The sequence below is a fragment of the Heterocephalus glaber genome, unplaced genomic scaffold, assembly GCF_053883595.1.
Source record: "Heterocephalus glaber isolate CG9 unplaced genomic scaffold, H.glaber_assembly_v1.0 deba00001504, whole genome shotgun sequence".
NCBI classification, from domain to species: Eukaryota; Metazoa; Chordata; class Mammalia; order Rodentia; family Bathyergidae; genus Heterocephalus; species Heterocephalus glaber.
In genome coordinates this window covers 68613328-68901685 of record NW_028258324.1, presented here as the reverse complement: position 1 = coordinate 68901685, position 288358 = coordinate 68613328, and the positions used below count along the sequence as shown (strand labels likewise).

At 44.9% G+C, this 288358-nt stretch overlaps 2 protein-coding genes, 1 long non-coding RNA gene and 1 pseudogene across 9 annotated transcripts; 1 reads left to right on the top strand and 3 right to left on the bottom strand.

Moving 5' to 3' along the window:
* Positions 1 to 2547: 2547 nt before the first annotated feature.
* Positions 2548 to 62411, bottom strand: Etv5 (ETS variant transcription factor 5). Its single transcript, XM_004834838.4, has 13 exons — positions 62264 to 62411; positions 58892 to 59009; positions 58699 to 58786; positions 58520 to 58567; positions 58376 to 58426; positions 35132 to 35261; positions 33951 to 34238; positions 22468 to 22727; positions 20280 to 20339; positions 13659 to 13727; positions 13322 to 13491; positions 8308 to 8409; positions 2548 to 5015 (listed from the first exon to the last, which is right to left on the bottom strand). Exons 2-13 carry the CDS (start codon positions 58934 to 58936, stop codon positions 4794 to 4796), a joined length of 1533 nt encoding a protein of 510 aa, XP_004834895.1. The 5' UTR covers positions 58937 to 59009; positions 62264 to 62411; the 3' UTR covers positions 2548 to 4793.
* A 32056-nt stretch (positions 62412 to 94467) lies between these two features.
* On the bottom strand, positions 94468 to 281965 carry Dgkg (diacylglycerol kinase gamma). Of its 7 annotated transcripts, XR_204739.4 has the most exons (26): positions 281375 to 281799; positions 243368 to 243678; positions 229190 to 229266; positions 221557 to 221722; positions 220973 to 221035; positions 213845 to 214015; positions 209976 to 210025; positions 206780 to 206854; positions 205986 to 206108; positions 202411 to 202528; positions 201029 to 201117; positions 197795 to 197911; positions 196713 to 196805; positions 193805 to 193867; positions 191613 to 191692; positions 190476 to 190550; positions 188301 to 188386; positions 184644 to 184733; positions 183412 to 183572; positions 176148 to 176212; positions 149297 to 149387; positions 131005 to 131182; positions 110810 to 110930; positions 108111 to 108171; positions 96633 to 97428; positions 94468 to 96251 (listed from the first exon to the last, which is right to left on the bottom strand). XR_204739.4 is itself a non-coding variant. In XM_013072229.3 (25 exons), the coding sequence occupies exons 2-25, from the start codon at positions 243432 to 243434 to the stop codon at positions 97330 to 97332; spliced, it is 2379 nt and encodes a 792-aa protein (XP_012927683.1). In that variant the 5' UTR covers positions 243435 to 243678; positions 281839 to 281965; the 3' UTR covers positions 94468 to 97329. The 7 variants fall into 7 exon arrangements, 5 of the variants coding, with proteins under 5 accessions (XP_012927683.1, XP_004834894.1, XP_021111604.1 ...); XR_015441042.1 differs by lacking the exon at positions 197795 to 197911 and having other exon boundaries at positions 281375 to 281798; XM_013072229.3 differs by lacking the exon at positions 281375 to 281799 and adding an exon at positions 281839 to 281965 and having other exon boundaries at positions 94468 to 97428.
* Positions 98204 to 98599, bottom strand: LOC101726183 (10 kDa heat shock protein, mitochondrial-like; annotated as a pseudogene).
* On the top strand, positions 279676 to 282157 carry LOC147825414 (uncharacterized). Its single transcript, XR_015441043.1, has 2 exons — positions 279676 to 281034; positions 281922 to 282157. It is a non-coding gene; the product is annotated as an uncharacterized LOC147825414 (long non-coding RNA).
* Positions 282158 to 288358: the final 6201 nt, after the last annotated feature.

Here is a 288358-nt window from a genome sequence, read left to right as displayed (position 1 = left end):
ATCAGTTTCTTACACAATAGGCAATTGGTAAGTGGTCTGTCTAAGTGAATGATGGAAAGACTCTCGACCTCAGGTCAGGAAACAAGGTCATCCCACAGAGCCTTGCTAATTGTTTTAAAGGTAGAGATCAGACACCACTAATGGCAGCTCCATGTCCACACCTGTCCTCTTGTCTTCCCAGTACAAAGTACACTGCAGAGTTAACAGCTGCGGGGACAAACTTCAATCCACAGGTACAAGAGTTAGTAGACAAAATGCTCCAGCCTCCCCAGCCTCTGGTCAATGAGGGCATACATAGTGAGATGGTACCATGGTGTGTAAGTCTGAGCTGAAGGGTACAGCACTTAAACCTTTAAGGGGTTATCACGAACAGGGCTTTAGTTTGAAAGTCCCACTTATATAATTGATTTTCAGCCTCCAGCAGTGCCTGGAATCTAGTAGGTGCTTCGTGGGATGCTCAGAAAATGAACAAACAGTGCCTTCCACGGTGGAAGCCAGCTGCAGATCCTGCTTCAAGGTGGGGAGTTGAAGATGATGTTGTAACTGCTGAATTTGCCTGAGCTCTGGAAGTAGCAGGTTGTTGGGGCCCCAGTGACCTACAGATCCTCTGAGAGTGTGAACTTAGAAACCATCCATCACAACACTGGAGCCAGAACCAGATTTCCAACTCTGAGGGTCTGGTCTTATTTCCCCAGTAGCCCCTGAAAACATTCCAAAGAGGTAATTTTGGAGACTGACAGGCATGAATATTTTCAGATTCAATTTCAACAAAGTGTTGCTGTTTAAGAAGGCCTGCCAAAAAGATAATGGAGATACTGAAGTGCTCAGTAAACTGTAAAGTGCTATCCAAAGGTTGGCTGAGATTCACTGCCAAGGTCAACAAATCCAGGATTGGATGGGGTGCCAGATTTCAAAACTGGAGCCACAGAAAGGCTGATCATTCAAGGGCCCCTTCTGAAGGGGTCATCAGAGGACTTGCCAGGCTCAAAGGGATACAGTTGCCCGTGAACCACCCTAACCTCACCACCCATTTCGGCACGGCACACATGCTGAATAGAATCAATGCTTACATTAGGTATTTGTAACCCACTGGTGATTTTTCCCAGTTTGCCTGCATTTTAGGGGTCACACACTGTGCTCCTGCCACCTGCACTGCTGGGCATCGGACTGTCTCTCCAAGGTCCCAACTGTCTGGGTACATGAGTGTTTTTCTCCCACATTAGTTTACATTTGTCCCAGCTGCATTAGGATTTATTCTGCACATACCCTGGCTTTCCAAACTGCATTCTTCTGCCCTCACACTACCTCTTTGTCATCCAGCAATTGAATAAGCATTGTTCCTCGGCTTGGCTCGTGAAAGGGGACCCTGGTGAAGAATAAACTTCACATTTCTAGCTTCTTTATCCTAGCACCCAACAGTAGAAGGGCGGCAGTGTTTGGTGACCTCCCGCATTAGGTTAGCGATCTGGGGCTGGGCCTAGGCTGGATAATGAGCCCGTGAACAATGGGGACGCTGAGAGCAGAGCCCCTTTGTCCTGTGCCCCCCTGCACCTTTTCCCTAAGCATCTTTCCTTAATCTGTCAGAGCTAATGGGGTTTGTGCGGCAGACATTCATTCCCCATAAGCTCCGATTCAAGCTGCTGTGCGATTCAGTCTTGGATGTTCCTACACTTAAAGGCTTGTAAAACAGTGCAAGATAGTAGATAAACTGACAGAAAGCCTCTGTCCTCGGCTTGAAAAAAGGCTGTTTTATTTCTCTACAGGAACAGGCGTCTTGAAAAGCCCAAATTCAGGATGCAGAAAGTGAAAAGAACACTGAACGGTGCAAATGCTGGACACCACCCCAGCAACTTTTTTCCATCTACATCTCTCCCAGATGAGTCATGAACTAGAGGCAGGCTCAGGAGACACCTGCTGTCCCATGGCTAGAAAAGGCACAAGCTGTTTCGTTTTTTAATTTTTATTTCTGGTTCCGGGGATCGAACTCAGGTCCTTGCTCTTGCGAGGCAGACAGAGGCACCACTGAGCTAAATCCCCGGCCCTTGTTGTTTTTAAATGGACCAACCATTAGTAAAACTTGTACTTGTCAAAAGCAACACTCATCAGAAAATTAGGGAACAGTCTTCTAAGGTTCTTCTGGCTTTCAAAGTATCCACCCAAGGGGCGGAGCTAAATTCTGGGATTCGAAACTCTGTCTAGTTCATCTTTTCCCACAATCTAAAGTCCAAACGTGAACTATGCGAAGAAGAGTTGGGGGCTGGGGGCAGTCACAGGGTGCCCTCAGCTCACCTTTGGCTGGAGAAGCCCCAACCTCCTACCTCCTACCCTTTTGAATCCACTTTTAGCCAGAGTTTAGGAGTTGCTGTGTATTTCTCTTTCCAGATAACAGTTTCCTCAACTACTTTCAACCCCACCATGTGCTGGTAAGACCGGCCGAGGTGGGAGGGCAAGGACAGGGGTAGGGATTGGAGAGGAAGCCAGGCGGCTTTTCCTTGCTTGCAAATTAGATCACCGAAGGCAAGAAAGAGGCTAGTTTCAGGCGCCCGGTAAACGAAAAGCAAACTTCTTTATTGTACACAGTACAGAATATAACGCAGCTTGGCAGGATGCACACAGCCCTGCGCAGGGGAAAGTATTTAAAATCAACCGGCAGGTGAAAGCCTTTCTGCACTGTAGATTTTCCACACTCTGGAAAAGAAGCAAATGAACCAACCCCCCAAAACTCTGAAAGAAACAAAAACCATCCGGGAGGTGCGTGAGTCCACGGGAAATGCAACGGTGATGCCTTCCGTGCTACGTCCCACGAGCACAGGCCTCGCTCGTAGTTACAGCAGGGGAGGGGGCAGCTCAGGCTACAGAAGATTATTTTCCTACTTGCTAAACTAGCATAAATTCATAAAAAAAAACCCAAAACCCAAACCAGTATAAGAAAGGAAAAAAAAAAACAACAAATCTATACAGCATTTACAACAAATAAATCTCTAGCCAGCTGGGGGTAAAATATGCATCTATGTATAGACTATGTGTAGATTAGAAAGCTATAAATATGGTTTAGAAAGAGTCCTTTGATTAGAGTACAATGCTAATTAAGACCCAAGCAACAGGTTCGACACTTTCGTAGGCTAAATCAGCTTCCAGTAGAGGGAAATCTGATGTTTTCATAGCTGTAAAACAAAGCCCTTGTCCCTGTGAACTTCTTCACCAATGTGCTGTTGGTTGTAAGGAGGACCATGGAGCACTTCTATTACAGAACAGCATTTCAAAGGATGTGTCTCACACTTGTGGAGTTAGCACTGTCTCCTTGCACACACAAGGACAGCAGTCAGGGCACACAGAGCCCTCAACAGAGCAGGCAGCAAGGTACTACCGCTTTCTAGTGACTTCTCCTCTACTTTGAGCTCAACTTGCACAAAACTTTAGCTTGGTTGTTTTAAACTTCACCAATATAATACAGCACTCAGAAGAAAAAACAAAAAAGTGGCAGGAAACCAGAATGCTAGCATTGTCTTACCTGTCAGTGTCATGTGTAAAGTCTCAATAAACCCTACTGAATTGTTACGCAGGGTTCAAAGTCCAAGATTTAAAGAAAAAAAGAGAACAAAACAAACTAATGAAATGGCAGTTGCCATCAGTCATGCCCTAGGAAACAGCCCTGGGGTCCCACCAGTGGCTGGCTTCCAAGTAGACAGGACGTGTAGTATGTACATCTGCTGCCCAGTGGGCACATTAGTGAACATGGTGCGCTATACACATGGAATCTAAGCTCGTGTCCAGGCTGCCCCACACACTTCAGAAATGTACAACTTGGGTGCAAATGTTCTGTTGGGTTGTCTGGTGCAGAGGGCACGGACAGGCAACGAAGCGGGCTTTCACATGGCTGAGGGGGCCCCAGCAAAGCCCCTCTCAAGCTGCGGCATCATAGGAAATCAGCGTGGCCCTGCCTAAGGGACACAGTGCACAGTTACCGAAAGGTTTGTTTTTGTTTTTTGCTTTAAATACCAAAATTACAAAATCAGTTTTATAAACTGTTTTTCCAAAACAATGGCCAAGACAAAACAATCCCCCCCCCGAATCAAAGCAAAACAAAATACTGTCAAGTGTTAATCGCCCTTCTCCTCAAATGAAAGCCATCCACCTTCAGCCATGTGACCAGGAAGAGAGGGGGCTGGCTCTACTTGGTGACCACGTGGCCGGAAGGTTCCCAGGAGTAGTGATGGTTTGTGATTGGAGAACCATGGAGTGGGTAACAGCTGTCCCCCTATTCTGGACCAAGGGGAAGCGTCCAGAGTGAGCTAGAAGAACTCTGCAAATTTCAAGATGTATTTTTCAGCTTTAACGATTTGGGCCTCCCCAGTGAAGCCTGTCCTCTGCTATGGGCTTGTGACTTCTTTGTTCAATAAACTATGCAAATCGGAGCCCTTCTGTGCAAAGACATTTAGTTGTCCATGATCAATGCAGATTGTCACACAATCGGTCTGTTTTGCAGGTATGAACCTGAACAAGGTATTGCTTTGCATGTATCGCCCATGGTGGTTAAGGAGGGTCCATTCCCACCTCTTCCCAGAAACCCTTTCAGAATCACCGCCTTTGGGTGAACTTTTCACCCCTCCCTGTTCCCACTCCCAGCCAAGGTGTCTGTGTGTAAGGGTGTCAATCCAGAGCCGGCTAGGTTCTCAGATAATACTCAAAGGGCAAGCTTTAGGAACAGCCAAGAACACAAACAAAACCACTGCCCTCATTTGCTGAATGGGAACTGCTAGCTCTAGGGTTTGGCCGCTCAGCCACTCAGAAACTTAGTAAGCAAAGCCTTCAGCGTAGGGGAGGCTGCTGCAGCGATCCACATCCAGGAGGTAAGCAGGGCTGTCGTCAAAGTGGGTCAGGGGCAGGGTGTCCTCCTCACTGAGGGGGCAGTCGGATTCTGCCTTCAGGAATGGGCGCTGATTGTCCGGGAAGGCCATGGAGAAAAGGGCATCGGGGTCGCAGACAAATTTGTAAACGTATCGCTCCCCAGCCACCTGTAAGAGAAAGCACCTGTTACAAGGCCTGGCTGGAACAGGGCAGATGAAGGAAGAAAATGAGGTATTTTTAAGTTACCGACCTCTCAGGGAGCCCAAAACCACAGGAGCTCCTTAGTAGCTCATTACCCAAATCATTCGTATTTGAGAAATCTTAGGGACCTCTTACCTGGCAAGAATTTTGTTGACACCACAGCTCAGCAGTTGAAAAAGACAGTATTTGAATTTCAAAATTCATACCAGATAGGCTCTATCAGAAGAAAACCTTCACTCTGTCTTACACTGACAGCTTAGGAAGCTTAGTTCTGCTGAGGCTGGGCCCTACGGTTCCAAGGTCTGAGGACTGAATGGTCTAAAGGCAGAAGCCTGACCACATTTTGAATTACCTCCAAGGTTTACAGTGTTCTCAGGGTGGATTTGTTACTTTGAAGGGCTAGGAATTTGATTAAGGAGCTTGTGTAGAAATTTTAAGTATGTTCCAAAGCCAAGGAGAAATGCTTCTGGATCTACCTGCAGTTTTCAATTATACATTGCATGGTCCTGCCACACTGAAGGAACCAGTAACTGCCTTTATGTGGATGTAATGCATTGTGTATTATTAGGACCAGGGGTCTTGATTATTCAAGGGCCTCATCATGCAGGGGAGCAGCCACCTAGGTCAATGGGCTCGCCCACTCTCTGCTGTTGTTTAGCAACATGGCAGAAGGGCGCAGGACCCTGAAAATCAAACCTGATTAGCAGCTTCTGTCAGATAACGTAGAGGGACAAGGAAAGGCAGCAGCAATTTTGGTAAGTAAACATTTTAAACTAAAAACTTTGATTGCGCTTAACCTTGCGCTCCATCATTTTGCTGTGATTCTAAAATCTGTTTAAATTCAGAATGTATAGCTTCACTTCCAAATCTTGGTTTTAAGAAGTCTGTTGCTACAGTGCTGGTATGATTGTCCCAACAGGTTTAGGGTGACAGCGCTATGTCCAGTCACCAGAACATGGAGTCTGCACTGACATTCCTTGGAACTTCAACACCAGGAATCAGGACTGTGTGTACCAAATGACTAGCAGCTTCACCAAATCAAGTCTTAAGGGAGTAGATATATTTGATCAATGATCCCTATTTCATTTTCCAACCCAATTTTCCCTTAAATTCCAATCCCCAAGTCAGTTTGTGTGGAAGAATGAGGCAGGAGGAGATAGTGATAATAATACTAGACCACGGGCCGGGGATTGAGCTCAGTGGTTTCCCCGCCTGCTGCGCAAGCACAAAGACCCGAGTTTGATCCCTGGTACCAAAAAAAAAAACAACCCCAAACACCAGACCAGAAGCCAAAAGCAACATGGCTTCCAGTCCCGGTTTACTAATGAGTCTTAAATAAGAACCAAGATGCATTATGTAAAGGTACAATTCCCAATGAGAAATGTAATTGTGTTGTATACCTACAATGTACCAATAAAAGAATTTAATACAAAAAAAAAAAATAAGAGGAAAAAAAATGGAAACAAGGTCTTTGCAAATAGGGACGGGTGGAGGGGGTGAAGGGAAGGCAAGGGAAGGGGAAAAAAATAAGAACCAAGAGACTCATGTAAAGGTACAAGATCCCAATGATGAATGTAACTGTATTTTATATCGAAAATGTACCAATAAACTTAATGGGGGAAAAAAAGATTTGTCATGTACAGCTACAAATTCCCAATAATGAATGTGATCATAATGTGTACCTAAAATGTACCAATAAACTCAAAACTAATGAGTCTTAACCATGGATCTCAAATTTTTGCCTTCAAAAATTGAGGCTATAGGGCCATCCTTACCATACTGAGTTATCACTTAGCTTTTAATTAGTTCTCATTACTCTCAGATCATGTTGTAACTAAAACAATAATCTCTTACATTGGAGTGGGCAGAACATTAAAAAATATATTATCCTGTGACATTATGGCAGGGCTTATTGGCTCATAGTTTACTGCTAATAGAGGATCTAAGGGCTTAAGTGACTTTCCTCAAAGCGTAGGGATCTCAACCCACACAAGCCTCATTTTAGGTTTTCCCATACTCCTTGCCTATTTCTTCTCAGAGATAAATTTCCTTCTACTTCCTTAGGACACTTAGAAGCCAGTCATAGGACAAACTCATTTCCATTCATTCCAAATTACTGTGTCTTGGCCACATTCCCTCATGTTGGTTTGGTTCTGGAATTGGAAACAGCAAAGGAATAATGGTTTTTTCCTAAGTGTAGGTTTTGACACAATGATACTAACATGAAAAGGGGATTAGGGACTGGGGAAAATGGGGAGTGACTGCTAATGGGAATGGATTCTCTTTTTGGGGGGTGATAAAGTATTCTAAAATTGATTGCGGTGATGGTTGTACAAATTAACCCAGTAAAGACTGCACAATCCAAAATCTGAAAAACTCCAAAGCTTGGACCACTTCTGGTTTCATGCATTTTGGATAAGGAATATTCACACTACACCATGTAGGTGGCCTACATTTGTAAATGCTAGAATTTGGGAACTGCTCAGTATAAAATGTGGTGGCTATGAAAGACCAAAAGATTTGCTATTCCCATCTTCTACTTATCTACAAGATTTTTTTTTTTTTTAGTACCAGGACTAATCAAACTCAGGACCTCGAGCTTGCCAGGCAGGTGCTATGCTGCTGAGCTACATCCCCAACCCATGAGATTATGGTCCTTCATCCTCTACTCCAGTAAGGATTCTGAGTTGTTTGGCTTCCTCAAAATATGCTTCATCCTCTGTTTTTGCCAAAAGTAACCTGCTACTGGGTGACTCAATTGCCATTTTACAACCTTGGGTTTTCAACTTGAGTTCCAGTTTCTATGGGTTTAAAAGAGACGAGAATTTATCCTTTCTCTAATACTTTTTAAGAGTATCAAGTCAACATCTTTGGGGTTGAGGTGTTTTAACATCCAAAGACTTCATCCAAGCTCTTGTAGGAGCAGAGACTTTCAAAGTTGATTCCCTCAAGTGTTCCTTTATAGATACAATGGCCGGCCCATTTCTGGACATTTTTGGAAATAGGGGAAGTTTAAGTACAGCAGAGGAGGCCAATTTTCCTACTGCATCTTTCATAAGCACCCTGTGGCTTGCATGTACCCAAGGGCATTATAGGTGTTCTTAACATCTCATTTGATTCAAGATTCTTTCCTACCACAGAATCATTTATGTACCTAACATTTTCACCTAGCTGTTATACATGGTGCTATCACAAAAGCCCTGGACATCTACTTTCAAAGTGAACAGAGTGGTCTAAGTGTCCCTAGTAATGGCTCACCTTCTGCATGATGCCCTTTTCATAGTAATAGCGTAGAGAACGGCTCAGTTTGTCATAGTTCATGGCTGGCCGGTTCTTCTGGATGCCCCAACGCCGAGCAACCTGAAGGACAAGGAAAATAAGAAGCAATGGAAACACATTCCCCGGGCCTATTGTTTCCTATTGTTTTCGGGCCCAGGAGTGCCAACTCTATAACCTGCTTGCCTTGGCAATGATCCATTTCTGTGACCTGCAAGGAAAAGCATTTAATCCCCTTAAGAGCAAACACTGAACAAAGGTGATGACTTAGTTACAACTGCTAGGAGGTGAGACTTAGAGGTAGAAGAATCCTAGCACTTTAAGATTGCAGAGGGCTTGGCTAACATCCCAGAGGATGCAGGCTCTCTACTGTTTCTCCACGTATGAATTATTGACCAATACTCACGGACCATTAACATGTTGCCATTAAGTGCTATGGTTTCTGTAGCAGTCAATAAGGAATAATTAGAATGGTCATTCCTGAAACATTAGAAACACACTAGTGAGTTGCTAATGGGCCAGCAGAGCAAAAGTTCAATTCTAATAAGATTGGAGAGGGGCTGCGAGATGCTTACTTATTGCAGCTCATGGACTAAGGGGGAATTGGATCATTTCGGCCTGCTGCCATCCAATCCGCTGCTCCCTGCAGACTTGCAGAATGGACATTAAAGCATGTAGTGCCATTATCCACTTAATGAAAAATTAACAGGGCCTCCCGAACGGTTCTGAAGTGCATTATACCCAGCCCAGTCCACCTGAGGTGCAGTGATGGGGAGATGTAATTGGAGCTTTGGGTAAAGAAGCCTTAGAACAGGAAAAATTCCTGGTGGAGTCTACTCAGTTACCAGGGCAGCAGCAAGTTCTGTTCTCAGTACCCCCACTTCCAAAACCCTCCTCGTGAGGTCAAGCATCAAGGAGAACAACCCCGAAGTATGAGTTTTCTCAGAGATCTTTAAATGTATGGAAAGCAGGAGTCAGGCTTTTAACATTTTCAGACAGTTTTAGGAATTAAGAAAAACCAGTAAGATTCTCTTGGGATTTTAAAAGTCAAATGTTGAATATGGAGTAGGAAAGTAGAGCGAAAACAGCACTGCACACAGAGATTTTAGGCAGAATGAAAGCAGTCTCTTCAATTCGGGATTCTAAAATGAGCTTTGATAAATGCCAGAAATGATCTATTAAGGAAGAATGCACCTGTCCTAATTATGCTAGAAAAATTCAATAGCCAGGATTCCATTCCGCTGTGTGAGAAACCCTGAGAAGGTTGTTTCCGCTCATTCGTGTGCTTCATGCCCTTCTGTCACACCACTACTCTGAGGCTCCTTCTTTCCTCCATATCTCACCCATTCAAGTCCGTCTCCAAACCAGCCAGTAAGGCACAATTCACCAAAAATGACATCTTAGTTCTAGAGGATAAACATGTTCAACCAAGGGAAAGAGTGGTAGGAAGGAAAACCTGTGAAATCAGTGAAAGTCGTTCTGCCCTATTCAACTGAAATGACTCTCTGTAACTAATCTCGAACTGCTGTCTGCAGCCAGTGAGTGCCACGGGGGTATTTCCAAGAAGCCTTGCCTCATCGCTACACTCTGTTTTGGTAGTGGGAAACAATTCTGAATATTCTTCAACTTCAGTGCTGATCTCCCTTTGCTGTCGCTTGCATATTGCAATAGCTCACTGGAGAGAGGCTTCTGTACAATGCACAGATTTTGAAGCAGCTCGGGTAGCCATAGTTACTGACTCATCCTCCTGGGACAGAGCCCTGTGATTCAGTAGCCCTCGCCACGCTGCTCCTTCTATAGCAGTCCATGTGGCAGAGCTCCAGAGCAGCTGGAGATGAGGGCTGCCCCTCTCGGTTGCATAGGGAGCAGGCAGGCGCTAGCTACCAGCTCGGTCTTTTTTCCATGCCTCCCAATAGTTACTTAGGGAGTGCACATCTTGAGGACCGAGGCTGAAAGAGTTAAAAAAAAAAATCCACCTAGCTCCTCCTCCCCTTTCAGGAGAGCAGGCGCAGCCCAGGGAGCGCTTCTTTCTAGCAGCCATCCTTTAAACCCTCTGTGGCATCACTTATCTGCCACATGTTCAACAAACAACCCTACCCCCCAAAATATTCATTAATGCAGATTCACAGTTAAAATGGCTCCAGATTAGAGCCGAGTCAGTCATAATTGAGAGGGTGCTAAGCTGGATGACTATCAAAAGACATTTGATTAGGGGGCCTGCCAAAACGCAGTTCTAAAACCACAATTTCCATGCACAGTGTAATGGATATTATGGATAATTACCCAGAGTGCACTACTCAGCCACACAGCTGCCTACAATTATGTCCCCAACAGCTTCTTCCTCCGCTTCACCCTTCAAGCTCCCCCATGACGACTTCTTACAGCTTTTTTCAGGAGTTGGTATCCTCCTGACATTAAAAAGAATAGGGCCCTCATGGTACCACAAGGAGCAGGGGAAAACTCTGCAAATGCTGCCTGTCCCCAGCTGAAGTGCACTCTGGGAACCCAGTCGGTCCTGGGTGAGGAGAACAGAGCATCTGCAGCTTATGGAGTGGCCGGACGGAGGCTTCAAGGTGAAGTGGAAAGAACAATTCCTGAAGAAACACAGCTGCCCAATCAACAGAGAGGCTCAAGGCCACTCACACATGTGACTCAGGGGGTTGGCATTTATGAGCATTCTGGATTAATATTAGTTTCTTTATTAAGAAAGCAGGGGCCCTTTGCCATCTGTTCATCATTTTCCTTACCACTGGTAGGAGAGTAGAAGATTCAATAACAGCTTTACAAAGGGTCATAACCAGGTTTACCTGCAGCTGGACAGCCTGTGCTCAGGCCCCAGGCAGTGGCAATAAAGTAATAAAAGCTCCTGTTTGTGAAACAAGATAAATCAATAAGGGCTGCCCACACGACAGACTGGCTTTCAGAAAGCCTCCCTGAGTCAAGGTGACGCACTTTCCTCCAGACTCACAGAAGCTGGGCCACGCCTATGTGGGGAGGTGGTCTCCAGGAGGACAGGTAGCTGGAAATGCGGTCATTTCCACATGACTTAGGCAGGAAGAACTAGGCCAAATCACCTCACTGGTGGGCTCAAGTGAGCCCTGGAGTTGGGTGAACAGCTGAAACTGTAGTCCTTGCTCAAATCCTTTCCCAGAATACTGTTTTCATTTCAATTTTACCCAACCCAAAGACACCTTTTGCTCTGCTGATTTAACACATGCACCAAAGAACACACGATTGAGAGCAACGTAGCAGTTTTGGGAAGCACTTATTTCTTTAGCTTTTAAGTCAAATCAAAATTAAATCACTTCCTCTTCAGAATAGGTTACATTGAGAGCCTGATTTAATTTACTTCGCTACATGATATTTGGTGAGCTTCAGGAAGGGGTTCCATGCTGTGTTTTCTCCACTGAAGAAATGGCATTGATTCTGTCTTCAGCCTTTCTGTCAACAGTTCTGGGCTAAAAGACAGTAGCAGGGTTTCTCTTTTTTAATAACAAGATAACGGAATGAAGCTAGTAACACACTTAAAAAAAAAAACAACGAAGTTCCAGGTGGGTGTGGTGGTGCACACCTATAATCCCAGCGCTCTGGGAGGGTGATGCAGGAGGACTGCAAGTTCAAGTCCAGCCTAGGCAACTCAGTGAGACTGTCTCAAAATCAAAAATGAACTGGGGATGTATCTCAGTGCTAAGGCCCTAGGTTAGGGACAGAGTTGTTAAAAAAAGAAAAAAAGTCCTATTATCTCTGATAATTTTGTTTCTCCAGGTTAGAGCCATGTGAAATAGGAAGTGTCATTTTCATTACTAAAATCTCATTCTCCAAGTTCACATAGCTTCAGATGTGGACTCTGATGGACAAGGGCTGAGACCAAAACAAGTCTATGTACTGGTGCAGCCACCGTGGAAATCAGTGTGGAGATACCTCAGAGAACTAGGACTGGAAGTCCCATTTGACCCTGCTATTCCCCTGCTGGGGATCTTCCCCAAAGAATTAAAAGAATCATACCACAGTGATATATGTGCACCCATGTTCCTAGCAGCACAGTTTGTGATAGCTAAAACTTGGAAGCAGCCCAAATGCCTATCAACTGGAGACTGGATCAAGAAAATGTGGTTTTTATAAAATACAGTACTCAGCCATCAAAAATGAGAAACTAGAGACATTTATAGCTAAATGGATTGAGGCCATTGAGGCGATACTCTTAAGTGAAATAAATAGGACACACACGTGTAAATACCAAATAGTTCCTCCAGTGTGAGAAACTGGAAGTGTAAATAAGGACTAAAAGGTCTAATAGGTAACGTGAAATAGGAAGAAAAGGGGCAAAGGGGAAGGGGAAGTGGGAGGGGTAGGGGAAAGGAAAGAAGGGAATGGAATTAATATGAGAAAATGAAAAAAAGGAAACAAAGTCTTTGTAAACAGGGAGGGACAGAGGGGTTGAAGGGAGGGCAGGGGAAGGGGGAAAAATAATAAGAACCAAGATGCATTATGTAAAGGTGCATATTTCCAATGATGAATGTCATTATACTGTACATCTAAAATGTACCAATAAAAGGATATACAAAAACCCCCCCCAAAAACAAAAACATGTCTATGTGATTCAAACAACACTTGAAAAACTTTCCAAGAGGGAGAACATATCCTGTTTGGATTTATGTCTTCATGGATTTACTCCCCGGCCTTTGGGGGAATCCTACAAATACTTCACATATCCTACACTGGCGGATTCTACCTATCTATGTAAACTGGCCTAGTAACAGGAAGGGCAGGCCTGCCTCACAAACACAAGGACCCTAGTTCCATCCCCAGTACCAAAAAACAAACAAACAAACAAAAACAAAACCAAACAGGAAGAGCACAGCCAAGTCCACTTGTCAGTCCAGCAGGAGGATGAGAAGAGCGTATTCAATACAGTAAAAAGCCTCAGTGGGGATCTCAACAACAGTGAGCATCAACAACAAATCCAAAGTTGCCTGTGCCCGTGTGTAGCACTGACCTCCTCTGGTTCTATCAGCTTGAACTCCATGCCGCGTCCGGTCCAGGCAATGAAGTGGGCATTGGCTGGGTCATCCAGAAGGGTGACCAGGAACTGCCACAGCTGCAGCGAGCCTCGCCTCTGGTAAGGGGGGCCCTCCCGATACATGGTGGGCTCCTGCTTGACTTTGCCTGTTAGGGACAAAGACACATGTGTTACAGTTTAGCCCAGGGTGTCTTGGCCGATTTGGACTAAAAGGAGTCGTTTCTGCTGATTTAGTCGTTAACTGGGTGAGACTGAGGGACTGTGACATCTCCAACCTCGTGTCTCAGCATCACACCTGGGATGGGCTACTTACCTTCCAGTCGCTCAGGCACAACGCAAGTGTCGTCGAAGTATAACCGGGGATCTTTTTCATATGGAAAACCTGCAGGAGTTTAAAGAGAAGGACCATGTTGCTCAACAGATTCTCTGTGTTGTACTTAAAAAAAACTATGAATTGAGGGACTAAACTGTGATTCTATCATTTCAGGCCCTAAGGCCTACTGCTGTGCTTATGCCAGGATGAATTTTGGGGGACTCTGAAAGGACTTGGGCACTGGAATTCTGAAGTGAGCAGCTGAGCCTCGGCTGGAACAGCATCAGTTCCTGCTACCAGAGCTGAGGCTGTGGGAGGCACTAAGTCACCACTGGGTTCCTTCACGTCTTGCGTACGAGGTCTGCATGGGTCAGTGTTGCTGTGACTAAGCCCTTGATCTGAAAAGACATCTTGTCTATTGTGGTTTGCCCAGCTGGATGGATTTATTTGACCTGCAGGGATTCTTGCCATTTTCCTTTTAGCAAATATTAATTTCAACCTTTCCTACAAACCGGTCTGGGCTTCCCACGTGCCTCATCCAGTCAGGAAGGTATGGAGAGTAAAGAACACTGCCTACATGAAGAAAGCCTCAGGCCTAGAGTGGGTCCTGGAGAGCAGTGTGTTTCAAAGCAAGTTGGAGGCACAGTGGAAGGAATCTGGGAGACTTTCTAGCAATAAAGCCTATTCATTGCAGATACCAAAGCTGAGGTCTCAGAATGGGAAATGACTAGTCCAAAGATGCATATAAAGGAAGTAAGACACAGGCTTAAACAGGTCTGCCTGGGCCAGGGATTTAGCTCAGTGGTTCCGCCACCTGCCTTGCAAGCGCAAGGTCCCAAGCTCAATCCCCAGTACCAAAAAAAAAAAGTAAAACAAACAGGTCAGCCTGACTTTCTCTGTCCATGGACCCTTCCTATGCTTAGTGCTGCCCACGTCACCAGGCCCCTAGACAAGATCAGGGGTTCATAGCAAAGGCAGCTGGCAGCCCTCCCGGGGGCTCCTTCTCTGTGTCTTAGAGGTCTCAGAACTACAGTGTGTATTTCTCTGCCAATGCACTTTGCAGGAGCTCCTGTCTGAGCAATGATGTCTCTCCGGGCTTGGTTTGCACTGCTTCACCCGGCTGAACAGTACAGATAGTGAGTACTGGATATGTAGTGTGATGGGGACGGGAAAGGGCTCTATAACAAGACTTCACTAGAACTTCAGAGGGATTTGCTGTGACTTGAATAATCAATGGGTAAAGCAGCCAAGACGGGATCCCACTATTCTCCGCTTCTTCACAACGAGCCCAGATAAAGTAGCTCCTTGGCAAAACCAGTATCATTTGAAGAGGCCCAGGCCTGGAAAAAAAACAGCCCAACTTGGAGGAAACTGAGACTGTTTTGAGATTCGTTTTATTCATTTTTGTATCCCTAGCACTCGGCATGATTTCTCTGTTGTTTACATCAAAGGAAGTTTATTTTATTGGCATTTATTTATTATTGAACCCATTATATATTTAGGCCAGGCATTATGCTAGAGGGAGGTAGGGAGCGAGGAGAATACAGACCTGGGACATATTCTCATAGTCCTCAAATCTCAACTGGGCCAGACAGACAGTAAGAAAAAGAAATGAGGGGGCCCCAGTGTAGCATGGAAATTAAAGAGTGCAGGCCCTGGGGCCAGACTGGTGGATCCAGTTAGCTGTGTGATCTTGAATAAATGAATCCTGCTGTGCTCCAGTTTCCTCATCAGGGAAGGCTAGGGAAGAGAATAATTCCTGCCTTACAGGGTTATGAGAATTTAATGAGTTAATATAAACTCTGTTCCATGGATCTATGTCTCTACCTTTACTACAGAGCACCAAGAATAGCTGCTGGAACATAAGCATGTAATAAATGATAGTTTAAAAAAAACAAAACAAACTATCACAATTGCACATCGTGATAAGTACCACTAAGAAATTAACTGGAGGCAGGCCAGAGATTTAGCTCAGTGGTTTCACTGCCTGCTTTGCAAACGCAAGGTTCCAAGTTCGATCCCCAGTACCAAAAAAAGAAAAAGAAATTAACTGGATAGTGGGAGAGCTTTAGCTTACATTTTCTGTCATGAAAGCTAAATTCTTCAAGGATAAGAACCATATCTTGAGTATCTTAGTGGCCTCAGAGTACCTTGTACGGAAGAAGTACTCAAAAAATATTTGAATAAATGAGAGATCTGTAGCCTCCCATTTAAAAAAGATTTAGGATAACACTTCTAAGTTTTAAGTCAGGCATTTATTGACTCCTGATAAATTTATACGTCATCAGTGAGACATATAATCCTTTATGCAACATGCTTTTCACCTTGGCTCTCAGGAAGCTATGTACTTCCGGACCCTCCATATGCATTATGACATTCCAGGGATGTTTAGACAGTCTCATTATAAAGTCAGTGTAAGGAAACTATTTCAAAATTTACAACTTGTCAAGCTTGCCGTGTTACGTTTAGAACTCTTCTTCCTTTAAGGTAAATACAAAACATTCACTATATCCCTATATTCATATTATATGGATGCTAACACACACACACACACCCCATAAATCTAGATTAAATTCATGGTTTGGTTTTCAGAAACCGCTCAGCTAAAGGGCTACAAGGAGTACTGTTTCAGTACATTTTGTGGTTTCTAGCTATTGTCACATGTGACCCTCTAAAACATCTGGAAGGCGCTATTGGTTTGAGTGAAATTTAAGTCAGCTGAACTTGCACCAGTGGTTATTTCATTTGTGGCCACAACCATGTAATCACTCAGATAAAGGTGGCAGGAAAGAAGAACCTATTTGTGGGGCAAAGTGGAAATGAAAGATTCAAGACACTCTGCAAGGACTCCAGGTGAGCGCTCAAGGCAGGATGGCTATCTCAGCAATCACAGATGCCAATCAGAAACACCTGTTTCCCTAACTGTTGCATGGGCATCTGAGGTCAATCTTGTATAAAAAGCATAGAAAAACCATGTCCGGGTAATTTACAACAATTAAAAATCCTGGTCTTTTTGGAAATAACTTCTTGAATGCATGTGTGTAGGGTCAGGGAAAGGGGGGGCCACACACACTCACTAGAGTCTGTGTTCAGTAAGCAACCCTATGCCTTACTAAAAATATTTCCTTTAAGATCATACTCTTTCCTAAATGTTGTAATTATGCCAAATGTTTTCCTCCCTCTTTTGCCCAACTCCTCCTAGTTGCCTGCTGCAGACATCAACTGCTTCTGTAGAAACATTTGGGAACCTGGAAGAGAGTGCCGCACCACTGTGCTGATCACAGCCAGCGGCCCCTTAGTCCTGCCCTTCCCTTCCAGGGCTGGACACTCAAGAGCATCACAGGGCCCCTGGGCAAACACTGGGCCTCCCATCTAACTGAGCCAGTGGGAAGGAGCTACCCACAGGAATTACTCTTGTAAATGAATCACCCCTTAAAAATCAGCCAATGTTTCATGGGTACAGTTCTTTGGACTATCATCCAAAATGCTAGAAATCAGTGGTTCTCAACCTTTAGAGTATACTGGATCTCACCCTAGATTTTCTGATTTAACTGCTCTTGGTAAAGACCAGATCAAAATATTTTCACCCCCCAGCTCAAGCTGTGCAGCCAAAGCTGAGAATCACCACTCTGTAGTTATAGAACTTGAAGGCACATCAGCAACTCCTGCAGGACTGTGAAAGCAGGCTGCCAGTGCTGATGTGGTCTCCAGTGAGTCCTGAGACTACATTTGTGTCAAGTTCCAGGGGAAGCAATGACCCAGAAGTTTGGGGAATCACACAGCTCTAGATACTTAATATGACACAAAACAAGATACACTTCCAGGGGACCTATTCAAAAAACAAACAGGGCTGGGGAGTTAGCTCAGTGCTTCCTGTGGCTGCTTCGAAAGCACAAGGTCCCGGTCCCAAGTTCGATCCTCAGTACCAAAACAAACAAACAAAAACAACTCACCCATCCTTTCCTGTTTCAGTGATAGGAGGAATGGAAGCCCTGAAAGCCATGCTCTGCCCAGAAGTATAACTTCAGTCATGAGCCTACCTCTCTCAGCCTTTCAGGCCCCCATAGACTTCATCTCAGTCCCCAACCAACCGGCCTTCTTTCCACCAAATGAGCGGACTGATTTGCCATTGTCACCCATGACAGCTTAATTATCCTCCCCCAACAAAAGAGCCCCCCCCTTCCTCCTCTAGATTCCCATATAATTACTTCACTAAAGAATCTCAAATTTTCAAAATCTGTGATGATGCACTAAAAACAAACAACAAAACGGGGTGGGGGTGGGGGCTCGAAAACTGGCAGCAGATGCCTTGCAAGTGTCACATTCCTTAAACCCAGAAGTTTCAGAGATTCAGCATCAAGAACCAAATGTCCACTGCAGATTACTCTGTGACTAATCTGTAAGTAGCTACATTTTCAGCAAGAGGTGATATCCATGCTAAATTCTGTGCAGCACTAAGGAAGAACCTCAGGAACGCTGGATGCTACAGCAATGTGCAGGGAGATGAAGAATTTGACACTTGGCTCAGAATTCTGCCTCTACCTCTCCAGCCACATGACCTTGAGCAGTTTTTTTCTTTTGGGTACTGGAGACCGAACCCAGGACCTTGCGCTCGGGAGGCAGGAGCAGTGTCGCTAAGATAAATCCCTGGCCCAAGCAATTTTTTTTAAACAGTCTTGCCATGTAGTTTTAGGCTGGTCTTGAATTCACTCAGTGGTCCAGGCTGGCCTCAAACTCACAATAAGTCTTTCTGCCTCAGCCTCCCAAGTGCTGGGGTTATAGTCACGCACCATCAGGAACAACCTTGAGCAAATCTTTAAACTTCTCTGAGCCCTTTTCCTCAGCACTCTATGGAACTAAGAGGACTGCTGTGAATAGCACGAGGTTTTAGACATATTAAGCATTGAACGGAAGTTAATGACTATTGTTAATGAGTCCTGTGTATAACCTGTAAGCACAGGAAAAATGGAGACTATACGGTAAGTTAATGACTATCTCTGGACAGTAGGATTTAATTGTCTCTTTTTTCCTGTCAATATTTTTTCGAGTCTACGTTTTTTAAACTATAAATTTTATTTTATCCCATTCCCTCCCCTCCCTATGTACAAGTTTTGTTTCCATTTTTCCCTTCTATTTTCACTTTTTGTCCTTTTCTTCTTTTCCCCTTCCCATTTCCCAATATCTATTAACCATTTTAGTCCTTATTTCTACTCTCAGTTACTCACACCAGAGAAACAATCAGTATTGAAACATGTGTGTCTGATTTATTTCACTTAAAGGTATGGTCTGTCTGTCTGTCTGTCTGTCTTTCTTTCTTTTTTCTTTCCTTCCTTCCTTCCTTCTTTCCTTCCTTCCCTCCCTCCCTTCCTTCCCTTTCTTCCTTCCTCTCTCTCTCTTTCTTTCTTTCGAGACAGGGTCTTGCTATATATATAGTCTAGGCTGGCCTACAACTCGTGGTGATCCTCCTGCCTCAGCCTCACGAGCGCTGCCTATAATTTCTAAATTCCATGGAATCAACATTTATCTTGTGTGGCAAGCTACAAACACAGCTCAAAAGCAAGCTCCTGCAGTGAACTCTGAGACCCTCGCTCCATTCTAACCACCTCCTGCAGCCCGTATGCCACAGAACATCTATGCATCTTATTTGCTCTAAATGACTTTGGCCCTAATTAGGTCAGTGCTAACGAAGGCAAAGTTACAGGCTCAACCCTGCCCACTGCTCTTACTCCTAATTACAGTGAGATTATCCCAGAGCCTTGTAGAGTTGGTCCCAAAGGGACTGGCCGTAAGAACTTGAACAGACAGCACAGCCTTGACATAAAACCATCATTTTAATATGCCAATAAATGTCAGGGCAGATGATAAGTCAGGCTTGTGGGTAAACTGCTTTGTACTGGTTCTATTTCTCCTTTAAGGCACTCTGTAATCCATCCAGTCAGGAACATTTCTTTGGTGACGCTCCATAGTGTTTTGTCTGCCACAGCTCTACATGGCCCCACCCCACCACTCCCTTTGCCCACCAACCAGCTTCCCTGCTCACTGAGGCCACAGAAGCAACCCTCAGCTCTCCCTCCCAACGCCAACAGCGGAAATCACTCGTCACAGAGCAGTCAGTGAGGAGCTACCCACCCAAACCAAGAACCGAGAAACACATTTTAAAAATCTTATGTAAAATGTCCTTGGACCCTATGACCATCCTCACTGACACAATTCCTAAGTTCCACTTTAGGCTGATATATCTGGAAACGAGGAGACCAAGTAGGCTCCCTGTTTCTTCACATTCTCATAGAAACTCTTACAAGTTAGGGTCATCGTTGTTAAAAATGATGGTACCCTCACAGTCCTTAGGAGTGTACCTAGTACCCTGTGAGCCAGGTAATTGAAGATTATGATCAATTAGCTCTCATCATCAGCTAAGGAGAGTTTAACCTAATATCTGAAATTTCAGCCTGGAAACACCAATTGTATACTTGAATGTTTTCTTTTGTTTGTTTTGAGACAGGGTTTCATTATGCAGTTCAGGCAGCAATCTTCCTGCCTCAGCCTCCTCAGTGGTGAGATGACAGGCATGTGCCAACACGCCCAGGTTTGATGTTCTGTTTTAAAAAGGAAGCCCCTTACCTTCATGGCTGCTGGAGAAATATCCCCCTCTCATGTAGGATGACTGGCAGTTAGGCACTTCTGAAAGGTAAGCACAGATGTACACACTTCTGTCAACAGTTTCTGCACAAGCAGCACAGAGAATCAGCTCGGTAGTTGTTAACACCCTGACCTGCTCCAAAGCCAAGTCTTTCTCGCCTTGTCTGGGAAAGAGGTACCACCCCCTAAGCCATATGGGAAAGACTGCAACTTACCGTCTGAAAGCAAGATACTTCTCATTAAGAATCACGAAATGAAAAACAATGATGCTTCTCCCTCAAAACTTACTCACTGTAGAGATTAATTAATGCCAAATCTGGCAAGAGAGCTAATGGTACGAAAAGCAACTGGCTTTCCAAAGGGCCAGCTTGGTCTCCCAGCCTCCAGGGTGGGGAAGGAGAAGAGGATTGCTTTAGATCTTTCTCAGTTTTGCTTTATTTCACTGCAGATGGTCACATCAATTCTGCGGCAAGGGGTGAAGTATTTTTACGTCAAAGAGATGAGCCTACCTGAAGTTACAAAGCTAGGACAAGAACTGGCAGGTGTTGGGAATGCAGTTTTGCAAGCACATTTTCACCACGTTGGCTCTGTTACCCTGAAACCCAACTATATTCAGGTTATCTGTTCTCCAGGCCAACATCTCCATGAGACGAGAGAACTGGGTTGCACCCGTATGGGAGGAGATATCACCCAGGTATATGACTCGGGTCAAAGAATTACAAGCTGGGCCAAGGGCATACACCTGTAACCCCAGCACGCTGGGGGGCTGAGGCAGGACTGCAAGTTTGAGCCTAGCCTGGGAAATTTAGCGAGACCCTGTCTCAGACCATAACAACAGGTATGGGGCTGCAGCCCAGTTCAAAGACCCTGGACTCATCCCCAGTATGGGGAGGTGGGAGAATTACATGTATGGTAACATTTGTTGAGTATCTTGCTTGAAGGGCCAGGGGAACCAATTGGGACAGATTAAAACGTCAATCTTAAAGGGAAAAACGTTGCTGCACATGGCCACTTCCAAGAAAAATGCCTCAGAGCCTTCAAGAGGAATGCCAGGGGGCATTTTTACAAGTTAATACTACCTGACTCACTTTTCTGTCATAAAGCACAGGAGGTCTTGTGCTACCTCCCTCCCCAGCCTTTTGCATACCACTTCTGCCTCAAATGGAGAAATCCGTGTGTTATCTATAGCTACATCCCATTCCATTTACAGAAGGTCACTCAAGTTTGTATTGCTCCAACCTTCCCCAGGTTCTTCAGAAAAAGCACTCAAGGGAAAGTTTAAGAATCTATTAGCTACCCTCAACTTCCTTTAGCACTAATTCCAAGAAAAGAGTGAAAAAGTTAGGTCTTCTGGAAAGAAAAGGAGAAATGAAGAGGAGGAAATGGTTCCTAAATGTGCAAGTTGCAAAATTCTAATTCTCCTTTCCCCTAATGGTCACATTTAATATGCTTGGCCCACAAGACGCATAGGCAATGAATGAGTTACAGGGGAGGGAGGTTGGACAGCTCAGACTTCTTGATATGAAGTTCCTAGGCTAAACAGTAGATGCTCTCACAAGGTCTACCTCTCCCTGGGCCTACCAGTAGCTGCTGAGGGACACAAGGACCTGCCCAGTTGCAATCTTTGTAACAGAGCAGTGAATTCTGTGAAAGAACCAACAAGACAGTGTCCTTCCCCGGCATACCCAGCAACCCGTGTAACTATGAAACACCAAGTGCTTCCTCTGAATGCCATTCACTTCAAGGACAAAAAAAAAAGTCACGTCCTGCCCATGGACTCTCTTGTAGTCATACTGGGAGATGAATGGGTCTTCTGTGCTCAAAAAGAAAACCATGAAACTGGGATAGGACTAACACACAGAAATAGTGCTCCCTATGTCCTGTGAACACAAGGCTAATACATCTTAACAAAGGACGCCATTCCAGACTTGCGCCTGTTCCATTTTGTGCTCAGTTATGCACGAACATGTCTGCTTTACTACCGTTAAGTTCTTTTTGTTGTTGTTGCAGTCAGTGTTAGGGATAGAACCCCGGGCCTCGCACTCCACTGACCTGTACTCCCAGCCCTTGAGAGCAAGTTTTACAAAACTGTGCCCCAAAGCCTTACAGACAGAAGACAAAAATGGTAATTATGAGGATGAAGAAATGAATGGCACGGATTTATGCTAACCTGAATCAACGCAGTAATCTCGGGGCTCCTGCTTGATTCCCATTGGTGACTGGAACCCATGTGCTGGGGGTGCCGGCATTCCAGGGACCCCGTGTTCATAGAGTGGGTCATGGTATTCTTGTTTGAATCCCTGAGGGGGAGGGGGAGCTGCAGGAACAATGGGTTCCGACATTTGCCGGTGGTAACTGGGGCGATTATCTCCAGGAACTCCTGACTGAGGAGGGTAGGGGTGGCAGGGTTCAGACAGTTGTCTCTGAAATCTGAAAGAAAAAAGAAGTTAAGACACGATAGTACTTACTATGATTGAGCACTGAGGACTGAAAGTTCAGATCTACAAACTTATTTTCAAAGTACTTATTAATGCCTATTTCTTGACATTTTGTCCTATACCAAAAATTATACTGCACATTGCAAATCTCTTCGGTCAGAAGAGGCAAAAAACAAACAAACAAACAACAAAAACCCCTTGACACATAATATAGTGACTTCTCTTGTTTATATAATGTAGTCTATAGATTTTGGGCCACCGTATACATCTGAATATATAAGGTCAAGTATTTGCAACTAGCACTAACGTATACATATTTTTTTCCTATAATACACATATATTTTTTCACTAGTTCATTCATTTTCTCACCTGTAGACAGAATGAAATTTTAGAACACAAATTAACCAGTCAGAAAATACTTTCTTAAAAAATCCCACTCATAGGGCCAGGGATTTAGCTCAGTGGTTCCGCCGCCTGCCTCGAAAACTCAAGGACCCGAGCTTGATCCCCAGTACCAAAAAAAAAAAAAAAAAAAAAAAAATCCCACTCATAGTAGCAATCAAAAACTTAAAAAGTCCTAGGAATAATCAGTAAATGTGTAGGCCAAAAGAATAAAATCCTGACAATGTTTTCCAAGGAAAAGAAAAAGATGGAAGACAAAATATTTAGCGCTTTGAAGCTGTTGAGTTACTGAAAATTATTTTATAAAAGCAATGCCTTTGCAATCAACTTGACAAAATGATTCTAAGCTTTATTTAAAAGATGAAATACATTTTTGAAAAGAGTGAACTACTAGGTACTGACACATTATAAAACTGCAATATCTAAAACAGTAATACAAGTAACGAAAAATTGATTGGCAGATCAAAGGAACTGAATAGAAAGTTAAAAACTCTTAGATATGTTCCAAAACTTGTAACTTTTTTTTTTTTTTTTTTGGTACCAGGGATCGAACTTGGGTCCTTGCGCTTGCGCAGCAGGCGGCAAAACCACTGAGCTAAATCCCCAGCCCTCCAAAACTTATAACTTAAGTTAGCATTTCAAATTAGTGACAAAACGAAATCAGACTGTTTTATACCACATGCCAAAATAAGTTTCCCATGGATAAAGATTTCAAGGTAAAAAGTGAAACCATAATACAAAAGTAAACATACATGAGAACTCAAATAATTTTGGAATGAGGAAAAATTTTTCTAACCATCATATCAACAACAGAAACCATCAAGATAAACACGGATATGCCTCACTGTTTAAATTTCCATAGGGACAACAACAAACCCCAACAGAATCAAAACCAAAAGAAAAACATCAAACGAAGAAAAAAAATTTGTAATAAGAAAAAAAATCAAAAATAAAACTGAGGAGGCCCAGGGATTTAGCTCAGTGGCACTGTGCATGCCTCCCAAGTGCAAGGTCCTGAGTTCAATCTCTGTACCAAAAACAAAAAATTAAAAATTAAAAGGACCTGGAAATATATTTTTCATAGATTAAGGCAGGTTGCTAAACAGAGCGTCAAAGTTTTGCAACAAAGGTAGTCATATGAAATCACGGTAAATTTTATAGGTAAATGTTAATATGCATTATTTTGGGGGTGGCTCTGATTTTGGATGATTTTCCTTTTTGCTCATTCATATGCATAAATACGCATTATTTTTATAACAAGAAAATAAAAGGCCTTTGTTACGGTTTTAATCAATGATTATTATTGCTGACAACCTTTAGCAGTCAGAGCAATCCAGATGTGTGTTAATTACCCTCCCCTGTCAGTGGGCAGTGTGGAAGGGTAAGCCTGAGATCCTCCGTGGATGCCACTCACTAGGGAAGCAACGAGGCAGTTCCTTGGTTTTATTTCCTCATCTGTGACACAGGGATGAATTATCCTTCCAATGCTTCTGGAATGGTGAAACATAATCATGTCTATAAAGCATGGTTTTGGCACACACCTGATCTTTAACAGACTGGAATAAACTTCCGGAGGGTAGGTGTGGAAATGAGAGATCAGTGAACCTCAATCTATACACATGCATAAGGCACTAATCTTTGTGTATAAAAGTACTTGTGATTTTCTTGGGCAGAAAGTAAAAACCAGGGTTCAAGGAAAAAGAAAAAATTTAGAATGGCTAATTCCAATGCGTTTTGTTGTTGTTCTGCAGTACTGAGGACTGAAGCCAGGGCCTTTGTATTGAGCTACATCCCCAGTACTATTTTTTTTTTTTTTGGTACCGGGGATCTAACTCAGGACTTCTTCACACAGGCACCAGAACTACTGAGCTAAATTCCCGGCCCTATTTATTTTTATATTCATTCCTGAGACAGGGTCTAGTTAAGTTGCCCAGGTTAGGCTTGAACTTGTGATCCTCCTGTTTCAGCCTTCCAGAGTGCCGGGATTACAGGTGTGCACACCACCATGCCTGGCCGAATTCTTATTTACCTTTACTTTTTTGGTGCTGGAGATTGAACCCAGGGCAGGGCCCATGCTAAGCACAGCCTCTACTACCGAGCTATACCTCCAGACCCTCAATGAGGTTTTTTTTTAAATCAACAATATAATCTTGTAACCGTAGTCTTACTCTCTACTTTTAGATTGAATCCTATTAATAGCTTCAATCAAATAATTTGACTTAGATCTGAATCAACCTGTGGCAACAGGTGGCCAACAGATTTCTAGAACATCAAGATTCAAAATCTTCAACTGCAGAGATCTGGGTACAGATAAAATGCTGTTTAGATCAGGGTGTAGCACCACATGGTATTTTCCTGTGTGAGTCTGTACCATTCCACAGCAAGCAGCATCATGAGAGCATCTTACAACATGAACATGGAGCAATGTCACACACACTGAAAACATCTGAATCTGCCTGGCCATATCAACAGTTTTACCAACTACCCAGGCTTCCCTACGTTGAGAGCCTCCTACAGAGGTGTTGGGTGCACTCTGGCAGAACTGCATCATCAGGAATTTGAATTTCAAGGTTGCTGTTATTTAAGGAAACCCTTCCAGGGTCTCTGAAGAAGTGTAAATTTGCAACTTAGGTTTAGGCTTGACATTTAGAATACAGGCACCAGCAGCATGCTGCAAACCTGAAGGCAAGTCTTTCAGAAAAGAAATACGAGGCTCCTAGGATTTACTTAGGGTGCCCCCGCCTTATGCTACTTGGGAGGAACAGTAACAAGGGCCCCTGCCTTCCATTTTCTCTCCCTTTCCCCTCTGCCGCCATCTTATCACCTTCCAAGGTGACCTCCACAAGTGGGCTCCTCTGATGGCTCTGACCTGGCCTGTCCCACCAAGCTCTGTAACCAGAGCCTCCACAGTTGGCAAGCCCCATGGCCCCACTTCCGCTTACTGCTCATCTTCTCGCCTTCCAGAATGAAACTCTAAGTCAGCCAGGGATGCCATCCTCAGGAGAGGGACTTCCAAATGGGACCACCCAGCAATCCCTCCCTCCCTGGCACACACTAGAGAGATCATTGGCAGTGGTTACGTTTTGAGAGTAGCAAAGGATATCTCAGGAGGAGGTCATAAAACAAACACGTTCAAAAGAAAGGTGTCGGGAGCTTGCTGCCCTAATTGCTCTTATTTGCAGCTCAGTAAAGTAGTTCAGTTCTTGTCCTCAAAATACATTCTGTGACATTTACTTGGTGACCTTCACTTGAACCCCTTTGCCTCTCAGCAGTAGCCCTGAAGTATCTAAGAATGTGCTGTCTGCTTAAAACAGCAACTGAGGGAGGTGCTCTCTCCTAGTGGAGCAGCAGCTCAGCCCCTCGAGCATCCTCTCCCACCTTCCCACAACCCCAGCAGAGACTCACATTTGGTGAGCAAAGGGCTCCCCGGTAAGGCCTTTTCGGTGCTGGTTTATTTAAAGCGGTTATTTATTTGTCAGATTTAGATAGCGCCTTTCCTCCTAAGAGCTCACCCACGCCACCAACATTTGGTTTACGTTATGAAAACCGTTAGATGCTTTTTCTGCATTTCCTTTTTGGTTTCTGCTGCCAACATACTGAGTAAACACAATGCTTATGGATTAAAAAAAAAAAAAAGGAGCAAAGTGCAGATCCAATGAAGGCTCCACAGTGGCTAAGGCTGCCAGGTGAATTAGTGATGGCTCAGAAGCCAGCGTTCATAGACACTGCAAAATCTGCCAAGAACCAAGCCCATATGCACTTTCTGTTGCGGCTAAGAGAAGATGATGGGAAATAGAGAAGCAGCATAGTTGAGTGAGAGGCTCTGGCTGTGAGGTCAAAACAGCCAGGGCTGAAATCCAATCGTTGCCACTTACTAGCTATGATGTTGTATGAGTTAGGTAACTGCTCCAAGCCTCGGTTTCTTCACCAATAAAATAAGAACCACTAGGATACCTGTCTCAATGATCTGTCGTAAAGATTACAGAAGATAATCCAGGGAAGCCAGCTGTGGTGGTGAACACTTGTAATCCCAACACTTGAGAGACAGGAGGATCAACACAAGTTAACAAAGCCTGAGCGTGGAGGCAAATCTCTGTAATCCCAGCACCTCGTCAGGTTGAAGTGGGAGGATCATGAGTTCAAGTCCCAGCTGGGTAACTTACTGAGACATTATCTCAAAACAAAAAATTTAAACAAGGGCTGGGGGATACAGCTCAGGGCATAGGCCTTGGGTTTAATCTCCAGTATGGGGCCGATGGAGGGGGAATAATTCATGTAATAGAGCCCAGCATACTACTATGTAAGTATTCAATGCATGTGATATTCAGCTGCCCCATCTTTTCTCCATAAGCCCTTAGCTAAAATCAGAAGCTATATAAACATGAAAGATTTTAATTAAATCGAGAGCTCACTAGTTGCCTATAATATCCATTCTCCTTTTTCAGAGAGAGAGAATATTGTCTTTTATTATGGGTAGCAACATGTCACCCAACTTCACGTTCATGTTTACTTTCCCGTCGTATTATGAGGAGCCAGGCGCCGCTGTCCTTTTCTAAAAGCACAACAAGAAACTTTGAAACAACTCCCAGGGCTCCCTCCTTGAGGCTGCTCACTGCTGCTGAGACTCAAACTGGCCCAGCTCAACTGTAAGCAAACACTCGAGAGACGAGCAAAACCTCCATTCTAGGCCAAGACAGCAGTGTAACTTCTCGAGATCAGATCTGGGGAAAGAAAGGTGCTGGATGTAGGACATGTCCCTAGGACATTTGATGGTGAGAGTGTTAGTTGTACATACACAGCATTAACCTGTCTGAAGATAGAGAACTCTGAAAAACTTAACATTAAATAATGAAGCAAATGAACATTCTGAGTTTGTGGTATCTATACCGTTTTAGGAAGAATAAAGCATAGCTTATGGGAAATAAAAGCAATATTTAAAAAAAGTAAAACTCTCTTAAGAGCTAACATTTCCTAAACACTTTCTCTACCCCACAGTGGTTTTACTTAACATACGATGACTTTATGTGGTTCCTATTATTCTTCCATTTCAGATGGAGAATTCAAAGCTCACCATAGTTAAGTATCTGCCTGATGTCCTACGGTAGCAGAACTGGGATTCAACCCTAGGTCTGTCAGTCTCTTCAACTTCAGAGCCAAAGACCTACACTTTTTTACAATTATTTCTATATCTGACCTTAAATACTGTTAATAACGTGTAAATAAAAATTACAGTATTTCAGGCAGTTAGAAAAATCTCATGCTTAGAAACTAAGAAATCTATTTAGAAAGAACAGAAGATTAAAACAAATGATAGAAAAGACCTGGAATTCAATTTTTAAAATGCCACAAATCAGACTTGGGTAAGGGGATCAAATAATTGATGTCTAAAGCCGGACACTTTGGGGAGTAGAAGGGAAAACCAGTACCAACTATTTCTAGGAACAAACCTTTAGTGACTGGGAAATCCTTATGTATGGTCATCTCAGTCTTAGGAAATTGTATTTATAGTATTCCATACTATAAAGAAAATAAAGAAAATTCCATACTATAAAGAAAATTTAATGAGTTAATCAAATCAACCAAAGAAGTTAGAAAAACAGAATAAACTCTCAGAAAACAGAAACAATAAAATGTTTAGGTTTTTTTGTTTGTTTTTTTTTGGTACGGGGGATCAAACTCGTGTCCTTGTGCTTGCGCAGTAGGCAGCGAAACCACTGAGCTAAATCCCTGGTCTAAAATGTTTAGTAAGAGTAGAAATCAATGAACTAGAAAACCCCCCAATAGAATAAGCAAAGCCAAAACTGATTTGTTGAAAAGACAATTGTGTTTTGCAAGGCCGAAAAAGACCTAAATAAGTATAAAAAATGAAAAAGAAACAACTACTGATACTACAGAGAATTTAAGGAGATCACAAACAACTTTCTGCCAATTAATTTAAAAATTCACACAAAATGAGAAAAATTCCTAGAAAAGTCACTGTATTTTCGTGTGTGTGTACCAGGGATCGACTCGGGTCCTTGTGCTTGCAAGGCAAGCAGCGGAACCACTGAGGTAAATCCCCGGCCAGAGTCATCGTATTTTTAAATGTAGTCAACCAAGTAGACTGTACAAGGTAAAGACACTGACCTAATAAAGTATAAATCTTCCCACAAGCAGTAAGTCAGCCCAAATAGTTTTACTGGTAAGTTCTTTAAAAAAAAAGATTCAAAGAGTAAAGAATTCCAATTTCACATAAAATACTTCAAAATTGGAAAAGGACATTCTCTGCTTATTTGATGAGCATAATAACCTCAATGATAAAATCTAGAGGACAGAGATGAATGATACCTTACACTTAATCATAAATACAGGTACAGAAGTCCGACATATGTAATCAACTTCAGCAACGCACAAAACATAATACCTAACAAACAAGTTGGGTTTATCACAAGAATGCAAGGTTGGTTTTGTATACATCAGTGAAACTTGAATTTTTTTTTTTTTGGTACCAGGGATTGAACTCGGGTCCTTGCGCTTATGAGGCAAGCGGAAAAACCACTGAGCTAAATCCTGGCCCAAAACTCTCATTATTAAAGGAAAAGAAAACCCACAACACTAGTTCATCTCAATGGCTGATAAATGTCAATACTGCTTCTTGTAAAGAACTTTTAGTAAACTAGGGCTAGAAGTAAAAATCTTTTAGCTTGATAAAACTTAATAAGACTACAGTAAACATGGTACAATGTTGAAAAGTAGCCCTCCAAAGATTTAGAACAACAATATAAAAAAATCCCTGAACACAAAACCACCTTGAGTTACAACTATTAGAAGCCCATTATTCCTTCTGTCAAAGAAGGCCCAATTAAGCACCAATTTTGGATTTTTGTGTCCTGAAGAATATCTGTGCTGCCATACCAAGCATGCTATTAATGCAAAGGAGATGTGTCAGACATGTTTATTTGATTCCAGGCCATGCTACACGTGTGACTCACTGTTGAGTTCTTTCCTTTCTAAAAACTACAAAATCTGAAAGGCAAAGGCAAACAGCAATTTATTCAGGATAGGCTTTCAGAGGAAGCAGAAACAAGGGGGAAAACCTAAGGCTATTACATGTCTTAATTTAGCATCTTTAAGCAATGAGTAGTTTCTGTTAAATCAAAATTCCAGCAAAGTTAGCTCATGCTGTCACACTTTAGTCTTTTGAGTCTAACCACCAAGGGAGAGAATTTTTGCCCATAGGATAGGTGCTTTCTTCAAGGAGCTTCTGAACATAACCAACCTGTCGATAACTTGTGGACTGTATGTATTCTGACAATTTGGCCCACTGGATACTCTAAGGTACCATCCAGAAGCAGAGGATTTTCCCGCCCACCACAGCCAATGCTTTTTGTTTCTTTGGGTTTTTATTTCTTGATGTTAAGTGTGGGACAGGGGAGCGTGTTCCAAAATTCTCAGATGACACATTTCCTTAGTGAAGGTTCTTCAGCTGAATTCCAAGAGGCTTTCCTCAGTTCAAGATAGCATGAGGGGTATCACATAGAAACATCTTTGATGTTCCTCTGCTCGGCACATGTGACCGTCACAGACAGCCTGATGGCAAACCTGGTGAGACTAGGCTGGCTGAAGGAAAAGCCCAGCTCCCCTGAGGAGCAGCTGCTCAGTCTTTCAGGATAAAGGGGAGCATGTCTGAACACGCCAGGTTTACATCCTTACCCCTCCTCACAGGGAGGAAATCACTGGCGGCTTCCAAGTGTTGTGTAAGAATGTACTTTTGACTAGATTATATATATTTTAAAGCATGATCCTACCAAATCACTATCAATATAAATATTGAAGATGGCGGTGACTGCAGTCTAAGGATGGGTTCTAAATCATAACTTTTATCTGCAAAAAGCTTACTCTATTCAACTAAATAGATAAGGCATACTGTGAGCAAAACCAAAATGATGTTGCCATGGGTTTAGATGCAGTGATGTGGGAACTCAGTAGGGTTTTGTAGCTTGAGACAGATAAAGGTCTGGTAGTTGACAAGATGGATAAAGTTTAAGGTTACAACGTTCATCAAGGTCACTTACTCAGCTTTTAGTGGACATCAGGGGAGGTCAGCAGGACAAAGAATCAGAAGGAAAACAAGTGATGGGAACTCTAAGTTAATGTTTTGACATCTGAATGTAGGACCTGTGTTTGGCTGAGGCCCTTCAGCTCTCCAATGCCTATTTCTTATCTATACAGTGATATTTTTTTACTGTTTTGGACTTGGAGCTGTTAAGAAGGTTCAAAGAAGCCTATTATTTCCCTTATCCTGCAAAGTATTGTAATTTGTATTAGGGAGTAAGTTTTGAAGTAATATTTCTTCCAATTTTAATAGAAAGTTAGGAGCAAAGGCTAAACTATAATTACTAGCAAAAGCAATCTGTACCACTTTGGGGGGCAGGAAGAGAACTTATTAAGTGTGTGATTATTAAGCTTGTTATTATACAAGACTGTAACTATTTTTGTAACATCAAACCAGGGATATTAATGTCTTATTTTCTGTGTGCTATCCAGTATCTACAAGCAAAAACACTGTCATGTTTTTGATGTATTTTATATCACACAATTATCTCATGGACAGATATTAATAGACAAAGACAATTCTAATTCAGAGTACTGAGAAATTTTTAAGTTAAAAAAATGTAGGCTGAATTAAGGACACGAGTAGATGAGAGGGCTTGATAGATAATCATTTCTCGAAGTGTGACAACGCATTCAGGTCCCAGCAACTAGTTAGAGCTGAGAAGGGGTCTGCATTTCAATCCATCATCTCCCCATTCCCGGGGCTTCCTGTGCGCCCCCAGATTTGAGACTGCAGTGCTCTACTGCAGAGATCTGGGCACCCCAGTACTGTATTGATTCAGGAACTGAGAGAATACTTCACTCTTCACCCCAGTTCTCTCTGATCACCTCAGTGTCTTTTTGTTTAACCCTCTTTCCTACAAGCAAAGTGTAAGAGGAAGTAGTTCTGCAGTGGACAGGCGGAACCGCCGGGGGAAAAATATACCTACATTCTGATTCCTGCCTGCCTCCCTTTGGGTACCTGAGGGAAGACAGTCATAAATCTCAGGAATCCAAACCATCTCCTTTTTAGGGGAGGCTGGGTAGCCTGGAGAAAAGCCTACTCCATATCTGGGACTAAGGGCTATCTCCTCCAGACTAAAGGTATATCTCCTCCAGCCGGCGCTGCTGGAGGGTAAGTAACTTCCAGGGAATTAAGACAAGTTTCCCTCTCAGCTCAGTTAACCATGAACATAATCTATTATACAAGCTCCTGGATAAAAAACAAAGACTGAGAGGGAAGTATCAGGAAAACACATTTCACATGAAGTAATAATTTTCCTTTACCCATGGTATAACAAATACAAAGTCTGCAAATTTTTTCAAATACTGAATATATACATCAAGTTGTCTCCCCTCTCCAATTAATAACCCCTGCTGAAAACAGGCAAGATGCAGCTTAAAAACATAACTCCCCCCCAATAAAATTACTAAAATAGAAGTGGATCTAGGCCAGAGGTCACCAACTGGCAGGCCTTTCTGGTAATTCGCCCACAGAGAGGTTTTGTTTAGTCTGCAAAATGTTGATGTTTTTAATTTGAATTAGTTGCCAGTTAAAAAAAAAACAAAATCAAAACTGTACTTCTCACATAAAAACCCAAATCTCTCAGTTCTCTTGATGAGCCCAGTGGCAACAGAACCCCAGTCCCGAGCCAGGGCCTGAGTCAACAGGCCCCTTATGGCCCCTTCAGCCTGGGTGTTCCTGGCCCTCGGCCTAGCGGAGGGAGTAAACACCATCCAGCCAGCCGGTATTAGGCGGTTCTTCATGGTGGCTGTCAGAGAAGTGGGAGGGAGATCAGAACCAAAGTACTGTATTATTCTTCTGCATTTCATCTAGAAACAAGGTAAGCGACCTCCAGTAAATACCGAAAGCACCTGGGTTGGGTTGGGCCGGGCAGAGGGAAGGTACACTCAAGACAGAAGTGAAATGCAACAGTCACCGTCCTGTAGCCCTCGATTACAACATTGACAGGTACCGTTACCTCATCGCTGCAGACTTGTAATAAAAAAGCCAAGCCCTAGGGCTTCCTGCAGAAAGAAGGACCCCAAGTATCCAAAACTCTACCATTGCCCAAGTCCAGAGGCTGGAAGTTAAAAGGTCACATTTGCGGAGTGCACGGTTCTCTTTGTACCTTTACTTTTTGGTAAATGAAGGGCTCCGGACAAACTACCTCTGATGCTTCGAGTCCCTTGTCAGGAATATTCAATGACCTGGAGTGTAACCAGGAGATTTCTATCTCAAAAGCAAATCGTTATAACCAAGGTCCTTAACTAAACAACAGCTGAAATGTGTTAAATCAGAGGAATAATGCCTCCTGTATCTCAGCAATCTTCCCTAATATGTAAATAAAATGGTAATAAAATAATCATGGGGAACATAAACCAAAGTTCAACTCTGGCAGGCAGTATCCAGTTGAGGAACCAGGAGCTCCCTTCTTTGAGGGTCAACAGGTTGTAAATTCTGGGCAAATCCCCCTCTTCTTGCTCTGTAGGGGGGGCACTAATTACCTCTCCCTTATCTGCTTCATAAGGATGTCGTACTGTCTATAAACCATTCGGAGCTGTTGAGGGGCAGCATGGCACGTGGACAGGTCATGTCCCTATCAGTCTTACCTCGCAAGATGCCTCTGTGGAATGTGACTTTATTGGTACCTGGCAAACCTGAGTAAGTGCTTCCCCTCTCCCAGTGAGGACAGGAGGCTCGAGGCACACAGTTGAGAAAGTCCATGGCGGCACCCACCTCTGTTCTGATGGATACTGGTTTTCGGGCATCATCTTTGGCATCTGCAGGGGCTGATGTGGTGGTCGAGGGACCGCAAAGGTTTGTTGCTGTGGTCCAGGTTCTGGAAGCGGATGAGGGGTGGGGGCAGGGCCCACAGCTTGGACTGGGCCAGCTCCGGGGGCATGCGCTGAGGTGGGCAGAGTTGCCTGGGGTGGGGGAAACAAGGAATTCTGATGGGTGGGTGACAGAGGTGTGGTAGGAGGGGTTAATGGCTTGAACCCAGAGGGAGGCTTCCTATCATAGGCACTGTAAACAGAAAAAAAGAAGGAACCATTAAGCTGCAATGAAGCCATCAGCATGGTTACCAGGTCCAGCAGAACACTAGTTTGCAGCCCATTGTTGCCAGGAAATGGCAGCATTAACATAGTTAAACTGCTAACAGCCCCAAGGGAATATTTGTACCTCTGAAAAGTGACAAACACACTGCGTCACAGGGACTTGTTTAACACTTCTAGTGATTTTTCTCAAAGATAATTTTAGCCTCTGCTTCCGGTTTCCTTTATCCCTCCTTCTACAAGAATTCTCTGTGTTTGCGCCAGTGTAGGGGCGGATGGGTGAGGGGAGAAGGGAGCCTCAGGCGCTCTCTGGCCCCCTCTCCTCAGTATTCCAGGGTTCCCAGGGATTACTTCACTTTTCCAGGAAGGTAAACTTCTGATGTAACATCACTAGCATTAACAACTCTGCTCCTCTGCCTGAAGGCGATGTGTGTTTACCTTCCACAGCAAAGAAGGACTTTAAAATTAAAGCTTCATTCCTGGAGCCTGGATATTCTTAAGTAAAGGGCATAAGCATGGGGCTTTTTTGTATACTCTGATTTGAAGATTACATCCTTGGTGCTTAAAGTTCACATTAACATACGATAGGCACAAAGAAGTACATTATCACCTGCCTCAAAGCCACAGACCAAATATCCCAGTATTCCAGCCTCTTTCCCTGAGGAGGGCTCGGTACTTCATGAACTCAGCTCCCTACGGAGCCACCCCACTTTAGTAAGTTTGTCTTCTGTGTGCAGCACAATGGCCCCAGGAGGAGTGGGCTACAGGGAGAGGGTGACATGGCTAGGAGAGAAGGGGATGCTCTACGCTGAGGGTCTGCTGAGGGTCTGCTGGCGCACACCGGAAATGCGCGGCCTCACTCACCAGTAGTTGTAGAGGCACTTTTCTCCGTAATTAGCACCGAGAGCCTGCTCGTGGCTGCAGGCCGACAGCTCCGAGGAGGGGCTGTGCAGCTCCCGCTTGATCTTGGTTGGAGGGGGGGCATGAAGCACCACTGTGAGGAGGAGAGGGATGGGGGTACAGAGAGAGGACAGTCAGTTACTGGGGTGCACAAGCCTTCCTTCTATAGCTGGCTTGATTGTTCTTGGAATTCAAGTCACACATCAGGGAAAGCAAAACACATACATAACCTCCTTTCACTGAAAGCCAATTAAAACCTCTTAAAGCCAGATATCATCAACTGATACCTTTAATTAGCCAACCCCCCCTTCCTTGGTCATGGGTTTTGTTTCTCAGAGGCTCTGAACTCTTAAAAATCCATGGGAGACGATGGGTCCTAGAGAAAATGCAGGTGGTAGTAGGATGCCTGTCAGGTAAAGGGGCCGAAAACCAAGACCAGACCAGGCCACAACAAGCCTTTATTAGGGAACGGATCTGCCGGGCTGTCTCTGAACAAAGGAGAGGCAAAAGCAATATGGCCGGGGCAGGGAGAGTCTTATGGAGACTGGGGTGGGGTTTGTAGGGGCTGAGGTGAGGTTGAGTGAGGTAGGGACTAAAGGAATGGAGGAGCCGGTGATGTCACTAGGTGGTAGGAGGTGAGCGAGTATTAGGTTACTTTCTAGGCGGGAACAGGGGCATGCTGGGAAGAAGGGTTTGTTCTTTGGTGGGAGCAACCATCTTGGCATGATGTCACACAGGGGAGGAGGCAAGGCACCATAGGAAGAGGGCAGCTACTATACATAATAGCTGCTGAGGTGGTGGGAGACCTATCAATGCCAAGAGATGTAAACATGAGGAACTGTTTCCAAAAAGCACAAAAGAGCTGGAAATGGGTTGACAGACATATATAAAGCAGACATAAATAAGCTTATCAAAAGGTTGAAAATGCTGTGGCATGGGCCTGGGGATTTAGCTCAGTGGTTCCACTGCCTGCCTTGCAAGCGGAAGGATCCGAGTTTGATCCCCGGTACCAAAAAAAAAAAAAAAAAAAGAAAGAAAGAAAATGCTGTGGCAAGTCATTTTATTCAGCTGTATATTTACCAATTAAATATATAATGCTGAAAAAGAAAACTCCTTCAAAAGTAACTAAATGTCAACTCTGAATAAGAAAAATTCAATTTCAGGAACATTACAAAAAATTTTTAAAAGAAAACAGACCAAACCCACTGCCTGCGAAAGGCCAACGGTGGACAGGATACCTGCCCCCACCCCCATCCCCGGGCCGGTGAACAGGCGGCGGAGACGTGGGTTCCCACGGCCCTTTCATACACGCCAGTCATGTATGTCGGTCCGTCTGAACGGAGTGGAGTCCCTTAAACTCGGGCTGCAGGTTTGCTCCGGTGCACAGGGGTTGAGAAGTGCCAGGACCCTCAACAGGTGCTCGGGTCACGAGGGTTCCACCCCCACGCAGGGTTACTGTCCCGGTGGGAGTGAGTTATCCTAGAACGGGTGGTGACAAAATAAGCCATCGCTTGGGCATCTTTCCAGACATTCCCTTTTTCTTCTGCTTTTCTTCATATAAAACACGAACACTTCACCAGATGCTCCCAGCCCCCCAGAACCCTCAGCCAAATAAACTTATATTCTTTATAAACTTTCCAATCTCTGGCACTCTGTTATAGCACCAGAAAATGAACTGGAGGTAGTGTTAATAAAGTGCATAGAGCGGTTGCTTTGTTTGGAAGCCAACTACATATTCCATATATGGTTCTGAGAAGACAAAGAATTTTTCAAGACAAGGTGACTCACATCCAGTGACCAAAAACCCCCAAGGAACAAAAAGATAGGTGTGCCTCTTTGCGAGGCAGCCCTTTCCCCAAAGGAGGAGGACTCCTTCTAAGGATGCAGACTGTGAGCTCTGTCTTCTTTCTGCTCATGAGACTGAATGGCTACTGTCTGTGCAGCTGCCTTGGAGGGAGGGAAGGCAAGTTAATCTTCTATGTGGCCGCTTCCCACTGTATCAAAGGTCTCATTAAGCAGCTAACCACAGTCAGTGCCCTGGTGACCCACTAAAATTTTGTTTGACTCATTGTTTACTCCTAAACACTTTCAAGGAGTTCGGTTAATTTTTAGTGGTCATACTAAGGAGAAATGGGTACACAATTGTCCCTTTTCCATCTGATAAGGCTGAAAACTCTGCCCAGTGAACTGGTTTCTCCAGTGTGTCCTAAACCCCAGGTTCTGGGGTCATTATGAACACATAAGGCAGGCAAACTCTGTCACTGATGACAGGCCTAGCAGAGCCAGCTCCTGCCAGGGACTGAGTGGAAAGGCCTGGTTTTCATAATTCCTTTCTTACATAATGCCAACTGCTTTTCCAGAATACATGAAATAAGTGGAGAACTAGCAGATTATATTTAGAAGTCTAATATTAGAGTCCCTCATGATTTTTTTCTCAATGGTGACATCATGGCAGCCAACATTCAATTATTATCAAATGTTTTCAGATATGCAGACATGGAAAGTAGCGACACTTGTTTGAATGTTAAGAAACAAGAAGGGCAAGTCAGATTATTCAGAGAAAGCCATTCCTCCAACACAGGGAATATTCTCAGCATGGCTCTTGGTCAGTCACTGGCTTTCTGTTCACCAGTTTTCTGCCATAAAAGTTTGAGCAAAATAATAAGGGAACGTAATGATGCCCCAATATAAACAAAAGCTATATGCCCTTGAAAAGTCGAATTGCTTACTTTATCTAAAGATAATCATTATAATCACTGCGTTACCTCAGTCTAGAAAGTAAATGATTACGGTATTATTCAATTTTATAATTTCCGGTTTTAGAAATGTTTTGACATTTTCACATTATTATTATACAAGTTGCCAGTTCTGCTTAACACTAGAGTACAAACCACCCTGCCCAGAAAGAAAAATTTTACAATGATTTCAGAAGCAGCACATAACCATTTCAAAATGGAATCTGAACTGCCAGCAAATTCTGGTATCTTGATTTATTCAAATTTAGAGCGAACTCTTGGCGTGTATCACACAACCTGGGCTGTCAGTCATATAGTATCCGCTCAGATGTGAACCTTGTGCTCACTGTCATAAAGGGGGTGTTCAAGAAGCACTGGATGAGCGAATGAGTGCATTGAATTTCCAACTGGTTGTTAACCTCGAAGCCAGAGACCACAATCCACCCTGTAAGTCTAGGCACAGTGTTAGTCATAAACAGTATTCTTCCCAAGAATCAACCATTTCAAAGAGAGAGAAGATATGGAACATGGCAGGAACAAGAATGGAAAAGTTTCACTGATCTACACCGAGAGCCACTACAGGGCCCCTAAGCACCGTGAGGAAGAAGCTCAGCACCCCCAAGTTTTGCGGTGCTAGAGGGACCTCATGGGAGGGACCTCACGGTGCTGGGTTGTCAGCCAGGGATAGTGGTGTATCTAAAGGAGGCACTCAGAAGCCCCAGGATGGCTCCTGGCTTTCAGTCTGTTTCCTCATTTGTAAAGTGAGGTATGCGATGCTCCCTTAGAAATAAAGAAAATGGCACAGCACCTTGCAGATGGTGCTATGATGCTGCATAATTATACCCCGCGCTTTCAAAAATAGAGAACCTCTGCACAGCCGACTCACCGAACCATGGAGGATGGAGGCCTAGGAATGGAAGAGACAGCAATGAACTGGAATTGAAAAGGGATCAGGAACTCTTGAGGAAGTTTGAAAAGAAATGCTAAAAATGTTGACTATGGGCTGATCAACAACTATAATTAGAATCTTTGCATTTCAGCTCAGAGTTACAGAAGATGGGCCCACAATGCGGGTCAATGGGGCCCTGATAAGAGTTCAAGATTATTACAGACTACCTTTTTTTGCCATAAAGATTTATTTTTTTGAGGGCCGGGGATTTAGCTCAGTGGTTCTGCCTCCTGCCTCGCAAGCGCAAGTTCCCAAGTTCAATCCCCTGTACCACACACACAAAAAAAGATTTATTTTTTCTTTTTCTTCCCCTCTTCCTCCTCTCCCTCCTCCCACTTCTCTGAATATTCTGTGTTTTTAAAATTTTTTCATTCCTGAGGAACAAACCCAGGGCCTCCCATTTGCCCTCTGAACTAAATTATCTTCTATGGCCAAGTGATCTGAAGGTGCTGGGAATATGATGGTAAGCAAAACAGACAAGGTCCCGCCTTCATTGCAGGTGTAATTCAGTGAGAGACTTGATTTTTAGTCTTCTCATCAATGCAGTTAAGAGATACACTGAATTAAGTTAATTCGAACCCTTGCACTTACACCTAAGAACCCAAGCCCCAAAGGAGTTGATGGCACTGCCCAAGGTACTGGAGGTATCTGAAGGGAGGAGACAAGGGCTCCCCACTGTCACTGCAGCAATCTTCTACCATACTGACAGAAATGGGGATGGACCACTCAACTACTCTGTACATTAGAATTAGAAGACATACACCTGTTTTCAACTCAAACAACAAAATACCACACTAAAACCAGTTGAGAGTGCTCTGAAATGAAGGGAAAGTGGATGAAAAGAACTGATTCCTCAATAAAGGAACAAGGAAGATGAACTACGGACAAGGCTGCTGGATAGGTAACGCCTTACCATTCACTTAGTACCATGCTGCCTGCCCTTACATACTGCTATGGTTTAAATAGGAAGTGTTCCCAAAACTCACTGGGGATTTATCCCCAGAGATGGGCCTAGGACGTTACTGAATCACAAGTCTGATAACCTCATCAGTCCATGGATGAGCTCACAGCTGGTCAGGCTATGAGGAGGCAGGGCCCAGTGGAGGAACAGGTGCCAGGGGTGTGCCCTTGGTGGGTGTATCTTGTCCCTAGCCCTTCCACTCTGTCTGGCTCTTACCCCTCTGCTTCCTAGTCACCACGAGATGAACAGCTCTCCTCCACCTTGCCCTCGACCACAATGTTTCTGCCTCAACACAGGTCTAAATGCAACCGACTAAAATCATAAGCCCAAATAAACCTTTCTTCCTGTAGGGTTTTTTTTTCTCCCAGTTATGCTGTCACAGTGCTAAAAAGCTGACTAACACACATACTTTATTCAATCTCCCCAACCCAATGGGAAAACTACCTCCACTGTCTTCTTATAGACAGAAAAGCAAGGCTCATAGCCTGTAAGTGGCAGGGATTTCTACCCAAGCAGTTCTTGCTCATTCTCATATTGCTCCCAAAGGGAAATCTGAGAAAAAAAGACTGAGTCAGAAAAGGATTAAAGAAACAGGGAAACAGAAGCAAAGACAAGCCAGATGACTGGAAGATTTTTTTTTTTTTGGCCAATTCACAGGGCTGTATTTCATGTTTACTCTGCATTCTCCAGCTGGGACATACTGTACCTCAGACACTTAAGTCCACTCAGGAATGTACACTTTCCTCTGTCTCTAGGACACCAAGATGCCTAGGATCCTCCTTTACCCCTATCAGCAACTAACCTCTCTGACTTTTTTTCCTCCTTCCCTTGGCTCCGGTTCCAGTGTGCCACCTCTCCCTTACTCTCCCTTCTCTACTCCAGCTGATCAAAGTCTGCTCCTCATGCAGAAAGGTGCAAGCACTCTGGAAGACCTGGTATCTTCTACAGCCAGTGATTGAACACTCACACTCCACACTGTTGGCCACACGCCATTTCTCACCCCAGAAACCTTGCCTTTCCTTCAAATTTCTTCTGGATAACCCTTCTTACCATCCAAGGCAAGAACACTTTGAGTGAGCTGTCTGTAGCCATACTTAACTGTAAGAATTCTAAGGATCTATCTACATAAGTACATGAAAGTTTCTACTTGTCAGGAGTAGGAAAACCAAAGGCAGCTGGTAAGATTTAATTAACTCCAAGTCTGTGTATATGCACTATAAGGTATAATATACTGCTTTGAAGTACATTGTAACACTGTTTTAAATTTAGGTATTAACCAACTTAATTTCATGGTTGCTTTTCTTATTAAACCAGTGAAGTTCTTGGAAGATTTTTAATTTTTTTCTTTGTACCAGGGATCAAACTCAGGGCCTTGAGCTTGTGAGGTAGGTGCAGTGCCAGGCACAGTGCCACTGAGCTAAATCCCCAGCCCCAAGAATTTTTAATTTTTAAAATTTTATTTTTTTATATAGCACAACATTTATTGGTACATTTTAGAGATACATAATGATAACATTCATCGCAGGGAATTTGCAAGGATTTTTTAACATTAGACAGTGGCCTAGTCCTGGTCAGTCCAAAAAGGTAAGAAAAATAAATACAAGGAAAAACGATTAAAAGGAGAACTATAACAGTTATTCACAGATGGTCTGAGTGGGCACACAGAAAATATAAAAGTATAGTATTCACAAAGTGTTAAGAACTAACAGGCTAATTTGGCAAGGTCACTGGATACAAGGTCAATATATATAAAAAAAACCATTTCTATATCTAGTAACTAAAACAATGTGAAATTCACAAAAGACGTTCACAGTAGACTTTAAAAAACCAAATACCTAAAGATTTATCTACTAGAAGGCATGTAAGATGCCTATACTGAAAACTACAAAACACTAAGAAAAAGTAAAGATTCAGTAAGCGGAAGGATGTATAACGTCATGGATTGTAAAGCCTGGCGTTGTGAAGACATCAGTTCTCCCTAAATTTATCCATAGGGTAATGTAAGCCCAAACCAAATCTTGGCACTACACAGAAGAATGAAGAAACTACATTTAACATGGATGAATCTCACAAACATGCTGGGCAAAGGGCAGACACAAAAGTACACACTGTATGAATCATTTGTAGAAGGTTAAAAAACAGGCAAAACTAATCTATGGTGTTTAAAGCTGGGATGGAGGTTACCGTCAACGAGGGACCCGTAAAGGGGGCGCCCAGAAACTTCTTGTGTTCTGAAATTGTATCCTCATCTAAATGCTTATGCCTATCTATGTTCATACTTTTTCCTTCTATTATCTTTATCCAGTTTTAGGATTAGCACAATGTTGAGTTCCTAAAATGAGGGGAGAAGTGTTCCTTCTTTTTTCTGCTTTAATTGTTTGATATAATTTATTGGTTAAAATGTTTATGAGCCTGCTGTTGTCATATAGGTAGGTTTTCAAGCTAGGAATATACTTTCTTTAATAGGTGCTATTCAAACTTTGTATTTCCTCCAGAGTTAGTTTCATTAATTTGTCTTCCAAGGTACTTCTCAGAAGTTGTCAAATTTATTTCAAAAAAGATTTTTGTAATATGCTTTCTATATCCTTTTAAATTCTGTACAATCTGTGGTAATGTCTCCTAGATCTTGATATTGTAATTTTAAAAATGTATACTTGATATTGTGTAACAGGAAGAAAAGGTCTAAAGGAGCAGGGGAAGTGGGAGGGGTAGGGGAAGGAAAAAAGGGAAAAGAAAAAATATGAGAAAAGGAAAAAAATGGAAACAAAGCCTTTGCAAATAGGGAAGGGCAGAGCGGGTGAAGGGAGGGCAGGGGAAGGGGAAAAAAATAAGAACCAAGATACTCATGTAATGGTACAAGATCCCAATGATGAATGTAACTGTATTTTACACCTAAAATGTACCAATAAACTTAATGGGGGAAAAAAATTAAATGCTTATGCCATTTGTGGAAATTCATCTAGCAGCTGTACCCTCAATTTCTATGTGATACTTCAATTAAGTTTCTACTTTGAAAGGAAAAGCAGCCCTGTCTTGGTGCAACAGCACCACTGAACTAATACGAATATTTCTGTGATTACAGAAAATCTTCTGTGATGGTATAGAAATAATCTTCCAAAGAAATAAGCCAATTGTTTTAAAATAGAAAAGAATAGCTACGTTGGCCTATTCAAGAGCAGCAGTGATTCCCTCTGTTCACAAAATATGTTTTGTGCCCACAATCCAGGCCTGTGGACTCTGTCCACAGCAGCTAGCTCACATCGAGGCTGGGTGTGAGGTTCACCATCATAGCACATGGACCAAATGAAGGGAAAATACTTCACATAAATGTTACAGTGAGTGACAGTTCCATTCCAAAGGAATTTTTTAAAATGACGAAACCAAGCTGGGCACAGTAGCATATGCCTATAATCTCAGTCTTCGGAGGCTGAGGCAGGAGGACTTGAAAGTTCAAGTTTCACTAGGCACGTTAATTCCCAGTAGTACAAAATGAATGAATGAATGATGAAGACAAGCCACTGTGATCTAACAAGGCTTTCCTTGGTGTCTAAAAATCATCAAAGTTTCAATTTGCCACAGAGTTTGCTGTGAGTACATAAAATATTCATGCAGCTGAGGCATTTAAAGAAATTGCCCATTAGTTATGCTGTGGCCTGAGGGAAGAGAAGGACTAATCTCCATCTTTATGCTCCTGCTTCACACTCAGGCATTGCGCACCTTCCACCAGTCGTCACCATTAGGTTTTGTTTTGGGGTGTTCCTTCTCCCTTCTTCAGTTGCATTCCCTTCATGTGGGACGGACTTACTTATGTTTCCCAAGTCAGCTGTGCAGACCTGACCTTGGGTGAAGGCCTTATTTGGCGACACTCAAAGGCCTCAGTCCTCTTCCTTCACATGGAAAGCTGGGTCTCAGGACAGAAGTTGACCAGAAGACAAACACCTGCTTCTGAATGGCACGCACATGAGGCTAGGTTGCAGGTGGCTGGCCTCTGATCCAGAGCCTCCCGCAGCCCTTCAGAACAAAGGTGACGTGGAATGTTCCAGAACAGGCATGGCCAGATACTCTGAGGATTCCACAGCCACAATCCTGCAGCGACGGCCTAATCCTAAGGTTACTACTTTCTTGGCCACCAGCTTTGGGTCACTGCTCTTCTCTAGACCACCATCATCCCACTTTATCTCACTAGAGAGGAAGAATTGTGTACTGTTTAGTTCAAGAACTGGGGGTGGGAGGCAGGGTGCGAAGTCTGAGACATCTGACCATACTACTGCTTGGTGGTGGCAAGTGTGTGGAAGATGAGGAAAGGAAGCACAAGAAAGAATATTAAGCTGGCAGACACACTATGTGGCCTCTTCTCCCTTGATTCACTCATCTTCGTCTCCCACTCACAAAGACCGGATTTAAGTCACCAAAGGGATTATTTTCTGGGCTCTGAGGTTTGAAAAACAAAACAAAGCCGGAAGTCTGCTTTGAATCCTACTTTCACCTTTTCAGACTCTGGCCTTCTTTGACAAATTTTGAGACAAAGCTCACACAGCCAATTAGAAGGAAAAAGGAGAACTCAACTTTTAAGTTCTACCATATTACCAGAAGGGGTCAGGACTATTTCTCTATTTTAGGACTGAGTGGATTAGAAACCTATTTCAGGCATGAAAAGTAGTATAACCATATTTTTGCTAATTGCTGTAGCAGCACTAGAGAATGGTACTGACAGGAAACAATACCCTGCTTCCCGGAACAAGGAGGTTCCCAAGGAGATAAGGTAACCGGATGGTTCTGGCATTAAAGACCCTCTGGAAAAGGAGATGCCTAAGATTTCCAAACCCGACAAGAAGCACGCTCAAACTTGTCTGAACGGTTAACATTGATCCTGCCTGGCAACCGTTTCCAAAAATAAAAATGTTATCAATTTTAGTTAGGGAGCAAAGTTCTAAAAGCAGAACTGGAGGAGGTACAGGGGAATGAGCCATTTTAAATGAACATAACTACCTTTGGAAGCATAAATTCTCTATAAATAGCAAAATCAACTATTAAATCAAACTAAAACATTTATTTTTGAAGTAAAAATTTTTAAGGAGTCCCTCAAAAAGGCATGAACTATTTCTGACAACGATTATCAACATCTGACATGCTCTGTTCTTCTAAGTGCAACACAGTAACATAGATTTGAGAAGTGAGAGAACCAATGAAATAGGAGATTTCCAGGGCTAAGATCAGCGTTTCTCTAGGCTGTTTGCATTTCTATACACACTTTTAAAATGTACTCTTAAAAAGTCAATAACTGGCCAGGACTCTTTAAAAAAGGTCAATGTTATAGGGAAAAGAAGCAGGGAGAGTACTATAGATCAAAGATCCATGAGGCATAAAAGAAATTCTTAATTCAATCTAGATCAAAAGCAGTATTGGGCCAGGGATTTAGCTCAGTGGTTTCGCCTCCTGCTGCGCAAGAGCAAGGACCCGAGCTCAATACCCAGTACCAAAAAAAAAAGCAATATCAACACCAGCTATAAAGATATCTAGGGACAAGTGGAGAATTCTGAATATTACCGAGTAAGTTATTTTTTTAGGCTGTGGAAAAGACTGTCTTAATTTCCAGAGATGCATGTTAAAGCACATGGAGATGAAATATCATAAAGTCTGCAACTTTCTTTCAAAATGGTTCAGAAACGGGCCGGGGATTTAGCTCAGTGGCATAGCACAGCACCTGCCTGGCAAGCTCGAGGTCCTGAGTTCAATCCCATCCCCAGTACCAAAAAAAAAAAGATATATGAGAGAGCAATGAAGCAAACATAGCAATTTATTTTTAAAATAAATCAATAAAAAGATATTATACCCCGTTTCCTCTAAGAAATAGAAAAAATTCTTGAGAAAAAAAATCCTTCAACTTATGCTTGACTAATATGTCAAAAGTAGAAGTGCTAAGAACTTCAAACCCATGAAGAAAGCCACCCTTGGCTTGCTACCAAATTGGAAGAATAATACAGCTCCAGGAATCTAAATTTACACAAGGATAAATGTTGGTCAGAATCTAACATCTAAGCCTGTGGTTCTCAAGTATTTTGTTGGCCTTGGCCCACTTAGAAAGGACAAGGACAACACCCAAAAGAGGGCAGAATGCGGAGTGCCACTGTTGACTATTCCCTGCTGCCAGCATTTCCACTGCTGGGTAAAAACAGCAATTACAGAAGTATAAAACAATCAACCAAAGTAACACCTACCAGCAATTCCATATGCATACTAATGACAAATAACAAGAACTCATTTGTATGTTTAATCTAAGACCATGAAGTATTCTTGGAGAAAAATGGAAAATTTCGACTCCTTGGGAATATACATGCACAACAGGTGGGGGGGACATGCTCAGAACAGCTGGACAATTCAGTAGATTTCATCCCGAACCCTCAAAAGAACACCGTGTAGCCATCACCATTCTGTGAAGGTTGGCAGAATTACTTGTGCGGCCAACAGCTAGGTGGGCACACACTGAACACAGGGTCTGACATTTTAGGGCAGGCTAATTCTGTTATCTCAAACTGCAAGAACAGCTGCTTTTGACCAGGGCAAAGTTCTACATGAAGAAAACAAGGTTTCTGGTCTGGACTAGAATTTGGTATCAGTATGTATAGAGAAACATTGCTGCAGGATTAGCACAGTTATAGTACTCAGGATTTAAGACTGATTCTTAATCATGGTGGGAGGGAGTTATGGTGTTGATAACTCCAGGGTGTTTTGTCCTATTTGTCTTGTTGTTCAATAAGGATCAAAGGACTGACTGCTCTAGTGGTAAATGTCAGGGCCCCAGGATCTAGGATTAACCCAGAGGTAACAAAAACCATCAATGAATAATTATTGAAGGACTTCCTATATGACCAGGATCATCTTCTGTCCAATAAATAACAGAAGAGCCAAATTAGAAAGTGATAAAGCTAGTTCCTGGAACATTTGACTCCAGGAATCAGATTTCTCCTATGCAGAGGGGAAAAAAAACCCCTATAGTCAGCAGAAGAGGCTTCAAGAACTGTTGTGTGGACAATAAAAACACTCTACTGTCAGGATTTAGATTTAGCAACTTGGGTAATATAGCGTGGCTCAAGAAAAAAGGCTTTGAAGTTATAATCAATGCGTGGATTATGGAAAAAGACAGATCCAACAGTTAGGGTTACCCTGATACAGGAACAGGACCAACCAAAGATAGATTCTAGCTTTTGAGGTCTTCATGACCCTTCATGAACAGGTAGGAATAATGGAGTGAAATAACCAGAGCCAGTAGAGCCAGGTGTTGCCAGATAGAGTGAAGACAGGAGTGGGGGAAGGGGACATCACTCTTGCCCCTAAAAGCAGAGAAGGCTTGACCAGGTGTTTACGGTCAACTCTCAGGACCTTTGGGGACGGGGTTGAGATTCACCCAGAACTCTGCTAGTAAACTATTAAAAAAAATGCTAGGCAGCTTGTTTGATAAGCAGCATGGAGAATGGGACTCTAGAGAACTCACTCTTGATTCCTAATTGGGGTGGCAGGCCCATAGTTGTCAAGAACATTAGAAGATTACAACACTGACAATGGAAAACACAGGGCCCCGAGTACAAGAGGAATTAAAGGGTAGAAAAGGAGCTTAGAAAAGAACTGGATGGACTTTGAAATGTATAAATCAGTACAGTGGTACTAAAACATTTCCGAGAGGCTGAGAGGCAGTGGATGGAATTTTTCCTAGGATACAGGAATTAAGGTTCTTAAAAGAATTTCCTCCACCTAGGTTTAAAATTAGACAAGAGAACAGATAGTGCAAAAAGGTTAAGACCATGAGACCTTACTCAGTAAGCCTCTCTCCCTCTTCCTGTTTATCTCAGATAACCTGAAATCGCTGCTGTGGACTCAAGCTGACAACGGCACAGTGGGTCCAGGTCATGACACGTACAAGGTATCAGGCTTGGTGGACATCGCTTCCTTTGAGGAAACGCTGGGCTCTATGTAGACGACAAGGTGCTGCAGAGTGCACACTGATTCAGGAGTGGGGTATTTCGAAGTTTGCTTTGTGTGGTGCCAATGTTAGGGTATTTTATGCCCTTACTGCTCCCTGGAATGTGGACTGTGAGATGCAAGACAGACTGAACTGTGGAGAAACCTGGCTTTGAAGGTCCAGAAGTACAAGGACAGTTCTAAGCTTGAAAGGCCTCGAGCTGTGGCTCTTCTTAAGACCCTGGAGTAGCGCCTTTCTGGCTGAGGTCAAAGCAGAAAAGACAAACATGGGGGCTTTATACTCCCCAAGAGCATTTTGGGAAGGGGGACTGACTTGACAAGTCACATTATCTGAATTATGATGTTTATTTCTTCCAGTGACTTTATGTAAGTAACACGGGGAAGGGAAGGTGGTTTGGAGTTTGCTCCCTCTAGGCACTGGCTCAATGGTTACAACAGTGAGAAATTTCCTTGTCCCCTCTTAGGCCCTCTTCCAACACTGGTAGCAGCTGGCAGGAGCACACGATACCTCCCAACCGCATCACCAACTCAGAAGATGAAAAACTAAATTTTGCCCATGAAAGCCAGCTTGGAAGGTCACGTATGATAACAAATCGTAACCCAACAGGTGACAGTATCATTCAGGCCGGCCAGTGAAAATGAGGAGGCGACTTTATACTCCAGGGGAGTTCAAGGCTTCCTCTCCTTCTTTATTCCCCTTCCAGAGAAAAGGAGCTTAGAAAAGAATAGGACCAATTTTGATTGAGGTAGGGCTCACGTATCAATAGATATGAGGTTCTTCCATAAGAATATTTTGTGTAGAATGAGTATTTGTGACTGAGTAAGAACTTGCAGGCCAGGGAGAAATCAAAGAAAGCACTTAATAGCTAAGTCAGCCTTCTGGCACTGACTCCAAGGACAGCCAAGATAACAATAAGAGGTTCCCTGGCGCCTCAAGCACCACCTCCTTCAACTGCCTGCCACAGGCTGGGGCTTCTAGGCCTCAGCTACAGAGTGGGGACCCCTGGGATGCTGGCTGTTTTCACACCGAAGAGGCTAGCAGGATAAAAATGAACTGGCCAGATTACACCAAAGGGAGCCTCTGAGCATTATTCAGACCATTTTACTGTTCAAAGAATTTTAATATTCACAATGTATCAATATGAGGGCCGGGATTTAGCTCAGTGGTTCCGCCGCCTTGCAAGCAGAAGAACCCAAGTTCTATCCCTGGTACCAAAACAAAAACGAAAACAAAATGTATCAATATGATAGACGACTGGTTTTTCTCAAGACTATGGAAGAGGGCTAAGGAGAGCCCTTTTCTTCCCACTGCATGGCCTCACCCAACCACAGCAGATGTGACCACAAGGGGCTGTGTGTACAGTGCCACGACAGGGGGAAAAAATGCAGAATTAGGGCCGGGGATTTAGCTCAGTGGTTCCGCCGCCTGCCTCACAACCGCAAGGACCCGAGTTCAATCCCCGGTACCAAACAAAACAAAACAAAAAAACAACGCAGAATTAAACCTGAAGCCTTACCATCCCCCTTCCATCATGTACTCCCAATTTATACAATTCTCACCTAAACTGGCACGAAAGTGTAACGGTAAGTGTTCTTGAAATACTATTTAAGCCCCGTGGAAAATCTTCAACTTCGAATTTAAATTCATCTTTAAAATCTGACAGGAGAAAAACCAAACCCTAGGGAAATCGGCTTCTACCCCAGAACCATTCCCTTCTGTCTACAGCCTCCCCTCTCCTCCAAGCAGACACCTGGCAAGGGTCTTGAGGTGCCTCAGGTGTGCCTCTTTCTCCAGACCCCAGGGTCTTACTGCAAAGCACAGTATTAACTGCTCAGTGTCTAAATGCAACAGAGGGACACGTGGCTAAAATATGCGCCCAAAGAAGAAACTGTAACATCCGCTCAAAGATTCGCAGAACTCAGAGTTTGAGACCCTTTGCGGAATTACTTGCCTACCAGGCAGGAGGCTGGGGTCAGCCTGACGGGACAGAACACAATAGAGAAACGGTGGTGTGCCCAGCACACTCACCAGGCACTGACAAGAGTGCAGAGCAGGGAGCCATGGCTGAGGAGACACAAAGAAACACACCAGAGCTCCTCCGCTTTTGGAGAAACTTGGAACCTAAGGAAAACTGTTCCTTGTTTCAGCAGGAGTGAAAACTACACTGCGTTTAATATTCTTCAGACACAGAATATGCCGAAACTTTATGCTGTTTTCCTCATATTCCTCAAGAAATAAGGTTCCATGGCAGATGGGAAGGAAAGGAATGAAAAGGGAACTGAAGAGTAAGAGAAAATGTCTGACTCAAGAGATCCCTCGGCACGTTGCAGTTCCTGCTACTCAATTATTCTCCATTAAAATTCAGATTAGAAAACTTGGGGTGGCTCCAGGACCTGGTCTTCGCTGTGAGTAAACTATGTGCAAGAGTCACCCCCCCCCCGCTCTATTCTACTTTTCGTGTGAGAAAGTATAAAACACCCTTCGTAAGAGCTCTTTTGTTTTTTTGGTACCGGGGTTCGAACTCAGGTCTTTGCGCTTGCGCAGCGGGCGGCAAAACCAGAGCTAAATCCCCGGGCCGGCAAGAGCTCCTTTCAGGCCGCTACAAAGCATTTCCACTCAGCTGAAAAGTGTTTCTGTAAACTGAAGTCCTACTCAGCCCGAGAAGCCCCCATCCCCACCCTATCCCTCCTGCACAACTGTTATCTGGGGTCACCTCCTGACAGGTTTCAAACTCTCACAAAGGATAAGCTGCCTACGCCTAATTTTTTGTTTTTCTTTTTTCCAGAATTAATTTTTTTTTGTACCGGGGATCGAACTCAGGACCTTGCGCTTTCGAGGCAGGCGCCGGAACCATTGAGCTAAATCCCCGGGCCTTGTTTTTCTTTTTTAATAGAGAAGAAAAGGCAAACTTGCAAGACCAATTTACAGCAAAACACAAGTGCAAATGGCCTTACTGTGCTTGTGAGGATGAAGAGCAGGGCCTAAGAAAAGCGCTTCACGGTCCCGAGGAGACCGTATCGTATCATTACTATTAAGTTTTATTTTGCTTTCTGAGGATCCCTGTTCATATTTGTTACACAGCCTGGGCTGTGTACTACAGTCCTTTGGAGGTGTCAGCCGGCTGGAGGTACCGGAAGAGGATGAAAAGGCTGGACGCTGCTGAAGCACGTGTACCTCCAGAACCTGGCCTGGTTCCAGCGTGAGGAGCTCCCTCTGGTTTTGGGGTTGCTCCTAGGCTGGGGTTCTTTTTGGTGTTCTGAGATGTTCATTTTGGGAGGCACAGCATTTGATTAGCGCCCAGTGGAAGGGCTGTAGCCATAGGGAGGTTCTCCAAGGAGAAGGAGTAAAGAAATTACAGCTTTGTCACCTCTGTGTAAAGTCTAAGCAAGAAATATCTGCTGTGGCATGAAGCAAAGAGCAGGCGGGAATCTTCAATGGGGAGCGAAAGCCACAACCCCAGGGAATGAGATAAAAGGATAATATCCTCAGATCAAGTCTCAACACTTCTTTCCAGGGGAAGCTACACCACCATCCCCTCTAGTATTGTGCTCTTTAGACCGCTACAGTTTAAACGGGAGACAAAGAAAGGGGTGCAGACTCGCGGCCTCACCAGTCTACCGTAGCCCTGCTCCACAGACTCAGGCCCTCTGGCCGGCAACTTGAGGGTTAAAGACAGCACTTAAAAGAAAACTTAAACCCCATTAAGCCCAGGCTTGAAGAACACTGAGCAGCAGGGAAGCCAAAGGAAACTAATTTTGGAGGCTCTCCAAGCTGCCAATCACAAGCACATTTCTAACAGTCCCAGTGTTGTTTGAGTTGGTTGTTTTTCCACAGGCTGCACAATGGGGTCTGGTTATTCATTGAAAAAGTCTGCAAGTGAGCCCCGCCCTCCATTCACAACCAATTTGGAATGCTCCATTCAGGCAAGAGGGGGAGTCTGCGACTCAGCGAGCTGGGGCAGACCCAACAGCGCCCAGCGCCCAGCTGTCGCTGCAGGGACCTTGCTTGCTCGCCTAGGGCGCTGTGTTTATGTAACAAATTCAGACACTGCAGGGACGCCTGCCTGCCCTGCACCCTCCCTAGGACCCAAAAGGCCAAGACTGTTGCTGAAATCTGCAAGGGTGTACAAATCTGCCAGCAGTGAGGCCGGCAAGTACCCTCTGGCAATGTGGGAAAGGCAAAAGGAAAACTATCCTGTCCATCCTGGTTCAGAAAACGAGTGCAGCTTCCAGCAGAGAAACAGACTTTGCCGGTATTTCTAAAACCTGCCCCCAGGCGAGCTGGTTTGCAGGAGGGGACAACTCTCTCTGAAGTTTGCCTCTCCAGAAGCTACACCAGGAGCCAGCCACCTGGCGTCCTCCTTTGGGGTGAGGGGCTCTGGTGACACTGAGAGTCTCTAGCTACGGCTGGCCCTGAGCTACTCAGGACAGTTTCCCAGTCCCTTCCTTGGGCTTTAGGATGTATCAAAAGGGAAGACTGCAGACCTGGGGTTGGAGGGTGAAATCTCCTCCATGACTTTACAAAGGACAGGGTAAAAAACTGGTTTGGTTTCTTAAGAGATTTTTGCCAAATCTTCCACAGCCACCCTGAGGGAGAGCTGATGATGAAGCCAGTGCTGACGACCACACTTTATTTCAAGGAAAAACATATTTCGTTATGAAAACTGAATCCAGGAGATAACTTGAAGCTCTTGGACTCTTCCCTTTTTTCATAATGTATTTGGCTATTTTCAAATGTCATATCTTTACCTCTTCTCACTGCCTGCCTCAAGTCTGAGTCTTTCCAACTAAGCTATTCCCACCTTTTAATAGCTGTATCTTTGTGGGGGTTTTTTGGTACTAGGGATCAAACTCTGGACCTTGTGCTTGTGAGGCAGGCAGCCGAACCACTGAGCTAAATCTCCAGCCCCTTAATAGCTGTATCTTATAGCCTGCTCTTTTGGAATCTTTTACCCTTTGCTGCAATTTTCCAGACGTATTTCTTCCTTCTAAGGAGGGAAGCCTTTATTTGCACTAGGCAGGGGTCTTTTAGGTAGGGCTCTTCTCCCTACTTCCCAGGCCCTAAGGTGCACTCACACTTAGGGATCACTCACACACACACACACACTAGAGGCCCAGTGTCTTGTCACTTCTTTTAGCTGAGCCTAGAGGGATAGGATGACAGAAACTGACGACCAAAGCCTCTGTTAAATGAGCTTGATGAGTTCACAAAATGAATTTTTAAAAAAGCAACCTAATCCGGTAATGGCATCAGCATGCCTGGGACTCGTCCAAGAGTTGGGAACTGCAACATGACAAGACTTTTAGCTCCTTGGACTCCAAGTGGAGAAGCACTGTGTGCCAGGGCACAGATGGGGCCCAAGCTGCCTCAAGGGCAGCCGCATGCCTGAAAGGGTGCTGTCAGCCTGAGACCACGCATACTTCACCACCATTAAAACCCAAGAAATGTGTGGAGAGAACAGTCTCTCATTAAAAAAAGAAACCACAAGCAAACCACCCCACCCCCAGGAACATGAGGAGGTTCGAAATCCTAGCAGTGATACTACTAGATGGTAGAAATGGCAAATACTGTAGTACACGTTTTCAGTTTTATCACACTACCTATGTCTTAATCTTATAAAATGGATGCACGCTGAAGAGCAGGAGATAAATGGTGATTTCTTGACTGATGCCAGTATTTTCTTCCTTCTGGCACCTAAACAAGTGACCTGTCTGACAAACACAGATTGATTCCCCATTGCAAGTCTTTCTCACCAAATACAAAGGACTGGAAAGGCTACGGGGTTTTATTAGAGGACTAAAAGCAAAGAGAAGAATTTTTTTTAAATTTCATTGTTTTAAATAAGCCTAAATGAATTAGTTAGATGAAAGATTTTGCTAAATACATGGTTTTTAGATTAATGGGTGCTCTAGGTCTTAGTCCCTTAAAGTCTCAGATCTGAGGATGTTAGAGCTATCAAAATGCAAAGAGTTTCAAATCGCTTAGCAGCCTCTCCCTGGCAAGGCAGTGGGCTGTCTGTAACAAAAACCTTAAATCACACTGTAAAACCCAGAGTCCAGTCATCTCTCCTCTGTGTTTTCCACATGCTTTCTTTGACATTCTTTTTCTTCCTTCTCTCTATCTTCAGAACTACTGGGTCCTAAAAATATAAACCAATACCCTTGCCTCCATAGACTGCTTCTTTCAAAGAGTTTTTGCTTGCTACCTTTCCCAAAGACTTTAGGAGGATCTCTTCTAACAGATATAGCCCTAGATCACAGAAAAAATATCTGTGAAGCTCAGCTACATGCTATCTGGGGCCAGGATGGTGTGCCTTGTCCAGAAGAAAGGCATGGCCTGCCACTACCCCATTCCTACCTCACGTATCAAAAGAAAATAAAAATCCAGTGGAATAATCTCACAGTGACACAGGATTAAGATCACCGTGTTTTAGGCTCAAGTGCTGTCATAAATTAATCCTATTTCCCCAGCCATCTATTGCAATGTATTTATGAAAAGATTTTATCAGTTAATTAGCTGGTCCTTAGGAAATTACTCGTACTTCCTCCTGTTGTTCCATTCTTTTTGAAACACGGATCTTAAAAAGAACCCTTCAAGAGGAAAATGGGGTCATTTGGATTTTAAAATAGTTCTCTTAACTGTATTTGGTATGGAGGTTGGAATTTTAAAGTAAGATTTTATCATGCCCTCTTCCTTAGTATAAACCATTTCAGCTATTCAATATGCTGATAAGTAATTATTCACAATACCACCATTGAAATGAGTATGATCTTTATAAATCAGAACTGAAATCTGCATTTCAAAAAGCGCTCTTTATATATGCTAACATCTAGTAAGACATCCTTAAGTACTCTGGAAGTCAATTGAAAATGAAGGTAAAGTCTACCCTACCCCCTCAACAAAAGCACTCTGTGTTCCAATCTTCATGACTTTCAGATCTGTTAATTCTGTGAAAACATGTAGTGAAGAAGTACAGTATATACATCTGTGTATTGACCCAGATTCCCAAGTTTGGTAACTCTGTGATAATATACTTAGCTACAGTCATTTATATACATACATACTTACTTATAAATATATAGGATATATATATATATATATAATCCTACATGCAGTTTCATCTGTATACATACCAAAATGCCATCAAGGAAACCTCTGTTTTAATAATTTTTCTTTTACAATTTCTTGCTCTCTTCCAAATCCTAAAGGGAAAAACTCAAAGCACTGAGATAAATGGGATCTCAAAAGAAAACAGGAGTTACCCTAGATGGCTCACCCCGCTAGGGCTTTCTCGAGAGCCCTGAAATAAACAGGGCATGTCAGTGGCCCCTAACTACACAGCTTTGTGAGGGCTTCTTTAAAGATATCATTGTAGATTATTTTCCCCCTCATTTCACTTAATGTTTCCCATTTCACCTGCACTGGTCAGTCTTTCCAGCTACCTAGACCCTACATTATCTCTTCCCTAAAGCACAGGCGGGTGTGTGTCAGTCAAGACACTCTACAAGGGATTTCCAGCTCAATCTGGGATCTTCAGGACTTACTTCTCAGGACCAAGGGGCAATGCGGGGCACCGGGCTATGGTCTACAGGCTGCACTTTGTTTCCTTAAATTTGACTTTTAAGGTTTTGCAGGTAAGGAATATCTCACTAACATCTGTATTTACGAGGCAGGTGTAAAACCTGTATAGCTAGAGATTAGCTGGGCATTTCTGTATGATTCAAAATGGTCTATTTATTCCAACCACACTTATGGATGGATGCTTATGGATAGAGAACCTGAATCTGGAAAACTTTAAAAAATGTCATCTCTTTAGAAGTTCAATGTATAGCATTTTTTTTTAAAGCCATAATCTTCAAACCTGGTATTTTAGAATAAAGCCAATTACCTAGACTACTCAGTATTTCTTTTTTTCCACATTCCACACACTGTCTCTTGTGCATCCACAATGGAAAATTAGTCAAATCATTGTTCACAAGATGTACCATTACCAGTGCCCACAGGTAGCAAGAACATGTTCCAAATGTTTTGTGATACTGAAGGAAAAAAAGGTTTGCTTTCCCTGGCAAATGTAAATTTGATGTATAATCCATTGATTGGGTGAGTCAAACCAACTCATAATGCTCCACTGAACTTGAATCTGTTCCTTTCCCTCCCCTGGACTAATCAGGGGCTCTTCCAGAAGATGGCTGGAAGGGAAGCTGATCCTCTACCCAAGGCTGGGAAAAGTGCCAAAAGAAGTAAGGATGTGCTGCCCTGTCCAGGTACCCAGGTGGGACACTCCACCAGCTCCTCTCTGGCTCCCCTGTGGGTCTTAACTGCAGTCAAACACCCCAGCCTGAATGAAATGGCTCTGGGCGGCACCTTTCCCCTCAGCTGGTGCTCTTGGCTACTACCCTCTCACGAAAGTCAACCTACCTTTATGAAGCTATCGTTCCCCAAGCTCCATCTCAAGAACTAAGAGCCATAGGGGCTGGGCATTTAGCTCCGTGGTTCCACCACCTGCCTCGAAAGTGCAAGGTCCCGAGTTCAATCCCCAGTACCAAAAAAATAAAACAAAACAAAAAAAGAATTAAGAGCCAGAGAGGGAAAGGAATACTAATTTCTAGGCCATATGTTTTATCCTTAAAATACAGAAAAGCTTAAGCAGTTAAAGCAAAAAGCAAACAAAGTAAAAAATACATCATACTTGGTAGGCAGGTACATCTCCCAAAGCACCTCCATTTAAGGTATGGCATTTTAATTAAAGAACTTAGCACATCCTATTTGCTGAGCAGGAATAATTTCTAAGGAGCCAAAACACATTTATTGATTTCTTTGCTTAGTCTATTCCCCCAGATAGATATCTCTTAAATACAAATCCTGTTTGCTGACATCTTTCTTTAAAGAACAGACCCTTGCTTCAGCACATGTGATCAATCTGAATGCAGCCATGTCACTTCCCTTTTAACTCTTTTGAGTTACAGAAAAACAAACAAACTTGTCATAAAAACATTTCAAAGAGCTTCTGCCAAGAAAGCCACCTCCCAAACAGACTGCAGTTTATGCTGCTAGGAGCAAGAACTAGAAAGGATGAGCCAAACTGTCAACACAGAACAAAGTTAGATTACAAATTCTGTCTCTCATCTTACACATGCGCATGCGCACGCGCGCGCACACGCACACACACACACATATTTAGGTTATCTTTATGTAGCTTTTCTGTGGCAAGCTTCCCAAGCACGTGAAAGCAATCAAAGGGCAACAATTAACAAGCATTCACTTTCTACAGAAAACACCACAGCAAGCTATGACAAAGCTAAGGTAACCATGCATCTGTGGGCTAGTCAATTCTTTTAAAGTTTCATGGCACTCTGCCTTGGACATGAGGTCTATCATTAAAAGAATATTTAGCTGGTTCCTCTGTTCTTTCACTTAATAGATTTACAGTACCCAGCTAGTACTTAGACCCAGATACCCTCTCTCCCCTAGCGGCATTTTTACCCACACATGTGCTCGCATGGGTGCACCCCACCAGGGATAAAACAAAGCTGAGAAGAATTTGTTGGTGCAAAATGAGAAATCGAATCCTCGCCTGCCTCAGGTGCTTGCTATTATAAACTATGACTAAGAGACATGAATTTCTCTATGATGCAACCCTCAGGAGAGGCAGCATTTTCTCCAGGCCTCTCTTAAACCTGCTCATTCGCCAGTGACTAATGCTCTCTAGAGCAGCCCTGTGCTGCTCAAATTTCATCAGCCAGCTTTGTCCTTGATAGCTCTGCTCTGCCTGGACCATAAAAGCTCCCAAACCTGTTGAGGACAGCCTCAAAAGATCCGGTAGAGCTAACCATGCCCCGCACACCAGTGCCAACAGCCATCTTTGCAGCTGCTTCCTGCATTTTATTATCTCAAGTAATGAGCACCTAATGACTGTTTTAAGAAAAAGGTTTTACTCTTCTCTGAACAGTAAAGTCCCAGCTATAACATGAAAAATAACAAAAAATCAGGTTACTATGTAACCGCCCTTTGTTAGCGCAGAAGGAACAAAATTGACAACGTTAGGTGAAACCACAATTAACTGGAATTTTCCATTAACTATTTTCTGCACCTTTTAAGAGAAAGAAAAAGGTCAGACTCATCATTCACATCAAAGACTGCACTTACAAACAAATGAGGCTATGAAAAAAGACCATTAATAGACCTTTGGCCCACTATATGTCAGTTAATTTATACTTTGGAGCTTTAAGTTTTGCAACAATCTTAAGGTAAAAAGAAATTTAAGGGCCAGGGATTTAGCTCAGTGGTTCTGCCGCTTGCCCCTCAAGCACGAGGACCTGAGTTCGATCCCCGGTACCAAAAAAAAAAGAAATTTAAGACAGAACTATGCTCAGGAAGTCTTGTCTGAAATAGACTAGAATCATGTTAGAAATAATTTCAATAATGAATGAAACAAAAATGTTCAGGGTTAACCCTGATATTAAAAGAAACTACATACACACCACTGTACAAATCTGCTGGCTATGACTGAAGGGTATTCTAGACATGGGTGATAAAAAACCAAACAAGTTCAGAACAAATATGTCACCACGAGAAAGGTACTTACAGTTATCAGACTGAAAATCTGGGACAAACTGTTCATCATCAGGAACTTGTGCTGGAAAAGAGATTTTTATTTTAGACCTCTAAGTTTTATTAAAAGGAACAGTAAAATGTTTTATATGGAAAATAGGACAGCCAAGAAACTTGCCTTCAGCTAACCAAGCCTCTTGTAGCTGACTGAGATCCTGAAACAACTCTGGAATTAAAAACAGAAGACCCCAAAATGAGGACATTTCTTCTATTAGGAAGAAGGGGGGAAGGGTCTACATACTACAGTCACTGAGTGATTTGAGGAAGACACAAGATAGCGGAGAAAAGCTTCACTACCTTCAGAATCATGAGCCAGATCGGTGTCCAAAAACTTCCTCTTTCTGTCAATCACAGGCCGCCCTCGACCTTCCTCTGATCGAGATTTCTGAAAGAGGCCAGCACAGAGGATTCAAGTGTGGTGAAAAGGCCCAATGAGAAGGCTCTTACGGAAGAGGGAGGACAAAATAAACTGAAAGCTGAATGAACTTACCCCTGGGACCAGAAAAGGGACTTGCTGATCATAAAACCCATCCATGGTGCTTCCAGCGTCTCTAATATGACTTTGAAAGGTTTCAGCATTGAGCAATTTCTGGGGGAAAAGGATCCTCCTGTAATATGAATATTACAATATTTGGGATATTTTAACTTAGGAGGAAAAGAGAAATGAATCTGTTTTCTACTGCTCTTTCTTTAGGGCCTCTGCAAAATCACTACCCTTCTCTCAAGTACTGTACTTACAGCCACTCTAGGTGTAAGCTTTCAGACCAATGTTGGGCTTGATTAATGGCATCAGATATATTCAGTGCCAAATCCAGTTACCCAGTCATCATCTTCTGCCCTTTCTTCTCTATAATCATTAAGATTATAGATTTTTGGCACTGACTGTCCCTTACCAACAACAGAAAACCAAAAATCACCTTATTTTCATCATGAAAGGTAATTTTCAGAGTCTCTATAGAAGATCCTCCAGGGCATTTGCAGTGCAATTTTTAAAAAAGATGATTTAATTTTTGACAGTAAGTTGACATGCTGGGTTTAAGTATTCCAAGTTATTGGCAATTAAGAATCTGACATACAAAATCTAAAAGTATTTTGTAGGTCAGTAGTAAAAACGCTATGTAAAATTCCAGGAATATATTATCAGAAGTACATTTTCTTCACATACAACTCTTTATTTAAAGCTAACCTTCTGTCCAAACAGGTGTATGCCTATATGTCACAAATATCTCCATGGCAACTTAAGTTATCTGATATCTCAACCTCTAACAGAATAAAAGATCTATGAAGGGCTGGGGATTTAGCTCAGTGGTTCCGCCGCCTGCCTCACCAGCGCAAGGACCAGAGTTTGATCCACGGTACCAAAAGAAAAAAAAAACAATCTATGAAAAATGATGGATAAAGAAAACTAAATACACTGTGTATTTTAAATGCAGTTCTACAAAGGTCTTTTTAAAAGGGGGGGAAAAAAAGAGCTGGGTGCGGTGTCGCACATCCCTGATCCCAGGACTTGGGAGGCTGAGGCAGGAAGATCGACTGGAGTTCAAGGCCAGCCTGGGGTACATAGAGTTCAGAGCCAGCCTGAACTACAAAGGGAGACCCTGCCTCAACAAAACAAAACAAAACAAGAGGGCAGAAAAAAATAAATGATCCATTGGGAAAAAATTGTTTCTTACAGTAAAACCAAATTTCCCAGATACAATCCCTGCCCCCCAATCACCCAACAACTCCTATCAGTACCGGTAAGTGTTATAGCTGGAGAGAGCCTGAGGCCAAGAGAGAGGACAGAGTTTTTTTAATTTGGAGGAATAAAGTAACAATTTTAGGAAGGTGCCATATTCCTAAACATTTTTTTTATCCTCCATATAAAAAACAGAGTTAGGTCAACCAAAAGGAGGAAAACATTCATTTCACTTACCCTAGCTCTAAGCAATGCAAAAATACTTAAAGGGTAATTTCTTTTGTTTAACTTGCCCATAATTTTTAAATAGGAAACTTTTTCCCAGTGGGCAATTCTATCCAACTTGTTTTTCACACTGTGTGGAGTATATCAGATTTTCTTAACTTAGCAGGATACCACAAAGCCCTTCATGATCAGCCTCCTCCTCAGTACTTGGCCCAAGTAATCAGATATTTTCTAAATCAAAGGAGAGGAGCGAAACAGCACAGTTCATAACTTCCTAGAAAAACACTCCCGCCAGCTTGCCTGCCTTCCAAATAGCACAAAAAAGGGTTTGAAATAGAGTCTCTTTCTCATGGTCTCCAACTCGATTACAACATCTGAGAAACCTTAGCAGGGAGTTGAGGGGCAAGAAAGAGTTCTCGGTCGCCTTCGAAAACCTGCCTGATTAAATCGCAGCCTTAAAAATTCTGTAAATGTCAGAGGATGGACAAGGCGTAAGAGACCAGAGGGAAAGCTATTTTCAGCCTCATGATGAAATACTTCACCCTGAAGAGCAAAAATATCTTTTAAATTTTTTAAAGAAAGAAACTGCCGTAAGCAAATCCAAAAGCAGCATCGGAGATCTTTAAAAGAAGCTCTTAGAGTTCAAGGGCTAAAAACATTGCGTTCAAAAGCCTGGAGGGAAGGCTCGAGTGCATCTAGGAGTTTAAACCACTTCCTTTGTGCCCCCCCCCCGGTGCCCCCAGGAAAAGTTTAACACAGCGCTGCGGTGCGACCGAAGCCCCTCCCCCGTGGCGCGCAGCGGGCCCGGTTTTATGAATGGGAGAGCGAGCCGCGGCCGCCACATCAGGTAGAGGCTGTAACTGGATCCCTCGCGCTGGGCCCCATTCACAAAACAAGACACACTTCCACCCAATTCCCAGCCTTCCCCATTCATGAAAACTCCTCCGGCTGCGCCCCCGCCCCCGCTCCCAACGCACGCCCAGCCTCCAACGCAGGCCCCTCACCCCAGCGTTTTAGGAAGAAAGCTCAATGCTTCATTCACAAAAAAGGGAAAGAAAAAAAAAAGCCGCAGGGAGCAGAGAGCCAACGAAAGAAACCCGCTTCATTCATAAAGTCAGCCACATTCATAAAAACGAGGTGCGGCGCCGGGCGCTACCAATCGCATCCAGTTCACAGCCCTCATCCGCAGCATCTCGCCTAGGTGCCCCCCAGCAGGACAGGAGTTGCCCTCCCCTCCGAAAACGCAGCCAGCTGCCCGATCCAGCGAGAGGCTCCGTCATCTCTCCGTCCCCGCTCCGCGACCGTGTTCTCCCCATCACCCCCAGGGCCCGTGCTGGGGCTCCCCGGTTTTCGTCCTGCCGGGGATGGGAGTGGCGGGACAGCTGTCCACTTTGCACCACCCGAAACTTGCGAGGTCCGCCCAAGTTGCGGGCTGAGCCCCACGCCGCAGGGCGCACGCCTGTGTCATCCCACCCTCGGGGTGTTTGGGGGCAGCGCCTCCCAACAGCCCCCGCCAACTGCTTCCCGCCCCCTCCTCCCGACTGCAAAGCTGCGCCCAGCGTCTCTTCTCGCGAGCCTCCAAGTCCCCTCGGGGCTCTCAGATCTCCGGAGACCAAAGCCCCGCGACTCCGCGCCTCCCCGCCCCACCCCGAAGCCCCGCACCCCGCACCCCGCACCCCGCGCGCCTCCCCCGCGAGGTGCGGAAACCCGCGCTCCTCGCGCTCCGGAACCGTTAGCCGCCCCCGCCCGACGCCTACCACGAACCGAACCGAACCGGACCGAGCCGGGCCGAGCCGGGCCGTGGGGGCAGGGGGCAGTCGGTCCCCGGGGGTTCGCCCCAGATGTCCACTCCGACTTCGTGGGTTCCGGGTCACCCTGGGAACTCCTGCCAGCTGGGCCTTCGAGACTCGTTGCAGGACCCCCGACGACACCCCTCGGCCCCCCGCCGCGCCCCCTCACCTGCAGTGGCCGCCCTCCCCCCGGCAGCGGCCCCGGCGGCGCAGGCGCGCTCACGCACGCGCGCACCGGGCCTGGGCGCCTAGGCGAACGGCTGGGCCGAACCGCTCTGGAGACAGCGAACTGCTCCGCGCACCAGCGGCTGGACTCTGCGCCGCAGCTGCCAACCAGGCTGGAGCGCTGGCCCGGCCCCCGCGGTCCGCTGCTCCGCCCGCCGCCATTGGCCCGCGGCCCCAACCTAGCCTGATTCCCATTGGTCAGAGGCCGTTCCCGCGGCCGTCCATCACCTCTTGTTTACCCTGTCTTCGAGCAAATCCAACCGAGCCGTCCCACTAACTCCTGCTTCCATTGGCCGACTGTGGGTCTCCCTCCGCCCCCTCGGGGGGTCTGCTTTTACATAATTTATGCACCGGGGGCCATTGGCCAATCAGCATAGTCTTGTTTATATAATGAATGTAAGGACGTTTTTCATTCATAAAAAACGCGACCTGAGGGGGAAGCTTAGCTGAGTCAGTGAAGCACTTAAAGGGGCCGAGGCCAGGGGGAGCCGCCGTTACTTCCCTTTTCGGAGCTCTCCCGACTTTTCGCCAAGGCATGGCTCTTCACCTTTTTCCATTACCCCCCACTTCTCCCTCTGCAAAGCCAAGACCACGATTGGGTCGCTTGGCGCCAGACATTCGCAGCTGCAGCACCAAGCAAAGTTATCGTTTTAGAATTCAGGCGAGAGGAATTCGTCCTTCCGCACAGAGAGAAACTCGCCGACCGGCCTGGGCGTTCAGTCCACGGAAAACGGAAACTGAGCCCTCTAATCTTAGTTACCTTTAAGAGAGGCCTTAATTTCTTCACACCAGGTTTCCAGTGAGAAGAATAAGTGGTTAACTCCTTTTAAATCTGAGCTCTCGCAGGTTTTAGTTACTATTTTATACTGGCAAGGCCTAAGGCCCAACCAGATCCTCAGGTGTAAGTGCAGCTCGTACCCTCTGCCCGAGTGGGTTCTGGAGCCGAGGTGCGGGAGGGTCGGGGCTCAGGGAAGTCTCCCCCTGGGCGGCACTAGCCGGTCAAAAAAGCGACATTCCCGAGGCCGCCGGAACGGGAACGGGCTTGCAGAGTTAGACCGCTGCCTTTCTCCCCGGGCTGCTAGTTTTTCACTGAAGTGTTGAATGCAAGATGGTGTGTTTGCGAATTAGATCCTGCGCCGCCGAGAACGACTAGGAGAGTTCTGCTTGCCAAATCATAGAGCTCTGACTGCAATTGTGGAAATTCTTAACAGGGTGTTCCAGGAAACAAATAAACAAGCCATCCTGTTCCCCCTCCGCCGCTTCTCCTCCCTTCTGCGAAGGGCCTGAGCCGGCTCTCTGCTCTTCCCCTGAACGCAGAGGCTGCTATTCTTCAAGAGGCGTATACTGATGCTCGCCCTGTGTCAGCGGTGGGAGGAAAGATGACAAGCCTTAAGAGAGAGCTCCTAGCAAAGGGGATTCAGCAGTGGGCAACCCTGGGGTTACTCGCACACCCCCTTGGGCATGCAGAATGGATTTTTAGGAGAAAAAAAATGTAAGTCAAAATTTGCCCACCTGCTTTTCTACCTCCACTTATGCCCCCGAGTGGAACTTGATGTGTTCATTACAGCCTTTGAACGATCTGAGCCCTGAAAGAACTGGAGCGCTACCCAGAGAGCTGGCCCAGCACCCACCAGGCTGAGCTACTGACTTTGGGACAGACTAGGGTGGGCACAAGCAGACACGTGGGAAAGTGCTCTGAGCTTTTAAGGGGCAGTTCCTCCGTGATGAGCACTGTGCTTGCTACTCCAGTTTTTCCTTAGCACCTTTATTCCCCAAGCAGTGCCATTTCTGTTTGGTGGCTGGAAATTTTACCTTAGTCCATTTGTGCTTCCAGTTTGTGGCTGACATCCTGAAGTTGACATCCTCAGCCAAGTGCAGAGTCCCCCTTAGCTCCCAGACCCTCCTTCCCCAGCTTTGTCTGCTCCCCTTGGCCACCCCTCCCCTATCTAGTTCCTTGTCAGTCTGCTCTCTGATCTGTTTTTTCTTTGCTGAAGTCTCTCAGGCTCCAGGCCTCTGGAAGGTTGTAACCCACAGGTCCTTACCATATAAAATCCTTACCATAGCAAATCAAAAGTATGATTACTTTACAACTTTGGCTATAGGAAAACTGAATGACCCTTCACAGTGACTTCCCAAACAGGGTTGGTTGGACTTGATTCTTGGAATGTGGCTCTTGCGACCTTTGCCTTGAGCCAAGGCTCTCTATCCGCCTTGTGAAGAAAAGTTGGGAATTTCTAGGGCCAGGGATTTAACTCAGTGGTTCTGTCGACTGCCTCGCAAGCAGAAAGTCCCGAGTTCAATCCTCGGTACCAAAAAAAAAAGTTGGGAATTTCTAGATAGTGTTGCATAGTGGAGTAGAGGAAGAGTTGAGCAGGAGGTTTTTATAGAAAGGTTGCCATAGACTCAAGATCAGATCGTGTGTAGGGATTTAGGTTGGAATAGTGCTATTGTCAGTTAATTGCATAGTCATCCAGTAAACATCTATTTTTATTTTGTAGCAAATATTCAGCCAGACTCTGTGCTATACAAAAATGATGAATAAGACTCAGGCTTTGCCTTGGAGAAATGCATAGTCTATTGCATAATTTCACTAACTGTGGTTGACAGAACACTTATATATGAACTATTTGTGCCATAGACAATTCTCCACTGGTTATCTGATTTTGTCCTTACAATGATAGTACTGAAGTAGTCAGGATTATCAACATCTCCATTCTACAAGTGAGGAACTGCGGTACAGAAAGATTAGGCAATTTGCTAATGGTCACAGAGCTGGTATGTAGGTTGCTGAACCTGGGTAGAACAAAGATGGTCCCACGCCAGAGCCTACAAACACCTCTCTTGCTCAGCAAGACACCAGGAAACCTCATTTAAACCCAGACTGGTAAAAGACAAAACCAGTTTGTGTCATTGAGAAGCAATTTTAGCTCTAGGAAGAACTATGGAATGTTTGGAGTAGTCTGATGAAAGAATGCTATAGCGGGTAATGAGTCTTCAGGAGGCATTTTCACAGAAAAATGTCAAGCTAGTGTAGAGATGCTACTGCACTGGCCAGAATAGAGGCACTCTAAAGATCATAGGGCCGGGATTTAGCTCAGGGGCACTGTGCCTGCCTCATAAGCATAAGGTCCTAAGTTTGATTCCTGGTACCAAAAAAAAAAGAAAAAAAAAGATTATACCAGCTCTCTTGTGATTCTGGGGTCCTGTGATTCTGGGAATTTGGAGCGTTGTGTTGGTCCAGGTCTGACCGTGAGGAGGCAGGGTAGGTATGGTACAGCTCACTCTGTCCTATTTGCCAGGCCAACTCAAGTGCCCAGGACTGCTTCCTTTCTGTTAAATGTTTGCAGCTGTTTTCCTTCCACTTCTCTTCTTTTCTTTGCTTTCTCCTTGTGATTTACCTCCCCTCCTCCCATCCCCATCCCATCCTCCTTTTCTTGTTATCTTTGCCTTTGTAAGAGTTAAGGGTCAGTAGTTAGGAGTTCTTTGTCTAGTACCTTGAGTCTTTCCTCCTAAGAACAATACTTACATTGGAGGTTTTGTAGAGCATGTGTTTTAATTATCATTCCTTCTCCTTCTAGGGAGAATTAGAATTGGAAAAGTAAACAAAAAGAGAGACCAGCCTCTTTGGAACATTCATCTCAGGTCAATCTAGTCTTTGTCCTCCAGTAACAGCAAAGCTCACTTAGTCACAGTAAGAAAACTAGACCCTTGTTCTTTACACTCAGTTTAATGTGTGTCTTCAGGGAACAAGGTAAAAGAATAGTTGTTGTTTTTTTTTAATTAAAAAAAAAAAAAAGTTGTCCCAAACCTGGGAGCTTTGTTTTCTCTTTAGAGGACTGCTTTTAAAGGTTCCCCTAAAATGCCAAAGCAGGGCCGGGATTTAGCTCAGTGGTTCTGCCACCTGCCTCGCAAGCACAAGGTCTTGAGTTCAATATATGGTACGAAAAAAAGAAGAAAAATAAATATAAATAAAAAGCCAAAGCAAGTCATGGTATAAAACAGGCAGCTCTGCCTTGAACTAATCACTAGGCTGGTGGGGGACACGTGGCTCCATCAAGGGCTTAGGCCCTCATGCTGGGAACAGACCTCCACCTCTGTTAGAAGTGCTATCGTGAGTGTGAGTGTTGTCCGGACTGGAGACCAGAGTTTGGCATACAGTCCCCAAGAACCTTCCCCATTCTTGTACAGTATGGAGCAAGGGACTAGAAGACAGTTTCTAAAAAGTATGGAAATATTTCTCTGTCTTCAAAGGAAACATAAAGAACACTATTTTCTTTTCAAAAATTCAGAAATAAATGCCTTAAGAACTGAAAGAAGAAAATTTCATAGTTTCAAAGTTTCTTTTTTTTTTTTGGTACCAGGGATCAAACTCAGGTCCTTGTGCTTTCGAGGCAGGCAGCTGAACCACAGAGTTACATCCCTGGCCCTCAAAGTTTCTTATTTTGAGACAAGGTCTTGCTATGTAGTTCAAGCTGGCCTTGAACTCACTATGTGGCCTAGGCTGGCCTCCAACTCATGGCGATCCTCCTGCCCCAGCCTCCCAGTGATGGGATTACAGGCCTGTGCTACCATGCTCAGCTCAAAGTTTCTTTAAATAAATAGGAGTCCCTTGCCTCCAAGGAATCCTTAAAACCAGGGATAGTAATAGTGGACAGTTACTGAGAACTTAATATGAGCCAAGGACTTTGCTAAACACTTTATGGGTAATAGCACACGTAGTCCCAACAAAAGCCTTCAGAGAGAGGAACTGTTCTTATCACCTCCACTTTTCAAAGTGAGAAAGCTCAGGCACAGAAAAGCTTAATAAATTGCTCCAGGCCACATAGCTAACCCAGAGTAGGAAGGCTGTACCAAGCAGGATTCTTTCAGAGGCTTCCATTCAACTATTCTGGGACGCTCCTTCTCCTATCCACTCACCCAAATGGTGTGCTTAATGAGCAGCTAGCTCCCAAAGAGTGCCAGGCCCTATTTCGGGGCTTTGCTTATGTTAATCCACTTGGACCTTCTAACAACCCTATGATGTAGAATAACATTATTCTCCCCATTTTGTACATGAAGAAGCCGAGGCAGAGAGGTCAGTAAATTTGCCCAAGTTCACATAGCCAGTAAGAGTTACAGTCAGGAGCAGAAGGCAAATCTTGAGTCTTTGCTCCTAAGCATTTTTCTATGCTACCTTAACCCCTGCAATCTCTCCCTCTACCATCTTGTCTTATCCTTGCCTTGGTGCTTCGGCTGCTCACCTGCCACTCCCCAGGACAGTAGACCCTAGGGAATTTGCTCCAGCAACTCCAGCCCCACTTCTGAATTACTCTAGGGCCATCAAGGATTTGTCTTCATGAAAGCCACTTTGGAAATAAAGTGGAAAATACATTTATTGAGCATTCCCAATGCGCTTGGCTCTGTTAGACACTTAACATACAATGTTTTATTTAGTATCTCCAAACTCCTGTCAGAGGTAGTGATAATGCCCAATTTGTTGATATGAAAACTGAGGTTCCAAGTGATACATTTAAAAATATACACCTGAAGGGCTGGGGATTTAGCTCAGTGGTTCTGCCACCTGCCTCGAAAGTGCAAGGTCCTGAGTTCAATCCCCAGTATCAAAAAAACAACAAAAAAAACCCGCCTGAGATTTCTCAGGCAAGAGCAAGTCAAGTCAAATGCAGGTTCTTGATCCTCCAATCCAGTCGACCCAAGGAATATTATTTTTGTCCTACTTCATTCCTGAGCTCTAAGACTTTCTCCCTCCTTCTCCTAATTCACAGTTCTTAGGTCTTAGGAAGCACTGACTATGAAAATTAACCTAGAGGAGGACTGGGGATTTAGCTCAGTGGTTCCACCGCCTGCCTCGAAAGCACAAGGACCCAAGTTCCATTCCCGGTACAAAAAAAAAAAAAATTAACCTACAGGAGTGAGGAATTGAGATTCCTGACGGCTGAGGATTTCTTCCTTAAGCCCCAGACCTTAAAAAAACAAAAATGGAAATCTCTGGAAACTTTCCATGGTTTCCCACTGACTTCAGACCTGAGTTCAGCTCTGCAGCAGGATGGTCACAGCATCCTGGTCACCCAGCAGGCTCTCCCAAGCCACTGGGGGACCTGCCTGTTTCCAGAGCCCGCCACATGGCAGCGTCCTGCTGTATGTCATGCCCACAGAGCTCTGTCTACTGCACACAAAGGACCCTGAGGCTACTAGGAGACCTGTGTCTGATTGTTAGCATTTTCCTGCTTCTTCTTTATTGTTAGACAGAATTTCTCAGTGCATTAAGAACACAGCTAGCTCCTCATGTCCCCAGAAATTCTCTGCCTCTCAACTGCCCACTTGGAAACTAGCAAACTAGTGGATTGAAAATGAGAGTAGAGAAAGAGCCCACTGCTTCTAAGAGAGAGAGAAAGTGCTTGCTCCAATGAGGAAGTGGAGGAACTTGAATTTGTAGACTTGGCAAAATCTATTTTGACCCCTCAGAGTTCTCTTTTTGCTTCCTTTTATGCCCTTGGTGGTGAGTTTCATATGACCATGAGTTAACCCTTGCTGTGACCTTTTTGGATTTTATTCCCAAGGCTAACTCAGCCTGTGCCTGCCTTGAGCTATGAAAGGCCTTGCTCTGGCCCCTCCCAGCAGCCCCACCGGCAGAGCAGGCTCCAGGGTTGGCAGAGCTAGAATGTGGCTTCTCTCAAGGGCTGCTTCAGCTCGGCAGCTGGAGAGCGGGCGGTGAGCCGGGCGGTTCTTTCATCTCTTGGCTTGGTCTGTAAACGCCCACCTCCCCTCAGATTCTGCTTGGCCCTTGCAGGGTGTTGTAGACAGGGTTTGCACAGGAATAGATTTAATACGGGACACGTAACTTATAGGGTTATTTTCTAATATTCACCCAAAAAGTCAAATGCAGAGGAGTGCAAGGGAACTGTTCACACACTGGAGACCCAAAGAATCCAGCCAAGGGCCTGGATCCCATGGGAATGTCCCACACAAGTTCAGCTGAAGCTCTAGAGCCCAAGGCAGTGTCCTCCATGAGTCCAGCCAGAGGCCCAGAGCCCACGGCAATGTCTCATGCTTGTCTGTATTGAGGATCTGCACCGGGAAGGCCCAAAGGCCAGTGGTGGAAGCCAGAAAGCCTGCGCTGGCTGAAGGGTCTGTGCCACCAGGCTGAGAGATCTGCACTGGAGCCAGGACGCCACACTCACGGGGAAGATAAGAGCTCCTCTGAGGAGAACAGCAGCCGTTCCCAGTGACAGGGGGGACCTGAGCTCCTTCTCCGAGATGAACAGCCACGTTCTCATCAGGAAAACTAGCTGCAGCAAGTTTCTCCAAGAAATCAACAGCAAATAAACTTTCCTTCCAGTTTGATTTTTATGCCACTGACAACAATCCTCAGGTGGGTCTTCCACACCCAGAACCATGCTGACTCAGTTCAGCTGGGCGTTCCAAGTTGACCATTAGCTAATCCACCACAGAGGGCTTGTATTTATTTTGAGTTGAACAAAGGGAACTCAACAATGGCCAATTCATAGTTAAGCCCCCAGAAAAAATGGCCCCTTTTCACTGGCTTCTAATGGGGCATCCAGCCTGCCCTCTCCACCCAAGGTGGGCTCCCCACTTACGGCCACTTGAAACCAAACACCAGTGTTTAAAAACAAGTGTCCATACTCTTCTCCCATCATGCTTCTTGCTAACAGCCTGTCTGCCCACGCCTTGGCTCTGGGGTGGAAGACCACATTGATTTAAATGGGAACCTGGGGCGGGGGATTTGCTCAGCGGTTCTGCCACCTGCCTCACAAGCACAAGGACCTGAGTTTGATCCCTGGTACAAAAAAAAAAAAAAATAAGGGAACCTGACTCCTCTCCCTTCTCTGAGCTCTGTCCGTCAGGAAGCTGAACAGTGCCTAAAAATGCAAACTATGAGACAGCATCCCATCCTGGGACAGCCCACTGAGGTGCTCAGGTCCTCTGCTGTTCCTCCCTGCCCCGTGCCTCTGCCTTGGGGCTGGACACGGGTGCTCTCAGAGCCATCAGGAGCCACCAAGAAGCTCCGGCTCCACGCCATCCTATTGCCACCAGTCCAGGAGGTGGGAAGGGCAGCGTCCAACTCCCACGAGGGACCATCAGCTGGGGGTGAGGGAGTGTCCAGGCATCCCCACTGTGGCCTAGTTCCTGTGTTGTTTACTTTCTATTGACATATGGCACACATACAGGAAGATACACAAATGATTAAATGTAGATCTCAATGAGTTCACAAACTAAGCATATCCGTACCTTCATTTTAAGAAACAGAATACAACGAGCTCTTCTTGCTCTGCCAAAAGCCTCCACCACCCCTCTTCCAGCCCCTAATTCTCTTCCTTCCTCCATCTTAGCTTCCAACAGTTTTTTCTGTTTCTTTGTACTTTACATAAATGGAATCATACAGCACATGCTGTTGTGTCTGGCTTCTTTTCTGCACCATTGTTTGGGAGATCCATTTGTAGCTGTGTTCTGTTTATTCTCTTTGTTGCATAGAATTCCATTGTGTGAATATATTACAACTGACTTATCCTTTCCCTCTTGATGGATATATAGGCATTTTTTGGTTTTAGCTATTACTAATGATGCTGTTATGAAAATTCAAGTGAAAAAAAATTCAAGTGAGACTCTAGCACATGCCTTTTGGTAATTTTACTTGGTCATTTAGGATGTAGTAGCAGAGTTACTACAGGTGGGGTGGCACATGCCTGTAATCCCAATATTCTAGGATGCTGAGGCAGGAGGATCACCAGTTTAAACCCAGCCCGGGCAATTTAGCGGACTTAGTGATATCTTGTCTCAACATAAAAAAAAATTTTAAAAAAAAAAGGCTGAGGTTGTACCTCAATGTGAAGGCCCTGGGTTCAATTCCCAGTACTGTAAAAATAAATAAGTAGGTAAGGAAAGAAACAGATAGATGAATGATGCAGTCACAGTGGTAAACATCTGTAATCCTAGCCCCTTGCAGGCTGAGGTAGGAAGATTGCAAGTTTGAGGAGAGTCTGGGCAACTTAGGAGACTGCTGTCAAATTAAAATTTTTAAAAGGACTGGAATTGTAGCTCAGTGGCAGAGTACTTGCCTAGCATGTATGAGGCCCTGGGTTCAATCCCCAGTATGGAAAAAAACCAAAAAGCTGTCGTCACAGGACTCATTTAATGTCTTACCTCTTTGAAAAGTGACAAGGACTCCAGATAAAAATTTCAGAGAAATTTTCATAGAAAGGCGTAGAATGGAAAATCAAAGCCCCTGCATTACCTTGTAGCCTGTACCCTTTCTCCAAAATCACACACTGTTAATGGTTTCTTGTATATCATTCTAGGTATTTTCTATTGTTTAACAATGACTTTAAGTGTATGCATTATAGCCCTTACAGAACCACACTGGGGTTCATTGCGCTGTTTCTGCCCCTGACCCCTCTTATCCCCCACCATAACACTGAGTCCCAGGAACAGGTGGGAAAGAGTGTACAGCCTGGCTAGAGAACGGTCCTTCCTTCGGTCAGAGGAGGCTGGGCTGTCAGTTTTATAGGTTCTCCTTAATGTAAGACACATGGGAGTTTACAGAGCAGTAAATTTCATTTCCACTTCCATAAACATCTGTTGAGTGGCTGCTGTCCTCATCTTGGGGTTTGAGAAGAGTCAATGGGAGGTGGGAGGAGGGCGCAGGAACAAATAGCTATTGTTCAGTGTTTACAGGTGTGGTAATAGTGACGTGTAAACGGGCTCTGGGAATACAGATGAAGGAGCAATGAGTACTTCGTGAGCGTCAAGGGAGGCTCTGAGAGAGCTGGCACTTGGACCAGCCCTTAAATGACTGCTTGCTAAAATGTTGCTGGGCAGAGCAAAGCAGGAAGAACTCTTCGTTCAGACAGAACAGCATGCACAAGCACACGCAGGCTGGGTATACCTGGCATGTCTGGGGACTGACAGCTGGTTGTTCAGGTGTGGCTCCCTGGGGGATGTTAAGGCCAGGAGAGACAGGACTGAGAAGGGGACAGAGTGGGAGTGTTGGGGAAAGTTCATCAGAGCTCTTAGCCTCTTAGTGACGAGAGGGAGGAGCACTCACATTTGGAAATCTTGCAATATATCTCATTTTTGCTTTAAAGCAATCACGCAAATAAGACAGAGATGCTGTCTTCAAACATCATATCCTCAGGGATGCTCCCAATTAAATCATACACTATGTTGTGCATCTGGGTTGCCTATGGGACACATTCCTCTATTAGGGACAATTTAGTTTCTTGTCTGAATCCTCCAGCCCTGAACACAGCACCTGGTACTTAGCAGGTGGTCACCAAAGGTTGAATAACTCAGTGAATGAACAAGAGGTTTCTACCACACAGCCATCACTGTGCCTGAGGGAATAGCAGCTGGGGCATCTTTGCACATGCAAAGTTTTACACATGCCCAGCTTCACCCAGGCTGAGTGGGAAGAGAGGGAGGTGGAGCTGGTGACCTGCTGTCAGGCATGTGCCCAGGGAAGGGCTTCCTTTCCTTAGCGGCAGGACCTGGGCTCTGGGACCCTGGATTTCACTTTTGTCTCAATTTGGGATGTCATGGAGCTTGGTGGGACCTTAGAGCCCTTAGGAACCCAGAGAAATTCATACTGTACCAAAATGTCCAAACCTCCCATTTCCATGTCTGGACCCCCTGCCTTGTTCTAAAGCAGCTGTTCTGCGGCCTCACCCATTCAGCTTTGTTCCCTGTCCTCCCTGACAGAGGGAGCCCCTCGCCCACAAAGACTGGGCAGTGTTGGAGAAGTTGGAAGAACCCTTTTTTACATCTCCTCTGGCCTTGGTGGGTGGTGGCTTCAGGAGCCAAAAGGAGACTCTTCCTCACTCCTGGCTTGCTTAGTCTTCCTCAGTGCTGCTGGCTGCCCTAGGGGGATGCCACTATACCTCGGGATTGCTTTAGGCACCCAAGAAAGAAGACCGATGTGAGGGGCTTCTTTCCACCTGACCATGGAGGGATTTTCTCCATCAAATAGCATCTTGGTTGGGAGAATTTCATAAATCCTTTGACTTGGCTCATCTTCGAAACCTTCCACACTCGTTCCTGCCTGCTCTCTAACCTAATTGCTGCATATATTTGGCAGGGTTTCATCTGCTCCTTCCCACTTAGGCATCTTAGGTTCTTCTTGAACCTGAATGCTGACCTCGGGGCCTGTCTGTGTCACAATAGAGCATGAACCCTAAATATGGTCTTCCTCTTCCTCCTTCTGTATTAAACTGCTTTCAACGACAAGATGGAATTTTTCATTACAAGATCCATGTTTTACCTGTCCAACCCACGCACTGCTGACTGGAATGTGGTTGGCATTCATTTACAATTATATGTACACCTTGTAAATGTAAATGGTAACTCAGTAATCCATATGGTAATATGGTAGTAGCTCCATAGACTCATGTCTGGGAGACACTCTTTATTCAAAGACCTTCAGTGGGGTAAGCTATCTCCCTGCTTCTCAGATTTCTCACCTTCTCTTGAAGCTGTTAATTCATACTTGTGTTTCCTTGCAGCAGCTGGGATGATGAACAGAGCATGAGCTTCCTGTCTCAATTCTATCATTACTTATAGTTGTCTATTTTGTTTTGGTACCGGGGATCGAAGTCAGGACCTTATGCTTGCAACACAGGCGGTGCACCACTGAGCTAAATCCTTGGCCCCCTTATAGTTGTCTGTTGGTGTAAGACTTTTCATTCTCCATACATCAGTCTCTTGTCTAAAAAATGGAGATATTCACCCCTGTCTCAAAGAGCTGTTAGTCCAGCAATGGCGAACCTTTTAGAGCTTTCAATCATAACAAACAGCCTGCTGGGCCATGTGTGCCGAAGGTTCGCCACCTCTGTATTGGACTATTCAGTGAGATAGTGTAGGCAGAGATGTCCAGTGCCTAGTATGTGTGAGTGGTGGAAATGAGTTTCCATCATGAATAGTGGATGGATTTGGGCAAATCATTTAATTTCTCAGAGCCTCAGTTTTACCATTTTTAAACTAGGGATAATGATGCAAAGCTCTTGAGAAGAATGATTTGAATGTTTGGAAAGCATCTAGCAGGATTTCGGGCATAAAGTAAATACATCTTGTCCTTCCCCTCTTCTCCATGTGTGTCCAGGCGGTAGATGCTAATGTTTCATCACCACCACTGACCTGTTCATTGAGATCAACAATAATTTCCTCTGGTGTAAAGGAGTTCCCATTCCTTCCTTCCTAATGTAGTATTTCCTTTATTGTAGATTTCACTTAGTGTTCCCTTCTTAACTACTTTTCTTCTGAGATCTATGTCGTTGTGGGTGTGTGCACTTGTGTGTGTGTGCATGCTGGGGATTGAATCTATGGCCTTCATACGGAGCTACACGCTCAACGTTCTACCCTTTTTAAAGTGTTTTATTTTGAGATAAGATCATGCTCAAAACTTTCCATGGTCCTGCCTTAGCTCTCCAAAGTGCTGGGATTACAAGCCTGTTCCACCAGTCCTGGCTATCTTTCTCCTCTTCACTGTTTTTCACGAAGACAAAAAAGAAAGAAAGAAAGAAAGAAAGAAAGAAAGAAAGAAAGAAAGAAAGAAAGAAAGAAAGAAAGGAAGAAAGAAAGAAAACAAACGAAGACTAAGAGCTCTGTAGGACCTCAGGACAGAGGGCAGAAAATCTTCAAGTAGGATGGATTCTTACAAAGTGCTGGAGCATTCTTCGGCAGAGAAGAGAGTATGGAAATCATGGGCAGAATGGTATGATCCAGGCTCAGCTCTGGCTTAATGCGTGATATCTTAGGGGAAGAGAGGGGTGTCTGATGCAATTATTTGCAAAGTTGCGGAGGTGTTTTGGCTCACAGCAACCTTAATTTTCTTAGTAGAAAATTTTAATTTTTAAAGAAGACTGTCACAGGAGTACACGGTGTATAATTCTAGTGTATGAACCAAGGACAATGTTTTGGGTAGAAAATGGGGATTTATGTTATGGGTACATATAAAACCGCGACCATGGGCATGTGTCTGTGAAATAAACAAGGTGTGCAAGGGCACGTGATGGGTGGTCCCAGAGGCTTTTCCGTGATTATTCACCCACCCGGGACTCGTTCCTTTCCTTTGCCATCTGTGGGTTCTCACAAGAGATAGACAGAGCTGCTTGTGCCAAAGGTTTAACAAAAATTGGTGGCAAAAACTTCACATTGAGAAAATTGTATCTTCGAGCAGTTTAAACAAGGCTTTATTCTTCTGTTTTCATGAAGGAACGTTTCTTTCCAACTGATGGAACTTCTGAGGGCCCCTGCAGGGTGGGGAGGGCCAGGCTGGGTGCTGGGGTGCCCAGGGAGTTGTGTAGGGACCGTGCCTTGCAGATCTGAGCAACTTGGGTCTGGTTCTTTGAGCACGAGGGAGCCTCAGTGAGTTCTAGAGGAGGGAGGTGACCAGCGGAAAGGGGAAATTTGGGAAAGACAAATCTGATGACTGGGGACTGGGCTGAAGCACATCAGAATGAAAGAGCAGAGAACTGGACTGAAGAGATGGGGGACTGGAAGAAAAAAGTTCTTCAGACATCTCCTCATCCTGGCCCAGAACTCCTCAGAGGGCAGAGAGCAAGACCGGGTCACGGGAAGAGCAGGGAGGGCCGTCTGTGGGGTCTGTGGGCTCCGGGCAAACGACCGGATCCACGCAGCACGTCCTGCTGCTCGGATAGGGGAGGGAGGAGACTGATGGCCCCACAGTCCGGGGAGGGGGTGGGAGCAGGCGGGGCTCATATTTGCTCCTTTCCTGACCCTCCCTCCCCACTTCCAAGTCATCTTGGGATTTCTTCCAAAAGTCCCTTATCACCGCTGATCACAGTGGCGATCTGTCCGGGCCGTTGCCAGCCGGAGCCTACATCTACTAAGTCCAGTGCCCACAAGTAGCAGAATCCTGGCTGTTAAGTTACATTTGTTATTTTAAAGGACTGTGCCTTACTCGTCAGGGAGTGGGGTCGGAAGGAAGTAAAGATTGTTCTTTCCGCAGGCAGACCTGCCTATTATGATACTTTGAACAACATCTGAATTTATAGCCTAATCCCAATCAGAGAGGTTTCAGATACTTAATAACCTCACTTTTGTTTTATGCAGTTTTCCAAAAAATTATTTGGTTTTGTTGCTATTGTTATAATCAGTCTTCTTAATTCACACAAACAGGGAGTTTGGTCTTTGAAAAGTCTCCTTAAAAATTTTCAAATTACAAAATCATTATGTACCCACTGCGTACAATTAAGAAAATACAAAAAAAGATTAAAAATAAACTAGCAAGCATCCATCATCCTAGAAATGAATACCGTTAACATTTAAACATATTTCCTCCTTGTCTTTTTTCTTCCCTGTTTTACATAATGGAGTGTTTTTTTTTTTTTTTTAATATATAATTTTGCATTTTTGCCTTGCCTTATTTCATAGGCATGCCTCCAGGGGATTAAATACTCTTTATAACTCCATTTTTAAGATTTGCCTAATATGTCTTTTATTGGCTATAATATCATTTTCTTGTTTCCCTGGTGTTCAGTATTATGCTGTTCCCAATTCGCTACTGAGGACATGCTTTGAGCACGCGTTTGTGTACAAGTTCGCGTAGGTCTGATTGTAGGTCTGGCCAGACTCTACTGCCTGTTTCAGAGGAGGGTGAGATGGTCCCTCTGTCACTGTGAATGACATGGGTCAGTCAAAGGGAGGAGTGCACTGTCAATCTGGGTTTTGGTAAGAGGAGGTAACAGCGGGTACAGGAATGTTGTAAACACAGTAGAGAGGTCTTGCAAATCCACTTTGTCATGGAGGAACCTAAGAGGAAACAGAGGTTTTCAAAAAACCTTTTGAATGGATTGGGTTAGCATTGTGTGGTTTTAAATCTAAATCACTCATAAGAAAAAAATTGGGGCTCTAATGAGGTAGAGAATAGCAGTTACTCTGAATAACAAACTAGCAGGAATGTTAATGTTATTCCTGAAGTTCCAGGCTAGCTGGCTTCCGGGTGAAGCTGTTCCCCACATTAATAGAGGAGATTTGAGGTCTCAAAACAGAATTCTGACCCTGGCTAGGCCACGGTGGGCAAGCTACTGGGCTTCTCCAAGCCTCAGATGCACCACTTACAAAATAGATGATGACACTAATATTTGTCACCTGCAGTTTGTTGAGAGAATTGAAACACACACTAAAGGTCAGTACGAGGCGCTAAGGCTGGGACCTAAAGGATGGCTGAGTTTTTTTGTTTTTGTTTAGTGGTGCTGGGGATCCAACCCAGGGCCTCAAGCATGCTAGGCAAGTGCACTGCCACTGAGTTCCACCCCCAGCTCGTAGACCTGAATTCGAAATAGGTGTACCTGGGCCCAGGACAGCTCCACAGACTTGAGGACTCAGCATTCTCACAGGACATGGAAATGAAGGGGGAATCTTGGGTTATATTTTAAAATCCACTGCAGGGATCTTAAACCAGTTTTCTTTAGGCGTTTGTGCACATCGGCTTTCCATGAGGGAGAGCTCAGCGCTCTGTTTTTGTTGTTTTGCCTCAGTGCTGGGCTAAGGGGCCGATGAGATACTATGTTTCTTGCCGAAGCTTGAACCCTACAATCAAATGCCAGGCTGGATTCCCAAACAAGTGTATCTGATGACAGCCTATTATGGAAGGCTCAGAACTTCTAAGAATTCTTTAGTAGGAAACAAACAAAACACAAAGACCGCTTCCCAATTCCCTGTGACTTGGAATTTATTTTTATCTCTTACTTCAACCATTGCGCGTGTTTGTTAAAGGTACACAGGATCCATGGTTTATGATACTTGCGTGGACAGATGGCTAGTGTTGAGGGGCCAGGGACAGGACACTGCTCAACACCCACATCTCAGGGAGCCGAGCATCTCCCTTGTTGGTGAAATGTGGGCATGGAGTAAAGGTTTCTGGCGTGAATGTCTGTGTTTTCAGATCACAGGTTTGGCACTTTTGTGTGTATGTGTGTGTAGTGCTAGGGATTGAACTCAGGGTCCCTGTGTACTGAGCTACATCCCTAGCTCTTTTTATTTTTATTTTGAGACAGAATCTCTTTAAGTGGCCCAGGCCTGCCCCAAATTTGTGATCCTCCTGCCTCAGCCTCTGGAGTAGCTGGGATTGCAGATGTGTGCTACCATTCCTGAGCTAGGCCTTGGCACTGCTGAGTAGGTAGGATGATGGGGAAGAGAAGCCTGGGGTGCTGGGATTCTGACAGGCCACAGCAGGAGTTACTTACAACACTTTCAAGGGAACACTTTGTTCAGTGTTCATTTTCCCTTCAGTCTGGGAAGGAAAGAGCTACATTTTCTCTGCCCCACTGAAAACATTCTATTTTCTCAGTTCTTTGAAGTGGCCTCAGATCTAAGTCTCAGGCTGAAGGCAGCTCTGTGTATCTTTGCAACAGATTAGAACATATTAACATTTTATTTGCTCACAGAACAAATATTTTCCTTGGAATGAGACCCAGGTGGTGGAGCAGGACCAGGCAGGAGCAGCCGTCCAGGATGGTGCCCAGCTCCGGGCCACACAGAGTTGGCCACTTCATTTAGCCCTATAGACACATATGGGCCGATGGATTGAGTTGTTTATATACTCAGAAATATTTATCCAGCCTCAACTGTGCATAAAGCCGAAGGCAGGTTATAGAAATGAAAAAAGAAATGGAATCTGTTCTGAAGGGGCTCATAGTTAGGGGAGTCACAGGTGTTTGGTACTAATGACTCTAATCAAAATGACAAAGATAAGTCTAGAGAAATTAGGAGAAAAAGGGTTCTGAGGTGAATAATTAATTATTCTGTTGGAGTGTAGAGGTGGGGTGGCAAGCCTCTTGTGTGTAGTGTGATATAGGTGTCCATATCTCTAGGTGTAGGGGCATTTATATGTGAGGTATGTGCGTGTCTATGGGAAGCGTGTTCCATGTGAGTGGTGGTACACACATACGTGTATATAGTGGGTGGTAGCGGTGGTGGATATGTGTGTGTGTGGTTGTCCTGGTGATATGTGGTGTATAGGTATATATTAGTCATGGTGCTGGTAGAAATGAGATAGGAAAATCTTCCTGCTGCTGCTGATTGGAGAGGTATTGGGGTCAGTGTAGCAGGAGGACCCAGCAGACAAAGGAGCCAGAGCAGCAAAGGCAGGGAGAGGGGAAAATTCTAGAGGTTATATTTTAGGGGAAGTAAGCTGGGAAGGGTTTTTAATTTGTCTGCTATTTTCTGATCAAGTCAATAGCAGGGCCGGGGATGTAGCTCAGTGGCACCACACCTGCCTGGCAAGTGCAAGGTCTTGAGTTCAATTCCTGGTACCAGAGGGGGAAAAAACCAGAAACTAGACAATGGCAGAATTGTACCTCTTCATTGTCCTGTTTCTTTTTTGTGTGTGTTTGACTGCGTGTTTTTTTTGGAACCAGGGATCGAACTCTGGTCCTTCTGCTTGCAGGCCAGGCAGTGGGACCACTGAGCTAAATCTCCAGCCCCTACATGTTGGTTCTTAACAACCTAGTACAAAAAAATTTAAGTATCTCATTGATAGAGTTTATGTTGACTATATATTGAAATAATAGTATTTAGGATATGTGGAGGTAAGAATAATTTATTAAAATCAATTTTGTCTCTTCCCTTTTAGTCTTTATATGGGGCTACTAGAAAATTTAAACATATACTTGCGACTCTCATTATATTTATATTGGATAGCACTTCTGCAGAAGAATAAAAACATGGGGTATTTCCTACCTTGGTGCAATGATCAGTGAATGTTGTCCTGTGAACTCCCCCCAACCTCAGGAAGGCACATGAGTGATGTTTAAGGTGTAGGAGTGTCTGTCCCTCTCCACGCCAGGTAAGTGCAGACTGTTGGGAGGGTTGTTCACTGTGGGACTCGGAGTCCCGCTCTGAACTCTGGGATACTGTGGGAAAGGTATTTGGTGACCTGAGTGCAGAGTTTCTTGTTTAACCCTCTTGAGGATTCCTTCCTCTTTGTTACAATTTCTCCCTCAGGGAAAAAAGTCAGATCTGGCAATCAGATGCAATAAATGTTGCTTGTGACCCTGGCTCCCTAGCCATCTTTCCTTTTCCTTATTTTAGCAAAGGAAAGGCATATAAAATATTTAGTGAATTCTGATTTTCAGTATCTTCATTGACCCAAAAGAGACAAGAGACCATTGGATTAATGATAAGATGATTAGACTCATAGTACTGGGAAGGATCTGGCGAATTGGCCGGTTCCCCTCACGTGCCCACTCCTTAGACAGTGAGGCTTAGCTCAGTGGTTCCACTGCTTGCCTTGCAAACACAAGGTCCCGATGTACCAAAAAAAGGAAAGAAAGAAAGAAAGAAAGAAAGAAAGAAAGAAAGAAAGAAAGAAAGAAAGAAAAGAAAGAAAGGAAGGGAGGCTCCGAGAGGTTCAGAGGGTGGCCTAGGGTAGCAGAGCCAACCAAGGTGGGCAGGCCCGGAACCCCACCTCCACTTCACCATCTCTACACCACACTCCCCGTTCTTTTCAGAACGCTGCCTCCCTTGGCCCCTCCTGTTTGGTGTCTCATCCTCTTCTGCTGCCTGATTCCCTTTCATAACAGGTAACAGGAATTGGAGTTAAAAAAAGATATAGGCAGATTGAGGGATGGGCAGAAATTAGCAGAACAAAATGGAACAGAAAAAAATTTTAGCAGAGACTAAAATGAAGGTGGGGCGACCTTTCACAGTCGAAGAGAGGTTCAAGGGAAAAGGCAACGTGGGTGTGTTTGGAGGAGTGCTTGGAACCACAGGTTCAGGGCTGATGCCTGACTGTGGCCTTAATTTCTTTGTCTTTAATCAACCCAATAGGTTGTTAGAGGAGCAAAGGAGAGCGAGCACGTTTCTGAAAGGACTTTGTCGTCAGTGAAGCACCATACCGAGTGATGTAGTTTGGATGAGGGTTGTCCCCCAAGTTTTCATGTGTTGGGGGCTTGGGCCTCAGTGTGGTGGTGTTGAAGTTGTGACCTTTAAGAGCAGGAGTCTGGTGGGAGCTGAATAGGTCTTTGGGGCTACTGCCCTTGAAAGATACTAAGGTCGCTATCATAGGGTTATTTAGTTTCTGCAAAAGTGAGCTGCTATAAGAGAGAGCCTGATCCCTGAATCTCTCTCTGACAGCCTGTTTCACCAGGTGATCTCTTCCACACTGCACTGTGATGCCATCTGTCATGAGACTCTCACTAGAGTGTAGCAGAAGCCTGTGACATGCTTTTAAACCTCCAGAACTGTAAGGCAAGTAAATCTCTTTTCTTTATAAGTACCCAGCCTCAGGAACTTTGTTATAGCAATGGAAAACGGACTGAGACATCAGTGGTAGCTATTATCATTCATAAGAGGCTAGGAGACTTTGTGAACTGTTTGATCAAGGTGAATTAGCAGGATGACATGGTTGCTAAAGAAAGCTAATGTAGTATCCAGGGCAAGGGGTGCAGCTCTGCATACTTGGCCATTTGTTTGTCAGGCACTGTGCCATGTTCAGTTGTGGGAATCTCATTTCAAGGACTTTGGCAGATTGTTATTCCAGAGGCAGTTGCAAGGGTAGCCTAGGGTTTGAGAGTGTAACATACAAAGGGTGTTCTAAGAATACCGAGGAGGTTTAGGCTGGAGGGGAAAATGAATAAGGACTTAACTAGGACAAAGTAGCTCTTTCCAAATACCGGAAAGCTGTCTTAAGAAGAGAAGGAAGATTTCTTCTGTGTTGCTAGTGGCCAACCCAGGGCCAATGGTGAGAGTTATTGGGAGGCAGATTTAGGAACAATAAGAGTCCATCTTAGGCTCAGAGAGCTGTTCTCACTTGCACTTCTTGGGAAAGTAGTGAGCTGCCTGTCAGCCAAGGTCTTCAAGCAGAGATGGGGACTGTTGGGGAGTCCTGCTTCTGGTGAGAGGTTGCCCCAAGTGTTCTCTGTGATCCCCAATTCTGAGACCACAGTGATCTACCGCTCTCTCTGATCTTTCTCATCTGCTTTACGTCACCACCATTTCTCGAGCCTTTATTGACTTTCTGCTCCTTCTGTGAGTGGTTTTAGGAAATATTCCGCAATATTTCCATAATAATTGATAGTCTGGTTTAATGGGAAGTAAGAGGGAGGAACATTAAAAACACAAAGGCAAACAAAACAAAACACAAAGGCATTGTTGTTCCTTTGAAGGGGACACAGTAACCTATTAAGTTGGGGGAAGCAGCAAGAACATGGTCATATGTGTTAGAGAATCTTGTAAATATTATAGCAAATGAATAGACGTCATTTACTCTTAGGTATAGTTTAAAATGCAAACACAACTGCTAAAGGTCTTTGTTCTTGAATGGACCCATATTTTCCTTGTTTGCACAATTCTTTCGTTAGCTACAGAAATTCAAGAAAATTCTCACTGGAAGAATTGTTTCCCATGCACTATTTTCTAGCAAGTTAAGTGGTTTACTGATTTGGTTACAGCGAACACTGTATAGAAAGTGTTTTCTTGCTTTCTTGACTCCAGAAAGGCCATTTTCTGGAAGAAAATATTTTTCACGCATAGTTAGTGTTGCAGCTGGGAGAGTGAGAATCTGGCTGAATCCGTGCAGCTGAGTGGGCAGCTGAGCTATTTCTAGTATTTTGTTTTGCCCTAGGGTAGCAATTATGTATCTGTCTCACAGGGCTCCACCTCAGACATCCCAACCATCATTTCAGAAACCTCCACCTCGACTCTGAGGCACAAAATAGAACTGGGAAGGCGGAGGGAAGGAATGGGTAGGAATGAGTAACATTTGGTCAGTTTCCCTGAGGTCAGAGTCTCTGCTAGGCCCTAAGAATGGCAGCAGGGACACGGAGCAGACTGACCATTCAGGGCAGGAGTTCCAGGGCTTTTGGAGCCCGGGTGGTCAACTGTGGCAGGAAGAGCCTGGAGGGTCGGCAGTAATGGCTCTGCAGCTCCAGGGGTGGCCAGCCAGGCTGCATTGGGCCTTGAAACTTTGGCTCAGGACAGCCTCAGCCTATGGACTAGTGAGTGGATTTGTCCCTGGGACTCACGTCTGGGGAGAGGGCTCAGCAAACTCCGAAGTGACGTCCCTGGCCTGTGCTTCTCTTTCTCTTTTGGTGCAGACCTGCTTCTTTACCAGGTTTCTTCTCCAGGCTCAGGGTTCTGGGTTGTTGTAAAGCCCGACTTATATGGGGCAGTGGGTTTCCAAGTGTCACAGGCACAAGGGTCCCTGTGGAGTCCCAGTTTATAAAACATCTGATTTCAGAGTCCTGCTCTCAGTGATCACGAATCAGGAGTTCTGTGGAGGAGCTGGGAATCCAGAGCCCAGGTGTTTCTGACCTAAGCAGTGTATGGGCCGCACTTGGACACACACCAGTTTCAGGAACATAAATTTAGGGGTATGAGAGAGAGAGGTAGAACCGAGTTACTGATTGTGTTTCTTGTTGAGCAAGTTAATTACCATTTTTGAGCCTTTTGTTTCCTGATCTATAAAATGGTCACCGCTTCCCAGGGGAGTTTTCCTATGGCAATGTGATGTTGTCTATGCAGTGCTTCACTGGGGCTTATTTAATAGGGCTTTTGGGTTCCTGTCCCTGTCTTTCAACATCAGGAAAGTGGCAACAGAGAATTTTAGTCCCTCCTGAGCCTGGTGTAGCCAAGGTACGTTCCTGGCATATGTGACTGTGAAGAGGTCACCGAAGAGTCTGGACACCATGCACAACCCCAGTGCTCTGTGGCTGATCAGACAATCTGGACTTCTCAAGCAATGACAGGTAAAGGAACCACCAGGGGGTCAGGGGCAAGCCATCTGCTGTCATTTTTATTTGCAGTAAACCAGAGTCAGGACACACACATACTGAGCAAGTCCATGGCACTGTATGCAGGCAGAGAGGCAGGCTTGAGCAGGCAACTGCCTTTATAGAACAACATATCTGCAGCTGGGGGCAGCGGGGGAATGGGGGAGCAGGGAAGGAAGGCTCTGGGTCCTGGCACTGTGCTAATTAGTTACTGCCACGGTCCTGGCTGGTAAAGTCTGCATTTATAGGAACTAGAGTTAGCCCTGTGACTGGAGAAGAACAATAGGTTAGGCCCTTTAGCTTTAACCTGTGCCCAAGGTTACCCCCAAACATGGAGGGCCAGCTGAGGACCCGAAAGTGGGAGCAGTGCTTTTGCATTGTGGGATCAAATCCTCTCCCAACACATCGGCAACAGGAAAGGGAAAAAGGGTTGATACACAGAAAGGAAAATGTTTACATTTTGGTTCAGGCGTGTGTGTGTGTGTGTGTGTGTGTGTGCCTGCCTGTGTGTACATGAGTGTGTGTAGGAGTGGAGGGCTCACTGAAGGGTTACATTGTAGTGTTTCACGCTGACTCCCCCCAGCAGCTGATTTCTGAGTATGATCAATTCTGCTTTTTATTAGACCAAAGGGAAGTCAATTCTTAAGAGGGAAAGAAAGTAGATTCTTAGCTGAGGGGTTGAGCTGAGCCCTCTTGGGTCAGCAGGCCTGGGGGAACCCTAGGCCTGGTAGAGACCCACAAGGACAGGGACCCTGGCTTCTGTCCTATGGCTGCAGCATGTACCCCAGGGAAGGCAAGATCACTGAAGCAGGATGGTCTTCAGAGCCCCCTTGTTTGGCAGGTGGTAGAAAGAGAGGTCCCAGCAAGATAAAGGATATATCCAAGACCACAAGGCCGAGGCAGGACTATAGCCCACTCCCTGTGTTACTCTTAAACTTCTGGGCAGGGTTTCACCCCCTGTCCCCTCACGGGATGTGACTTGGCACCTTTCCCTGGAAGCTGCCATGGAGCAGTTACCATACTTTCCCAGGATAGAAAAGTCTTCCTTGTTTTCTGCAGAGAGAGAAGAAAGTGTCCATCAGAATCCTCTTTGCAGGTGGCGTCTTAGAATTATGATTACTTGCTAACAATGATACTTTCTCTGAGATACCCACCAAGCATCGAGGTCAATGGCACAGAGAAGCCCAAAAGGTTACTTCTTCCTGTTCTATGAAACAGGACAGCTGTGCTGTAAGCTGGGTCAGCAACTTGCTGTGGAGCCTCTTCTCTTTAGTTGGGTCATCTGCTTTTTGCCATCTGGAGACTAAAGAAATGAAACACTGCAGGGCTTGAAATTTGCCTTCTTGCTGGGTGATCTATATGCCAGATCACATTGTCTCTCTCGAGACTGTAGACTACCTTGGCGCAGATCAAAAGGCCATCTGCAGCATCAGGCTCTGTCCAGGTATATACCTGACTTGCCTCCCACCTAGGGACCTGGCAAAATGGCTTTGGAGAGAAATTCTGTGTTTTGTTTTGTTTTTTTGGTACCGGAGATCGAACTCGGGTCCTTGTGCTTGCGAGGCAGGTGGTGGAACCACTGAGCTAAATCCCCGGCCCCTGGAGAGAAATTCTGTATCTACTGATGGAGGAACCATGGGTGAATGGTCACCATTTGCTATTTAACCATAATCAACAAAGCACAGATGTCATGTGCTGTGCTGGCTACCAACTAGGTGTGAAAGGTTGGACTGATGTCAGCTGGGGAGGGTCTTTACAACCCAAGGGGGCTGTGATTCTTGGCTCAGTGGACTTTTCATCTTAATCAAGAGTCTGTTAGGAACTATGCCTCCAACAAAGTTGTGCTTGTGGGCTTTTGTTTGCTTTGCTGATGGTACCAAAGCTAAATCTGCCAATTCTGTTGTTTTTCCATTGAAACTAAAAATCCTTAGGGCCTGTGATGTTTACTGTGTCATTATAAGTTAAACTTCCTAAGTGCCCTAATCCCACAAGGGTGTTCTGTGTCTGTGATGTGACTCAAGCTGTAGCAAAGAAGGAGAGGTGTACTGAACAGAGGGGTTTAAGTTAGACATCGAGAACAATTATCTGTGGCAGAAGTTGTGAGGCATAGGAGGTACATCTAGAAATCTGCCTCTGTAGTGTGTCCTCTGATCCTTTCTGATCCCCTTAGGGTCCCCTCTGATCCTTGATTTTTTGTACAAACAAACTAATAAAAGAATCATGAGGTAGGATAGGCAGGAATGATGAGAAACAACATGAGAATAAAATGAAGAAAAATGGAAGCAACAGGATTTTGGGGTGAGTAGAGGTTGAGGAAAGCGGAATGTGATGGGAAAAGATGGTGAAAAAGTAAGAGAAGCACACTGAAACATATTAAGAGATTAGAGTACCTGGCAAATATTGTTTAAAACCAAATATTTATGGGTGAATCAATAAGTAAATGCATGACTCATTCTAGCCAGCCCCATTCTACATGAGGGAAAAGTGAGCTGGACTTGCCCATGTTCCTACTGCTAGTTGGTATCGGAGTAGGAACTAGAGTTAGACTTGTGACTGGAGAAGAACAATATGCTGAGAAGCAGGGGAAAGGAGCATTTCCCAGCACCCTACTGTGATGGTGGGGCACCCAGAGGGCACAGCCAAGAGGCTCAGAAAGGAGAAGAGGTACAGGCTGATATCCTGTGTCTTCCCTGATATGGTCTCAGGGATGCCAGGCCCCAGGTAACGAGAGGAAGCCACATCACTGCAGAGGGCCTTTCACCTTCCCCGATCTTTTCCTTCCCTGATGGCAGAAGAATCATTCCTGACATAAAACAGTCTCTTCTCTTCTTGGGAGCCATATAAAATATCCCCTGAATTCAGAGATTGGCTCATAGCCTTTCCTTGCTTTGTCTTTCCCCTCGCTTCCCTGAGTTTCCTGAGTACAGTTTCTAGAAGTTTCTCCTTTTCAAGAAAATGGAGTCAGGAGTAATAGGACTTCTCCCAAATCAATAGGACCCAGGATCAATTTCCTGCAGAAGACCAGTCTTTGAGATCATTTTTCCCTCTGTGAGAAGGATTCCCTTCTTTTGTGTTTTTTCCTTCGCCCTGCTCATAGACATCTTAGAATGAAACCTGGAGATAGACGAGTACCCTAAGATGTCAAGGAGGTTTCAGCTTTCAGAAGCCCATTTTACTTCTCTCACTGCTGTCTGTGGTGACCCAAAGCAGGATGGCCCTACACACAGTGCCACTGTGAAGGGGGCTGAACACATTCACATGAACTTTGTCTTTTAAGTTCATGTTTCTTCCCTCAGGAAATTGTCCTGGTTTTAAAAACTGGGAGATCCTCCCTGCCACAAAATGGCCGATGAGCAGTGGTACAAATAGGCCTCTCTGTCCTGAGGAGATAGGGAAAAGAAGAATCACACTGCCTAGATTCGGCAGAGGCAAGTGTGTGGAGACCCAGCCTGCCATCCGTCTCTGGGGAGCACTGCCAAGAGCTCTTGCATAAGCTGCAGTGAGCTCATGTGTTTTCACGCCCATCAGCAGATCCCGAGCTTCAGGGCCAGGGGTTAGGCTGGAGGAGGGAGCTTAGAAGAGATGTGTTCCTCCAAAGAGGGGGCGCTCTGGGAAGCAAACATGTTCCTACGCTCAAAATGATGAAAGCAGTTTTCATCTTTGTGCCAGTCCACATTCCTCATGGCGTCAAAGTCAGGGAAGGAAAGGGTGGTGCTTGGACTTATGAACCCCAAGATGGGTGGTGGAGGTGGGAGTGTTCAATGAATCGAAGGGAGCATATGGGGTATGGATGAGAAAGATTTCCTCTGGAAGTATGGGAAGCCAGATGGGTGCCCACCGTCCACAGGCTGGGGATCTGGCCTTGGCTGAGTGTCAGTTTCTAGTTGTCACTATCTAGGCTGTGCTGAAGTGGGCAACTCATTTCCTTCATTGACTGAGGCAGGCTGAATATTCCAGAGTTGGCTGTCACTCAGCCTTTCCTTTAACTAACCAGCCCCATCCCCAGATCAAGTAGGAATGTTTTGAATACAGCTAAGACCCTCTTTGGGTTCCACTCCAGACTTTCTCCTCTTGGGTGGTAGTGATGCCTGACCCTGGGACAGCTGCAGCCAGGTCACCCGGAACCCAGTGGCTAAGCACAGAGGACATGGCGCAGTCCCTGCGTTCCTTACACGTCGCCTATCAAAGATTCTTCCTCAGCATAAATGAGCCAACGCTTTACAAGCCGGCTACCCAGACGTTCTCTCGGGGGTTGACACACTTCCAGTTTAGCTGTACCCCAGTGCAGAGGAGGATCTGCCTGCCATCTCAGCCTCCTGTTCCCCACCCCCAGTCTAGCTTCATATTCTTCACATGATGGGGCACTGTCACCTGTTTTTTATATGAATTAAACGAGCCTGCAGATGGCCTATTTTGCCTGTTCAAAATAATATTGTGTCCAACCTCTCTATAATTTTAAACTTTCAACAATTTTCATTTCAGAAGTAGGAGCATGTGTTTTTTTTTTCAGGTGAATTTTTAATTCCTCTAAATGTTTTACATTCTTCTTCTAGCATCATGCATGTTTATAAGATTTCCCAGTTTACTGTTTTCTAAGAATTTAGTTAATATGCTGTTTACTTGCTTCTTTCCAGATCAGCCAGGAATATTTTATTTATTTATTTTTTGTTAATTAATTAATTAATTAATTTGGTACTGGGGATCGAACTCGGGTCCTTGCGTTTGTGCAGCAGGTGGTGAAACCACTGAGCTAAATCCCCGGTCTCAGGAATATTTTAAATGTGGCTTCTTTAGATTTCACTCAAAATTTTCTCCTCACAGGTGATAGAGTGAAGTCTTGATTAATTTTATTTAGGGAATAATTGGATTCAGTCAGTTGAGAAATAACCAAGCTCACATAAACAAATGCTTGAATCTTGCTCCATCAATGTGAATGATACATGCAATCTTCAATCCTTAAAAAAGGATTCCCCATAATGATTCACGCTTGAGTATTTACTGTGAGGTGTCATGGTACCTAGAATCTACCTCTAACAATTTCAGGCAAAAAAAAAGGGTGAAACAGACATAGTAAAATGTTGACAGTTGTTAAGTCTAAGTGATGGGTACCTGGTGGCTCATTACATTCATGGCTCCACTCTTTGATGTATTTGAACATTTTCATAAAAAAGGTGTTATTTGCAGATGTTTTAATTCAAGGGAGTATGTTCCTTTAGGAGGCAGAGGGAGCAGACTGGAGGTGAGATTTGTTTCATCATTTTGGGATTATTATCATTGCCTTAGTGCCTTGGTATCAGCAGGGTGCGATGTACCAGACTCGGAACAGCAGGTCAGTGACATCCTCTATTACACCTCCATGTGTGTCTGGTTCTCTAAATTCAAAGATCTAGTGCTCAACCTTTTATCTCATGGATGTTAGGGAGAGAGGAGATATTCACCAGAAAAATCTTTCTTTTCTTGAAGATCATGCCATTTTTCTGCTTACCTATTAGTACTAGTTTTCTTAAAAAAAAAAAGACAAGATAGAAAAAATAAGTTCATTAATTACTTTGAAAGTACTGTTGAAGAGTCAACAGAAATTGCAGACGTTCTGGATTCTTCTCCTAGATTGTCTCGTGTGTGTGTGTGTGTGTGTGTGCACGCACGCGTGTGTGTGATGTTTGACTACCTGGCCTCATTTCTCTCGCCCTTGATCCTTATTATGGTCTCTGTGTATCTTTTACCATGAGCTTTAATACTGTGTGAGTACTCTGATCTGACTGTGCTCTTTCCCCAGGTGCTGGTCTTGGCTATCTCTGCTTTGAGTAGAGTCTCAGGACACAGCCCAGTTCATCCCTGGGAGTGAGGACTACATGGAGGGGAGGAGGAGAAGGTGCCCATAGGTTTCCTGCTGCCTGGAACTGCTCCTCCCCTCAGTGTCACCCACACCCAGACACATGAGTGCCATTTTGCACTCCAGGTCTGTGGAGGGGAGGAGAGGGCCTCGGGTGTCCAGTTTGAGAAGGAGATCATAACACAGGGGATTGGCCAGGGGGTTGAAAATCCCTGTTTCTGTACCTGAAGCTCTGAGGAGTCGCTGATGGTGCATCAGGCCCAGACATGGGCTCTGAATGCAGAGGCGGACAGGTCAGTCCTGGACCTGCCACTAAGAGGTTTGCTGTGTTTCTGTTTCCCCTCTTGCCACCTGGGGAACCATATAGCAATAGCAAACTTCATAAGGTCCTTGTGAAGTTCTAAAAGGAATAGACTTCAGACTAGATAATAATGATAAATGTTATGTAATAATTTCATCAATACCTATACATTTTGGTTTTACCATTAACTCGACTGTAATCTCTCTTTCTCTCTCTGATTCCTGACCCTTTTCTTCCAGTTGGGGACAGCAGTGTTTACATTCACCTTCCTTGCCCAAACCAACCTGCTAAAACAATCCAGTTCTCTCTCTCCTTTCATCTCATGAATCTGTATCTTATTATGTGGATCTCTTACTGTATTGTAGCTCTACTTCCATGCTGCTCTTTTCTTCTTTGTCAATTCTGGCCTGATCTCTTAAGAAGTGGATTACAAACATTTCTGCCTTTCTCTTCAAGCTGAATTTCATATTTTCTGAATCATGAAGCTGCCCTCCATGTGACCTAGAAAGCCCTTTGATGATCCATATTTAGCTGTATCCATCACTCAACAGATGTCTGGGTAAAGGCCTCCATGAGCTCCCTCTACATCCTGTGGTTTCAAGTTCCTGAGTTGTTAGTTAAAAAGCTTTCATCCCCCTGCCCCCCACCCATTCCAGGGTAGAAGGACAGAGTCTCACTTTAGCTATTCATTAATTTGCTCATTTTACAAATACTTACCTATAACCTACTACGTTTTTGAAATTGGGTTAGTTGTTATCCCCTTTGTTTCCAAATTGCCTTTTCCTAACTTGACCCATTTATAATAGCTATATTTTCTGATTATTCCTCTAGCATCTACAATTAGCATTCAATTAAATGGTCTCTTCTATCTGTAGTGTTCCTGATCCCTGGGAGACTTAGAGGCTTAATGGCAAACTGATGCCTTGATATAATGCACCTGCTGTTGCAAATGTAGATTTCAGGATAACACAGGTCCATGGTGGCTTTATTTAAGGACGTTTAGTTAGCAGATGAGGCTTCCTGACTCTGTTTGACATCCTGCACTATGGACATGAAAAATGAAGCAGTAGCAAGAGTAGAATGCCCTGCTAACTAAGTAGGTAATTTCCAGAACCCTTTGGGTTTTTTTGTCTCTGGTTTCCCACAAGGATGCCAGTGAGGAAAAGTGCTTCTTTGCCTTTGGAGCACTCTGGATCTTCCCATTAGATAGCATCTCTTGGCATCTTAAAGGCAGCCTGCCATTCTGTTCTCCTGTGGAACACAGATGGCCCGGCCCACGCCTATCACTAATGAGGATCACATGCAGAGCCTCCTTGCTGGAGGCTCCCTTCAAAAACTCCAGCACTCCTTCCCCTGCTGGCTGGTCACTGTTGACCATGACATTTAAGCCTGAGAAGACTGCTTGCTGTTCTCCCACTCACTGCTCTGAACAAAACATGTATTAGGTAGGTGCTGGGAAATGGGTCCCATCCCAGTGGAACTTGAAGACATTGAGGATTAAGGGATGGTTGATAACTGAACAGCAAGGGTGAGGTTTTGGGATCCAGCTGTCCATGAAGGCTGTTGAGTTTCAATATGAACAAGCCCTGGAAGTTCTTCAGAAGAACATAATTAGATGGCTATGTAGAGGTTGAACAGATAGGATATCAGTTGATTAGTGTCATGTAACTTCACTCAAGACACTAGTAGGGTTGGAAACAGATAAGAATGTTAACAGCATTAAAATATAGTGGAAAAAGTGTAGAGTTTGATACAAAGTAGACGTCTGCCAAGTCGGGGTCTACTACTTGCTATCTGTTGGACAAAGCTCTTCAACTTTCTATGCAGTAATTCCCTTTTGTGTGAAATAGGTACAATGCACATCTCATAGGCTGTTCGGAAGATTAAAAGGAAGAGTACATAAAAAGATCTTGACATAGTAACTGGCACCTAGTAAGCAGTGAATGGGAATTACCTTTCTTATCTCTTTTTCCTGTTTTCTTTCTATAACAGAATATTGAAATATGCATTCCAATATGGTAGAACATCAGTTGAGCTAAAAGCAGTGACTCCATATGAAAGTCTGTATGATTCTGTTCTCCAGTTTTATTTAAAAATTGATTGATATTTGAGGTATGGGATAGTTTATTTCCTTGCTATTTCAAGTCTGAGGTATGCCTTATATCTGTGACTAGAAGATTTTCACACTGCTAATATGGACCCCAATAGAGATGGAAACTCTCTTTTGGTCCTAATACTAGTAGTAACCCATTCCTTCAACTCTTAAGAGCTGATGAGGAGAGATCATACCATCACCAGCTGCCCTGAGGATATGTGAGTCAGGTCAGTAATGGATGTGTAAGTCTGGTCTAATTGGTCACTGTACACTGATCTAGAAATTTTTCTTGGAGATATTTATCATTCTTTCAGAAAATAAGGACTAACAAGAAATGCAGCTAAAAAGGAATGACTACATCTATTGATTTAACATTGATGATTACAAAAACAGCTTCCACGGCTTTTTGGGCAAGGGAAATGAACTATTGCTTATCTCTGCTCAACCAGGTCAAAGCCTTTCCTGTAAGAGCAAGTGGATGTTCATCAGCACCCAACACACACACCAGCAGCCTTTTCCATATCAGGCCGGCTCCAAGAGTAGCAATTACTTGAATGAAATTCCACCTCTCTACAACTGTATTCTTTAGCTGTTGTTCCATTCCCTTGGCCACACAGATGAAGTCTGAACCTGCTAGCAGTCATGTCTCCCCTTTACTTTGTCCCTCATTAACCCCCTTTCCAGTCCCTTCCCCACTCAGGGAACAGAGTCCAGATCCTTGATTCTTGCTTGAAGGTGTGTAGAGAACAATTAAAACAGCCACAGAGAATAAATAAGAAAGAGCTGGTTATGGTGGCACATGCCTGTCATCCCAGCTACTTGAGAGGCTGAAACAGGAGGATCATTTGAGCCCAACAGTTCAAGGTCAACCTGGGTAACATAGTGAGACCTTCTCAAAAAACAAGCAAAAGACAAAACAAACAACTGCAAAGTGTCTGCAAGGGGAGACTTCTTGTCCTAGAAAAGTACTACCTGGGTTATTATTGGAGAGAGTGGTTACCTGCAGATTCCTATCTCCACTGAGAACAGTAATGGTGGGCTGAAGGTGATTTTTCCTAATCTTTAGATACGGACAGAAGACTCCGTGGTTCTATCCTGGAAGTTCTCCAAGTTTCTCTATGTATCTCCTAATAGGGACCTCGTACTTGACTATAGAACTTTTTTCACAGAGCACTTCATACTAGTTTTTGTTTTGTTTCGTTTTTTGGTACCAGGGATCGAACTCGGGACCTTGCACTTGCAAGGCAGGTGGCATCACCACTGAGCTAAATCCCCGACTCTCATACTAGTTTTTGTAAGACACCTTCAAGGACATTATGGCTTCAGATACACTACGAGGGCTTAGATTAGATATATGGAATAATTTTCTGATTGACTAGCATTGGATCAGGGAACTGGGAGCTGAGGGCTATGGTGCTTGCTTCCTTGGAGGGTTAGTAGGCTCTTCCTCCTTCCCTCTGCCCCTGCCCTCCTCCTGCCTTTACTGTTGGCATTAGACACCCACCTGGCTGACAGCGTTGAGGTGTCAGCCTGTGGCATAGGGAGTCTGAGAGTCTGGATCCTTCCATCCCCGGAATTCAACTTTTGTGGATCCTGACGGTGGCAGTGGTGCATGGAAGGCACAGCCTGCCTGGGACAGGAGGTAACTGAGAGTTTTGGTCAAGAGAAGAGGGTGCTCGAGATGGGAAAAGTTGATGCAATTATTTTTGGCAGGAGTTGGAACCAAAGCAGCAGGAGAGAGTAAGTTTTAAGACTCTCTGGCAAAGCAACTTCCTAATCTGTCACTGAGTATGTGTAAAAAAGTGATTAGTGGGTCTCTATATTTATCATGATTACTCACAAATATGTAATTTACATAATATATACAGCACATTAAGTACTATGTCACCTTATATAATGTGCATATGTATAATGTATATGCATGTTATGTAACGCCAGTCTGGAGGCTCTTCCAGGTTCTGCCAAGTATTTCCTAATTTATTTGGCAATTTTAACGTATCTTTTCCATCTGTGAAAAGAACGCTCTTGAGAGAAGCTGGTCTCTGACCTGAATGTAATCATCATACCAAGTCTTTCTCCACTCTCAACTCACTGGGGAAACCCCAGAAAGACTAAACCATATGAGACGAAACTCCTAGCCCATCAGCCCAGGGACAACACAGTGTACTGACGATTTCCTGTTTCACTGTTTTATTGCTAGTGGGGTGGGAGCATGAAGGCAGGTGAGAACATGTTTATAGCACAGTTAGAATTAGAATTAAGACAAGAAATAAGGGACTAGGCTCTCCCCATACTACCTGTGTGGCTTTGAGAAGTCACTCAACCTCATTCGGCCTCCTTCTCCTCGTTATGATCAAGATAATAATACCTTCTTTGCTAACCTCAGTTATTGCAGTGGGGAATCACTCTGATGAGGCACTACACAGTAAGAAACCGCAGTCATGGTGTTTAAAAGATGATTTCCAAAGTAAGATTAAACAACACCACAAGATTTACGAAGGTTATCGAATCAGCAGGCGATTCCACTGAAGTTTCTTCCATTTTGTTCCTCTCAGGAGAGCCCAGGTATGTCTCTCAAGCAATATTCACTTTCTGCTCACTGGGGTGGAGTGGATGGAAGCCTATTTTGGCATGACCCCTGCATGTCTGAGAATAATTTCATCTGTTGATAGTGTCATGTCTCAACAGCCTCAATCTTGGGGGATCAGGACTGAAACCTACACAGAAGCTCCTGTAAATGTCATAGAATCAGGGACCCCAAACCTGAACCTGCCTCAGTTTCAGAATCAAATGGCTTCGGAGACAGTACCTATCACCATTCTGGAGCCATTCAAGGATCCCATCAGGAAGGCTATGCTTCAGGGAGCCTGGTTTCGATTTTCTCGGGATTCAGCACTGTTGGATTGAGTAGGATGGTCCCAGATCTCAGTACCAGATGGTCCTAGATGGCTGGTCCCTTCAGAGGTAGACCCAGTTTGTACACACCATATTAATACTGCCTTCCTTGTCCAGAGCTCCTGGCTCAGTCCAAGGAGACTAGAGGCAGCTCAATGGAGTGGTGTCAGGTGGGCTCAGGACTTGAGAAATTTGAACGAGGGATGGGGCCTCAAGTGAAAATGTTGCTTTGTATCAATGAAGCTCTGCACAGAATTGCCCTTGGGAAAGAAAGGGATGCTGGCACCGTCTTAATGAAGCCCACCATGCACTGTGAGACCCTCTGTGCTGGCTGAAAGCATCCTTCGAAGGGCACTCAGTCTTCCTGGTGACTCTCTACTGAGGTCACTGCTGTAGCCAGGGTTTTTCCAAACCAAGAGACTCTGGTGATCAACAGGAGGGTCATGTGGAGAGTTCAGTTTGATCATCTGTCCGATGCCTTCAGCTCAGACCAACTTCTCTCCAATTCAGGCTGGGAAGCCTTCCCAGGGCCCCATTTGCTTGTGTGAATTTGCCCTTTCCACACACTTGCTGCACGTTTTTTCCTCCTTGGAAACCTGGATCCAAGTAGTATCCCTCCTCCGTGGCCCGAAATGAGCCTATTCCCAGATGTGTGGGTCCTTTCCTCCCATAACTACCTTTTTAGTGGCGCCTGCTTTTGACCCACATTAGCCAAGCCTCTTCACTTTGTTTTTTTGGGGTGGGTGGGTACCGGGGATCGTACTCGGGTCCTTGAGCTTGCGCAGCAGGCGGCGAAACCACGGAGCTAAATCCCCGGCCCAGGCCTCTTCACTTTTCTGAGACTCAGTTTCTTCGTTTGACAAACAGGAGAATAATTCGCCAGGCAGCTCTCTCGTGGTTGTTCTGAGGACCCATAATAGATGTTTTCTTCATGACGAGCAGCTCCTGTCACTCCCCTTGCACCTTGTGATCAGCACGGGGAAGCGTGCCTTGACAACGAAATGGCGAAGTGGGAAAGAGCCTTCCTTTTCTTGTCCACTTTCTGTTCCCATGTTACCTATGCTTATTTCCAATCAGAAAAAGTCCGTCAGTAAATAAATATTTATGTATTATATATAAATATATATCCCACATATATACACACACGCAAGACCATCGAAGGTCCTTCCGACTGGGAGGGGCCAAGAGCACAGGGGACCCCTGGTGGACTGTTTTCCGGGGTCCCCAACAAGTGCTTGCCTCCCACCGTCTCTGCCTTCGGGGACAGACGGCCACCAGGGCTTGCAACAGGATAAACGTTTGGACCTGGGGGCGGGAGGCAAAAAGAAGCTGGGTAGCCCCCCCCCCCCCCTTTTATACACTGTTATGACACCGATTTGAAAAATAAAGCCCAGTTTCTCCGCTTTCCCTCCCAGGTGTTCACAGAACTAAGAAAATAAATACCACATCTGAGGTGTGCCGGGCAGGCAGCTCTGGGGGCTCTTGGAGCCGTCGCTAAACAAACACGCAGCCACCGGGAGAGGGCCCGGGAAATGAACAAGTGCCCACTGACAGCGCAGAGAACCGGGAATGGAAACAGCTCGCGGCAGCCTTCCTGCCGCCTCAGCAAGTTCGGGGAGAAGTCCTTGCTCGAAGGGCAACCAGGAAGCCATCTTGTGCTTTCTGAGCCCCGCCAGGGATTCTGCTCCCAGGGCTGCAGGCTGCTGTCTCTGTACAAAAGGATTTCTGCGCAGATTCTCTGGAATGGAGCTCTGGGCCTTGACCACATCCGAGCTCACTGTGGGCAGCCTGCTCCTCACGGGCGTCGCTGAGGAAACTTGCAGGGCTGGTGAAAAGAAGGGGAGATTTCTCCTGCAGTCTCTGCCAGTCCTGCTCAGGGCCTCCGGGAATGTGGGGGTTGCTTCGGCCCTAAGCGTATCTGAAATGTTCTGTGGGACTGGTTCTGTCAGGGGTGTTTCCCTTATTTCCAAATACATGTCGAGGTGAAGTTTCCTTCCAGCAGGGCGGCTTTGCTGTGTGTGTGTGTGTGTGTGTGTGTGTGCATGTGTGCACGTCTGTGTGTGCATGTGTGCACGTCTGTGTGAATGTAGTTACAGTTTCTTGTTTTCTCTCTTGGTTTGGCTGGCGTTTGACACACAGTCTAGTCTTTTGAACGGCTTTTCCTCCTCAGTGAAAAAAAGCTGCTCTTCTGGGGAGGCCCCATCATCATGGGCGCTTGGTTCTTGTGAGTAATTTTAATCTAAAAAGCAAAGATGCAGAAATGAGTTAGTGGCAATGCAAACGCCACAGTCTGGAGGACAGGAGTTGCACAGAGAGAAAAGAAGGCCTGGCTGGAAGGAGCCCCATGCAGAAGGACAACTGTCCTTGAATGGCTTCAAAATTGGCAACTGGACCCGGCCTGGGCCTGGAGTTTGGCACTGCTGGAAGTGAGGGGCGGAAACACTGCGGAGAGACAGGTGGGAGCTTCCCACAGGGTGAGCGGCTCCCACCTGTCTCGTGTCCTTGCTATTCATAGACGGTCAGAATGCCACAGCCAGAGGAGACCTCGGGACTTTCTCATTCAACCCCTCGGTAGGCTGGAGGAGGAATGGGAGCCCGAGGCTCCGTGGGATGTAGGTGGCCGGAGTTCACTCCCGGAGGGCAGAGCAGAGCAGCCCGAGTCCCAGCCTCCCTCCGGCCCAGGCGGTGGACAGACGTCAGCCAGCCGAGCTGGAGGTTTCAATGAGACTCTGCCCAAGCAGCAGCATGTGGTTCCCAAGTGTGCCTCGTAAGGTGCTTCCTCTTTTCTTATCCTCCAGGGAAAACCTTTCTTTCTTTCTTTTCATTTACATGTTTTATTTGGAACTGTGTACACCAGTACAGCGAAACTAAACTTTAGAGGCAATGGATGTCATTAGTTTAGCTATCATCAGTTTATTATAAAAGAGACATGGAAATTACTTGCAGGATGAAAGATTGCAGAACTTCAGTGGAATGGGCAGCATTGTGTGATGCTGATGCAACAGTGGTTTACTTCACTCTATATGTTTTCCAAGAATGTCATCATCTCTAAATAAGAAATAATCCTTGTCATCTAGAACTACTTTGGTGCCTCCAGAGTTTGGAAGAAGGGGAGGGGATTTAGCTCAGTGGTTTTGCCGCCTGCTGTGCAAGCGCAAGGACCCGAGTTCGATCTCTGGTACCAAAAAAAAAAAAAAAAAGACAGTCTGGAAGAAGAACTTTATCTCCAACTTTCACACTCACTGGTTGAATCTCTCTGCCCTTTCCCTTAGAGCTGGATCCCACAGCTATCACAGTTGCTTGCAGTACTTTGCCTTGAGATTTTTCTGGAAGCATAATCCCTCGTTTGGTGACAGTTTCGGCTGCGCTTCTTTCAACCAATACTCGGCCCTAAATGCCTGTCCTGCCATGGCTCCTGCCCTATGCTCAGACTCCGCTCTCTGACTGCAAAGAGTAGAAAACCATTTTTATTTTATTTTGGTACTGGGGATCAAACTCGGGACCTTTCGCTTGCAAGGCAGGCGCTGGAACCACTGAGCTAAATCCCCAGCCCCTGAAAACCATTTTTAAAAATTTAGGGTTTAAAAATGTTTTCTCCTCTAAAGTTTGAGTCAGTTCCTTGAGAAAGACACTGATTCTGTTTTGCTGTCCTTCCCAACACTGTCCTCAGAATGTGGTCTCAAAATAACTGCCACCTCAGTAACCTGTGTTATCAGTGCATCAACAACATTGATCACATATGACACACATTCACAGTAGGGCAGATCATACAGGAACAGGAAGCCCTTAAGATTCAAAGGCCTAGGACTGGGTTGCCAAAGACCTGGGTGTGGGTCCCAGCACTTCTACTTCTTTACTGTGAAACTTTGGATGAATCATTTAATCTTCAGAGCCAGTGCTTGCTGAACTGTAAGTGAGGATAATAACATTTGTCATATTTTTATTTTCCCACAAAGATCATAGGCTCAACTGCCAGGGAGAGCCCATTGTAAACTACACAATGGAAAGTAACAGTTAGTTAAAGACTCATTGCCTTTTACTGGAGGAGAAGAAACAGAATCTATGAGCCCATAAATCTATGAACCCAATCTTGTGGTGTTTACCACATTATTGGAAATGTGTGATCACAGAAAACAGAAAAAGTTTTGATGAGAGAGACAGTGCATCAAGTTTAAATAATGTAGGATAAACCAGGTGATATCAAAAAGAAGTTAGGTAAGGAGTGAGAAGAGTCTGGTGGGAGCAATTAGAGAAGAATTTTAAGATTTGAAAGGAAGGAAGGAAAGAAGGGTCTTCTAGCATCAAGAAAAAAACAGGCTCCATGAGCAGGAAATGCAGGCCATGCATCAGCTGCCACCCTGTTCCCAGAACTGAGCCTGGAAGGTGCCGAAAATCCCTGTCATCTGTGAGTGCTGAACTGCACCACTGAGAAATGCCATGGGGGCTCCCAGCCCTTGCCTCACTCCCACTGACTCTGGAACAAACACAGCACACACAATAGGACGAACAACACAAAGTGGGGCTTGATGGATTCTTGGTTTGCTCCTCTGGTGACAACCATGAAATAGACGCACTCCTGTGTGACATCTCCAGGCTGATGGAAGCCAACCTAAGGGTCATTCGGCTCCTGTCACCAGGCTATAGAATTGTCCATGGTGTCTTGTTCCTTCCTTTTTTGCTTGATGCTAGAAGACCCTGGCTTCTCCTTTCTCCCTGTGGCTGCGCAGTGTACTGGCTTGTTAGCACCTCCAAGGCAAAGAGGAGGAAGTGAAACTCAAGTTCCTCCCACTTGGGTTTTCAGCATTTTTGACAAAGGTCTTAATAGGGCAAGACTTTGGAACTTTTGGGTAGCATGATATTTTTGGGTCATATTTGTGGATTCTATTACTATAGATGAAAGAGAAGTATGAGGTCATATCCTCATTTTGAATCAAAGAGAGGTCAGTCCCTTAGCCCGGTTTTAGAAGGGTTAGTGTGTGAAACAGTGAGATTCCACTGTAGGAGGTGGTTTGAGGTAGTTAAAGTCACCCTTTTCCCCCATCAGAAAAAGAGCATCCTACATTTCTGGAGTTAAAATCAAAACTTCTCTGGTCATTGAACAAGTTAGAAAACTAAAGTCTCTTTGATTTTCTTGGGGGCCATTCATCAGTCACAGCACCAAACCCTGAGCACCGAAGTCCCGTGGCGTGGTTTTCTGCTCCACTACTGAGAACTGACCGAGCAGACCCTTGTGATAGGTAAACATTAAACAACAACTACCACCACCACCACCACATCCTATACTTTCCCCTTTGGGATGGAGTAAAAACTTAAACTTCACTAGTGTTGGACACTGATTTTGTTTAGGAGTTTATTTTCTGCAAATCAACACTTTTTTTTTATTACTTTATAATTTTTTTTTCCGGTCCTGGGGATTGAACTCAGGACCTTGTGCTTGCAAGGCAGCCGCGTTGCCACTGAGCTAAATCCCCAGCTTTAAAAAAATTATTATTACTTTAACAGAAGTAATAACCAAAGGACCCTCTTCCTGAACATTGCCACATGGGGGTGTGTGTGTGATTCCAATCACATATAGTAAAATGGCCAATAACCCTAAGTGCAGACTCTTCCCGAATCCTGGGGAAGCATGTGAGGTCTGGCCTAATTTTAGCTGGAGATAAGTAGAAAGGCACAAACCTAAAAGGTCTGAAATAGCTTCTAACCCTTTAAAAAGTTGCTGATTGTGAGCTGGGTGTGGTGGTGCACACCTGTGATTACACTGGGGAGGCTGAGGCAGGAGGACTGCAGCGAGTTCAAGTCCAGCTTAGGCTACATAGTTCAGAGGCAGCCCAAACTACATAGTGAGACCCATCTCGAAAAACCAAAAACCACAAGAAAAACGAACAAATAAAAAGTTCCTGATGGAAGCGAGCCTAGGGGAGGAGGGAGGGTTTGCACTGTCTTTTGGGCCTCGACTACTTCTGGCTTCTCCAAGGATTCAGTGTGCCCTGCTTTATGAAAGTGTTTTCTGACATCAGAGACCTTCAAACACAGCCAGACAGACCTCAAAAGGGTCGGAGACGAGGGAGATTTCCTGATATGGCAGCAAGTTCATCGAGATCAGCGGTTCGAAAAGGTGGCCCCTGTATCAAGAGCACCTGTGTATCCCGGGAGCTCATTAGAGATGCAGCCTTGGGTACCTGCACCTACTGGATCACATCCTCTGGCATTCGGCGGAGTCACACGGGCAGTTTAGCCATTTACTGAGATCTTTTCAAAAGTAAAGGGCTAAGGGTGTAATTCAATCCCAGTGCCACCAAAAACTGAAACCAAACCAAACCAAACCAAGCCCTCAGGTTATTCTGGTGCGTACTTCATTCTGGGACACACTCAACTCCCTAAGTTAGAAATTCTACTGTCATTCCACTCTGGGACAAGAATCTTAGTTTTGAGGCTCAAATTATGCCACCTCACTGTGATAGTGAAGCACAGGAGGTCATCTTACAGTGCTGCAAGCAGAAGACAAGTTAAAAAAAAATATATATATATACAGTACATGTATTTTTATGCTTGAATTTATGCTCATTTTTAAGAATATATAAATATATGGAGAAAGTTTAAAAATCACACAGAGCTAATAACTTTCTGGTATATTGTTTTTGGTTTGTATTTGTGTGTATATATATATATATATATTTTTTTTTTGTACCAGGGGTCAAACTCGGTACCTTGTGCTTGTGAGGCAGGCAGTGGGGCCAGTGAGCTAAATCCCCAGCCCCGTTTATATGTTTTTATCAAAATTGAAATCATCCTTTTTTTTTGAGACAAGGTCTTGCTGTGTAGCCCAGGCTGGCCTGGAACTCGTGGTGACTCTCCTGCCTCAGCTTCCTGAGTGCTGGGTTACAGGTGCTCGCCACCATGCCTGGCTGAAATCAGCTTCTAAATAAGACTCACAGATTAAGAAACTGATAGATTATCTGTCTGTCTATCTATCTATCTATCTATCTATCTATCTATCTATCTATCTATCTTTATTGAAGTGCTAGGGATTGAACCCCAGGGTCTTATGCAAGTGCTCTACCACTGAGTTATACCCTTAGCCTTTAAATATTGATTAAAAATGATTCTTGGAAGGCCAGGGATTTAGCTCAGCGGTTTCGCCTCCTGCTGTGCAAGTGCAAGGACCTGAGTTCGATCCCTGGTACCAAAAAACCCCCAAAACCAGAAAAATAAAAATGATTCTTGGGCCAGGAATTTAGCTCAGTGGCACCACACCTGCCTGGAAAGTGCAAGGTCCTCAGTTTGATCCCCAGTACCAAAAAAAAAAAGATTTCAGATAGCTTGTTTAAACTCCTCCCCGAAATGCTGGGCTTTTAGGTAATTTATCTCCTTCCTTCCTTCCTTTCTTTATTTTTTTTTTGAGCCAGGGTCTCACTATGTAGTTCAGGCTGGGCTTGAACTCATTATGTAGCCTAGGCTGGTCTCAAACTTGCAGTGACTTCTTGCTTCAGCCTCCTGGATGCTGGGATTACAGGTGTGTGCCACCATGTCCAGCTTACAACACTTATTCATTTTTTTTGGTACCAGGGATCAAACTCGGATCCTTGTGCTTGCGCAGCAGGCGGTGAAACCACTGAGCTAAATCCCCGGCCCTCTACACTTATTCTTAATAGAGATGGTTCCAGATGTTTTCCAGAATGGCTGTACCAGTTTACACAGTTACCTCACTGAGCATGTGGATCTCACCACTTCCTTGACAGCAATGAATATTTTGCTAAACTGTGCTAATTGGTCAGGGAAACATGGCATGGCTTTTCATTGTTTCAGTTTGAATTGCTCTTTCTCTTTTTTAAGGTTGCAATATTAAATATTATTTCACAGGTTTAACAACCCAGGACACTTCTTCTGTAAATTGTTCACAATCCCATTGTTGCTATTTTTTTCCTGCTGGATTCTTACAGCTGTTTTTTTTTTTAATACCGTATAGGAAATAACCTGCTCTTTAATACAGATTTTATACACATCTTATCTTTAGCCTTTTAAATATTTATATTGATTCTTGACTTGTAGAATTTAAAATTGGTTAATATTAACTATGTCACTTTTTTCATCAAAAGGCCCTGCCCATGGTGTAATTATAATAATCTATTTTCCTGCAGAGCTAATAATGTTATATTATTTAATTTGAGTCTCTTTGTGTGTTGTTATAAAAAATTTTAGAATATAGATTGAGGTGAAAAGTTGCCATATAATGATATTTTCCCAAACAGGCAATATTCTGGGTAGTTTTACGATTTTTCTTTTTCCTTCATTAGTTTTTATGTATACTAGGGTTTCTTAGAGTTTTCTTTTGTACTATTGATTTACCTATCCAATATCATGACAATAGCACATCACTCAAATTACTTTGGATTTATAATTATTTTAATATCTTATGAGAACTCTTAAAGTTCTTTTATAAAATTCTCTAGGAATTACATTGCTTTGTCAAGTAAAAAGATTGCAGTGGGATTTAGAACATGAGATGTTTCTATGTTTAAACCTTTTAAAAAAATATTAAGTCAGGCCGGGGATTTAGCTCTGTGGTTTCACCGCCTGCTGCGCAAGCGCAAGGGCCCGAGTTATTAAGTCTTCTGGGTATTTTCATCCATTTTGTACAATTCAGCTTAACATTTTATATCTTTTATTGCTATTTTTTTTCTGCTATTGTGATATTTAGAGGTATTTTATTGTATTCTTTAGATTGGTTGCTGCTGGTACATAAGAAAGCTATTAATTTTTGTCTATTTTTCTATAGGACTTCAATGAAATATTTTATCCTATGAAGTTTTCAATTGATTTTTTTTGTTGTTGTTTTTGGTATCAGGGATCGAATTCAGGTCCTTGCGCTTGCGAGGCAGGCGGTGGAACCACTGAGCTAGAGTTCTTTCTAGTGTTAGTTTTCTAGGCGCTTTTAATCTTTAAACATCAGAAATTTTAATATTATTGAACATTTCTGAGTCATGCACTTATATTATCATGTAATTTTTCCCATCTAAATTAATATTAGAAGATTTATTTTAAAAAAGAAAAAAAAAAAGATTTATTTTTGTTCCTTGGATATGCTCTGACAGGCAAATGATTCTTGTAACGTATCTTCAGTTCTATTTACCTACACATTCACTAGAACTTTATATCATATTCATATTTGAGATTGGTCTGGAGTTTTCTATTTTAAAGTGTTTCCATTTCATAAAATTGATTGGATAGCTTTCTGTCTTTGTCTATACTAGGGAATAGTTAACCTCAATGTTTATTTCCTAAGAGTATGAAAGGGTCCAGCACTAAGATAATTTGTTTTGAAGTCATTTTGCATGCATTTTTGAAAGCATTGTCCACTTTATTAAGAGTTATCAAGGTTTCCCTTCATTTTCTTATGATGTTCAAATTTAGATTTTATATTATATTTCTTGTATGTTCTTTTTACATTTTAATATCTCTAATCTTTCCCTTTTCTCTTTTAAGGTTAGATTTTGAAAAATTTGACATGTTTAAAGAACTAAGTTTTCCTGTTTTTAAAAATTATATAATTACTATTTTTATCATTATTATTTTCTTTGTTCTCCTATGTTTATTTTATTATTGTTCTTCTAATTTTGGGATTATTCATGAGTTTTTTTTAGTTTTATAGGAGGCTTTAAATTTATTTCCAAATATAGCTTAGGCTTTATTTTATTAGATTTGAACTGGAGCTTTCTTATTTTTATAGCTTTTTAGTTGTCAATAATGAAATTCCTTTGTATCTATTGTTCTTTAGGAGAATTTTAGTTTCCAAGTGTCTAGATTTTGTTTGCTTACTCATTTAATCTTTTATTAGTAATTTCCAGTTAGCTTTTTGGTCAAAGAAAATGACCTTTATAATTTCTGCTTTTGGATTGTATAGAGATTTTATTTCTTTGGTAAATTAGTTTATGTTCTATTTTAGCAAATACTCTATAAATCCTTGGAAAATATGATATTTCAATCATTTATAGGTTACAGTTATTTCATCTAAGTTTAGGTGTATCTTTTGTAAGGAATATACATTTGGATTTTAGTTTTTAAGCTAATATTGGTCTTTTAATAGAGGGCTTTAACCCTTTTTTCTTGTCAGTATTGATACATTTAGTCTCAACTTTTTTTATTTTCAAAAAAATTTAAATGTTGGCTTGTTATTTGTTTTCTGTCTTTTCTATATTGGTATGGTTTATATATCTTGTTCTCCCGGGTTTAAAAGGTATATGCCCTGTTATTAGTTTCACAAGTGAATATCTAGCTACTAACATTCTCTTCTGAATTATATTTTTAATTATCAAAGTGAAAAGAGACAATAAAAATTTAGCATGTTTTTACTATTCCTTCAATAATGTCTCCCATAGGCTTTCAGCCTCTGTTCATATAACCTTCAGTTTGGGATCCGTGTTATTAATGTTTACATTATATATTCTCTCTTTCGAAGAGACAGTTTTGCCATTTGCATTCAGTTGTATGACCATATTTAACAGGTTTCTAAGTTCTCATTTAAATTAGTTTCAATTCCTACCAAAGTTCTTCTGTACTGTGACAATCCCAGTCAATGCTTTTAATTTTGAATCACTTCACTGTTGGTGTGTTTCCTTCAAGAAAATGTTTCAATAAGGAGCACATTTGTTTTAACCCTTGCAAGTTGAACAACCACTTTGTAATTTTCTACCATGGACTAAGTTGTGTCCCCCTCCAATTCAGTTTTTTTTTTTTGGTACCGGGGATCGAACTCGGGTTCTTGTGCTTGCGAGGCAGGCGGCGGCACCACTGAGCTAAATCCCCGGCCCCCAATTCAGTTTTTGAAGCACTGACCCCACTGTAACCACGTTTGTACACAGGGTCTTTTGGGAGGTAAGTAAAGGGAGATGAGACCACAGGGTGGAGGCCCAATCCATTAGCACTTGTATCCTCGTGAGAAGAGAAAGCGGTACAGGGCGCAGGTACAGAGGACAGGCCCGGTGAGGACACAGTCAGAAGGGTGCTGCTGCAAGTTAGGAAGAGTAGCCGCACCAGAAACGAACTCTGCTTGTGCCTTGATCTTAGGCCTCCAGTGCTGAGCCGCTTGTCTATGGCACTCTGTTATGGCAGCCTGAGCTGTATCAATTTTAAGACACTGTTGGATATGGGTTTCTGGACTGCACCCTTTACCAGCATTGGGCCACAACTGTGTGCACAGTGAGTTGCATTCTGTGAGAGGGAGCATGGAGGGAGAGTGGTGTGGCAAAACAGGGAAGCACCTGGCTACTTCCAAAAAGCAGCGCTTGGATTTAGAAGAATGATAACCCAGTTTTCAGATAGTGCTGGGCCAGGTGGAGCAGGATTTGATTTCTTTCAGCCTTTTCTTTAGGAGGCAGGAGAAACTTAGATTTTTTTTTTTCTTAAACTTAGCTCTATCATGATGATGAGTGGCAGAAATTCGCTTTATCCTTCCTAACACCAGTAAAATGCTTATTACTTTTTGCTATAACATGCTTTCCTTTTTTTCTTAGTCTTAAGATTGAATGATATTTTCAAAGAAATTTCTATTTATGATAGAAAATTCTCTCTCTCTTTCTCTCTCTCGACAGGATCTTGCTATGTTGTTTTTTTTCTTGGTACTGGGAATCGAACTCGGGACCTTGCGCTGGGAGGCAGGTGCTGGAACCACTGAGCTAAATCCCTGGCCCTTTGCTGTGTTGTTTAGGCTGACCTTGAACTCACTATGTAACCCAGGTTGGCCTTGAACTCATAGTGATCTTCCTACCTCAGCCTTCCAAGTCTGAGATCACAAAGGCCTGCGCCACCACACCCAGTGAAATTTCCATTTTTGATCTTTCTGGAAGATGCCATTTCATCTCAGCAGGCTCATGAAGGCTCTTTCTCTAGTAGAAGACAACTTGATGGTCGTAAGGGCTCCAAAGAGCTGGTTACAGGGTTGTCTGAATACTCTGCTACAGGGAGGAAGCTTAGAAACACAACTTTGGTCTCTTTTGAGATTTGCATATTTGTTTGTTTGTTTTTTGGTACCGAGGATTGAACTCGGATTCTTGTGCTTGTGAGAGATTTGCATATTTGTAATCACACTGTTCACAATATGTAAGTTATATATATATATCATATAAAATATCTTAATATACCAACATGAACCCTGAAAATCAAGTCAGTGGCTTCTCTTCATCATAGTTTCTAGCTGGGGTTTCAACAGAGAACAAACTAAGAAGAGAAGAAACACGCCTTGTGCAGTTGTGGCAAGTGGAGAGCCAGTGTGGGTATGGCAAGTAGGGGAAGGGGATCTCCTCTTCCTCTCATTTGTTCAGTCCTTTACTCATCATGCAACACACTATTGTGCAACTATTACAAGCCAAGCACTGTTCTAGGTGCTGGGTGACTGTGCCATGAACTTGATCCTTTCAGTGGAGTGTTCAGGCCGGCCTTCAAGGCCATGGGTGGGTGGCCTTGTCGGGGAGCATGGACTTGCACAGAATTTTCTCCAGTGGTCACCGCATCTCGGTGGGAGTTCTAGGTGAAGCACGTAAATTTGGCTTCCACACAAGGAAGCTCTTTCTAACAAATGAACTTGCCTACTAGCAGCACAGTCTTCTTTTTGACATGGTTAAGTTGTCTGCCACTGGAATGGTTCAAGATAAGGCTGCCAAGGTACCACAGATGAAGTTCCAGACCTTGAAGATGGGTCTACATGTCATTCTGGTTTGTATCTGGTGCCTCACAGTGCCTGGCACATAGCAGGCATTCAAGAAGAGTTTGGCAGGAACAGGTGGATGGGCCAATAAAGTAGAGAGATCTACTAGATCTTCCAACTCCTTGCCTCTCTACGATTCATTGATTTCATATCAAGTCCGTGTCCCAAAGGGATCTAAAGTCAAGCTTCTCACCATCTCCCTCAAGACTGGCAAAACTCACCGTGCAGGGTGGCTGCATCCAGGGCTCTCCATCCACTTGCATTGGCAGCAGCTTGTTAGTCCTGGAAGCCCAAAACCCAAGGGAACACAGTGAGCTTCTCAGAGTAGCAGAATCAGTGTCATTGTCACCAGGGAAGAAGTGGGAAGACTTCATGTGTTTGCTTAAGAGTGGTTCTCTAAGACTTTCTGGGAGGGCTTGCTGAAAGTAGAATCCTGCCAGGCATGGTGGCTGTAATCCCAGCACTCTGGGACACGGAGGCAGGGGGATTGCAAGTTTGAGCCCATCCTGGGCAACTTAGACACTTAGTGGGACCCTGTATCAGAATGAAAAATGAATAAAGGGCTGGAGACGTAGCTCAGTGTGAAGCCCTAGGTTCAATCATGGCAGGTCCAGGGCCAAGCACAGGGATCTTCACATTTATTTATCTATTTATTTATTTATTTATGGTACTGGGGATCAAACTCAGGATCTGGAGTTTGCGAGGCAGGTGCAGTGCCACTGAGCTAAAACCCCTGCCCAGGGATCTGCACTTTTATAAGCACTATGGATGTGGTTCCATCGCCTTGGTTCTCAGACCCATTTTGGAAAATCTCCCTGTGGGTGAGAAGTGAAGCCACAAAAGTGTAGGAAACAGCGGCCGGCGAACAAGGCAGCACCACTGCTGAGCAGACCCTGTTTGGTCCAGCAGTGAGCCAGAGGGCCAGCAGTTGTGCCAGGAACTCCCCTGTGGATGGGCCAGGGCTCCACCTGGATGCTGAGTGAGTGGTTGCATCATGGCTGAGGTAACGTCTCCAAGGTGTCCAGGTGCAGCTCGAGTCTGAGTGTGTCTCACCTTGCACTCTATCCTGGACAACAGTGTGCTCAGGGGCTGCACGGACCGCGGAGCTGGGTTAGCTGGGAAAGGAGCATGGAGGAATACTGTCCCCAAGGATGGGAAAGGATAAGAGGAGAAAGTGTTGCTTCTTGTTTGGAAGGGTTTCTCTGGCATATGGATTCTTGTCACTTCCTGCTAGAACTCTGAATTCCTACTGCATTTTCTGTGGGAGGAAAAGCAGTTCTCTGAAGGCCCTCGGTCGGGGGGGTGGGAGACAGTTACCCCTCTGGTGCCCAGGAAGTCCTCACCTGGGTTTGACAGCTGCCCTGTTTTTGGCATTACAAAATGAGAGGAGCAAGTTATGTTTTGATGTGGTGATTCTCTGACCCAAAGGCCATTTAGTAGTAAAAATAATAAATTTAATAATAAACACAAATAATCAGAGGGAAGAATGGCATTTTGGTACTTAAGGCTGAAGAGGATGTGGGAAATGGCCAGGAGGATGAGGGTACTGGCTGACACCTCTTTTTCTACCTGGAAAAAGTTCTACTGAATACAAAAAAAAATTCTCCCTGTATACCCAAGTTTTTAGATTCCTTGGGGACAAGGATGTTGTGTTCTCTGTGGTCTACATAAGTTAGGGCCTAGACTGGACCCCGTCAGTATTAGTGATTTGGAAAGTGGACAGGCATGAGAGAGTAACCTGGGAAGTAGGGTTCCCGTCAGGACAACAGCCTAGAAAGAAATGGAAAAAACAGAAAAGACAAAGGCATGGGATGAAGCAAAGGGGGCAGTGGAACAGATGTTCTGCTAAGAGACATCAGAGAAGAGCTGCAGGGACCTTTCAGAGGGATGCAGGATAGAGCCATGAACACTTTCCCAGAATGTGCTCCAAGGACACTTGGCCAAGAGGTTCTGGGAGAAAAAGGTTCTGTGGTCAGATGCCTTTGGGAAAAACCCGCTGCGTACTGTGGTGATCCTGGAAGCACATTAATAGATCTGATTTCTAACAGGTGAGTGGAAAAAAGAGGGAATAATGGCTTCTGAAATGACCAGGAGGGGGAAAAATCTGAGAAAATGACTAGTTGCATTGATTAACTAGGGGCGACTAAAATCAGAGGATCCGCTCTATTTGACCCGTATCTTCCAGATCTGCAGTGGCTGGCTGTGTGGTCCACACCTTGAAAAGTTGTCATCCTGTTAGTCAAGCAGTACAGGCTTGCTGATTGGGCATATTGAGGAGTGAAGCTAGGGCTTTGAGCATGCTAGGGCAGCACTCTATTACTGAGCTACACTACCAGCCTCTTTTATTTTTTACTTTGAGACAGGGTCTTGCTAGTTTGCTCAGACTGGTATATGACTTATGATCCTCTTGCCTCGGCCTCCAGAATCGCTGCGATTACAGCCATGTGCCATCAATCCTGGCTTTGCTGCTGTTAATGGTTTAGTATAAAAAGGTCAATAGGAAATAACATTTCCAAGGCCGTTATCCAACAGAACAGAGTAGAGCCGGGAACTTGGTTTGTATCAGAGTGTGCCTCCTGGCATACTAACATTTTAATTTGTAAAGATAAAAAGGGCACAGAATAGGATCTCTGGTTCTCTGGACTTCATAATCTTATACTCCTTTTTAGAGAATGTTACCAGGTTATTTTAAGGGAATGTCAAATTGGTTGTGGTGGGCCCTCTAGCTGATGTTTGGGATCGTTTGTATTATATCCCCTTAGGAAATGGTCTATAAAGGTGCTCTTTACACACCTTATCTAAGCTTCTGTCCCCCACTTTCCCTACCATAAAATCCAAAGATTGCTTCCCAGCTACTGTCTGCAAGAATGTTTAGGGCGGTGGGGAGACTCAGAAGCTGCTGGGTAACAAGGAGACATACCTGATGGTGACAGAGGAACACTGGGCCAGCCTCCTGCCTGCACTCTTCAGGCCGGTGTAGATCTGCCCCATCTCCATGGCTCCCTCCAGCCCCACCACTTCAAGGAGCTGGTCACTGAGGTCTGCAGAGTGAGACAGAAAAGCAGTGCACACACATCTCACTGTTCCTTAGACTGGTTCTGGCCAGAGGGTTTGGTCCCTAGATGGCCAACTCAGGTCTATCAGCATCCCTTCATCTCCCACCAAACACTGGGGAGTACGGCATCTCCCCAAGGTCAATAAATGTACCTTTTCACAAGAACAGTTCTAGTGGAAAAAAGTTTTGATTCAGAATGTTAATATGAATGCAGTGACTAGGTTGACATATCACAAAGCCTCTTCAAATGAAGAGTAATGTAAATAATGAATCAGCTATTTCTGAAATAATTTCCACCCATTCCACCAAAGGTGAAAGATACAGGTTTGGGACTAGGATAGTGAGGAATGTTGACGAGGGCCATTACCCACTCTTCTCTCAGTGTCTGAACAAATCTTGGCCTCACTGATGACGACTGATGGCTAACTGACCTCATGTTTGGCCTGTGGTAAGCCACAGGTAAGCCAAACTCCCGGGACATCTTTGGGAAAATCAGTGGCCTCTTCCAGGACACCAGGTACCTAATCCAAGCCAAGGAAAATACTTTTTCACTTACACCAGATTATTGAGCCCACAGTAGAAAAGGAGGTGGAGGAAACTGGAGTCTCAGGCTCAGAGTCACCCAGGATCGGTGTTCTCCTGAGGTGGTAGTTGCTCTGATTCAGAACCTGGAAGCGGCCCGTTTTGTTACAATTCCGGAGGCTTGGAATTTCTCTCCGAAATTCTCTTATGAAAGCAATGGCAGGATTACAATGCAACTTTTATGACTTTCGAACAGAAGTAAAATTTTGAAAGCAGCATTTAGAAGTTTCCATTCTGTTGCCTCCCAGGGCAAGAGTGCCTTTCTCACCGGTTGCGACTAGTAATAATGTGTTATTAGTATCCACAAACTAGGAAACCGTGTCCCTGTTGATGCTTTTGTTTATTTAACAGATAGCTTCTGTCCTCTTAAAGTGTCCCCCAGTATAGGATAGCAGTGTTTGTTCAGATTGGTAAGGAGATAGTTGAGTTTGCCTTCATTCTTTTGTTTAAGAGACTAACCGTGATTTTAAAAACATTCTCTTGATGGATGTATTTCTAATGAAGACAGTTAAATAAAACATTGGGCTGACCACACTGTGTCAACAGCCCACATCTTAAACTCCTGATGATCACTGATGCACACAGCTGCCAACAGACACACAAACTGCATTCGTCTGTATGTGACAGGCACAGGGCTTTTCTCTTCTACATCCATCGACACTCTATTTTCCTACTAGAGTAGTCCTTTCTTCACATCCCTGAAAAGCTACTGTCTCTTTAGGCTCTCCATCTCTTTTAGACTTGGGACAAGAAGCCATAAAAGGGTAATATTTGTCTAGAAGAATGCTCCAGGCTCTCCAAAGGAGTTTGGAGCTAATAAACAATGTCTAAACCACTAGTCACTTAATTAGTTCCCTTCTTACCAAAGGGTTGAATAACCATTGGATAATCTTAGGTTACTGCGCTAGTCTAATAGTGTTTGTGAAAACAACACGGGCTATGGGTATGAAAGAAGTGGGGGAAGGAAGAGAAGAAAGGGAGGAGGAGGAAGGGGGGATGGGGAGGAGGGAAATAAATAGAGTGCCTTTAGGGGTGAGGAGGGTGGGGAAGTTATGCTGGGTAGGAGAAGAAGGAGAAAACAGAGGCAGAAGTTTTTAGAAGTTTTCTCTAGTGGCAGAGACAGCTGTCTTATAAAATGTTGCTCTTTGTACCAGCCTTCGGGATCTGACAGTGCTGCCATGGTTCAGTGTTTTCCCTGCTTGAAACATTCCCAGGTAACAAAATGTTCTGAGAAGCAGGGGACTTAATAGACTCAAGTGTTTCAGCTTTACAATGTCTTGGTCTTTTTAACAAATTTTCCTGTTGAATGGCTTTAACTCTGAAGTTGTTATCACTTCCCACACATTACCTTGCTTCCTGGCTCTAGGAGAGAAGTAATGAAGGCTGATCTCATCACTGTGAGTGGGTGAGAGGGGGCAGGGGCTTGCATAGATGTGGAAATGAGGAGATCACTGGAGGGGAAGGGGCTAGGATCTTGCTACATGGTTTTCCCTTCTGCCTTTGCATTTGCACTCTGGCTTCTCCTAGGCAGAAAGAGGCAAGGATGACTCCTGCCTCTTACTGAGGCAAGACTTGAGTGCTCTTCTTCTCCACCACTGCCTGGCCGGAGGTTTTATTCTTCTTACAATGCCTATGATAGAAAAACCTATTTAACTTTGTTTTCCGAACTTACTAGACAATAAAAATCTTGTTTGGGGTGGTACCTATAAACAGTTTATGGTATTAATTTTCTTTGGGATACACTTTTGGAATTCTGGCATTGCTTAATCTCCTTTACTTCCTCTATCACAGAGATACTTAGGGGAACATTAAATCTGGTGTTAAAATGAAAGAGAACAGAATGCAAGTCTGTGCACAAGCACACATAACAATTAATGTTTAGAACACAGAATCCAGGATCGGGACATCTGGTATACCAGGTGTCTGTTTTACCGTAGGCACCAGTGATTCTGAGCGTGATTTTGGCAATTCATGTCATCTCCATATTGTCTTTACACTCTTCAGTCCATCTAAGATGGAATGTCTATGCACCTTAGTAAAACAGTAATTCATTCAGTCATTCACTCAACAGCCACTGAGTAACAACCAATTGCCAGACGCTGTTAAGAGCTGGAGACACAAAACGTTCTATTCCCGAAGGCCTCTTGGACAAGAAAGAAACAAAATTAGTCACAGAAAATGCCATCACAGAGCTGTGTGATCAAGGAAGGCTGAGTGGCTGATTCTGACCAGGCAAGGTACAGAAGGGAGAGGTCACAGATATTTAAGGAAGGTGCTGAAGGATGAAGGCTGAAGTAGTTTGCTGGGTTGAGAAGATGAGGGAGGAAGGAGGAGATTCCAGGCACGGGGTGGACAGGCACAGGATGGAGACAAAATTAACTTAGCGATAGCCTACTTGGCAATTCCATTGGAAAATACTAAATTTTTTTCCCTAAGGAGAATTACTTTCAGGGACTTTTTTGGACCAGATCTGGAGGAAGAGCTCTCTGGCCAGGCACAAGCTTGTCAGCCACAGATTTGAGCCTTTCAGCACCTCTCTTATTACTTGGTGACAAAGCCTTGTGTAGTGTTTGGTACAGCAAGCACTCCATATATACTCTCCAGGAAAGGAGGAAGGGAACATGGAAGAGGGACAATATAGAAGCAGCAGAGAACAGCAGGGGCAATAATACCAGTTCCAATCTGGCCCACTTGTTTGATCCTCTAGTATGCAGTTTTATGAATGCAAATCTGATCATGTCATCTCCATACTAAAAATCCTCAGTGGCACCAAACATAACATCAAGTACTGGGCAAGAGAAGTACTGGGCAACACGCATTCCTTCACACTGATGATATAAACCAGGGGAAAATTTTTTTGGAATTTGGCCAGTTGGAATGAATTTAAAATTCTCATACTGTTTTATCCATTACTTTCTTTCTTGGACATGATCATGAGAAATAAAGGACAGAACCTAAATTCATACAAATATATATATATTGGTTATCATATAAATGATAAAACAAGTACTCTCTTCTCCCCTATTCCCACCTGTATGGAAACAGTTCAATAAATGATGTGGTATCCAAATGACAATTTTTTGCTGCCATTAAATAAAGTTTCAATAACATTAAATATATCTAAGTTTAATGTTAAGTGTGAAAGCAGGATATGCACTTACTTATAGAGCATGCTCTCAACTAGGCAAGAATATGCATAGAAGAAAAGGACAGATCTCAGCAAAATTTTAACAGTGGTGCATCCTGGGTAATTAAAAATTTGTTGTTGTTGTTGTTGTTGTTTTTTTTGGTACCGGGGATTGAACTCAGGACCTTGCGCTTGGGAGGCAGGCAGCGGAACCACTGAACTAAATCCCCGGCCCCTGGGTAAATTAAAGGTAATTGTTATTTTCTTCTTTATGCTTTTTGAGGTATTTCCTACTTTCTTCAAGTACACATGAATGTTACAACTTTTTTTATTTTTTTTTTGGTACCGGGGATCAAACTCGGGCCCTTGTGCTTGCAAGGCAGGTGCCAGAACCACCGAGCTAAATCCCCGGCCCTGAATGTTATAACTTAAGTCACTTAAAAAACATATCAGCTGCTCTTTGTGGCAAAAGGTCAAACGTCATCGACACAGAGTCTGGCTGAAGGACTGGATGAAAAGAGAAGTCTCGCAAGTGACTTGAGAAGTTTTACAACAGATGTTCTTTGGCCATGGGAGAGAGGAGGTTGGGAAGAGGTGCTATGAGCAGTGCTAGTTGAGGATCAATTCCTTCAGTAATGGGCAGCTGAAGTGGACGCTGGTATTGAGGAGAGTAAAGGAGGAATGAGGCTGGGTCAGTGGTTCCTACATTTGCTGTGTGTTAGGGTTACCTGAGGAATGTGAAAAGCAATGCTGCCCAGGTTGTACCCAATACCAGTTTAAATAAGAATATGTGGGCATGTGAGCTAGACATCAATAACTGTTTTTAAAGATTGCTGTGACTCCAAAATTCAGCACAGTTTGTTTGTTTTTTGGTACCAGGGATCGAACTTGGGACCTTCCCCTTGAGAGGTAGGCGGTGAAACCACTGAGCTAAATCCCTGGACCTAATTCAGTACAGTTTGGGAACCACTGGACTGGGTTCTCAGCCCCACTGGCAGGTGGTTCTGAGTGTGGCCTTGGACCAGCAGACTCAGCGTGGCCCGGGGACTTGTTAGAAATACAAATTCTTGGGTCCCAGCCCAGATCTACTGGATCAGATATTCTGAGGGTTGAGCCCAGCAGTCTGTGTCCTAACAAGCCCTCTAAAAGGTTCTAAGACACATTCAACTTTGACAACTTGAGCCCGAGGCACTCTAATTGACCAAAATGTAGGCAGGAGTTGGAATGAAGAGCAATGTATGTTACTTCTTGACTGCTTTGATCTAGAGCTTCCTCAGTTGAAAATTAGGAATAATAGCATTGATCTTGAAGTGTATCATGAGATTTAAATGACAGAGCCTTGTGAAAGTGCCTGGCACAGAGTAGGCACTGAAAATATGTCTTCTCAGGCTGGGGATTTAGCTCAGTGGTTTCGCCATTTGCTGCGCAAGCGCAAGGACCCAAGTTCGATCCCCAGTACCGAAAAAAAAAAAAAGATAGTGTGTCTTCTTCACCTTCATCCCTACAACTCCTGACCATCTGCCTATCCACGTGTTAAGGGCTGTGTACAAGAGTCCATCCCTAACATTGGACTTCCAAACATTTCCCTACATTTCCAGTGTTCCTGACGGCTTTTCACCTCCACACAGAGGCTGGCCATCCAGGTGAGCTCTGGATTAAATCCGCATCCTGCTCTGTCTGATTTTTGCTCTTTTCATCTCTTCCCTAACTCAGTTCCCTCTTCTACTTCTTTCATCTCAAAGCCCCATTTTGGTTTTAATTCCTTCATCCTGGGCATGTTGGGAGGAGGGACCAGAACTCAACACTGACCGGTAAAGTCTGGCAGAACACTCTTATCTAAAGGACACGTCCAGTCTGTCCCTTCAGACCCTTTGGTGCTGTGGAAGCCAGCAGGACAATGTCCCAGTCCAAGATCAAGGTGCCAGGAGGTTGGCTTCCTTTGAGGCCTCTCCATGGCTTGCAGATGGCTGTTCTCTTGCTGCCTCTTCTCACGGATGTCCTCTGTGCGCATGCACCTTTGGGTCTCTATTTGTCCACGTTTCATCCTCTTACAAGGACAACAGTCAGGTTAGATTGGGGCCCACCTCACTTTTGCTCAGTCCTCTCTTTAAAGGGCCTGTCTACAAAACACAGTCACACCCTCAGGTACAGGGAGTTAAGGCTTCTACATATGAAGCTGGGGAGGGGGGTGACCTAATTCAGTGCACACGAGGGATAACGATAAAATCTGCTTCCCTGGGATATTTTAAGAACAAAAGAGATAAAGAATATGAAGGCATTCTATAAACAGCCACGTCCCTTAGAGTTGTGCTACGAGAGGCTGACAGGTGCTGGGGTACCTGGGAAAGGAAGGACAGAGATTGGCCTGCTCTGCAGTGGGGCCAGGTCAGTCCCTGCAGTCCAGACAGGTGCGTGGTAGCTGGCAGGCCTCCTGTAGACTTGGCTGCCAAGGCTGCAGCTGGCGTGGCCTTGGGCTCCTTTCCTCCCTCCAAATTTCCATGGAGACATGCCACGTGCCCTTGGCGGCTCAGGAGCCTGAAGCCCAGCAAAGCCTGACACTGATCAGCCCATCTAAGCTCCCTATGGGGACGGTGGCACAGATTAAACACTGCTCCTGGCTCAAGAGCTTCAAGGCTCAGCTTGGAAGCATGGCAGCCTGAGAAAGCCTGGGAGTAGGGAGATGGAGTGAACCCCAAAGACTGTTTCCTGATCTTCTGCAGAGGAGGGGCTCTGAGGCTCCCTGGACACAAAGGAGCAAGGAAAACAGGAAGGCTCTCAAGGGCCAAACTGCATCCCCACCCTCGTGTTCCCTCCTGGCCCTTGAAGCACCAGGCCCACAGGTATCCGGATCATAACTAACTGGAAAAATAGTCTATGACTCATGCTTTCCCTAGAGATCCTGGCCTAGCCAGGAGGAGAGAGGCAGAAGTCCCCTTGCAGCAAACCGAACAGGCAGGAGGGCTCCTTCCTTGGCATTCTGGAAGCCAGCACAGCAGTGTACCCTGCAACAGGTAGCAGAGCAAAGAGCAGTGCTCGGGACAGACTTGGCTCTGAATCTGATCGCCCACTCTCACTTCTTATTGTGGAGAAGGCACTGACTTCTCTGGAAATGTAGAGGTAACAACTTACTGCCAGGGCTGTTGTATGTTTAGAAGAGATGCCACACAGTGCCCTGTACCTGTCCTGATCTGACTGGAGCAGCACACAGAGGCCCTCAGGAAACAGCTGCTGTCACTGTGATTTTATGTTTCCTGGTAATTAATGGAACTCAGGGAAGGTAATGGAGGAGGAGGAAGAAGAGGAGGCGGAGAGGATGAGGGAGGAAAGCTATGGGTAGAACAAGAAGGGGGAAAAGGGAGCCCTGAAGAGGAGAAAAGCAGAGCTATAGAGACACTGTGATGCTGAGATTTTAGGAAGACTACCCCTTCTGGCAAGTTGAGGCATCCCTATTTCTATTTCTTGTACTCTAAAGAGGGAGGAAACCTTCGGTTAGAAAATGAGTTCCTTTCCTTTCTGTGCAGCTTTCTGTGTGTGTGTGTGCGTGTGTGTGCAGAGACCCACAATAATAACAATAAATCCAAGTTGTCTTCTTTTGTTTGCGGGGCTCTGGAGACCTTTAAGGCATGGATTTGACAGCCCTGGTCCTGCTGGGTGCCACGCCTTCATCACGCTGGCTCAAAGGTTTCTTCTGCTCTCAGGGGCTGGTAGAGCACCACAAAGGAGACAGAGGGCTTCGAGTGGCCTTTGACTCTGCATAACCTCCGTGGATCCAGACCCCTTAGGAAGGAGAAGTGGCCCAGAGCTACTGTGTTCTGTGGTGAGGCTGCTGGGCCTATGGGAAGGGAATGGCTGGAAGCTGGGTCTCTGTTCTGGCTGTCCAGGCCTGTGACCTTGTGCAAATCACTGCACCTCTCAGGGCCCCAGTTTCCCTGCTTTGAAGTAGAGGCGCTTTATCCTTAAGGATACTCGCTCTCTTCCTAGTTTTCTGACCCAGTCAGGAGCAGGCCATAATAGTCGTTGCCTTGCTTGTAGTGCACTGAAGACAGAAGGTTCAGTGTAGCCTTGCTCCGGTCAGGAGAAAGCCCATGGCCACAATGGTCCTTGTTGTTGGCTCCTGAAATCATGGCCTGCATTGTGTGACATTATCTACTGGGGACAGGTCGGGGTGATGAAGGTGGCCAGGTGCTTCAGAAGGGGAGGGACGGCAGCAGGCAGGGCCATGTGGTGGGGAATTTCTTAGGAAGAGAAGATCCGGAAATGGCTCTGCAGTGAGGGACTGTTTCCGTCATCTCTAGGAGAAGCCAAAGGCCTGGTAAGGCCTGGAATGGCAGGTGGGCAGTGGAGCTACAGGACTTGGCCCGATTCCAGTGAGGACATTGCTGGCCACAAACTCTAGGCCAGGCCTAGAGCTTCAGAGGTCTCCTTTGTTTTTAACCCTGTGGCAACTCTGTTGGAGACTACTATGCAGATCAACACAAAAACATACAAGCTACTGTTCCAACATAAAATAAAGTAAGAAATCTTTAAATCTCAATGAGGTTAAGAAGCTTGCTTTCTATCACACAGCTGGCATGTGCAAAAACTAGAATTCAAAGCAAGGTCTGTAGAACTCTAAGAAACGAACTCAGATTGAAGGACTCATGGGGGAGACAAAATTCCTTGGGGTGACAGCGCCTTCTGAAGGCAGGGAGGTGAGCTTGGAGTGAGGCGAGCTTCTCCTCCTCTCAGGGAAGACTTCCAGGCAGCATGACCTGACTAGGTAGAAAGCCCAGGTCTTTAGCTTGAAGGTAAAGTACTAGCTGGTGTGTTATATGGAATCACTTTACCATTGAGCTCAAGGAGCTTCGATTCCAAATACAGCATCTGGAATAAAGTGCATCCATTACTGGTGAGACTTGCAGTTCAATTCCAACCTGACCCTCAGACATGACTTATATAAAGCACAACACAGAGATCTACAGTGACCAAATTGATCACAGCTCAAAGGGATGCATATAGCACCTTCCCACACACCCACTCACCCCAGAAAGACAAAGTTAGAGGAGATTCAGGGCAGGGAGAGACTTTTTCTGGTTGTTGGGTCAGGACTGGCCAGAAATGGAGAGGTAGGGGAGGGAGGGTACTGTGGTGTGTGTGTGTGTGTGTGTGGGTGGGTGGGTGTGTGTGTGTGTAGACAAAATCCTAGGTTTAGAATCCTATGACTTGGAGGGCCAGGGATTTAGCTCAGTGGTTTCGCTGCCTGCTGTGTAAGTACAAGGACCCGAGTTCGATCCCCGGTACCAAAGAAAAAAAGTTTCAAAAAGTCTTCTTAGTTTATGTGTTTAGAATCCTACGACTTGGATTCTAGTCCCACATCCAGCAATTAATGTGGCCCTGGACAGGTCAGTTAACCTCCTTGGGACCTCTATATTTTGATCTCTAGAGTTTCTCAGGGGTTGCTATGGTTTAAATGTTTGTTTCCTCCAAAACTCAAGTTGAGATTTCATTGTCAGCGAAACAGTATTAAGAGGGGCATGGAGTGGGGCTAATGCAAGGTGTTTAGGTGTTCGTGAGGCTTCCATCCTCATGAGTGGATTAATTTTATATATATATAAAACTGGTTTTAAAAGGGTGGGGGAGATTGACTGCTTTTCTCCCTTGTGTGCTCTCTCTTGCCACAAGTACCCTTCACCCCACTCTGACGCAGCAGGAAGGCCCTCACAGATGGGGCCTTTCAGTCTTGGACTTCCCAGCCTCCTAAATGATGAGAAATGTATTCCTTTTCTTTATAAACTTCCTAATCTGTGGTATTCTGCGATGACAGCAGAAAATGGACTAAGGCAGGGGCGCTAAGGGGAACTGAAATGAGATGATTAATGTAAAATGTTTTAAGCATCTAGTGTGAGAGTCAAGTGGATGCTTCAAAGTGTCGGATGAATCGGCCTGAGAATGGGAAGAGATATGTGTTGGCAGTGTGCGGGAGGAGGACGGGTGGGGGTCGCTGCGGAAGGCATCCATTCTGCCAAAGGAGGCCTCTGGCGGTAGGGGCTGGGCTGGGTGTGCAGGCAGCAGGAGAAGGCTGAACTGTGCTTGGAAAAAGCAGGGGGGTCCTGGCTGGTTTGTGGGGCAGGAGGAATCACCCATGAGGCAGTGTCCTCTTTGACTGTTCCTCACTTACTCACTTAGCTTCTGTCCGTTCTCCTTGGGCCTCTGATTCCCAAACGAAGACCTTAGAGTTATAAACCTACTTTCTGCATTAGCTTCTTCACTGGCCTCCTTGGTGCCAGGTGCTTTCCCCTTTCTTCTATCCGAAACCGTCCATGACTCTCGGATCCTATTGCCTGGCTTGTAAAACTCTCTCTTCTTCATAGTCAAAGAATCATGCACAAACTCCATGACATATGACTCAAGGGTGTCTATCTTTCCAGTCTCCCCTTTTGCTATTTCTGTGTGCTCAGGCCCCAGCCCATGTTCTCCTTCTCTCATTCACTGTCTTTTCCAATTCTTTCCAGCTCCAAGTGCTAGTACTCTCTCGCTCTCTCTCTCTCTCTCTCTCTCTCTCTCTCTCTCTCGTTCATTCATTGAGCCATCAAATATTTATTGATTGCCTACGTGGTCTATGACATAGTGCAGGGCAGCCAGGATCAAGTTCTGAAGGAGAGACCCTCTTTTCCCTGCCTGCCACGGTCTTAAAGAACTCCCTGGCTCCGTTACTCCACGACATTTGCCTATTGTGACAGTATCAGCCTGATTGTCCCTAACATGTCTTTCTCATCTGTCGAAAAGTAGACTGTGAACCACTTGAGGGCTGGACCTTCAAGTATCTTCTTGTTTCCTCCTCCACAGTACCTGGAACACCTTCAGAACCTACAGGTAGGTGTGAATCCAGGCTCCATCACATGTTCCTGTGTGATCTCAGCCTCATGTCTTTATTTTATTTTTTGGTACCAGGGATTGAACTCAGGACTGTGCTTGCCAGGCAGGCACTATGCTGCTGAGCTAAATTCCCAGCCCTCAGCCCCATCTCTTCAACCCACCAAGCTTCTGGGACCTCAAACATAAAATGGGTTAAATAATTAAATATGCAAGGCTTGTCCCATAAATAGTCAATAAGTAACAGCCTAATATATATTTATCAGCTAAGATTAAACACTGCTATGGATTGAATGTCTGTACCCCTCCCCCCCATTCATATGTTGAAGCTCTAATCCCAATTTGGAGGTGGGTCTGTGGGAGGTAATTAGGTCAGGAGGATGGAGCTCTTGTGAAAGGAATTAGTGCCCTTCTAAGAAGAGATAGGAGAGAAATGATCTTTCCATGTGAGAATACAATGGAAGTGTCCATCCTCAAACCAGGGATTGGGCTTTCACCAGGAATCAGCTGGTTCCTTGATCCTGGACTTCTTCATCTCCATAACTGTGAAAAATAAATTTCTGTTGTTTAAGCCACTCAGTCTACGGTATTCTCTTATAGCAGCCCAAACTGGCTAAGACAGACACTTCTTGCACAAAATAGAAATGAAACAAGAACACCAATGTTCAGGGTGTGCAGAGCATAAGGTGAGCTTGGTGTTTTGTTGTGGTCTCAGGAGGTGCACAGCGTTACATGACCCGAGAGCTGCTACAGGGGAACAGGAACAGGTTTGGGAACGGAGATGGGGCAAGCAGAAGAGGGAAAAACTGAGGTGTCTGGTTCTGCCAAGGAACCTAGTTTAGATCTTTCTTCTGTGTGTGAAGAGTGAAAGATTCCTTTGCTTCGTGGTACTATTTTGAGCAGCAGACCTCCGGAGGCAGGAACTAAGTTGAGTTCGATTCCAGCTTGAACTTGTGTGAGCAAGTTTCCCTCTGCAGATGGTGAGCAGCCTCCGGAGGCAGATTTTCACCTTGGCTAGCCCCTACCAGGTCTTGTAGAGAGGGCGGGGAAGAGGACACTGCTGGAGTTGAGTCCTCTTCTTTAAAAGTCAGTTGAGGAAGAAGGACCAGTTGCTTTCTTTCAATTTGCAGTGATTCTGTGTTGAGTTAGGGATAACCAGAGAGGGGAAGGCGGGCTTGGGGTTAGGGTGGGTATTCTGGTACAAAAAGACTTCCATCTTTCCAGTACTAAGACTTGGGCTCTAGTCCCAGATCCACCATGTAGTGTGACCTGGGATAGTTTCATTAACTGCCTTGGGCCTCATTTTTGAATATATAAATTTCTTCTGGGCATTCTTAGCAGGTGCAGCCTAGGCCACTGACCAGGCGCTTCTCACCTGTCAGCATATATATGAACATGAGTGAGTCTTGTGGAAATGCAGACTCTGCTCCTGGTGTGGGCCGTGACAGTGCATTTCTGATATGCACCCAAGCATTGCCCATGTTCCTGGTTCATGCGCCATGAGAGGTTCTAACAAGGGGCTGATTGATCAACTATGGCCATAGGGCCTAATCCAGCCTGCTATTTGTTTTTTCATCAGTAAAGCTTTATTGGGACATAGCCTTGTCTATTCATTTACGTGTTTTCCCGGGCTGCTTTCATGCTATGTAAACAGAATTGAGTAGTTGCATCAGAGATTGTACAGCACACAGAGAACCCAATTACTTTAACAGTTATGGCCCCTTCAGGAAAAATATTTTCTAGCTCCTATACCAGAGAACCAAAAAAGTCTGCATTTCAGGCTGAGGTTGGTCAAGAGAAAGCCACTTCACTTTTTTCTGGTTCTCTTTCCTTATCAGAGAACAAAATGATTTCTAAAGTTCCAAGAGGCTTATGACTCTAGTATTTTAATACTACATAGAAAACATCACAGTTTCTATAGAAACAGGCATCTGAGAACCATGTCATGTGGACTTCATTTGGAAGCTGCAAAGAAATACCTAAACTATGAGGTTGAGTGTGGTAGCCAGACACCCATAAGCCCAGCGCTGAGGGCTGAGGCAGGAGGATCGCTGCAAGTTCACAAGGAGCCTGGACTACATGAGTTCAGGACCAGCCTAAACTACAGAGTGAGATTCTCTCTGTGTCTCTGTCTCTGTGTCTCTGTCTCTGTGTCTGTCTCTCTGTCTTTCAAACACACACACACGCACGCACGCACGCATGCACACACACACACACTTGCCTTAACCGTACCAGATGTGATGCGGGGTCTGTGGAAACAGATCACAGGCACTGCCTGATACCGAGTGAGCTGGGAACAGAAAGCAGCTCAAGAGAAGGGGAGAGAGGGGTTGGAGGCAGGTCTCCTGAGCTCCCCAATACAGGCTGATGCTGGCTCCGAGGCCCTGGGACATCGCATGCCAGCAACACTCACAAATTCCACTTTGCTCAGAGACTAACTGAGAAATAATCTCCCAACTCATGGCTCTGGGTGCTCCTGGCTCTGGGTGCTTTTGGTCCAACCATACTCCTAGGCGCCCTTGGAAAGGTCTCAGAGACTGTGCCCTGCACAGGGATACGGAAGAGACTCTAGCATCTGGGACTTCCTGGGGGCCCTGCAGTCTGGCAAGAGTGGCTCCACGCTAAAAAGAGATTATAGGAGAGTTCCTCCAGGGAGCTGTGGGGGGAAACGCCTGACTCTGAGTGTCCAGCTTGAGCAGCAGGTGAGGCACAGGCAGGGGACAGGCGGCCATGGGGGAGGCAGTGTGGGCGGGTGTGGAGCCTGGTGCGTGTTAATTCCAGTGTGGCTGCTTGAAGGACTGAATGACAAAGCTGTAAGATTTTTTGTTAATGAAAAGCAAAGCAAAATCTCTCTGTAGGCCTGCAAACATCAAACAGGAAGGGCATGGATGTTGTCATGGTTACTTCCTAGCGCTGAGGGGAGTCCCAGTGCACACCCCTAGTACTCCTGAAATTATTTAGGGAGCACTTGCTTTGTTCTATCTCAGCCCACAGGAGAAACTTGAACCAGAGACTTCTGTTCAATGCATAATTTCAAAGAACATTTAAATTTGTTTCCAACCCCAAAGAGTAGCAGTTGACTACTGTTTACTCGGACCACCGGATCTCCACTGAATTGGAAACTCAGGAGCAACCCTGCATAGCTCCTGAACCCACCAGGCCACATTCTCTTCTGGTTTTATAAAGTGAGATGACAGCCACAAGAAGCAATGGACCCTGTGCTCACAATTAGTTTGGGTACCTCAGCTGAGCACTAGTTTTTGTTTTTTTTTTTACCTGAGAGTATGAATCTGAGAGATGGGTGGTTGGTATCCCCTCCCGTGCTTTAGGATTCAAGTCCTAGTTCACACAGTTAGTGAAATCTACATAGGCAAAGTGCATAGATGACTGGACCACACATGCTTGCAAAGGAGCAGAGTCGACTAATTTGCCAACAGGAGGGATTCCCCTCCCCAGGAAGAGCCTCCACATCTGGGAGGGCAGATCTGGCCACTCCATGCATTTGCCTGCAGAGAGGCCATGTTGGTTGGTTTGAGTGCCAGGCTAGTGAGCCCCAGTCGGACCTGGGCAGCCACGTGCCTCTTCTTTTGCACAGTTAGCACAGCTCCCATTTAGATGCCTATCTGTGGGATTGCTTTTTTTTTTTTTCGTACCGGGGATCTAACTTGGGTCTTTCCGCTTGTGGGGCAGGCAGTGGAACCACTGAGCTAAATCCCCAGCCCTGTGTGGGATTGCTTATTAAGGCCAGGCTCCCCCACTCCACAGTGGCTACAAGGGAGCCAGGGTGGTGGTGGCATTGAGGCCTGGGCCCCCTGAACTCTTATTCAGTGGTGAGTATCTTGCTCCACCATGGGCCCTCACCTGCAAGTCCTCTAAGTCAGGGGTCCCTAAACTCCAGGCCCCAGACTGGTACTGGTCTGTGACCTGTTAGGAGCCAGGTTGCACAGTGGGAGGTGGCAGAGGTGGCAGTTGGCAGAGACGCTTCATCTGTATTCATAGCCCCTTCTCATTGCCTGAGCTCCACTTCCTGTCAGATCAGCGGTGGCATTAGATTCTCACAGGACTTCAAAGCCTACTGCGAACTGCGAATGTGAAGAGATCTAGGTTGTAGGCTTCTTCGAATCAACCAGAAACCATTCTCTTTCATAAAACCAGTGCCCCATGCCAAAAACGTGGGAGACTGCTGCTCTCTGCTCTGTCTGAATTCCTTATTTGAAGATGGCCAACACACCTTACTTATCAAATGGGTTTTTATGTTTATTTATTTATTTTTGGTAATGGGGATCAAACTCAGGACCTTGCATTTGTGAGGCAGGTACAGTACCACTGAGCTAAATCCCTGGCCCTCAAATGGGTTTTTTTTTTGGTACCGGGGATCGAACTTGGGTTCTTGTGCTTGCAAGGCAGGCAGCGGAACCACTGAGCTAAATCCCTGGCCCTCAAATGGGTTTTTAATAGCTAAATTCTCAGTCTCACAAATACATACAACTCTTGACTTTTTTTTTCAAGATTTTTTCACTTTTTACCTGTTCCTGTTCCACTCCAGAATCTGCTGCCCATTCTGCTAGAAGACAAGGGTCCCCCCCGCCCCAAGCAAACAGTGCTGTAGAACATTGTGAGGCAGCCAGGGTGAGGTCTTTGAAAGGGACACAAATATAAACAGCATATGCTCCTTATTTTCCAGGGCCAGGCAAAGGAGAGATATAAGGAGACTACACACGCCCATGACACACCAACAACTCATAGCCAGTGTGCTGGTGAGATAGAAGGCAAAATTCAGTGCTCTAGGAATTCAGAGGGTAGCCTTGTTTCTGAGGGAACACCAAAGACTTCAGAGGAGATGACCATTGGGTAGGCCTTGCAGGAAGAACTGAATTTCAAAAAGTAGATGTGCAGTCCTTCTTCAGACTGGGTCTAAATGCTTCCTATGTTGTGACAAACTGGTTGTACATGAAATACATTAGCCTCTGCAATAACTTTTTTAGTTGGATGCTAGCCATTTTGGGATAGGCTAGGAACCATGGGCGTGAGTCTTGCTTCTGATGCTTTCCTGTACATAAATTGTATAAGTCCTTCTCAGCCTCTGAACCTTTGTTCCCCCTCTGTTGTGAAATAGGGATATGATCTTAGCTAGGCATAATGCTGGTCATGAATTTTTGGTTAGGATTACATTAAGTTAATATATGTAAAATGATTTGCAAGTTGCAATGAAATATAAAAACAAGATTATTTCTCACTATCCTTATTGTTGGTACAAAAACTAAAAGTAACCAATGTCATGTGTTTATCATTTATCTAGCAACCTTTTTTTGAGTAACTACAGGGGTCAGCCACTGGGAATGCAAAGATGAGTTACTCTCAGCTTCCATCATTGGAGTCTGAAAAGTCTAGGAAAGCTGACAATGGCTACGATTGATGGTAAAAGTTTATCATGTTAGGACGAAGGCTGGGCTAGAGTTTGCTGGAGCTCTGCTCTTTCGCAGTGGAAATGCAGGTAGATGGTAATGCTGATGACAAGAGCTTCAAAGCCAGAAATCAGCCAGGTGTAGTGGTGCATGCCTGTAATCCCAACACTCTGGGAAGCTGAAGTAAGAGGATCACAAATTCGAGCCCAGCCTGGGCAACTTAAGGATTTAGCAAGATGCTGTCTCAAAATAAGAAGTGAAAAAGGGCTGCAGATGGAGCTTTGTGTTCAGTCTCCAGTGGTACCAAACCAAACCAAACCAACCAAACTCAGAATTCAACAGACATGTGCCAGCATATATTAGGACTGAAGGTTTTTTTTTTTTTTTAATAAGTTTGAGCTTATCCTGTGGTTCAGGCAATTTTATGCCCATTCACTTTCAAATCAAGCTGGGTATTATAATGCTCATTTTATAGATGAGGAAGTGGAGACTCAGGGATGTAGGGAATTTTCCAAGGTTTACAAAGCTAAAAACCTTCATGGTTTATATTTTATGCCCAAGCTTAAAACCTTGTTATCTACCTGCAAGCCTAGAGCTTTTTCCTGTGCTCTGTTGCTTATTCATTAGGCAGTGTTTTTATAGAACTCATTCATGCTAATGTTGAGGGCCTTCTTACTTGGATTGCTTTTTCCAGGAGAAAGAATGATCTATGATGAACAATATGACAGTAAACTCTTCTACCGTCATTTCCTCTTGCACTTCAATGATAAAACCCTTTCTCTTCCACTACCTTCTCCTGACTCTGCCCTCTCTTCCAGTCCCAATGAAACCGCCAAGGACTAAAGAATCCCCCCAAATAAAGAGCCTGCACACACTCACCACCAGCCTCTAAGTCTTAGGACAAAACACACAAGAAAGAAGGAAAAATGTGTGTACAACTCTGTACACAAAGGAGTTAATGTAGACAAAATATATCCATACTTTCACTTTGTGGAACTGTAAGTAATCTCAAAATATGATTTCCCGGCTTGCTTGTTTTATGGATAAGGAAAATCGAGACCCAGGAAAGTGAAGAGACACGCCCAAGGTCACATACTAGTGAGAGGCCCAGTCTGGACTGGAATCCAGATCTCTCTCCCAGGCCAACAATGCTTTTCCAATAAATAAGTTACCTCTTAAGCTTTGCCCATGAACAGCTCAACTTATACGAGATCACGGTCCTTTTACGAAGCTAGCTCAAGGCTGCTGTCTCTCTGCAAAGCCCAGAAGCCAGGCCCTCCTCTTTGGCCTCGGCTTTGAGCAGCTCATGTCCTCAGCTAAAGAAAAGGAAGTGGCTTCAGTTTTAGCTCTGAAAGCAGATTCTGGGGCTGGGAAAGGGGGATTTGGGGAAGAAAGTTCCTGTACATGATGGTCAACAGTAATCAGCAGATGCTTTACTTTGGCGTGAAGAAGAGGAAGACAGAAAATCAGACATTTAGGGGAAGATGAAGGTTGATCTTGAGTTTTAACACGACCTCTGCTAGCAAGAGCTTCCCCAAGCCCTGTGGTGGGGGGAGGGGAGGATCCTGCTCCACTCATTCCCTTCTCAGTTCTGATAGAGCTGGATGCCAGGGTGGGGGCTGATGCAGGAGCACCAGGGTGGGAAAATCTGGAGGAACTTTATACAACCTCAGCACTCCCCCACCCTCTGCTAGCACTCATAACTCCCCCTGCCAAGGGAGGAAGGAGGAACACATTATTCAGTTTAATAATTTATACAAATTGAAAAGCTTACTGTACAAAATAAAGGGGCCCTAGAAGGACAACAGAGAAATAAAAATTCCTACTTCCTCTCTTAAAGGATGGAGGTGTGGGCATGGTATTACTTAATGATCTCACCCAGGTATAAAACAACTTGATGGTCTAAAACATGGGTACAAAGCAAGCGAATCACTTTGATGGTGACCCAAGTTTTGTCTCTTTACTGGTGGAATCACTCGAACTTCAGCAATTATAGCCTGGGACATCCAACAACATAGACCCAGATCCACGAAATACTAGGAAGAGCCTGTGGGCATTTATTTGTCTGTATCAGTGGCTCTCAAACGCAGCAGCCCATCAGAATCATGTAGTGAACTCACCACAAATTGAAATTTCTAGGAAGCAACCAAGAGTTTCCTTAGATAGATCAGATGGGGTCTGGGACGCTTCCTTTTCAAGAAGCAGGCCTGATTTCAGAATCAGTGATCCAGTTCAATCCCATTCATCCAGCTATCAAAGCTTTTACATGAGATGCTGGTTTTATAGCAAAGAAAACTGAAGTGCCAAAACAACAACAAACAAACAAACAACAACAACAACAACAACAACAAAATAAACCAGGTTGGTAGCAACACTTAGATGAGAACCCAGTGCCCTGGCTGCCTGTATAGGGTCTTGGATAATGGTGTTACACACACTTTTGTCCTCCAGCTCCCCACTGGGCCATTGAGAACCCATGAAGATCAAACAATCCGCAGAGGAATCAGCTCCCAGCTTTGACTGAGTCCCCACTTGAGTCACTGTGGAAGGGGCTAAGCGGCTGCAGTGAAGGTGGTTTTCAGGACACTCTCAGAAAGCTGTCTTCTGTGTTCTGTGGGGGTACAAGCGGAGGGACCAGCTGATGGCCTCTAAGGCACACTGCTCTGTCTTTCCAGACTGAAAGGACAATGGCTTCATGGAAGCAGCCTGCTGTGTACAGGAACCAGGGTGGCAGGGGCAGGGTGAAAGGGACTGTCACAAAAGATGAGGTCTGGCTAGCACATTCGTGCACGCCTGCCAATCCCACCACTCTGGGAGCCTGAAGCAGGAGGATCCCAAATTTGAGCCCAGTCTGCACAACCTAGTGACATAATGAGAGTCTGTCTCAAAATGAACAACAACAACAACAACAACAACAACAACAAAGGGCTGAGGATGTAGCTTAGTTCAAGGTCCTGAGTTCAATCCCTAGTACTAGAAAAAAATAAAGGTCTGGGAGACAGGGGGAGGCCAAGCCTCATGGACTCCAGGTCACACTAAGACCCTTGGCTTTTACTCTGAGCCACCGAGGGATTTTCAGCAGAGGAGTGGCACAACCTGACATATTTTCACAGGGGTCCCTGATGCAATGGTGAGAACAGACTCTACTTAGCAGGTGTGGAAGCGGGGAATACCCAGAAGATCAGCGGTAATCTCTGCCAGAGGATGGAAGACGGCATCTTAGATCAAGGTGGCAGGAAAGCAGGTGGATATTTTTAAAAAGTAGAGTTAACAGATTTTCTCACTGACTGGATGTGAGATGTTAGATAAAAAGAGGAGCTGCGGATGGTGCCAATGCTTTGGTTTGGGTACCAGGAGGGTCCAGGTTGCCACCAACTCGAGAGGACAAGGCGTGGGGGAGGGACAGCAGGCGTTCAGTTGTGGACATGCAGAGCTTGCGGTGTCTGTGAGGTACGGCACAGAGATTCTGCACAACCTGCTGGGGACAGGGGCACAAGGCTCAGGAGGATGCAGATAGGTTTGGAGGCAGCATGGGCACACGTGGTATTTAAAGTCTCATGAGTGGATGAGGTCATCAAGGGGGCAAGCACAGAGAAGAGAAAATGGGGTCAAGGACCCTGTGTGGGGACCCTCTGACATCAAGAGGACAGAAAGGAAAGAGATTCAAAAGTGACCAGTGAGGCAGGAGGGTAGCGAGACGAACCCAAGAAGACAAAGCATTCCCAGGAAGGAGTGCCAACTGGGTCCAGTGCCACTGCAGGTGCAGTGAGGTGGAAGCTGAGAAAAGACTACTAGATGCAGACACTGGGGACACTGGTAAGTGTGACAGTAGCAGCGTTTGACATAGCTGACCTTATGGGGTCTCACAGTTCGACTATCGACTGCCTTTACTCCCTTTCTGTGACTCTTGACTTCTCAGTTAGCGTGTACATTATCAACAGCAGGGGTGATAAGGCACTGCAGCATCTTCAGAGCACCAGATCCCTGCCGGGCTAGTGGGCCTCACTGAGCCCACTGAGGTCCTGATGTGGTTTGCCAGCTCTCCCCTAACCCTAACCCTAACCCTAGAGCAACTAGCCTCATGCCTGGCTTACCTTGGACGCAGAATTTCAGTTCCTTCGGGTCAGTGATGCTCTTCCTGCTTTCCCGGATCACAGCCCTGTTCTTCTTGGTTTCTCCCCAGAGATTGGTACCTCCGTACATGCTGGGAATGTTGAGAATGGCAATGCCTTCGAGGAAGATGTTGCTCAGGTCTACCTCAACTCCATCACACTGGGAACACAGAGCAAAGGCCATCTGTTAGTGTCCCCAGTGGATTGTAACCCAAGGTGGAGAGAGAGAGAGAGAGAGAGGGATATTGGGGCTCTTTTCAAGGATGTGACAGGTCCTCAGCCACCACTCTGTCATTGTCAGAAACTTCTTGGGCAAAGTTGCTCAAGCTCAGTGCTTCAGTCATTGTAGTCAGATGGGGAGATCTAGGCCTGGAGAGCTCTGGGGAAGACAACACAAGACTTCCATAGGTCTAGAAATGTTCTAGGGATGGACGCCAAGTCAATCGCTAAGCTTTTCTCCACTTCAAGGTCATCATCATCAGTTCTGTCCCTTCCCAACCAATGTGAAGATTTACAGTGACACTGAATGCAGAACCCAACACATAGTAGATTCTCAACAAGTGACAGAAAAATGTCATTGACTTCCCTCTATTTCACTCCTGTGAGAAGTACAAGATTTAAGACTTGGAAAGCTTTCAGAATTTGCCTGTCTCCCGTATCTGTATTGTAAGTGCAAATCTGGCATATGTGCTTGTTGAGGTAGCAGAGTTTCTTTCCCAACTTCTACCACCTCCACCCCCACCAGGTACAGAAGGCCAGAGGGCTTCAGTCTGCATGACTCACCTAACTCTAAAATGGCTCACTTTGACATAAAGCTTACCAACACAGCAAGAAACGTATTAACTCCCATCTTCCCCAGTCAGGATTGTAAGTCACGTACTTCATTTACAGAAGAACAAACTGGACCCAGAAAGATGAGTTGTGTTACCCAAGATGACACAGATGATAAATAACCGAGCAGGATTTCAAACTTGAGGAATTTGACTACAATGTCCATGTGGTTTATCTTGCGTATTGTGAGAAAGGAAAAATCAAAAGCATACAGTAAAAATCTACTGTCCATGAGGGCTCCCTATTGCTGTGGTTGGACTACTTCTGCCAAAACGCATGATGCGAGCTGGTTCTCATTGTAACAGTATGAAGAGGTAGGGTTGTTGGAAGGCTATCAGGGTTACGTGTGGTCATGTGTGTGGGAGGACATGCTGGCCTTAGCAGCTTTATAGGAAGAGGTAGAGAGAGGTGGTACATGTCTGTAATCCCAGCTAAGAGCATGAGGCAGGAGGACTGCACATTTGAAGCCAGCTCGAGCAACTTACAGAGAGACCTGGAGCTTGCGGTCTCAAAATAAAAAGCAAAAGAGTGGGGATATAGCTCAGTAGTAGAGGGCTTCCCTGGCATGGGGGAGGCCCGGGTTCAATCTACAGTATTAGGGGGAAAAAAAAAGGATGAGAGACCCACATGTTGCTTCAGACTCTGCAGAACGTCCCCACTAGCAAGAAGGACCTCACCAGATGCAGCTCCACACTGGACCTTCAGAACTGTGAGAGGAAGGAACCTTCTTCATTCTTTTAAAATTACCCAGTCGGCATTATTCAGTAGTAGCAACAGAAAATGGACTAAAATTCCTACAAACTCACCTTCTAGAGGCTTCATCAGAGGAGAGTTGGAAAGGTAGGGCTTGTTACCCCTCATATTGCCTCATCTCCTGATTTCTTTGAAGTTCTTGATTGATGCTATCTCGTCATCTCCCTAACTGGTTTCCCCACTGCAGGACAAGCTGCTCTCCTAACTGGGAGCTTATTTTTCCATTGAGAAGTTTGGAGAATTTGAAAGATCTCTTTAGGTAGCTCTATATTCTCTCTTCTTGCTTCTACCCATTGGCCCTCTTCCCTTCCTGAAGGCAGAATGACCCTCTTTTCTCCTCCAGGGAACCAGCGCACCAGACACAGGATGACAGTGGCAGTCACCACTGGGCCTGTATACCAAGCACTGCCGCCTGACACATTAGCTTTTCTGAACACCTCATTGATTATCTTTGTGACATTTCTACCGGTCACTATGACCACACTCTCTTTACGTTTGGGGAAACAGAGGCACAAAGGAGGCTAACTTGCTCAGTGTCACACAACTGACACACAGAAGCACACGGATTTGACAGCAAGCAGTCAGACCTGTCTTAACTACGCCTTTATTTCTCCCCCCTCTTACACCACAGTCTGGCTGTGCAGCCTCCGGGTTGAGAACGGTCAGCTCTCCTAACCGTCCCCTGAGGACCTGGTTTTCAGACCCCCCACCCCCGGGCTGTCCTGATCTGCACACACTCCAGTTTGTCACCCACCAATGACAGCAACACCAGAGACAGGATCTGACAGGACAGGTGGCAATGACACCAGCACTTCCTGGGCTGAAATTCTATGACACTGTCATGCCCCAGAAATGAGATAATGTGCAAAGCCCATGGAAGAGCTCAACACATGCCATCTGTTACCATTATCCTTACTGTTAAATATAAAAGGTGCACCAGCCTGCTCAGCCAGCTCTTCCCTAGCCTGAACTTGTGAAGGTTTAAAAAAAAAAATTAGGCCTAGGGCTTTACATTAATATCAATTAATTTAATCTGGCTTTCAATCTAAGTCTCCTCCAGCTCAGTGAGATCTTCATTCTGTGACCCCTGGTCATAGCATGCCTATTGTTTGGAGATGAAGTCACTAATACCTGTATAGAAAGGGCAGAACCAAGGACCAGTACCTCTCCTCAGGCATTGTAGCACAGCATCCATGGTACAGGAACAGCCCGCAGGTGTGGCGGTTTACTGGGGGTGCATCTTCAGGAGTGTACTGTTGCCAGCCCACCTTTCATTACAAGGTGGAATCATGGAACTTAGGAGATGAGCAAGACCTCAGAGAATATGCCTTATTGCTGTAGTTTAGATGGAAAATGTTCCCCCCAAATCTCATGTTTTCAGAGGTGGGGCTTTTGGAAGTTGATTGGATCATGACGGGAGGGCACGAACCTTATTAATGGCGCAATCCATTGATGAGTTCATAACTGAATGAGCTATTGGGGATGGGGTTGTTGCAAGCAGGTCACTGGTGGCATGCCTTTGGGAGGTCTATCTATTCTCCAGTCCTTTCCCTTCTGTCTGCTTCCTGGAAGCAGAGATGAGCAGCTTTCTTTTTTTTTTTGGTACTGGGGATCAAACTCAGAACCTTGCGTTTGGCAGGCAGGTGGCAGAACCATTGAGCCAAATCCCCGGCCCGAAATGAGCAGCTTTCATCTGCCTCACCCTTCCACCAGGATGTTTCTGCCCAGAGCCAGCCAACCGTGGACTGAATCCTCTGAAGCCAAAATAAACCTTTTCTCCTTTATGTGGTATATTTCATCCCAGCAACAGAAAGGTGACTAACCTACCTCTCTTTCATAAATGAGGCCTCGTGACATTAAAAAATTTCTGTGATGATTCAATTTATTAACCATGGACCTATATTAAAATCTAGGTCTCTAGACCTCTATTTCATGTTCTTTTTACTAAAACATGACATTGTGTGGAGATCAAATAGCATTCTTCTACAATCTCCATCAAGAAAGGAATAAGAGAACCCATATTAAGTCACTAGTATCTGTGTGTAAATCAAGCGTTCTTGAATCTACCCAGGGACTGAAGTATATCAATACGTGGTTTCCAGACCATATCCTTTTCCTATTTTTTGAAAACTGGAATGATATTTTTCCATTTGCTTCTCATTCGATGGAAGTGGCCCTCTTCCCTGAGTTTGTCAGTGTGGTCCTTAACTGACATCTAGAGTTTTATCCAGCAACTTGACTTCAAGTGCCTGTAAGTTCTCTCTTGATCTGCCTTGGGCATGGTAGCTAACCTTAAGGCCGGGAGATCAACTGAACATCAACTTCAAACAGACCCCAGGCTCCTGCCACCTTTATTTGCCCCAGGTACAGGAAGAATCCAATGAGACTGGGTGTCTTTCAGAAAGCAGAGTGAGAATGAATGGCCGCCCTCCCAGGGAAAGGTTAACAGTTTACCAAGTTAATAGCTAGCACTTCAAGCTGGTTATGGCCAGAGAGGAAGTGGACAGGGTGCATTTAAAACTGCAGTAGGGAAGAAGGAAACCTTGGTGGGTTACTATTGGCCAAGGACTGTTTCGAGTATATACTTAAAAAAAACCTGGCACAGAGTCAAGGTATAATAATACTAATATCTAAAATCGATGTGCCACTTTCGATACAGTATAGAGTAGTAGTGAGAGATTTCAATTATTCAAACAACAGCTGGAAGTTTAATGTTGCTCTAAGTCTAGCAGCAGCATAAAGAATCACAGCCCGCGCGCGGCGGGTTAAGGGCTCTCTCCGAGCCAGCGGTGGCAGGTAACTAGGGACCAGGCTAGCAGGTGAAAGCGCGTCTTGGATCCCCACGATCCCACAATTCTGGGCAGAACCTGGACTTGCCAGAGACCCAGGGCAAGGGCACTGACCACCCCACCTTGGGTCTTTCTGTGCCCCTCCTGCTGCCCGGGGTCGGACCAGGCCTGCAGGTAGACCTCAGGAACCTACTTCTGAAAGTCCTCAGAGAGAATTCACAATTTCTGTGACGACCTGTTTCAGTTTTTGTCAACTAGGAAACTCTCCTTTCTTCTAACCCCGACTCACCATGCCACGGATCAGGCGGATGTCCTTGGTTTGGGAGGCACCTTGTGGTGTTTCACAGCCACATAGGGCAGCTCTGCTCTGACCTCCTGCAGGGCACCCCCCTGGAGGGGAACCCGGACCTCAAGGGCTGTGGGGACTTCCGTCATCTTTCAGCTAGACAATTCTCTCTCTTTTTTATTTTTTTTCCTTACCAGGGATCGAACTCGGGTCCTTCCACTTGGGAAGGAGGCGGTGGAACCACTGAGCTAAATCCCCAGCCCTAGACGTTTCTCTTTATCCTAATTTATCCCTCTCGTCTTCGATGACTCCTAGGTCTTTCTTTTAGAATCTTTTTATTATGGCTCTTTCCAAACATATAGGAAAGAAGAGAGAATAATAAATCCCCACTTAACCCTCAAGCCCAGCCTGAGCAATTAGCAACGCACGGCTAATCACGTTCACATTGAACTATTTTACAGCAAACCCCTGATTTTCTATCATTTTATACACAAATACTTGTGTATCTTTAAATGCAAGGCTTAGATGAAAAGAATTACCTCAATATTATCACTTTTAAAGAATCACAATAGTTCCTTAATATCAATACATATCCAGTAATTATTCAATTTTCTTCGATAGTCTCATTTGAGAAAAAAAAATAGCTGGTATGTCTGAAAGGTCTACACACTGCATTTAGTTGATGTAGCTTTTGGGCTTCTTATGATTTGTAAATCCCAGATTTTTTTCTTTGTCTAATTTATTTAAAGAAATGGGCCATTTGTCTGGAAAAGCAAGGTTTCTACAAACTTTGTATGGGGGCCGGGGATTTAGTTCAGTGGTTCCGCCACCTGCCTTGCAAGAGCATGGTCCCGAGTTCGATCCCCAGTAACAACAACAAAAAAATTCCAACAAACGTTGTATGTACAAATCACTTCTGGGTTTGGGACTTTGCATTTCTAACACTCACCCTGCTTGGAGGAGTAGGGCTGTGGGATTCCTGACATTCTGGATTTTGCCGACTACATCTCTGCGGTGTCTTTTAAACATATTCCCAGTCTATTCCCTATATTTTCACTAAATTAATCCCTTTAGATCTAGAGGTTTGATCAGATTTATGATTGGCTTTTGGCATGAATACTTCATTACTGGGGCTATGTACTTCCTGTTACATCTCATTAAGAGGCATATAATTTGGTTCTGCTCCCCTGCCCCCTTTTGTGGTGTTCAGATCTATCCCTGGGTTCAGGTGCCGGCAGCCTAAACCTCCCATTGTATTTCTTTATTTTTGTTTTGTTTTGTTTTGTTTTTGGTACTGGGGATGGAACTCAGAGCCTTGTGCTTGCAAGGCAGGTGGTAGAACCACTGAACTACATCCCCAGCCCTCGCACTGTATTTCTTAATCAGCCAGTGATGATCCTTGCCTAGACGCAGTACCATGGTCCTCTAAAGACAGGATGCCCTAGTACACTTCTTCCAAATCTTTACAGATGCCACTGTTGCCATGAATTCTTCCCTGTCCATTCTCCAAAAGGGATCTTTCTTCCTCTCCTCTCTGCATCTGAACTCTTATGGAGTCAAAGGCCTGAAGGGTCACCCAGTCCAAGGACCTCCTTTTATAGACGACGCTAAAGAGGGGAAGGAGATGTCCCAATGTTACATGGTCAATGAGAGCCAGCGGATCTGGACTTACACCTATGGTCACTGGGACTGACAACCAGGAAGTCGTGAGTGCCTCCACGAACAGAGATTCCAAGCCCTGGATGGGAGCTGAAGCACAGAATGGTAAACCCAGATGGAACACTGGGGATCACTCTTAATTACCAAAATGAGAAGGATGAGGCTCAAAGTTGGCAAGTGGCCTGCCCAGATCACACAGCTATTTCAAGGAAGAGCTAGGACTCAACCAGGGACACTCGAGTCTTTGGGGGTGGTGACAGTAATGGAATAGAGTCAGAGGAGCCGTGTGGTTTGGTGGCAGGCAGGACTGGAGAGGAAAGTTGAGATCGAAAGGGGTTACACGATTGAGGATAAGGTTTTCTGTATGTTTGAGTGAGGGAAGATACTCCATTAAGACTTGTGGGATGAATGAATGTACAGCAGGAAGAGGAAATTGGGGATGGCTAAGATGGAAGTAGATGGAATGGAAGAGAAGATGTTGAAGGAAGTGAGGGGAATTGGCCTGGGGACAATCCTGGGGTCCTGTCCTTTCCCAGCGAGTGAGAGAACTGGATGAAGGGGGAAAAAGGGAAATTCTGGGCTGCATCTAGAGAAACCAACAGATCAGACACCATGGGGAAGGGACCCCATCCTGACCTAGTTGACCAAGGTACTGATGACTGGGGCAGGAGGTGAGGTGCCCTCCGCTGCTGCCTGGCTCTGAGTCAGAACCTTGGGTAGACCCTGAAGGGCAGACAGGTGCCTGATACACACCTGGCTGACTTTTCTTGCCCTGCCTCCATGTAGTTCTGGGGATGGAGCCCAGGGCCTTGAGCTTGCTACACAAGCTGTCTACCTCTGAGCTACACCACCAGCTCCTCTGCCTCTTTCATGGAGGCCGAGGGTCCTGTGGGGCCCAGGAGAGGACACAGTTGGGGTCACTGTGCCCAGTCACAGTGGGGACGTTTCTGCCAGGGTGGGCAGAGAGGAGATGATCTCTCTGAATTTGCCAGGAGGAAAGCTGAACCCTGGAAAGTGGGGCCTCATAGGGTCCCCTAGGTTTGGAAAGGAGAGCAGCCAAAGAAGACAATACAGGCCACCTGCGGGAGCCTGGACTGTTCTGTGTAGAGGCCACAGAGTTGGGGCCTCCTAAGTCTCTGCTGTGCACTCTGCCACATTTGCCTGGCAGCCTTTTATGTCTAGCAGAATTGCATCCTTCCAACTGAGCCTATGAGGTTCTTCCGAGTGCTCTGGCTACAAAGTGATCTTCCCTTTCTCTGATTTTCATTGCTTTGCTTTCCCTTGGTATAGGGAATGCATCTTTTGCCATGTGTTATGTGTATTTGCTTGTCCCTTAGAAGACTTTGGAGCTCACAGAAGGTGGGGCCCATACCTGCACAGCTCTGTGTTCTCCATAGATCCTGGCATATCTTAGCTGTACCTGGTGTTCAGTATAATTATTTGTGAATCGAAAGAATGCATGTGTGGACAAATCTTAAGACGAAAAACCAAGCTGTTACTTGAAGAAATCTGGTGAGGTTTCCTTCCTTCCAGATGAATTCTCCCAACTTCTCTGGATAAATATAATGACCAAGTAAAGCTGACAGAATCCAGGATGGGGAGAGCTATGGAAAGTTAATTCAACTCTGCATAAAGTTGTCCTCTGGCCAAGGCGAAAGGAAATCCCTTCCCAAACACCTGCTAACAAGAACAGGGCACATGAGCATGTTTCATATGAGAAAGGCATTAAAGAGACAGAAGACAAAGGCACCCATTCACCCATCAAGAATAATGAGAAGCTACTTATTCTCTGTTGGACTCTGGGGATGGAGCAGAAATGGGACAGGGTCCCTGTCCTCAAGGTGCCCAGACAAGGTCAATTCTGGAGGCCTGGTGTGCTGCTGAATGTGTAACAATAGGCTTTTCAGGAAAACAGAGACAAAAAGCAACTCGGTTATTGTAGTCTATCAAATACTCTCATTATAGCCAATTTGAAAGCACTCAAAGGCATCCCTGAGATTTGGGCAGAGATGCACCAGCAGGCAGGCTGGCTCAAGCTCACCACTGGCTGGAAGCAATGAGACAGAAAAGGAAGTAGATATCTTCATATCTGCAGGGCCTATGGCCGGAATAGAGAAATTTACTGAGAGTGAAAGAAAAACAGCCAGGGCTAACAATGATATCTATTTTCCCTAGAGAAGAACTAGAGAGAATGTTTTTAGGGTTAATAATCTGATATACGCAGAGAAGAAAAGGTGCTATATTGAGTGCTGCTGATGATTGGCGATAGTATTATTGGAAAGACAGTCTAGTACTATCTACCCGCAAAAATTGGCCTGGCACGGAGGTGAATCTTCCAGGACAGTGGCTTCCTGCACATTTGGAGCAGCTTTTTAACATTGGTTTAGGAGCTGATGACTTGTGGGCAGTAGCTAACATATGGCCACAATGTTATTCATCTTACTATATATCATTTATTGAGTAACTGTTATGAAGCAAGTACTTCAGATCTTCATGACTTTGCAATGTTAGTATTTGTAGCCTCCCTTTTCAAGATGAGGAAACACTGACTCAAGTCACACTAAGCTCTTTTCCAAATTCATCTGGGTTTGTGGTTATCTTCATTAACCTTTAGCTTTCCTGCATTAGATACAAGTGGCAGAAACAAGCAGCCAACCCAGCTGAGAGAACAGAGAACGCATACCTGATGCCTGTTACGCTTATGCTTCGTTACCTTTGACATCACATTTACAGAATTCTGGGTACATGGGATTCGATTTTTTCATTTTAAGGCAGGCACTGCAAACAATGTCAAGAGATGAGCTATTAGGATAGTTATGGGTCTGTCTATCGAGGTGTATAAGGAGCTGGGGATGTGTAGCTCAGTGAAGGTTAATGCAAGACAATATGTAGGAGCACCCTGCCTTCTGAAGGCAGTTCTAGGGAAGAGCGAGGAGGTATGTTTTGTGTGACTCTAAGGGATGAAAAAAGGCCTGTTGCATGGGGATTTCAGTTGTGCACCTATGGACAGCTATTGTGTTCCAAGCATCACGCTAAGTGCCGACTAGGGAAGCAGGCGGTGAGAAATGGAACATACAACTCTTGTTGAACATCAGGAAAGTCAGTGCTGTCCAGCAATGGGACAGCCTTTGTGAGAAACAGTGAGCTTCCTCTTCTTGGAGCATCGAGGAGGAGGCTGGAGCCCCACTTCCTTGCATGTGCGAGAATGAATCTTTTATTGAGTGGTAAGTGGGACCAAATCTCCTTCCAATTCTGAGATTCCAAGTTCAGAATTTGCTTTGGCTGGCTAGTGGGTGCTGTGCTGAGAAAGTGTCACCATGGCACTTGCCTCCCCTGTTCTGCCAGCCTTGTCCACCCAGCTGTGCACTCCTCCTTCTTGGACGGGGAGCTGTGGTGGGCCACTGGGCTGGCAGGCTCTGCCATCTCTGGCAGGGATGAGGGAGTTCTGGCAGGTCTGTGTGGGCTCAAGGAATGCAGTGTGGAAGCCATGTACACACAACCTGCTAGAGAACATCCCATGGGCAGAAAATGTTTTCTTCCTCTTTAGCCCTCCTCTGTTGCGGTGCCAGACGGGCACAATAGTGCCTTTGAGAGGGGCAGCTGGAAGGGGGTGCTGGCGGGCAGGCTGGAAGCAGAGCACTGCAGCTGGGGATGGGGGGCCTAAATTCATTTCCAGGAGTGAGTCTGCACTGGGTGCCAGTTTCCAAAACAAAACTGCTGTTTCTCTGAGCTCACGGTGGTGGGTTGCCTCAGAGTTGGACAGAGGGCAAAGCCATTTCCTATCTGCTGCCCCACCCTTCCCAGGCTTAGAGACACTGTGGTGTATTAAGGGATTCTTGCTCTGGATGCAGATTAACAGGCTTTGCAGCCTGTCTGGGGGAGCTGAAGCCAGTCTGGGCTGGATGAGGCTTTAAGAGGGGTCCACTCTCCTGTAGCCCGCGCAGGACTGGTAGTTGTAGGGACTGGCAGGGCTCAGGGGCAGGTAGACCTCTGAGCAATGAGAAAGGCTCAGAACACAGACCCCTCTTCTGCCCTGCAGGGTCATTTTTTCCAACCCCACAGTGCCTGGCACTCGCGCTTCCATATGGGCTCTGCCCACTCCCTGTTTTAAGTCTGTTCAGTGGGAAAGAGGTGGGAGAACACTGGCATTTCCTGTCCTGGTTCACAGTTGTCCCAGACCCTCTGCTACTTTCAAAGATCCCAGCAACAGCTCGGAGCTGGGCGTGGGAGAGTCTTCCCACTCGCTGCAGAGTTAGAAGGCCTGAGTGCCAGGCGGCAAGCTCTGCCCTCCTCCCGCTGTGAGTACCGAATGCAGCAGGGTGGGTCCCCTTGATGCTAGTGGCTTCCAACAAAAAGGTGTGACTTGAGGCTGGTAGAAGTGGTAATTTCTATTACTGGTCACTCTAAATATGGGATTTTCACACTTCGGTTCAATTTTACAAATCAATCAGTAACTACTGAAAGATGACTTCATCTTAGGGCCTGTGCTGAGCCTAGGGATGCAAAATATGAGGAAGTTCTTGCTTCGGAAAGCTGACTGCTTCCTACATTTGGCACGTTCTGAATGGGAGCTCCTCTGTCAACTAAATACACACATATATTAGTGCAAAGCAAACCTGTAATTCAGAAAGCCACCTCCTGCCGGGCGTGCCCTGGCATTGTGGGAGGGATGTGGGGCTGGAATCACAGATCTGGGCTTGAAACTCATCTCATCTTGGACACTTACTTACTGTAATGAGACTCAGTTTCCTAGTTTAATAATGGCATATACACATCTACCACGCAGAGCTGCTGTGAGGATTAAATACAAAGTGGATGCAAGGGCCAGGGATACAGCTTGCCACATGTGAACCGCTCAGTGAGTAGCTGCTATCATTCTCCATCTTTCGATCCTAACAGACTTCAGATATAACATGCATATGTGCACATGAGTATTAATTCAATCCCTGTTAGATTCCTTAAAGAGTTAAATTCTTCTTCTAGGAGGACTAGGGCAGAAAGTTTATGACTGAACATGCTAAGTTAGAAAAAACAGACCGACCTGCTGTAGCCAACAAAGCATATTTGTATATATTATTGCCTGTCTATTTAAGAGCCCAGTTGTACAGGAAAAAAGGATTGGAATGTTTCTCCTCTCTGAGGGTCCCAAATCTCTGGGATGCAGCGAGGATGATCATAAATTCTTTTCAATACTCTAAAATATCTAAGATAACTGATACATTTCCCACTGGCAGGGCCTTTTGGTTCATTATTACTTAGGAGATGTACTTGTTTGGTAGACATTGCTTGGTGAAAGTTATTCTTTTACCAAGGGACCTTGGTGATTGGAAAGCTAAGCTTTCTGGGGCAAACATTAGCTGGGAGCAACAACACAAATCTGTTGAGGGGAGCATACAAGTCATGTGACCTCCAGGCTCTGCTTTCAGAGACTTCTGGGACCCTGTCGATCAAACCTGGTGTGTAATACCCAACGACTTTGAGAAAATGTAGGCCTTAGACTTCATCTTAAAAAGTTATTCCAAAGTCCTTGAAAGACACAAAGCATGTATCATGAGGAATCTAAAGACAAAAGAAAATCAAAGCAATTCACAAAGAACAAAGGAAATGGAAAAGAACAGAAAAATAAAAGCATATGGATGAATAGAAGCTTGACGTGAACCTCAGGGTATATATTTGTAAAAAATAAAAAAGAGCGTCATTTAAGAGAGTGAAAAAGTTATGTACCGAAACTGCAAGCAAACAATAGGTCTTTATAAGGGAAAATTGACAGAAACAATTTCTCCTTAGTTAGCAGAACAATCCTCAGTACCATTGATGGAAACTTATAATCAGTACAAGGCTGCAAGAAGTAGCGAGATGGAGACCCTGTGTTTAAAGATGGATGAAGATGAACAGAACTAAAGGATCACAGAGGTCCTTAGGATGTTTGACATTAAAGAAACAAAGGCTAATATTTTGAGCTGAGGCCACCATCCTAGTGGTGCTGATCTCTGCTTGGTGAGATGGTGGGTTACTTTTCGTGTTTGGCCCTCTGGACTTTAAGATACTGTACCATGCCATTGGATTAGTTTTGAAATCAGGAAATCAGCACACGTAGTAGGAGGCGGCAGGAAACCACTGAAGGAAGTAGGGGCATGGGGAGCTGTGGGACGTGGTAGATGCTCAAGGAAAAGAAATGTGAAGAGGCAAGAGGTGCACTGATGGCCTCACAGTGAGGAAGATGCTGGGAGGGGGCTGCTGGATTTGAGGGAGGGGGTAGGGTCGACCACTCTAGCTTCCTTTTGACTCTAGGCTGGGATGCACAGTCAGCTCACCCCTTTTGTTTTCTCAAGCGCCCCTTCCATTTCACCCATGGTGATGAGGTGGATGGACTAATGGTCAATTCCTGCTTTCTTACTTCAGGCTTTGAAAGGCTCTATCTGCCCAGGCTGAGAAGGTTCATATCATTCCAGAAAAGACCAAGGGCCAGGGATTTAGCTCAGTGGTTCTGCCACCTGCCTTGCAAGTGCAAGGTCCTGAGTTCAATTCCTCAGTGCCAAAAAAAGAAAAGAAAAGTCAAGAAAAGCTGCCCCAGGGCTTAGACATCTCTTCCCCGCTGATTTAAGAATGTGCAATGCTGCAGGTGGATGCCATTGCAGAGTAAGAGGTATCTGTTGAAGCCCTGACACATATTGGCTGGTTGAACTTGGTCAAGTTACTTAGCCTGTAAAGTCTTTGATTTTTCTCTTTTAAAAACTAATGGCAGGCCGGGGATTTAGCTTAGTGGTTCTGCCTCCTGCCTCGCAAGCACAAGGTCTCAAGTTCGATCTGTGGGACCAAAAAAAAAAAAAAACCCCGAAAAACTAATGGCACTGAATTGGAGTAGCTACCCAATCTTAAAGTCATGTGATTCATTACTTACGAAGCTTCTTTACATGCACTTGACTGTGCGTAACATTAGTATTAGAATTCTCCTAGGTGAAATCCAGATCATGATATGCATTAAATATTGCTAGCATGGTGCCCAGGACACTCCCCACTTTTTTTAATTAAAAACATTTCTTGTGGAGGTAAAAACTCATATAACATAAAATTAACCATTTTAAAGTGTACAGTCCAGTGGCATTTAGTACATGCACACACTGTCTTTTTTTTCTTTTTTTTTTGGTACCAGGGATCGAACTTGGGTCCATGCACTTGCGCAGCAGGCGGTGAAACCACTGAGCTAAACCCCCAGCCCACACACTGTCTTTTTAAGGTGTGAGAATGACAGCCATTTGGCTTGGTTCCAGTTTGTTGTATTACAAACATGCCAGACAGCACCTCCATGCTCACCTGAGGCTCAGATGCAGAAGTTCCGCAGGTCTATGTGGAGAGACACCTGCTGGGTCTGAGAGTCTGTAAATGCATTTTCAGCTTGTTGTGCTGCCCAATCCCCCCAAGTAGTTTACCATGTACATTCCCCCCAGCAGTGTGTGAGAGTTCCTTCTCTGCTCCCTTGAACAACAGTGAGCAGGACATTCCCAGAGCACGAAAGAGCAGTAACTGCTGTGCAGGGATCTCCAAAGTATACTGGATTTTGTTTTGAGACAAGGTCTTGCTATGTATCCCAGCCTGGCCTTGAACTCCTGATCTTCCCAACTCAGCCTCTCTGGTGTTGGGATTACAGGTGTGCACCACCATACCTACTTGGATAATTCTTTTTTTCGAGCACCTTCTAGATTTGGATTTACTTTTTTCCCCATGCCAAGGTTCATAGTAGTGGAGCTGGCTAGCTGTTTTAAGGATTAAATGTCAAGGAATTTGAGGAATTCTTACTGGAGCCAGTAAAATGAATTATTTCCACAGAAGGGAAACTGAGGGCTCCAGTTGAAGCCTTGCCCGGCATGCTCCACCTCACTGTGCTCAGGCCTGAAACCTTTGCAAGGCTATTCTGGACTTGGGGGGATGTGTGTGTGACTCACTGTGAGCCTCTGTCCCCTACCCCACCTGTTTATTCAGGTGAAACCAGGTTAGAAGAAATATAAAAGGCCCCTTTGGAAGCAAAAAGGCATCAAAGAGTACCCTAGGGACTCATCTTAGACCTGGTGACAGATAGTTGGTGAGTGTGGAGGTGCCATGACATGGCTTTTTTTTTTTTCCATATTGAGGACTGAACTGGGGCTCTGTTCACGCAAGGCAAGAACTCCACCACTGAGCAACATCCCCAGATCTTTTTATTCTATTTTTTAAATTTTAAGACAGGTTCTTGCTAAGTCGCCCAGGTTGGCCTCAAATTGACAATCCTCTTGCCTCTGCCTCCTGGGTAGCTGGGATTAGGGGTGTGTACCTCCATAACTGACATGTCACTTCTTTTTTTTTTTTTGGTACTGGGGATCGAACTCTGGTCCTTGCGCTTGCGCAGCAGGCAGCGGAACCACTGAGTTAAATCCCCGGACCGACACATCGTTTCTTAATTAGAGCCAGTAACAAAGTATTGAGCACCCTGGTTCCTGGTGCAGCCCTTGTGTCCACGGGCTTCCTGAGTGTTCCCACAGGGGAAGAATCTTCGGTGAGTGTTTGCACTCTATCTGTTCTGCTCAAAACTCTTACGCCTGCTTTTAATGTTATCTGAAAGGTCAAAATGAATGAAAGACTGTGAATTAGCAACAGACTGGCTCTGCCCCAGGGCTGGTTAAGAATCTCTGCTCCAGAATGAGCTTCTCGAGGGTCTCTACTGCCCCTCAAGTTTCCAAATTCCTGAGCAATGGGTTTTTGGACTTCCTGTGCACTTGTTACCTCCTCTTAGTCTCTGTTTCCCTGCTCTGGAATGGTCATTAGGGTACCTGCCACTTAGGCATGGTTTGCAGATTCTGTGAGACACTTAGCACAATAGCTGGTCCAACAAAACAAAACAAAACAAAAAATAAAACCCCCAAAGCTGTCAAAACCTTCATCTGAATAATGGCATCAGGAGATGGACCAACCCGTTCACCTCCATTTTATAAATGAGAATACTGAGGCTCAGACGTACAGTTCAGCAAGTTTAGCATTAACTAAATGCAGAACAAGGCCTGTGAGTCTCAGTGGGGGCCCCTGCAATTTGCCAGCCCCGGCCAAGTGCCTGCAGGTGAGCAGTATATTTGGAGTCACTTTCTCCCCTGCCTGGGTCATTGAGCCCCCAAATGACTAGTGACTCTTTGTGACTCTTTGGAACTAGTTCCTGCAGCGTTGGCTCAGTGAGGACTGTATTAACTGGCCTCTGTGTGTTCTGCAGAGCACTCTTGCCAGCTGGGCTATGAGGTTTATTACATAGATGGGACAAAGTCTCCTATTCCTTCCCAACTAGCCATTTGTCTGAGAAAGCACCTGTAAGCCCATGAATGGCCTTTAATGGAGACCTTCCCTGAAAATCTCACTTGGGCTTTACGTGTTTTGCTACAGTGACCAAAAATCAGTAGGTAGATACATGGACAGAATAAAAAAGCAGATTTTACTTTCTGTTCCCTGAGTTCGGAGTTGCTAAACTCCTCAGCCTGTTTCCTCACTCATAAAGCAATGACAGGAATATCCTGTCAGGTTGTGTGCTCCATGGGTCAAAATGAAATGGGATGCTGGGTGGAAAAAATCTATAAACTTTAGGGCCGGTCTCCTCTCTGACTGTCCTCCTGTCCACCAAAACCTCTTCACGCTTTCCTCAGATGAGCAGTAGGACATGGAATCGTTGCAAATCATTTCTCAGCAGAGCTGCACAGCTGCCCGAGCTAGGGGAATCAGACAGCCCCACACACGACGAAGAAGGCTGCAGGATTTACTGGGTTTTCACACTTATTAAGTAAATCTCTGCTTACTGGGCTCCAAGCTAAATTCCCTTCAGAAGACCCACAATCTTTTCTTCCCAGTTGCCAGCAATGAAGTTTTGGTCAGGTTATTGAATGTAGCTGAGCCTCATTTAAAAAAATGATAGTACTTGTCCCCCTGGGTTGTCATGACAAATGCGGAGTGTTACGCTAGGCAGTTTCAGTATGTGACTTTTTCTGTCCCCTTTTACTTTTCTCTCTCTGTATACCATTCCAACCCTCTGTTCCTCGGCTTGTTTTTCCATCAAGTAGGGATAATAATCCCTGGCCTTCTTAGTCCACAGGGTCATTGTAGGACTTGGGATAAAGGCTGTGGCAGGGCTTTGCAAACAGTGGAAATAGCTGGATGGGGTGACCTTGTGCTGCTCAGGTCAGGGCCGTGCGTGCAGCAGCCACACTCAGAGGGACACTTGGTAGCTTCCCTTCCCTGCTCTGCGTCCCGAGCTGTCCCATCTACCTGCTGTGCTTTGCAGTCTCCTCATGCCTGTCACTTACATGCCTTGTCCCCTGGATCTCTCACAGCTGCCTCTGGATCACAGGACTGTCCACTCACTGTTCTCTGGATGTGGAAGGTGCCTGCCCCAATCCTGTGGGCTGTCAGAGCCTCTGTCCTGTGACTCCCTCTCCCAGCTAACCCTCATGAATAAATACTAAAAAGACTCATTATGGGGAGATACAGAAAACAGGAAATGCTTCTGAAAATGCCCAACAACCCACGGCATTAATAACCTCACCCCTCCAGAGGCCACCAGTATCTTTTGCCACTAGGCCACCAGCCCTCTCTGGCTAAGGAAGGGCTGCTGTTCCTTGGACCCAGAGGGGCCAGTGTGGAGCCAGGAGGGCGGGCCACAGAGTCAGGGGAGCTGAGCTGCTGTATTCTGGGCACAATGTCAAGGCCAGCTGCAGGGAGAACAAACAGTCGCTGTGTGCTGCAGCTGGCCGTGGTTAGGCCAGGGCTGTCCCTCATTTGTGGTGTATTTAAAGAGACCCCACCAGACAATTATGCCAACAGGAAGAATGCTCACGGATCCGTCAGCCACGCTCAGTCCTCAGCCAAGCCCCACCTTCAGCAGCAGCTCCCAGGCAGCGTGTTCCACAAGTACATAGAGGTGGGCTGGCTCCTCAGCGTCTCCCAGGTGTAGGTGGCCTTAGCCGGCTGAGACTTGGGGACACAAGCCTGACTCTGGGTCTGCGCCCTTTGGCCGAGCTCAAGGAGCTGTGCTTCCCACCCTGGTGTCAGTAACCAAGCAACCAAAGGGGAGAGGTGGGCAGATGAGTCAAATGGAGCACAGAACCCCTGGCTTTATGTGTGGTTTGTGAAAACTCCCTGAGAGTAGCGTGTGCCCACAGCCTCCCTTCTGGAAGGGAGGGTGGGCTTTTCCACAGTGCTGCAGGCCCACCAAGCCTCTCAAAGGGATGCCCAGGCCCCACTGGGCTGCTCAGGGTAGCTTCAAGGCCAAGCCAGGGCCAGGAGAAGCCCATCCTGGTGGAATGCTCTAGGTGCCTCTCTTACCTGTTTTGCTCAAGTGGAAACCAGACTAGAGGCCTGAAACCTGAGGGAAGCGGGGTTAGGAGCTGAGAACCAACAGGCCCAAGGACCCGCAGAGGGGAGACTGGGCTGTCAGGGGGCCAGAGTCCGAGGAGGCATGCCCAGGGCAGCCAATGAGAAGATTTCGGGAGAGCAGCCCTTCAGGCAGCTTATCAAGCAGCAAAGGGGTGCCCACAAGCCAAACTGTCTGGGGCAGGCTGCTACAAGCGCCAGTTGGGAGAACACAAGTACACCAACAGGATTGGCTGCATAACTTGTAGGGCCTGGTTAAAAATGAAAATACAACACTCTCTGCTGAAAAAAATCATTAAGGATTTCAAGATGGTGACACAGGACCTCCTGAGCATAGAGATTCGCGACTGCACAGTTGCACAGCCATGAAGCTGACCCTGGCTACCTGTGATTAAGTGGGCCAGCCAGGGGATGTGGAGCCCTGAGTGATGTTTGGAAGTGTTTGGAGACAGAATGGAGATGCTACAAATACTCCACTCTGGCTCACCTTTAAGGACCCAAGAGGCTATGTCCTGAGGCTGTGTGTGACATTCCAGGAGCAAAAACAAGGCTTAAGTCTCCCCACGTGGGAGCTTACCTCCAACTCTATATGGTCGTGGAGTTTCTTGCAGGTGGCTGCAAAGGTCTCTGAGGTGCCAAATTCAAAGTACCACAGCTTGTTCTTCATCCTGGACCATGAAGCAGAGAGATGGCTCAGTGTTCTGTACTGGAAGTGGTCATGTAAAATAGCTGTTATTTGGCACAGAGGGTCCAAGCCCACAGCGTTCCCTAATCTTACATTTTCAGCATTTGTTAATCAGATGATCAAGGAGTAGAAATTGATACCAATACCTGTTGCTAGGAACTTAGAGGAAATCTGTTCATTGTTTTAGACACGATGGCAACTCTGGATGAACCGCTAACTGCTTTTTAAGCTGCCTGGTCAGGGCAGGAAAAGGGCCCGCTTGCTTCTGGAGCTGCATCAAGGAAAGAGTTCCATGGAAATCCAATCAGAGGCGGCACATGACAGCATGCTCTGACACTGTCTACCACTAACACAGAGGGACGGTAGGCAGAGCCCTCGCTAAAGGGTGTGGTTGGAGTACAAAGCGGAGCCTTCTGAGCTTAAGGGATGTGCACTACTAGGACAGAAGAGGGCCAGCCCCACACCAGCCCCAAAGATGTGCTGTTCATCTATGCTTTACCCAGGGGGAGGTAAGAGAACAAATACAAATTTGTAGGCAAGTTGGAAACAGAGGAAATAAAGATGGATTATTTGGTGGCAATAGTCACGAATCCTCTCCCCCCAATTGTATTTGCTCAGGTCATGACAGTCCTTCATTTAGTAGTAGACCGTATCATATTTAATTCAAAGGAGGAGCTCGCCATTTTGAGCTTAACATATTTTCAACATTTTTTTAGGAGAGGAAAAAAAAAAATCAATCAATGAGGTTCCCATGTAGCTAGGGGCTTTGCAAAGTCAGATGGAGCGCCTGACACTTGGTGGTTTTTGTCAGATGGTCACACCAGGAAGTGTGACCATTTCCATTTCTCCCCACACAACCGTCACCCCATTATCAGGGGCTGGCTCAGAAAAGGGACACCTGTTCAGTCTACAGGCTGACAGATTTCACAAAGGGAGGATTAAACAAAAGCACATTCTTCTTGGCACTCAGAAGAGAGGAAGCCACCTTGAATATTGCTAATCCTCTGTCCTCAGATTTGCGAACCAGGCGGGGAAAGGAACATTCTTCAGAGGGGGGAAAGCTCTTATTCCTTCTTGATTTTCCTTAGGCCACAGCAGGTGACTCATCAGAATGACTGACATTTTTTCTGCGTTTCTCCAACAGTTTACCTAGAACTTGAAGGTGAGACAGAGTCTTTCCACCGTATGAAAAATTCTAAGATTAGTTGGTTGGGAAGGAGCCTTTCTCACTCTTAGTGTATATGAAAGTAAATAACAAATGATGAAGGAAAGCAGAGTAAGTGTGAGGATTATGCCTCATGAAAACAGCTAGAACTGGGGGTACGTTAAGTACACTGCTTCTCAATGCCTGTGCCACAGAGCAGGTGTGCCTGACATTGTTCTCTTCAGCCTTTGGGTGGAAGTGGGATTCGGGCAGGCCGAGCTCCGATGCCCAGTACGCTGAATAGTTTTCCATTTCATATCCATATCTTGAGGTTAAAATAATTGGGACTCATTCTAGGTTATTGGTTCTTTTTGCGGAAATGTGCCTATATAAATCATTTGACGATCTTGTTAAATTGCAACTCTGATTAGTAAGTCAGGGTTGGATCCCCCAGTGCTTCGTTTTCTAACAAGCTGCTGATGCTGCTGGTTGGGAGGATCTAGCTGAAGGCTCTACTTGTAGTTCTGAATGTTAATATTCATTAGAATTACCTGAGGAATGTGATCAAAACGCTGCTTTCAGGGCTCCTATGTGATAGTTGTGGGATGGGTCCCAGGAATATGTACATTTATATGACTGTTCAGCTGTTCATTACGCTTATGGTCAGTGGACAGGGCGATGGATCCCAGTGCAGTGAAATCCACGGACACAGACAGGACTAGTTAAACCTGAAGGAGATAATTCCTCAGGGGACAGAATGACTGTCAGTGCCCAACAGTCAGTGATGGCATGAGGCCAAGTGACGGGAAGAACACAGGTCTCCGCACACAGCAAGGCCAAGCATTCCCTTCTGGCAGCAAGAGCATCTCTGTAGCCAGGAGATTCGCATCATGATTTTGTTTTCAAGGACCACTGCTAGTCTGAATCATGACTTTTGAAAGTTACTGCCAAGAGATTTAGAGTTTTAATAAAAACTTCCAGAAGCCACAGCTATTTTTGCCCACAAGTGACTCTTCTGGTGATCTGTCGAGGTTAAGAGGTCATGGTTAGGTCAGTATCACAGAACCTGTGGGAGGACCAAGTAGAGCCCTCCTCCATTGCTGCTGTAATCTCTGGGAAGTTTAATCTTTCTAAAAGCTCAGTCCCTTTATCTGTAAAATGGAGATAATAGAAAGATCTGGTCCAAAGGATATTGAAAAAATGAAATGCAATGATAGAAACCCCCTTCACATAATTCTTTTTTGTTTGTTTTTGGTACCAGGGATCAATCTCAGGACCTTGGGCGTGCAAAGCAGGTGCGGCACCACTGAGCTAAATCCCCAGCCCTCCCTCACATGATTCTTTTTTTTTTTTTGTACCGGGGATCGAACTCAGGACCTTGCGCTTGTGAGGCAGGCAGCAGAACCACTGTGCTAAATCCCTGGCCCTTCACATGATTCTTGATGCTCACAGAATGTTAACTACTCACTAATTGCGGTTATTATTTCAGTGTTTGGAGTTGGCATATTTGGATAACACAGTAAAACAAAAATGACAGATCTTATTGTATATACATACATTATATATTCATATTTTTCTGGGCAAGAAAATATATAATCATATTTTTAAGATCATGTATCCTGACTTTGGGCTAAAAAATATGTTCCCTACCTATTAATTGATTTTTCCAGAGACACAGACTACATCTTAATCTTATTTAATTATCTTGGCTGGTCACCCAGTTGGCCAAAGATGTATTGTGATTGTGAATATGCTTCTAAGAAAATGTATGTCTGAAAGTGAGACAAAATATTTATTGATGCAATAAACATTTACTCCACCAAGGGCTAGAAGGCATGTGATAAGTTCAACAAAGGTCAAAACACAGCTTTCAGTGAGCCAGGCACCTGGAAAGGACAAAGACGCCGTTCGCCTTGTGGGAAGCAAGCACTAAGCACCGGGTACACAGGAAGAGAGGCCAAATTCTTAGTGAGGTCAGGAGCAGTCAGAGTAAGCATCCTAGGGCAGGGATGCCAGAGTTGAGATCAGAGGGATGTGTAAGAGAGACAGAGAAAGGAGGGGAAGAGCAATCCAGGAAGAGGAAGAAACCTCGGTGTCTTAGTCTGTTTTCTGTTGCTATAATAAAATATCCAAGGCTGGGTAATTTGTAAAGAAAAGAGATTTATTTAGCTCACAGTTCTGGAGGCCGAGGAGCAGGCTGCTGGCCAGTTTTGGCAAGGGCCTCATACAACACCTTATTATGGTGGAGAAGCAAAAGAGGGAATAGGTGTGTGGGGAAGGATCATGTGTTTGAGAGAGAAAGGAAGAGCAAATTGAGGAAGCAGAATTAGCCTTATAACAACCTGCTCTCACAGTAGCTAATTCCTCTAGCAAGCTACATTCTTCCTTTCCTGGGGGTGGATTCCTTATGATCCAAACGCTCTGAAGGCCCTGGCACCTCTCAGTATCATTACACTGGGGACTGCGCCTCAACATGAGTATCAGTACTGACAAAACACAGCTACATCACAACACCAAGCGATGGGCCAGAGACAGAGAGCACAGAGTTGCTGCAGGCGACACAGGGTTCAAGGTGTGGCTTGGCCAGGTGTGGCTGGAGAGGCAGATTCGAGCAAGATTGTGAAGACAGGGATGCTAGGCTTAGGTGTTTGGGGTTATCTTAAAATCTAGAGGGAGCCACACACCATGCTTCAGTGGAAAGGAGGGTGATGGTGGTGGCAGTAGTGAGCTGATCAGATTTGTGTTTTTAAAAGATTATTCTGTCCAGGTATGGAGAGTGGATTGGAAGGGGTTTGACAGACTGGGGCCCTGGAGAACAGTTTGGACATGGTGAAGGAATCCAGGAGAAAAACTGGGGAGTGAAGGTAGTATTGGAGAAGATTCAAAAGCTAAAATTTAGGAGGTAGACTTGATGGGGTTGATTAATTGTGAGGCGTTAGAGAGAGTAGTGCAAGTAATGCCCAAAGTTTTGTCTCAGCCTGATAGATGGCGGGTACCGTTTCCTGACAGAGAGGCATAGGAGATCTAGTCTCCAGGGGCAGTCAGTTTTTGTAACTAAAAGACAGCACGTTTGCTTTTGGCTCATCTGTCCTTCCTTCCTTCCTTCCTTCCTTCCTTCCTTCCTTCCTTCCTTCCTTCCTTCCTTTCACCCATCCACAGATCCATGGAACATTTATTGGCAGCTATGTGCTGTGGGCATTGGTTGGACCAGGTGGTGAAAAGCCCAGAGATTAGAGATGTTAGGAGGGGAGGACCTCTGCCTTCACAGAACTTCACCACCATGCTAACATTTGATCCCCGACCCCCCAGGAGACTGTGTCAGTTTTTCACTAATATTTTTCATTACTATTGCTTTTCATTTTCAAAGAATAGCATCTACCCCGGGAGGGAGACACTATTGCTACAAATGAGGAAATTCACAGATTGGAGTGGATTCTCCTCTCCCTCCTCTTCCTTTCTCTTTTTCCTTTACCACTATCGGCACAGCAGCAGCACCTAAAGCCTTTCTAAAGACCTCAGGGAAAGCCCAAGATACGTGATACCCTACAGTTTGAGACTGGAGACACCCTCTCTCCCCGCCAACCACAGAGCCTGAATGCCAATGCTCCTTTTCTTTCAAAGTTGTCTCGCTGGCCACCTTTACTCACACCCTGTTTGGAGGACTCTGCTGCAGCACGGGCCTTGGGCTTCGGTCCATTTCATCATTCTTGTTGTCTAAGAACACAGCATTTAGTAGCTAAGAGGCCAGAGTTCAGGCCTGACTTTGTTGCTTACTGACTGGCAAGGTTTTTTGTCAGTACTGGGGATTGAATCCAGAGCTTTGGGGGCTGGGCTACCTCCCTAGTCTTTTTCTATTTTATTTTTTAAACTTTGGGACAGCCGTTGTCCAGACTGGGCTTGAACTTGTGATCCTCCTGCCCCAGCCTCCCAGGGGACTGGGATGGGGAAGTTATTTTAGTTCTTTGCATCTGCATTTCTTCTTCTACAAAGTAGGAACACTGTTCTCTACTCAACAAAGTTGTGACACTTCCGTGGCAAATGTGAAGCACCAAGCAGGTGTTTAAGTGCTCAGTGCCTGTCCTTCCTTATTGCTATGAGACACCGGCCCTGGAAGCTTCATTCCCCAGTGGCCACAGGGGCAAGGGCAGGAGCAGTGTGAGGGTCCGTCCCAGGAGGCCAATATTTTTTGAATGAAATAAAGCTAACAATGTTTTAATGACTGCGGGAACACTCTCTCTGTGTCTCCCTTCCTGAGTTTTCCTTGGCCACCATTTCTTTCCCTCTCATAATCACCTTTCAGCTCGAGATGACTAATCCTTATCCAGTGTCCTGAAGTCAATTTCTAGGTCCACAAGACTGCTAGGTTCCTGTTGAACCCATTCTTGGGGCAGAAGATCCCTTCTGGGCTCTCAGGGGCCCCTCGGCCATATAGATGAGTGACAAACAACAGCAGTGATACTGTACATGGACTCGATTTGTGGGTTGTCTTAATTTCCCCTGGTTTATAAGAAAATAGCATCACTTGCACACTAGTTACTTGAATCTTTTCATTTGACACATGAAGGAAAAAAATGAGACTAATTAAAAATGTTCTTTTGTGTTTGTCAGCAACTTAGGGCTGGAATCAGTCACCCTGACAGCTATAAATAGCCTGTTTTCAAGGATGCCCAAAAGGAAAAGCAAGCTAGCTGCTGGGCATTTGTACCAGCACAGGCCTTGTATTCAGCTCCCGCCACCACCCGAGCTCCTGGTGGCCCTTTTCTGAGATTCAAGGAAGTTTCAAGGGTAATGGACTTTTGAAGTCATCAGAAGTCAACACATGAAAACTTTTCTTTGGGCTTAGAAGTCTCCACAGAGAACGCTATAGTTATTTCTAGAAATAGAAGCCCTTGAAGTGAAGGTATTCCTCTTTGTGGTTTGAGCTTTGATAATCAGGTTCTCGGAGTGGCTCATGACTCAGACCGTTAGCTGGGCCTCCTCTGTCAGTCAGCCTCAGGCTGGGTGGCCTGGTGAAGCAGGTGCTGCCCAGGCTGGCGTCCTGTGTTGTGCGGAGGGGCAGAGTGACATGCCACAGGCGCTTCTGGGCTAGCCGTTCTCACACCCACTGGCCGCGATACCACTAGCAGCGCTTGGAATCCCTGGGCCTCAGGCTCCTCGACTTACAGTGAACAGCCCCGACCAGCTGACTCCTAAATTTTCTCCAAGTTCCCCCAAGCAGACTGAGCCAGCACCGTACAGGGCAGGGTGGGAAACCCCGTGCACTCCACAACTGCTGGGGTGTGGAAGTTCAGGGGCAAACATTACCAGAGCTCACATTTTTGAAAGAGAATCCAGAAAGATGGATTTTTATGTAAAAACCTCTTGAATATTAGTGTTGGCAACTAATTTAACTTTTTAAGAGAACACTGTATAGGCCAAAAACTGCCATCTGGGAGGACTATACCTAGCCAACAGGCCATTTCTGTACATTAATTATACATTTTCATAAGGTTCATCTCAACGGAAAAACAAAACAAATGAACTCACATGATGCCCTTTGGATTTGCTGGATTATTGGTGATGGTATTGCTATGACTACTGAAAATAACAGAGTAGGATCAGGTTATTAAGTGAATAGCAATCTAGCAAATCAAAGAGGAATAGCAGAAACACAGAATTCACAATTACGGTAGAATTATAATTGAATGATGGATGTTAGTAATAATATTGAGAATACCTATTAACATTCTGCATTATTTGAATTCCAAATGCTTTTGAAATTTTAGTAATTGTGTTAATCAAAGTTTACATTAGGAGTTAAAAAAAAAAAGCCAAGGCACGTGGGCTAAGTTGTTTTTTTTCTTTGGTACTGGGGATGGAACTTGGGTCCTTGCGGTTGCACAGCAGGCGGTGAAACCACTGAGCTAAATCCCCGGCCAACATGGGCTAAGTTTTAAGGCCAGGATGTCAAATCCTGGAAGGGGCCTGTGACTGTCACCTCCCGGGTGCTGCAGGGGCCATCTGTGTCACTGCACTCAGCTGCCCTGGCCCATCGGAGGGCTTGTCACCACTTCTAATCCACCCTGCATGCTGTCCCCTGTTCTTGCTGCTCATCAGATTGGGTGCTCGGTGACCCCAAGGCACGGAGCTATGGATGGAATAATCTTTCCCAAGAGGTAGCATGGCCCCTTTGGTTCAAGAGAAAGTGAACACCCAGTAATAAGGAAGGAGGCTTTTGAAATAGCTGTTTTTGTGCTCTGAATGAGACTCTTGTGCCTGCTGCTCCTGCCAACAGATTTGTGTTGGCTCAGTGTATTTGAGCTTCAAGGAGGCAAGGTATTCCCTGGCTTTGTTCCATCCTTGGGACAAGACTGGTTTTCTTGGCACTCAGAAAAATCCAGGCTGATGGATGATGAGAGGACTGGAAACCAGAGGCCAGGAGGGGATGGACAGAAACACAGTGAGCAGAAGAAGAGGAGGGAGCTTAAGAAGGGACCTATGAGGGGAAAGAGGTGGATCATGAAGTGAGAAACTTGCTTGTTATCTTATTGTATAAGCACTGAATCCTGTTAATAAGCTATGAGGACACTTCTTAAGTCATTTTTACGTGTGAAAAATTACCCATGAAATCACAGCTGACAGATTGTTCACACTTAAGTGGTCTTGGGGTTCAGAGATTCTCAGCCAGGGGATCACAATGTCCAAGGAGCCTTCCAAAGCATAAATGAAATCCATAAATTGCTGTCAATATCTCCTAATGGAGGATAGCACTTGTATGCTTAATCATAACAAAGGCCATCTAGGCTAACTAATGGGTTAAATTCTTTAAAAAAAAACCCCACGAAATAGAATTAAATTAATTATATTGGTTAATGCTTGGTAGCTAGAGATACAAGTTGTGTGGCAAATGGGTATTATATAATAAAAATGGGAATATGAATTAGAACAGCTCTCTGGGTGACAACAATCTTGTTTAATTCAGCCTCCTTCATTCACTGGGGGTGAAGAGAAATGGTGCATTATTTCATAGTAAAAAGGTGCACGTGGAATTATCCATCCCGAGTCTGGACAATGGTGTTCTAGGCACCACGTCATTCTAGGGGTACATAGTTGGGGACTAAGACCAATCCTTGATAGTGTGTCTGGGAGGTACAGAGCTGGAGTACAAATGTCACCTCTTGCCTTCCAGTCCACATCCCCTACCATGCTGCTCCCGCTGGCTCTCACTGCTACTCCCCAGAGGCATCTGAGGGAAAAGAAACAGTCAACTAAAGTTCCAAGAGCTAGTGATGCAAAGCTGTGGGCCATTCTCATTCATGCTGTGGACTGGATTTGCATGAATACATTACCCAAATCAGGCACATGGCCATGGGATCTCAGCTGAAGGTTGGTCAGCTCTGGTTGCTTGGGACTCTGTGATACTCCTCAGAGGATCAGTGATCTAAGCCGCCCTGTTGGTCTGTGGTCTCCACTCCTGAACTAAACTATCAAGGGGCCAAATCCAGAGCCTCCAGGAGATGTGTAGGGCATTTTCTCTGCCCTCAAGGGCAAGTCTGGGCTCCAAAGAATCTGCTTCAGAACAATGACTCTTCTCTTCTATACAAGACAGCTTATTTCTGTGGACTATGGACACATTCTCCTTTGCTAGGTTGAATTCTGTCGGCCACCTGACAGTATCTCCTTCTCACGCAGGACTCCAAGCATGAGGAAACCTGCCAGAGTCTGAAACGGGATCCTCTCAGGGCAGCACATGGACATATGGGCACAGCCACAGGCGGCAACAAGGCTCCTCTGAGACTCATGGTCCATGGCCACCCAACATGTTCACAGATGCTGCTCTCTGAGGACATTGGGTCTCTTTGAAGTCCTCATAGCCTGGCCAGAGAAGGGTCACAATGATGTGAATGTCATCACTGTAGGGAAGACCCTTAGGAGAGCCCTGGGGAGCCAGACAAGGTGGGTACCATCTTGTCAGGGTTTTTCTAAGAGCCTGAGTCTCTAGGGTATTTTTAAGCCAGTATCTGTTCTTGTCAGGAGAAAGTAGCTTCCTTCCTGCATTAAAAAAGAAAAAAGAAAGAAAGGAAGGAAAAAAAAAGAAAAAAATCTCACTGAGCTTGGCTGCTCCTTGGCATCTTTTCTCCCTTTGAAGAGTTATTCCGTTATTTGTAGAAGGAAAATCCCCTTCAGGCTGATTTGGCTACAGTATTTATCAGGGAGCAAAGTCAAACACTGGGACAAAAAGAAATCCCTGCCTGGAGAGAGAGGAGGAGAGGCAGGATGGGAATGTGTGTTCCCCAGGTTCTGTTGTGACGACTTAGCTGGGCTTTACCAGCACCCGCACATTCATCATCAGCCCATAAAGCCCAGATCTGAAGGTCAGCAGGGACAGTTAAGACACAGGCGGCCCAGGACAACTTATTAGGACATAAACCCTGAGGGCCTGAGAAGGCGGCTGCTTTGCTGGAACTGAGCCTTCTGCTGAGAAAGGCCACTTCCTGGGTCCTGACCAACCGAGGATAAAAAATGGGACTGCCAGGGGGGAGCAGAGGCAGAGCCCCGAAGCAGATCCATGCTTCGCCCCACTGTGATTGGCAGCCTTGCTCTGCCCACCTGGCCCTCCTTCTGCAGCTCAGCCTCCCCCCAGCTGTTGGGAGTAATCTCAGTTCCGACTTATCACACGTTTACTGTGCTGCCCGGACCGCAGGAGTTGTTTTCCAAGCCAAATATCCCCAACTTGATCCTTACAGCTACCTTCTGTGGGGAGGAGGGTGCTCTCGGGTCTGCTCTGAAGGTGCATCTCAGACTGTTTTGGCAGATGCAGAATTAGACAGCAATAATACCACAGGGTCAGGGGATGCAGGCTGAGTGTGTTTGCTCTCTTCTCTTGCTCCCTCTCACAGCCAGTCTTTCTGACCGTGAGGCAGTGCCTGGCTCATGACAGGTCGGGTTACAAAATTTCCCTGGGTAAGCTGGTTGTTTGGCGCTCTGAACACATTTCCCCATAGAAACAATATTATGTTGAGGTTGGGTTTCCATACTAACCCGCACAAGCCGATGGGCCCACTAGGTACCCTAAGTACAGTGTCTAATTTTGGAGACATGTTGGTGGAGCTGAGTGGACTCTGGTTACAATTTAAAAAGGCCTGGGTTTAAGTCACAGTTCAGTCCTGCACTTGCTATATGCCCTTGGGCAAATCATTTAGTGTCTGTCACTTAGTTTCTTCATCTTTGAGTTGGCATAATATTACCTCCACTGGCGTGAATAAAACTGCCTTTGTGGCCTTATGGATTCTGAGTTCTAGCTTGAAATACAAGTGGCACATTTTTCCTGGTGAATTTGGATTGGGGATCTTTGCTTTCCTCAATTTCTGGGGAAAGACACATGGGAACTCATTTACCCTATAGTAACTGGTGGTAGGAGTCTGGGCTGGAATTTTTACTAAGATCTACCTACAGATGCCAGAGGGGAAGTGAGAATAGTAGAAGCAGGAAGGGTAGTAGAGGACACACACTTGGGTACACAGCATCTTTCTTTTCTTTCTTTTTCTTTCTTTCTTTCTTTCTTTCTTTCTTTCTTTCTTTCTTTCTTTCTTTCGCTATCAAAATTTTGGGTGGGCAAGCTACTTCTTCCTAAATTTCCTGGGAAACTTCTATACCATCAACCATGAAGATGCCTCCTGGTCAGAGTAAGCCCAGAGAAACTAGTTTCCTCTTTTTCCCCATTCTCTAGTCATAAAATCCTTAGCAAGACAAGTCACAAATTCATTAAATGGGGCAGATGCCTGGATACGTGCCCCCTTCCCTTCCCTATTCCATCTTCCTCCTGTGCCAATTTGAAAAACCTTAAATAGGAAAGCAGCAGCTAGAGCCTCACTCTGCCTGTGAAGCCTGTAGAATACACTGCCAGCAAAATCTTTTCTATTTCGTCCTTTTGAAAATCTCAGCCATATGCTCTCTGCTTTGCTTCCACTCTGACGTTTGTGACTTCTTATACTTGTGTATGTGTTTCTAACACCCATTTCAGGGCCTGTGATTTATGTGAACTTGTCATTCCTTGTCAGTCCCTAGCGCTATTCTGTGGTGTCGAGCTCTACCCTACTTGATTTTTGGTGCTATCTTTAAGGTCGGGCGGTCTCCTCTCATGAACGTGACTCGTTCGATTTGCCCCTCTCACGTGCAGTTGGCAAATGTGTTCCAAATCTGTAGGTGCAGCCCTGATGTTCCTCCTGCCAGTTCCTCGGGGGAATGGCCTGGCACCACCTCTGCTGTGCCTCTTATTTCTAGCTCACACCTGCTGCCCCTCTGAGGGCTGTGATTTTAGAGTTTCATTTGGACATTCTGTATTTTATCCCCTTTAAATCGCATTTTAAAGCTCTCCTGTCTGGTTTTCAAGTCTCTGGCCAAAAATATTATGTGACAAGCTCCTAATTTCTTGCCAGGGATCTCTCATTCCAGCATCAAAATTCCTGGTCCAGAACAGTCATCCTTAGGTCAGCCACAGCACCTCAGTGCTCCTCCTAGGTTCTCTTTCTTTTAAGACACTTCATTCTGCCTTGGCATGGTAACAGTAGCTTAGAGAATCTCTTAAATACTCTACCATATTGTAAAGAAAAGAGATATGTTTAATTTAGACTTTCCTAAGTGTACTTAAGGATGGACCACTCCCCTGCCTCTGGCTAGGTCTTCCTTCCTGACCATTTCCTTCCAACATCCTGTGGAAGGCATGTTAACTCACGCTACTTACTGTTGAAGACAACCTGGGTGACTACATCCAGGAGCAGCACAAACCCTCAGGATGAGATTGTTAGCTGTTCTCTTCTCCTTCTCCATGAGGTCCAAATCTAACCTAATCCAGCAGAACTTCCTACTTTTACTTTTTTCCAAGACAGGAATTGGGCATTTCCTTTTTATTTCCATGTTACATCCATTTCTTAATCAGACTCTGACTTTGTTTTATGTTCTCTTTGACTTCCTGAATCCTTTGTCTTTTTGGATCATATCTTTTTGATATCTAGGAACCCTTTATCAGTGCAACTACATTGAATTCTTATATTTTCCGGAAGCCTACTCATTCTCTTCTTTTGTAGGGGGCCAATTTACATTTATAACATCAATAATTTTGACCAAAGGTAAGCAAGCAAAACAAATATTCAGTCCCTATCATATCCTTACATTTATAATTCCTGGGGACCAATGTACCAACTTGGAAGTTCAAGGATCTTATGGGTCCCAGAATATGTTTATTTGGCTTGCACAGTGGTTTTTAAAATCGGAAAATTATACATACAGACATACATACATGGAGCCCAGCTTCCCTTGAGAAATCAGATCTATTAATACTAGGTTGTTTTCCTACCTGATAATAATCAGGTTCTTCCTGCTCTCTTTACTGGCTGCTTTCATGCTCTCCAGTTTTAAATAGTCCCCACCACTCCCTGAAGCCCCACACTAACCCACCTCTCTCACTGATACTCACTGCAGGCACTGGGACTCAGTGACCACTCATACAAACGTTTGTAAGGGTCTTTCCCTAGAAGCTGCTTCAAAACACTCTCTCTCACTTCCTTCCTTCCTGTCTGTGGGGCTGGCACCTTTGGTCCTGAGCCCTGACGTGTGCCTGATTTCAAAGGCCGATGGGCTGTAGCAGGGTGAGAGCGGAGGCTGTGGGTGTTTGCAAATATCATGTGCCCAGAAATAAAATATCCCCACTCATCTTTTCTGGGGAAAATATTTTCTGTTGTTTTGTTTGTAAATTAGGGTACAACGTGGTAGGCATAACATTGAGTAATGAACTTGTCTTTTACCTACTGGAAAAGTAGCCTAAGCCCAACTTTATCTTTCCATTAAAATTCCCATTTTGTGTAAGTGAAGATATTAGGAATTTAAACCTTATACTATCTATCAAGTTTTGATTATTAAGGGACAAATTACCTAGTTACTAGGTTACCTAGTCCTTCAAATCTCTTATTCTTTTCTAATCCATTGACTTAATATTGCATATGTCACACCCCCCCCCCCCACTTACTACCAGTTAGATGGAGGGAAAATTATACATAACATCATGAACCAGGGTATCAGCACAATGTGGAGGGCATCCTGTTTATCGTCAATCCTGTGTACATCTGCAGAAACCCTAGCTATGAGTACTCTGTCTCTTTCTGCACCCAAGTTCAGGGACGAGGTGGCAGAGCAGAGGGAAGGGAGAAGCTGACCCACTGGAACACGGTACCGACAGCCTCAATAAAACCTCACTAAGACTAACAGTGGAAGGTCTTCACTGACCTAAGACCTTGCCACCACCACTTGCCCTATGGCAACCCAAAGCGGGAGATTACTAAGACACTTTCAGCTCATTGAGTTCAAAGGCAAAGCAGCGTACTTGGCTTGATTGGCACTCTGGAATGCTCTCCAGAAAGGTCCACTTCCAAGATTAAAGGAACTCTCTATTAAACAGAACAGAAGATGTCTTGTTATTAGACAGTGAAGAATTTCAGGCTGAGTGTAGACTCAATAAATAAGAATATTTAGTGATTGCACAGTCCCTGACACTTTCGTAATTGGAGAGTATGAAGTACATTCTTGGAAAAGAAGAGCTTTTCTTTCATTGAAGAGCGTTAGAAGATTGAAGTAAGAGCACTGAATAAGTGCGCTGGAGAAGGAAAATGCTTTCTTAGCAAAATGGGAAGTGATAAGGCTCCCCTCACCCCTGCACAAAATTTAAACACTTCTACAATCTTCAAAGCAGAGATCTGATGGCCCTCTACAGAGGGTTGTTTATGGTCAGGACGCTGATGCCGGGAAAGGGGTTGAAATCTAAAGTCCCGTCTAAAGCTAAGATTTTGTAAATTATTACTGCAGATAAGAACTATAACACCATGCATTTAGGTTAGAGAGTCTACAGTTTCCTCATTCATAAACTGCTGTGTGTTCTTACAAATTCCTACAGTCATCAATAGCATCATACTCATCCCTGAAAAATTTAAAAACCATTAATTTGTCTACTCTAATTTTCATAAGTTAATTGTGAGATGGTTGTAATTTCTATTTTACACACCAGAACATTAAGAATCAGCAGTGAATGATTCCAAAGTAAATGAGGCTGAGTTGGGGCTGAAACTTCAGATGAAACCTAGGATTCACGTGCACATTTCACATCGGGGCCACACGGCATGCTATAACTGACTTGAAAAGCAATTTGCCCAGGGGTTCTCAAGAGATAATTTATTTATTTCCCTAAAGAGAGTTACTAAGCTTTTTGATTAATGAAAGGCTGTTTTCAAAATTTCCTTTGGTAGAAAAATAAATGCATTAAGAAATGTTGATTTAAATGAGGAATCAAATGTTACCACTTGACTCTCTCTTGAGAACATCTATTACCCTTTCACCTTGTTCTCCAATTTCTTCGTAATAAAATGTGTGTAATTATGAACATTTTAAGGAAGATGTGAATATGCTAATCATATCAGCTCTAAATTAAAGACGGTCTCTGTTATATCACAAAAATACCCTTATTCAAAAGGTTAATCTTTCTCCAAAGCTCTAATTAGTAAAATGCAATAGAAGGCTAATGAACTCTGACATTCTCTTTTCTTCAGAGCTAAAAACAGGCAAGCAAGCAAGCAAGCAAGCAAGCAAAACAAACAAACAAAAAGGCTTATTAAATTATGGTTAAAAGCCACCTAAATTGATTTCCACAAGAGAGAATCTGGAATTGTGGTAATGAGGAAGAGAATGACACACAGGTTTGTTTTTTGTTTTTTTTCCAGTGTGGATTTCTACTTCTACAACCAAAGAGTGTGCATTAAAAGTTCAGGGTGCTAGAAAGCCCTGTGGTTGGTTTCCATAGGTTCCCCAGCCCTGCTCTCTATGAATTCACCCAAGTCAGCACAACTGGTTTCCTTTGCCTCTCTCCTGACTCGCTCCTTCCCAGGGTTTCCCCCCAGGGTTTCCACTCCTTTCTCTCTCCCCGAGTCGCTGCACTATGGTGAGGCTTCAGCAAGGCTCAGTATTTACAGGTCACGGTGTTTCTAGGAGCCCTGAAACTTCGGCTCTGTAAACTTTGAAAGTGAGTCATTCCTCCACTGATCCACTGAAAAGATATTTAGGGTCTGAGTCCCTGCCCGGTCCACTCGCTCACGTTTAGGAGAAAGGGAAGACCCTGGGGAGACCACCAAGATCTTACCCCAGCTGCCTTTCCACCTCCTTTGGGGTCTCCCGGTTTCCTCTCACGCCCTTTTCCACTCACACTGTGCCCTTTTCCCAGGCTGCTGCCCTCCTCCTAGCTTGCCCCTGGCACCTTCTCTCCTCGGTTGGTGGAGTGCCATTGCTCACTCAAGCTCTCTCTCAAAAGTCACCTTCTTTTTGGAATCTAATCTCACTTCTGCAGTTAGGTGCTTCCGCAACACCCTCATTGCTCACGTCCTCTTGTTCAAACAAAGCTCACTGTATTATATTATGTTTCCTTTAATTGTGCAGGCTTGGGGCAGGGCTGGTGTTGGGGGCTGAATCGTGTCCCATGTGGGAAAAATATGTTGAAGCCCTAACGCTCCGTATCTGTGAATGAGACTTTATTTGGAAGTAAGATCTTTGAGATGTAATCAAGGTAAGATGAGGTTATACTGGATTAGAGTGAGCCTTGTGCAGTGACTGGTGCCTTTCTAAGAAGAGGGAAATTTGGATAAAGAGACACACAGATGTACAGAGAGAATCCCAGGGGGGGATGGAGGCAGAGATTGCAGTGACGTGGCTTTGTACTTGGCTTGTGCCAAGTAATGCCAAGGATTGTTGGTAACCACCAGGAGCAAGGAGAGAGGCAGGGAATGCAGTCTCCTTAGGCTGGGAGAACTAACCTTGCTGACATCTTCATCTTTGTTTTTTTTTTGGTACCGGGGATCCAACTCAGGTCCTTGCACTTGCGCAGCAGGCGGCGGAACCACTGAGCTAAATCCCCGGCCCTCCTTGCTAACATCTTAATCGCAGACTTCTAGCTTCCTAACCACGACAGATGACATTGCCGTTGCTTTTAGCCATCTCCTTGTGATCTGTCGAAGCAACCCTAAGACAGTGAGGAACTAGCACAACCTGTGCATGTGCTCATTTCCCCAGAAAGAAGGGGCTGTGGGGATCCACTCTTTCTCTCAGCTCTAGAACAATGCTGACACCAAAGAGATGCCCAGTAAGGCTAGTGTGGTGGCACATACCTGCAGTCCAGGCACTCTTGGGAGGCTGAGGCAAGAGGATTCCAAATTTGAGCCTAGCCTGAGGAGGAACTTAATAACTCAGTGAGACCTTGTCTCAAAATAAAGAATTAAAAAATGATTGGGGATATATAGTTCAGTTCAAAGGCCCTGGATGGAATCTCCAGAGCCGAAACAAACATAAAAAAGATACTCAGTGCATTTTGGCTCAATGAAGGATCACGCTCAATATCACCCGTCTAGTCTTACATCAGTGGGTCCTAAGCAGGTTCAGACCCTTCTCTGAGTGAAAGCTTATGATGAGCTTGAGAGATAGCAGTTTAACATCCAAATAATGAATTGTAGGAGGCAAATCAAAGTGGGAGAAAATGTGACAAAAAGCCTTGCCACGGATTCTAAGAAAAAGTCAAACATGGCGGCCAGGGCTGGGCTGGGCAGGGAGGGAGCCTCAGAAAACTTTGGAAACAAGTAACGGGTGATGGTTTTGCCCCAGGAAGAGATGTCACACTAGACTATGGAACCTGGAGGGCAGGGCCGGAAGGGAAGGGCATTAGGATGGGCCGGGCCAAGACTGGGATATCCATCCTGAGGCCCAGTCGGGAGCTGAGGAAAGTGGCAGGTAGGGAAGCTCACAGGGAACACCCCAGCTGAAGAACGAGGGGCAAAGTTTTCCCATCCCGTGTGGGCCTGGTGGTGCAATGTGTCCACGCCTGGGCTCAGAGGGATAACATGCTTGTCGTTCCCGCTGAATGAAACTTTCTGTTTTGGGGAACCTTGGCAGGAAATTCCACAATTTTGCTCCATAAATCATTTCAGCCTTTACTATGTTCCTAGGCCAGAAGATTCCTCTTCCCTTTCCAAACGGCAATGCCTTATTTCCAAAGCACACCCTCCCACACCCCATTCTTTTCTTAGCTGAAGCGAAAAGTAGGGAGGTGTGGTCACTATTTCCTGGATGAATCCTTCACCTGAGGCCCACTCCCAACACATTCTCTGTTTCTCTCCAGGAAAAAAGATTTTTGTTTATTTATGGTTTTCATATGGAAAACCTTCCTTCCAACTATCTCTGGCTCTTCTCTAGTCTCTTTCTTAGGTGATGGGACAGCAAACTGGACACGTGAGAGGAGGGAAAACACAGCCATGTACGTGCAGACTCTGGAGACAGACAGATCTAAATTGCCTTAGAAGCTCAGGGTGGACCTGAGCTGGTTGCATAATCTCTGAGCCTCAGTGTGCTCATCTGAGAAGTGGATCGGTAATATTTATCTTATACTTGGAAAGGTGTGGCAGTTAAAAATAAAAGTTCTCCATAAACGATGGACACTAATGCAGTATAGGTTGGAGCACGACATTGGGAACACTACCTTTCTAAGCCTGAAAATTAACACCCTTGTAGTCACTTGTGCTTAAAAACTGTGCCCCTGCAGAGCTGAGCTGGGGACTTGCTATTAGTGACAGTCACAACAGAAACTGCTTCTACTGAGAACCCTAACATCATGAACAGAACCCGGAAATGCATAGCAAAAATAGGGTCTTTCTTTTTTATCCTTTACAAAGTAGAGTGGCATGAGACACCACATAGTTTTTTCCACTGCAAAGGGATTTGACTAACAGCTTTAAAACCTCATATTGACTGGACAAGATCACTGGGATCACTGGGAAATTTTAATTAGAAAAGATGAATAAAACACTCTGAAGATAAACACACTCTAATCCACTGCTTTCTACTAGATTCCTTCAAAATCTATAAGTGCTACTGTGTTAATAATGTTTTAAATCAGTGTAGGAAGTATGATCTAAACATGCCATGAAATCATACCTTCTTCAGTAATTTTTTTTTTTTTTGTTACTGGGGATTGAACTCAGGACCTTCCGCTTTCGAGGTAAGAAGCAGAACCACTGAGCTAAATCCCCGGCCTCTCAGTATTGTTTTAAACTACAAAATGTGTGGTGATTTGTGACAGCAGGCACGGGAGACACATATGGTGACACATTCCAACTTTACAAATGCGTGGATTGAAATCTAGGAAGAGCAACTTGGTCAAAGTCACACAGACTAGTAGCAACTCCAGGCTGTCTGATAATGAAATGTATACTCTGGGGCCTGTGCTCCATGGGAACCCAGAAACGTTTGTTCAGCACCGACTTGCACATAAAATGTGAGAACAGGGCCAACACCCTGATGGCGCACGCACTACATTTGAAGATGGCTCTAACTGGTACAAGTGGTATCCTTATTCAGAGCTCAAATAGTTTTTTCTAGTTACTTTCCTCATTGATTTACTATGCAAAATAACCCATTTTTTTTTGTCTGTGTGAAAATCCTTTTAGATATTTCTGGGCAATAATCACTTCTCCCCAGGTCTTTCCTTCTTTGGGTAAAATAGTAACGGATTCAGCCTTTTGGGTAAAACAGGGTTTCAAGTTCCAGTGCCTTCTTTTTTTTTGGTACGGGGGATTGAACTTGGGTCCTTGTGCTTGTGCAGCAGGCGGTGAAACCACTGAGCTAAATCCCCGGCCCTCCAGTGCCTTCTTGACCTCTCCCTTCTGGAAACCTTCTAGACTCAACACCCACTAAGGACAAGTCAGTTCTCACCTTACTTTGAATTTATGAGTTTTGATTTTCTTCCATGAGGTTATCTCGCCAACCTGAACCTTCTGACTATGGTTACATACTGAATTGTGAGCTCTTTGATGGTAATACTTTCAGAAACCAATCAATCAATAATAAGTACTGATAACTTCTGGATTATTTGGCCTTCAGTCTTGAAAACCCAGCTTGCTTTCAAGTTCCTTCTGATACTATCACAAGGCGATTCAATTCTTTGCTGACACAAATAATGCCTTTTTATTCTAGCCAAGAAGGGAATGGAGGAAAAGGCCTGTTGAATTGAAATAAGGAGCTGCTCTGGTAAAAGGGCAAACTTGGTCGGGAGCCCTGAGGTCTCACAGTGCGCTCCAGCACAGCGTTTGAGAGGTTTTACTGTCCATTCCCACACAGACTGGCAAGCCAGGAGGGAAATGCTGTTAATGCTAAGAGTCTGTGATTTCACTGTATTATGAAATTGTGAGTGTTAGGGCAGACAGTACTGCACACAAATATTAATGACAGCCTCCTAAGAGCTTTGATCAGCCCCAGCTTTAGTGATCCATGTGGCCCTCCTTCATTTCTGCAAATAATCAAAAGCTGACTGTAAACAAATAATCCAGCCCCAAAAAACCTGGACTTTTGCAGTTGCTCAACGATGAGTGCTGCATGAGAAAAAACACAAACGCATATTTCTTTCGTGTTACTGTCTGCCTCTCTCCCAAGGAACCCTGGGAAGGGTGGGGTGGGGTAGGGGGTGGACAGTGTCTAGACAGTCAAGGAATTAAGTATATTGCTGTTAGAAGTGACTTGAAGAGTCAAAAGTACAGCGCTTGAATGCAAAGCCTGAGGTTGGCATTTCCTTTACAAATGCCCACACGAGTGGAAATAAAAGTAGAAAACGACACACCCAACTTCTTCAGGGGCTTCTTTGAATCCTATATATTTGAAAAAGAGTTTGATATATTGTGGGAAACAGGCAGCAATAGACTGGATCTCTGGGTGCTTCATCTGTTTTGGGGTGCTGGAGAGCCGGAGCCTGGTCTAGGGCACAGAACGAAGACTCCCATGGTGAGAGCTGTTGATCCTGCCATGGTTGCTGCTCTGTGCATTGGGATAGTTGAACATTTGGGCTGCGACATTGGGCTCCTTCACAGAGCCTCTGGAAATAATAACTTAGAATGGTCTGATTTTTAGATAAAAGATTATCTTGTGGATGTATATGATAATACAGAGTACATCAAGCATTAAGAGGGAGGGGGAGGCCTTTTCATCTTCAGAATTGTGTGCCTGGAGCTTTGCTAGTTTCTGTTGTGCCTCTCACTAAACTTTCAGTGTTCAGCTGTGGCTGAGGATGGGGAAGGAGAGGGGCAGGTAAAGGAGCATGAGTATCTATACAGGAAGGGCAGCCACATCTCCAGCATCCGGCTTCTGGGCTACCCGCCTACCCAATCGATCTGCACACTTGGGCCCCAGCTAGTTCACAGTAAGTACCCAAGGAGCACATGGCACCTGCCCTGTGCCGTCCCTCACTTGTTCCTACTTGGCTCCTCCTGAGGCACTGCAGCTGGGGTCAGTGACTTACTACCTTGATCCTGCCTTTAGATTCTGGACTCAATCTCTGGCATTCAAACCCCAAATTTCCTCCTTATGGAGCCAGTAAGAAAATTCCCTCTTCACTTTTGGCCCAGGAGAATCCAGTTCAAGCCAATCCCAGCCAATTGGTGCCATCTTCCAGTCTTCCAAGAGAGGGATCAGGTCCGACTCAATGTGTCACTGTCGGGGTCTCCTCCAGTGATTAGTTGTCCTTCAACTTTTCAGTTTAAGGACCTTATCTATAGAGCAAAGATCCCATGAGAACTGAATCCCACCTGCCACACCATCAAAAAAGCCTTTTATTGTTGATGTATCAGCAATTGAAGGCAATGCTTTTCCTCATATTCAACAACAAATATTAATCAAGAACCTACTATGTGCCATGAACTTAATCTTAGTTCAACCAATGCTTATAGCAACCAGACTTTCAAGGGAGGAAGCAAAGGATTAAAAAGATGAACTAGGGCCAGGGATTTAGCTCAGTGGTTTAGCTGATTTAGCTCAGCTGCCTGCTGCGCAAGCACAAGGACCTGAGTTCGATCCCTGCTACCAAAAAAAACCACAAAAAGATGAACTTGCCCAAGGTCACACAGCTAGTGGGTGGCAGAGCCAAGTTTTGATGCCAGCTTGGACTATACACTGCTGCCTCCTTCCATAAATATCCAAGTGCTTTGTTACTTGCAAGATGTATTTTCAACCTCTTAAGGACTCAGGCTACATCAGGGCTTCTGAGGAGCCCCTCATGAGCTACTCTGTGGGCCTGGCTCCAAGAAAGCTAACACTCCAGAGCCTGTTAATTACCCAAGTGCTTTGGGAAGGGTGCTCAGCTCCTGGTAGGCATGAAGCACCTCTGCGGTCTCTTTGAAGAGGATGACAGGAAATAACTTTGCTTCAGTCTCAACTGCTGAGGGACATAGTCAAGTGGATGACACTCAACAGGTTTGGAATAACACATTCCTCAAGTGCTCTGAGTTTCTAACCAACAGTTCAAAACCTCCATCGTTAGCTCTCTCTTTCTGGATCCTGAGAGTGGCATTGGAATTAGGTAGGTTTTAGGAACAAAGTGCAGGGATACAAAACCCTTTGCAGGGACACAATCCGGAAACTTCACAGAGGACCTGCTCTTGGGTAGCTGGAAGTTTTAGTGGCTTCCTTGGCTCCTGTGTTAGTACTGACCACTGCCCATTTAGGGACTGGAAATCCCTCTCCTGCTCCCCTTTCCTCCATCCCTTTGGCTCTGTTGCAGTCTCTCTACTTCACAAGCCCTGGAAATTGTGTTTTCTTTTATTTGTTCCTCTCCCTTGCCAGAGCCAGCTCATGGGTACGAGACCTGTGCAATAAGTCAGGGCCCCATACCTAGGAAGGTCTGGGCTTAATTTAATGTTCTGTAACCAATTTGTAATTCTGAGTAGTTTTTGAATAAGGGGCCACACAAATCATATAGCCAGTCCTGCTCTTGCTGCAGATACTGAAATAGGGCAAAAACTCATACTGTACAAGAAGTGAGTGGGAGGGGTGTTTACGATCCCCTGCTTCCAAACTGAGCAAGCATTTTCCCACAGGGGTAATCCACAAAGTCCATCGTGGCTCCACCCTCCTTAGCTTCAGTGTCTTCAACGCTAAAATGTAAAGTATAGCACTTATCCTTGCATAGGACCATGAACATTGGTTGGGATCATGTAAAAAGTAGCTATCAGAGTGCCTGGTATACACTAGATATTTATGAAATAAAATCCCAGGGAGAGAGCGGGTGCAGAAACTCCGGGGCTGGAACTCTGCAGTGAAGAAGCAGGTCAGAAATCAAATCAGCTGTACTGCTTTGAAAAAGTCTATGACCCCACTTAGATCACTTGGTTTCTCCCAGACTTAATTCCTTTACATGCAATATGAGAATACTATTTACCTTGTAAAGTTGTTTTGGGATTTAAACACTTTAATATATTTTAGAACCCTAGTTCATCATCTGGCATCTAGTAGGAGATAAAACAAATGGATAATAATTCTTAGTTTGGTTCCCTTATATCACTGCTTCTACACTCAAAAACAATCCATTTATGAACGATATTTGAGATATGATCATTAGACTGTTCTTATATATTATTACAACTTTCCTGGCATTCTATGGCCTATTAAATGTGATTTTTTTTTGTATGTTAAAACAATTTTGAAAAAATATATGAAGATTCAGTTCTTTTTTTTCCGCCAGACTATGAATGTTCTGAAGGCAGGGACCATTCTTACTTTTTATCCCAGAATACTTTCTAACACGTGGTAGAATCTCAGTTGAATTAAATCTGTGTTCTGTCCTTTATGCTGACAATGAGATGATGATCTTCACAACATTCCTTAATTAGGGATTAATAATTAGCCTATCAATGACGAGGAAGAAGAAGGGGCCCAAAATAGTCTCTATCACATGTGACTCATATTGCTGTCTTCTTGGGTTTGGTTCTTGCTCCATTAAGAAGACTATTCCATGGCCAAAAAGAATATGAAAAAAATGTTCGACATCTCTAGCTATCAGAGAAATGCACGTTAAAACGACATTGAGAATCCATCTCATCCCCATCAGAATAGGTACCATGAAGAATACAAAAAACAGTGAAAGCTGAGTGAGGATGTTGGGGGAAAGGCACCCTCCCATGTGGTTGGTGGGAATGTAAACTATCATAACCATTATGGAAATCATTATGGAAAATCCTCAAAAGACTAAACACTGAAATACCATTTGACCTAGCTATTCCATTCCTGAGCATATTCTCAAAAGAAGTAAGAACTGTATACTACAATGATACATGCATACTCATGTTTTTAGCTGCATAATTCACAATAGCTAGGCTGTGGAAACAGTTTATATGCCTCCCAACATAAATGGATAAAAAAATGTGCTATATATACACAGTGAAATATTACCTAGCTAGAAGGAATAATGAAATTAGTCATTTGCAGGAAAATAGGTGAAACTAGAAACCATCAAGTTAAGTGAAATTAGCCAGACTCAGAAAATTAAATATCACATGTTTTCTCTTGAACGATGAAACCTAAAATAAATTTTTAAAAAAGGAGAGACGCTATTGATTTTAAAATCAGGAGGTAGGCTACTGGAGACAGGAAAGGGGCAAGCAGGAGTGAGGAGAAAACAGAGGGGGGAGGGTAATGGGATTGAAATTGATGAAAATACATTAAATGCACGTACCAAGTTCCCCAAATAAACCCAATAGTCATGTACTATGAACACACACTAATAAAATATAATAAAAATAAAGCTATTCCATCAGGAAAATACCTTTGTGAAACTAAACGTCTTCCATGGCACGGTTGGTACAGAGAAGCCACTGGGGGAATAGTATCCCGAAACCCCAACAGTTGAGTCATAATTTGAGGCCTCTCAGGATACAAAGGGGTCTCAGAACTGTAACTTTTAACCATTCAGGGGCTCGGGGATCCCTTTAAGGGCTCCTGATAGTTACGGACACTCTTGCAAGTAGAGTTCCAAGAGGTTCTCAGAACTCCCTGAAGACCTTGGATCCAGGGTTAAGAATTCTCATTAGAACAGCCCAGAAAACTGAATTGGCATTTTGAAAGAGTCAAGTTTCCAGATAAGTTCTAGCCCTGACTACTCACCTTCTTCCAATGAAAACAAAACAATTACAACTGTCTATATTTAACCTCAGTTTATCCTCAAGGGCCGAGTCCCAAGCAGTGATGGCTTCCAGCCAAGCAGGGGCTACTCACTGGAGAACATAAGTTCAGCTGGTTAAAATGAAGGCTTGTTTGATAATATCGTTTACATTTCCAAATCCTGGGTATCAGGCTTTCTTCCTATCCCTGTGGCCCTTCCTAAGTTTAGCCGCTGGTGTAATGGGGTAACCATGGCAACAACCACCTGCCTATTTAAAACCATCTCCAATGCTAAATAAGGAAGCCCAGAGAAAATGGCTGCTTGCCTGCCTCTCAGTGGACAAACTGAGCACTCCTAGGTGTTTTGGAGACTGTGTAAGCAGGCAGGATGGCAGCACACAGTCCCCAAGCCCTTAAGAGCAGGGCTTTTGTGACCTTGTGAAACAGGGGCTGCCTCTAGGTATCTTCATTTCTTAGGTGAGCACATGGATTTCAATGTACGTCCATGCAGTTGCCACCCCAGGCTACTAAACCACCTTGACTTCAACCAGGTACAGAGAGAGGCATATATCTACGCAATCCTAGCCTGCAAAAGTAGTTTTGTTAATGGGATCCGGAAGAAGTAAAGAAGACATTTATACAGATTACATTCAATTTGCTTGTACTTTGTATCAAAATGTACACTACAGTCTCTTCAGACAGATTTATCTAACTGTACTTAATCAGGTGGATGATTGATGATTGCTCTATTTGTGTCATATATTGACCTATCTATTGATTTCAGAATATGGGGAAATTTCCTCTCTGCTTCTTTATTCTCTACAAACTGCTGAGATTCACTTCTCTCCCACGCGAAGAGATCAGACAGTGTACCAAGTTGACCCTTACTTTTCCCCATGTGTTTTGTACTCTCACTCTTTTGTGTCTTTTTATATACAGTATTTGGTTTCTTCTCCCTGGGTTGCCCTTCTGTTTTTGCCCCTTTGTTTTTGCCTGGAAAATACATTTTTCCTTTCTGGGTCTTGGTTGCGAGTATCTCTGTCAGTGGAAAACCCTCCATGCTGAGTTCCACGCTGTTGTATTCCCATAGGACACCTCAGTCCCATCACTTACCACTGACCATTGCCACTCATCTGCCTTTCAGCCTGTTTCCATCAGGGGGCCAGAAGGGCCCTTCGCAGGTCTGCCCAAAGCACCTGCAAAATAGTGTCTGGTGTGTAGTAGGTTTTCAAAAAATACCACTGAATGAACGAATGAATGAATAGAACCCATGGATTTCAAAGGCATATGGCATCTTCATAGGCCCATGAGAATGAGTTATATGTAGTATTTGTGTGAGAAGAGGCCCTTAAAAAGCTATGGAATGGGTGTAGGAGGAGTATTTTTAAAGAAAGTGATTGTGTACACATATAGGAGTAAAAAAACCAGAGGAGAATCAATAGTATCGTCAAGTTTGTGATTACAGTAATACGGGGTGGAGGCACACATGCTAGTGGTATGTAGTGAGTGTGTAGATTCTCCCTTTGTGTGTGTGTGTGTGTGTGAGAAAGCAAGAAAGAATATGCTGTGACCATTTGTGCACATTCTAATAAACTTAGTTTAGCTGCCATTAAATCCCACAGATCACCCGGGACCTGTGGCTTTGTTATGTTCCGTTTCTGATTCCTTAGACTTTCTTCTTAGCTAGCTTCCCAGGCTGTGGGGCAGGGCCAAGAGTAAGCAAGACAGTGACCAGCTCTTTCACGTGCTGGGCTTTCAGTGAATGTCTTCAGCTAACACTCTGAATTTCTGCTTTTAAAGAGAATCCTGGGCGCCAACTGAAAGTCAATCCATTTGGTTGGAAGATCAAGCCTCAGTTACCGTCCAGCTTCCTCCCCACCTGCCTGAGGTCGGAGGTGGGCTCCAGGGGTCCCCACGAGATAGTACAAGAAAGGACAGAGAAAGGCCAGAAATTGGCCAAGAGAAGAAAAAGAAAGAAGGAAGGTAGGTGGGCATTTGATAATCCCAGGGGTAGCTATCTGGTACCAACTCAATTCTGGCAAATTCTCTCTGCATTCAAGAAGGATCTGGTTTGAAAACGACCTGCGTTTCTTTCTCCGTCGTTTTCAAACCTTACACCCAGGCCGCACACGGGGCCCTGGCTGAGGCTGGCGCAGGGCCTCTCTGCTGCTGCCCCCTGCTGTCTGGGAGGGCAGAGCGACTCCCTGCCTGTTCCCTGGCCCCAGCCCCAAGGCTGCCACCTCTTTCCCTTGGAGGCCCGAAAAGCTGAGCCTCCTGAACTGTGAACCCTTCTCCTCCCCAGGAAAAACGCGGGGCGAGGGCCGGGGAATCTGCGCGTCGAGCGGGACCCCGCGTCCCCCAGGGGCCGGCACCCGGCGCCCGCTCCACCCCCGGGTCCTCCCTCTGCACAGATGCTCGGCCGACGGCCCGCCGCAGGTTTTTCTGACACTTTCTTCCTGCTTGGAAATGGAAACCGTCCTTCCCGCAACGTGGCAGGAAAGCGAAGACCCAGGGCGGCCGGGCCAAGAACATTTCCGTGGGAGCAGGTGGGAGGCCGAGGTCTGGCTGGCTGCGGGGGGCGGGCGGGGTGCCGAGCAGCTGGGCGTGCAGCCCTCTTACCTGCTGTTGAATTTTTCAGGGTGTTTCTCTCTCATCATGTGGAATCTGTGTGCAATGGAAGCATCCTGAAAGCAGAAGAGAGGAAGGCAAGATGCCTGGTTAGTGGCTGGGGCCATGCGTGGTGGAGGGTAGGGAGTGAGTTCCCCAGCCCTAGACGACCTCTCCCAGAGGAGGCGCCAGGGGGACCAGCGAGGGCCAGCGACACTCAGAGCCTACTGTCCTGTCCCAGAGCCCTTGTCACTCTAGCCCAGGCCTGGGGAGCAGATAGGTAGTTCAGGGGCGAGAGTGAGGGACAGCCGCTGCCCTTTGGGAAGAACGAGGGTCTTGGAGCTGGCAGACAGCAGAAGCCGGCTGTGGACCTGGCTATGTCTTTGGAAGTCCCTTGTCGTATTGCTGTTGTTTTTCCTTTTTGGAATATTTTGACTCACAAGAAGTGCAAAAATAGTACTGAGTTCCTAGGGCCTTTTCACCCAGATTCCCCCAAGGCTAACATCTTACATAACGACAGTAGAACGTCAAAACCAGAAAGCTGACATTGGGGATGCTACTGTGCGTTAACTCTTAACCGTCTGTATTAGTAGAAATCATGAGTGGCATAAGAGAGCAGCCTTGTAGATAATAAACATGTCGAACTTCTAGTTTCTGCTTCCTGATCATTCCACCCATATCCTCCAAGGTCAAGAAGAACTTGGAACCACAGCCTATGGACACTTTGTTGCCTTCCTATTTTGACCTTCTTGGCTGCACTCTTGGCCACCTGCACCTCAGAAGTCCCCCTGAGGATGATCCCATGATACTATGTTTCCAGGCTCTCCATCCTCTGGTACAAACTTCTTAGCCCCCTGCCCTGCCTGCAGCCCACACTGCCATCGTGGGCAGCTTCCTGAGTTCTCGTGGCTGTTCCTAGCATCTAGATGGTGGCACTACCACAGTCCACAGCTCTAGAACCAAACCTGAGACTAAACTCAGTTTTCCTCTTCAAACTTGGTCCTCCACCCTTGTTAATGGTCTTGTTTTCCAGCAAAAGAACGTGTTTCTGGCCCTCCCTGCTCAGACCTCACGCTGGCACTGTAGGTGCAGGTGCTGGGTTTCAGAAATAAACAGGCGAGTTGGACTGGAGATGTGGGCCATCCAGAAACAAAAAAGCCCATTCAGATTTGGTCAGGAAGCAAAAAAATGCAGGAACCCTTTTACTGGACTATGTGGTTAAAAGATGTCTGAAATCCCATATAGCAGATTTCCAGCTAATGCATATTCCATTTCTTGATAAAGAGACTCTATAAAGGAACATTTCTGAATGCAGATATTTTCTTTGGCTTGTTTTTAACATTAGCAGGTCTAGTTTAGGGAAGAAGCATTGTCGAGCACATAAGTGCGTGTGATGAATTACACTTGGGATAGGAGTGACCCCAGCCAGCAGCCACCATTTGAAAAGAAGGAAGGGCAAGTCAAGAAGATGGGATTGTGGCTGGGTCTGTGGTTGGCAAACACTCCTTACTGAAATTATGTCTTGGGAGTATAACAATTAAAGTATAGTTACTGGTTTAATTTTTAGTTTAAAACGCATCAAGAGTTGAAGGGGTGGCCGAGGTGCCCCTGTGGACACTTGGTGGGAAGCATGGAAACCCCAGTGTGGCCCCTCGCACCCCCAGACGGTGCCTACTTCCCTCACTCTGGGTAAGTCTCAGTGAACATGCTCAGTAAGGTGCACGTGACACATGTCAGACGCTTCTCTGGTATTCAAGAAAACATTCCATCTACTTGTATCCTTTTGAAGCACTGATTTTCTTCCATCAGGAAAGGAAGAAAGAAGAAAGCAATCATATATAGCTTGGCACAATCTGTACTTCACTATTCTTGCCCCCAGTACAGCTGCCCCTGGCTCTGGGTTTTTAATTCTCTGGAATATTGGCACATGCCCTCCCTCAGTACAGGTCTAATTGTCCTTGGTTTTTCCATAACTGGTTTTGCAGGGCTTCTTTTCTCAAAGACCAGCCTTTATAATGTTATTAGTTTAGCATGTGGTTCCTATTTTGACAGTGTAATCCCTTGGGCAAATACAAAGAGAGAGAGAGAGAGAGGAGAGAGAGAGAACACACTGAGCAGCTTCTCTGGTGTTAAATTCTGAAGAGGTGATGATGGTAAAGACTGGCTGTTTTTATCTACCTGGGGATTAAAAAAAAGAGTCAAGGTTCCCTCTCTTGAGCATCTCCGTGTCTAGCACTGACTTTGACATATTTACAATCAGTAGTGATTTCATTTGAATTTTAGGAAACAGGGCTACAATGGTCCAAATCCTTTTTTAGTGATGATTGCAGCTAAATGACACTTCCGTTCGGAAGGGGGGGAGGTGATGGGAATTGCAAACCCATGAAAGTGATGATGACACTTCTGGCAGCCTCACTATCTGGAGCATTTTCTCGGCTGCGTGGCATGAAGAGGAGATGATGAGAGGTATGGACATAGAGCTGTTCTTTCCTGAACCAAAACTCCAAGCAATAGTTGGAGCAAGAATTTTGGCCCTTTTCCAAGCTGTTATTTGGACTCTGAGATACTGGGATGTCTAGGCCAGGGCTGTCTAACAGAAATATAGTATATGTCATATATGTAACTTAAAATTTTCTAACAGCCACATGAAAAAGTAAAAAGAAACAGATGAAATCAGTTCTAATAATATATTTTAATTAACCCCAAATATGACATGCTGCAAATATTATCATTTCAAAGTTAATCAGTATGAAAATTATAGGAATATTGTAAAATCTTTTCTTCACATCACATTTTTGAAATTTGGTGTGGATTTACTCTTATGGTACATCTTAATTTAGACAAGCCCATTTCAAGGGCATGATAGTCACATGTAGTTCATGGCTACCGTATTAGGCAATGCAGGGGAGGTCATTTTGTCTACTTATGGAATAAAAAGACAGGAGACAATGGGCTAGATTATTTGTAAACTGGAGTGTGCTGAAAACTTCTGGCACATTGAGGAATGGAAAAGAATGTAGACTCCTGGTCCAAGTCACTCCTTAGTGAGGGCCACTATCCTAGTGCCTTCACAGGTGACAGATAAGGTGACTTGATGCTGACAGAATCCAGAAGTTTGCAGGGAAAGGATACTCTGTTGACAAATTCCCTAATGGGCAGAAGGATCCTCATTATGGAAAAGCCAGTTGGCGAACTCTGACAACAGTCAGTAAGGAAGAAAATGGCACATAGGTCAGTTCCATGACTGTGGCCTCTCCTCACCCCTGGGCTCCCCAGCATCTGAAACAGACTTCATTGAATCAAAGGGTTCACGCATCCTAGTAAGGCTCAGTGAAAGCAGAGCCTGTGAGAAGTTCAGAGTTGCACATTCTCTAGGAATTATTTTGTAATCCCAGACTTCCTGTCACTGATACCTGGCCATCCTGACATTTCTGCTAACTCAAAAATAGAGAGTAGAGAGGAGGAAGCCAGAGAAGTCAGCGGAAGTGATGTCCTGGACATGACTATATTTAACATCTTTTGTCAGTGCACATTCTCAGTTAGAAGGAGTGATACAGCCAACTAGGTTAAGTCCTCACTGGTGGGAAGCTAGCACATGGATGGGGATACGGTGGCAATGAAGGCATAGTCACTCCGTGGCTAGGCCAGCAGAGTCTGTCTTGTTTAACCCTCTCACTATTAAGTGGGCTCTGTTGGCACTAAAGGGACTGAGTGAACTCAGGGCAGAATCCATCCACAGCAGCCAGGGACTCCCTAGCAGTGGTTGGTATCACCATCTTTATAAATGTAAAGAAGCAGCCATTTGTATCAATAAGACCTTCAGAACAGGCCAAGACTTTGCAGGGATCTCTTTGCAAAGGACTCCGACTCTATTTAATCATAATAAGGAAGTGAAACCAGGTTGGTTTACATACTACTTCTCTTACAAAGTTTGGGAAGTCAAATAGGGCGCAAGACCTTCTGCAAATGTCAGCCCCGGACTCTGTCAGGGTTGCGTGTTGGTTACTTGTTTTATCAAGCTTTTCTCCTTCCAACTTTTAAAGAGCGAACACACAAACCCTGCAAACATTTTATTGAGAGAAGGCTAAGGGTGTGCAATGAGATAAAAACAGCCCTGGTTCCTTACTCCTTTGCAAGATAATATTAAACATGCATATGCTAAAGGTACATGAAAAGAATCATGAGGAAGATATTGTGAAGTTCTTCATAATTTGAAAGATAAATAGATTGGAATATTATAAGTCAGCCCGGGGAAGATAAATATTTTGACCACTGAAGGTGATGGAGGTTCTGTTTATATGTGTTTCCTTGGGGACAATTCCCTCCTTCCCTCCCTCCCTCCCTTCCTTCCTTCCTTCCTTCCATCTGCAAGAACAAATCAGAACCATGATTACTGATGCAAGAACCATAGCTGTTGGGTTTATGGTCTGGATATCCGGTTGAGTAGTGGTTGTCCATTTCTTTTCTGGCATGCACATCCATTTAGTCAGTAAATACTGACAGACTACCGTCTTAAACAGGACAGGGCACTGTGCAGAGAGACAGGGAGGTGCTGGGAACCATGTTGCTTTTGTCAGCCAGAGCTGAGTGTGTTAAGAAGGGAAGATTTGGGGCTGAAGTTCCTGAAGGCAGCCATGACTGTAATCTACCACTGGGACTACAGTCTGGCTTTCCTCTCCATTTATTTCAGTTCTGGTTTCTGTGCTGGGAAGAGCCACTATCTTTAACCATTCTGCTCTGCTCTAAGAGGTTTTCTTTACTCTGAGCTCTTGGTCAGGACCACGTGCATCAGAATGATCCCAGGGGCTGGTTAGAAATGCAGATTCCCAGGCTTTGCCCGGACTGGCTGAGCCAGAAGCTGCACTAGAATTGGTGCTGGGGGTGGAATTTGCATTTCTGATAAGGGGCACTGAAGAACCACCAGACACTAAGTTTTGAGATTCCCCTGCAGCCTGTTGCCTTGGGCAGCATGAAGACAGAGGGGCCGTGCAAAGCCATGACTCAGCTGGACTAAGAGCTCGACAGCAATGAGTCCAGGCCCCACGCTCACCATTGCAGAGCGTTCTGTAGCTCACTAAGCTACAACTCCTTACAAAGCACGAATGCACAGCTGCATCTACCCATAGGGAAGCTGAGCCCGGGGTGCTGTAGGTGCACAGTAAACATCAGCAAGCTGTACTCTGGTTACTACAGGAGAAACGCATGGGGTTTGCTAGAACTGATGATGGGGAGCCCCCGCTGTAGGGGCCCCCTGAACACCAGACTGCAGGGCTCCTTCCTGGGGAAGTGGAGTCTGGTCAAAAGGTCTGAAAAGGAGGAGTCTTAGAGCCGGGAGAGGCAGGAAGGCTCTGTACAGGTCACTCAGAGCAACCCGGAGGAGGCGTGGGGAGAGATGCCCCCAACCCAGGCTGAGGCCTATGGGGGATAAACCAGTTTTGGGGAACAGGAACCTTTAAACTTGCTCCCAGTTCACCACTGCTCCCCATTCAGAGCCTGACCGTAAGGCAGCAAGGCCTCTTTTTTCTGTTTTACTCATAGAAAGAGAGAGTTGCCAGGGATATAGCTCAGTGGTTAGGCCGTCTGTCTCGAAAGCGCAAGGACCTGAGTTTGATCCCTGGCACCAAAGGGGAAAAAAAAAAAGCACTGGCAGAGGAGTGGGGAAATAGGGCAAATCTCTAAGTTGGAATCTCTGTTTCCTCTCTGGTAAAATAGAGGTAATAATGTATTTCAATGTAGTCATGAGAATGAAAACAATCAGGCCAGGGATAGCAGTGCCTGCGTGTAGTCTCAGCTCACTGGGGGGCTGAGGCAGGAGGATCACAAGTGTGAGGCCAGCCTGGGCAATTTAAGTGAGATCCTGTCTCAAAATAAAATAAAAAAAGGTCTGGGGATGTAGCTCAGTGCTTCCTCGATTAAATCTCCAGTACCACCATTACCACCCCACCATCAGCACCAACAACAAAGGAATCAAAAAGCCTGTGCATGTGGTAAATTTTAAATTCTTCTGTAAATATAAGGCATTAGTTTTAGTCTTTCCCATGCTTCTGTTTTTAGCCTTCTTATTAAAGACAAAACCCTTTCCTTAGGCCTGCTATCTCCTCGAGCTAGCTACCCCCCCCCCCCAGACACATTTGCAAAAGAGGCACAGGTGGGGTTGGCTGAGGCAGGCGGGTGTCTTGCAGTCTGGGGCCAGAGGATTGGCCTAGGGATCTGGAACTGAGCAGCATAAGTGCAGAGACAAGGAGACCGAGAGGGAAGGGCCTGACGTGTACGATAAGGCTCAGCGGCCCTAGTCTGCCTCTTACTTATCCAGTCTTGAGGCCTCTTCTGGAGACCATGGTGTCTGCTGGGCATAAGGAAAACCTTGCACAGCGGTGGGCACACGGGAAGTGCTCCATAGAGGCAAGTGTCTTCACTGTGCTGGCGTCTCGAGCCCTGGCTCTACTTGTGGATGTGAGTGATCCTGTCACCCCTGTTCCCTGTCCTGCCCCCAACGGCTTGGGAAGCAGGGTCCACTCTGTTCTCTTTGAACCAGAAGCTGAGTTCAATGAGAGAAACGCCACACTAGCTGTGCTGGGGGCTGCGGATGTAAGAGAAACACAACTCTGTCCTTGTGTGTGTGTGTGTGTGTGTGTGTGTTTGTGCGCGCGCACTTGCATGTGTGGGAATGGAGTGACTCAGGCGCATTAAACCCAGCCATTTAATCTAACGCACAGAGCGCATCAGTCAGTGAGGATAAATGGCGGTGGGAGCACCCAGGGGGAGCACCATGCACAGCCCAGGGGCAGCAAGGGGAGGCACACCCAGAGGCTTAGGAAGCCCTAGGACTGTGTGGGCTGAGGAGAGGAAGAAATTCTGAGCCCCAAGTGGCCAAGCCAGGTGGCACCACGTGGTCCTCTCTGAGGATCAGAATCCCCAATTCCCAAAGCTCATGTGAAAGTTTCCTGTTGACCTGGTCCCTTGGTTATTTCTTGGTATTCGTTTTCTTTAGCTGCCTCAGATTACCCCAAAGATAAATAAGTCTTTGAGAAACTTCTAGTCTTTTCTTATGTTAGTTAAAATTATAGAGGAAAGAGGCTCCTGCATAATCAAGGGGCGGAGGTGTTGTGTAATCAGAGCATCCACGCCCATGCCGGAATCACAGATGCTCACACCCAAGTCAGGGCTGGGAGTGGTCGGGACCGGCAGAGCAGGGGCCCAGCAGTGACAACGGACAATCGGAGCCCTGCTTGGGCACTTCCCTGTCATGCAGAAAGGTGGTCTCTGACCAACTCACCACGCCGATGGAGAAGTAGTTGTTCATTATGCTGTACGGGATCTGGTCTCCATTCTCCACCTCCTCTCTGGGGATGACTTCCAGATACCAGCGGTCCAGCATCACCAAGGGGCTCTGCTCAATGTCCTTGAGGATTTTTGTCAAGCTGCCCCCTTCGTAACCTGTGGAGGATGGCTTTGCATTTGCACAGGTAGCCTCAGGGCAGGCAGCCCCCGTGGACACCTGTGACCAGGAGACTCCCAGTGTGTCTGTGGGCTGCAGACACTGTGTTTCCTGAACCACGGAGAAGGGGAGGACAAGAGAGACCGATGTAGCTGAGGGGAGGTGCGGGCTAACCACAGGCTCTGAGAATCGGTAACACAATGGCAGGGAAGCTGTGGGTGGGAGATAACATCCGTTCTAAGACACTGTCATGTGGGAGATGGACAGCTAGGTAGGCAGAAGGTTAAGATGCCCCTGGGGTTGGCTTCTGCTTCCTCCGAACCTGCCCACCAAGCAAGAATCAGTCTCCGAACACAACACTTCCCTACCTGGTCTTGAGTCTCTCTCTGACTTGACCAGCCACCTGGACTCCCCATCCTTCTCTGCTGCCAGACCCATCTATCTACTCAGTGTTGTGTTGAGCTCCATGGGGGCTGCTGCCATTTGTAAACTTCTTCTTAGCTCCTGCCCCTTGTACGATAAGTGGGTTACCACTCTGCACTCCTACCCCAGGAAAAACTCCAAAATGGGAGTCTGAGGCCCCAGGAGCCTGGGCTAATCTGGATGTTCCTAGGAACTCTGAGTAGCTGGTGATGGTGGTCTGCATTCTGCATCCTAATTCATTTTGTAAAGGGGAAAACTTCACACAGAAAACACCAACTAGAGATCCCTATTGGGATGAGACCTACTGGGTCTCAACTGGGGGCCTACTGGGGAGGGCACGGATGAGAGGTGGTGTTTACTCTAAAGTTGACTACTGGGGGAGGTGGGCTTTGGGCTGATGGTTCTGGGATGATAGCGGAGATGCGGAGGGGAGAGAAAGGGCTTCCTGGAGCCCAGTGAGGGGCTCCTGTAACAGGCCCATCATGGAAAGGAGGACAGGAAAGGGTCACAGATTGGGTAGGACTTCCACTGACTATTACCCCATGGAACGGGATCCGGAAAAGGGTCAGTGCCACCCAACTTTGTAGAGCATCCCTGTAAACCTGAAAACTCGTCCCCAGGGTGGCACCACGTGCACGCAGACTCACCTCCACCCCAGCGGAGACACCGGGCAAGGTCATTTCCTGTTCCAAGAGGCAGGACAGCCACAGGTGGATGCTTTGTAAGGTTGGCCTTGTCTGCAACCGATACAAAGGAACAGAGAACCAAATGCCCTGGGGCTACAGATTCTTTGGGTTATCATCTTATCCCTGGTCTGATGCTTGAGTCCCCTGGAAGCATTGTTTGGTTGAATACCTCTGGTGATGGAGGACACACTACTTCCAAAGCCTTATTCTACCTGAGATGTGTTAACCACCACACACTATGCCAAGCCTGTCAATTTGTGCTTCATACTGAGCTAAATCTGTCTCCCTGGGACTCGCACCTGTTTATCCAAATTTCATCCTAATTCTGTTCTTCGAGGTGGCCTGGTTTTAACCCTTAATGGTAACCAGTACATGCTCCCGTTCATCTCCCAGACCAGCTCTGCAAGGCGTTCTCCTTGTAGATGAAGAAATGAAAGTTCATCAAGGGAAAGTAATTCCAGAGCCAGGATCCAAACCCAGATCTCTGTGGCTCCGAGTCTATTCTCCTCTTTTTAGGGGCTAAGCAGGTGCCCAGACTAGTATAACTGGTGTGTCCAAAACACTAGGGAATGGCGGTGCTTTGGGAAAACTGAAAATGCTCACCTAAAGCTATTCACATTTCTAAGTTAAAAAACAATAACATGGTGTTAAATAAGCAAAACCTCCTGGAGTTATCTGGCGCCTACGTACCAGTTTATTATTTTCACCACTTCCCAGAATTGTAAGTACACAGATTCCTTCTCTTCTCTCCCCGTGATGGCTGTGAGGGAGTAGCAGACAACCACTGGAGCAAGCGCAGCGGAACCTGTTTTCATCTGCTGCAGATCTCCAGCAGCACACTGGCCTGACTGGGATGGCTGGAGAAGGAGGTGCAGCACCCACCGAGGTGTTTATATAGAACTGTGTGTTCATGGCGGCCCTGCCTGTGAGGGAGGTGGTTATGGGGCGTGGGAAGCTGCAGGAATCAGCAGGTGAGGCTCCAGGTGGGGCTGTCCTGGCAAAGTGGGAGCTCACAGGTCCCCCGGGTTGTCTGCTCTGTGCCAGGAGTGACAGCTCGGCCACCACCCAGGGCTGAGATCACCACTGGAAGGACTGAGACAGAAAACAGAGTGGTGCCGGGTCACTTGATTCCAGTTTCTGCTCCTGGCTTTTGCACATGCTGTTTTCTCTGCCCGGAAGTCTCTCGTTCCCTCCTATCTGTTCCTTCCTGGTCCCCAGCACCTTGTGGGCAGGTCAGCCATCCTCACAGCACTGAGCCTAGAAGCCTATGGGGCATCCTGGGTTTTCGCTCTTCCTCGCCCCATCCGGTCACACATCACTTCCTGTGTACAGTCTCCCAGCAGTCTCTCCTTGCCATCCCCATGGCGACACTGGAGCGTGGATTTGACTGCCTCCCCTCCTCCCTGCCCTCGCGAGCCACAGGCTCCTAACATTAGGGCGCTGCTGGACTTCCGCAGAGGCTCTCTATCCCCAGGCTCTGGCTTCCTCCCTGGACTCACCAGCCTCCCCCTCGATTTAGGGTTTCCGCCCGTAAATCACAAGGCTCTGCAGCTCAGCTCAGCAGCCACCTCGGGGACACCCTCCCTGGGTGCCCGGGCTGGACCTGGCTCCTCTCTAAAGCGTGCCCTCAGTGCCAGGCACCATCCCATCACACTGCCTTGTGGCTGCCTGCTCGTTCCCCGGGCACAGTGTGTCCCCTGGGAGAATGGGTCTCATTCACCCTGGCGGAGGCCTGCTGGACGGCAGGTGCTGCAGCTTGCACGTGGGCAAAGGGCCTAGCACCTTGGCGCACCACCTCACGTTCGTGCCCCAGAGGAGAGGAGGGCACGTTGCTCTAAGGGTCAGCGGGCCCTGCACTGTGCAGTTGTTCCCTTTACCTCTGCGTTTTCTCTTAGCGCCACTCAAGAGCGGCCCTGGCTCTCCCTCCTCGCTCCCAGGCTCCTCCCTCCTCCCACGGCAGCTCCGCAGCGAGGTGACAGAGCGTGGGTGGCTGCTGGCAGGGCTGTGTCCATGGAAACCCGAGCTCTGGGGGGAGCGGGGGTGGCAGGTGCCTCCTGACCCGCTGCAGGTCCGCTCCACCCGGCTCTGATCCTGGCCCACCTGAGGCTTCTCTCGCCCTTTCATCTCCACATCTGGGCCCTCAGAAACCGAGTTGCTCCACCTTCGGAGATGTCCGCAATCGGGCACTCCTCACTGCCCACGGTTTCTGCTGGCCACAGTGGGCTCCTGGCCAGCTTTCCCGCTTCTGCCCTTGTCTCTTGGTTCGTCCTCTCCTCCTTTGCTGACACCTTGGGATCTCCCAGAACAGAAGCCACGTTCTATGTAATGTCCTGAGGTCCATATGACCTGGCCCTCACTTCCTCTGCTTCATTCCCTGTAATGCTTCCTGCATGTACTCTGCTCTGGCCACACTGACCTGCCTTTGCTACCGCAGCCTGCTCCTACCCCAGGGCCTTTGCACTTTCGGTTTCTCCTCCTTGGACTGCTCTTCCTTCAGCTCACCCCTCCTCCAGATCTCCATGCAAACAACTTCTTCCCCCTCCCTCTGAAGGCTTTTCTGACTGCTGGGTTGGACACTGCAACCGCTTCTCATCCCGTGCTGGGCTTCTTGTGCCCTTTTTCTATAATAGTTTCTAAATTATCCTCTGGCATTGTACGTATTTCTTCTTTCTTTCTTCTTTTTCCCTCCTCCCTCCTTCCCTCTCTCCCTCTTTCTTCCTTCCTTTCTTCTTTCTGTCCTTTTTTCCTTCCTCTCTCCTTTTCTTTCTTCCTTTCTTTCCTCTTTCTTCCTTTCTTCTCTCTTTCTTCCCCTCTCCTTCTTTCCTTTCTTCCCTCCTTCTGTCTCCCTCTCTTCTTGCCTGGCTCTTGCTGTGACAGGAGCTTGTTCACTGCTGTAACCCCAGGGCCCCAGGGGGGTTGGCACAGGTGGATGCACAGGTAGCCTTTGTGGACTGAATGAGGAACACGGGAAGCAGCCCAGGCTCAGGGCTGTGGGGCCCCTCACCTCAGTGATCCCCCTCCCCAGTGCTTCCTTTCCGCTCCTTAGTTCCACACCATTTCCCTGGGTTTGTAGATTTTGAGACCTCGAATCACAAGCTTTCTCCACCAGCCCCACCACCTCCTGGGTGCCATGTGGCCTTGGGCCTGCAGATCCAGGCTGGGCAGCAACTTGGGATGCAGGTTCCCCTCGCTGCCCTTTCGATCCAGCTGTGCGGGACACAGGCCAGCCTGGCCTTTGCTTGTGCCAGTTTGTACTTTGCAGAGGTGCTCTCTGGACTCGGATCCAGGGGTTCATCTCCAGGCGGTTTGCCCCGGCTGCTCATCTGTGCTTAGTTCTCAGCTTCTCAGCACTGGACCTGCCTGAACCCCACGCCTGCCCTTCCGCTCCCTCACATTCGCTGGCTCTGCTGCCGTTCCAGCTCTGGCCACAACAGAGGCAAAGCTTGCAACAAAACTGCTATCTCTACCTCTGTGGGGATCTTTCTGTTGTCTTAATTGCTTTTTTTTTTTTTCATTCAAAGCAGCTATTTAGTCCAAGGGCAGACACCAGGCTCCGGCTCCGTTTCTCTCTAATTGCCTTCTGCTGACTCAGATGTACTCATGAGCGCTCGTTCTTACCAATGCAATCCAGAATCCAGCCGACTGTGCCATCTCCTCCACAGGCCAGCACCCGGAAGTCTGGAGTGTCACAGAAAAAGTTCAGCCTGCGAAGGAGAAGAAAGGCCACCGTGGCCTCGTTACTGGGCTGTGGCTGACCTCGGATGCAGGCCGAGTCAGTCTCCCTGTTCCCCTGGAGCATGTTGGGACCTTGATTCTTTGGGAGTCAAGAGGGTCACTTACTGTTTGAATCACCATATGTGCCACAGAGTGTGAGAAAAGTCCCAGGAAGCCAACCCTGTCTGAGCAGCCTCCACATCCGCATGAATAGAAAACCCTTTTCCAGCATCTTCTACTATTTGGCCAGGGGAATCCACAGTTTGCCCATTTGGGCACCAGTACAAATAATTGCCGATATTTTGATCCCCTTTGGATTCTCCTGCCTGCTCTATCTGTGCTGGCTCCCCTGTACACGGGATGCACAGAAGTAGCTGGACGGTCACTTCACAGAGCTAAGTGGAGCCTGCATCCTGCTTCCCCCAGGAGCCGGACCCTCTGGAGTGGGCTCTCTACCTGGGCTCCTTCACCTTCCAACAGGCTTGTGGGTAGAATTCAGAGGGCCAGGAACTTGAGGGAGAAAACATTACATTCATATCTTCCTTAAGCACTTGCTGAAATTTAGCATTTCCTTCACATTCTGAGTGTAGGCAACAAATCACAGAGCTATTAACCGTACTGTGACTTTGTCAGCAGTCAGAATCACAGATAATGTTTTATGACAGTTGTGGCATGCATCGAATCTTACCATTTTTGTTCATCACTGCTTTGATTTTACAGTTATTAGATGGACATTGCCATTTAATGCACTGGTAAAGCATATACATTTCCATATTATAAATTTGTTTTTAAATGTTTCAATAAATATTTTTTAACCTAATAAGTTTCTCCAGTGATCCTAAATTATTTAATTTTATGCCCTAGGAAATACTGCTCTGAGAAGGGACCTGTTGTCTATCGACTGCTAAAGGGGTTTGTGGCACATAAAGGTGAAGAACCGCTGCTTTAGAACCAGCATGCCCTGTGGACCCCTGGGCAGCAGACTGGGGAAGCTGAAGGTTGAGACCACCTCTCCGCCCAGGCTGGTGGTCTGAGAAGACCCCCAGGACTCCCTGAGTCATGGACACCTGAGTAGGCAAACTCACATTCCCTCTCTTCCGCTTTTCTGATAGTAAAGTCCCTGTCTGATCTCAGATGAACAAGCACATCAGAGACACTCAGGATCCACGGGCCCTGAAAGCAAGGTCGTGCCTGTCACCCACAGTAATGACAATTAGGATAAAGCTAGAGGACTGCGTTTAAGTACAGAAATATCCTAGAAGAGCATGGGCCGCTCCAGGTGTTTGTGGCTGCTGCTCAGGCACAAGCCTGTGCTATCCAGCAGTAATTGGCAGTCATGGGGACCATGAAGGCAACTGCAGCGGACTAGGTGGGCCCTGTTCTGAGGTTAATTTTACAGGTAGGAGTACTGGAGTTGTATTCACCTATCTTTCTCCTTGTAATGGGTTCTTGTATGGCCATTGCTATAAATAGTGTGTCAGACAACCGAAGACAAGGACAGAGTCTATTTTTAGAATCCTTACTGGTACCAGCCCGGGGAGAGATTTCGTGGAATCCAGAAGACAGATGATCCTTAAGAGGTGGGAAAGTCTTGTCCAACATGAGCAGAGAGCTCAGGCTGGGACTGGCCAGCAGATGGCGCTACAGCACCAGCTCTGCCAACCTGGTCTTTCAAGCCTCCCACCTTTGCTGGAGGGACGTCTGATTAGAGGGACCATGAAGATAGCAGCTCACAGAGCTTTGCCAAGAAGCTCAAATAAGTCACCAGCTCGCCCTTTTTGCCAATCAAATAAGTAGTATATGCAGTTTTCCCTTCTCACAAAATCAACTTTTTTGGGGGGACAAGGTACAGAGATTACTTCCCAAACCTCATAAAGATGTGTTCCCAGCATCTCCAGAAGGAGTCAGTGTGGGATTGGAGACAGAAGAGACTAAGGGTGTCAAGTGGCAGGAGGGACGAGTCCAGAGATAAAAGAGACGTGCAGAATGACAAGAAAAGTATCTTCTTCAGAGAGTAAAGAGGAGGAGGAGGAGGAGGAGCAATAAAATAAAGAGCAATAAAGATGATTGTCTTCATACCCTAGAGTAGGTCCCCCATTGTCCAGGTTGAAAACTTGTTTGGGGTTGAGCAGGTAGTGGAATTTTCGAAGAATTCTATAGGGAGAAAGGAAGGGAATGAGAAGACAGAGGAGGAAAATGTCACTGCGAGAAGTCACACAAGGACAAACACTTCCACGCTCCCGCAGCAGTGGGACAGAACACTCCTGGAAACCGAGAGAGACCGCTGCATGCAAATTCTGCTATCCCAATCCGCAGCCCCTGCTCGGGGTCGCCGCCCATCTAAGCCTGTGGTCCCCACACTAGGAGCCGTGTCCCTGCAGGGGACAGGGTAGAGAAGCCCGGAGCACAGACGCTTCTCCCCAGTGCTTCCTCCATAGAGACCTGGTGCCAAACGCCATGGATGGCCTGTGCTGTGTGATCCTGCCCTTTGTGCACTGTCCCAAGGCATCGGAGAGCTGGGAGAGGACCCTGCATCCCAGCTCCCGGGAAATGCAGGGGAGGCAGGGGTGGGGCCTGAGAAGCAATGGCTCCACCCGGGCTGGGGTTCTAGGCCCTGGCTCAGGAGATGTGTCCTGCCCCCTGGACTCAGGTAGTTCTTACTTTATCCTATTTCTTACTCTTTTTTTATTAGCCAGGATTTCAAATGAGCAGATGTGTCATCTGCTGGTTGCCCCTGGACAGACTTGGGAGGCAGAGTCGCTTTCTCCCTTTTGTGCCTCTCTCCTCTCTCATTCTGCTTAGCGGTCTCCAGCTTCTTCATGGATGAGGTGGGTGTCCCACCTGCTCGGGGGTGGCGCAGGCCAGGAGGTCCCAAGCAGGTGAGTCCCGCCACGTCTCTTAAATCAAGACATTGGAGACCAATGTCTCCAGAGAAAGAACCAGTATCTCTGAAGTCCCCAGGAGCCTTGGCAGCGGCTCACGTGACAGGCCCTGGGCCAAGCACTGAGTCTATTCTAATTCTTAACCCCATGAGCATACATATTATCTTGATTTACAGAGGAAGAAACTGAGGCATGAGGACATTAAGTCACTTGGGCTGGGCAGTGCTGGGATGGGAGCCTGGGTCCCCACCTACATAGTTACATAGTTCACTCTCTGTGGTCCAGGGGTAGAAGGGGCCTGGGTCTTTCAGCTTTGTAAAAGAAGAGCACGTACCTTTCTCCTTGTCTCCCTCCGCTCTTAGGGTTCACCAAGACCAGCAGGGGGTGGGTCCCTGGGGTGGGGATGATCTTATACTTAAAAAGGAAAAGAAAAAGAAATGAGCTCTGATTTGTCCAGGAAGATGGCGAGAAGAGAGATGATGCTAAGACAGACTCAGAGAGGTGGATGGGAAGCAGGCCCAGGCATGGAGGAGAGGCGGTCAGGGAGGTGGGTCTTGGTCCGATGGCTGAGTCTTTTGAGGGGTGAAGCAGCTAAGTGTTTCTAGCTCGAGTGGCCTTTACAGAGTGTTAATGGCAATGAGGGTCGGAGGCTGGGGTCAGAGATGGGGCAATGGCACTGTAGCTTCAAATCATTCAACAATGGTGTGGCATTGTGCCCGCAGCACAAGGTCAAATTTTGTGAGGGACACAACTAAATACAATCTTAGAAGGTACGGCCATGTGGTCATACGCATAAATAGAATCATGCTCATGGAGCGAAAAAATCACTTCCGCCCTGGCGTCTTCCAAATCCGTATTTCCAGACCCAATTTTCCTCCTGAGTTCTGGGCCCACACTTCTCATTGTCTAGCGGGTGCCTGCAGCTGGACGGCTGAGCCACAGTCCCGAGTCAATCTGTCCTGATCCTGACTCTTCTCCCTTCCCTCGAGACAGACCCTCTCTCCTGGGGGCCTGAGTGAACTCAGCCAGGCATCCAGGGAAGATCCTGGCTGGCCAAGCCCTGGCCTTCAAGGTTCCTTTCGGAGCCTCTGCCTCCTGGGCTCTTTTACTCCAGGGAAGCCCTGTCTGCTGCCTCCGTGCAGTGACTTCTCAGGACTGCCACTCCCACTCAGACACTTTAATGACACCTCACTGTGCAGAGGAGAAAGTCCAGGCCTCTGGCACCCAGGCCTGCTGAGTCTGGCCCCATCCTACTGCAGTCACCTCCTCCTAACCCTCCACTGAGCTGACTCCAGTGAGTGTGTTCCTGAATTCCCTCCCGTGTGTCTGCTCACACTGGTTTCGTCTTCTTTCCTGAAATGCTCACTTCTATGCAACCTCTTTGAAAAAACAAAAACGAAAATGAAAGCAAAACTCAAAGGACTTCTCATCCTCAGGGCCCCATTCCTGAGCCGTCTCCTCTGGGTCAGTGCAACTAAAACTACTGTACTTGCAACTGGTAGCATCTTCGGGAGTCTCTTTGGTTGCTTGTATGTGTTTGTTTTTGCTTTCTTTTTACTTTCTCAGATGTTGTCTCAAGGCATTTACCAGAATTTAAATGCAGCAGGAGCAGGGCAAGGGTGAGCACAGCTCTCCTCCATTAGACACAGGACTGGGCACTCAGTAAATTACCTGTGGATTCAGCTGAATGGAAATGGGACAGATGCAGCTCTGCTCCATATTCAGCACCCAATGCCTGTGTTTCCAGATCTCAAACCGAAAGGGTGCCTGATGTAAACAACTGGTGCACCTGTGTGTGGGTGTGTGTGTGAGTGTGTGTATGTGTGTGTGTATTCCACGTCACTTGCTGTCCCCCTAGATGTCCAGAGCTTTCTCACCTATTCATGTTCCCCCATCATTATGTCTTATATTTTAATTTTCACCAAAACACACGAATCTGTGAGCTCTCAGTTCATCCCATGGCCCCTCTGGGAGGCAGGCAGGGTACAGGATCACTGTGCCCCTTTCCGAACAAGGAGACTGAGGCTCTAAGGAAGAGGAGGAGGCTGAGTTTCCTGTCTCCTTTTCTAGGACTCTTTGTACCTCACCAAGCTGCCCTCCCTGGAACTTTAATACACACTTAAGGATGAAGAACTTTCGGATCTGGTTAGCTTTGTCTTGACAGACTAGATTCTGGAGCCAGCTCAGCCATCTCTGGAAAACCAACTGTCTACTTCTAGGCCACACTTTTGTTATTGTTTGGGAGGTCCGCATATCGAAGTCTTAGGTAACTTGCTCCTAAACAGGTGACAAAGCCAATTGGACCAGCGATGGGATCAGCCAACCTCCCTTCTCACCACTTGCCCACAGTGTGGCGGTCAAAGGCAACTCCAGAGGCCGGGAATAAAGTGTCCTCCTGTGTGACAGAATTGATCAGATGAGAAAGCACACGTTGAGACACATTTCCTTCGAACCCAAACCCCGTCCTCCCTCCACAGCCTTGGAGCCCCTCAGAATGTGTACCCGGACCGTGGGCTGGCAAGGTACCTGCATTACAAATTCGCCCTTGGCTGCCGTACTGCCGCTGTCGGACTTTCCACCTTGCCTGTCCTGTGAGGAGAGAGGAAAGACAAGCATCTTTTTTATTTTTATTTTTTTGGTGCCAGGGATCAAACTTGGGTCCTTGCACTTGCGAAGGAGGCGGTGGAACCACTGAGCTAAATCCCCAGCCCAAGACAAGCATCTTTTGAAGAAACAAAACAAACAAAACAACCCCCCCCCACACACACCACGCACGCAAAACCCAAACCAAACCAAAGCAAAAGTCTAATGCATGGGAAAGGATTGGGTAAAATCAAATGGCTAATAACAACAAAGAGATTGAAAGGCTAGAATGGGAGGAGATTTTCAAAGTGAGACTTTGGATCTCACAAAGACAGTGCACTGCTATGCATTTCTGTAGGACTTTCCAGGCTGTGACTTTAACTCCAGACGTGGGCAAGGGACATTGCCGGATGGTACTGAAATTGGCAGAAATCTATTTCGTTGATTGGGAAACTTGAACCATGAGAACAAGGCCTCACACTTGGCTCCTCTCCTCGAATAATCTCATGATATGACATTGACTGTTCTTTTTTTTTTTTCTATTAAATTCTTTTATTGGTACATTGAAGGTATACAACACAATTACATTTCTCACTGGGAATTGTACCTTTACATGATGCATCTTGGTTCTTATTTTTCCCCATTCCTAGCCCTCCCTTCACCCCCTCCACCCTTCCCTATTTACAAAGACTTTATTTCCATTTTTTCCATTTCTCATCATTTTTTCCTTTCCCTTCTTTCCTTTCCCCTGCCCCTCCCACTACCCCTACCCCTTTGGATCTTTTCTTCCTATTTTACATTATCGATTATTCATTCTAATCATCGGTACATTTTAGGTATACAATATAATGACATTCATCATTGGAAATTTGCACCTTTACATAGTCTCTCTTGGTTCTTGTTTTTCACCCTTGCCCAGCCCTCCCTTCAACCCCTCCAGTCTTCCCTATTTACAAAGATTTTGTTCCTATTTTTCCATTTTCTCATATTAATCCCATTCCCTTCTATCCTTTCCCCTACCCCTCCCACTTCCTTCCCCTTTGCCCCTTTTCTTCCTATTTCACATTACCTATTATACATTTAGTCCTTATTTACACTTTCAGTTTCTCACACCAGAGAAACTATTCGGTATTTATACATGAGTGTCCTATTTATTTCACTTAAGAGGATCGCCTCAATGTGCATCCACTTAGCTATAAATGTCTCTAATTTCTCATTTTTTATGGCTGAGTAGTACTCCATTTTATAAAAAAACCACCTTTTCTTTATCCAGTCTCCAGCTGATGGGCATTTGGGCTGTTTCCAAGGTTTAGCTATTACAAACTGTGCTGCTATGAACATGGGCGCACATATATCACTGTGGTATGATTCTTTTAATTCTTTGGGGAAGATCCCCAGCAGTGGAATAGCGGGGTCAAATGGGACTTCCAGTCCTAGTTCTCTGAGGTATCTCCATACTGATTTCCACAGTGGTTACACCAGTCTACACTCCCACCAGCAGTGGAGCAGGGTTCCTCTTTCCCCACAGCCCCGCCAGCATTGGTTATTGGTTGATTTGACATGGATTGTTCTTAACTGTGTTCATCCAATGTGTATCACTTGAGGCTTATATAGCATCTGATAAAATGCTCAAATCTAAAACGTACCTCTTGATGCATTTTTGCATATGTACATGTCCTTGTCATGACTGACTCTTCAATGCACAATCTTGTGCAACTTCTGTGATCACACTGGTTTTGGGTAACCTTTTGAATTTTATACAGCTGGAGTCATAGAGCAGGCCTTTTAAAAAGCCTAGCTTCTTTGTTTAGCATTGTATCTTTGAGATTCTGTTTTTGTGTCTAAGCATAGTTTGTTTTTCCTATTGCAACATAGTTTTACATCACACAAATACCATATTCCTCTCTTTATTCTCCTATTCCTGGTCATTTAGCTTGCTTCCAGTTTTTGACTATTATGAACATTTTTTTTTTTTTTGGTACCAGGGATCGAACTCAGGTCCTTGCTCTTTCAAGGCATGCAGCGGAACCACTGAGCTAAACTCCCAGCTCCTATTATGAACATTCTTGCTCATGTCTTTTCGTGGAATAAATGCTTGTATTTCTTTGGTAGATCTACAGAAGGAGAATCATTGTGTTAGGGAGATTGTATATTTCCTCCTTGGTAGATGTTGGCAGATAGTTTTTCAAAGTGGTGGTTTTTCTTAGGTTTTTGAGGTGAATTGATTAGCTAGTCAAGGTTGGGATGAGTAGAATCAGTGGGTCTTGGTAATATATATATATTTTTTGGTACCGGGGATCGAACTCGGGTCCTCGTGCTTGTGCAGCAGGCGAGGAAACCACTGAGCTAAATCCCTGGCCCTCTTAGTAATATTTTTAAGACGGAAAGAGGAGAGAGGTGCTTGTTTGAAAGAGCAGTCAGTGGAGGAGACAGGAAACGTTTCAGGTTGGGCGTAAAAGGAGTTAAATTTGGATTCATTTCCAAATAGGGCTGAGACACTGCAGTAGGAGCCAGGCAGAGGAGCGGCATCCAGGGACCTAGGAGAGTAGTTGGCAGTGGGGACAGAGGCTCAGAGTCACTCAGAGGTGCTGCTGAGGGTCCTGGCTGGGATCAGCCTGTGGGGTGCCTGGAGCCAATGCGCTTCCTGGATGCAGCGCTTGGAACAAGCAGCTGGAACCACTGCCTCAGAGTCTTCTCTCACATCTGGCTGGTGCAGAGCCGACCTCTTTCAAACCTAAACCGTAAGAGCTGTTGGGGAAGCGCTGGGAAGGATATAAAGGTCTGAACACTGCTTCCATCGAATCTGTGAACCCAGAGAAGCCAGGGCCCTGGCAGGGTCAGGCGCACTTACCCGGGGGATGGGGCATATCGAGGTGGGCAGCAAAATATGGTCTCGGAGCTCCCCACCGTCACACAACGTGGATAATTCACATTTGCGGTGAAACTGGAGGGGAAAACGGAGGTGCCAGTGAGCAGAGGTGATCCAGGAAGCCTCATGCATTAGGGTCCAGAGGTTTGCCGGGGAGGCAAGCTGTCTAATGCCCCCCAAATCCTGATGTAGTGCTGGCTCCAGCAGGACTGCCGCATATGTGTGTGTGTGTGTGTGTGCACACACGCGCGTGTTCAAGTGTGGCCAGGGTGCCGGATCTGCTGAGGGCCAACAAAGGAGGCCAATAGCTGCCCGTGGCTACTGGAGCCAAGTGGTCACGAGCAGGTGGTGGCCCTTCGGTGTGGCACCCCATGTCAGTTTCAGAGCCCCCCCATGTCTGCTGCCCCAGAGGGAACAAACTGATGGCGGGCCGCAAGTATGCTCCACGACCCAACCTGTGCATTTTGAGAGTTCTGCAGTCTTTTCTGAGGCTGATACCTGGTCTGGGGGACAAGACAGGGCCCTAAATTTGCTTTGGCAAGCAGGCAGGGCAGCTTATCGGCTGCGGGGGGGCTCCAGTGTCCTGAGTGCTGGGGACTCTCCCCGATGCTGTGGCAGGTGGCAGCAGGGCCAGGGCTCTGGGCCAGGCAACAGGGGTGGAGCTATAACAAGTGTGACTTCAGGGCAGGTGCCTGTCCCTCCGGTTCTTAAAGAGCAGGCGTCCCAGTGCCTATCCATCTCCCACTCTATCAGCTCCCCTGGCCCCAGAGGACACCCAGACAAAGGACAATAGTGGTTCTGCCTGCCCTTCTCAGCTGCCTGGCCAGACGGACAGTGGTCTTGCCAGTGTCATCGGAAGCGTCCCTCACCCCCCTGCTCCGGGGCGGGTCCTCTCTCTGTTGCACTCTTAGATGAGGGGTCTGGATCGGGGCTCTGGGGGCCTCCCAGCCTCGCTCCCCTGGCTCTGCTCTCGCTCTCTGGCAGGATGTCCACTGCTCCCGAGTTGCAGCTCTCGCAAAAACCCACACTGGAAAGACGCAGGGCCGCCCTGGGCACCAACCCACCGTCATCCGGCACCACACGCAGTGCCGCGCGGTGACACTCTGGTAGCACTTGATACTTTTGTGGCACCGGTCACACTTGACGGAGGAGTTCCCTTCCACCCATGCGTGCTGCATCACCTGCGGGAGGGAAGCGGAGGATACCAGGGAGGGCAGCAGAACCAAGCCCTCCAGCCCAGGGCTGCAAAAGGTCTGGCAGGAGCCCCAGAGTGGGAGGGCCAGAGTGGGCGGTATCCTACTCAGGGGCTGCTCAGTGGATGCTGGGTCCTGTCTGCCTAACGGGCGGAGTGGTAGTCAAGGTGGATTCAAAGCCGCTCTGCTTTAATTCTAGCTCTTGTTCCCCTGGGCAGCAAGCCTCTGAGTAGTGCCTCTCTAGCAGTCTAGCTGCCCGGCCTTGCAGAACTCCCTGCAGAGTGGTGGGTGCTTCTGGAAATCAGCACAGTGAGCGGGCCAGGGAGGACTTGGGTTACAGACAAACTTGGTTGGGGTCTCTGATCTTGCACTTCACAGCTGAGGCCTCTGGCCAGTTCCTGGGCCCCTCTGAGTCTCGGGTCCCTCATCTGTAGAAGTCTGCATGCTAAGTGTCCTGTCCGGGGTTGCCGGGAGGCCGCAATGAGCTAGCACACTTGGACTCAGGTCTCCCTGGGGCAGCCCGCAGGCTTGGAGGCACTACTGGGTAACTCTGATCCCCCTTCTCAGCCTTCGCCGCCCATTAAAACCACCAGGGACTTTCTAGACATCCTAGTGCCCACCCCGCACTCCGGATACATTAGTCTCTGCAGGTGGCACCAGCGGTGGCCGGGGCCAGCACCACTGTCGTGTTTGAACACACTCTGGGTGATTATGATGTGCTGCCGAGGCTCAGAAGCACTTTTTTTTTTTTTTTTTTGGGGGGTACTGGGGATTGAACTCAGGACCTTGCGCTTTAGAGGCAGGCGCTGGAACCACCGAGCTAAATCCCCACCCCTAAGAAGCACTCTTGAAGGAGGTTAGACAAAAAGTCCAAAGAACTCAGCAAGGGTGCTACGGGTGCCTTTCCTACTTGCTTCCTGGAGACCTGGTTTTATCAACTCCCTGGCCAGGAAACGCCACCAATTCCGGCTGGGAACTCAGGAAGCAGGTGTGTCCCTCCCTATGAGGGTAGCTACAGAGACACCAACTGCCCCACGACCCCACTGACTGGGAGCCATTGCTCTCAGCTCCCTCCCCCTGGAACTCAGAAGAACTTTTCAAAAATTTCTACCAGGGCCGCCTGCCTCGCAAGGGTGAGGTCCGGAGTTCGATCCCTGGTAGAAAAAAAAAAAATTCTACCAAGGTACCTGAATGGCAGCAGGAAGTGTCTGTGGATCCATGCGGGGAGGTAGGGGCACAGCCAGAGGTTCCTGGCTTCAAGCACAACTTAAAAAACATGAAATAATTTGCATAATACCCATGTTTGAGGAAAGACAAAGAAATTTTTTTTTTTTTTTTGGTACTGGGGATCGAACTCTGGTTCTTGCGCTTAGGCAGCAGACAGCAAAACCACTGAGCTAAATCCCTGGCCCAAGAAATGTTTTAAATGACTTAGCAATTAAGTTGTGGGACGCCTCCCACCTGGGAAAGCTTTTGGTAAAAATGATTGCTCCAAAAGATGTGTCCTATTTTGCTTTCTGCCACACACTGCTGAGGGCACCAAGAACTTATTATGTTAATCCACTTGACATCTGGGTGGACATGGTGAATTTGGTCTCAGATGATGATTATCCCGTACCCCCCACCCCGTCCCACTCTGTGCTGGGGATAGAACTCAGGACCTTTTGCTTGAAAGGCAGGCGCGGCGCTGCTGAGCTAAATCCCCGGCCCTGATTATTCCCTTTATGAAGAGGGAAAATCCTGAGGCTTTAGGAAGGATAAGGACTGGCCCCGGGTTCCCGCCCAGTGCAGGCGCAGAACCCGAACCCGGGAGGCACAGCGAGTGCACTGTGTGTGCTGGAGGAAGCAGGGCCAGGGAAGGGGTGTGGGGGGGCGGTGTAGGTGGAGCTAGCAGGCCATGCGGGGTTCACGGGGCGTGCATGTGAGTCCCCAGGGGTCCCTCTTTCTCGGGAGGCTTCTGTAGGGCAGCCCGGCTGGTACCACTCTCACCTGCTAAGCATCTCAGCTTCCTCAATGGACTCTTCCCTGTGCCACAGAAACGCAGAGTGCTCGTCCCCTCATTTTAAGGACAGCTATTCCGAGACCCTGCGAATGGCACCACCCAGTGGCCAAGATAGAACCTGGGAGTCATTCTCTACCTCTTCCCCTCTTTCATCCTCAGCATCCGCATCACCAGTGCTGCTGGTGTCTCCGGATTACTTCTCAAGCGCTGCCGTCACCTTCTCTGCCTGAGCTCTGGGCACCCAATGGCCTGCTCAGGAGGTGCTCAGCAGGAAGCCAGTTAGGATGACACTAGCCAGGGAGGACAGACTCACTCCAGGCCGGCCCTCAGGGTGACACCGCTTGCTGCTTGAAATACTGGTGGAATTTCTCTCCCTCTATTTCTGTCCTACTCCATGCTCAGATCAATTTGCCTAATTTGCAAATGGAATCGTCTCTCCTGTTCAGAAGCTCTTCAGTGATTCCCATGTGTGCACGGGAAACTGCTTTCTAGTTTCTCCACTTGCCTCATGAGATGTCTCCAGGCTGGATCTTACTGCGTCCTGAGCTTATTTCCTGGCACCTTCCTTTAGGTACCCTCTGTCCCAGCCACACCAAAGTAAGGACGGACCCCAGATGAGATATATCCACGCCTTTACACATGGGGCACCTTCTACCGCAGTCCCTGTCTTCCTTGATGCCACATGAAATCCTTCTGATGTGAGTTCAAGGCACAACTCAAATGTCACTTTCTTTGTGAAACTTGCTCTGTTTTCTCCTTGGTCCCTCAACTCTTGGTTCTGCACAGCCCTACCATGACAGCAGGCATCTCACTACTTTGTATTCTGCTTACAAACCTGTGTTTCCCTGAAGACTGTGGAGCACCTGGGCAGCTGGGGGCCACCTCCTATCATCTGTGTACCCCTGGTGCAGTGCCTGGCACATAGTGGGCGCTGGGATGCTGAATGGATGGATGGATGAATAAGATGGTTTAAGGGTGGTCCTCCAGGCACAGAAGGGACTGGAGAAAGCGCCCAAAGCCCCTTCCTTCCCAGAAGGCCATGGTGATGGACATGTTGTCCCGGATGCAGCATGCAGTAGAACGAGGCAATAGGTGTCACCAACCTCACCACTCCTTTTGGCTTTTGAGCATGTTTTGACACACACAGGGATGTTTTTGGATACACAGCGTTCATGGACAGTGTATTTACAGTCTGAAAGGAAAAACAATAAGGAAGGTGCTTGTGAGTGACACCAGCCAGCCTCCTACCCTAGCCAAGGCTGGTACTTCCTGCTGGATGGCCGGGGAAGAGCAGGGGACATACGGAGGCTGGCCTCACCTATGGGAAATTCAACTGCTTCCCATTTTCTCTTGAACAGAGTCCCCGACTAGCCCCATTCTGCTTCTGCACCTCCACCTTGTCATGTGGTTCCTCTGTGGGCAGGAAATTGTCCCCAGATGGGAGAGTGTGAGATGTCCTCTGGCTGGTTAGGCCAGTGTCGCAGCATTGCTTGGTGGGAATGGTGGTGGTAGTGGGGGAGAAAAGCCAGGGGTCTCCAGCTAGGCATGGCCCGATCTTTGGCTCTGCCATTTGTAACAATCCACGTGGTCTTGGATAAATGGCTTGACCTTGCTGAAATTCAGGGTACCTGTAAAATGGGAATGATTGGACGTCTCTTTCTCTTTTCAAGGGTTTTGCAGCTTTACATGGGATAATTTATGTGAAGCACCGCTTGCCTGGGCCAGGGTAGATGTTCCACGGATTATCACTGCTGTTGTTACTATTATTGGGCGAACGGCACGTGTGAGAGGAAATTTGGGGACCTGGGGGGCTCTGCACAGCTCTCCAGACTCTGGGCTTCTGTACCATGCGGTGCTTGCCAGGCTCCTGTGCACCCCACATTCTGGCCCCCAGAAGCCTTCTTGCCGCAGCCCTTTCCCCTCTTCTGGCTCCCATGTCCCCTTCCTTCCTGTATCGCTCTTTCTCATTCCCTCCATCTCCTTCTCTTATTTACCTTTTCAGTCTCCCTTTCTCTTTTCTCTCCCATCCCTCACTTGTGATTTTTTTCCCTCCTCCCCGCCTTAACTTTACTAAGATTATAAAATGAAACAACGTGTGATTTTAATTGCATTTACAGAACATAGAATACAGTATGCTGCTTAACTGATTAAAAAGAAGGGGCCTCTGAACACACTGGAAATAGCCATTGACTAGAAAACCTAGCTGGAATTGGTATGAGATGATTTTTAATTATGCATACACTTTCATCATTTTTTTCTAGAAGATCACTGGGGCCTGACGCCAACAAAAGTACTTGTCTTTTCCACTTGACTCAGTAGAGTCAACATAGGACAAGAGGCCTTGCTTTATTTCCTGATGCTGGAACATTTAGGTTGGTCCCCCAGCTGAGATGCAGAATACCTGGCTTCTCCTGGAAGGGCTCAGCCAGCCACACGCAGGGCAACCCGATACCTAGAGGCAAGGGCTAGAAGGAAGTTTACTCACACGTGCAGCGCAGGCCTTGCTTCCGGACCCCCATCAGCATGAGGTGGCAGAAGTTGCAGTAGGTTGGCTTCTTAAAATGCTTCAGCGTCCAGGCGTGCCTCCCGTCCCCCGTGCAGCCCTGCAGGGTCACAGGAGGTGAGACCCTGAGAAGGTCGTGCCCAGCTAGAAGAAGCCACGGCCACCTGATGCGCTTTCTGCTTTCTTTCTAAATAAGACGCTCATCTCATATTTGGAAAGCAAGTTACTTCTTTAGAAAAATACAAACAAAAATAAAGTTCTTTGTGTTTTCTAAAATTCATAAATACTACAAAGGCTATCTGAATGGGAGTATGAGAAGGATTAAAAACCTTCTCCCACATGGCTGGCAGAAGAGTAAACTGGAACAACAGTTTTGTCTATCATCGGTCTATCTGTCTGTCTATATCTCCTTATATCTATCATTTGTTTATCTAAAGATTCTTTAAATGTTTACAACCTTTGACTTTCAAGTTGACTTTTTTGCTCTTTCCTAAAGAAATAAGTTTTAAGAGACAGATGAACTTTTTTTCTCTCTGTCAGATATTTAACTCAGCATTATTTAAAACAATGAAAAACTAGAAATGGCCTAAAGGTCTCCAAATGACTAAAAGGTTAATTGTGATACATGCATATGACTTAATATTAGGTAGCAATAAATAAAGAAGTTTCTAAAGTTATCTAATGGTATGGTAAAATACTCAAGATACAGTGCTAAGTGAAAAAATCAGAATGCAAATTTATATATTATTACATTATTTATATATTATTTGTTTGTTTGTTTTTGGTACCGGGGATTGAACTTGGGTCCTTGCGCTTGCATGGGAAGCACCGGAACCACTGACCTAAATCCCCAGGCCTTATTTATACATTATGAACTCAGTTTTAAATAATGCCTTTGAAGGCAAGAGATTTCACTATCTGTCAAGAGAGATTTGCTATAGCTGGTGGCAGTATGCATGCTTGTTTTCAGATTGAACCCAGGGCCTCGGGCATGCCAGGCAGACACTCTCCACTGAGCTGCATTCCCAGCTCTACGCATTCATTTTATTCTTTAATTTTGTATTTTCTTCTATAGTTGCCAGATTTTCTACAGTAAGCATGCACTAGTGTTATAATCAGGAAAAATAACGTAGTCCTTGTACCAACCCTCTGCACATAGATAAAATAGTGAACAGAGACAAAGGGAGAATTAAATCAATGCCTTCTGATTGGCTCAGAAGTGAAATCACCCTCAGCCACCAGATGAACCATACCTCACACAATCACACCACTTCCCTGGGAAACCAAGTCTCCCACCTTCTGGGGGCTGGAGGTCCAGCCCGGCTTGATGCTGTGGCTTTAGGACATTTTTCTAGGCAAATGCCACCTCTGCACCTTCCTCAGACTCCAGCACAGGGGTAGCACTCAGGCTTGTGGGAAGGGCAGTGACAACTATGGTAGAAAGGTGATGAGGACCCACGGTCTTCAGTGAGTCTGGCGAACGGGACTCAAGCCCTGTCCTTACCTCGGGGCACCTTTGGTGTGGCTCTGGTGACCACAGCTGGGCTGCTTCTGGACTCAGACTTCTGCTGTAGTCCCTGGAGGAGCCCACATTCTTTCCAAGTGCTCCTCTCCTCTTTGAGGGCTGCTGAAGCTCTTTACTTCACCCCCAAGCCCTATTTCTTCCAAGACCAGAGCTTAATAGAATTACAGACCCTTTTATCTAAGGGTCTCCACTTTACTAAATGGATTCACAAATGGAGAATGAGTCACCAAAAGACTGGTTGATTCATTCATCGGGCAAACATCTACCTCCAGGGATTCTTTTGGGGCTAAGAATTAAATGAAAGAAAATAAGTGCATCCCCTTATTCACTTCCAGACCCATGGTGAATGAAAACTTGTATTAAATTCCTATTTCATACCAGATGCTGGGGAACACAAAACAACTAGAGTGTATATTTGCAAGTAAGGAGGAAGATTTATTCCTAGTCTACAGGTGGACTCAGAGAAGTTACACAACTAGTCAGAGCCCACATGGAGAGTGACAGATCAGTGGTCACACTCGGGGCTGTGTATGGCCAAAGCCCCTCCTCTCAGTGCAGGGGTTTCCTTTATGAACAGAATGGCTTCTTCATGTAGCTCAAAGGACTATCATTTTAACGGAGGATACCTCCATTAGCTAAGTCAGTTAGCTAACTTCTCCTTTCTTACTCTTTTCATAGCGACAAGAAGCAAATGAACTGGGAAGAGATAAAGAACCATTTCTGCTTGAGTTATAGCACCATCATGTGGCTCTCTCATTTCTGCACAGTGGAGGCTGCAGCGTGGGAGGGATCTGCCTTGGGCACACCAGGTTTTATGCTGCTGCCACAATTTCGCCAGAAAGATTGCTTTGCATAGAGCCCATTTAGAGATTCACCGATTTCTCAGCGGTCACCTGTGGGTTTTGAAAAAGTCAAACAAGCAATAGCATATGGATGGAGGCTTTCTCTAAAACCCCAAATATTATATGCTAAAAATTTATTCATACCTATTTAAAAATAGATGTATAAAATATTTGAGTAATAAAAGCTAAATTTACATTTATTTTGTTTTCCACTTTTCTGATGTAAATTATAGTTTTCTACAGGGCTGATCTGGCATTTGGGAGAGACATGGGCACTTAGATCTGAGTGGAATCTTGAGTGAGTGTTGGCCGCAGAAGTCTATCTTCTGGACCCAGCTCCTGTGGGTTCTTGCAGTAAATGAGGGGAACAATGTTATTGGATGTGGTGAATGGCCTCTGGCATCGATCTGGTGTGTGCCCTTGGGTAAGTCCTTTACCTCCTCAGTCCTCTGTTTGTAGGATACAGGGGACAGACCCAGGGGACAGACCCAGAGAACCACAAGGGACATTTCCAATTAAGACTTTCCAGGAAAGTTTAAGGAATAAGAAGGGAGTTGTGCTGATCTCTGATTTCCACTTAGCACTTGGGAAGAGCTGAAGATGCTATGAGATGCCTGTAGGATTCTTAGATTGTGAGTTTTGGGAATGAGGGCCCAGCTTTAGTCCTGAATTGCAGAACTGATGGATGGAGATGTGGACCGCAAGAGTCAGCTAGAGGTTAACCCAACTCTTACTTCCTGTTTTGTTTCTCTCTCAAAGAGGTATTGTCACATAGCCACTGTGACTCTCCTGGTAAAGGCTTAATGTCACCATTTGTGCTCCTACTAGTTGTAATCTTCCTATCTCATGTATAGAAATTAGTTCATTTGGTAAGTAAGCAGAAAATCCAGGAATTGGCTTGATCAGTTGCAGGCATGTATAACCTCTGATTTCACTTTAAGCCTTTATACATATCCCCCACTCTCATCTAACTGGGAGATTTTCCCAGATTTGCCTTCATTTGGGTTTCTTCCTGCTACGAGTTCTGTCTTCTGCCATCTTCTACCAGGCCAGCCATAGCCGACCATGAGCAGCAGGTCAAACATCCACCTAGGTTTTTCTGTCTGATCTTTATTCTCAAGAATGGGTTATCCTAACCTCATAAGTTCTTCTGAAACAGGTCAAACACTCTCCAAGGCTTCTTGACTTACGGTCTCGTCCATCCCCAGGAGGACCAGCAGCGGAATGGTGGTCATTCCTCCATGGACCCATTCCTGCAGAGACACAAAGCCGTCCCGGTCGTAGTCCATCCCTTGTAACATCTCCTTCAATATCTGTGGAATCGAAGAGCAAGTGTCGGTTTTCATCCTTGACTTTTCTACCTCCCTTCTGGCCTCTGCTTGATCTTTGGTCCTACATTACTCATTTATTGCTTTCCTCCTTTGCCCTCTTATTTAGGGCAAGCAGAGCAATGAGGGACCTAACTGGAAGAGAGGAGCCTGTGGCTCTCAGTCCAACTCAGCTCTGGCCTGGCTGTGTAGCTGTGGGTGCATCACCCCAGCTCCCTGAGTCCTGGATTGCCCATCTGGAGAAATGAAGATGACTTTGTTGTTTGCAACACTGTAATAAGTATTAGAGAAAATGCATATAAAGTATCTAATATAATACCTGATATATTGGAGTCCCAACATGCAATTATTGTTGTCATTCATATCATCTGGTGATTAAAATAGCTCTAAAATTGTTTCTGACTCTGAATACTTTGACCCATGAATTTCTGTTATGAAATTTTATCTCTGTTTGAAAGGTTAATGGAAATTATGATTTCTGTGCTTTTCACCAGCACCGCCTATATTTTTCCTATCAGATTGTGGGGGGTCGGGGGGGACCGCAGAGAAGCTGCGGGGAAGAAGGTGAGTCTGGGAGTCCCTGCACAGTGCACAGCAGCAGCCACTCGCATCTCCGATGCTCGCTCCAAAGCCACCCCACGCTTATGGAAACTCACAGGCCTTAGCTCCGTGGGATCCCACTCCAGGTACTGGGCAATATGCAGCATTTGGTTGACAATGCAATCCATCTCCTGAAAATGGTGAGAAGGGAAATATCAAGGAGAGACAGCCAAAGATGTGTTATCAAGAGCAAAACCCAGAATCAAATCCAGTGGGAAGATGCGGGGGGAGCGCGGGCAGAGGCTGGTGCAACACAGTGGCATTTCACAAGCAGCTCATTGCTTGCTTCTGCCTTGGCCAGGAAGCCCAGTGGACAGTTGATGGTCACAGGAAGCACAGAGCATGGGTGAGCCAACGGACTCAGCAAGCTCACTAAACGGTGACCTCTTCTGGTCTCACCTGGCCCAGCTTCCTTTACTGTAATTCTGTCCTTGAACTTGGAAAGCATAGAATGTCCTCTTCTTTTCTCCTCTGTCATCATAGCTCCCACAGATAGTTACAAACTAAAGTGGTCTTTCTTCCCTTTTCTTACGATTCCTCACCCCAATAAGTTTAGCAACTCAAGCTCCACGTGCTTCTCAGAGGTCAGTTTCACTGGATTACTGTGTCGGCCCTAGCTCAGGCACCAACCACACTTTTGCTTCCTTTTGGAAGCTCCTCTTCCCTCTGCACCATGACCCAGCCCTGAGCCCAGGACTCTATGAATAGGACATAGGAAATGCATAAGGGGTGCGTTCGCCCATGAGTGAGCCTTGCGTTACCAAGGCCAGGTTCTACTACATTCCCACAGATTTGTTGGGTGTTAATGAGTGAGTGCACAGAAAGCTGAACATATTAGACTGAGGAATATTTGGCATCAAAGTTAGCATCTTGCATGTGGGGACTACCTAAAATTTCTCTGGATGGGCAGGCGGGTGAACCGAAGCAAGTTTGAAAGGTATTACCTTCAACAGGAAGAAAGCTGGGTCAAAGCAAGCAAGCTAAAACCCAAGAGGGAGTTACAAAATTGAATTGTGCTTAAATTAAAATAATAATCCATACCAAAACTATAGCATGTGATAGGAAGATAGCAAGATGAGGAAGTGGGAAGTGGGCAGAAAAGTGAAGTCAGGGTTTGGCTGAAGTTTCAATGAAAGGAGATTGTGGATTCACGTGGGCCCAAGATTCAGTGAGAAGGGGATTCAGGCACCAAGTATTAGACTCAGACATGGGTTGTGTAAATGGAAGCAGAGAGGACAGGCTGTAAACAGAACTATGTCCATCTCGGTGAGGCCACACTTGGATAGAGTCAGGGAGGGTTGGGTGAGCTTGACCGGAGGCGATATTTGGAAGTGCCTCAGTGTAGGAAAAGGGAAATTGTAACTTGGAGACAATTTTAGGGACATACTATAGTACCTTCAAATACACAAAGGCCTGTGGCATTCCACTTGTTTGATCAGCTACCAGGGGCAGAAGAAGCTGAGGGATGGAGAAAACAAAGGACTTCGGGGTCAGCCTATTTTGACCTCCCTGCTAGGTTGGAGGAAGAGAGAGGAGCAGCAGGTTTGTTGTTGAAAACTGCCCTGGCAGACAGAGGGATGTCCTGTGTGCAGGAAGGAAGCCCTAGCCATCATCCCTGGCAGTGGAATGGCTGTCTTAAGCTAGTAGGTGGCTGCTCCATCACTGGGTGTTCAACAAGGAGCTAGAGCCCATCAGCCAGGCATGCCAGGTCAGAAGCTGCACCTGGCATTCTCTTAAGACTTGTTGCAGTCCAGCAGCGTTACTTTTGAAATATATGAGCACTGTAACCACTTCTCGCCACATTCCATGCTTTTGCCCTGAGCAAGGTCACTATCATACTCTGCCTGGATTATGTCAGCAGCTCCTAACTGGTGTCTCTGCCTGCATCCTTACACTCTATACTCAACGCAGCAGTCAGAGCGATCCTATTAAAGTCAATCCTGTCACTCTTCTGCTCAGACTCTTGCATGGTTCTCCATTTCTCTAGAGAAGGATAAACCTTTTCAGTCACCATAGGACTTAATATGCTTGCCAGTATCCCCAGCCACCCCATTTCCCCCCCTTAACATCTCCAATCGCATCTCCTTCTACTTCCTCACTCTGACCTCATCTGTTCTCCAGTTCTGCTCCAGTCACATTGCCCCTCCCCACTAATCCTCCGATGCCCCAGGCACCCCTCAGGACCTTTGCACTCAGTGCTTCCTTTGCCCCTTGCTTACTCCCTCTCCTCCTTCAAGACTCCGTTCAGATGTCCCCTCCCAGGGGATGCCTGCCTTGGCAGCCCTAGCAAAAGCTGAGACTCCACACTGCCTCTCCCTCCTTTGTCTTTCTTCTTAGCACATATCTCTCACCAACTCATTTTCTGTGCTGCTTAGTGTCGAGAATGGAAACCACATGCAGGAAGGGAATCCTGTCATCTGGCCACTGCGATGTATCCTCAGTAAGCACCTGATGTATGCAGTAGACACTCAGTAAACAAGAGCTGATCAAATGCTTAGAGTCGGTACTTCTCTGGTTGGTCCCGAAACTCCCTCAACCTGCAGCACTGCAGTAAGGTGACAGGCCCAGGAATAAAGGGAGCTGGCATGATTCAGTTGGTCTAGTGGAATTCCCTTCCTCCCTCCCTCCCTCCCTTCCTCTGGTCTGACTCCGTCCCACCACTAATGAGCTCTTTAATGCTCTGACTCTGCCATTACCACTCATGACCACAGGCCTATCTGACTTTATGGCTCCTTCCCTCTGCCTGCTTTCCTTTCAGTTCTTCTGCTCACTCTCTGGTCCCTGGCCCTTCCGAAGGGATGAGTGAGTTTCAGGTTTCTCCAGGTGCAGTGGGTGTGGGAGCAAAAGTCCAGAGTGACAGACCTAGCCTCCTGGGAAGGAGAGGACGCCAAGGGCGATGCCCTTCTCCTTGGCCCAGTCTTGTTACCTCCCTGGATACCCTCCTCTTGCTCTTGGGGTCCAACAGGAAATTTCGGTGCAAGTTTGTGAATGGAGAAGTTAAATTAGATGAACGAGTAACACATTGCCTTATTCTGAGATTGTATGATTCCAGGCTTCTAGAATGAGGACAACCACAGCTCGTGCTCTGCAGGGCTGCTCTTTGGAAACAGGGTGAGGGATTCTGCTCAGACTTCTTACGGCAGTCTGTCTTGGGACGCTGAAATCCCCAGAGAGAGAACTGAGAATTTTCAATTCTTCTCCACTCCCCCAGCCTTCTCACCCCCAGGAGGGATATTTAGGGTCCCAGCTTACCGCTTGGTCCAGGAGTCCGTTCTCATCTGAATCATAGAGGCGAAACATGACTGCAAGAAAGACAGAGGCCAGGCTTGAGATGTCCTCTGGCCCCCAGGGGTGGGCTGGGGGTTTGGTACCACTGGAGTCTGCAGTTTCTAGATCAGTGCTGGACCTCACTGGGGTGAAGGCTGCTGCAGCTAGCCTCAGTTTCTCCAAGGTGCAGAGTCCAACTTCCTGACTCGGAGGGTCAGAAAAGGGAGGAGAACCAATCCTGGCTGGTGGAAACCGTGTGTCTGATGAGACACGGGCCACAAGTGTGAGTCTTGGGCACAACCCCAAACGTGTCCCCAGCTGGTGGCAGGGGAGGCACCCGGGCTGCTGCTTTCATTGCACATAGAAAGATTGTGGCACTAGGCAGAGTCACACCCGGTGCGCTCCAGTTATCTCTCTTCTTTGGGTCTGTTTATTTGTAAAGTGGAATTCCAGTCACTTTTTTCTCCTAGGATTATTATGAAGATTAATATGCCACTGGTACTCCAAACTGAAAGTGCTTGTAATACAGAAAGCACTCAACAGAGGTTATTTATTTTTATTTACTTTTATTAATGAACACATACATATAGCTTTTCATATATACCAGGTACCATCATATGTACTTTATACTTAATCCTCAGGAATCCTAGGTGGTAGTTACTACTACAGAAGCTGTTACAGGTTGAGTATCCCTTATTCAAAAAGCCTGAAGTGTTTTGGATTTTTAAAAAAAAAATTGGAATATTTGCACATACATAATGAGGGACAGTACCCAATTATTATTTGTTTTTTTGCTACCAGGATCGAACTCAGGACCTTGGGGCTGTAAGGCAGGCGGCAGCTCCACTGAGCTAAATCCCTGGCCCAAGGACCCAAATTTTAAGCATGAAATTCATTAATGTTTCATGAGTACCTTATACACATACCCAAAAGTAATTTATATAATGCTTTTAGTGCATTTGCACTTTGAATATGATCTGTCACATAGGGTCAGGTATGGAAGTTTCCACGGATGATATCATATCAAGGCTCAAAAGTTTCAGATCATTTGGAGCATTTTAGATTTTTGATCTTCAGATTAGGGATGCACCACCAGCATCTCTTACTCCCTAAAATGTCAATATGCCATTCAGAAACATCTTCGATAATGTTCTATCTGCAAGGAGGTGATGTAGCTAAGGGACATCTGGGAGGGAAATTTGGACTGACAACTAAATGTTCACTTAGCAGAGTGAGGCATTTCTTCCTTTTCCTCCCATTCTTTAAATGCATCATCTTGCCTGCTTTCCTAGTGGATCCCCTGGCACTGACGCTGCTGAGATGTAGCACCTTTGGGTCTCTCAGCACAAGCTCACCTGGTCATACTAAGTTGCATTTGTGTCATCATTTCCTTCTAGATGTTTTAATGTCCCTGCACCTTGTATTTTTTTCAGTGATGCGTACCTGGTTGGAGCCTTACATTCTTTAAAAGTAGGGTTCTGATTCTGTGTGACTCCTCAGAAAGTCCTGGTCAGGGGGATGCAGCCTGCAGCACACGCTGCCCAGTCCCTGGACAGGTGGGTGAATGATATAAAGAAGGGCAGAGCATCCCACCAGCCTTGTGCCAGGACTCTGCACACAGGGGAGTTTCTAACCTGACCTCCTTTTGGCCCTGTGGCCCATGAACAACAGGACCAGAAAGAGCTGGGGAGGCTCCTCGGTAGTGGTACATCCTCGGGCAAGTCCTTCAACCCTCTCGAAAAATGAGAATAATGTCATCCTCCCAGGGTATCGTGAGGCTAAAATAACAAGATGTATTGAAAGTGTTTAGCAAATATAAGATGTTCAGTGATGGGAGTTATGAATAAGGCTTCAGGTTATTACCTCCAAAACCAAACATGCTTGATTTGAAAAAGAAAAGCTTCAGTTATTTTCAATCATTAAAATTAAGGAAGGAGTAGAGTTGATGTGATTAAATAAAAACCAAACCCCAAATGAAAACTACAGAATAAATGACTAAATTTCCTCAACAAAAAGTTGCAAGGAAACAATTTAGCTAAAGATAGAGAGGGAACTAAAAAACTAAGGGACCGAAGAGACAATAATTAATGGCAACGGGTGGACTTTATTTGGACCCTAATTCAAACAATTAAAAAAATAAGATAATTGGGAAAATATGAATACAGGCTGAATATTTGATTATAGGAGGGAATAATTTTTAAATGTAATAATAGTATTGCAATTCTCTTTAACAAAGAGTCTGTGGTTTTGAAGGTACGTACTGAAATATTTATAGAGGAAATTACTTGATCCCTAGAATTTATTTCAGGTAGACAGAATAAGTGGGTGGTATAAACAAAACAAGATTGATCATGACTTGATAATTTTTGAAGTTGGGTAGTATGTACACAGATGTTCACTGTATTCTGTACTCTTATCTGCCTTTGAAATTTTCTGCAATAGAAACTTTGTTTTCCTTTTCTGAGACAGGGTCATGTTATATAGTTCAGGTTGGCCTAGAACTCACTGTGTTGTCCAAGCTGACCTCGAATTTACAGTGATCCTCCTGCCTCCGCCTCCTGAGTGCTGGGATTACAAACGTGTGCCAGAATGCCTGGCTTTACAATAATAACTTTGGGGCTGGGGATTTAGCTCAGTGGTTCTGCCGCTTGCCTTGCAAGGATAAGGACCCAAGTTCGATCCCTGGTACCAAAAAAACCAACCCCCCCCCCAAAAAAAACCAATAATAACTTTGAAAGTTTCTTTTCTTTTCTTTTCTGAGAGTCACAGCTGATAGGAAGAATCTGGCACATTATCTTTGACAGTTAATTACAAATATAAAACCTCAGACTCAATGCAGTTACATGTTGGAAATAATTTGACATTTCACTTTTAACATTAGCCAGGAAAAAGCAGATATCTGCTACATTTGTTACCAAATTAGCACTTAAAACTTGCAATTGTTAACACCTCAAAACTATGGGGGAGATTTTAAACTCAGCTAACGAGCAAACTGTTTCATTTTGGTTTTGGCAGAGTTAACCTTTGGCAGACTTTCCTGGTTAACGTTTAATTTTTATTGACTAGTCTTATTATGAACTGGAAGTTTGACTTCTACTGTAACGTGTATTTTTTTTCACTGTCTACTGGAGTTCTCAAGAGAAGCAAAGACAATACATATTTTTAAGCAAGATCCTATTGCTTCCTGTTCTAAAAAGTGTGCCTGTAGGCTCCCAGAGGGTGAGGGAACCATCCTCGGGTTGAATCTTCTTCAAGGCCACAGGTTCTTTCTGCCAGCAGTTCTGACTCCTCCTGAGGATGTGTTATGGAAAGTAACTTTGCAGTACCGTGAAACCAAGCTCAAGTTTAATTATCCAGTCCCCATGGTCTAGAGTCCCAAGACCTTGGAGGTCTCAGGTGAATGGAGAAATGGAAATAAACCTTTCCAAGAAGATTATTGACAGATTTCAAGGAAAAACACCCCTCATGATGGAGGTGCTTTTTCACAGCACAGGGGACGGGTTGCAAGTGCTGAAGATCTTTGAAAAATCTATCAAGAGGAGGAGCAGCTTTCTGATCGGAGGCTTTCTGGAAGTCCAGCCTGCCAAGCAGAGGACTGGTGACCCCTCTTCTCTTTCCAAATTCTGGTTCTCTATGTCAAGGTCTCAAATGCCCTTCCTACCCTTTATACCAATATTGTGTCCTAGGGAGGATTCTAGGTAATGTCGCTTATATCACTTCGGGTGAGAGGACAGAGAAACTGTCCTCAAAGAGGCAGAATTCAAACCCATGACCCCAGATCCATGTCCAGTGTAAGAAGGACACAGTTTCTGCTCCAGGAAAAAGCCGAGGCCCTCGGCAGTACCAGCACTTACATTCTAGCTTATCCTGAGGTCTCCCAGTCTCCAGGAGGGACAGGTAGCACACGACATCCTTCAGGTACACTATGGGGGGTCCTGAGCTGGCAGACCCAGCAGGAGGGGCTCCCAGGAGGGTCGCAGCCACTTGGTTTCTAGCTGGTGCTTTCTTCTCCGCCATCTTTGATTCTAAGGTGGGAAAAGGAAAGCGTTCAAGGACGCTTTGTGTATAGCGACCATTAACTAACCCCCTGCCCAGCCTCTTCACGATAGATGCAAGAATTTTACACTGATATCTTCAAAAGCTTGAGTTACATAGATATGATCAAATCAGTGGCCCTAAAATTCTAGTTTCATATTCTCTGATAGGACCTCATTCTGACCCTTTACAAAGCCTATTCCCTGCTGGGAATGGTGGTGCATGCCTGTAATCCTAGCACTCCGGGAGGCTGAGGTGAGAGATCCAGTTGAGCCTGAGCAACTAGCAAAAATAAAAATAAAAAATGGCTGGGGATATAGCTCAGTGTGAAGTCCCTGAGTTCAAGTTCAATCCCCAGTACCACACACACACACACACACACACACACACACACACACACGCACACACACGGCCCATTTCCTTGCAGGAAATTAATCTATTTTCTGTGAATTTTCAGAAAAGATAATAGTGATTCTTGGTAATACAGTAGTCAACAGGTAAATGACATTCAGCCTACTTTTTTGGAAAGCATTCAATTTAGAGAAGTAATTTTCACTGGAATTTCAAAATGGTATAATGATTCACCATCCTTTACCAATATATCCTCTCATAATTTTACTTTCAAGTACATTTAAAGACAAATAAATGAATATTCAAAAGAGAAAATTGGGGACTGATAATTAACTAATTTTCAGAAACTGGAAAGAACTTTGACTAATTATAAGCCCAACTGGATGTAGAAAATGGCTTATTGTACCACAAGAAAAGAGTGAGCTTTCTCTCCAAAATTTCCCCCCTTAGGAAAAATTTTTGACTCTTTCCTACTCTGACCTCTAGCTCAAAAGTATCAGATCTATTACTGACAAGAAAACCTGTTATACTTTACTGTGTGAATTCTATTTTATTTTTTCAGGGTACTCTGAATGCTCCCTTTCCTCCCTCAGTCTCTCTAATCTCATACCCATCAGAAATGATACCTCCATGACTAGTAGCAGTGGACAACTCACAGAAAACAACTGGCCAGAGAATAAGCAGAAGATGGGCATTGGAAAATGATAAATATTCAAAAATTTGACTAAAGAAGATACACAGATGGCACTGAAGTACATGACAAGATGCTCATGATTACTAGTCATTAGGGAAATGCAAACTAAATCCACGGTGAGATACCACCACACACCTGTTAGGATGACTGAAAATAAAAAGACTGTCCTCCAGTGGGAGGGGTAGGGGAAAGGATAGAAGGGAGCAGGATTAATATGAGAAAATGGAAAAACAGGAACAAAATCTTTGCAAATAGGGAGGAATGGAGGGGTTGAAGGGAGGGCTGGGCAAGGGTGAAAAATAAGAACCAAGAGAGACTATGTAAAGGTGCAAATTTCCAATGATGAATGTCATTATATTGTATAACTAAAATGCACCAATGATTAGAATGAATAATCGATAATGCAAAATAGGAAGAAAAGGTCCAAAGGGGTAGGGGTAGTGGGAGGGGCAGGGGAAAGGAAAGAAGGGAAAGGAAAAATGATGAGAAATGGAAAAAATGGAAATAAAGTCTTTGTAAATAGGGAAGGGTGGAGGGCGTGAAGGGAGGGCTAGGAATGGGGAAAAATAAGAACCAAGATGCATTATGTAAAGGTATAATTCCCAAAGAGAAATGTAATCGTGCTGTATACCTACAATGTAACAATAAAAGAATTTAATAAAGTGAAAAAAAAAAAAAAAGACTGTCCTCCTGAGTGTTGATGCTATGAAGTCTCAGGAACTCTCAGGTACTGCTGTGAGGTATGTGAAATGGCTTAACCACTTTGGAGAAGTTTTCCCATTTCTTATACAATTAAACGCATACAGTACCTACTGTATTATACCCAGTCATTGTACTTCTAGGTATTTACCTAAGAGAAATGAAGATTGTCCTGCAAAGGCTTATACCAGGATGTTCACAATGATTTTATTTTTAATCACCAAAAACTGGAAACAAACTGAATGCCCATCATTCATTATTAGGTGAATAGATAAACAAATTATAGAATATCTGTATATTAGATTATTAAACATCTAAAATATGTGAGCTATTAATACATGCAACATGGATAAATTCAAAATTATGCTGAGTGAAAGAAGCCAGATCAAAAAAGTATATACTACATGATTCCATTTATATAAAACCCCGATGATCCAATCTAATATATACTGACAGAAGGCTGGGTGGAAGAAGTGATTACAAAGAAAGCTTCTGGAGATGACAAACACATTCATCACATTGATTGTGGTGTTGGTTTTACAAACGGGTCAGAACTTATTAACTGTACACTTAAAACACGTACAACTTAATGTCAGCTACAGTTCAACAGAGTGTTTGAAACACACTGCAGCCTTTTTAGAGACTCATGGATCCCTAGAATGTAGAGAGACGTTGAGTCATCGTTCTAGTTTTCACTGAGGGCTACTATTCACCCTGCTCGGAGAGCCTGGAGTACAGAAGCATCGAGTCACACTGACACCGCTCACTGGTGTCCTCATGCTCCCTTACATGAGGTACCCTAACTACAGCCATTGGAGGACGCTGCTGGTGCCGTCTTCTAGGTCCCGGATGTTCTCCTCTATGCCAACTCAGGAACCCCGCGATGTGAGGATTCCGGGGTGGCTGTGCCTGTTTCACCCTGTCCCTTAGCCTTTGCTTTACTTGTTGCCTTCCAGCTGGGCAGGGTGGCACAGTGGAAAGCACCTGGCTAGGGGTGCAGACTGGGATTCGAGCACTGGGGTTGTGCTAAATGGTGCGAGATCTTGCACAACTAGGCTTTTTCCTTGCACCACACTCAACTTCAGTTTTCTCATCTGTTAAAAGAGGGGACGTGCATTAAAACTGATGTGCAACCCCACGTCTTGACGGGAATGATTCTGAATATCATGTTAAATGAAAAAGAAGTGCAAAACAAAGCTGGATTCAGAGTTAGATATACAGTGTGACCCCAATTCTGTAAAAACATTTATGGGAAGAAAACTTACAAGGAGATCGCACACACATACGATATGACGCTGCACTAGTGGGATTGTGGGTATCTTTGTTATTTCTTTTCTCTCTTTTTAAAAAGACAGTTTTAGATTCACAACGAAACTAAACGACGGTACAGAGATGTTCCACACGCTCCCTGCCTTGCCCCGTGTCACGTCCCCCACCAGTCTGCCACATTTGTTCTAGCTGATGCGCCTGCATCGTTACATCATTTTCACCCAAAGTCCAGAGTTCGAATTAGGCTTCACTCTTGACACTGTATATTCTAGGGATTTAGGCAGATGTATAAGGGCTGTATCCGTTACTGCAGTTTCATTGTCCTAAAATTACTCTGTGCTTTGCCTATTCATCCCTTCCTCCTTTCGATCCCTTACAAGGACTGACTGTGTCATTTCCTTTTTCACATACTCTCCAAATTTTCTGCTACGTGAGTATATGATTTTTATAATTGGGAAAGAAAAACAGGGCTTTCCTTGAGACTCCAATATTATAGTTGCTGAAACATCTTAACAGCTTAAGAAACCAAATAAAATTCTGGACACTGAAGTTCTTCCTGTTCAGCCCATTTAGTCCGGGGCCTTCCTGAGCAGACACTGGGACAAAGACAAATGGCTGCGGGCTCAGAGCCAATGCCTGGACTCTAGAAGTCCGTCTCTACTGCCTTTGGATATAAGCAGGTGCTCACTACCGCTGGGAATGCAGTAGTACTTGAAGTGGATCATTCTAGATCTCAGCATAGATCGGATGGGTGCAGACAGATCACATCAAATCATAATCTTGCTTCCTCTTCTGGCTTCTGCTGAGGCTACAGGGAAAGGGTGGGATTCTCAGCAGATGGCCTGATCTCAGGTGATTCCTGGGCTTGGCTCTTCTTTGTTGATGGAGGCCTCTGTGTGGCATCTGGCTGGTCCTAACCCTTATTTCCGGTGAACAGAAGCATCTAATTAAGACATCCATTGAAGGAGTCCTAGCAGGAAAAGAATTTTCTCCTTTAAATCTCAAGACTCACATAAAGGTGAAAAAATATTATACAACTCTTTGGGCCTAGAATCAGATAATTATTCTTTTGTGATTGGATTACGAGGGACTGATTTTTTTCTATGAACAAGGAAAATATTGCATCATGAATCATTTCTCCAGGATGAGATCTCGAGAAGTTCCTCTTTTATGTTGTGAATAATAAAGTTATTGCAAACAAACACAATGTTAAACAAATCAGCAGATTTCTGTTACTGCCACTGATCACCCTTTCTCAAATATCACACAATGACTAAGCCTTAGTAAAGTCTTCCTTGATACCTCAGAATCTTTAGCCCCTAAAACAGACTCTGCCCAGACAACTGGAAATACAAGGAAGGAAATATACCTTCTCCCAAGTTCTCCTTGAATTTCCAGATGCTTGGACTGAGAAAGTCTGGGTAAAGAATTTGAGGTAAGATGATTTTTGCCATTGATTTTTCTTGTTGGGACTTTAGGATCTCAAAGCTTCCAGTTTTCATCTTTCCTTCCTACCATGAGAAAGATTTGTGACAGAATATCCCTCCTCTATTCCACATAAGATGTAAGACTTAAGGCCATGTGTGGTGGCACGTGTCTGTGATCCCAGCACTTGGGAAGCTGAGGCAGGAGGATCACTGCAAGTTCGAGGCCAGCCTCAGCTACATAGCTCAAGGTCAGCCTGAACTACACAGTGAGACCCTGTCTCAAAAAAAAAAAAAAAAGATGTAAGACTTATGGCTTCGCCATCTCACCAAGGACTGAGCAAAGAAGGGCAGTGGAACGAGCCCACAGTTCTGCAGAGCTGGGCTGCTCAGCAAGGCTGCCGTTGTTCCCAAGGGCTCAGGAGGCACCAGTGCTCTTCCCCTCTGTCCCCTGAATTTGCACAGTGGACTGGAATTTGCTGAATGCATGACTCTGGGGCCGGTCTACTTTCCAACCATACTCTGCTCTTCATCCATAGTAATTTGTTTAAAAAAAAAAAAATCACTGGGACTTCAGGTGAGCACTGAAACTCTATGATTCTTCTAGTTTCTTTTTTGGCTGGGACTGGAATAAAGATTAGAACTACATCTATGCCAAGGATTTGGCTCAGTGGCGCTGCACCTGCCTTGCAAGCACAAGATCCTGAGCTCGATCCCCGGTACCGGAAAAGAACTACATACATCTAGAGTTCATTTGAAGAAACTATCACCCCATCCTCTGTTACAATTAGTCCCTTTTCTCCTTCAGCTATAGTTTCTCTTATCTCTCTCTTTTTTTTTTGGTACCGGGATTGAACTTGGGTCCTTGCACTTGCGCAGCGGGCAGCGAAACCACTGAGCTAAATCCCCGGCCCTCTCTTATCTCTCTTTTCTTGTACATATTTGAGAAAGTAATAAAACTGTCTTCTTTTCTTTGGTACCGGGGATTGAACTCAGGACCTTGTGCTTGCAAGGCAGGCTCAGCACCACTGAGCTAAATCCCCGGCCTTTCTTTATCTCCTGGGCACATCCTAAGCGCTGGAGTTCACCTTTATGTATTTATAAATATTTTCAACAAAGCAGTAATATGTGATAAACAAGGTTCAACTCTGAGTCTTTGTACCTAAACTTCAGGAGTAAGCTGGGAGATGGAGTCCATGAGAGATCTCCCATGAGAACAGGAGGCTAGGGGTCCTATGGGGTCACCGAGGGTGTGGACTGAGGGAGAGTTTGGGACACAATGACAGTTTAAGAACAGAGTGTACTTTGGAGGGGGCCTGAATAATAATTGCTGATGTTATTGAATATTTACGATGTGCCAGGCACTGCCCTGCCCTAGCATTTGGACACTGAAGTCACTTAAACGTCATTAAAACACCTGTTAGAAATTAGTGAGATGGGAGTTAGGGTTCTACTAGGCAGTAAGGACAGCAAGTCCAAAATGGAGCTGGAAAGTCCAAAATGGAGGCTGCTGAGTCACGACCCTCCAGAGAGATCTTATGAAAACACCTGGCAGGTGTGCTTCAGCTATCTGGAACCTCCACAGTGCACGACTGAACAGGCCGTTGGTTCAGAGGTACATGGACCCTGCATTGACAGTGTGTGAATGTTACATAGATTGGAACCTGAAAAGTATGTAGTCTCCTATAGCGTAGAGATGACATTGCTTACACAATGGCTTGAGCTCCTTTCCAGGCCCCTTAAAAATTCCTAGACACAGAGCCTTCTTGGGTGTCCTACTCAGAACCCTCTCCCAGCTAGTGAGAGACTTACTTCCTTGCCTTTATATCCTTTACTTTCTTGCCTAAATTTAAATAAATAAATTTGCCTATACCCTACCTCCTCCATCCACAGTTTCATTCTTTGTCCCTGTGGGACAACCCAGCATTCTGGTATCATCATCTCATTTTACAGACGAGACACTGAGACCGAGACGCTGTTCAAAGATGCCCACAGTTACCGAGCTAGGCAGTGTTGGAGCGGGCAACCCCATCCAAGCAGACTGTTTCTGAAGTCCACATTCTCCACCAATATGCTCTATCTCCTGATCCAACTTAGGCTGAAGAGTGAACAGGAAATTTATACCTCAGCCCTAGAACCAGCCGTTTGCACATATTCATACATGTGCACACACACACACACATGCACACGCACGCACACACTTCTCCTCCTGCGAAGCCTTTCTCTGCTTGGGGCAGGCAGAGTTGTCGGAGGTAAACAGCTGGTAAGCTGCTGCAGTCCTGACCTGCTCTGTTCCAGGGCAAGGGAAGCAGAACCATTACCTTATCCTGGGGGGTCTCAGGAGGTTTGAATGTCAGGGGCCCACAGACGCAGGTTCTGCAGCCCACAGAAAGGTAATACCTGCTCAGGGGCACAGAATTATATGGAGATAAAACTGCTAGCTGAGTACCTTACTTCTTCCCAAGAATGAGCCCCCACCCCTTCCCTTGCTCCTACACTCACAGACTCACCAGTATCAGGGGCACAGGCTTCATCTGCTTTTGCAGCATTGTCTGCATTCTGTAGGTTAGAATCTGGGGAACAACGACAACAACAAGACATTTAAAGATCAGCCTGTGCCCTCTAGCTTCTTAGAGGACAGGTAGGGGTCCTTCCCGTGCGATCTGGTTCATGCAGGTTATGTTGGTGACTGAGTTACTGCCAGCTGGGCTCACGCTCATTGACTGGGGTTGACTGTGTCTCCCTCTCACAGCCCAAACCCCAGAAAGACAGTGACCATGCCTTCTGGTTCCTCTGCTAGCCCCCTGTTAGTCAAGGCCTGTACACATAATGAATGTGCTCCCTCCTCAGCCACAGGTTAGTTTGTGTCCCTTCAGGCCCTCATTCCACTCTCTGACCCAAAATGGCAGGTATTAACCCTCTCTATTTCTCTTGCTGAGGGATTTGACAAGAGTCTCAGTCCCTTGGTCCCCATTCCTACCCCATAGAGCATTTACTATGCTCGGCGGGTTCCTCCAGGAATGCAGCCTGTGGCCTCAGCAAAGGTTGGAGCTGCTCAACACCCTCCCATCGTGGGCAAAGCTGGTCCATGTACCTGGGCCGTTAGGGTCACTGCTGCTGGCCCCCTCCTTGGGGTGGTCGGGGGTCTCCTGCCTGGGCTTCTGGCTGAAGGCCAGGAAGAGGTGTGTGCTCAGTGGCTGGGGAAGATCCACTTCCAGGTATGACCTCATGAACAGCTTGAAGACATCGTAGCTGATTGGCTGGGAGGGGCGGGAAGAGAAAAGTCAGTGGAGGGAAGTAAAGGCACAGAGAGAAAGGGGAGAAGAAAAGGAGGCAGGGAGATGGCAGGTGAGATAAGTGGAGAGGGAAGCAAAGGAAGTGGAGAAGTGATGGGGCAGGAATGAAAGGGGCAGGGGTGGTAGAGAAAGACAGGCGCAGGGAGCAGGGGTCAGATGTAATGAAGAGAAACACCAGAGATTGCCATTAGCGATTGCTTGGGAGGGGGCAGAGGACTGCAGTGGGCCTTGGTGACATTGGATGTGGTCTAAACACGGATCAAAAGGGGGTGATGGAGGGTGTGCTCTGGGGGTGGAGGGCTTTGCCTTGGTCCAGGCTCCTGTGAGCAACCTGGCTCTGAGGAGCAGGGATGAGGTCAGTGCCCTGGAATCCCAGTGAGGATGAAGAAGGATGCAGGTGAGAACATGGCAGAAAGAAATGGCTCTTCCTTGATATCTCGATTTTCCTCTTGTGCCATAAGGAATGCAAAGCTGAGCATCTGGGTCTCAGAAAACAGGTGAGCTCTGGAAGGAAAAATGCAGGCTCCATTCTTCATTACTTTCATAACTTGATCCCCCTAAAATGACAGAGGACCGCGTGCTTCTGGCTCAGCTGCTTCTCCAAACACGTCCTTGAGAAGGTGTTAGGCACCAGGAGAAGAGCAGAAAGCCAAGGACAGAAGGTAGAACCAAGAGAGATGCCAAGAACTAGACCCTCTTCCTGCTGTGTCTCTCCCAGTACCTCCTGGCTTCTGGTCTCAGGCTGGGAGCAACCAGGCCAGCAAGAGCTGCTGTACTCAGCAAACACTCAACAACAAAAACAACCCAAACCGTTTGCAGTGAGTCATTGCTGGCTTGTGCTTTCATGGCATCGGATCTTCATCAAACCAGCAGATGCTCCTGGAAATCATTTGAGGAAGTGCCACTCCAAGATCCGCTGTGCTGGCTTTTGTGAATAATACCAGCCATGAGGATAAATTCCTCTTTTGGGAGCTAACTTGGCGATTCCATCAAAGTGTGGATAGCATTTAATCCTCTGTTTGTCCTGGGAGATCTGTAAGTCTTCCTAGAACCAGGAGTTGATTTGCATGTGTACAATGGAGACTGGGTTCCAAGTCTCGGACCTAAAATTAAGTGACCCTCCTACCCCATTAGGGACTTACAGAGCAATTTCTGTTTGGCCCTTGGCAGGGGTGTTCTGTAGATCTCTGCAGAGTGGAAGAGGCCTCATTCAATTAGGCAGAGGCTCTTCTCTGATCAGGGGACTGCTGAGAGGATGGTGGGTTCACCTTGACTGTGACAGCTGTCCATCTCGGCTTGGCCTTTCGCCCCTAAGTCTGTATGTCTCTGTTTCACACTCTTCTGTCCCTCTCTGTCTCCACAGCTTTGTCATTTCAGAATACCCTTTTCCCATCGTTCTCAGTAAACAACAGCAAAATCTTTCCCTCCTCCCTTCCGGGTGTAATCTCTCACCGTGACCCTCACTTCCTCCCTCTGTCTCCAATGGCATCTGACATCACTTGCTTGTTTGTCTTCCACCTGCAAGCTTGTTCCACGTCTACTATTCCAAAGGCATTGCTGTCTACTCCCACAGAGCTACTAGCTCATCCTCCTTCCTTCCCCTTCAAATTTCTCCAAGCAGACCACGTTAACCTCCTTCATTTCATCCAGTTTAGCATCCAGCCTTTTAGCGCTGAGCTCGCTCTTTGGAAGCTTGTAAATTCAATTGCCTCTTTTTAGACTTTCTCATCTTTGGCTTTTCAGCAGCATGTCATCCTCTCTTCTTCTTGAAATTGTTTTCCATGGAGTTGCTTGGTTTTGTTTTGCTTCATTCTCTACTTTGATTTGACTGAATATTTGAAAATAACATTGTTATTTATTATTTCAAAAAGTTCTTTTGCATGGTCCTTTGGCAAAAATTTAATTGACAAATACTGTTTTAACCTGTAGCTTTGAGTTCCAACGTTTACTGTTAATCTCTTTGGGTAACCATCAAATTGGAATCTACTGGAATAAAATTTTTCTGGGAAACAGACTGTACCAAACGATATAACAAAAAGAAAGAAAGTTGAAACAAAGTCTAAAATAATGCTGTGAAAAAAACAAAGCCAAAAATCACTGAACAAGATCAATGTGAGACTCAGGAGACCCACGACTGGCCTCTGGTCTACTATGTTGCTTGACTCTCAGGTTCTACTTTAACAAATTGTGAGGGCTGGGCTTGAGGATCTCAAGTTCTGAACTTCTCTCAGCTTCCTCCCTAAACTACCTCCCCTTCCTGACTGCTGTTCCAGCTAATGCCAGTGACAGATTCTCCCAACATCCCAGACTCAGCTTTGAACTCTCCACGGCCCGAGACTAGTTGTTGTCCTTTCCTTCTGTCCACTGTTGCTCTGTACCATCTGTCTCAGCCAGGCCTTTTGATGTCCACTACTCCTGCTGCTGTCACCAAAGTTTCTGACTTCAGTTTCATGCATCTTATCCATGGCAATACCTCTTCAGGGCTTCCTTGCCCCAAGTCCCGTGTGTGGTCCTCCCATCTCTCTTACCCATCTTGGCTAGATTGATTTTCCAAAGCTAATGCGGATAAGACTGCTTCCATACTCAAAAGCTTTCATGGCTTTTAACTGCCCATGGGAGAGCTGAGATCAGCTGATGTACTACTATGCTCCTATACCAGCGGTGGCAAACCTATGGGACACACCTGTTTGTTATCATTGAAAGCTCTAAAAGGTTTGCCACCACTGTCCTCTACTCTACATTATAAAATATATTTTAAAAAGACATTTAGGTGAGGTAAAAATGAATATAAGCAGAGGGTCTGATATATTGTGTCCCTGCAGTCTAATGGATTACCCTGCACACTCTCGAGAGCATTGGGATTCGGAACCTCCCTCCTAATTCCACTGTAAACTAGATTTGTAGCTACTCCAAGTTCTCAGAGCAGTCTGAGCTCTCCATGTGCAGCTATGCACCCTGTCCATTCTGGCATACCTGTTTTTTCTTGGCCAGATGTCCATGGCCCTATCCCTCTCAACCACATTCTTTCTTTCCTTCTTAAAATCCTAGCTATGCTTGAAGGCCCAATGCAGACCCCTCACTCGGGAAGAATGTCCTGTACCCTAGTCTCTCTATTCTGCACCTTACCTCCTGCTGTGGCCCTCATATGTGCTGCTCTGTGTTAATGTAGTTACTTGTAACATATCTTAGTTCCTCTCCTAGATCGAGAGCTTCTGGAAGGTACCGAGAGTACCTTATTTCACTCTTATACCCCCTAAATCACCCATCAGTGTTTTTTTCATGGGTATCTGAATGGATGATGGGTGGGTTACTAATTGGGTTCCTATACTTCAGGAATGGCTTGGTCCTTTGCCCCTGGCTGTCATCAGCTTCTACTGTGGGGTCGTTTCAGTATACATCTACATCTACCTATATCTGTATTGAGAGTCTTGTAAGTGCAAAGACCGTGCTGGGCACCAAAGAGAAGACATCAAAGAATCAGGTGTGGGTCCATACCTCCAAGACCCTCAGTGTTACATATATAAGTAAGGTACTGGGATACGTATAATCCGTGCTCAGCGGAAGCCAGTGCCATAGGACAAGAGCAGGCATGCTGCCATGAAAATATAAAGAGTAACAATGATGGAGTTCATGCCCACTTGTTAGGTATCTATCTTGGAGAATACCAAGGCATAGAATAAACCCAAAAAGAGAACGTTCAAGCCGGAAGAGCCCCAGAGGGGCCTGGGTCTCCTTTCAGCACCCAGACTCAGAAGATTTGGGGATGTGCCCCAGCTAGCTGGTGGCAGAGTAGAACTGGAAGCTGGCGCTTCTGACTCCTAGTCAGCTACTGTCTCTGTCCCAGGTCTCAGAACCGAAGTAGTGCTCTGTGCCACTCCCTCCATGCACCACAAATTCAGCAACAACATGATCGTGTGCCACTCAGGAAAGCCTTTTATGAGCACAGGGCAAGAGCAAAGTAGCTGTTTAATAAATATGAAATGGGCAGCTGGGTAGGGAGTGGCCAGTGTTATGCCCAAACCCGATGACAGCCACTTCAAGGCATACTGGTAATTCTCTGAGATCTGTAGTAATATCATGGGCATCATCATTTTTCAGGCCAAGGGAACTCTGTTGTTCACCAGAGGCTGCAAATGTCATGCAGGAGCCGGCCCGGCAACTGCTGCCATGGCCACTTGTTCGAAGAGAGCATGTTAATGCTACGCAGGCCCAGAAAGGAAGACTGAGCTGGAGCACTTACCATTCATCGGGCCCTTCACTTCTCCAGATTACAGAGCAAGAGGAGACTGTGACTGTCCCTTTTGGGGTAAAAGGAACTTTGCCAACATAAACAGCTTGGTTAAGGTCACAAAGCACACGCCAGAGCTGTAACTTGTGCTCAGGAGTGTCTAGGTGCAGACTCACAGTGCCCCAAGGTACTGCTTCTTTCAAGAGGCGGATCTTTTCCACTGTGGCTGTTGGCAGGCGCCCTCTTTCCCACAGGATCTCTTGGTGCTGACAGCAGTGGCATGCTCCTCTGGGCACTCCTCTGCAAACTGCCATTCTCTTACTAGCTTCCCCAGAAAGCTGGCCCTTCCCACAGCCAACTCCTTTCTCTTGAGACATTTTAGCAGCAGGAAGCCATCAAGCTCAAGCAATTAAGCCCTCTCGGTTTCCCCAACCCCGTGGCACGACATTACATCCATGGGAAGTCAAGCACGCTGCACGAGAGAACGAAATCTGAGTGACGGAGCTCCCCTGGGACTCGGCAGCGGTGGGCAGACAAAGAGTGGGCCCAGGGGTGACAGGTGCGAGGGCGGCCACGTGCACCTAACTGACAAGCAGCTCCCTGCTCCGAAAGCTCCCGCACCCTGCACACTCATGGCGGCCTTGAGCAAACTGTTCCCTTCCCACGTGTCAGTCCCCGGCAGACAGGCCAATCAGCGGCCCCCGCCAGCCTTTGTTCCCATGCTTTTGGAGCTGGGGTGGGCGGTGTGGGGCAGTGAGTTCTTTGCTGCTCTGCTATCTTCTCTGCGTGGCTTCTCCTCAGGAACGTTCTTTGAAACAGTGCATTCACGATCTCGCCCCTGTTCTGGCAACTTCCTTCCTGTTCCATTCTCCCTGTGACTGCAGGATTTTATCCAAAGGTCCTCTCAGGTGTACCCTGAGAGCAAGGGTCCTGTTGATTAATTCCCAGTGTCCAGCAGAGAAGGCAATGGCTTAGGTTTGTTGAACAGATGACAACGCGAATAAGTGGCCAGGCTCTCCCTGAGTCAGCCTTGTTGATCTGTCACTTTTCTGAAGTTGGTTCTCAGAAAAGGACCCAGGGGCAGGAAAAAGGTAGGTGAATTTAAAACATTCTGGGAAAGGGGACTGAAGAGGAGTGACGATGGGTAAGTCTAATCTAAGACCCCAGGATGCTAGGGTCATGACTTGAACTTGATCCTGTCACTAGGTAAGTTCCAAAAGGCGGAAACCGCTTCTTGATCTTTGTGCTTCTACTATACATAGCACAGTGCCTGCGTGCCCAAGAAATGATAGATGGATTGAATTTGAAAATGGGAAGAAGTCTTGCATTCACTTATTCATTCAACAAATATTTATCAAATGCCTGCTATGAGCCAGATATTCTCCTGGGTACTGGAGACAGCAGTGAACAAAAATATTCTAGTGGGAGAGACAGACAATTAATTAATTAAATTATACAGTGAGACAGATGGTGAGAAGTATTAAAAAGGAAAAGAAAACAGAGCAGTAGGATGGGAAGCATCAGGAAAGAGGGCTTGAAAGTTTAGATGAAGATGATGACAGTCACTGAGGAGGTGATGTGAACCCAGACTTGAAGGAGGGGAGGAAATGAATAATGTGGTTGTCAGGGGGAGGAGCATTCCAGGAAGAGGCAACAGCCAGAGTGAGGAGCTGATGCTACAGCAATGTGACACCACAGCCTCAAGGAGGCTAATAGGGCTGGAAAGGAAGGCGGACAGGGAGAACAGCAAAAGTGAGTTTAGCTTCTCGGGGGAAGTGCAGACTATAATGACCTTGTCCTTCACTTTGAGTAGGGGTTGGAGGAGCCATGGTAGACTGTGACATAGTAGCTGTGACATAAGTTTTGACAGATCACTCAGTTTGTGTGTGAAGAATAGACTTCAAAGGGCAAAGAAAGAAGCAGGGAGCACTGGTAAGAGACTCCTGCAGTAATCTGAGCAACGTGTGGTGATAACTCAGGTTAGGCTGGTAGCAGGGCAGGCGGTGAGATACGGCTATATTATGGATGTATTCTGAAGGGACAAGCAACAGTTTTTTGATGAACTACATGCGGGATGTGAAAGCAAGACAAAAGTTAACGATGACTCCATGGTTTTGGATTGGATAACTTCAAGAGTGTAGTTGTCAGTGGTTGTAATGGAGAAGAGTGCTATTTTACAGAGGAAGGTTCAGGACATCAGTTTAGCTCATGGTAAGTTTTCTTTTTTTGGTAACAGGGCTTGAACTCAGGACCTTGCAGTTGCAAGGCAGGTGTGGTGCCACTGAGCTAAATTCCCGGCCCAGCTCATGCTAAGTTTGAGATTTCTATTTGATTCTAAGTGGAAATATGAAAAAGGGTAAAAAGAAAACCAGGAGAATGTGGTACTCTGAAACCAAACGAAGAAATTGGAGGAGGATTTGACCAAATGTATCCAATACCACTGAGCAAAACTGCTGTTGGATTTAGCCTCAGCGACGTCCTTGGCTATCCCGACTAGTGGTTTTAGTGGAGGCAAGGGAGTTGCATACTGATGGAAAGAGACTAAGAAGAAGAGAACATGGAGCCAATCAGTATATAAAAATCTTTTCATAGTCGTGCTATAAAGAGCAGGAGAGGAATGAGTTGGTAGCTTGAGAGAGAAGTAGAGTTAGGAGAATGTTTTTTAATATAGGAGAAATAATGCTGTACAGATGTGAGTAGGAAAAATCTAATATATATGGGAATGTGGATGAGAAACACATGGAATCAGAGATGGAGAGAAAGAGACAGGGGTGGGGGCACATGTGTTGCTGAAACTATGCCTGTTAATAGGCCAGAAGAGGGTGGGACTGAATGTTTAAGAGGGGCAGCTGGACTTAGATCAGGACACAGAGAGCTCACCCCTAATTATGGGAGAAAAGGTACTGGTGGGTTTGCACATGGGTGAGGGAGCTAGTGGAATGGTTAGCTGAAAATGAGGAGAGGAGGAATAACAGACTTTAGCTGAGAAGGTATGATGGAGTTTTTTAGAAGAGTGGGAGGGGTAATGGAATTGGGAAACACGTAAAGCTAGACAGCACTGACGGCTCGCTTGCAACTCAGGAGAAAATATATTGAGGAGCAAATTCTTCAAGGCAAGCTAAGCCTCCAAGAAGGCAACAAATTGTGAAAGGAAAAGACTAGAACATAAGGTTTTCTAAGGCTTGAAATGAAAATATGCTTACCTTATGTGGATCATATTGCTTGAGGCTCCCACCCTCATTAAATTCAGCCAAGACATCTTTTATCTTCTTGGAGGAATCTGCAGAGACACAATTCATATGAGAAGTACTGGTGAGCAGCTAGTACAAGGCTAGGCTGAATAAATTCTCTCCATTCAACCACGGTTATATAGAGCAGCCCCTTATTCATTCCCAGGACCATATGGAGAAATGTCATCTATCATTCTCTTCCCTTCTTCCCTCCCATTTCTTCTTCTTCTTTTGTTCAGTCTGTTCTCTCTCCTGCTATCTGAGCTATCTTTCTAAAAGACAAATCTGATCAAATCCTCTCCCTGTTCTATAGATTTCCATTTTCCCAAGGTAGAGCCTAACCCCGTTGGCCAACTTTCAGGATCTGAGCTATCCTAATCCTTTCCCCCCATTCACCCTACTTTTCAGCCACACCAAATCACATTTACGGAAATATCTGAGTATACTGTAGACTCTTCCATGGCATTTCTTCTGTCTTGTAAACTGCATTCAATTTTCAAGATACAGTTCACAGGTCAATTCTTTTGTAAGATCTTGCTTTGCATTAGTCAGTTAATCATTTTCTCCTCTGGCCCACATGTAACTTGTACAAAACTCTCTAGCAGCACTTGTCATGTGGTATTACAATTATTAATTTGCCTATCTTGCTCATCTCTTGTCCTTAAGAACTGTAACTGGCTGGTGTGTCCTTGTATATCAAATCAAGATCTGACATATAACTAAGGTCCAGAAAAACAATATATAGATGAGTGTATAATCATCTGAGTGGAAATTTTAAAAGATTTTTAAAAATTGTTAATTATTTAGGATGGGCTGACATGAAGTCCCACGGGCCGCTGTCCTTGGTGCTGAAAATTATTGTGCACCCAAGCCAGGTGCAGAACTGTAGTTTCTTCTAATTCTGGGAACCTGACAGCTCTGTGCCCCTCCCCCTTTTTTCTTTATTTTTATTACCTATCTTGATGGGGGAGATTGAATTATCCATCCTGATACAAAAACATAACCTCAATTATGTTTCATAATTAGTATGGCTGCATTAATTTTCTTAGAGCAGTTTTATTATATTCTGATGGCCACGACATTTTTCTCTGGAAGTTGAGCCATCCTACCCCCTTGTTTGTCCTATATATTACATTTATATTGGAAAGGGACAAAGAGAGACTCAGAGGACTACAAAAGCGTGATGGTTTACAAAATTCTGCTTTCCATAGCAAATAATTCAGAAACTACTAGAGACAACAGTGGTTGTATCTTTTTGGATTTTTTAAGGGAAAATTGAAAGAAGGGCATTAATAGTTATCACGAAGAGCACATCATGAGTGCATTCTGTGCAGTTACCAGCACTCTGACATCAAAGAAAACCAAGGATTCTGTGCCCTGTGCTTCCCCTGTCTCCAAGTATTGTGAATAATTAAGAGCTTCTCAAGCTCCATTATTGCTGCTACTTAAACATCCAAGCACAGGGTAAAGTCTTTAAAAGCTCACACAGTGTTCCTTGTTTTTCAGGTCCTTTGTACAGAATGGTCTTATAGGCCTAGGTAAAGTACACATACTCATGGGCTAGTTGTTTCTCCATGGTTTTGCTGACTTGGATTCTACCAAGTACACGTTATAATCATTGTGGGATTGAGACTCTGAAAAGCCACAAGAAAATGCTGCTGTTGCCTAAAAATGAAAATTTCTTTCTGAAATTTAAAACAGATGTTGAAAAACTAATAGCTCAGTAAGATCCAGGCAGCAGATGCCAACAATTTGGATCGCTTCCATTCAATTCAGAAAGCCCTACAGAGGGTTAGATGCTGCAGGGTATTGTTAATAAACCAGTGGGGAAAATGACCTGAATAATTGTAGTTCAAGTTACCTTTTACCGAAGATGTTTATCTGTGCATTTGCATAAGTTCTCCTCCATCAAACCAAACGAATTTGGTAATTACTTTTTAAAATGAATTTCGAATTTATGAATTCTGAATTAATGAATTTCAGAAGGTGAAATTCAGAAAAATTAAGTGACTTGCCCAAGACCCAGAGCTCTAGCTGAGTTCTAGTCTATTCTTACCAAATATTTATTAACACAAAGGAAAATGTAAGTAATGCATAGCAATGAAATGAAGCTCTATGAAACCCTAAGTGAGAAGTAAAATTAAAAGGACCATAGGGTTGAGGTAGGACCGGGACTGACTGTGGAGACGGCATTGGAAGCAGGGCATAAAGGATGTGAATGATTTTGAGATACTGACGTGAAGTGGGAGGGCGTTCTCAGAAGGGACAGAGTGAACAGAGATGCAGCAATCAGTGCCACAGAACATCTAGAAAAAATAGGAACCTGGGATGAACTCGGGCCAGACTTGCAAGGGTCTTCAATGCCAAGTTAACATCATTGATTTGAAATTGTTACAGAGTTTTTTGAATGATAGAATAATATAACTAGGTCTCTGTTTTCTAAAAGACGTTCTGAAAATAGAAGGGAAGAGAGTTTAGAATTAGGCCGGAGCTCGATGAACATCATATGCATATTCTTATTATTCTACAAGTAGCGAGATTATTTAGAAAACAATCCTACATTTTAGAATCTATTTTAATGGGAGTTTTTCAACTCCGCCAAAGTGTCCAGATTATAAAAAATGCAAATTTGAAAACATGGGTATGCTGGCTTCTTCAAGAGTAAAGTCAGCATTTTGACTGAGAACCAAGGGACTGGTTTCAATAAAATGTATACTTTTGAGATTATCATCACATTTTTTGATATTTCACAGTTCATCCTACCAGAAATACTTTTTATCATATATTCACATTTAACACGGTTTTAAAAGAAAAAAGAGAAAACATTTAAGATATCTGATTAATAGCCTCAGATTAACACACACACACACACACACACACACACACACACAAACAATCCATGAGACTTCTGACTAATTCAGGAGTATTTGGGGTTTTCCTCATAACATAGTTACTTTAATTTTATGGGGTTTTATAGGTCATAGCATTGACACCATTTCAAAAAAGGAAAACAGCCCGATTCTCAAATTTGTGACACATGACTTTCCCCTTGAATGTCCTCTGAATCTTTATGGTAGTTTTCTTCTCAGAGGATTTCTGGGTTGGGTTCATCTTTCCATGAGGAGTGAGTGGGTATGGTGTATGACTAATCCATTTTGATGAGCACTGCTCCATTCTGCTTCCCCTCAAGACAACGATAAAAGACTCCTTGGGAGCATTCTTTGAGCTCACTACAGGTGCCATCTGTTGGCCCAACAGTGGCAGTGCAGGAGGGAATTCCTTTGTCAAAGTTTGTACATAAACAACATCACCACCAGGCTCAGAGGACACAGGTTCCATTTAAAAAAGGAAATCCGAAAACCCACAATGAGAGCGACCCTCTAAGGTGCATACCTCTTCCTTCCTCATTGTTCTCTAGGAACTTCTTGAATTGTAACATGCATGTGAACTGCATGGGGTCTGGGGAAATCGCAGATTCTAGATGATGCTCATCACATTGAGCAGGGCCCTCACTTTTGGTGAACAAACCCCAAGCAATGATCCTGTAGATCCAGGACTGACTGTTGAGGCTCACCTGCAAAGATGCTGAGGCTAGGGGAACATATTCCAAAGACTGGTAAGTCCATAAGTGACTTTCCACCATGGGTAGTTGGGGGTGTGAAGAGACAGAAAGAAGATGGATGAAAAGCTGGCACATGAGGAAAAAAAATTAAAACCTAAAGTTTTCTTCTTCAAATGAAACCTACGATGTACAAATAAATTTTCTAATTACTCTAAAGAGTCAAGAACCTAGTGAGTTACAGAAAAACCAGAGCAGCATCTTCTGCAGGTACTGGAAGAGGAAATGATGTCATGACAGAGATGCCAGGGCCAGGAGCACTGCAATGAAAGGTCTGCTTCTCCATCCAGGAGGAATTGGGCCCAGAACAGGATATGGAAGCATATGTGAGAAGCTCAGTTCCATAAGCCGTGGCTCACTTCTACACATACCTTCTCCCAGCTACACTCCTTCCCACCTCACTGTTAATCCTCAGCACACAATCCATTGTCTGGCATAAAACAGATGCTCAATATTCACTCAGTCAATGAGGGCTAGAAAAGGGCCCTGTTATCACACTTGTCCCATGTGTCCTGTATGCCCAGGGACATATGAGGAAAAGGTACACCAGGGGTTCTTAAACTTGGTTGCCTGTTGGAATTATCTGGGAAGTTTTAAAAGATACTGAGGTCTGGGTCCCATGCCTACAGATTGTGATTAAATAAATGGTCCAAGCCAGGCATAGTGGTGTGTGTCTGTATCCCAGTGCTCGGGAGGCTGAGGCAGGAAGATTGCTACGAGTTCAAGGCCAGGCTGAACTACATAGTGAGCCCAAGGCCAGTCTGGATTGCATAGCAAGACCCTGTCTCAAAAACCCAAAGATAAATAAATAAATGAATAAATAAGTCCATGGACTGTGGTCAGGGCACCGCAAATGATCACTGAGGCAGATCAAGCTAAATATGTGTGTGAGGGGGAGCCTGTGGAACTCATGGCTCTGGTACAAATATTTCATAAAAAAATAAATGGAGAAGATTTTACATAGAAAGCAAAGGGAATTTTGGATGTAAGAAAATCCTCCTGAGGAATACGAAACTTTTCTGATGCATCACAAATGAACTGAACTATTAGTATGGCTTATTTGTGTAAGTAAAATTTGCATTGCGAGCAAAATTTCCCACTTTTTCTCCAAATAATTTGGCCTTCTCGGTCACATTTCAAGTAAGAGTGGAGGATTAGACAGCCTGTACAGTCTTCCCGCTGAGAGCGTGGCCCCCGGATCAGTGGCACTTGCATCATCTAGGACGGCAGTCACCTACTGCTGGCTTATATTGTGAAGAATTCTTACAGCTGGAAGAGATCTTAACTATCGTCAAGTTCAATTTCTACCTCCTTTACAAATGACAGTATTCAAACCAGAAGCCCAAGGGCACGTGGTAGAATATGACTTTTTATTCAACGTGCTGAAACTCGGCACATTCTGGACATACTGATTTAGAATTTGGACTTAAAAAAAAGTAAACCTCTCCAGAAGATGCATTTGAGAACCATTGGCCCGTAGACATTTCTCCCTATACTAGCCATCACTAAGGGAAAAGAGGACCATTGTGTTGAAGGAGAGGTGGGTGAGAAATAGCCACAGTTCTCCCTTCCAAGAGAGGAGGAAAGAGATACGACCCTTTATGGGCCCAGGACCGCATATGTATTTGCTTAGCTCTCACTCTGCTGGCAATATAAACAGTAAGATTTCACTGATGCTTACGTAACAGCCTTAAACTCTTCTATAAATCAGTCCTAATTATTTCCTATGACTCTTGTTAATACTGACAGGTTTCAATTTTAAATTTCTTACATCTTAGAGTCAGAAACTGTGTCTTTTTTTCTTTTTTCCCACTCCTCCCTTCAACCCCCTTTCCCCTCTTTCTGTACAAAAGCTTTGCTTGCGTTTTTTTCCTTCTATTCTTTTTCCCTTGTCCCTTCTTTCCTTTCCTCTCGCTTCCTCCTTATTATCCATCTCATTTGAACATTTTCTTCCCTTTTCCCAATATCTATTGTACAGTTTTGTCCTCATTTACACTTTTGGTTTCTCACACCAGATAAACTGTGCGATATTTGAACACATGTGTCTGATTTATTTCATTTAAGAGTATGGTCTCAAGGTCCATCCATTTAGTTAGAAATGTCTCAAGCTTGTCTTTCTTTATGGCAGAGTAGTACTCCATTGTATAAAAAAAACCCCACATCTTTATCCATTCATTGGTTGATGGGCATTTGGGCTGTTTCCAAGATTTAGCTATCACAAACTGTGCCTGCTATAGACATGGGTGAGCATATATCACTGTGGTGTGATGCTTTTAATTCTTTTGGGAAGATACCAAGAAGGGGAACAGCTGGGTCAAATGGAACCTCTAGTTTTATCTTTTTGAGGAATCTCCACACTGATTTCCACAGTGGTTGTTATCAGTCTACTCTTCCACCAGCAGTGGAGAAGGGTTCCATTTTCCCCACATCCCCGCCAGCATTTTTTATTCATCGTTTTCTTGATAACAGCCATTCTTTCTGGAGTGAGATGGAATCTCAGCATTGTTTTAATTTGCATTTCTTAAATGATCAGTGATATTGAACATTTTTTCATATATTTATTCGCCATTTCTATTTCTTCATCTGAGAAGTATCTATTCATTTCAGATGCCCATTTTTGAACTGGGTCTTTAATTTGGGTGGTCTGAAGAAGGATATCAGAAAAAGGAAAGATATCCCTTGTTCTTGCGTAGGGATAACAAATATAGTGAAAATGGCCATACTTCTAAAGTTGTTATACAGATTTAATGCAATCAGAATTAGAGAAAACAATCCTAAAACTCATTTGGAATCAGAAGAGATCTACAATAGCAGAAGGAATTATGGGAAACAAAGGCAAGGCTGGAGGCATCACAATCCCTGACTTGAAATTGTACTACAAATTGTACTACTGTGATAAACACAGCATGGTACTGGCAAACAAAACAAAACAAAACAAAACAAAAACAGACCCGAGGATCAATGGGACAAATTAGAAGATGCAGAAACAACTTTAAACACACTCAGCCACCTAATCTTTGACAAAGGAGCCAAACACCTTCACTGGAAGAAAGATAGCATCTTTAATAAATGGTGCTGGAATAACTGGCTTTCCACAGGCCAAAGTTTAAAACTAGACCCATATCTTTCACTATGCACTAAACTAAAATTGAGATGGATCAAGAATGTGCTGGAGGATGAAATAGGTAGAACTCTTGAAGACATTGGTGTAGGCAAAGGCTCTATGAACAAAACCCCAATTGCACAGGAAATATTACAAAGAATAACTGGGATCTCATTTTATTAACAAGCTTTTTGCATGGCAAAAGAAATCACCAATAGTGCGAAGAGACAACTCACAATGTGGGAAAGATTTTTTGTCAGCTGTTCCTCAGACAAAGGACTAACATCTAGAACATATGAAGAACTTGGAAAATTTATCTTGATCTGCTTCTTCTTCTTTTTTTTTTTGGTACTGGGGATTGAACTCGGGTCCTTGTGCTTGCGAAGCAGGCTGTGGAACCACTGAGCTAAATCCCCGGCCCTAGATCTGCTTCTAATACAATATGTTTTTTAGCAAAACAGTTATTGGTACACTTTAGATAAACATAATGACAACACTTGTCACAGAGAATTTGTAGCAGTGCGTGCTATACTTTGCTTCTTTTTTTTCCTTCATCCCACCTTATGTACAAAAGCTTTGTTTCCATTTTTTCTTCTATTTTCTTTTTTCTTGTCCCTTCTTTCCTTCCTGCCCCCTCCCTCATTCTCTTTCTCATCTGAACATTTTCTTCCCGTATCCCAATATCTATTGCATCATTTGGAAATATATTGTATTTTTATTCTCTATTAAAATATATTTCCAAATGACACAATGTACTGATTCATTCTCTTTAAATGTACTTTAAGTTTGTGCTGTATTATCCTGTTATTGATCTATCAATCTATTCATATTTACCAAGGTATATTTGAAAGTTGAGCTCCAATGGATACTTTTTTTTTTTGTACCGGGGATCGAATTTGGGACCTTTCGAGGCAGGCAGTAGAACCACTGAGCTAAATTCCTGGCCCTCCAATGGGTACTTTTGATCAAGAGACTTTGATTCTGACTCCCATTTTACCACTGACCTTCCATGTGACCTTGAGCTTCTCTGCTCTCATTTGTAAAATAGGCGGCACTGACCGGAATTGATGATGGGTAAGCTCTTTTCCAGCTTTAAAAATGGGTCTCAATCTGAGAAACCACAAGGCTATGTAGGAAAAGGTAAAAGAATTAAGTCAAATTGATGCTTCATTATGTTTTCTTTCCTTTCTGAAAAACTCATCACTTCTGTCGTTGAATCATGAAACTTTTGAAGAATTAACAACAACAACAACAACAAAACAATAAAAAACACTACCCTTGGCCCTAGCAAATATCAAGGATTGTCAGGAGGGGGTTCAGCAGGGGCTGCATCTTGGGGGTAGAAATGAAACCTGTTCAAACCCAGAAAGGAAGTGTTGGAAGGGCTAATGAAGGTCACAGCATCAACCAGACAGCCACTGCTCTTATCTCCCCTGTAGTATCTCAGCCAGCTCAGCCCAAATAGTTCTAGGGAAAGGAAACTCAGTTGCTAATAAGCTATTTTTTTCCCACCTCAGGAAGGTTTGAGGACTAGCAATGATTGCATGCCATACTCTTAACTGACGTCTTCCTATGACTTGCTTCGATCAGAGGCAAGAGTTATCTCTTGAAGCCATTCATTTACCACCTCTGCTTCCCAATAGCACTGACCTATTTTCATTCACCAAGCCTTTCCCTTCCCTCCCCCAGCAAATACACACAGTGTCTTTATTTTTTCATAATCAGGCTGTGCGGGCCTGCACTTTGCCAGCAGCACTTCTCAGACAAGTTCTCATTTGTCTGTATGTATCCATTGTAAGCTACAGCTCCCAGAAATAAATTCAGTGCTCTAGAGAGGTCTGATTCGGGTAGGATGGAATGTGGACATCCCTCTGTTTGTCTCACTAGACGCTGTGAATCTGTTAATGCAGCTTGGGGTTGCAATCACCAGTTTGGTTAAACAAAATAGTCTAAATGTGTTCAAAAGAAATCCTTGCAACCATGAAAAATCATGGTTCTGGAGAGCATTGAACGATATGGAGTGATGTTCCGCAAAGAAGGTGGCCATCCATTTTCTCCTTCCCCGTGTGAGCTACTCCCCAAGATGGGGAGTCCATTCCTCCAGATCACTGAATTTATGTCAGGCCGGGAACTGTTTTAACTCAGGAAATGTAAAAAGAGTTTTGTTCTAGCATCTCTGGGCCTGGTGTTTAAAAGACCTGACAGTGTTGCTTCTGCTCTTGTCCCTTTGCAGCCCTGAGAGCCATGTTGGAAGTCCAGGCTTTCCTGCTAGAGAGAAAGACCAAATGGAGAAGTCCTGAAGATGGGAAAGCACTTGGAGAGAGAGGAAGGAGGTTCCACAGAAGAACACCGAGGTACCGCCACGTGATGATGGTCTAGCCTGCCAACCTTTGAGGTATCTTACCTAAAGCCCCAAACATATGGATGAGAGATTGGTCATGCCCTTCATGTCCTGTTCAGATTCTTGATCCACAGAATCATGGTAAAAAACAAAATGGCAGTTGTTTAAACGCCCAAGTTTGGAAGTTGTTTTAATGTAGCAACAGGTAACTGAAACATATGGGTATGGTGAAGGAAACAAAATAGCATGCAAAATAACATAGTGTACATCTTCTTTATATATATATATGTATATATGTGTACATATGTATGTGTGCCTGTATATTTAATATATTTATTCTTACATCTATACACAAACATGCTAATGGTTATCACTGGGAAATGGGATTATAGGCAGCTTTAAATTTCAACTTTCTGTTTTTGAAAAAATTTACTTTGCTTTTATTTCATAATAAAAATTTCTTAATATCACATTAGCTTTTTGGACAAGTGCTTTACACTGTGAATTCACATGAAACTTCCTGTCAACTACAGATATGTGTATATGCATAATCACAAGTATATGTATAAAATAAATATCTCCAGAACTGTTGTAAGATGGTTTCTCCACCACAGATGACACCAGAGGAGGTGCAGAATTATGCTTCAGAAATGGAGCCCCTCCTTCCAATAAGTCCACTGGAATGTTCTCCACTCTCGGGCTGTATACTTCATTATTTTGCTATTGTAAAGCCCCTGTTTATGTGGATATGGAAGAGTGGTTGCTATGGCAATGCAATCCTACTGAATACCAGAATGCATTTAGAACTGGTGGAAGTGACTCCTTCAGGATTTCCTCTGAGGATTAATTATTTTCCAAGCATTCTATCTTTCTTTCCTCTCCTGTTAGAATGACAGTACCAGAGCACACCATCTGGTCCTGGGGTGTGGGCGGTGTGAGGAAGGGTCGGAGAAGGACAACAGGATGACGCTGATGGCAGGAGGAAGGTCCCAGCCAGGAAGGAATCTCTTCCTCCTGATACCCTGGTTTCTTTCACCCCTCACTCACCTCCTCCCCCACAGGGAGAACTCCCTTTCTCTTCATTCCCTCTATCCTGGGTTGTTCTTAGGTGGCCTCTCTGATTCTTCATCTTTTTTTTTCCCTTACAATGCTGGAGATTGAACCCTGGGACTTTGCACTGAGCTACACCCCCAGCCCTTTTAAAAAGAGTTTTAAATTTTGAGACAGTCTTGTGAAGTCACTAAGTTGCCCAGGCTAAGCTCAGACTTGTGACCCTCCTGGCTTGGCCTCCCAGGATGCTGGGATTACGGGCCTGTGGCCCCATGCCTGGATCTCTGTATTCTGACTCCTTTTCCTTCCCTGAACTCCACTTTAAGGCACACCCTAAACCACATTCTTCATCCTCTTCTTTTTAACCCCTAATATTCCTGGTCTCTGACTTTGCACTTGTTTTTTGTTTTCTTTCCCCGTCGTCTGCACACAGGATCCCCAAGTCAGAGCTGTAGCCTCACCCCTCTCTTCCCCTCCACGCCCTCTACACACCAGATATCTCATTTAGAAAGCAGGATCGAGGAGCTGGCCTCCCACGTGGCTTTCTGATTCTTCTTCCCACAACCCCACCCATTGTGCTGGAGGCTCTCAGCCTGCGTCTGATAACAAAGACGCTGCATCAGGAAGACCCCGCTGGGCTGAGCCTGGCCTCCTCACCCCACTCCTCACTTCTCAGCACCTGGCATACTGTGATGTCATTGTGTGAGTCCTGTCCTCTCCTCCAAGAGGCCTTGGGCCCCCTGGGCACAGGAACTGCACCTCATTTTTTTCTTTTTTTTTTTGGTACCGGGGATCGAACTCGGGTCCTTGTGCTTGCGCAGTGGCGGTGAAACCACTGAGCTAAATCCCCAGCCCGTGCACCTCATTTCTTGCAGTTCCCTGGAGACTGCCACACCTGAATATGTAAGGGGAATTGTCACCATCTCAAAGTCAGGGTCCCCGAACTATCCACCAGCCGCTTGTCCTACTGCTACTACTTTCCAGGCATTCTGTCCTAGAGTCATCCTTGATGGCTTCCTCTTGTCCTGCAGATTAGCATTTCTTCTCGTTGCAGTCCTCATCCTGGCCTTGTTCTTCAGCTCAGGCTGGACTTCATCTAATGGACTCTGTCTGACTCCCCATCCTGGCAGCTCCCTGATCCAGGCCGCATTGCACACAGCTTCCAGATTCACAGTTCTGCATCCTGCACCTTGGTCCAAGGTCCGTACCTGGCCATGCAGGGTCAAGGGTTCTGCTATCTCCATGCCTCCTTCCATCCCCTCCTCCTCCTCCTCTCTTATCCTTTCCATCCAGCCCAGACCTCCAACTTCCACCGTCTGCACACTCTTTCCCTCTGAGCCCCTCTATTTTGGCTCCATGGCCTCCTTTACCATCTACTACCCACATTTTAAACCTCTTTCCACCTTCAAGTCCACTCTGCTAACTCCACTCCTGTTATGGGGCCACTTGCGGCCCCCTCATTCATATGATAAAGTCCCAACTCCTAGGGCCTCCGGATGCGACCATAGATAAACCTGTTGGAGACTAATTAGGTAAAATGAGGTCACACAGAGTAGGGTAGATCTGATCCAATATGACGTGTCCTTATCAAAAGCGGAAATTTGGACCCCAAGACACGCAAGCAGGGAGAACACCTATGAAGAATGTCAGGAGAGTATGGCCTTGTACAAGCCGAGGAGCCAGGCCTGGGATGGGTCCTTTCCTCACAGCCTGCAGAAGCACCAGTCTTGCCAACTCCCTGAGTTTGGACTTCTACTTTGAGATGCTGCATTTCTGCTATGTTGAAGGCACGTACAGCAGGCAGTACCAGTTTCGCCTGGCCTATAATTCTCTTCTCCTTTTAGCTCTATGAGAGCTGCTTCCTGCTGCCTCAGAGCTGTTGCTGCTTGCATCGCCAATACATTTCCTACTTGATAGCAAGACTCTGCTCCCTCTTGGGTAGGCCTTTTCTTTGGGCTTCTTTTTCATCCCTGACAGGGCCTGGTACTTTGGTGACCTTCAGAGCAGGTTGAATTGAATCATATTTACCCTGGAGAGTGATTCCTTGCTCTCTGTCAATATGCTGCAGGGTTTTTCTAGGCCCATCAAGGTTAGATCAGGGAGCACCAGCCCAGAGTACCAGGAAGGGGCTGACTGGTGATGCTAGGGGTTCTTGCTGGCCTTGGGAGGTGTGGAGGCAAAGGACATCGGCCCTGGATGGGACTACAGGGTGACAAGGCCTAATCCAACACTCCTGCTGCACAGAAGAGGATGAGAGGCCCAGGGGTGTCACACCACAGAGAGCAAAAGGTGTAGATTGTGGAGCTGACACTCGGGTTCGGTCCCTCAACTCCCCGACCAATGCTGCGAACAAGAGCTGCTGCCCTTGGGGGAGGGGCAGGGGGTGTCAGAGGGCAGTTGGAGGTTTCTGGGTAGGCGAGCCGTGCACTAGAGGCCTGGTGATTTACCACAGAGCCAGCACAGTAACCGGACGGGAGAGGTGACTAGGATGAGGGGACCCCGCAAGACACAGAGCCTGGCGGTCAGGCAGTGTCACGCTGCAGTGAGTGACGGTCACTCCAGGCACCCAGGGGCCAGTGCTCAGACAGGCTTCTGCCTCAGCCCCAGCAGACTCCCATCACCAGTCAGGAACGGGGGTGGCCTTTGCGGGGCACAGCTATGTGCTGAAAAAATACAGTGAAGGCTTAAATTTTTTCCTTCTCTCTCTTTTTTTTTTGGTACCAGGGATGGAACTTGGGTCCTTGAGCCTGCGAGGTAGGCGGCGGAACCACTGAGCTAAATCCCCAGCCCCTGAAGGCTTAAAATTTTTAAAAAATGTCCTACTGTAACAGATACAATGCCATTAATCTCCCTCAAGATAGTCCTGCTTGCTTCAAACGCACTTTTCTCATCATTTCTGCCACTTTCTGAAGCACTTCTGGAAACCCTCTTTCATGAGTGTCTTTAGAGACACTGCTGTGGCGGCCTCAGTGAATTCACATCTTTATCTTTCATGGCCATTTCGGCTTGGGGGGAAGGGCTGGAAGTTGCATGACGCCATATTTGGTGAAGAAGGTGGACACACTGTAATGTTTTTGAATCTGCCTCTCTGTTGGATGGCATTCAGCAGCCACATTCACTGTATTTTTTATCACACCTTATAAAGACACTTAGGAAAGAGGACTTCTGCAATTGCTTCAGAAAGTGGGACAGATGATGACATACGTGTTTGAAGCAAGGGAGAGAATTTTGAGGGAGATCAATGGCAATTTGTCTTTTTCACTGTAATAGGTTTTTTTCATTTAAATTTGCACCCTATATTTTGATCCCCCTTGTGTAAGTGTACACCTCTTTGCTACTGTGACTCCATGCATTGAAATGCCCCTGGGCACAAGGAATCAGAAACCAAAGCCCCACACAAAAGCTCAGGCCTTTCCAGAATGATCAAGAGAGACACACACACCAGAGTTCAGTCTCTTTGGAAAAAGGCTTTGCATTCAAATGCCACACTGTTCAAATCCACCTGGTAACTGTGCAACCTGCAGCCCTCCAAAATTATGGTATAGAGAGATTTAACTGACCTGAGAAAATACTTCAGATACTATGTCAGGTGGAAAATGCAAGCTTAAGGAAAAGGAAATACAGTCAGAGGAAATGTAGTTAGAACTGAACCATTCAAAGCAGTGTGCATGGGAGGGGAGTGCTTCAAAATGCTCACAGAGTTTGCCCGGGATTTTTAACCTGCTCTATTTTTTTTTTTTTTTGGTACCAGGGATTGAACTCGGGTACTTGCACTTGCGGGGCAGTGGCAGAACTGCTGAGTTAAATCTCTAGCCCCACCTGCTCTATTTTTTTCCATGCATTTTCCAAATTCTGTGGTGAGCATGTAATATTTATAGAGCGTAGAGGTAATTGCATTTTTGTGTTAAAGACACTAATTCTGGGAGGCTGTCAGGCCTGGTCTTGTTCTCTGTGGCTTTGCAATGACTATACTGCTCTGTTCTACTCTTTGTAGACAAGAAGGAACCATATTCCACATCTGTCAATCCATCTACTTACATTCTGTGTATTTCTGGAGTTGGTCAAATTCTTCCGGAGTGAGAGAAACCCATCGTTCACCACTCATCTTTAAAACTGGATGTAAGCGTCTTGAGGCCAGGGATGGTTTTGTTCAGCAGAGTGAAGCCCAGGCCTGGCCCGGTGCCTGGCTCATTGCAGGTGGGCAATGGATATGCCCTTCTGGAAACCTCTCGAGGACTCACGCGACTATGGCCACAGCGGGCACAATGCAGCAGCTGAGAGAAGGCCTCTGGTATTCCTCTCAGACATCCTCCTGCTGCAGTCAAGGCAAATTCGGAATCCTGGCTCTCCTAGGTAGAAGTAGAAAGGCCACTGTAAATGAGAATGTCAGAATACAAAGCCAACCCCCAAACTTTCTCTGTGGAAAGATCTACAGAGCAGAAGGGTTGGGTGGTTTTCAAGGCAGCCATCTCTCTTCAGGGAGCTCTGAAGAGGGCATGGAGGCCAGACCAGCAAACTCCAGTCTATTGTTTGTGGGGGATGGGAGCCCGGGGAAGGGGCACAAACTCTGGCCCATTTCACTTCTAAACTCCCGGGAAGATCAAACATCTCCGTGAGCAGTGCTGTTAGGGACATCCAGGGCATCCGGTGGGATGAAAAGGCCTCAGGCTGCTGGAGGCCTCCAACTCCCTGTGGGAGCAGTAGCCTCTGAGGAGTGGTTCCCAAGCGGAGCCATTCTGCCCCACAGATTTCTACACCACACCATTATGGCTGCCTTCCTTCCTCTGCTGCACTGCAGGGGAAATTCAAATAACTCCAAGGCTGGCTAACACCTAGTGACTGAAGCAATTCCATGTTCTGACAGAGCCATAAAAAGGGGTCAGAGGGAAGTCGGAGCCAAGAGAAGAAGGAACCCAGGCAAACACTGGGCAGTAGGAGGGACAGTAGGAGGAAGTGCACAGCAAGGGGCAATGCTGGCTTCTCTGGGAGCATTCAGGTACTAATTTCTCTCTTTTACAAAGGCTGTTTTTTTCTTCACCAGCAAACTGGATTCTGCTCCTCAGTACCCACTGAGCACCTCAGTGCTCATCCCCAGCCCTTTTAAAATTTTATTTTGAGTCAGAGTCTTGCAAAGTTGTCCAGGCAGGGCTCAAGCTTGCAATCCTCCACTCTAAGCCTCGTGAGTAGCTGGGATAATGGAAATCTACCAATAGGACACTTGCTCTTGTTCAAGTCACTGGTTCTGAGTCTTTGCCTTGTTTGCTCTGCCTGTAGCCTCTGGCGTGGCAGAAAGCTCACACTGTGGACCTTGCTTGTCTTTCTGAGTGCTCCTCTCTTAGTCTCCTTCAGCCTCTTCTAGTGCCATCTCAAAATACTGGTGTTTCCAAAACCAATCCCTCAGCCCTCTCCTCACTCTATCACTTTCCCCGGGGGATCCCACGCACCCCCACGTTCAGTGATTCTCCAGCACTGGCCGCTCTCTCTGATCTGGATCACAATATGTGGATCTTCGGAGCCTCCATCCAGCTCTGAATAAGTCTGCTATCTACTGCAACTCCACCGCCTGTCTCAAACCACAGCAATTTGGCACTTTGCAGTGCCCCAGCCTGCGCCTCCTTCACACTCTGGTCATTCCCCTGAGAGGAGCCAACAGCCAGGCCAGAGGCTCAGCCGAAGCTCCTTCCCCGCCCTCTCCTGCCTGCAGTGAGCCCGTCCACCCGATCCTCCCTCCTCGCCATCTGCAGCCCTTTCCGACACTTGGACCCTTGCCATCCCTGCCTGGCCTTTGACCACAGCCTCCTGCTGGCCGCTCTGCATTTGTTTTTTCTCTGCTCTCCTTGGTCTGCTCTGTAAATTGCCAACCAGATCACATCGCTCCAAGCAATAGAATTCTTCAGTGCCTTCTTTTGCATATAGAATAAGATGCAATCTTCCTTTCACAATACACAGAGCTCTTTATGCTTTGGTGCCTGATTATCAATTCAGTCCAAAAGCAAAGGGTGTCCTTCAGAAAGACTTCTTATCACACCACAGAATGCAACATTACAACTGCTATTACTGTCACTTAGTGAACACGCGTTTTATGCTGTCCTATAAGCTTTACACACATTGTCTAATTTAATCCTCATAACAACATGTGCAGTAAGTACAGTTATACACTGCATAATGGCATTTTGGTCAACACTACATTGCTCTGCAACAGTGGTTCCATAAGATTACAATGGAGCTGGGACATTCCTCTGGCCCTGTGACAATCTGGCTATCCTGGTATCATACCTTAACCAATGACGCACATGCTTGTGGTAATGCTGGTGTGAACAAAATTACTGCACTGCCAGTCTTAGGAAAGTACACACATATCATCATGCACAGTAAAACTACTTGGTAATAATAATTGGCAGCTAGGTTACTGGTCTGTGGACTTATTATACTTTTGATCATTATTTTAGGGTATTCTAGTTATTAAAAAAGCTTACTGTAAAACAGTAGGATGTGCTATGCTAGCAGCAGCTGCTTACATTTGTGTTCACCACGTCTGTAGGTTGCCTCCAGAGGCCACACAAGTGACTGACTTCCATGATCTAGGTTTGTTCAACAGCATGATGCCCCACACTGACAAAATCGACTAACACCGAAGCTCCCAGAATGTAACCCCATCATTAAAGGACACGTGATGTCTCAATTTTGCAGGGAAATGAGGCTAGGTGTTTAGTAAATATGGTGGGGGGAAGGAATCATCAGTGCTTTTGTTTAAGAATGCTTCCATGGGATAATTATTCTGCACTTTCGGAGAGCACAGAGTTCAAGGAGGATCCAGGGACACAATGCATGATAGAACAATGCCAACATCAAAGCCAGAAAGCAGAGAATTTGAATCTGGGCTCTGCCTCTTATTAGGTATTTGATCCTAGACATATTTTTCATATCTTGAACTTTGTTTTCCTCTTGTAAAGGAAGATACTCGTGGAAAAGTTCACAGAGTTAGTATTGGAATTGAGTTAATATTTGCAAAAACCCAAAAGCCCAAATCCCCACCTGTTACAAGGCTTGTCACAATAAATAACTGCTGTCATTAGTAGCAACAGCGCTACTGAGAGCAGCTGAGAAAAGATCTACAGTGTGCCTTGGATTTGTGAGCCTGAGTTTATCCCACTCCAGGTTGTTGGAATTTTGTAATTACTCATTGATCTTTTCCATTAGTTTTAGCATCCACAGATATTCTTGGCTGGATTAATTACTACTATGACAGTGATTTTTCTACTTCTATCATTCTTTCTGTATCTACTAGTTGGAAGTCTACTATAAGGATGAGTTATCCTTTCTTTATGTCAGGATATATAAAAAATTTCTTATGTCAGTATATATATACTATAAATATGTATACTACAAAATATAATAAAACATTCATCAAAATGAATGACATACAAATGATAAATATATAAATAATACATGATAAAATATGGTAAATGGCTAAGTTAAAAAATTTATTATGTAAGACAAACTTGCCATTAATCCCCCTCAAAATATTCCCCTTCCCTTCAAACACACTTATCCCATGTCCTTACCAATGTCTTTTACTGTAATAGCTTTTAAAAATTTAAACATTACACCCCCTGCAAATATATATTATGTTAACATATATTTAGCTATATTCACAGATTCTTATTTTATTCAGTGGGTTGTAATCCTTGCTATTCGTATTTGATCAGACTCTCAGACTGTCTCCCAAGTGGTTGGTTTATTTATTCATTTTTTACAGTATAGGGCGGTGGTGACACATCTATGGCATGTGTGCTGCAGTGAGCTGTTTGCTATCATTGAAAGCTCTAAAAGGTTTGCCATCACTGGTAGAGGGGATTGAACCCAGGGCCTTTGCACTGAGCTACATTTCCAGCCTTTTAAAAACTTTTACCATGAGACAAGGTCTTGTTAGGTCACTAGTTGTCTGGACTGGGCTTGAACCTTGGAATTCTCTCTTACCCTCCTAGAATGTGGTTTTGTTTTAAAAAAAATATTACCTGCATTCTTTGAGCATATCCTTAATTTCTGGGACTATAAATGCTTTACACTCATCTTGTACTTTGCCTGCTCTGAAATTGATCTTTCTTCCATGGAGTCCTGACTCCTTGCAGTGGAGAATGCTATTTGAAACCAATGTTTGGACACTAGGTGTGCTCCGTTACTGGGGTTTGTCATTCCTCCTAGGCCTTATCAGAGACAGAGCTAGGAAAGGCACACACGGTTTCTTTCTTTCTATCTATCTATGTATCTATCTAGAATGAACTCCAGCCTGACAAACACCTGGCATTTCCCTTGTTCCATATTTTAACACTCTCTTCTCCAACAAACTTTGTGGCCTTCATCTACAATATACTTATCTGCTCAATCTTAAAATACACAAAAAGTAATTTCAGAATTGCTAGACACAGAATGTCTCTGTGAAAAACTGAGCTCACAATTTGTTTACAGCCCTTTTGTTTGCAGCCAACAGCTTCTCTTCCAAATCCTGCTTTCCAAAGATGCTTGTGTCAGCTCTTTCCCATTCCCATCGCTTTCTGTCTTCCACTTGAGGGCATTTTCTTCATTTTCAAGAATTCTTTTTTACTATGGATGCAAAAGTCAGAACTATATAAAAAGATATCCTCAGAGAAGCATTGTTCCTTCTGCTTTGTTCTCAGCCTTCTCCTTTCCACCTTATTCCCACCTGCCCTGGAAAGTTTCCAGCTTGTCTATTCTTCCTGCACTTATTTTTGCAAATGAACAAGTACACGGACATCTTAATCTCCCTTCCCTTCTTTCTCACACAAAAGAGCACATGACAGGTTGCTGTTGGCGCAGTTTTTTCACTTACCAATATACACTACGAATCACTCCATATCTATTCATAAAGACCTCCTTCATTTAGGGCCAAGTGTGATGCCAACACTTCCCTGCCAAAGACCATTCTCAGGCCTCTGTTGGCTTCCAGGATAAAAGGTCAGCACCCTCACCCAGTTCCTAGGGGCCCTTTACCCCTGGTAATAGCCCACCTCCCCATTCTTGACCCAGTGTCCCCTTCCAGCTGTATTGATCTTCTATCTACTCCCAGCACTAGCAAAATGCTGGGCACATAGTAGGACTGCATAGACATGAGTTAATGGACTAATAGATAGGCCATATCTTTGATCCACCTGGAATGCCCTTCACTACTTCCTTCCCATGACAAACCACTAAGCGTTGTCTGGTTCCAGAGAAAAAGATCCCTTTGCTGTCTCAGCTGTGACCCATGGAACTCTGTATGTTTGTACTGTGGTAGTCGAGGGTCAGTGAGGGAGAAAGACACTCACACAGCTCATTAACACCCAAGCCAAGAGAGTCATGGGGTTGAAGGGCATTATGTGGCTGAAGCAGGCCAGAGGCCAGGAGGCTTCCCGGAAGAGCCCATACCACGGTGGAGGAGGAGCTCTCAGGCGAAGAGGTGTGCACGGTAGTAATTCAGCAAATGCTTGTCGCAGTATCAGTGTTCCTCCCTCGCTCAGTGCGTGGCTTCACGGAAGATGGAACTGGGCCATCCTTCATCTCCACCAGGAAACATTAGGAAACACTGCCTGGCTCTCCAGATGGGTCCCACACGGCGGCCCACCTTGGCCTTTCTGCCCTGGGAGGGAGACGACAGCTCGCAGGCAGAAGGGCTGCTCTGCTCCTGGCTCTCATCAGTTGGTTGGCTTCCCCTTCCACCGTCATGCTTCTCTCAGTGACGCTTTTCAGCACCAACGATCTTATTACCATCCCGAGCATCTTTCCTGACAGAACACAATTTAATAGGGCTTTCTACATAAAACTCAGATTGCATATTGTCTACCTTGGATGGGAGAAGAGTATTTTCTCTCACTAAAGCTCTGCCACTCTAAGCAATGTCTTTAGCTCCTTGGGCCTCAGTTTCCTTGTCTATAAAATGAGGGGGTGAGAATAATGGTTTCTAGCACATTTTCTAGCTCTGCAATTTTGTACCCTGGATCAAACCCTATTTGTTCTATACAGATGTCAGCATGGAAATCACAAGTCAGGAGGAAACAGCAAATTCAATGAATATTGAATTGCACCCCAGGTCTCTATTCATTTGAATGAATCAGCCCTACCCAATTATCCAGGAACAAACACCTCTTCATCTCCTTGCTGCTCTTCTAAAACATTAATTCATGAATATGACATCACACTGGGGGAGCTTATTTATATGCATCTGAAGATTTATAACAAACCCATAATGAGTCCATCTTTTATAAGGAAAGAATGCCTAGAAGCTAGAAAGATAGGAGCCCTCTCTCTTCCCAGGCTTGAGACAAATCACATCTTGACAACTGCCCCATCTTTGGCTTTTATTCCTACTTTTCCTTTTTCAACCCTGTGACTTTGATGTGGCCTTTGGAGTTCAGTTCAAATATCACCTACTCTAAGAACTTCCCTTACATCGCCCAGCCTGAGCTCTCCAGTCGCACGTCGGGCTTTTCTTTATTGGGGCACTTACACACTGCGTGGACTTGCCGATTTTCTTCCTGAAAGGCTCTGAATTCCTTGGGGGAGGAAACAGTGCTATGATCGTTTGTTTCACAGCTCTGGTTACTAAAAGATCTCTGAGGGCTCATTTCTGGAGCACTAGAAAAATGGTTCTCAACCTTTTCTGACTGGATCATTTACAAAGAGCAAAAGATCCTACCACAATTGTTTGTAGCTCTTTGTAGAGAAAGAAAAGGGTGACAGTAAAGAATTGGTGAGGAGCAAAAGACGCAAGGTGGAATGGAATTGTTGATATATCATATATGAGTTGCTGGCTTTATAATAGAACTATGTACTGACATACACATCTTAATATTAAATAATGGCATAAACTTAGGCTATGATGTTTATAACCTAAAAGCTTATAACCTATTATGCTTTACTTTATTAGGCTTAACCTGATAGTATGTTGCAAGTTACTAAGTTGCTTGAGTTCATCAAACAATTGTTACAATGCGTTATATTGGTGGTTCCCCCAGAAACCATATACAGTACCTTTTTAGTCTCTTCCCCCCAGTCTAGACTTCACCTGTGACTTGCCTTAACCACAAAGATGCAGTAAAGATGTTGTGTCAATGTCAGGCCTGAACCTTGAGAAGGCCTGGAAGCTTCTAGTTTTGTGTTCTTGTAAGAAGTTGAGCCATTTCTTACACAGAGACATCAGGTAGAAGAGAACTGAGCAACCCAGCTGACAATGAGACCTAAAGCCCGAGATATAAGGCCCCACTCAAACCATTCCAACCAGCACCTTGTCATGGAAGCCATCCTACCTGTGGTGCTGGACACACAAGTCAGGGAGCCATCTTGGATTTTACAGCCTTAATAACCTCTGCGTGGAGTAGAGAGAACCTCTCCCTGCTGAGTCTTATCTGGACTCCCAGTGCACATAATCATGCAGAATTATAAAGCGAACGTTAATGCACTAAGTTTGAAAGTAATTAGTTATGCAATCAAATATAACCAAAACAACTATATAAGTACTTTTGGGTGAAGGATATATATATCTGTTTAGCAACAGGATACACACGAATAATGTTTGAACTATAACTTGCTCATGTCTTAAAATCTAGTAATTGGAAAATCATAGACTAAAAATACTTTTGATGCAAATATGTATCATGGCATGTTGTAGGGTTAACCAAATATCCTCACAGACTAATATGATAATGAGGAAGTCAAATGAACTATAATTTCTAATTAAGAAGCAAGTACAGCAGTAGCCAAAAACCACAACCAACTGAAAACAAGACTGGTGTTGCAATGATATCAACACGGCCTTCCCCAGGTCACGGGGCTGTAACCATCTGCTTAAGTACGGGGGCAGGAGCTCTGAGCTTTTAGAGTGGGACTGACTTCACAGATAACTGAGTTAGAGCCCCCAGGGAACTAAGTAATGAGCTAATTTGAGTTTATCAATAGAAAATATGAGTAATACCCTAATATCTCATTTAGTGGATTACCAGCATAACATCCTTAAACATAAAAAAAAGTTACAGAATTAATATGCTACCCATATGGATTCAGATGCGACTTTCATTTGAGGGGCATGGTGTTCCCTATTAATTTCCTTAGCAAGAATGTGAGAATCTCTGTTTTGGGGGGAATCATGAAAATGACAGGCTGAACCAAGCAGGGTGGGGGACTGGGGTACCCAGCAGGGGCTCTGGGCTCCTGGGAAGATGAGTCTTGCTTCCTTAGTAGGCTGCCTTTGTCACACACAGAGAGTGTCTACAGTCCAGGGGCATCACAGTTAGAGGATGGGTCATTAATTTATTCATTTGTTCACGTGTTCAACAAATCATTGTCATAACAAGCAGTAATAGCAGCAGGCTCATTTATTGACCAGAAAACATGGGATTCTTTACTCCCTCCATCTCTAATATTCACCAGACCCTGTGAGGAAGGTATTTTATCCCCATTTTATAGCTGTAGAAACAGGCGGAGGGATTTTCCTAGAATCGTTGACTAGTAAGGGACAGGACTGGTATGGGAATCCAAGTCTGTTCAGTCTCAAGGCCCGTGGTCTTTTCTTTGCCACAATATCTCTGACTGAATAAGCATCGAGTACCTAAGTGCCTGGTCCTGTGCTAGGTGCTGATACCATGAGTGAGGCTTGGCTTTTCTTCACCCTCACCCTCAAACTGGATCACAAATGAGAAGCCAGGGGCAAAGCCCCAGCATGCTCCTCAAGGCCTATATTGGTTGAGAGGGAAAATGATTGTAAACACGAACACGGAATGTTACAGAATGCAAGATATGCAGGAAATCTGGAGGCAAAACATGAGATTTCAACAAAATCTTGTTCTTACCCTGGGGCCACAGGTTTGTGAACCCTGGAAGAACCCTTACTCATCTTTGCCGCTAGGGGCGCTGCAGCAGAAATGTTAAGGGTTGTAGCAGCAACAGAAAGGTCATGGCCCGGACCCCAGAGCTGAGAAACTGATGGGAGGGTGGTGAGTGGAGGCCTCCTTTACAAAATTACTACCCAGGGAAAAGTTCTTTAGGTTCATCCCTGGCATCAGGGATACTTTTACCCAAAGTATCAAGCACAAATCTGGCCTTGGAGTTAGAATCAGAATTCAAATCTTGGCTCTACTACATATAACTGTGTGGTATGAAACGGGTTGTCCTTCATCTCTAAATGGGCAGAATAATATTAGGATTCACTTGGCAAGGTTGTCATCGGGATCATTTGAAGAATGCTTATGAGAGTCACAAACATGTGAAACTTTCTATCAGTGATACCGAAAGCATGGACCCCACGGCAGCGTAGCAGCACCCGCTGGCAACATGTCAAGAAGGAAAATTCTTGGAACCCACCCAAACCTAGAGAAATTCAGTGTGGCCCAACAGTATGCCAGTGCTTTGTAACCACTACTTTCCATTAATGTAAAGGAGCGATTTGGAGTAAGCAGAGCTATTCCTTCTCCTTAAGAGGCCCTCAAGTCAACAGATTCCAGATCTCTCATGTCAGTCCCACTTTCCCGAGGCAGGAAAACATTACAGGGAAGTCAGGGCCCTAAGACTGCCAGAAACCTATCAGGCTACCATTTTCCTACAATTCTCATGTTATGACTTATATTCCCTGCAGAATTTCCCCTTCTTTCCAATCCAAACCTGTTTTTTATATTCCTGCTGTGATATTTGGTGCCAAATATGTCATCTAGGGAGGGCACAGAATGGATAATAAGAGTTTTTTACCAGAAAGTGAATGGACAAAAAACAGGAACAACAACAACAACAAAACCCAAGAAGGTAAGAAAATAATAGCTTCATTAAAGCTGGACGCTCATCCCTGTAGCAGAAACAGAGCTATCAAAGAAGAGACATCACAAAGTTCTGGTTCTCAAGCATGAGTGTTAGGGTTGGGCAGCCACAGAAAGAGGTAGCACTGTAAAAATATCAGGTAGTGTGCTGGTAGGTGTGTGTGTGTGTGTATGTGTGTTAGCCATAATCACAACAAAACCACACTAGAGAGAAAGCATTCAAGTTTGGAACAGCACATGAAACCACACTGAGTTCTGTGGACAAGAAGGAACTTGTGGTTAGCTGGTCCAACACCATTCTTCACGTCATGAACCTCTGTGTTCTGCCTCCCTTCTTCCCTCTTCACCCTCTGATTTCCTGTTCTCTAATCTCCTTTCCCTTTCTTCTTCCCCTATCTGTTTCTCCTAACAACAGCAATAATTCATTGAAAATCTATTGGCTTAGGGGCTGGGGATTTAGCTCAGTGGCACCACACCTGCCTCGAAAGCACAAGGTCCTGAGTTTGATCGCCAGTACTGAAAAAGAAAGAAAGAAAATCGATTGGCTCTACACTAATATAATCCTCAAAATAATCTTTCCAGGTAAATATTACAACACAGCACACCTAAGGCCAGACTCTGCAGGTAACTGAGCCATCATTCAAACCTGTATCTGCCTGAAGAGGAAGTTCATATTCACCCCGCATCTCTACTGGTTCTCAGACCTAGATAGGTTATTAATACCATGCCTGGACTTTAAACTGTTTGAAGATGGATTTTTCTGGCTCATTCTAGAAGGATAAGATATAGTTTATAGAAAGCTCTGGGTAGTTGAATACATCTTCCTCCACCAACTCCATAGAACCAATAATGTTCTATTGGACAAGCATGCGATAATGATTCAGGACCATGGACAACAACACCAGGGGTGCTAACACTTTGCTCCCACTTCAGGGAATATATATCCCTGGATAGCCTCACCACAACAGAAGTGTCTAAAACCCACTTTGAAAAAAAAATCACCTTATTTATAATAGCTAACTTTTGTGATGTGGACCACCCTCAACAATTTGTATGATACAATATCTTGTATCTGATTGACTTCACATATTACCTACGAGACAGATATAACTATTATGCCCATCTTAAAGATGAGGAAACTGAGGCAGTGAGGTTAATTCATTTAGTTATTAACTGATGAACCTGGGATTCAAATTCAGGTGATCTTACTCTGGAAGCTGTTCACCATTACATCATGTGACACTCCAGGGGGCCCTGAAATCACGTTTGCAGCACTTGGCCGAAGACATTCATCAAGCAAATATGAAGATATTAATAACAATTTTAGATACTGTCATCTGAATAAGCAAAAACATTTCCAAGGCAGTTCACAAGACTTCTTTCAGAAACCACAGCTTTGTGGAACTTGAATACTGGGAAGAAAGAACAAATTTACCTTCCAAACACACTAGAGAGGAGATGGTAGTGTGGCCTGGAGCCCTCAGTTCCTGTATTCAGAAGCTAGGTGACTTAGATCAGTGACTCCCATCTAGGCCGCAAGCTCCTCATTAGGTCACTGCAGTGACAGGAGTAAATAATATGTAAGATTTTTCCTAACAGTAATTCCCTTTTCCCACCATCAATTTTTTCCTCTTGACACATAGCGTCTGGTAGCATCACTTTGCGCTGGGGAATGCCATTTGTTTTCACGTTCATTGAAATACACTTCAGTGGACAGAGATAATGGTAAGACGCTACTCTCACCTATTAGATTGTTAACAATTAAAAAATAGGTAATATTACTGGAAAGAAGACAAGGAAATAAACACTCCAAAGCAGCTGGCCAAAATAGCAGAGTAGCAATAAATTCAAAATTCACATTTCCATGAAATATTCCTCCATCAGTTTATCTTAAGAAAATAACTATGGGCAACGATCATGGTACCACTCCTGAAACTACTATTGTGGCTTCTGCAAGATTTCAACTCCAAGGATATCTGTGTCAGCACTGTTTATAATAGAAGACATCCAAACAATTAAAAGGTAAACAATATGAGTTCCCTAAATATGTTTTGTTATGTACCTCTACGTAAAATATTCTAAAAGCACTAAACATATGATTGAACAATTATTCAAATTTATGGAGAAATAAATGATTTATGTAGTTTAAAAATCAACAACCAAAAGTTAGTTAAAACATTATACTATGAATATTCACAGCAGGTGATGAAATGCTCCCTCGGGGACCCTCTCTGGAAAGAGGATTTATTGCTTTAGCTGTGCTGAAGTGCTGCTGGCAGTCAATTCTCAGCTGTCAACTCCTTTCAGGAAGTGACTTAGCTGATAAAAGCTGCCTCGCCCAAGGCCGTGCCCCTTTCTGAATAGACCACACCCACTCACTGACTGGTACTCAGGCTTGGGCTAAGGAGCCTTGGCGTGTCCTCCCAACTGGGAACAAGTGTGCAGGAATGTCTTGTTACTTTCTTGTTGCTGAGACACAATAGTCAGCACCCACAAATTAAAGGAGGAGAGGTTTATTTTGGCTCACAGTTGGTAGAGGTTTCAGCCCACAGTCGGCTGGCTCTAAGGCAGGGTGGCACGGCAGAGGGGGAACAGCTCATGGCATGGTGGAGGGAAGCAGAGAGAGAACAAAAGAGGAGGGAGGGAGAAAGATCTTCCAGGCCACATCCCAAGGAGCCACCTCAGACCAGGCCTCACCTCTCAACTCACATTTAGCTACAAACTCATCAGTGGACCAATCCACTATCACACTCCCGTGATCCAATCACCTCCCCAAAGCCCCACCTGTGAGCACAAGAGGCTTTGGCGGTCATCTAGACATAAACCTTAACAAGGACCATCTCAGTCCAACATCGCCCTTTGCCAAGTTCTTCTTCTGACGCTTCTCTTCTCCAGGTAAGAGCACTCCTGGGTAAAGCCAGGCTGCTGCACACCAGTCTCCGTCTCAGAGTTGAGATCACAGGAAATCTCACCCGTAGCAATATGAAAATTCAGAAAAAGCCCTACACAGTCTTAAGTAACTCCTTGTTTAAAAGAAAATGAAGGGGCTGGGGATTTAGCTCAGTGGTTTTGGCACCTGCTGCGCAAGCGCGAGGTCCCGAGTAAGATTCCCGGTACCAAAAAAATAAAAATAAAAAAGAAAATGAAAACTTGGAAGTGTTACATTGATTCAGTAGATTTACAATTTATTTATAGCAATGCTTAATCCCTAGAAGTCTTGCACGAATTTCTTAGAATATAAAGTAGATGAAAAACAAACAAGCAAACAACAAGCCTCAAACTCAAGAAGCTGAGAAAAGGAATACAAAAAAATCTAAAGCCCAAAAAGGTGGTAATAAAGTCAGAAATTAATGAACTAGTTAGAAAAAACCCAATGGTAACCATTAGTAAATAAAACTAAAAGCTTTTTGTTATTGATATTGTTTAAAAAAACCCTAATAAAATAGACAATTGCTTTGGCAGGATGTGAGGCAGAGATAGAGAGAGAGTACAAGAGATTGAGGAAGCAGTAGTGACATTATTAGAAATGAGACAGAAACTGTAATTATATAATTAACAAAAGATTTTGTTAAATTGTGATAGAATGCTATATTCAATTTATAGCACTACATTTGAAAACCTAGATGAAATGGGAAAATTCTGAGAAAATATAAACTATCAAAAATGACCCTAGAAGAATAAAAGTCTAGTCTAATAATAAAAGCTGAAATTGAATTGATATTCAAAGTTCTACTTGCCCCACTGCCCCGATCTAGACAATATTGCAGGCAAGTTCTAACAATTACCAAGGAACAGATAATTCTCCTCTTACCTAAACTGTGCCAAAGCAGAGAAAAATATGTTAATTTATCTTATGAGGCCAGATTTCCTGGTGGCAAAAACAGAATAAGGAGTGCACACACACACACAAAAACCCCAACAAATTAAAGACCAACATCACCTACTAAGTTAAGTAAAACCCCCATATAAAGTTGTAAAATCCAGTATGGTATTAAAAGCACAATACATAGATTTTATCCACCCCACCCCCCCGCAAAAAAGAAGAGTTAATGTTCCCAAACTGGTCAAAACACTGTATTAACAGAATAAAAAAGAAATGCACATGACTACCTCAATATATTCCAAAAATTTTTGATAAAATTCAACACTCAATCCATGATGGAAAAGAACAAACAAGAAAATACTCCAAGGCCATTAGAAGACAAATGATACATTTTACTTCATAATGCTGTACACCAGAACCACACAGCAAACTTCATATTAAGCGGCAACACATTAGAAGCAACAACATTAAAATCAAGGCCAGCAAAAGGATGTCAGTCATGACCTGTACTACCCTACAGTCCACGGGAGAGCCCAGCCAGTGCAACTAAACAAGAAATGAGATCTTTGTGGGTTAGAACAGAAAAGATGCACTGTTACAATTTGTCAGAGATGGATAGTATACCTAGAAAAACATGAGAACCAAGTGAATATAAATGATCAAGTGAATCAGAAAAGTGACTTATAAAACTAATATTAAAAAAATTAATGGCTTTCTTTTACACTAGCAGTAGTCAATTAGGAAATACAGCCTGTCAGAAAAATATCTATTTCAAAATGTTAATGAAAGGTAGAATGGACCCTAAAATGAATCTAACGACATGTACACAACCTTTATAGATTAACCTCTGAAAATTTATGGAGGAACATAAAGAGGAGCCTGCATAAATGGAAAAATATCTTACTCATGGAGAGGAGGGCTCAATTCAGTTCAGATGCCTATTAGTATGTGACACTGGGAAGCTTAAAAAATCTTACTCCATCTAAGTCCTATTTCTTCATATAAAATAAGAAAGGAGGCTGGGCATGGTGGTGGACACCTGTAATCCCTGCACTTGGGAGGCTGAGGCAGGGGGACCACCACTAATTTAAGGCCAGCTGGGGTACATAGTGAGTGCAAGGCTAGCTTGAACTACACAGTGAGACTCTATCTCAAAAAAAAAATCTCCTTTATAGATTTTTTTGGTGACTATTAGAACTAGTAAAAGTAAACGACATTTAAAAAAACCTCAAAATCACATGCAACGGTACAAATGTATGTATGTAACTGTAAAAAACAGAACTATGAAAGGATGCACACAAAATATAGTGGTTATCTCTAAGGAATACATAGAGATTAGAGGGTGAAGTTCCATTATCTGTAATTTTAAGATTCTTTTAAAAAAGGGAATATATTAATATATTATATACAATTTTTAAAAATTTAAAGGAACTTCCTTATTTCTACCATCTTGGTGTGCTTCTTTCTATTTTTTTCTGGCACAATCAGATTGATTTTTCTCAAAATTTATCTACATTGATTAGAGACTGAGCATTATAGAACATTCACTTGAAACTGACCTCCAAGCATTTAGTGTATAGTGTATACTCACAAATCTATGAGTACTACATATGAACTTGTGTAGTGCATGTGGGCTTACAGTATGAAGACTGTGTAGTATGATTTTTGTTCTTTATGAGTACTGTTTGTGTATACGTGAATTTTAGTAATTTATGTCTTATGCATGAATGCATACCACAGTTAAATGAATTACCTGTGCCTACACATCTCCTACACCAGAACTGTTAATTTGTGCATCATAGAGGACTTTTTCTAACTTGAAATCCTATCCTATTTTCCATTTATCCTATCCTTTCCTATAAAGTTTGGTTAAAATAGTATGTTCAAGAGGCAATTATGTCTGTACATTTACCAGGCTCTTAGTGTGTGTACACTACTCTCCTAGGAGCTTCTGGGGATGTAGGCATGAATTATGATTGATTTCAGCACTCAGTGAACTGATAGCCCACAGGGGATACCAGGGGATACTTCAGTGCTTCCATAAAAGCTCTAGCACTGGGCTGTGCATCCTAAGGGCTGTGAGGCTCAGAGAAAGGAAAGCTTGGCATGCAGTGATGTTGATATTATTGATGGAGGAAGAACGAGCAGAAATTCTCTGTGTATTAACTGTATCTTACATGCTTGCACTGAAGAGGAACTGTAAATTAATCTCAAGACTCCTAAATTGGTTTAATTTTGAAAGAAGCTTTTCATGCTATAAGATCACTTGTTGCATTCTTGACTTTGACAAAAATATAGCTAGTGGATCAGCCCGCTGCAGACAGGCAGGTCTGCGCACGCCCTACCGAGGTCCTGAGTCACGCGGAACACTCAGAATCAGCCTGCGCCCCAGCAACAATCCACTGGACCCCCACCCCTGCTCCTCTGTACAGCCACCTGGTTCCACACTACGAAGACGCAGAGGACACCGGACCACCAGACCACGGTACTGAGTCCTGCTGCTCCCGGCCCAGAGGTAGGGGCTTCTGAGCCACTGTCCCACTGCTCCTGGTCCAGAGGAAGGGGCTTCCTGGTCACCATCCCTCCCGCTGCTCCCAGCCCACAGGAAAGGGCTTTTGGGCCACCTTCTGTCCTGCTGCTCCCGGCCCAGAGGTAGGGGCTTCTGAGCCACTGTCCCACTGCTCCTGGTCCAGAAGAAGGGGCTTCCCAGCCACCATCCCTACCGCTGCTCCCAGCCCACAGGAAAGGGTTTTTGGGTCACCATCCCTACTGCTGCTCCTGGCCCCTGTCCCACCTCTCCCAGCTCAGAGGAGGTAATCCGTGCAGGTGCCAACAGCCCCCACACCAGTTGAAATGAGAAAACACTTAAATAAGTCTCAAAACCAGACTTCCAGATCACCTACAGCAACCCCAAAGGGAAATGAGATGGAACACTCTGATACTCAACCACCTGGACCCACTGAATTGGCAACAAAAGGGGATCTGGAAAAAAGGAAATCAGAAATAATTTCTCAGATAACAGGAGAAATTGTGCCCCTACTGCAAGACATGATTAATAAATCTAGAGAGGAGCTGAGGAACATGATGGAATCCCAACATAAGAAACAAATGGAATCCATAAAACAGATGCAAATAGATTTCCGGGACATGAAAAACTCCACTGAAAGTCTACACAGCAGAATGAGCCAGTGTGAGGACAGAATTTCAGATATAGAAGATAAGATTGCAATTAATGAGCAGGAAAATAAAAATTGCTTCAAAATTATAAGGGAACATGAGAAATCAATCCAGCAGCTGCTAGATGATGCAAAGAAGAATAACATAAGACTGATTGGAGCCAATGAAGAAACAGGAGATAGTGCAGATTACATAAAAAAATCTCTTCACAGAAATAAGGGCAGAAAACTTCCCAAGCAGGGGAAAAGAGCTTGACATACAGATAAGTGAGGCATATAGGACTCCAAATAGCCTTGATCAAAAAAAAATCTACACATAGGCATATAATTGTTAAGATTCCAGAAACTCAACAGAAGAACAAAGTTCTACAAGCAGTTAGATAAAAGAAACAAATCACAAACAAATCCCATCAGAATCACAGCAGACTTCTCAACACAAACCATCAAGGCAAGAAGAGCTTGGAGTGACATATTCCAAGCCCTAAAAGAAAACAGCCTCCAACCCAGATTGATGTACCCTGCAAAACTATCTTTCAAAATGGATGGAGAAATAAGATACTTTCATGACAAACAGCACCTTAGGAACTTCATGAATACCAAACCAGCACTCCAAAGAATTTTACACAATATCCTAGGAAAAGACATTGAGGATCACAACCCCAGGAAGCAAAGCAGAATGAACCCATCTGGCATGACAAGAAATTAAATGTAAAGGGGGAGAACTCAACAAAAAGAAAAAGTCATAGTAATGACAAGTCAGTAAGTTTCAGTTATAACCATCAATGTTAATGGTTTCAATTCACCAATCAAAAGAAATAGACAGGCAGAATGGGTCAAGAAGCAAAATCCAACAATATGCTGCATACAAGAAACACACTTAATTCAAAAGGAAACTCATAGACTGAAAGTTAAAGGGTGGAAAACAATACTCCATGTGACAGAAACCTGAAAAAAAGCAGGAGTAGCTATCCTCTTGGCAGATCAAGTAGATTTCAAACCAATACTGATGAAGAGAGACAAAGAAGGATACTACATCCTTGTAAAGGGAACCATCCAAGAGGAAGAAATGACAATCATAAATATCTATGCACCAAACACTAGTGCACCCAACTATATAAAACAAATACTAATGGACATGAAAAGTCATATATGCACTAATACAATTGTAGTGGGGGACCTCAACACCCCACTGTCACAAATACTAGATCAACTAGACTAAAAATAAGTAATGAAATACTAGAACTCAATTGAACTCTTGAACAAATGAACTTAACAGATGTTTACAGAGTCTTCCACCCCACAAAATCAGAATACACATTCTTCTCAGCTGCACATGGGTCATTCTCCAAAATAGACCACATACTCACACATAGAACATGTTTAAGTAAGTGCAAAGGAATTGAAGTTATCCCCTCTATATTATCAGACTATAGTGCAATGAAATTGGAGATCCATAGCAAAAGAAACTCAAAAAACTTCATAAACATGTGGAAATTGAACAACATACTTCTGAATAACCAATGGGTCACAGAGGAAATTAAAGAAGAAATCAGACAGTTCCTTCAATTAAATGACAGTGACAGTACAACATATCGGAATATATGGGACACAATGAAAGAAGTCTTAACGAGGGAAATTCATAGCAGTGAATACGCATATTAGGAAAACAGAACGATCCCAATTAAACAACCTGATGTTGCACCTCAAGCTTCTAGAAAAAGAAGAACAGGACAACCCCAGAGCTCATACAAGGGAGGAAATTATGAAGAGCAGAGCAGAATCAATGCAATGGAGACTAAGAGAATGATACAAAAAATCAATGAAGCCAAGAGTTGGTTCTTGGAAAGAATCAACAAAATTGACAAACCCTTAGCCAACCTTGTCAGAAAAAGGAAAGAAAAGGCCCAAATCCATGCAATTAGGAGTGAAAAGGGTGAAATCACAACAGACCCAGCAGAAACCCAGAGGATCATCAATACCTACTTCCAGAGCCTATACGCCAATAAGATGGGACAACACAGAAGAAATGGACAGATTCCTAGACACACATGAATTACCAAAGTTGAATGAAGAAGACCTAAAAATTCTGAACAACCCAATATCAACCAATGAAATTGAAAAGGTAATTAAAAACTTATCAACTAAGAAAAGCCTGGGCTCTGATGGGTTCACTGCTGAATTCTACAAGACATTTAGAGAGGAACTGCTGCCACTACTGTTTAAACTCAATGAAATTGAAAGGGAAGCGATACTCACAAATTCATTCCTGGAAGCAAGCATCACCTTGATCCCCAAAGCAGAGAAAGACCCAACTGAAAAGGAGAACTATAGGCCAATCTCACTAATGAACATAGATGCAAAAATCCTTAATAAAATAATGGCAAACAGAATGCAGAAGATCATCAAGAAGATCATACACCCTGATCAAGTGGGATTCATCCCAGGGATGCAGGGATGGTTCAATATATGCAAATCAATTAATGTAATACACTATATCAATAGAGCCAAGGACAAAAACCATATGATTATCTCTATAGATGCAGAAAAAGCATTTGACAAAATCCAACATGCATTTATGATAAAAACCCTACAAAAAATTGGAATAGATGGTCTCTACCTCAAACTGATAGAAGCCATCTATGAAAAACCAACAGCCAATATCATACTAAATGGTCACAAACTGAAATCCTTCACACTAAAATCAGGAACAAGACAAGGATGTCCACTATCACCACTCTTGTTCAATATAGTTCTGGAAACATTAGCCATGGCAATTAGACAAGAGAAAGAAATAAAAGGAATAAAGATAGGTAATGAAGAAGTCAAATTGTCATTATTTGCTGGTGACATGATACTGTATATGGAAGACCCCAAGATCTCCACCAAAAGTCTTCTAGACTTAATAACCAAATTCAGTCAAGTAGCTTGGTTACAAGGTCAACACACAAAAATCAATAGCTTTCCTCTACACCAATGACAGACTCACTGAGAGAGAAATAGGGCAAATAATTCCTTTCACAATAGCATCCAAAAAACTGAAATACCTAGGAATCATCCTAACGAAAGGAATCAAAGACCTCTTCTCTGAAAACTATGGCACTCTGAAAAGAGAGATTGAAGATGATATCAGAAAATGGACAGACATCCCCTGCTCCTGGGTAGGAAGGATTAATATAGTGAAAATGGCCATACTTCCAACATTGCTATATAGATTTAATGCAATTCCAATTGAGATCCTAGCAGCATACTTCGTAGACCTCGAGACAACAATCCAAAAAATTCATTTGGAGCAAGAAGAGACCCAGAATAACAAAAACAATTCTAGGTAACAGAGACATGGCAGGGGATATCACAATCCCCAACCTGCAACTCTACTACAAAGCTACTGTGATAAAAACAGCATGGTACTGGGAAAGAAACAGACTTGGGGATTAGTGGAACAGATTAGAAGATGCAGAAACAATGCCAGACACACTCAGCCATCTCATATTCGATAAAGGAGCCAAACACCCTCACTGGAGGAAAGATAGCCTCTTTAATAAATGGTGCTGGAAAAATTGGGCTTCAACTTGCCAAAGATAAAACTAGACCTGTATCTCTCACCATGCACTAAACTAAAATCAAAATGGATTAAAGATCTAAATATTAAAATAGAAACTCTGAACCAGTTGGAACAGAGGTTAGGTAGAACCCTTGAAGACATCGGTGTAGGAAAAGATTTTATGAACAAAACCTCAGTTGCCCGTGAACTAGCACAAACAATCAACAAATGGGATCTCTTCTTATTAAAAAGCTTCTGCACAGCAAGAGAAACCACCAGCAGTGTGAAGAGGCAACCCAAATATGGGAAAAAATCTTCACCTGCTCTTCCTCAGACAAAGGTCTACTATCTCGAATCTATAAAGAACTTAAAAAGATCAGACCTCCCACATTGAAAGACCCAATCTGAAAATGGGCATCTGAAATGAACAGACATTTCTCAGACAAAGAAGTAGAAATAGCAAATAAATAAATGAAAAAATGTTCAACATCACTGGTCATTCGAGAGATGCAAATGAAAACAATGCTGAGATTCCACTTCACTCCAGAAAGAATGGCTGCTATCATGAAATCCACCAATAACAAATGCTGGTGGGGCTGTGGGGAAAGAGGAACCTTGCTCCACTGCTGGTGGGAGTGTAGACTGGTACAACCACTGTGGAAATCAGTATGGAGATACCTCAAAGAACTAGGACTGGAAGTTTCATTTGACCCCACTATTCCACTGCTGGGGATCTTCCCCAAAGAATTAAAAGAATCATACCACAGTGATATATGTGCACCCATGTTCATAGCAGCACAGTTTGTAATAGCTAAAACTTGGAAACAGCCCAAATGCCCATCAACTGGAGACTGGATAAAGAAAATGTGGTTTTTTAATAAAATGGAGTACTACTCAGCCATAAAAAATGAGAAATTAGAGACATTTATAGCTAAGTGGATGCACATTGAGGCGATACTCTTAAGTGAAATAAATAGGACACTCATGTATAAATACTGAATAGTTTCTCTGGTGTGAGAAACTGAAAGTGTAAATAAGGACTAAATGTATAATAGGTAATGTGAAATAGGAAGAAAAGGGGCAAAGGGGAAGGAAGTGGGAGGGGTAGGGGAAAGGATAGAAGGGAATGGGATTAATATGAGAAAATGGAAAACTAGGAGCAAAATCTTTGTAAATAGGGAGGACTGGAGGAGTTGAAGGGAGGGCTGGGCAAAGGTGAAAAACAAGAACCAAGAGAGACTATGGAAAGGTGCAAATTTCCAAAGATGAATGTCATTATATTGTATACCTAAAATGTACCAATGATTAGAATGAATAATCGATAATGCAAAATAGGAAGAAAAGGTCCAAAGGGATAGTGGTAGTGGGAGGGGCAGGGGAAAGGAAAGAAGGGAAAGGAAAAATGATGAGAAATGGAAATAAAGTCTTTGTAAATAGGGAAGGGTGGAGGGGGTGAAGGGAGGGCTAGGAATGGGGAAAAAATAAGAACCAAGATGCATCATGTAAAGGTACAATTCCCAATGAGAAATGTAATTGTGTTGTATACCTACAATGCACCAATAAAAGAATTTAATAAAAAAAAATATAGCTAATGAATTCCTCACTTCAAACTAATTAGGAATGTACATTTAATTTCCTCAAATCTAATGAGCCCAGTTTACTCAAGCAGGTGTGTAGGCTGGGGTGTGGGTCCTGCACACTGTGACCTGAGATACAAACCGGTATACCTCAATTGCGTCTTTGTGCCACTGGTTTCTGAAGTAGAGAGCAATGTGCCAACAGCATCCTACGCCCAGAAATCTGTATCTGTCTGGAACAGAAGAAAGTAAAATCCTGAGGAACAACAAACCTGAGCATCTCATCGTGACATTTCTAGATTTGTGGTGTTGGCCACGTTACCTATTCTTGCTTAATCTCTTGAGACCATGGTTCCTCATATGGAAAATGGGGTGGTAGTTATCACCTTACAGATGACTTTCTAGGACTTAAGATAAGAAATATAGATTTCCTAGCATAGTACCTGGCATGTAGGGCTGAGTGGGTAGTAACTGCCTTCTCTTCTTTAACAGACACAGGTAAATATGCCAAGACTTCCTGATACCCCGAGTGCCCTCATATCATGGAGAAGGGGCTTAAAGTGAGAAGGTATGGATTTAGATATGAAAGATCTTAGAAGAGAATGCAAGAGAAAGAACATGCTTTGCAGTACAAGCGATAAAAGATAGAACAGTATAAATTTTCACCTTCACCCTTGAAAGCAATTAATGAGTATAGCAGGAAACTAAAAAATTTGTGGCAACTTCTGCTTGCAGGGGTTGGTAGTTGCTGGAGATGTGGGCTGGTTAGGGCACTGGAGGGTTTGAGAGATGAGCAGTTGGTCATTTGGCTGAAAGCATTTAATACATTCCAAGCCAATTGGAGAGACTGCCCTCCCTGGGTGAGTCACATTGAAGTAGATAAAAATAGCCAACAGAAACGAGCCCCCATTACAGAGGAAAAGAAAAAAAATCATCTTATTTGATGACTGACATTGTTTTGATCAGTGTGAAATCACTTGCTGATTTTAATTTGGTCAGAAAGGATACCCTGTTGCTGATGAGCCACATGCATTTTATTCATTCCTCCAACCACCGAATAGGTGTGACTCTTAAACACAAGCAAATCTACTCTCATATTTTCCTCCCACTTCTACCTCCAGAACGAAATAATTTTTCAGTGGAAATATTCTCCACATTCACTGCACTTGATAGGTTGGTTTCATTTACTTTGATTTCCTTTCCTCCTCCAAAAATCTCAGTACCAAGTCAGAAAACAACTCATCCTGTTTTGTCTTATATTATTTCTCAGCTTCGTTCCTTTCTCTCCGTTTCATTCCTAGTGACTGTGCCTCCAATTTCAGTTAGATTCCTAACCGGCCCCAACATCTGTAATGTGTCCGCATAGCCGCCTCACTCCCTTTTGGTCTGCTCTGCCTAGGAGCACTCAACTCTCCAGAAACTACTGGCTCAATTGTTTTCTAGCTCAGAAACTAAACTATGAGTTTGTGTCTAGCTCATTTTATTTAAGGTCATTTAATCTCACTTTATCTCCTATTAGTTTCGTGCAAGACAGCGAGGACTTGGGAATAAAGATGGGGCTGTCATCCATTTCTCCTGACAGTTGGGATTCTGGGATAAGAAGGAGGCAAATGATACAGATAACTTGCTGTAGTTTTCTGGGCCATGATTTAGCAGTATGTGGAAGGGTGAGTTCATGTTTAGTGTTGAAAGACTTGTGTCTCTGGGGACAGGGAACCATGTATTTGCCTAGCAGCTGATGAGGGAGAGAGGATCAAAGAGCTGGAATAATAATACCATGAACCTATCCATCACATAGAAAAGCTAGTAAAGCAAACATGAGGGAGAAGTACCTTGGTGACATTCATGCACACATGATGTCCATGTAATTACAAAGAGCACCAGAACGATTGGTGGACTGATGTTTCTATGTGGCAAAATGGCTTTGGACCAAAAGTTGGCTTATGATGGGAATTCATGACCCTATAGATGGAACACCTAGCCAGTGATGGCGAACCTTTTAGAGCTTTCAGTGATAACAAACAGCCTGCTGCAGCATGCGTGCCATAGGTTCACCACCACTGAGTCCTAGACTATCTCATGAGAGAGGAAGAGGTAAGGTGCATATATGATGTCATTGTGAGCATTTTCCACAGGCCACTTGGCCACAAGGAGGAGATGAAGGGTGCATTTCTCACTATTCTGGCCCAAGGGAAGTTAGAGCAGTGAAAGTAGATTTGTGCTGGTTAGACATTTACAAAAAGCCTCATTCTGCCAAGAGTTGTGCATCAGATCTGTCTTTTCATGCCTCTTGTTGACAGGGAGTTAGGGGTGACTGGGTGGATTCCTCCAGTCCTCATTCTGAATGATTAAAAGATGCTTTGGTGAAGCAGCATCAGAGACATCACAGGGAAAAGAATCAACTTTAACTCGGAGATCAAGAGGGTCGGGAAAAAGAAGCTTGGTTTTAATAAATAACCAGAACTCTAGAAATAGGCAGACATATTTCCAAAAAGTCTTAAAAAAAAAGAGAGACAATTTTGATTGCATAAGATTCTTGAGTGGAATCAAACTGAAGTTCTCCAAAATGGAGAGGCATTTAAAACAATTTCAGGAAAGAAGAAAAAGGAGTGATCCTTAAAAAAAAAAAGCGCTGCATAATTAATCTGCATGCTCGTATTTGAAAAGGACATTTAAAAAAAGGAAAAGAAAGACAATAACCATGAATATGTAGGAAGATGGTAAAAACTTATGCCTAAAAATTATTTCATAAATCAATGGCTTATAATGATCTGAAAATACTGAGTGACAAATACCACAAAAGGCTAGAAATGTTGGAGGAAGTACAGGAAGTGGGCTACTTAATTTTGGAGCTAGAAGAGCAAAGAATGGCTTGGTCTCCTTGGAAATGAGGATGACCAAGAGAATTCCTAATGGAGGCTACTGAACCACTTTCATTGTTCTTTGAAAAAGTTTGAAGAAGAACAAAAAGCCACAGGTCTAAAATAAGCAAATATAAATGAGCAAATCTAATCTTAATTTCACCATCAAAAAAAATGGAAGGAGATAGGTCTCACTATAAAAAGTGCGACCATGACATTAATCTTGGCCAAGAATAAAAATCATACTTTGAAAATATTTTAAAATAAAAATCACTTCTATTCTCACCATAACACCATAACCAAAATTTACATTTTGCTGTAGATTCTTTCTAGAATTTTCCTGCAGGCATATATTTCTTTCTTTTTTTACCTTTTGACTTCATTTAATTTTTTGACTTATTTTACTTAGCAGTTTATGGTGACCATTAGTTGCTTTTAAACATTCTTGTACATACCATAATACTTTCTATGGCTACACAGTATTTTATTATATAAATAGATCACACCTTATTTCTAGTCTCCTTTTCTCAGCATTTTATTTCTAATTTTGGCACACCAATCTGACTTAGGGATATCCATGTTTTTAAAAAATTGCTTATTTTAAAAACTCATTTCTAATGGTTAGAAATTAGGGTACTTTTAATTTTTGTTTTGAGGATGTCTCTGAGGTTTATTTATTTATTTGTTTGTTTGTTTGGTACTGGGGATCGAACTCGGGACCTTGCACTTGCAAGGCAGGCGGTAGAACCACTGAGCTACATCCCTGGCCCTCTCTGAGGTTTTATTTGTAAACTATACCTATCTTTCGGAAATTATCTATGAACCCCAGAGAAGAAGTTTCATTCTCTCTATTTTGGGTAAAACACAGCATATATTTTTAGTAGCATCGATTATGACATAATTCCTATACTTATGCTTTATTTCTTGATATGTGTGAAAGCTTGGGTGGTACTTCGGAATCTTCAACCACTGTTGAGTTTCTAACAGTTTGGGGTTCAAAATTAATTGCTGCACACATTTCCATGAAGTTATTGGTGACTTGGACTCTATTCCTGTAATTCCAATTTTATTATATTATTTAAGGAGATTTGCCTAGAATTGCATTCTGTCTTATACAAGTATCATAATTTCTGCTTTAGTTTTTTTTTTTTTTTGGTACTGGGGATCGAACTCTGGACCTTCTGCTTTCGAGGTAGGCGGCACCACTGAGCTAAATCCCCGGCCCCTGCTTTAGTTTTTGTTGCACTTCCCTGCAGTGTTTTCTCAACATCTTACTTTCAATTTTTTTTTTTTGGTACCGGGAACGAACTCAGGTCCTTGCGCTTGCACAGCAGGCAGCGAAACCACTGAGCTAAATCCCCGGCCCCTTACTTTCAAGTTTTGCACATTTTTTTGTGTTAAGGGTGTCTATGGTAAACAACACATGGTTGAATTTTACTTTTTGATCCAATATGAGACTTTCATGTAAAGTGGGTGACTTAGTTCAATTATGTTGACTGCTATAACTGAGGGTGTTTGAAGCTGTTATTTTCCTGATCCTCCTCGTTGTCTTCTACCTTTTTTTCATATATTCCTTGGTGTCTCCTTTATTTTTTTCAGTTTATATAGAATTTGTTTTCTTAGACCCCTTGGTTTGGAAGATGAATTAGTAGGAAAAGAAATTCTACAACTATTATTTTCTAAATTTGAGTCAAGAATGAAATGACTCTCGATCAGCTGAACCAGGGAATCAAAACAGAGTTTCCAAGCCAGGCATAGTGGTAGCACATGCCTGTAATCTCAGAACTCGGGAGGCTGAGGCAGGAGGATTGTTGCCAGTTTGAGGCCAACCTGGACGACATAGTGAGACCCTGTCTCAAAAAACTAAAACCAGCCAAATGAACAGAAACAAAAAATACGGTTTCAGTTTTCATTCCAGTTTTTCCTACAGACTCAAACGAACACCAATGTTTTCAGGCTTTAAAAGAAGGTTACCTGGGGTATCAGATTCAGGTCAGTTGTTTGAGAATTATGCTTTGGAACTGTGTATATCTGTTCCTCGAATATATTTTACTTTTGTGCATAGTTTAAAAACTGGATTTACAACTACGGTTTAGACATTTTTGAAATGAGTTTCAGTATTAGTCACATTACTTCTGAATCCTTAGTTTGACTTTTGATGGAATACTCTGCTTACGAATTCCAGCTGGTGGATTTTAATTCTGCAGTTATGCCTTGGTTTCCTTGCGCTTTTCCGTATTTCATTTATATCTTGTGAATACCAGGCTTCACTTTCATCTTAGTCCCATTCTCGATTTCTTCTGAATTGTAAAAAGTTGTGTCTTTTTGCCCACTCATGAGGATTCCAGTCTCTTAAAATGTTGTTTTAGGTCCAGCTGGAGTAGCTCATTTTCATACTGTGTGCTATTCTTTACTCCCTTCTTTTGCCTTTCCCTTAGTTCCTATGTTTTACTTCGTTCTCATTCTTAAAGAAGGAAGTCTTCTGTGGATTTGGTGCTTGACACGTGACAAGTCTCTGGTCCTGTTCTCACTCGACGCTGACTCAATAGTGGCGAGTGGCGTGTGCACATCCTGGACTCGCACCGAGTTTCAAGCATCTATTAAACTGGAATAACTCTGCGTCAGTTTTATTTTCCTTTCACTGCAAGACAAATTGCTATTTTTGGAATGTATTATATTTTCTATGAAGGGATAGAAAAAAATCTCAATATTTCATAAGCATTTGAATAGATATACATTCTCTCATTTAAAAAATCTAAAGCCCCTATATGTCCATTCCAGCAAGTTGGTTATAACCTTAAAATTCTTTACATATTAACTTATTTTTGTCATTCAATCTAAAAGATTGAGGATTGAGACAGGTATATTAAAGTTTCCCTCTGCAATTGTCTTTTCTTAACTTTATTTTATACATTTTGTTATTTAGAATAAAAATATTCTTGAATGTTATATTTTGAAATATATCACTTAGCCACTCTAATGTTCCCTGTTTAAATTATACTTTGTTTAATATCAATATTACCCTTCCTTCTTTTTATGGTTTGCCTTTTCCTAAAATATCTGTGCTCTTTTTTCGCCTCCCCCTTCTGTCCCACTTTGTTTAAAACAGCATATACTTAGAATAGTTTTTTTGCCCAATCCAGGGCTCTTTGTCTTTTAATAGAAATGATTAAACCATTTTCACTTAATGTGATAACTAATACAGTTGACCTCACTTCTGACATCTATTTTATACCTTCTATTTTTACGTTTCCTTGCTATTTCCTTTAGTTTTTATCTTGGCTATAATGTTCCAAGTCTTCCTCCTAATTCTGAAGTTAAACATGGCATTTCTAGTTTTATATTCATCTAGTCTTTATATTTAAAAGATATCTGAACTTATACTTCCCTGTTAACAATAAAAAATGGCTCCATGTTTCCTACAGTATTTCTGTTAATTTTTTTCTTGAGTAATCTGAATTTTTAAAATTTATTTTACCTAATACATAAAGACATACAAATTCTACATGTTAGTGGGGTACTATATAATGTTTTAACACGTGTGTACATTATGTAATGTTTAAATCAGGTTAAACATATTTGTCTCCTCAAATAGTTACTCTTTATGGTGAAAACTTTCCAAAATTCTTTCTTCCAGCTCTTTGAGATATTTCTACATTCTTGTTATCTACAGCCACCCTATTGTGCGCTAGCACACCAGAGCTTCTTGCTTTATCTGTCACAGCACACACTCATCAAGCTTCCCCCATTTCTCTCCCCTCCACCTACTCCTTTCCACAGCCTCTGGTAACAACAATACCACTCTTAACTTCTACCAGACCAACTTTTTAGATTCCTCATATGAGTAAGATCATGTAGTACTTGTCTTTCTGTACCTGGCTTATTTCACTTAACATAATTATCTCCAGTTCCATCCATGTTGGTCACAAATGACTTAACCTGAGTTTTTAGACTCAGGTCATTATAATTAAACATTTTATGGATCTTTAAGAATAATGTTTAATGATTGCATTGTTTAATGACCATATTGATAACATTTAAACATCAAGTCTGTGTTTTAGTGGTTTCATTGTTCACCTTTTACTTTTTATATCATGTCTTTTTCATTCTCAACTTTTAACATTCTTGAATTTCCCTATTGACCAGAATATTTTTTTTAAATTCTTTTATTGGTACATTTTAGGTATAAAATAGTTACATTCATCACTGGGATCTTGTACCATTACATGAGTATCTCGGTTCTTGTTTTTTTCCCCTTCCCCTGCTCTCCCTTTACCCCTCCACCCTTCCCTATTTGCAAAGACTTTGTTTCCATTTTTTTCCTTTTCTCATATTTTTTCTTTTCCCTTTTTTCCTTTCCCCTACCCCTCCCAGTTCCGCTGCTCCTTTAGACATTTTCTTCCTGTTACACAATATCAATTATACATTTTTTAAATTACAGTATCAAGATCTAGGAGACACAACTACTGACGGGATCATGTGGCTTTTTCCTTTCCTCTGTTAAAATGATGACTTTTAGGGGTGGATCTTCCAATGCTGAACCAACACTGCCATCCCTATAACAAAACCACTTTCTACATACTGCCAGATCTGACTTCTAATAGTTTGTTTTGTTAAACAAATTTCTATCTATGTTCATACTTTTTTCTTCTATTATCTTTATCCAGTTTTAGGATTAGCACAATGTTGAGTTCCTAAAATGAGGGGAGAAGTGTTCCTTCTTTTTTCTGCTTTGTTTGATATAATTTTTCAGTTAAAATGCATATGAGCCTGCTGTTGTCATATAGGCAGGTTTTCAAGCTAGGCATATACTTTCTTTAATAGGTGTTATTCAAGTTTTATATTTCCTCCAGAGTTAGTTTCATTAATTTGTCTTCCAAGGTACTTCTTAGAAGTTGTCAAATTTATTTCAAAACAGATTTTTGAAATATGCTTTCTATATCCTTTTAAATTCTGACCAGAATATTTTGAGTAAACATTTTTTTTAATACAAAATTTCAGTGATTTGGTTTCTGGGTACTTTTTTTACTTCACATATTTCAGAATATAGAATTCTGGATCAAAGTCTTATTGCTTCAAACTTCTTTAGCTATATCTCACTTCCTTCTGATGTTTAATGCTGTAGAATCCCTGATACTTGCTTATTTTTTTCTTTGAAAGTAAAATTGTTCCTCTGATTTAATATCACATTTTTTATTCTTAAGATTAATAACTTTCACCAAAATATACTTTTAATTTTCCCAATATACCATGAACTATTTTATAGTTTTTATGTTTTTCTATATTTTTTATTTCAATTTGGCTTCCATTTCCTTTTCTGAAAAATTCTGTATGTATTGAACGTACTTGCAGCTGGCATCATTTTTCACTCATTCCATTTTTTCATGTGTTTTTTTTGTCAGTATGGTAAAGATTTACATTCATCTCTTCTTTTCTGTATTGTCCCAATGTGCATGCTTCCACTGCATGATTTGAATTCTGCAAAACGGCTCATCTATCCCACTGCATCTCCATCTGGATCTCTCACAGCCACCTCAAATGTTAACTTGCCCCGAGCTGAACTTACTAGCTAACCTCACTCTGCATTCATTCCCTGGTTCTCTTTGTGATGAAACCACTCCTCCCCCAGGAACACAGAGCAGGAGCCAGGGGCTGTCCTTGGTTCCTGTGTCTGTCCCTCCCTCCATCTGTACTACTATTTTTATTTTTATTTTTGTTTATTTATTTTTTTGGTACCTGGGATCAGACTCAGGACCTTGTGCTTTCAAGGCAGGTGCCAGAACCACTGAGCTAAATTCCCGGCCCTGTACTACTATTTCGTTAGCCTTCGCATTACCTAAACTCCCACCGACACTTCTCACGGGCAGCCCAGCTTCCTATATCTTCTCTCTTCCCCACACTGCATCCTAAGGGATTGTTCTAATGTTAAAATCTCACAACACAGTCCCCATTTAAAATTCCTAATGCTCCCCTCACCATCTAAAGAGAAAACAAATATTACGCTCTTTAATGTGACAGACAAACCTTCCATAGCTCAACTCCTGCTCACATTTCTAGACTCATCTCCCACCGCTTTCTGGCTAACGGTTTTTGCCCCAGCAGCCTCAGTCTGCAGAGGCTGAGCTGCCTCTGAGCCTTTGTGGACACTGTTCACTCCACCTAGAGCGTATTAGCCACACTCCTGCCCTTAACTTCTACTGTTCCAGCTCATCTACTCCAGAGAGAATTATCTGACCTCCTTGGTCCAGTAACTTCTCCGGTTGGGGAAGGGACTCACGCTGACTCTCATCTCAAGACAGTCGAGCGTTACATCTGCTTCTGGCTCTGTTCCACCCAGCTGGAAACCCATTTAGTCCTCTCCAGAAACTGCCTAGCAGAGTGGGTGCTCAGTACACATTTGTTGATTTAACATTGGTTTCACAATTGAGTGAGTTTCCTTAGGAGTGTATTTGCCATGATTTGCATGAAGAGGGATTTGGGACAGCATGAACTTTTGGGCAGATCAGGTCTTTCTCTGGCTATAGGAACATGTGATGTGACTACTGGCTTCCTAATAGCTGAGAATCACTCTTTGTGATTCTACTAGTTTGAGATCATTCTGTGATAAGCCAAAGCGTGTTGGTCCTGGTGGAGTGAGAGACTTGCTGGCATGTTCTCAGGATTGTGAACATCGGGTGAGGACTGGAGGTCTGGATTACAGCACCCACTTTTTATGGCTCTCAAGGATTCTAGAAAAAGCACCCTGGTCCTCTGGGAGATGGAGAGAACTTTCTCTAGTTCACTTAACTGAAGGTTATCCTTCACCTGAGGCAGCTGGTGAAGTTCTATGAGCCATTGTCCCAGAGCAGAGGGTGAAGAAATGCACCAGGGCATGAAAACACTTCGAGCATTTTGACATCTGAGCATCTAAGTGGCTGTGCTGACTGGGAGCTTTCACACCAGATAGGCTATCAGGAAAGAGAAAACTCACTTCCTGTACAGATGACACTGCTCATGGCCCAGGAGAGGAGAAAACTCCCCATGTAGACCACACATAAAGGAGTGAGAGGCCTGGGGATGTAGCCCAGCAGTGCTGCACCTGCCTGGCAACTGGAAGGTTCTGAGTTCGATTCCCAGTACCAAAAAAAAAAAAAAAAGGAGTGCAAGGGCCCAGTGGTCACTTGGGCAGGGAAGTTTGGGTTTGTCAGTTGCCCTGTGGCCATTCAGGTTTTTCTCTTTCACCTCTTTTCCATAGTGAAATCACACTCGTAAAATGGGCTGGTGACATCTATATAGCTGGAATCAAGAGAGATCATGGATGCAAATGCCATGTTATCTTCTAAGTAGGGTACACATGTAAAATACAGTGATCTTCTTAATGAAAATGAACTTTTCTTACTTGAACCTTTTCTCTCTGTATCCCTATCTTGCCTGAGACTTTTAGTTCCAGTTCCCACTTTGAAAATGAGAATTCTCAAGCTTTCTTCTCTTTCCCCCTTTCACATTATGATGCCACGAAACAGTCTTTAATTTTCACTGAGGCATCATGACTTGAAATAAAAGGCTAATTCTAAAAATAGAAACGGATATTTTTGCATGAAACAAAGCCTTAATCTTCTTTAGAAAAGAAGGAGAAAGCACTGTTCAGAAAGTAAAGATTCTGATTCCTCCCCTGGCTGTGTGACTCCGGCAAAGGTTCTTCTCCTTTGGGATCCGATGCTCCTCATTTTATTTTATGTATTATTTTTATTATTTTGGAGGTGTTGGGCTGGGAGTCTTGCTATGTTCTCCACGTTGGCTTTGAATTCAAAATCCTTCTGCTTCAGCCTCTGGAGTAGCTAAGACTGCAGGCACGTGTTACTGCAGCCAGGTTGAGTTCTAACTTTACAAAATGAAGGCTTAGAACCAGATTATCTCTTGGCTCCCTCCCTCATCTCATTTCCTATGATGCTAGAAGCTCTTAGATGTGTCTCAAATTAATACATGTCTCTTATCCTAATTGAATAATATCTCATGATGCTAAGACAACATGCAACTGAGTTAACTAGACTACGATCCTTAAACCGTCAAGACTTACAGAGTAAGGAAGTTGCCAAAATCACTACCATCACTACCACCATCTTCTTCGTGGCAAATACAGGTCTATTATTTTACACAGGAAAATAATCTGTAAAAATTTATTATCTTGAGGGGCTGGTGTTAATTGCAGGAAACGTCCTGAAATGAGACGAGGAATGAGCTTTTAATACTGAAGTCCTGATCCTTAGGAACCAACATGAGTTTGATGAAAATAGTTTATAGTGGACCAATGGAATTGCTTCCTTGACCAAGTTATTGGGCAAATCAAGCACATACCATTGATAGAGAATCTACCAAGACCTCTGATAAGACTCCTGTGATAATCTTCTTAATAACAGAGAATATGCGCTGAATGATAGTAAACTATGTTGAATACATTTTAAGGCTAACATTTGCTTACTGAATATATTTGGGGAGCCAATAGAGAAATACCTCACAATTCTATAATTTTTTTACTGACGACTTATGTGAAAAAATCATATTCATTACACTCAGGAGTGGCAGGAAACTAAGGAAACTGAAATTAACAAGACAAAATGAAGACTAAATGCAAAGCTCCATATTTGTACCCCACATAGCATCTGTACAAGCTGGGGGGGGCAGTGGGGAGCAAGAGTTCAAAGACAAATTTAAAAGAGAGCTGGGTTGTTTTGGTTGGTGCTAGGCTCACCAGGTGTCGATAGAATAGATTCCTAATTAGTCGGAACTTAGAGAGCTGTAACAGAAACAGGAAAGGAGACTGAAAGAGATGACTATCTCATCCTTCTCAGTGCTGATTAGACCTCCCACGAAAGTCTGCGTTTTATTCTTTAAGAACATAGAAATTAGAGAAAACTGGGGCAAGAGTGACAATGACAGTGGGGTGCTTCAGCAAGTGGCCTGTGAGGCAGGGTGGAGCGGTAGAAAGGGCTCTGGCCGAGGAGAGCAGAGAGCCAACTTAGACCATTCGTGGGCGGTGGGACTTGGCCAAGCCAGCACTGCTCTTGGGAGATGGTGACAGGACTCCCTGAGGATGGTGGTTGGCTGGCTTCCTCTCCAAGGGTTTAGTCCTCTGGTCAGGGGCTGGCTTCCTCTCTTCTTATCTGACTCATTCAGGGAGATGTCCTCCTGAGCACCCTTTTGCATTCTTGAAATGCCATTTACTTTCACAAAATCTGTGACAATTGTTTCCCTTGAAATGCCTTCAAAAGTACTCTTTCTTTGACTTCCTGGGAAGCCAAGATGGTGGTAATTCACATCAACACCAGCACATACATCAATTATTGAGGCAATAAAGTGAAATACCTAAGAGAATAAGTTAGGAAAGAAATCCTACAGATGTGAGTTTTAAACTCAGCCTTTCCTATCAGCTTTGTGAACACAAGCAAGTTTCTCAAACTTTCTGAAACTCAGTTTCCTTTTCCACAAGATGGGGTTAACATCTGGCTTGTAGTGACATGACTATTAAGTAAGACAATACACGTCCAATTATAGCACAATGTGAGACCCGGAGTAGGTGCTCAATAAATGCTACAGCCAATATTACTATTACATTTACTACTACTGCTCCCTCCATTTCCTCTGGGCCAGGCAGTATGCTAGTACAGAAGACAGGATAGAAAGCAAAACAGACAGGCACACCCCATGCCTGCACCAAGCTGATTGTCTAATCAGTGTGGTTCAGTTGAACTTTTTGCAATCAAGGAAATGTTGTATATGTGCCTTCTCCAATATGGTAGCCAAAACTCACAAGTGGCATTGAAGCACTAGAAATATGACCAGTGTGACTAAGGACCTAAACTTTTAATTTAATTTTATTTTAAAGATGTAAATGACCTTGGAAAGAGCCACATGTGAGAATAGACAGCACAACTGTAGAGGTATTTCCGGTACATTTCTGAGACTGATCAAGATGAACAGATTAAAGATGTATTGAAAGAGAAATGCACATTAAGCACGTGGAAAATTCTTATTTGTTTATTCATCACATTTAATTGTCAATTATGCATCTATCAAATCTCATGTGTAGAGGATACAGGGAACAATCAGTCATGGTTTCTGCCCTCAGGGAGCTTACCATTTAGTGGGGGAGAAGCAAATAAATAATTTTACCACAGTGAGGTAAATGTACGCACATGTTCTCTAGGTGCAGCTGAGAAGTCAAACCCCACTGGACGGGTCTTTTTTTTTTGTCAGACAAACACTTTATTATAAGATGACATCAACTCCTATTGTGGAATTTTGTAACAGTTTTGGATATGGCTAGCATACTGTGATTATGGCTGAAATGTGAAGAAGCTATTACTGATTGGTCGAGTTTGCTGAATCTGGATATGGATAGTGATGTACATTCATAGGAGTGAAGATTAGTATAATTATTTGTGTGGAGAAGTGGGATGCTATGCACATTTATGTGTTTTACACAATAGTTTGATTTGCTCAAAATATAGGATGCTGGCCAGTCAAAGAATTCTGCAGCTGACAGTTGCTCAAATAAAAATGGGTATAGTTTTATATGATATGGCTTCCGTACTCACCCTTGAGTTAAAAGGAGGGTGATATACGAATCCTTCTCCTACAAGGGGTGGTCTTGTGGTGTAGCTTGGTCTTGTGAGAACTTCTGGGCAATTTGAGTCCCTAAGGGTCACCTGCTTTGACCCTAATGGTAGAGCTGCCTCTGGTGAATAGAGGTGCATTTGATAAAAAATAGTTTAAATAGACCAACAGGGAATTTCTGCAGGAAATATGAATAACAACATTCTGAGAGTTTAAATTGGTGTAGCCCTTTTGAAGAGTGGCTTCTCATATATACTGGGAATCCTCAATCATGCCCTTTGGCCCAGGGATCCTACCTCCTGCAATCTACCCAAGAAGAAAGCAATTGGAATTGTGTGCAGTACAGACCTTGCTGAGAGTTTTTTATAGTTGCTAAAAAGAGGAAACAACTTAAATGATGAACAGCATAATAACTATTGTGGATAAATGTTCATGGAGGACTTTTGCTATAACACCAATTAAGAAAAAAGAAAACCCCACAAAGAAGCAATAGCTCCAGATGGTAAGTGGCCAGACCTTTGGGGTCAGACAGCCTGGGTCTGAATTATGGCTCTGCCACTTACCAGCTGTGTGCTCTGAGTAAGTCACTTGAACTCTTTGCCATCCTAGAAAAATGGGGTTGATAATAATATACCTATCTCAGAGGAACTCTGAGGATTAAATGACATAATGAATATAAAACGCTTAACACCATGAAAGGTACATTTATTAGGTTACCTACATATGTTGGCCCTCTATGGACTGTATGACTTCAAGACTTAAAAATGGAAGGAAATATGCCAATATATTAACAGTGTGGGATCTGGGTGGTGGAATCATGGACGATGTGTTCATTTCTCTGCATACTTTTCAATTTCCCAAATTTTCTTTCATGCACGTGAATTAGTTTTATATTAAAAGAGTATATCATAATGTTGAACACAGTAAGATTTTTTTTTAAAAAAGAAGTTAACCACAATGAAACAACACTTCCCTTTCCTTTTCTCCTTGCCCTTCCAGAGGAGGAGCTGGGGACAGCCCCGGCCTGCTGAACTCCACAGAAGCCCAGCCTGACACTTGCCACCTGTTGACGGTGTTGCGTCGGGAGTCTGAGCCAGGGGAGGCTGGAATACCCGTTCTTAGTGGTTCCTCCCATCTCTGAGAGTCTACGTTCCAAGCTGCTCGGATATCCACCCCCCCGCCCCCATAATATGGTTGATCTGAACCAAACACTACATAAAACTAAAGCCCTGGCTTCCGGCCCAAGAGCCCTCCCAGAAAGATACCTGTAATACCGCCCGTAATGATGGGCTTACACATTAAAGGCCAATTGGCAAAAAAGAGGGACTTAGATCGGGGGAACACCAGAAGTTAGCCGAGTACCAGTCGTTTTAACGAGTGTAGTTTATATTCAGAGAAATTCTGGCAAATATAGCCCTTTCTAACATGACAAACAGCGAAGAACAGGAAGGCCAGAATGCATAAAGGGGGGTGGGGTGTGTGCGCGCTAACATTTCTGACCAAACCTCGATATTTGCGCCCTCTGCTCTGATGTCCCTCATTGACCACGAGGGTGCTCCTGCTTTAGCCAGTGGCTCTGCGAGCTGTATTTTATAAACAGGGGATCCCAGGCACCCAAATAACCAGGTCGACGCCCCCATCCGGACCAGAGGGGCAGTTTCCGGTTGTGTCCTGACCGCTGGCCCTCGTCGCGCCTGGAGGTGACCGCTGTACACCGTCAAGACCCACGGTGCGTCCCCCAAGACCCCGAAACGAAAGCAAGGCGAGCAGCCCTCCCAGGCCCTGCTCCCCCAGCGGGGTCACCGTCCGCTCGCGAGGCCGGGGCACAGAGGCGCGCTGAGCCGACCGGCGCGTCCGAGCGGCGCGGCCACAGATCACCCTCGCGACGCTGCAGCGGCGGGCGCGGGAGGAGGCCGCCACCCCGAGCCCCGCAGCCGGGCTTCCGCGTGCGGGCAGCGCCCCCTGCCCCGTCCGGAGCTCTCCGCCGCAGTGATGGCGGCGACGGGGGCGGCGCAGCCGAGTCACCTGTGGGGCTTCTCACAACTCCACAGCCCCCTCCCCAAACCCTAGGTCACTCGTCCAGAGGAAGAAAAGAAGCAATCTCAGCAGATGCAGGGCCCGGCGCGCCGGTGGTGGAGTTTCCAAAAGCCCTACAGGTGATGCCACCCCGACGCCCCGCGACGCTGGCCCTGGGTAGTCTCGACCCTCTCCGGCTCCGCAGCTTCCCCCGACCCCGCGGGACGGCCGGGGCTTCGGCGGCGAGACTTGGGAAAGTGTCCCCTGCTCTGCGCACCTCCCTCGCTGCGCGGACCGCGCGCTGGATGCCAGAGCCACGGTGAGTCCGGAAGGCGACGGAGCAGACCACTTGCTCCAGCAACCCCCCCGCGGCGCCGCCGCCTGTCTTTCGCGCCTCTTTGGGACCCGAGGCCCCCTAATCGCGGGGAAGCCTGAGCCCCCCTGGCCCTCCCGCCCCGAGTCCACACCCCTCCAAGGAGCATCCTCTCCGACCCGGCTCTGTGGCAGGTGGTACAGTCAGGGCGGGCTCAGTGACCTCGTCTGCAGCCCCTTTCCTGACCACGGGGCCGGCTGCTACCTCGCCCTCCTTTCCCAAGTTGCTCCACTCCCCTCCACCCCCAAACTCCAGACCCCCTCCGTCGCGCCGGCAGCAGTCTTACCTCACCATGCAACACTTGGTTGCGCGGTTGCCCGGGGCGCTCCTTCCTCACAGTTTATTCCCTTACTTGGGAGGAAAGAGGAACCGAGAGACGGAAAGGGGACCGAAGCTGGCGTAAGGGCGTCTTCCCGCCCGCGCAGCCCTCTCGGGGGAGGGGGAGGAGGCGGGGGAGGGGAGCCCCGGGGCGCGCAGCGGAGATCGGGCGACCCGCCTGCGGGCAGGCAGCTCCCGGGTCCTCGGCCTCCGCCCGGGGATCTGCGGTTCCCCAGCGGTTCGTCTCGGCCGCCCGCTACTACGGCACTGGCACTGCGGCTCTGCACCCTGTCCCTCGCAGCCTGGCAAGTCCAGCTGCCACTCTCACTGCGGAGGCCTGCCCCCGGGCGCAGAGCCCGCCCCCGCCACACACACACACGCGCGCGCGCGCGCACACACACGCGCCACACGCAGACACGCGCGCCCACACACCAATGCGGTTCCGTTCAGTGGGAACCCGTGTCCCTCTGGTGCAACTTGGGCGCGGACATCACGACGGCGCTTCTTGCTGGCAGCACTTTGGTTTCGGAGGAGGAGGAGGAGGAGTCAGGAGTTTGGGGGCGCAGAAAGGACGCAGCAGTGCTGGGCGCCAGAGGCCAGCTCACCCGGAGCTGGAGGACACGTTTGACAAAATACACGAGAAATCCCCCCGGGCATTTCCTTTTCTCAGCCTAGAAACCTCGGGGTCTAGGTTAGCTTAAATATCCCAATCAAATCAGAGAAAAATTATAAATAAAAGATGAACAAGTTCTGTTTGCCAGGAACTCAGTGCCTCTAGCATCCAAATCATCAGCCCTGTGTGTGTGTGTGTGTGTGTGTGTGTGTGTGTGTGTGTGTGTGGTGGTTCTGACAACCCTGGTCGGGTGGCCGTGGACTGGTGGCTGGTCAGCCTGAACAGGTTTTCTCCTCTGCAGACCCGTATGGTGGGGACTCTGGCAGCCCTGCAGAGCTGGGCTCCAAAGAATGGGTCAAATCTCAGGGCCGACCTCCTAAACTCCCCACTTTACTTTCAAAGGACCCTGGACTGTTTTCCTGCAAAACAAATAGACCACTTTTTTTTTTTGGTACTGGGGATCGAACTTGGGTCCTTGAGCTTGCACAGCAGGCAGTGAAACCACTGAGCTAAATGCCTGGCCCTAGACCACTTCTTTTAAAAGATGTACAAAAGCACAGAAAGGGGTCTGGAAGAGAGGGGTGAGGAATGGGGCAGTGGCACTAACAAGGCACTGGGACTTTTGCTGCTTCTTTTTCCATGACGTGCATGAACGCATGTTGGTGGTGATGCTATTTCAGGCATGTCACACCAGCAGGATGACTTCTGTCCATTTCACACAACATTTAGAGTCACCAGGAGTTTAGACGCTCATCTGTAAAATATGTGCAGTTTACCAGTTTCCACAGCTGAGGACTCTTTTCTGCCAGCAGGCAATGAAGGTCCCAGGGCCAGGACTGTAGCCAAGAAAAGCTTTCCGCAGAGTGCAGAGGCGCCGAGGGGCTGAGTGTCTGGGCATTGGGGGAAGAAGCTGAAATCTCGAATGTCAAATAGCCCTGAGGGCCCCGATGGTTAGTGTGCACACGGGCCACCTGCAGGCACGCCTGATGGGATGGAAGAGGAGCTGAGACTCAGGGCGTCCCCAAGGATCCACCTGGTGACAAAGGCAAAGCTGAAACCAGAATTCTGTGCTCATGCTTCATCCACCCACCCGCCATTCACACTTTGTCCCATCCCCCAGCTTGGTTCTCAGAGCTTCCTTAAATTAGACTGAAAGCCATTTGGTGAAGGTCCTCCTTTATTACTTCTGCTTTCATCCTTTCTTGTTTTCCTTTCACTCAGTGACTCATTCATTTCACAATTACTTATTAAGCTCCTGCTATATCTTCAGATACTTTCTTCTGGCTCCAGTCTTGGGCCTTCCTTGGGATGAAAGAGGGCTTTCTTCTCCAGACAGAAAGGGCTTGAAATTGTTCCTGTCTAGTTCTTGGCAGAACAAGACCCTGGGCATAGGTTACTGTGTTGAGTAGATGTGGAAGACACCATCCTGAGCTTCTGAACTGTATCTTCCGTGTTGGAAAACACTCTCTCGTGTATCACAAGAAAACAGTCCTGGCTCTCTGTCTATTCTAAAGAAGGCTAAACTGAAGAGGAGCTCGTATTTAACTGGGCATTGTGTGATGAACTGGGGCTGGATGATTGCAGGTGGGAGTTGGGGCAACGTTGAATTGTTCTGCCATTAGAATGGGAAGAGAATAAGTTGGATGGGATGAATGGGAAAGACACACCAAAGTGGAGTATGGAGCTTCACCTTGGTTGGGAGCATGTTGAGGGAGAATGATGAAAGAAATTCTCAGGACAGAGCTGCCAAGCAAGGATTTGGAGAATGGAAATACTTGCGCAGATTGGTAGATAGTTTGCTGTAGAGTGGACTATACAAGTACTTGTGCCTATAAAATGTGTCATTTGTAAAGTCAGGATTGTTCACCTGGTTTGTGAGTGGATGCTTTGGGGAATTCTGGGCAGTGAGGAATCAAGCAACTGGGCGGATGTATGGTGAGTACACGGAATCCTGTGTAGACAGAGGGCTAACATGACAGCTGATCCCGGGTGCATGCTAAAGCCATGGAGGAAAAGGGTTGTGTGAGAGTCAAAGAGGGATGGGGTGGCAAGAAACACAGTTAGTGTTAATTGGGACAGCATGGAGGAGATAGGGCTTGGGATGGAATTTGAGAAGGGCCTAGGAACTTAACCCAGAGATCAGCAGGAAAGGGACGCTCTGAGCTGAGAAAAAGCAAAAGCAGAGAAGCAGTACAGCTCACTGTGACTTAGGGAGCTTCCCATTAGAAGAGAGTACGGGACAGGACCTCCAAATGCCTTCCTGGGCAGGGACATAGACAGGAGCTATGGCAGGTGTTTTTTTGTGTGATTTTTATGTTTTGTTGTTTCTGGGAAGCATCTGATGCCAGCTGTCCTCATCAGAATGGACTGTGGAGAGAAGAATTTTGTGAGGCTTGCAAGGAGCCCCAGCCCAAGTGGTACAGAGGTTTTGCCGAAATCCACCCCATGCTCCACACAGGGCTGTCTGTCCAGAGGGAGGGGTGCCTTTTCTCCAATTTGCACAGGGCCCCGCCGCTGAGCTTTTCATTTGAAAAGTCTGGAGCCACATTGTAACAAATGAGGATTTACTGAGCATTTGCTCTCTGTGCCCATCAAGTAAAGTAGAAGGAATCTCGAAGTGGGAACTCTGTGAGCCTGCTCTCATCTCTGCTCTTGGGTGGCGCTCCACGATGTGCTGTAGGGTGTAGAGGTTGATTCCTGTCCCCTCAGAGCCTTTGCAATCGGGGTCAGGTATAAAACAGTAAAACATGGTTAAAAAGCAATAAAAGAAGTACGGAACCAAGAGCCAAATTGTACGGTGGATTCTCAGAGTGTGTGCAGGGAGACCAGCGCAGGGCTTGGGCTTTAAGAGGACCAGATTTGGGAGCGGAGCAGGTGTTGATTCTAGGTTAGGGAAAAGAGCTGTGAGCAAAGGGCTAGAGGCAGGGAATGGCGGGGCGTTCTGAGCATAGGGGTGGGGCCTCTTGTCTTCCCTAATTCCCTTCCTAGCCGTCTGAGGAATCAGTCGCCCTTGTTTCTGAGAGACAGCAGTTTGGATACAAGGGGACACCTTCCATTCTCTGCAGCTTCAGGGTCAGCAGCTTACACTCGTGGTGCCTCGTCTCCATCACCAAAGCAAGGCAAGGGCTGAGTCAGTACCTGTGTCCGCACAGGTTCAAGTCTGAGTGTCTCTGACAAACTGAGTGACACTTGATCCTCGGAGCACAGCTGAGAACAAGGCTACCAAGCACAAGGTGGGCTTGGTGGCTGGGGAATGGGAGACTGGAGCTCAGGCTGGGGGGCTCTGCTTTCCTTTCTAGGCCTCCTCTTTCTCACATACACGAAGCAAAACATCACGACAGATTGTCTACCAGCTCCCTTCCCCCTAATGTTTCAGGAGTCCACAGTTAACAGGATCTTTCTATTTCACCAAATGATGACAGCGTGGGGACTGGAATTAATTGGGTCCTAACTTTAACTTTCCACTTGGCTTTGTTTGTGATGTCTGTGCTTAAGAGGGATTGTGGTATTGTAGGTGGGGACAGAATCGTCACAGATTGGCATGATAGGTTTTGTGGATCCAGCCTAGGTCAGCCCCTCTGTAGGGTTCAAGCTTTTTTGTTTTAAATACCTAGGTAAAATAAGGAGGTTGGAAATTGTCTCTAGAATCTTTTCTGGCTCTGATGCTCTGTTAAGTACTGTCAACAGAGTGGCTGCTATGTGTTGTCTGATCGCCCGGGTAGGATCCCTCTATAAGGCAAGGTGGGAAATTCACCACAATACCACTGGTAAGCTTGGGGGAAAGCCAGGATTTTAAGAATAATAAATAGACCACTTAGATGGAGGTGAGAGACCTAAGTCAGTGTTGTCAAACCCCAGTTTAGTCTTCTGTAAAATGAAGACAGACATTTGTCCATGGATGGTGGGTAGTGAATAAATGAAGATGCATATGTGTAAAAGTTTTGTCAATTTTAGAAGTGTTATGCAAAAATGTAAAGTATCACTATTAAAGATAGTTGGTTCTCCTAAGACAGTTTGTTAGAACAACCCCCTTCCCAAAAGCTCAATTATATTATTTGCTCACTTGTCTGCTTCCTAAGAAACAGTAATGTAATTAAGGTCAGCAACTCTGTCTCCACACTCCTAAAGATAGTAGTATTTTAACATGGAAACTTAATAAAGGAGCTGGCAGACCTCTGGACTGACTAATAAACAGGTTTCCGACCTGCCCCTTCCTGGAACTCGGCAGTGGCACTGACATTGGCCGAAGTGCGTTGCTGGGCCACTGTGACTCAGTTTACCGGAGAGTGAATGGGGCCTCGACCCACCCAAGGTCCTGATTTATTGCCCATCAGGAGATGGATGATGGAAAGAAAGGAAGGAAGGTGTGAGTAAGGAGGGAGAAAAAGAAGAGAAAAGCCTTTTGGCTTCCTGTTGTATTTTGAGCATTGGACTCTAATCTTTATGCTTTACCTCGCTTGTAAAACGGCCAATTTTGGTTTACGACATCACTCCAGGTCTGTTTTCTACTCTGTGTGGATGGGAGACGCTGCTGTGGAATTCTCACTGTAGTCCCTGGAGGGGAAGCCTTGCATGGGGAAGGCTGAGAAGAACCACAGGGAGGAAAATGTTCTAATTCCATAAATGACCAGATGCTTCGAAGCCCGCCCAACCCGCAGAACTTTTGAGACCATCTGTCCATTTTTAGAAATACTGGTCACTTCTTTATCGCTTGCCCACCAATTTGGGGGGACAAAATGTCCCAGCATGTAAGGAACCGAGGGAGCCCCTAAGTGCTGGCACTTCTCCGATCTACTTTTCCCGCTTGCTGCTGCTGTCAGAGTTGTTTTCTGAAAATACAGATCCCAGAACCCTTCTTTTGTTCAAAAGCCCATAAAGCCTCACGTTCCTCGTCTGTGAAATGGGAGTAATAATGCTTATTCATAGGCTTTTGCCAGCATTAGAAGAGGTATTTGCAAACATTCTAGCACAGTGTCAGTCACATAATAGGTTCCTGATAAATAGATTAGAGTTTGGAATTCCTGCTTTACCATAAAGTAAATATTCCCTAAAAGGGCCCTGTGTGAAGTGGTCCCAGCCTACTCCTCTCTTACACTTCCAGTGAGTGATCAGCTTCGTCTTTCAAACATGCCACCCCCTTGTCCCTCTCCCTCTCCTCCTTGGGCTGCGCCTGTGGCTGGGAGAACTGCCTGTTATGTCTCTCCTGTTCTTTCTCTACTGCCGGCTCTGAAGTCCACCTGGATGAAGGTAAGCATTTTCTCTCCTATACTCCCATTGCAATTGGTTTGTAATCTATTCTAGTATGTACACCAGGCTGCCTTGTAGCATGGCTACTTTCGTATGCTTTATACTCACTGTGCTTCCTCGTCCGTGGGGCATTCGTCTGTCTTCCTTAGACTGTCCCTTAATTGTTTTCCAATCGCACTCCAGGAACTACACATAGTAGGGCATCAATAACATCAAAGTGAATTTTTGATGCCCTGTTGATGCCAAGAGTCTACAATGGAGGGAAGGTTTATTCCCCTTTTCAAATCTTGCAGAAAGAGCTGCCTGCCACTGAGCACCTACCGTGTGTGAGGCCCATGCAGACTCCTGTGGTAACTCTCCGAGAGCCTGTAGGAGGAGGATCACAGCCTCTTGTACACAGAGGCTGATGGCTCAGGATCCCCCAGCCTGGCATCAGAAACCAGAAGCCTCCTGAGCAGGCTTCACTTCCTCTGAGGGGCGTCTCTCCCACCTGAGCTTGCTTCATTTTCCCTGTAGAGCACTTGCGAACAGACTGAACTGTATTATAAACACTGCTTTATGGTTGCCTGGTTATATTTTTTGGCATCTTTATCTTGATTTTCCAAGCAGATTTTAGTGCTAACATTTTTTTAAAGCAGATATTTCATATAGTTAGTTGTTGAGCAATATAATAATAATAAAAATACTAACCATTTTAAGCTCTCTCCCTTTCTCTCTCTCTCTCTCTCCAAAGAAGCATTACTACACTTCTTTCCATCTTCCAAGAGTGTAGCTTGGTAGCTCCTGGAAGGGGAGTGATGCTGCAGAAGGACTCAGAGCAGAGCTCATTTTTAAGCACCTAACAGTTTTTGCTAATTCTAATCACCAGCACAGCAGCTGCATCTCAGCTCTTCATGCTTGTTAAATGGTTGATGGCTTCTCTTTCTTCCTTCACCTCCTTCTACTCCCAACCCTAAATCCCTGATCCAGCCACATCCTGTGAAGTAACCAACAAGTAGTTACCAACCTTCTCTTCCCACTGGAGAAGGAAACGGGAGAGAAGGAAGTTGTGTGACTCTGTTTCAGACAGAGGAAGCCTGAGAGAGGGGACTG

Excerpts from the sequence above, each read along its gene's own strand:
- Etv5 (XM_004834838.4), bottom strand. The coding sequence starts at position 58,936 with ATGGATGGGTTTTATGATCAGCAAGTCCCTTTTCTGGTCCCAGGG. Across the intron at positions 58,787-58,891 it reads TCCCTTTTCTGGTCCCAGGG|AAATCTCGATCAGAGGAAGG; the intron begins GTAAGTTCATTC and ends GGCCTCTTTCAG. Across the intron at positions 13,728-20,279 it reads TTTCTCCAGCAGCCATGAAG|GTTTTCCATATGAAAAAGAT; the intron begins GTAAGGGGCTTC and ends AAACTCCTGCAG.
- Dgkg (XM_013072229.3), bottom strand. The coding sequence starts at position 243,434 with ATGAGTGGTGAACGATGGGTTTCTCTCACTCCGGAAGAATTTGACCAA. Across the intron at positions 221,036-221,556 it reads CAGTGACCCTAACGGCCCAG|ATTCTAACCTACAGAATGCA; the intron begins GTACATGGACCA and ends GTTGTTCCCCAG. Across the intron at positions 110,931-131,004 it reads ACTGAAATTCTGCGTCCAAG|ACCTCAGTGACCAGCTCCTT; the intron begins GTAAGCCAGGCA and ends CTCACTCTGCAG.